The sequence below is a fragment of the Mobula birostris genome, chromosome 26 (genome assembly GCF_030028105.1).
Source record: "Mobula birostris isolate sMobBir1 chromosome 26, sMobBir1.hap1, whole genome shotgun sequence".
NCBI classification, from domain to species: domain Eukaryota; kingdom Metazoa; phylum Chordata; class Chondrichthyes; order Myliobatiformes; family Myliobatidae; genus Mobula; species Mobula birostris.
This window is the reverse complement of record NC_092395.1, coordinates 7905964-8159972: the sequence shown is the minus strand read 5'-3', so window position 1 is coordinate 8159972 and position 254009 is coordinate 7905964. Positions and strand designations below refer to the sequence as shown.

Here is a 254009-nt window from a genome sequence, read left to right as displayed (position 1 = left end):
TGTGCTTCCCGCTCCCTGGATTACAAATATTAAATATTAAAGATATTAAAAATAGTTAAAATCAGTAAATATTAAACATTTAAATTATAAATCATAAATAGAAAATAGAAAAATGGGAAGTAAGGTAGTGCAAAAAAACTGAAATGCAGGTCCGGATATTTGGAGGGTACGGCCCAGATCCGGGTCAGGATCCGTTCAGCAGTCTTATCACAGTTGGAAAGAAGCTGTTCCCAAATCTGGCCGTACAAGTCTTCAAGCTCCTGAGCCTTCTCCCGGAGGGAAGAGGGACGAAAAGTGTGTTGGCTGGGTGGGTCGTGTCCTTGATTATCCTGGCAGCACTGCTCCGCCAGCATGCGGTGTAAAGTGAGTCCACGGACGGAAGATTAGTTTGTGTGATGTGCTGCGCCATGTTCACGATCTTCCCAAAAATCAATCTGACAGATTGGGATCAGCCATGATGGAATGGCGGAGCAGACTCAATGGGCCGAATGGCCTATTTTTCTCCTATCTTATGGTCTCCTATGGAGTACAAGATGGTAAGGGATAGGTGAGACCAGGTAGGGAGGGAGATGGATGGGTGACAGGGTGAAGTAAGAAGCTGGGAGGAGATGGGTGCAAACAGTAAAGGACTGAAGAAGGAGTGTGATAATTTTTTTTAGTTTCTGGTTCCCTTTCCCTGACTTGGCAGTCATCCACAAGATCTACCCATTATGTGTGCATTTTGAACATGTTTTCTGTTGAGGAATAAAAGAAGTGATGTTTTGGTTGTACAGTAGTAGTATTGGCTACATGTTTGGCATGTCTAACAGTTATATTTGTCCTCTGTGTGTTTTGAATCTCATAATGATTGTTTATTCCCGTACTCCTGAATGTCTCTTACTTTGTAAAAAAGACGCAACAATAATTGCTGTCAGTAGAGCCAAGTGATGCATTGCAAAAACGTTAGTGAGCTCTCCACTCACACAGAACATAGAACACTACAGCACAGTACAGGCCCTTCGGCCCACAAAGTTGTGCTGACCCATTTAACCAACTTTATGATCAATCTAACTCTTCCCTCCTACACAACACATAACCCTCCATTTTTCTTTCACCCACGGGTCTCTTAAATGTTCCTAATCCGTCAGCCTCTACTACCAACCCAGCAGTGGATTCCAGGCCCCAGGTTCTGCTCCGGCCATTGTCAGTAAGGAGTTTGTACGTTCTCCCCGTGCTCTAGTTTCCTCCCACAGTCCAAAGACGTACCGGTTGGTAGTTTCATTGGTCATTGTAAATTGTCCCGTGATTAGGCTAGGGTTAGATTGGTAGGTTGCTGAGCGGTGTGTCTCAAAGGGCCGGGAGGACAGATTCTGACCTGTTTCCCAATAAATAAATAGAAGGATAAGATGCATTGATCGGGTGGACAGTCAGAGATTTTCTCCCAGGATGGAAATGGCTAATGCAAGGGAGTATCATTTTAGGTATGGTGGGGAATGTCAGAGATAAGTTCTTTACACAGCGAGTGGTGGGTGCGTGGAATGCCGTGCTAGAGGAAGTTAAGTCTGTGGGACTGGACGGTATCCTAGGGCGAGTACTCAGGATGTGCACAGCACAACTGGCAAGTACATTTACAGACATTTTTAATCTCTCTCTCTCCCTCTCCCAGCGCAGAGTCCCCTCCTGCTTCAAATTATCCACCATTGTCCCTTGGTACCTTGGTACCTAAAAAGACCAGGGTAACATGTCTGAATGACTGGCGTCCTGTCGCACTCACCTCAATAATAAGCAAATGCTTTGAAAGGCCGGTCAAGGACTTCATCTGCAGCTTGCTACACCCAAACTGGACCCCCTACAATTCGCCTACCGACACAACCGATCGACAGGCGATGTAATAGCCACTGCTCTACACTGTCCTTACACATCTGGAGAAGAAAGATACTTTTGTGAGAATGCTATTCTTGGACTACAGTTCAGCATTCAACACTATAGTTCCATCCAGGCTCAACAAGAAGCTTAGAGACCTCAGCCTTGACCCTGCCTTGTGTAGCTGGGTCCTCGACTTTCTGTCAGATCGCCGGCAGGTGGTAAGAGTGGGCTCCCTCACCTCCACCACTCTGACTCTCAATACAGGAGCCCCTCAGGGCTGTGTACTAAGTCCTCTCCTTTACTCCCTGTATACCCATGACTGTGTCGCCACCCACAGCTCCAATCAGCTAATTAAATTTGCCGACGGCACAACATTGATTGGCCTAATCTCAAACAATAATGAGGTGATTTACAGGGAAAAAGCCATCTCTCTGACACAGTGGTGTCAAGAAAACAACCTCTCCCTCAACGCTGCAAAAACAAAGGAGCTGCTTGTGGACTACAGGAGGAATGGGGACAGGCTAACCCCCATTGACATTAATGGATCTGGGGTTGAGAATGTAAACAGCTTTAAGTTCCCTGGCATCCACATCACCGAGGACCTCACATGGTCTGTACACACCAGCTGTGTGATGAAAAGGTACAACAGCGTCTCTTTCACCTCAGGCGGTTGAGGAAGTTTGGTATAGGCCCCCAAATCCTAAGAACTTTCTACAGGGGCACAATTGAAAGCATCCTGACTGGCTGCATCACTGCCTGGTATGGGAACTGTACTTCCCTCAATCGCAGGACTCTGCAGAGAGTGGTGTGGAGAGCCCAGTGTATCTGTAGTTGTGAACTTCGCACTATTCAGGACATTTACAAAGATGGGTGTGTAAGAAGGCCCATAGGATCATTGAGGACCTGAGTCACCCCAACCACAAACTATTCCAGCTACTACCATCGGTGAAATGGTACCGCAACATAAAAGCCAGGACCAACAGGCTCCGGAACAGCTACTTCCACCAGGCCATCCGACTGATGAACTCATGCTGATCTGTGTGTATTTCTGTTACATTAATGTTCTATTTATTATAAATTATTATAAATTTTTATGATTGCACATTGCACATTTAGACGGAGATTTTTATTCCTCATGTATGTGAAGAATGTAAGTAATAAAGTCAATTCAATTCAATTCAAGTTACATTAGCGGGCATTTAAGAGACTCTTAGATAGGCACGTGGATGATCAAGAAAATGGAGGTCTATGTAGGAGATACGAGTTAGATTGATCTTAGAGTAGGTTAAAGAGTTGACACACATCGTAGACCTAAGAATCTCTGTGGTGTTCTATGTTCTACATATGTTTAAGAATACAAACACGAGGAATTCTGCAGACGCTGGAAATTCAAGCAACGCACATCAGGGTTGCTGGTGAACGCAGCAGGCCAGGCAGCATCTCTAGGAAGAGGTACAGTTGACGTTTCGGGCCGAGACCCTTCCTCAGGACTAACTGAAGGAAGAGTGAGTAAGAGATTTGAAAGTGGGGGGGGGGAGGGGGAGATCCAAAATGATAGGAGAAGACAGGAGGGGGAGGGATGGAGTCAAGAGCTGGACAGGTGATTGACAAAGGGAATATGAGAAGATCATGGGACAGGAGGCCCAGGGAGAAGGAAAAGGGGGAGGGGGGAAACCCAGAGGATGGGCAAAGGGTATAGTCAGAGGGACAGAGGGAGAAAAAGGAGAGAGAGAGAAAGAATGTGTGTATATAAATAATTAACGGATGGGGTACGAGGGGGAGGTGGGGCATTAGCGGAAGTTAGAGAAGTCAATGTTCATGCCATCAGGTTGGAGGCTACCCAGACGGAATATAAGGTGTGAAATCAGGTCTGTCAGAAAAATACTAACCACAGTGTGAATCTGTGAAAAGTTTGGGTGGTTATGTTTTTACTAAAAGGCTCTTTTGCATTGCTGGTTGCTTACTGAGGCGCAGGGTAGCATAGTGGTTAGCACAACACTTTACAGCAGCGAAAACCCGGATTTGATTCCCGCCACTGCCTGTAAGTTTATAAGATTCTCCCTGTGACTGCGTAGGTTTCCTCTGAGGTGCTCTGGTTTCCATTCACGGTCAAAAGACGTAGCGGTTGATGGGTTAATTGGGCATTGTAAATTGTCCCGTGATAAGGCTGGGCGGCATGGCTGAAAGGGCTGGAAGGGCCTATTCTATCCCAACAAATAAAAATTAAAAAATCACTTAGTGGAAAGAAAGATATGCTGACAGGGTGAAATGAAGAAAGGAGGGAAAGGGTTTACGAGGAGCCATATTGGCCTTTTATTGTCCAATATATAATTGATAATTGTAAATTTTAAATCGTGTTCATGTTCATTAGTAATCTTAGAGTCCACATCAGGATTACCTGCACACACTTCTACACAGACTGCTTTTTAAAGTGACAAACATAGAAGGAAGAAAATTTGTGGTGTGATACTTGTCTATCTATTGATCGATAACTGGTCATTCAGGTCCTTTGAGCTGCACTGTCCAGCTGCCACCAATTTAACCCTAGCCTAATCACAGGACAATTTACAATATATGTGCTAAAGAGCTTTGCACAGTACAGTATCGATATAAAAAGAGTAATGTAATAAAAGAACAAAAATAGTGAGGTAGTGTTTGTGGGTTCAGAAATCTGACAGCATGGTTGAAGGGAATTACCTATTCTTGAACCTAAATAACTAAAGATGTCAAGTCCCATTCTTTCAGATGGCAATTTGTTGAAGGAGATCTCTCAAATTGAATTAATTTCCTTACTTGCATTTTCTTATTTCTCTCCTAATGCTTTGTTCTATTTCTAAACCTGATTTGAAATAAAGCTCTGTTTCTGAGTTTGTTCATCTGTCCTTGCATCAGATGGATTAACGATGTGGTCCCAGAGATTCATTGAGTTCCCAGGTACCTCTTCATCATCTGTCTACGAGCAGCTTGGTCCTCTAGCAGTGTATGGTTAGAAACATCACAGGGGCGAAGTGTGAGATATCCCTCTCCAGCAAGCTGCTAGCTATGATGTGTTAGGCTGCAGATGTCTCTCTCTGATACAAGGTAGCTCCTGAATATCAGTGAGCGACGATGCATGAAAATTGTCAGTGCATGCAGAACTGTGCAAAGGTCTCAGGCAGATGTAAAAAAATTCTCTAAAGCAAAGACGTTTTCAAAAATAATAAAATGGAATGTATTTAAATATCAAAGCATTTATTCTAAAGAGCAGTAAACAGTAAAAAAAACCCAAAGCAAATCAATATTTGGCGTGAACACGCTTTGCTTTTAAAACCGCATTGGTTCTCTTAGATACACTGTTCTGCAGTTTCATAAGAGATTCAGTAGGTAGGTTGTTCTAAGCATCTTGGAACAAGCTAGCTCCAGTGTTTTTCTTTTGATTAATTTCTGGAGTTACAAAACATTAGAATCAGGTTTATTACCACCAGGATATGTTGTAAAATTTGGTATGTTTGCGGCAGCAGTACATTGCAAAAAAAAACAGTAAGAAGAATATATATTGGAAAAGTAAAATTAAATAAGTAGTGCAAAAAGAGTGAAAAAGTAGTGAGGTAGTGTTCATGGGTTCATTGTCCATTCAGAAGTCTGATGGCAGAGGGGAAGAAGCTGTCCCTGAATCACTGAGTGTGTGTCTTCAGTCTCCTGTACCTCCTGCCTGATGAGAAGAGGGCATGGCCTGGGTGACGGGGAGCCTTGATGATGGATGCGGCCTTTCTGAGGCACTGCTCCTTGAAGATGTCCTGGATGTTGCGGAGGCTGGTGCCCATGATGGAACTGACAGAGTTTACAAGTTTCTGCAGCTTATTTTGATCCTGTCCAGTGACCCCCCCCCGACCCCCGACCCCACCCTACCCCCATACCAGACGGCAATGCGGCCAATTAGAATGCTCCCCGTGGTACACCTGTAGGAATTTGCGAGTGAAACACAGGGATGCATGGACCATTCAGTAATCCGATGTTGGAGGGGAAGAAGCTGTTCCTAAAGCATTGAGTGTGGATCTTCAGGCTCCTGTACCTCCTCCCTGATGGTAGCAATGAGAAGAGGGCATGTCCTGGGTGCTGAGGGTCCTTAATGATGGATGCCGCCTTCCTAAGGCACCTCCTACTGAAGACGTCCCCAGCAATGGGGAGGTTAGTGCCTGTGATGGTGCAATAGTATCATCAGTGATGCCTACCACCCTGACCATTCTCTTAGCTCCTTTTTACCTTCTGGGAGAAGATTCTGGAGCTTGCAATCCTGAATGCCTCGACTTAGCAACTGGTTCACCCCCCCAGATAGCAGATGTCTGAACCAATCACTTCTTTCATTCACCCTTCCCATAAAGCCAGTCAGAATATTTTCAATAGTGCGTTGATAAAAATCGCGGAGTAGACAGGGACATGCCACATTTCTTCAGCCTCCTGAGGAACACAGGTTATCTGCCCTTTTATTACTTCTGCCTTCTTTTCTGTTCTCAACTCCTTCTCAGTTACATCAGTTACGTTCCTGTATGACAAGCTCTTGTAGATGAAAACCGGTGCTGACCACATCGGCGAGGATGCCTGCCACCAGCAGATCCCACCCTGGGTCTCACGGAATGGCAGTGGTCCATGGCATACAAAAAGGTTGGGGGCCCTGATTTTCACCCTGGCCTTTCCCCCTTCCCTCGTCTGCAGATCCACAATCTCTCCAGCCAACAACATTGATAATCCTGATGAAGGATCTCAGCCCGAAACATCAACTATTCATTACCCTCTACAGATGTTGTCTGACCTGCTGAGTTCCTTCAGCATTTTGTGTGCATTGCTCAATATTTCTAGCATCTGCAGAAACTCCTGTGTCTAATATTTATCATCTGTTTACAATGAATACATCACTCACATTGTCTTCTTTCTCTTTCTCCATCAATTTCTAAGTATCTTTTGCTGAATTAAAAAAATTATAAACGGTCTTTAATCGAATACCACATTTCTATGCATGTTTTAATACCAAAGGAATGAGCATTTGTTACAAACTTGAATTATTATTTATATTTAAGTTGTCTTATTGTGTGAATGCATTCTCAGGATAATCATAGGGCTGATTTATAAAAAAAAGACATTTTAGTGATTGTCAGATTTTGGGTTAGACTGCCACCTAGTGAACACACACAGACAATAGGAGCAGAATTAGGCCATTCAGCCCATCGAGTCTGCTCCACCATTCCATCATGGCTGCTTTATTACCCCTTTCAATCCCATTCTCCTGCCTTCTCCCCGTAGCATTTGACCCCCTGACTAATCAGGAACTTAACAACCTCCACTTTAAATATACCTCAAATGTCGGGGCCTCCGCAGCCACCTGTGACTATGGATTCCGCAGATTCTCTACTCTCTGGCTAAACACGAGGAATTCTGCAGATGCTGGAAATTCAAGCAACACACATCAAAGTTGCTGGTGAACGCAGCAGGCCAGGCAGCATCTCTAGGAAGAGGTACAGTCGACGTTTCGGGCCGAGACCCTTCGTCAGGACTAACTGAAGGAAGAGTGAGTAAGGGATTTGAAAGTGGGAGGGGGAGGGGGAGATCCAAAATGATAGGAGAAGACAGGAGGGGGAGGGATGGAGCCAAGAGCTGGACAGGTGATTGGCAAAGGGGATATGAGAGGGTCATGGGACAGGAGGCTCAGGGAGAAAGAAAGGTGGGGGGAGCCCATAGGATGGGCAAGGGGTATAGTGAGAGGGACAGAGGGAGAAAAAGGAGAGAGAGAGAAAGAATGTGTGTATATAAATAAATAACGGATGGGGTGCGACGGGGAGGTGGGGCATTAGCGGAAGTTAGAGAAGTCAATGTTCATGCCATCAGGTTGGAGGCTACCCAGATGGAATATAAGGTGTTGTTCCTCCAACCTCAAACCAACGCAGACTGGGAGATCGTTTCGCTGAACACCTACGCTCTGTCCGCCAGAGAAAGCAGGATCTCCCAGTGGCCACACATTTTAATTCCACATCCCATTCCCATTCTGACATGTCTATCCACGGCCTCCTCTACTGTAAAGATGAAGCCACACTCAGGTTGGAGGGGTTTTTTCCCCCTCTCCCTCCCTTTCTTTCTCCCTGGGCCTCCTGTCCCATGATCCTCTCGTATCCCTTTTGCCAATCAACTGTCCAGCTCTCGGCTCTATCCCTCCCCCTCCTGTCTTCTCCTATCATTCTGGATCTCCCCCTCCCCCTCCCACTTTCAAATCTCTTACTAGCTCTTCCTTCAGTTAGTCCTGACGAAGGGTCTTGGCCCAAAACGTCGACTGTACCTCTTCCTATAGATGCTGTCTGGCCTGCTGCGTTCTCCAGCAACCTTGATGTGTGTTTTTCTCTGGCCAAAGACATGTTTCCTCACCTCTGCCCCAAATGGACGTCCCTCTGTTTTGAGGCTGTGCCCTCTGGTCCTAGACTCCTTTACTTTAGGAAACAGCCTCTCTACAGCCACTCTATCTAGGCCTTTCAATATTCGATTGTTTTCCCTGAGATTCCTCGTCGTTCTTCTAAACTCCAGGCCCAAAGCCATCAAATGCTCTTCATATTTTGACCATCTTGTTCCTGGGATCATTCATTGACTTACAAGGCCTCAGCATTACATCCTTGTTTTATATTCTAGTCCTCTCAAAATGAATGCTAATATTGCATATGCCTTCCTCACAACCGACTCAATTTGCAAGTTAACCTTTAGGGAATCCTTCACATGGACTCCCAAGTCCATTTGCACTTCTGATTTTTAAGTTTTCTCCCCATGTAGAAAATATTCCACATCTTTATTCCTATGACTATGACTATGTACTTTCCTGCACTATATTCCATCTGCCACTTATCTGTCTATGTTCTTCTGCAGACATCTTGCTTCCTCCACACTACTTACCCCTCCACCTATCGATATCTTTGAATTGTCCACATACTTAGCCACAAAGCCATCACTTCCTTCATCAAAATCATTGACATATAATGTGAAAAGAAATGGTTCCAACACAGACTACTAGTCACTGGCAGCCAACCAGAAAGGCTCACTTTATTCCCACTCTATGTGTCCTGCCAATCAGCTAATATTCTTTCAATGCTAGTATCTTTCCTGTGACACCATGGGGTTTTACCTTGTTAAGCAGCCTCATGTGCGGCACCTTTTCAAACGCCTTCCGAAAGTCCAAGTAAATAACATCCACAGACTCTCTGTTGTCAATCCCGCTTATTATTTCCTCAAAGAATTCCAACAGATTTGTCAGGCAAGATTTCTCCGATGGAAACCATGCTGACTTTGGCCTATTTTGTCATGTGCCTCCGAGTAGCCCAAAATCTCATCCTTAATAATAGACTCCAACATCTTCCCAACCTCTGAAGTCAGGCTAACTGGCCTATCATTTCCTTTCTTCTGCCTCCCTTCCTTCTTAAAGAGTGAAGTGATATTTGCAGTTTTCCAGTCCTCTGGATCCATTCCAGAATCTAGTAATTGTTGAAAGATCATTACTAATGCCTCCACAATCTCTTCATCTACCTCTTCAGAATCAGTTTCACAAGCACTTTCTCCTTAGTAATAGTAATGAGACTCACTTCTGCCCCCGACACTCTTTCACTTCGGGCATTCTGCTAGTGTCTGCCACGGTGAAGACAGGCGCAAAATGCATATTAAGTTTGTCCACCATTTTTTTTGTCCCCCATTGCTACCTCTCCAGTGTTATTTTCCAGCAGTCCAATATTCACTCTCGTCTCTCTTTTACTCATTATATTTCTGAAAAAGCTTCTTGTATCCTGTTTTGTATTATTGGCCAGCTTACCTTCACATTTCATCTTTTTTCTTATGGCTTTTTTAGTTGCCTTCTGCTGGTTTTTAAAAGTTTCCCAGTCCTCTACCTTCCTATTAATTTTTGCCATATTATATGCCCACTTTTGTGTTTATGCTGTCTTTGACTTCCCTCAGCAGGCACGGTTGCCTCATCTTCTCTCATCCCTTTAGAAAACTTTTTCTTCTTTGGGATGTTTTTATTCTGTAGCTTCTGAATTGCTCCCAGAAACTCCATTTGTTGCTGTTTGGCCCTCATCACCCTGCTGGTATCACTTTCCAATCAACTTTGGCCAGCTCCTCTCTCAGCCCTCCAAAATTCCTTTTACTCCGCTGCAATACTGATAGAAAGAGGAAATGTAATATTCAAAGGGGAAATGAATAATGAAATCCAAATGTTTGGATGTATAAATTCATCTTCTGTATCCAAGGATTTGGATTGTTTCGGCTTGAATCCCTAATCTGTGTGGAGCAATTTGATATGATTTATGTTACACCTTCTGTCGTAGAAGAGTCATAAAACACTACAGCCCTGAGAGATGAAATGTCTGCCCATGGTTGTAAAATGGGTACACACTCAACGATTCAGGAATAGTTTCTTCTCCTCTGCCCTCAGGTTTCTGAATGGACATTGATATTGAACCCATGAACACTACCTCACTATTTTTTCCTCCTTTTGCACTACTTCTTTAAGTTTAGTTTTGAAAAGTAGTCAGTTACAGTTTTTATTATTAAGTATTGCAATGTAAAGCTGCCACATAAAAATAAATTTCATGACATTTGCCAGTGGTATTAAACCTGATTCTGATTCTGAAGTAGGTAAGTAAGATATGTTCAAGTTTATTGTCATCTGACTGTACATACTGTACATACGACCAAACGAGACAATGTTCCTGCGGACCACGCTTCACCCACTAACATATATCACACACAGCACACGAAACAAAATATTACCATAAATAAATTAATAAACTATAACTCAAAATGCATGTAGTGCACAGCACAGGTACTTTTACTGCTGTACCATTGAGATCATACTTACCAACTGTATCTCAGTGCGGTATAGCAATTGTCCCGTATTGGACCGCAAAGCACTCCAGCGTGTGGTGAAAACTGCCCAGCAGATTATCGGCACCCAATTGCCCACCAATGAGAACATCTACCATAAATGCTGCCTGGGCAGGGCGAAAAGCATTATCAGGGATGCATCTCACCCTAACCATGGACTTTTTATTCTCCTCCCATCCGGTAGGCACTACAGGAGCCTCCGCTCCCGCACCAGCAGGCACAGGAAGAGCTTCTTCCCTGAGGCTGTGACACTGCTGAACCTCACATCACAGCGCTAAGCAGTATTGCACCCATATTGTACTGTCTCAGTACTTTTATATTTGTGTGCTGTAGCACTTAATTTTTATTCGCAGTTTTTTTGTAAATAACACTATTCTTTGCATTTCTGGTTAGATGCTAACTGCATTTCATTGGCTTTGTATCTGTACTCGGCACAATGACAATAAAGTTGAATCTAATCTAATCTAATCTAAACTGTAAACAGTAAACAGCTCAATGTCTTAGTGACGAGACTTTGGAGTGGCAGGGTATTCATTATGCTCACAGCTAGGTGGAAGAAGCTGTTACCCAGTCTGGCTGTCCAGTGGAAGACTGGAGGAACACTCTTCACTCTTCAATAGAGGAATATGTGAATATGAAATTATTTGCTGTTACAATAACTGGATTACCTTTGGGTCTTTAGCGGGTTAATGCCAGTGTTCAAATATTGGACCATTGAGTCACAGAGCACCACAGCACAGAAACAGGCCATTCTTCCCATCTAGTTGATGCTGAGCTATTAATCTGCCTAGTCCCATTGATCTGCACCAGGACCATAGTCCCCTCTCCCATCCATGTATCTACCCAAACTTCTCCTAAATGTTGAAATCGAACCTGCATCGGCCACTTGTGCTGGTGGCCCGGCATTTGTCTTCAAGAACTTGTCCATCCCCACCCCTCTCTAAAACTTTATCCCTTCTCCTATCGACCCAGAGGCAGTAATTCAATATTTCAATCAATCGTTGTTCACCCTTGTGCTAGGAACGGAATATTTCTGGGCTACTTGTCTATGAGATGCTTCATATCACACTACTTCCTCCTTGTTGAACCCAGTGCAATTTACTGCAGGAATCTCTAAAGCTGGATCAGTATTGATCTGATGTGAGGTTCAAAGTAATTTTATTATCAAAGTACGTTTACGTCAGCATGTACTACCCTGAGATTCATTTTCTTGCAGACATTCAGAGTAGAACAAGGAAATACAATAGAATCAACAAAAAACTCCACACAAAGACTGACAATGAGCAAAAGATGATAAACTGTTCAAATACAAACAAAATAATAATAATAATAATAAATAAGCAAATAAATACTGAGAACATGAGTTGTAGAGTCCATGAAAGTGAGTCCAGAGGTTGTGGGATTAGTTTAGTGTTGAGGTGAGTGACGTTATCCACGCTGGTTTATTAGCCTGATGGTTGTAGGGTAATAACTCTTCCTCAACCTGTTGGTGAGGGACTGAAGGCTCCTGAACTTCTGCTCAGTGGCAGCAGCAAGGAGGAGTCATGGCCTGGATGGTGGGTGACCCTGATGATGAATGCCATACTCCAGGTTTGTGTCAGGGATACTGAAAGGAATTTTAGTGAATTGTACGAAATGTCTCTGCCCATTTTACTGATTCCTGTTGTAAAGGGCATGGGTATTGACAAGGAAAATGTGCTGCGATCCAGCACAGAACATAGTCCTACAACAGTGAGATAGAAGCTGTCCTTGAGCAGGGTGGTACGAGCTTTCAGGCTTTTGTATCTTCTGCCCGATGAGAGGGGGAGAAGAGAGTATGTCTGGGATGGGTGGGGTTTTTGAGTCTGTTGGCTGCTTTACCAAGGCAGTGAGAGGTGGAGACACAGTCCATGGAGCGGGAACTGGTTTCCATGATGTGCTGAGCTGTGTCCACAACTCTCTGCAACTTCTTGTGATCGGGGCAGAGCAGTTGCCGTACTGAGATGCGATGTTTTCTACGGAGCATCTGTGATAGTTGCTAAGGGTCCCTGTGGACGTGCCAAATTCCTTTTGCCCCCTGACGAGGTGGAGGCGAATTACAGCCCCGTAACTCTGGCAGGCTTGTGTAACAGATCCAACTGCACGTCTGAAATATGAGAAAATCTGCCCATGGTGGAAGTCCAAAGTGACACATACAAGATGCTGGTGGAGCTCAGCAGACCAGGCAGTGCTTATGGAAAAGAGTAAACAGTCGATGTTTTGGGCTGAGATCCTTCATCAGGACTGGAAAGGAAGGGGAAAAGTCAGAGTAAGATGGTGGGGGGAGGGGAGGAAGAAGTACAAGGTGGCAGGTGATAGGTGAAACCAGGAGAGAAGGAGGGAATGAAGTAAAGAGCTGGGAATTTGACTGGTGAAAAAGATAAGAGGCTGGAGAAGGGGGAATCTGACTGGAGAGGATGGAAAGCCATGGAAGAAAGGAAACAAGGAGAGGGAGGTGATGGGCAGGTAAGGAGATAGGATGAGAGAGGAAACAGGAATAGGGAATGGGGAAGAAGAAGTGGGGGGGGGACAGTTACTGGAATTTTGAGAGATCGATGTTCATGCCATTAGATTGGAGGCTACCCAAACAGAATATAAGGTGTTGCTTCACCAGCCTGAGTGTGGCCTTATCGCGGCAGTGGAGGAGCCTTGGCAGAATGGGAATGGGAAGTAGAATTAAAATGGAGAAATGAAATGACTGAACATCTGTTGTTTTGTCTGAGGAAGTCATTTCAAAGTATGGTACATGAGGCTTTCAGGTAACTGAGCGCTAGCAAGCGATAAGTGTCACATCAAAGATAATCGTATGCCAAGTGGATCACATTCAAAATTCATCAAACAACAATATTAGTTCAGTTTATTTTCTATTAATATCCAGTACTGAAAGCTCAGGCTATCTCCACAGCTGCTGATAACACTATTAAGCTAAAACTCTATGGTTCAAATGTGACTACAGTCCCGGCCAGAACAAAGAGCTGCCATCTCCCAGGTTCAAAGAGCGATGGCGTGCAGTCAGATGAGAACTTTATTTCAGCCGTCAGGAGTCAGAAGCCACTTTGGTTCATAGAACATACAGCACAGTACAGGCCCTTTGGCCGACAATGCTGTGGCGACATTTTAACCTGCTCCAAGATCAATCTAACCCAGGGGATTCCAACCTGGGGTCCACGGACTCCTTGCTTAATGGCATTGGTCCACTGCATAAAAAAGGCTGATCTAACTCTTCCTTCCTGCATAATGCTCTGCTTTTATATCATCCATGTTCCTATCTAGAAGTCTCTTATATGTCTGATGCACCATCAATAACTCCAAAAGACTGGGAGTAGAGTAAATACTGAAAGGCTTTTATTAGCAGTAAAACGTGATCTCCACCATGCTGAGTATCTGCCCCTGGACTGAGGGAGGAGCAGTGACACAATCGCCTTTATTCAGGGGTCTGTGGGAGGAGCCACAGGGGCAGTCAGCAGAGGGGGGTGTCCAGACAGGTAACCCAGTTACAACATATATATATATATATAGTTTACCACAATGTCTCTAATAGATCTGCCTGTACCTCTACCCCGGCACTACGTTCCCTGCAAGCACCACTCTCGGTGTAAATAGCCCACACTACAGTACAAAAGCCTCAGGCACATAGATATAGCCAGGGTGCCTGAGATTTCACACAGTACTCTAGTAATTTTATGTATTGCACTGTACTGCTGACACAACACAACAACTGTTTTGCTGTGGCTGTGGCCGCGACCATCGGCTCCTGGAACTGCTGAACTCGGGGGCGTGCGGCTGTGGACTCACTTTTGAGGGTTCTGTTTAAAGTTCCGTGTGTTATTTGTTCACCTTTTGTTGTTTGTGTGGCTTGTTCTGTTTCTTCACACGTTTGATGGTCTTGTTGTGTGGGGTTTCTCTTTAAATGGGTTGTATGGTATTTCTTTGTCTTGTGCTTCCTGCAAGAAGGTGAATCTCAAGGTTGTATACTGTATACGTATCTTGATAATAAATGAACTTTGAACTAATTTCACTGTATATGTCAGTGATAATAAACCTGATTCTGAAGACAGTGTTCAGCACAGACACTGTGAGCCAAAAGGGACTGTTCCTCCACTGGTTGTTCAATATTCTATGTTTTATCTATAGCTTGCACTGGCACAGTGTTAAATTGGTTTTCCTTGTGTGTGAGAAAGTTGCTTTAGGCTATATCACACAACACTGCTGTCCTACCTTGGAAATTTAACCCGTATTTTAATCCAAAACTTTAACTATCTTCTTGTTTCCCCAGACTTATCCAAGGTTTTTCCAATACAATTGGTTAGACACACTTGGAATATTGTGTTAGTTCTGGTCAGCTTATTATAGGAAGGATGTGGAAGCTATAGAGAGGGTGCAGGGGAGATTTGCCAGGATGCCGTCTGGACTAGAGAGCGTGTCTTATGAAGACAGGTGGAGAGAGCTGGGGCTTTTCTCCTTGGAGCAAAGGGGGATGAGAGGTGACTTGATAGAGGTATACAGAATGATAAGAGGCAGAATAATAATAATGATAATAATAATAACTTATTCATAGAGCATTTTTCATCCATACAATGTGGTTCAAAGTGCTTTACAATGGGATAAAGTGCAAACATGAAAGAAAGAGACAAAAAGATTTTAGTCAAAAACAAGGTTAAATAAATAGGTTATGAGCTGGTGTTTAAAAGTGTCAACGGTGTCTCATCCCTTACATTTTTTGGTATTGAATTCCACAGTTTAGGGGCATAGTTTATTAAAAAGCTGAACTTCCAATTATCTTTTCAGGGAGGTTGCTTAAATTTAAGAGACCGGCAAAAGAAGACGTGAGATCTCGAGCAGGATTATAAAACAAAACTGTGATGTACTCTGGTCCCAAATCATTTTTTAGGCATCTACTAGTCTCATGAGACCATGGATTTGCGCCTTGGAAGGTTTCCAGGGTGCAGGCCCGGGCAAGGTTGTATGGAAGACCAGCAGTTGCCCATGATGCGTCTCCCTTCTCCACGCCAATGATGTTAGGACCCATACAGCTTGGCACCAGTGTCGTCGCAGAGCAATGTGTGGTTAAGTGCCTTGCTCAAGGACACACACGCTGCCTCAGCTGAGGCTCAAACTAGCGACCTTCAGATCACTAGACCAACGCTTTAACCACTTGGCCACGCGCCAACACAATCACTCCCAGATTATTAGGAGCTTTAAAACCAAGTAACATAGTACATAGGTATAGTGGAAATAGCTAATATGTGGGGGGGGGGGGGAAGAATAATTTTAAGGTGATTGGAGGGAAGTATAGGAGGATCTTAGAGAAGTTTTTGGCACAGAAAGTGTTGGTTGCGTGGAACACCCTGCCAGGGGTGGTAGTAGTAGAGGAGATGTTTTTGGGACGTTTAAGAAACTCTTAGATAGACATGTGGATGATAGCAAAATAGAGGGTTCTGTAGTAGAGAAGGGTTAGATTGGTGTTAGAGTAGTCTAAAAAGTCTTTACTGTTCTGGAACGTTCTACACTCGATGCTCTAATTGGGCTAATGGGCTTTGAGGTAAGGTGATGGACCTTCTTAACAACTCAGTGATCTAACACTGAGAAAGAGTCACACGGCATAAATGCCATCAACACACACAGAAAATGCTGGTGAACGCAGCAAGCCAGGCAGCATCTCTAGGAAGAGGTACAGTCGACGTTTCAGGCCGAGACCCTTCGTCAGGACTAACTGAAAGAAGAGCTAGTAAAAGATTTGAAAGTGGGAGGGGGAGGGGGAGATCTGAAATGATAGGAGAAGAGAGGAGGGGGAGGGATGGAGCCAAGAGCTGGAAAGTTGATTGGCAAAAGGGTTACCAGACTGGGGAAGAGAGAGGATCATGGGATGGGAAGTCTGGGGAGAGAGGGAAGCGGGGGGGGGGAGCCCAGAAGGTGGAGAGCAGGCAAGGAGTTATAGTGAGAGGGACAGAGGGAGAAAAAAGAGAGAGAGAAAAAGAGGGGGGGAATAAAAAAATATATTAAATAAATAAATAAGGGATAGCAACACACATAAAAGTTGCTAGTGAATTGCTAGAGATGCTGCCTGGCCTGCTGCGTTCACCAGCAACTTTTATGTGTGTTGCTTGAATTTCCAGCATCTGCAGATTTCCTCGTGTTTGCGTTTTTAAATGAGGGATAGGGTGTGAAGGGGAGGAGGGCCATTAACAGAAGTTAGAGAAGTCAATATTCGTGCCATCAGGTTGGAGGCTACCCAGATGGAATATAAGGTGTTGTTCCTCCAACCTGAGTATGGCTTCATCTTTACAGTAGAGGAGGCCATGGATAGCCACATCAGAATGGGAATGGGATGTGGAATTAAAATGTGTGGCCACTGGGAGATCTTGCTTTCTCAGGTGGACAGAGCGTAGGTGTTCAGCGAAATGGTCTCCCAGCCTGTGTTGGGTCTCGCCAATATATAGAAGGCCGCACTGGGAGCACCGGACGCAATATATCACCCCAGCTAACTCACAGGTGAAGTGTAGCCTCACCTGGAAGGACTGTCTGGGGCCCTGAATGATGGTGGGGGAGGAAGTGTAAGGGCATGTGTAGCACTTGTTCCGCTTATAAGGATAAGTGCCGGGGGAGAGATCGGTGGGAAGGGATGGGGGGTACGAATGGACAAGGGAATCATGTAGGGAGCGATCCCTGCGGAAAGCAGAAAGAGGTAGGGAGGAAAAGATGTGCTTAGTGGTGGGATCCCGTTGGAGATGGTGGAAGTTACGGAGAATTATATGTTGGACACGGAGGCGGGTGGGGTGGTAGGTGAGGACAAAGGGAACTCTATCCCTAGTGAGGTGGCGGGAGGATGGAGTGAGGGCAGATGCGTGTGAAATGGGAGAGATGTGTTTGAGAGCAGAGTTGATGGTGGAAGGGAAGGAAAGCCTCTTTGTTTAAAAAAGGAAGAAATCTCCTTTGTCCTGGAATGAAAAGCCTCATCCTGAGAGCAGATGCGGTGGAGACGGAGGAATTGCGAGAAGGGGATGGCATTTTTGCAAGAGACAGGGTGGGAAGAGGAATAGTCCAGGTAGCTGTGAGAGTCCGTAGGCTTATAGTAGACATCAGTAGATAACCTGTCTCCAGAGATAGAGACAGAAAGATCTAGAAAGGGGAGGGAGGTGTTGGAAATGGACCAGGTGAACTTAAAGGCAGGGTGAAAGTTGGAGGCAAAGTTAATGAAGTCAACGAGCTCAGCATGTGTGCAGGAAGCAGCGCCAATGCAGTCATCGATGTAACAAAGGAAAAGAGGGGGACAGATACCAGTATAGGCTTGGAACATGGATTGTTCCACAAAGCCAATGAAAAGGCAGACATAGCTGGGACCCATACGGGTGCCCATGGCTACACCTTTAGTTTGGCTATCATTTGTTTTTCAAGCTTGGTCCATTATTTCTGACCTCTCTGGATTATGAGTTGTCCTACACCTGTGTAAGATAAAGACCATCAGAAATTCCTTCTCTCAGAAGATTGTGACTCTTTGCAATTCTCTCTCCCAGAGAGTGTGGTACTGGAGTCATTAATTATATTGATAGTGGATTATCGAAAGATACAGTCCTTTGCAAATGTGTTAGGTGTTTGTGTGTGTGTGTATATATATATATATATATATATATATATATATATATATGACTTTTGCATCATAATGTAGTAATTTTATATATTACATTGTACCGCTGCTACAAAAAAGCACACATGACTTTTGCATCATAATGTAGTAATTTTATATATTACATTGTACCGCTGCTACAAAAAAGCACACATGACTTTTGCATCATAACGTAGTAATTTTATGTATTACATTGTACCGCTGCTACAAAAAAGCACACATTTCATGACATGTGTGAGTGATGATAAACCTGATTCTGATATGGGTCTCTGTTGTAGACTGAGAGTGGGAAGGAGCAGGGAGAGGGGAATCATGGTTGGGAAAAGAGGAAGGGAGAGGGGAGGGAGCAGAAGGACCAGAGAGACATTCTGTAATGATTGATAAACCAATTGTTTGGAATCAAGCAACACACATCAAAGTTGCTGGTGAACGCTGCAGGCCAGGCAGCATCTCTAGGAAGAGGTGCAGTCGACGTTTCAGGCCGAGACCCGTCGACTGCACCTCTTCCTAGAGATGCTGCCTGGCCTGCTGCGTTCACCAGCAACTTTGATGTGTGTTGCTTGAATTTCCAGCATCTGCAGAATTCCTGTTGTTTGTGTTTGGAATCAAATGACCTTGCCTGGTGTCTCAGGACTGGGTATGTCTGCACATTCACCACCCCCGTCCCTGGCACTCCTTCTCTGCCACCTGTCCCACACCCCTCCCGCGGTGCTCCACCCTCACCATTCCCAACATCCTTTGCTTCTGCCAGATTTACAAACTTGCTCCCTGCTCCATGTTGTCAAATAAAGCACTTTGCAAAAGTCCAAGGCACCCTAGCTATATCCACGCACCTCAGACTTTAGCACAGTACTGCACTTGAACTACATGGGTGTCATTGGGGTACTGGGAGAGAGCAGGGAAGTGGTGATCAGGACAAGATTGGAGCTACAAGATCTTATTGAATGGTGGTGTAACTTTGACAAGCTCCGTCAATGATCCTTGTTCCTCTTTCTGTTGAAGCAAGATGGTTCCTGAGTGAGTAACTCGTGGCAAGCTGAACAATTCTTCTGTTCTATCACTCTACTCTTTGCACCTGATTGTCTGCCTGCATAGCATGTTTGCTGCAACTCTAGCACTTTCTTTATTTGTTGAGATACAGCATGGAATAGGCCCTTCTGGCCCTTCAAGCCACGCCACCCAACAAGCCACCAATTGAATTCTAGCGTAACCACAGGACAATTTACAATGATCAGATAACCTACCAACCGGTACGTCTTTGGACCGTGGGAAGAAACTGGAGCATCTGGAGGAAGCCCAGAGTGTCATGCGGAGAATGTCCAAACTCCTTGTAGACAGCGGCAGGAATTGCCTGCACTGTAAAACATTGTGCTAACCACTTTAAGTTCCTCGGGGTCAATATCACAAATGACCTGACTTGGTCCAACCAAGCAGAGTTCACTGCCAAGAAGGCCCACCAGCGCCTTTACTTCCTGAGAAAACTAAAGAAATTTGGCCTGCCCCCTAAAACCCTCACTAATTTTTATAGATGCACCGTAGAAAGCATTCTTCTAGGGTGCATCACAACCTGGTATGGAAGTTGTCTTGTCCAAGATCGAAAGAAGCTACAGAAGATCATGAACATGGAGCAGCACATCACACAAACCAATCTTCCGTCCGTGGACTTACTTTACACCGCACGCTGTCGGAGCAGTGCTGCCAGGATAATCAAGGACACGACCCACCCAGCCAACACACTTTTCGTCCCTCTTCCCTCCGGGAGAAGGCTCAGGAGCTTGAAGACTCGTATGGCCAGATTTGGGATCAGCTTCTTTCCAATTGTGATAAGACTGCTGAACGGATCCTGACCCGGATCTGGGCCGTACCCTCCAAATATCCGGACCTGCCTCTCGGCTTTTTTTTGCACTACCTTACTTCCCATTTTTCTATTTTCTATTTATGATTTATAATTTAAATTTTTAATATTTACTATCGATTTGTACTCCAGAGAACGGGAAGCGCAGCATCAAATATCGCTGTGATGATTGTACGTTCTAGTATCAATTGTTTGGCGACAATAAAGTATAAAATATAACCACTGCGCTATCACGCCATCCTTAGGGCAGAGTTCCCAACATTATTTATGCTACGGACCAATACCATACAAGGGGTCCGTGGACGCAGGCTGGGAAGCGCTGCTTTAGAAATTCTCAGATAGAGTTTCCTCTGGAGGCAAATATGATAGAGGCATTCACAAGGCTCTTTGATAGGCATGTGTATATGTATGAAGTGGACGGTGTGTAGGCAGAAGGGATTAGTTCAGTCAGTCATCTAATTTATTTCATTCAGCACAGCTTTGTGGGCTGAAGGGCCTGTTCTTGTGTGGTACTCACAGGGCTTTGGAGGGATATGTTCTGTGTGCAAGTAGATGTAAAAGATCAGGTTGGCATCAATTAGTTGGGCTGAAGGGCCTGTTTCTGTGTTGTAGTATTCGATGTACTGTTCTATGATCTAAGATCTACCTGAAACTCTATCAGATCTGTGAGGAGCCAGGGTAGTGTAGCAGTTATCCTGACCCTGTAACAGCTCGGGCCGTTCCGGAGTTTGGGGTTCAGTTCTGGCGCCAGTCTGAAGGAGTGCTCCCCATGCAACACATGGGCTTTCCCCTGGTTTTCTGGTTTCCTCCTACAGTCCAAAGATGTACTGAGCAGGTTAATTGGTCATTGTAAGTTGTCCTGTGATTAGGTTAGGGTTAACCAGGGTTGTCCGGAGTTACTGGGCCTTGTGGCTCTAAGGGCCAGAAGGGCCTACTCAGTGCTGTGTCACTGAATAAATAAATATCTTTCATAAGCCTACCACACTTGTTATTATTTCACAGGACCGCATGTGGGAGAACTACATCTCCTTCATTAACAAAAGGCCATGGCAGAGGAAGTACTTCTTCCTGCACTTGGTAAAACTCCATCTTCCCCAGAACACACTGCCGCAATTCTACAAGGGCATCACAGAGAGCCTCAGCATTACCGTCTGCTTTGGTGTCTCACAGTAAACGGGAATTACAGCGGACTGTCAGGTCAGCTGAAAAGGGTCATTGGATGCAGTCTACCGTCACTGCAGAACCTGTACGTGTCTGGGACAAAGAAGCGGGCAGGAAAAAACATTGTGGGCACTACCCACCCTGTGAACTCCCTCTTCCAAAAGCTCCCCTTTAAAAAGTTCGATAGGGATATTAAGATGAAAACTTTTCAGCACCTTAAAAGTTTCTTCCCCCGGGCAATTAATCTGATCAATCATTCTATTGAGCCCCCCCCCCCTCCATTACCCCCGTCATGGCGCCGTACTGTAAGTGCTTTAAACCACTCTTTATAAAGCTGTTTACATTGTAAATACATGCTGGGATTTATGTGTTTATGCACCTTTCATTCCATATTTGTACTTTAACATTGAAATTTATTTTTATTTAATTCTTTATAATTGTTGAACATTGCTGTTTTCTGTTATGTGTCGTGTCCTGACCAACACTCCACGGCAAATTCCTAATGCTTGTACCGTCAATGTATAGGGTGAGTAAAGTTGACCCTTGATCCAAACGTAACCCTCGTTTCCTTTTCTAAACAGTAAACTGGAAAGGATACAATCTCCAGCTCCAGTTCAAGATGGCATTGGATAGGGATCTGCTTCAGCTGACAGAGGAATCAGAGATGTGCCTGCTAGTGTTTTATCTTGGCCGAAACCAAGGCTTTCTCTTCGAGAACGAACGAGGCTTCAGATTCAGTGAAATTCATTTGGAGGAATATCAGGTGATGATTTTTTTAAATTAGCTACTCAAAAAATATGTGATAAATTTAAAATACTATAATCTTACAATCAAATTATGATGCTAATTCATTTTATGGTAAAACTCTTAAATGTAATTTGTGTATGTTCATTTTTGATATCAAAATTAGTTTTAATGTACAGAGGTAGAGGAGCCTTAGGTCCCATACCAACAGGTGCAGGAATAGTTGTTGCCCTTCACCCATCAGGCTCTTGAACCAGCGTGGATAACTTTACTCACCTCAACTCTGACTGATTCCACAACCTATGGATTCATTTTCAAGGACTCTACAACTCATGTTCTCAATATTATTTATTACTTTTTTTTGTAATTGCACAATTTGTCTTCTTTTGCACACTTTTTGTTTGTTTTCGTTTGTGTGTAGTTTTTCATTGATTCTATATTATTTCTTTGTGAATGCCCTCAAGGGCAGTAGTATATGGTGACTTACACTCAGTGACCACTTCCTTGTTAATACAATTATCTAATCAGCCAATCAAGTGTCAGCTCAATGCATAAAAGCATGCAGACATGATCAAGAGTTTGTTGTTACTTGGAGTTAAGATTGGTCACCGGGTTTCAGATGGTATTTCTGTCTTTGCAACAGAATTATTAGCAATCCTCTGGACCTGATGGTGGATGGAAGACTCTCGACCACGTAAGGTTATCATCTGTTCAGATTCTGCTGCTGCCTTAGAGTCTATAAAAGGGAGTAAATCAAAAGCTCGTCCTGACATAGTTATTGAGATTCTCTTCGTGTTGTTTAGAGTAGGGAAGATGGTTTGTGCAGTTAGATTTTCATGGATACCTGGGCATGCTGGGGTGGAGGGAAATGAAATTGTGGATGACATTGCAAAGTCTTCCTTACAGAGCAGGCAAGTAGAAACTAGAGTTCCCCTAGGCAGAGCAGAATTGAGAAGTAGGATTAAAAAAGGTATAGAGAAGAAGTGGCAGGAGGATTGGAAAAATGAATTAAGGGGCAGGCATTATTTTTCTAGTCAACCACTAGTTAAAAAGGTCTCAGACTGTTACCTTTTAAGTTGTAGAGATATGGTGAAATTTACAAGACTTAGGTTGAGGCATTGCGGGCTAAACTATTATTTAAAGATAATAGGAAAACATCCTACTGGATTATGTGACTGTGGTAGTCCAGAGACAGTCCAGCATGTTTTGCTGAGCTGTAATCAATACAAGATTGAAAGAAGCATGTTGTTCAAGAGGCTATCTGGCTTAAATTTATTTTGGTTTTCTATTAAATCTTTGGCCATCAAGAGAATCAACATCGGATTGAAGAGTCTATTATTCAGTTTATACGTGATGTTACGTACCTCATAACTGGGTTGCCAAACCAGCAGAAATGGACCACTTAGTTGGAGTCTGGATTACTGGAAGCTAATAAAGTTTTATTAAAGAAATAAGTAACACAGTACTCTAATCGTACGGATATAAATGCAACAGGTTAGCAATGTTAAAACACACATGTACGCAAAACTAGGGTAATAGGAATCAGTCAAGCTCTATCGCAGTCTAGGGGTAAAATGATCAAGTGATGCAGAGTTCAGTTCAGCTTAGTGCAGTTCACAGTAATCGCTGTTGTGCCGTTAGAGAGAGAGAGAGAATGCAAATTTGATTCAGCAGACCTTTGATGTTTACAGGTGGTTTCGGGTGGACCCTTTTATGTCTTCTGTGGTCACCGACTGTGACCCCTCCGTTCCGGATACGACCGTTCTTCCGCGGTGAACCCGGCACCCAGGCAAGGGCGGACACACACAACAGATTCCCACCGTTTGTACCCTTTTCACCCTGTGCGTCTATGGTCGGTTCCTGCGAACCAAACCCCCAACTCTCACCAACTTGTGGGGGCACACCGCTCTTCCAGGGTCTCGTTATCTCGTGATCTCATGGTGTGTGTCGTGCCTTAGCGAACCTGTTCTTTTTATCCCCCTGCTGGGGTATCGCCTGTCCATCAGTTCAGGTTCAAAGCAACTGGTCTGTCAATATTCTGAAGTGTGTTTCTTTCTCGTTAATCTCTCTCTTCTTTCTTATTAGCATTTTGAATGTTTCTCCATTGTCTCTCTTATCTCTCTCATCAGCATCAATCTTCTGATAACTTGGTTTGTCATCACAGTGAGACTAGGTTGTATTCGAGAATTTGAGTTCCTTGAAGTTCTATAATTAATTATACGTCCTGCGGAGGGCTGTAATACTCCTAGATGCGTCTAAACTGCCGGAAATAGAAGAGGAAGAAGAGTTTGTTGTTCAGACCAAACATCAGAATGAGGAAGAAAGGTGATCTAAGTGATTTTTGACTGAGGTTTGATTGTTGGTGTCAAATGGGGTGGTTTGTGCACCTCAGAAGTGGCTGATCTCCTGAGATCTTCCACACACAACAGTCTCTGGAGTTTACTGAGGACGGTGCGAAAAACAAAACCTGATCCGGAGAGAGGCAGTGCTGTGGGCAAAAACGCCTTGTTAATGAGAGAGGTCAGAGGAGAAGGACCAGACTGCTTGAAGTTAACAGGAAGTCAAAAGTAACTCAAATATCACAGTGGTGTGCAGAAAAACACTTCTGAATGCCAAACCTTGAAGTGGATGGGCTACAGCAGCAGACGATCAAGGACATACACTCAGTGCCCACTTTAGTAGGTACAGGACACAGGTACACATACTTGGATGATAAACTTACTTTGAACTTAATGATGTTTATTCTGAGCCTTCCTTAAAGGTAAAGGTGATTACGATTGAACACTTTATTACTGACCTTTACTGGGTTTTTATTTTCTCAGTCTTCTTCTGGGATATGAATTTCTAGTGTCACTGGTATCAGCTCCCCAGACACTGCACCATTTGAGAGCGGCTGCTGTAGATTTATTTTTGGCTCCTATCCAGGCTGTAGGCGGCCTGCGTTTGGAATGTAGTCCATGCTCATGGGTTTATTTTTAAATCTCATTTAGTTCATCTGCACTTGATTCGAATTTGAAGTGGCTTTTGTTGCCGGGCTAATGAAGTCTCAAATCCCATAGGCTTTAATACACTGAACTGGCGAGATGAAGCTTCATGCAGAAATAAACCAGGCATCTCAACTCTCCCTAACTTTCAACGGAGTGAGGGACCCACAGTTTGCATAGCTGTCATCTCATTATCATTACTTTTTATTTTATTTTTCATTATTTGGAGACACAGTGCCTAACAGGCCCTTCTGGCTGAGCGAGCCACACTACCCAGTAACCCACCTACTTAACTCTAGTTAATAACGGGACAATTACAGTGACCGATTAACCCACTAACCAGTATGTCTGGAGTGTGGGAGGAATCCGGAGGAAACTCACTTGCACACAATGAGGAATGTACAAAATCCTTCCACCAGAATTGAACTCCAAACTCCGGTGCCCCGTGCTAGCCCTTAACGCTACTGTGACACCATTTTTGACTTTTTTTTTATTGACCAATAATGTTGAATTTTCTTGTTCAGACGGTTTGCTTCCATGAGGATACAAAGTATGTCACTCTGAGAGTTAGAGGAGGCACTGGAAAATGTGAAGAGGGGCAGGTGTGCATTGACGTATCCCTGAAGATCAGACACCATTCAAATGGTGAGTTATTTCCTACTTATTCAGTAATAATTAATCGTGTCACGATGCTGCCACTCTCAGGAGCAACACCTTATGTTCTGTCTGCGTAGCCTCCCACCTGATGGCATTAATATCAATTTCCCCTTCCGATAAATTTTTTCCCTCCCCCTCCGCCCTTCTTCTATTCCCCACTCTGGCCTCTTATCTCTTCACCTCCCCTGGTGCCCCACCTCCTTCCCTTTCTCCCATGATCACTCTCCTCTCCTATCAGATTCCTTCTCTTCCAGCTCTTTACCTTTCCCGCACACCTGACACCTTCCAGCTACCCTCCTTCCCCCTCCCTACTTTTTTATTCTGGCGTCTTCCCCCTTCCTTTTCAGTCCTAAAGAAGGGTCTCGGCCCAAAACGTTGACTGTTTATTCATTTCCATAGATACTGCCTGACCTGCTGCGTTCCTCCAGCATTTTGGGTGTGTGTTGCTTATTCATTAATATTTTAATGCTCTATTAATTTTACAAAATCAATAAAAAAATAATTCATAGGTAATCTTTCCAATTGTAGAACGATTATCTTTTTTCCTGTGAACATATTTTGTATAATTTACTTTTAATTTATATTTCACCGTGCATAATGTCTATATGATGCCATGTGTCTGCGATGCTGTTGCAAGTTTGTTGCAACTGTGCACACGTGTACTTGAGCAATAAAGCCAACTTTGACCATGAATGTTACATCGGTATTTGTTTTGAGTCTTCGTGGACTTTCTGATTGTGTTTCAACACAAGTACTGCCTGAGCTATCCCTGTAAACTCTGCCCATCTGTTGTTCTAGTTGGATGCCTTTATTGACTGTGGAGTCAATTATATTAATTCCCTTTGTTGACTTCTTATCCTTGACCTCCAGTTCATTCAATAATTCACACACTATCCTGTCCAGATCTAACTTAACCGTTAGCCCTTGTTGAACCAGGGTGGAAATGGATAATAAATAGGGGCATAACTTTAAGGTGATTGGAGGAACATTTGGGGGGGGGATGTCAGAGGTACAGTAAAAGTTTTAGGCACTTGCATAGAGCGAGGATGCCTAACACTAGTGCACAGTACTTAATATGTAAACTTGGAGTGGAGAGTGAGTTTGTGATTATGAGAACAAAGGATGTTGGGAATGGCGAGGGTGGGGTGTGGGACAGGTGGCAGAGAAGGAGTTCTGGGTCAGGGGTGGTGGCGTGGGTGCAGACACACCCGGCCCTGAGACACCAAGTAAGGTCATTTAATCCCAAACAATTGGCTTATTGATCATTACAGAATGTCTCTAAGATGCATCCCGTTCTCTCCCTTCCCCTCTTTCCCAACCATGATTCCTCTCTCCTGGCCCCTTTCCAACTCTCAGTCCACCACAGAGACCCACATCACAAACACATTTATCATCACTCGCATGTTATGAAATCAGACATCCCACCCTGCAAAAACTCATTTCAAGGAGATAGCACCATCAATTTGCGGGAGACTCCCGGAACTTCCGGGAGAGGTGGGATGTCTGCAATAGAGTAGCTCCTTAGCAGCTGGCCAGCTAGTTTAAATAACGTTAGCTATGCTAATGAACAAATGACACCTGTTAAACTCACCTCAACATGTCTTTTACAGTCTTAACCCACCATGGGCAATAGAAAAAGTCACTGTTGCAAACAGTGCAGCGAGCAACACTGTCATTATTTTTGACCCCTATTAGGCAGGGGTTCACTTTAGTGTAGTCTGCGGTGACATACATTTTATATTTTCTTTTTTTGGAACACTCTCCCATGGTGCGCGCTCTCTCTCTCTCTCGGTCGCTTTCGCGCTGTCACTTGCTTTCTCGCTCGCGCATTCTCGCTTGCTTCCTTGCGCTCTCTGTCTCGTGGTCGCTCTCGCTCTTTCTCTTGCTTTCTCTCTCTTGCTCGCTCTCAAAAAATTGATTTCCATGATATTGCATATAATTTGCGGGCATCAGGGAGCCGCTATTAATGTGCAGGAGACTCCCGGAACTTCCGGGAGAGGTGGGATGTCTGTGAAATCTGTTTTGTTTTTGTGGCAGCAGTATAGTGCATTACTACAGTACTGTGCAAAAATCTCAGGCACCTTAGCTATACATATGTGCCTACGACTTTTGCACAGTACTGTAGGATTTTTACACAGAGAGTGAAACTTGCAGGGAATGTGGCGGTAGGAGCAAATATATTAGAGATATTTGAGAGACTTTCAGATAGAAAAACAGAAGGTTATGTGGGAAGGAAGGAAGATCAGGAATTCTCAAGTTTTTAACGCTGTGGGCCAATGCCATTAAGCAAGGGGTCCGTGGAGCTCGGGCTGGAAACCTCTGAGTTAGATTGACCTTGGAGTAGGTTAAAATGCTGGCACAACATTGTGGGCCAAAGGGCCTGTACTGTGCTGTACTGTTGTATGCTCTATGAACCCAAGTGGGTTCTGACTCCTGACAAGTAAAATAAAGTTCTCATCTTACTGTTTAACTTCATTGCATGCCATCTATGTTTGGATCCGGGAGATCCCAGCTCTTTTTTCTGGCCAGGACTGTAGTCACATTTGAACCTTTAAGCTTAATAGTGTTATCAGCAGCTGTGGAGATAGCCCGAATGTTCTGTACTGGCTATTAATAGAAAACAAACTGAACTAATTTTGTAGTTTGATGTACTTTGAATGTGATTCACTTGGCATACGATTATCTTTGATGTGACACTTATCGCTTGCTAGCGCTCAGTTATGTCATGTACCACACTTTGAAATGACTTCCTCAGACAAAACAACAGATGTGCAGTCGGATCTGTTACACGAGCCTGCCAGAGTTACGGGGCTGTAATTCGCCTCCACCTCATCAGGGGGCAAAAGAAATTTGGCACATCCACATGGACCCTTAGCAACTTTCACAGATGCTCCGTAGAAAACATCCCATCTCAGTACGGCAACTGCTCTGCCCCGATCACAAGCAGCTGCAGAGAGTTGTGGACACAGCTCAGCACATCATGGAAACCAGTTCCCGCTCCATGGACTGTGTCTCCACCTCTCACTGCCTTGGTAAAGCAGCCAACAGACTCAAAAACCCCACCCATCCCAGACATACTCTCTTCTCCTCCTCTCATCGGGCAGAAGATACAAAAGCCTGAAAGCTCGTACCACCCTGCTCAAGGACAGCTTCTATCTCACTGTTGTAGGACTATGTTCTGTGCTGGATCGCAGCACATTTTCCTTGTCAATACCCATGCCCTTTACAACAGGAATCAGTAAAATGGGCAGAGACATTTTGTAAACTGTGAGCAGAATCCGCTAAAATTCCTTTCAGTATTCCTGACACAAACCTGGAGTATGGCATTCATCATCAGGGTCACCCACCATCCAGGCCATGACTCCTCCTTGCTGCTGCCACTGAGCAGAAGTTCAGGAGTCTTCAGTCCCTCACCAACAGGTTGAGGAAGAGTTATTACCCTACAACCATCAGGCTAATAAACCAGCGTGGATAATGTCACTCACCTCAACACTAAACTAATCCCACAACCTCTGGACTCACTTTCAAGGACTCTACAACTCATGTTCTTGGTATTTATTTGCTTATTTATTATTATTATTTTTATTTGTATTTGGACAGTTTATCAGCTTTTGCTCATTGTCAGTCTTTGTGTGGAGATTTTCATTGATTCTATTGTATTTCTTTGATCTACTATGAATGTCTGCAAGAAAATGAATCTCAGGGTAGTACATGCTGACATACAAGGAGTGATTGATAAGTTCATGGCCTAAGGTAGAAGGAGATGAGTTATGCAGCTCTCTTTACATACACGTGCAGTTCAACTCTGAGTGAAAATGCAAAAAGTTTGAAGTTAATAACTCACCTCCTTCTACCTTAGGCCATGAACTTATCAATCACCCCTGCTGAGGACCACTTCTGGAGGTCCAAGATGCCAACCTCTACAAAGAAGGGATCCGTATGCTCCACGACCGCTGGACCAAGTGTGTAAATGTAGGAAAAATAAATGTGCTAGGTTTTCTAAAATTGACCCTTTCTACCTCAGGCCACAAACTTATCAATCCCTCTCGTAAACGTACTTTGATAATAAAATTACTTTGAACCTTACATCAGATCAATATTGATCGAGCTTTGGAGATTCCTGCAGTAAATTGTACTGGTCTCGACAAGGAGGAAGTAGTGTGATATGATGCATCTCATAGACAAATAGCCCAAAAATATTCCCTTCCTAGCACAAGGGTGAACAACGATTGATTGAAGTATTGAATTACTATCTCTGGGTCGATAGAAGAGGGGATAAAGATTTGTTTATTTATTTACTGAGCTACAGCGTGGAACAGCTTCTTCTGGCCCTTTGAGCCAACTGCCCAGCATTCCCAATTTAACCCTAGCCTAATCATGGGACAATTTCCAATGACCAATTAACCCTCTAACCAGTATGTCTTTGTGCCATGGGTGAAAACTGGAGCACCCGGAGGGAATCCAGATGATCACAGGGGAGAACGTACAAACTCCTTGCAGTCAGTGGCAGGAGAGGGGACGGAATGGACAAGTTCTTGAAGACAAATGCCGGGCCATCAGCACAAGTGGCGGATGCAGGTTCGATTTCAACATGTAAGAGAAGTTTGGATAGATACATGGATGAGAGAGGGGACTATGGTCCTGGTGCAGATCAATGGGACTAGGCAGATTAATAGTTCAGCATGGACTAGATGGGAAGAATGGCCTGTTTCTGTGCTGTGGTGCTCTATGACTCGATGGTCCAATATTTGAACACTGGCATTAACCCGCTAAAGACCCCAAGGTAATCCAGTTATTGTAACAGCGAATAATTTCATAATCACACATTCCTCCATTAAAGAGTGAAGAGTGTTCCTCCAATCCTCCACTGGACAGCCAGAATGGGTAACAGCTTCTTCCACCTGGCTGTGAGAATAATGAATACCCTGCCCCCAGCGAGGTCTTGAGGACATTTTAGGCCAGTTAGCCTGACTTCAGTAGTTAGCAAGATGTTGTCCATTATTTTGGGGTACTTGGGGATACATGACAAAATAGGCCAAAATCAGAATGGTTTCCTTATGAGGAAAACATGCCCGACAAACTTGTTGGAACTCTTTGAGGAAATAACTGGCAGGATATCCAAAGGGGAGTCAGTGGACGTTGTGTACTTGGATTTTCAGCAGGCCTTTGACAAGGTGTCGCTCAAGAAGATGCTAAACAAGAGCCCATGGTATTACAGGAAAGCTACTAGCATGGACAGGAGATTAGCTGTCCGGCAGGAGGCAAAGAGTGGGAATAAAGGGGTCCTTTTTTGGTTGTCTGCCGGTGTCTAATGGTGCTCCACAGGCTTCAGTGCTGTGACCGATTCTTTTCATGTTATATATCGATGATTTGGATGAACAAATTGATGGCTTTGTGGCCAGGTTTGCAGATTAAATGGAGATAAGTGGAGTGGCAGGTAGTGTTGAGAAAGCAGGGTGTCTGCAGAAGGATTTAGACAGATTGGGAGACTGGGCAAAGAAATGGCAGATGGAATATAGTGTAGGGATGTGCATGGTCATGCAATTTCATAGAAAGAATAAAAGCATAGACTATAAGAGGGGAGAAAATTCAAAAATCAGAGGTGCAAAGGGACTCGGGAGTTCTTGTGCAGGATTCGCTAAAGATTAACATGCAGATTGAGTTGGTGATACAGAAGGCAAATGCAATGTTGGCATTCATTTTGAGAGGAGTAGAATATAAAAGCAAGGATGTAATGCTGAGTCTTTATAAGGCTGAGTGATCCTTGGAATAAAAGGTTTAACATATGAGGAACATTTAATGGCTTTGAGCCTGTACTCACTGGAGTTTAGAAGAATGAAGGGGGATCCCATTGAAACATTGCATCAGAATAGAGGGACATCCATTTACAACAGAGATGAGGAAAATTTCTTTAGCCAGATGGTGGTGAATTTGTGGAATTCATTGCCACAGATGGCTGTGCAGACCAAGTCATTGGGTATATTTAAGATGGAGGCTGATAGGTTCTTGATAAATCAGGGCAAATACAGGTTTTGGGGAGAAGGCAGGAAAATGGGGTTGAGAGGGATAATAAATCAGTCTTGATGAAAGGCAGAGCAGACTCTGGGCTGTATGCCTAAATCTGCTACTATGCCTTATGGTCTTTTGGTCTCATTAAGTATGTATGGAACTGGATGACAGTTTAGCTCAAAATCTGACAAACACTAAAATGTCTTCTTTTTTAAATGACTACTGTAATTGTACTGGGAGTACATTCACACAATAGGATAATTTAAATTTAAATAATAATTCAAGTTTGTAACAAATACCTGTTCCCTTGGTATTAAAACATGCATAGAAATGTGGTATTCAATTAAAGACTGTGTTTATAATTTTCTCAAACATTTGGGATCATTTTAATTCAGCAAAAGATACTTAGAAATTGATGGAGAAAGGGAAGGAAGACAACGTGAGTGTTATAATTATTGTAAACAGATGATAAATATTAGTCACAGGAGTTTCTGCAGATGCTAGAAATATTGAGCAATGCACACAAAATGCTAAAAGAACTCAGCAGGTCAGACAACATCTATAGAGGGTAATAAATATTTGATGTTTCGGGCTGAGATCCTTCATCAGGATCATCAATGTTGTTGGCTGGAGAGATTGTGGATCTGCAGACAGGGGAAAAGGGGAAGGCCTAGGTGGCAATCAGGGGCCCCAACCTTTTTGTATGCCATGGACCACCACCATTAACCGAGGGGTCCGTGAACCCCAGGGTGGGAACCCCTGGTGGCAGGCATCCTTGACGATGTGGTCAGCTTTCCTGAAGTATTGGTTATCTGCTGGCTTGTGGGAAGGGTATATGAAAGAGGTGACCAGTCCAGAGATCTGATAGCTGTGGGGAAGAAGCTGTTCCTAAATTGGGATGTCCAGGCTTGCAAGCTCCTGTATTTTCTCCCAGAAGGTAAAAAAAGAGAGATGCTGTTGCACATTACAGGCACAGGCCTCTCCACCGCTGAGGACGTCTTCAAAAGGTGAGGCCTTAAGAAGGTGGAATTCATCACTAAGGACCAGGACACGCCCTCTTCTCATTGCTACCATCAGGGAGGAGGTACAGGAGCCCAAAGATCCACACTCAATGTCTTAGGAACAGCTTCTTCCCCTCCAACATCGGATTTCTGAACGGTCCATGAATTCCTGTGTTACACTGGCAAATTTCTATAGCTGTGCCATGCAGATCATTCTGACTGGCTGCATCACCATCTGGTATGAGGGCGGGGGCACTGGGCTAGGATCAAAATAAGTTGCAGAAAGTTTTAAACTCAGTCAGCCCCACCGTGGGCACTAGCCTCCTCGGCAAACAGGACACCCTGAAGGAGCGATGCCTGAAAAAGGCAGCATCCATCATTAAGGACCCCCATCACCCTCATCTCATTGCTACCATCAGGGAAGAAGTACAAGAGCATGAAGACACACACTCAATGATTCAGGAACGGATTCTTCCCCTCTGCCATCAGATTTCTGAATGGACATTGAACCCATGATCTGACTTTTTTTCTCTCTTTTTGCAATGCTAATTTAATTTAAAAAATATTTATTTATACTTACTGTAATTTACTACTTGCATATAACCCTGTCTTGGACCTCCAGAAGTGGTCCACAGAAGGGATGATTGATAAGTTCATGGCCTAAGGTGGAAGGAGATGAGTTATTAACTTCAAACGTTTTGCATTTTCACTCAGAGTTGAACTGCACATGCATGTAACGAGAGCTATATAACTCATCTCCTTCTACCTTAGGCCACGAACTTATCCCTGTAGCTTTGTATGTTCCTGCACATTTGATTTACATATCAGCAGATTCAGAAACAGTTATTACCCTTCAACCATCAGGCTCCTGAACTAGCATGGGTACCTTCACTCCCCTCAACACTGAACTGATTCGCAACCTACGGACACAAGTTCTCAATGTTATTTATTTACTATTTATTTTGGGTGGTGGGGTGGAGATATGTCTCTACCAAAGGGGGTGTAAGGCAGTCTTTCCCTCTGCTAGCCAGCAGGTCACCCTTGGGCAAGGTGTAGCACATGCTTAGCCCCCCGAATCAGGGTCACATGAAGCCATGGGAGCTTGTGGTGGATGTAAATAATCAAGAAATGGTTAATCAAACACTATATTGAAAATATTACTCAATTATTACCGAAATATTGAACATTATTTTGCTCTCTTTTTGCACTACCTACTTTTTACGTGTTTTTTACTGTAACAGTGATATTCAATGTATTGACCCATACTGCTGCTGCAAAACAACAAGTTTCACAATATACTTCAGTAATAATATACTTGATTCCAGTTCTGATTCTGAAGCAATGCACTGTGAAGGTGGAGCATACGGAGGGAAGTGGTGAGCCTGTGTGGACTGGGCCGTGGTTACTCATTTCATCACCACTCCTGAATCTTCATCTCTTTCCTGATTCACTCTACCCTGCTTCTATCTGATCTACCATTTCGACCTCTCCCGCCAACCCTTCCCTGCATCTTAAAACCCGTCTTCCTTCATTAACTCTCCTGTCCACACTTGCTGCCCAAACTGCTGGGAGATTTCCAGCAGTTTATTTTCATGTTCAGCAGGATTCTTTCCATCGGCAGGAGCTAACCAGTGGAGGGCAGTAAAAATCCGTTTTTGGCCCTCAGCAAGTTATAATGTCTCAGAGGAGGCAACTAAGGCTACACAGACAAAATGCTGGAGGGACTCAATGTGTCAGACAGCATCTATGGAAGTGAATAAACAATTAACATTTCATGCAAAGAGGCTCTTCTTCAGGACTGGAAAGGAAGGGGGAAGATGCCAGAATAAAAAATTGGGGAGAGGGGAAGGAGGCTAGCTAGAAGGTGCTAGGTGAAGCCAGGTGGGTGGGAAAGGTAAAGGGCTGGAGTGGAAGGAATCTGATAGGAGGGAAGAATGGAACATAAGAGAAAGGGAAGGAGGAGGGGAACCGGGGAAGGTGATAGTCAGGTGAGAAGGTGTAAGAGGCCAGGGTGGGGAATAGAAGAAAGGAGGGGGAGAGAATTCTTTTTTTTTACCAAAAGGAGAAATCGACATTCATGCCATCAGGTTAGAGGCTACCAAGACGGAATATAAGGTATTACTCCTCCACCCCGAGGGTGGCCTCTTTGTGGCACAAGAGGATCCATCGACTGGCATGTCACAACAGTATTAGGAATGGGACTTGAAATGTTTGGCCACCGGGAAGTTCCGTTTTTGGCCTGTGGAGTGGAGGAGCTCAATGAAGTGGTCCCCCAGTTTACGACAGGGAACCAAGGGTCATGTTCCCTTTATTCAGAGTCAAAGTCAAGTTTATTGTTGTGTTCTCAAGTGCATGTAGGCAAAAGTCCAGTGAAAACCTGTGTGCAGCAAAATCTCCAGCACAGCGAATCAGGTATATTGCATTCACAAGAAAAACATACATTAAACATAAATAAAAACTTTAAAAAAACACCCATTTTAGTGCAAAGTGATCAATGTGGTCATACCATTAGAACATAGAAAATCATCATCAGCCACCAGGCTCTTGAATCAGTTGGGATAACTTCACTTGCCCCATCACTGAACTGTTCCCACAAACTATGGACTTTTCATCTCATGTTCTCAATATTTATTGCTTATTTATTTATTATTATTATTATTATTTCTTCTCTTTGTATTTGCTCAGTTTGTTGTCTTCTGCACATTGGTTGGATGCCCTAATTGGGCAGTCTGTCATTGATTCTGTTATGGTTAATATTCTATTTATATTGTATGCCTGCAAGAAAATGAATCACACAGTTGTATATCTGTACTTTGATAATAAGATTTATTTTGAACTTTGAACTTTAAACATAGAACATTCCAGCACAGGGCTAGCCCTTCAGTGCACCAAGCTTTTAACCTACTCCAAGATCAATCTAACTCTTCCCGCCTACATAGCCCTCCATTTTTCTGTCATGCATGTGCCTAAGAGTCCCTTTCACATCCCTAAAGTATCTGCATCTATCACCATCCCCAGCAGTGCATTCCAGAACACTTAATTATTTTGCACATTAGTATTTGTCAGTCCTTGTCTGTTTAGGGACAGTTTTTAAAAAAAATTCCATGGAAATGCCTGCAAGAAAATGAATCTCAAGGTAGTACATGAATACATTTACATACTTTGATACATGAAACTGTTGCCTTCCTGTCAGGTTGTGTAAAAGATCCTACCTCCACACACCTTACAAGGATGTCCTCTCCCATCAGCCATTGCCACCCTGGGAAAAGGGCATTGCTAAACTCCGAAGATTAGGTTCAGAGTTCAAGCTAAATTTTACAACCCTGAGGTTCGTTTTCTTGTGGGCATACTCAACAAATCTACAGAATAGTAACCATATCAGAATCAATGAACAACTGCCCAACTAGTGTGTTCAACCACAGTGCAGAAGACAACAAACTGAGGAAATGCAAAAAAAAGGAAATAATAATAATAATAAATAAATAAGCAGTAAATATCAAGAACATGAGATGAAGAGTCCTTGAAAATGAGCCCATAGGTATGGGAAAATTTTAGTGATGGGGCATGTGACGCTATCCCCTTTGGTTCAAGAGCCTGATAGTTGAGGGGTAGTAACTGTTCCTGAACCTGGTGGTACAAGTCCTGAGGCCTTGCAGCTTCCTCCCTATGGCAGTAGTGAGAAGAGAGCATAGCCTGGGTGGTGGGAGTTCCTAATGATGGATTGGGGTTGTGCTATTTGGTTCAAGAACCATATGGATGAAGGGAAGTTCAGTAGCTGTTCTTGAACCCGGTGCTGTTGGACTTTAGTTTTCTATACCTCCTGCCTGATGGTAGCTGTGAGGCACGGCGTTGCCTGGATGGTGGGGATCTTTGATAATAGATGTTGCTTTCTTGAGGTAGCATCTCACGTAGGTACTACCATTAGTGTGGAGGTGTGCCTGTGAGGTATTTGCCTGAATCCACTACCCCCTGTAGCTTCATATGTTCCTGCACATTTGATTTACATATCAGCAGGTTCAGAAACAATTATTACCCTTCAACCATCAGGCTCCTGAACTAGCATGGGTAACTTCACTCACCTCAACGCTGAACTGATTCGCAACCTATGGACACAAGTTCTCAATATTATTTATTTACTATTTATTTTGGGTGGTGGGGTGGAGATATGTCTCTACCAAAGGAGGTGTAAGGCGGTCTTTCCCTCTGCTAGCCTGCAGGTCACCCTTGGGCAAGGTGTAGCACATGCTTAGCGCCCCGACTCAGGGTCACGTGAAGCCATGTATGAGCAACTGGTGCATATCACAAATCCTGGTTATGTGACCACTGACACCAAGCAGACAATCTCTGGGGTCACCAGTCTTGTAAAGACACCACCCAGAAGACAATGGCAAACCACTTCTGTAGGAAAAAATTGCCAAGAACAATCATAGTCATGGAAAGACTAGGATTGCTCACGTCATACAACATTACAGTTACCAAGTGAACTATTTATTTTTTATTATTATATATTTTTTAATATTTGCTCAGTTGTCTTCTGTTGCACATTGCTTGCTTGTCTTTGTGTGGAGTTTTTCATTGATTCTATTGCATTTCTTTGTTCTACTGTGAATGCCTGCAAGAAAATGAATCTCAGGGTAGTAAATGGTGAGATAATCAGTACATACTTTAATATAAATTTACTTTGAATTTTGAAATCCATTTTGAACTTTGATTTGCTATACCAGACCATGATGTCACTAGTCGGGTTTTAAAGCGTGTAGACTGATTCAATGGCCATGAGACATGGGAGCAGAATTAGGCTGTACAACCCATTGAATCTGCTTCACCATTCCATCATGGCTGCTTTATTATCTCTCTCAACCCCATTCTCCTGCCTTCTCCCCGTAATCTTTGACACCCTTACGAATCAGGAACCCGATAAACTCTGCTTTGAGTATAGGCAAGGACTTGGCCTCCACAGCCATCTCTGGCAATGAATTCCACAGATTCAACACCCTCTGGCTAAAAAAAAACCACCTCATCTCTGTTCTAAAGGGACATCCTTCAATTCTGAGGCTGTATCTTCTGGTCCCAGGCTCCCCAGCTATAGGAAACAACCTCTCCACATCCACTTTGTCTAAGCCTTTCAGTTTTCAAATGGTTACAATAAGATCCCTCCTCACCTGTTTAATCTCTTGCAAGTACAGGCCCAGAACCATCAAACACTCCTCATACGCTAACCCTTTCATTCCCAGACTCATTCTTGTGAACATCCTCTGGACCCTCTCCAATGCCAGCACATCCTTTCATAGATTAGGGGCCCAATACTCCAAGAGTGGTCTGACAATTGCCTTATAAAGCCTTAGCATTACACCCTTGCTTTTATATCCTCCCAAAATGAATGCCAACATTGCATTTGCCTTCCTCACCGCCGACTCAACCTGCAAGTTAATCTTTAGGGTATCGCGTGCTAGGACTTTAAATTCATGTAATCTGGTGTTAAACGTTTCTCCCCTGGGATAAAGGATCTGACTATCTAATTATTATGAGTTCAATGTTGGTTCTTCATGCTGATATTCAAGTGAATTTGCTCTCATTTAATGAGTTGAACAGACGTTCCAGTGGTGAAGGAAGAGTTGCAAGAGTTGCTGTTTGGCTTTGATGAGAAACGATTCACGCGGATGACACCAGCCTTGTTTTTCCTCGTCAGAGAGCTGAGGAACAATCCCATGGAGTCATCCTGCACCTCCTCCCAGGAAACACAGATACTGCCCCCCATCACTGAGTAAGTATGGGTTGAGATCTTGTGTCTCTGTGTTTTTTTTTAAAACTCCTTGGCCATGAGCACTGCAACTGTGGCATCCATCATTATGGGCCCTCATCGCCCTCTTCTCATTACTACTATCGAGGAGGAGGAACAGGAGCCTGAAGATCCACACTCAATGATTCAGGAACAGCTTCTTCCCCTCATTACATTATTTTAGTTTTACCTTAATTTGAGATTCCCTCCACGTATCCGTATGAACAGGTTTGTGAGAGGCTGCTGAGGGCTGTAGACACGGCCAGTTCCATCACAGGCATAAACCTCCCCATTGCCAAGCACGTTGTCAAAAGGGGGAATCTGTTATTAAAGACCCTCACCAGCCGGGACATGCCTTCTTCTCATAACCACCATTGGGAAGGAAGCACAGCAGCTTGAGATCCATATTCAATATTTTATCTTCTACCCCTCCAGATTTCTGAAAGATCCCTGAATCCATGAACTCTACCTTGTTATTCCTTTTTTGCACTACCTATCTATCTATCTATCTATCATATCCATTATCTATCTGCCTGTCTTGTCTATCTATCTATCCATCTAGAGTACTGTGCAAATGTCTTGGGCACACACACACACACACACACACACACACACACACACACACACACACACATATATATATACCCAAGACTTTTTTGCACTACCTAACTATCTATCTATCATATCCATTATCTATCTGCCTGCCTTGTCTGTCTATCTATCTGTCTGTCTGTCTGTCCATCTAGAGTACTGTGCAAAAGTATTGGGCACACATATATACAAGTATATACTGTAGCCAGGGTGCCTAAGACTTTTGCACAGTACTCTTGTAATTTTATGTATTACATGTATTGCTGCCACAAAAAAAAAACACATTTCTTGTCATATGTGAGTGATGATAAACCTGATTCTGAAATGGGTCTCTGTTGTGGACTGAGAGTGGGAAGGGGGCAGGGAGAGGGGAATCATGGTTGGGAAAAGGGGAAGGGAGATGGGAGGGAGTGGGAAGCACCAGAGACATGTTCTGTATGATCAATAAAACAATTGTTTGGAATCAAACAGCCTTATCTGGGTTCTTAGGGTTGGGTGTGTCTGTACCCGCACTACCCCCCACCCCTGGCACTACTTCTCTGCCACCTGTCCCACAGCTTTCCCACAGCACTCCACCCTCGCCATTCCCAACATCCTTTGCTCCTGCCAGGTTTACCGACTCGCCCTCTGCTGCATGTTGACCCTAGTTATATATGCATGCCTAAGGTCTTTGCACAGTACTGTATCTGTCTATCCTGTCTCTGCACACGTAGATTATTATTATTATTATTATTATCAGGTTTATTATCACTGACCTATGTTGTGAAATTTATTGTTTTGCAGCAGCAGATCAGTGCAATACAATGAGAGGTTGGGTAAACTCCAACTTTATTGCTTGGAAACTGGAAGATTGAGGAGTGACCTGATGAGATCATGAGAGGTGTAGATAGGATGAAAGTGCAGAACCTTTTCTCCCCCAGGGAGGGGCTTCTAAAAAACGAGAAGGGATAGGTTTAATCATAGATGACCTGATGAAGGGTCTCGGCCCTAAACGTTAACTGTTTACTCTTTTCCATAGATACTGCCTGGCCTGCTGAGTTCCTCCAGAACTTTATGTGTGTTGCAGGGATAGTTTTAGGATCAGAGGTGAGAGATTTAAAAGGACATCAGGGGCAGCTTCTTCACGGAGAGGGTGGTGCGTATTTGGAGTGAGCTGCCAGAAAGAGTAGCTGAGGTGGGCACATGGAGCAACATTAAAAATTCATCCAGATAATTACATGGAGTGTAGAGGGTTACGGGCCAAAGGAGGGCAGATGGGGCCAGCTCTTTGGGGAACATAGTCAATAGGGAGCAGATGGGCTGAAGTGACTGTTTCAGTGCTCTGTGACTCTATGGAATCAACAGAAAGGGTTGTCATAGTGTATGCTTTGTTCAGTAGGAATGCCAAGGGTTTCAGCAGTTCTTAATGATATTTGTATATATATTTTATTTATTTTTGTATTTGCACAACGGTTGTTGGTCACTGTGTTTGTGTGTGTGTGTTTTTCTTTGTTCTATTATATTTCTTTTTTCTACTGTGAATGCCCCCAAGAAAAAGAATCTCAAGGTGACATATATGTACTTTGTTAATAAATTTACTATGAACTTTGAAGTGGGCTGTGTAGAGATATGTTTTTGAATACATGAAGCCTAATCCAGTCAATTCTATTTTCAGAGAAGCTTCCAGAATGGTTAAGAGAGCAGAGGATGATCATTTGGAAACATTGGACTTACCACTTCACTCGGCATCCTCTAGTCAGGGGTCTCCACGAGAGTTCTTACGACAACTCAATCGGTTTTTGAATATAGTGTTAGATTACTCCACCGACCAGAATTCCAGATCTGTGCTCCACCTTGACAAAGAAACCATTGAAAGCCTTCCCCACCACTCGTTGAATATTTCCAATGCCTATGTCCTGGAGCTGCTTATTCAGTCTGAGGAGCCTTTGGTGTTCTTGTTGCCAGAGAATGCTGAGAACTTCTTGGAGCAAATCATCGAACATGGAAATGTTGGGGAAACTGAGGAAAAGATACAACACCTGTTCCTCACCAAACTGAAGAACACCGTTAACAAAGTCCTGGAAATCCCTGTTTTCCAGAAGGAGAAGGTTCTAAAGAAGCTGATTCACCTACTGAATGAGTGCAACTATCCCTTTCCACTTCCCGAGTTCCCTCAAGTTAATATCTCGCCTCAGGATGGCTCAAAGAAGATAAGTCGAAGGCAAAAGACCTATTATACTTTCTTGTTGCTGAAGACATTGCAGACAGTGAAGACATTCTGGGACAAGAGGCAAAAAATTTTTAGGCAGAACAGGAGTGCCACCAACCGGTCCATCTGCAAACTGGAGGAGCTCAGCATCGACTTTGAGCGTTTGTCCTATGATTGGATTTTGGTACCCAAGTTGTACAATATACACAACTGTGTTGGGTCCTGCAGGATTCCCTTGACTGGGAATGTATCCAATCATGTTGTCTTGCTCATTAAGATGCAGGAGCAAGGGCTTCCGACAAAACGAGAGCCGTGTTGTGTTCCGGTGGAGTACTCTGAACTGCTCCTGGCTGTCATCAATGGCCAAAGCAGCATGATCACCGTGTACAAGAACATGGTGGCAGAGGAATGTAAGTGCAGATGACCCAGGCAATGCGGCTGTCTCATGAGTCGAATATTATCAGAAAAGACCAGTATATATCTATATTAAGAACATTTATGGTGACATTTTACCCAGCCAAGCTGTGTATTATATTACAGTACATCATATATTAGTGTGGCCATATTCTGCAACTGTCGAGTTTTGGTCTGTTTTCAAATAGATCAGAAATGGAAAGTTCAAATATTTCATAAATTCTCAATGAAAATTGTTGACTTGAATTTTGAAGTTAAGATTGCTGCCTCTCATTTAATTTAGTTTTTTTTCCTAAATTTAGATCAAAATTCTCTGTAGAAAGTAGGTTATAATGATTTGTAAAATGCAACAAGCCAGAGGAAGTTGTAAATTTCGGTGAGACCCCAAATCAAACAAGTGAAGATCTAAGTTTCACAGTGGGTCCTCAGACCAATTTGCTTATTCCCATTTGCTGACATGCAGTTGTTAGTCAGATGCAGCCGAAAATCTCAATTCCAAAGGAAGTTTGCTGCAGGTGTGTGTGTGTGTGTATAGTATACCCGAGTGTGCATTGTGTGTAAGTGCGTTCGCATGTCTACATACTATATTTGTGACTGCATGTGTGTGTGTTTATTTGAGTGTGCACGTGAGTGAGTGCATTTGCATGTGTACATATTTGTGTGTGTGTAAATGTGTCTGTTTTCATGCCTGTGTATAGCTGTGTGTGTCTAAATCACATCTTAACAGAATACTTAAAGAATATCATGTTGGAAACACACAGAAGTCTGAGGAAAACATTGCTCAATAGGTATCGTTAGGCTGAGCTCAATCACTTGCTTGGAAAAGAGTTTAATTTGGTGCAGCCCTGTAGGCATCCCATGAAGGAGTAAGTCAACACAATGAACCTAAATATGATGATGCTATAACTGAAAATACAGACTAGAAATCGGCTACGGGCTAACACGCACGCACACATATGCATACAGTTAATGTGCCTGTATATCATGTAACCTTTCCATAATTTAATGGCTTATAAATGAAAGTTCTTGGACAACTTACTCTAAACTGAGTATTCACACCTATTAGTTTTACATTCTCAACTGTTCCCTGTACCTTCCTTTAATGAGTCGTCAATTACGGAATGCTTTTGAATCGGTGATTTGCTATTCTATAGTATCTTTGAAATGGAATTAAGGTGGAAAACTGGAAATCAAGTATGTGATATTGTCCAAACCTCAGCGGGAAGCAGAAAGCACTTAGAGGTCACTGACTGTCAGGAGAAGAGTTACTCTTTGATGCTTCTCAGTAATGGCCTAATGGCCTAATTCTGCTCCCATGCCTGAAGGTATTATGGTTTTATGGTGATCATCTCAGGACCAGTAACTGCAGCAGACCAAGGCACTGCTCCAAAGAGGAACACCATAACAGTTTAAGACAGGGAAACATTCTGTAAACATTCCATGGAAAATAATATTATCTTCTGCCAATGAAACTGGAAAGACTCTTGTTGGCTTTTATTATATGTTTTGTATTTTTCATTATTATACATTAATAATTAATAATAAAACTTTACTTATGTAAATCTCACTGTCTTTTGGAGTCTTTGAAATGTCACAGTGACTCTATCTAGGACCATGAAAGGGATTGGCTTTATTTGTCACATACACATCGAAACATGCAGTGAACTGCATCGTTTGGTCAAATCAAATCAGCGAGGCTCGTGCTGGGCAGCCTGCAAGTGTCGACACACAACATAGCACGCCCACAACTCACTCACCCTCGCTCGTACGTCTTTGGAATTTGGGAGGAAGCCAGAGCACGCGGTCGCAGGGAACATACAAACAGCTTACTGGCAGCAGTGGGAAGTCAACCCCGATCGATATCATTGGTGATGTCAAGCGACGAGCTAACCAATATGCTACCTTGCCACTCCAACTACAATAAATAATCAATATGCTTCATTTAAGGTGACCAAAATTAGCATTAAACAAACAGCAGAAAATGTTTGAAACCTTCAGTGTTAACTTTCTGTGATTTCTCCCCCTTCCCCCTCTCTCTTTTTCCATTCCCCATTCTGGCTCCCCTCCTGCCTCTTCTCATCTCCTCATCTCCTCCCCTTTCTCCCATGGTCAAATCTCCACTCCTATCAGATTCCTTCTTTGGCCTTTTACATTTTCTACCTATTACCTCCCAGCTTCTCACTTCATCTCCCTCCCCCACCCACCTACCTAGTCCCTCACCTGGCTTCACCTATTTGCCTTCTAGCATATCTAGTTCCCTCCCCCACTTTATTATTTTAGCTTCTTTCCCCTTCCTTTCCAGTCCTGATAAAAGGTCTTGGCCCAGAATTTGACTCTTTATTCTCCTCCATATACGCTGCATGATCTGTTGAGTTCCTCCAACATTTTGTGTGCGTTGCCCTGGATTTCCAGCATCTGTTGAATCTCTTGTGTTTATGGAGCATATTCTACCTGGATGTCAAAGACCAATGGTGCTCCACAGGGATCTGCTCTGGGACCCCATCCCTTTGTGATTTCTATAAATTACTTGGATGAGGAAGTGGAAGGGTGGGTTAGTAAGTTTGCAGATGACACGAAGATCGGTGGAGATGTGGACAGTGTGGAAGGTTGTTGTGGGTTGCCACGGGAAGGTTGGTGGAGATGTGGACAGTGTGGAAGGTTGTCCTGGGTTGCCATGGGAAGGTTGGTGGTATTGTGGACAGTGTGGAAGGTTGTCCTGGGTTGCAATGGGAAATTGACAGAGTACAGTGCTAGCCTGAGAAGTGGCAGATGGAGATAAACCCCAAAAAGTGTAGAGGGATTTACTTTAGAAGGTCAAACTTAGATGCAGAATATAGGATTAATGTCAGGATTCCTGGCAGTGTGGAGGAACAGAGGGATTGTGGGGCCACGTCCATAGACCCCTCAAAGTTGCTGTGCAAGTTGATAAGGTGATTAAGGAAGTGAGTGGTGTGATGGCCTTCAGAAGTCGGGAGACCGAGTTGAAGAGCTGTGAGGTAATGCTGAAGCTCTACAAAGCTCTGGTTCGACCGCACTTGGAGTATCGTGTACAGCTCTGGTCGCCTCATTATAGGAAGGATGTTGAAGCTTTAGAGAGGGTGCAGAGGAGACTTGCCGGGATTCTGCCTGGACTAGAGGCTGTGTCTTATATGAAGATAGGTGGAGCGAGCTAGGGCTTTTGTCTTTGGAGTGAAGGAGATGAGTAGTGATTTGAGAGAAGTGTATAAGATGATAGGAGGCATAGAAAGAGTGAACAGACTTTTTTACAGGCCAGAAATGGTTAATACAAGGGAATTTGAAGGAAAGTAAAGGAGCAATGTCCGAGGCAGGCTTTCTATACAGAATGGGTGGTGGGGGGAGTGCATGGAGAGTACTGTCAGGCTGGTGATAGAGGCAGATACATTAGGGAAATTTAAGAGACTGTTAGATAGGCACATGGAGGAGAGGAGTGCTATGCAGGAAGGAAGGATTAGATTGATCGAGGAGTAGGTTAAAAGTTGGTAAAGCATCATTCTATGTTCCACCATGTTCTATATGTTACAGCAGAGTGAATATTTGATGTGAATATGTACAGAAGGAATCTTATGATAAGTCTGAAAAACGCATCACTTCCTTTTCAATTCAGTCACTGACACAACTGTTGAAGTTGTGATTGGTGTTGGATCACTTTGGGATTGATTCAAATGGAAATAGTCCTAATCTGGATAATTTAGCATTCACAGTGCTCAGATTAATTAGATTCATGTGATTATGAGTGAGTACCTCCACAAAGCATATTGATGCATAACTATGTTAGGAAAGACCATGAAACTATTACACCTAGAAGCAGAATTAGGTCATTTGGCCAGTAGAGACTGCTCCACCGTTCCATCATGGCTGATTCATTTTCCTTCTCAACTCCATTCTCCTGCCTTCTCCCAGTAACCTTTGACCCCCTGACTAATCAAGAACCTACTGACCTCCTCTTCAAATATCCCCAATGACTTGGCCTCCACAGCTACGGGTGGCAATAAATTCCATAGATTCACTACTCTCTGAAAGAAATTTCTCCTCATCTCTGTGCTAGAGGGATGTCCTTCTATTCTGAGGCCATACTTCTGCTCCTAGACTCCCCCACTATCAATATTCAGACGGTTTCAATGAAATCTCTCCTCATTCTTCTCAACTCCAGTGAGTACGAGCCACATCTTTCTTAGATAAGGGGCCCAAAACTGCTCACGATACTCCAAATGTGATCTGACCAATGCCTAATAAAGTCTCAGCATTACTTCTTCTTCTTCTTCTTCATCATCATCATCATCATCATCATCATCATCTGCGGTGTCATATGACGTGGGTAATCATGATCTGTGACCATCATTGTTCTTGGCACATTTTTCTACAGAAGTAATTTGCCAATGTTTTCTTCTGGGTAGTGCCTTTACAAATCGGGTGACCTTGACCAGTATCAATACTCATCAAAGATTGTCTGTCTGGCGTCAGTGGTTGCATAGCCAGGACTTGTGATGTGCACCAGCTGCTCACACGACTGTGCACCAGCTGCTCACACGACCGTGCACCAGCTGCTCACACGACCATCCACCACCTGCTCCCATGGCTTCACGTGACCCTGATCGGGGGGCTGAGCAGGTGCTACACCTTCCCCAAGGGTGACCTACAGGCTAGTGAAGGGAAGGAGTGCCTCACACCTCCTTTGGTAGAGACGTATCTCCATCCTGCCACTCTGCATTATATACTTTCTCTTATATTCCAGTTCTTTCAAAATGAATGCTAACATTGTATTTGCCTTTCTTACCTAATAACACAACCCGCAAGTTAATCTTTAGGGGACTCCAAGACCCTTTGCACTATGCCAAAAATTCGGGAGGGTCAGGGTATTGCAAGTTTTGAAAACTTTACTTTCTTTTGTCTTTGAATTTTTGGGTATGTCCTCCCTCTCAAACTGCTCCCTTTCACTCATTGACCAGATAACCTTGTTCGCAGTTTATCCCAGACGGAAGTAATTATGGGAAATTGGAGAAATCAATGTTCATGTCTATTGGGCTATGGTCATCTATACTGTTACAAAGTGACCCAACACAAGCTTGAGGAATGTCACCGCATCTTCCATGAGTAGTGTATTGGCTAGCACAATGCTTTATAGTACCAACTGACAGGAGAAGGGGCAAAGGCGGGTTACTGGCACCTTAAAACCAGTCACTTCGGGCATATGGGACTCATCAGCCATGGTTGGCAACTCACCTAGGAGAAGGAAAACTCCAATCTCAAACTTCCATTGCCTTGTGGCTATACCCACCCATTGGGAAAGCTTCAGGAGCAAATCCCAAGGGAAAAATCTGGAGCTGAAGTCCCTAAGATAGTCCTACATTGAGTTCAATGTTGACTTGGCAACTCCCATGGTGCTTCTGGTGCCAAACTGTATCGGTCTCTGCCGTTCCTTTGGGTTCATTGAGTGGAGAGGAGGAGTCTGCTACACGCGCAACAGCTTGCTCTCCATATTGCACTGCCCTGGCTTGCGTATCTAGACAGCTGGGGTGCAACATCCGTGGTTGACCCCGACAAATGAGGCCTCAGAGATATGATAGAGGCTGGGAAGTTGTTTCCACTGTAACACTCACAAAATGCTGGCGCAACGCAGCAGGTCAGGCAGCATCTATGGAGAGGAATAAGGAGCTGATGGTTTGAGCCGAGACCCTTCATCAGGACTCAAATTGTTTCCACTAGCAGCTGAGACGAGAACTAGAGTACAGAGCCCCAAGATTCAGGCGAATAGTTTTAAGACGGAAAAGAAGAGAAATCCATCTTCTTATTGGTGATGGGTAAATATGGGATGATAGGTTCATGATTAGTCAGGGTGTCAAAGGTTATGGAGAGAAGGCAGGAGGATGGGGTTGAGAAAGAAAATAAATCAACCATGAAGGAATAACAGAGCAAACGCGAGAGGCCGAATGGCCTAATTCTGCTCCCCTGTGTTATGGTCTCACGGTCTGAACTGCTTTTCTCAGAGAACATCAATTTGGTGGATCGGAGAGTGCCCCGAGGAGGTTTGCAAGAATGATCCTGGGAATGAAATGGTTAACATCTGAGGAGTGTTTGATGTCCCTGGGCCTGTGCTTACTGGAGTTCAGAAGAAGGTGGGAGATCTCATTGAAAACTACCAAATATTGAAAGGCTTAGATGGAGTGGACATGGAGAAGATGTTTCAATTAGTGGGAGGGTCAAGTCCAGAGGGCACAGCCTCAGAACAGAATTTAGAACAGAAATGAGGTGGAATTCCTTTTAGCCAGAGAGTGATGAATCCATAGACCCCATTGCCAGAGATGGGCCTGGAGGCCAAGTCATTGGATATACTTAAAATCGAGTTTGATGCGTTCTTGCTTAGTTAGGGCATCAAAGGTTACGGGGAGATGACAGGAGAATGAAGTTGAGAAGGATAATAAATCAGCCATGATGGAATGAAGGAGCAAACTCACTGGCTGAACTCCTGTTTTATGGTCTTTTAATTCTCTTTTAATCTCTTTCACTGCACCTTTACCCAATTTTCCAGTTTGCTTTAGCCATGACTACCTTCATGCTCTTGTGCAGCAATTGTCCTTGTTTAACCTTCTCTCCCCATAATGAGTGTAAAATCCAATCCCATTATAATTGCTGCTGCTAAAGAGAGTCTATGAGGTCATTAATTACAATTCTATTTTTATACCAGGGCTAATATAACCTACCTCTCTGGTTGGCTCCAGATATGATGTCCTTACAAACTATTCTGGGAACCTCCACAGACTCCTCGATTAGAATTCTTTGTCAAAATTATGTTTTTGGTCTATCTGTGGACTAAAAGCCTCATTATTGATGTAACTTTCTGATAAATTCATATTGTTTCTTTCTAGCTCTGGCATGCAGTAGTGGTCACTGTTAGGGCTGCTGTACACAATTGCAAAGAGCCTTTGTTATTCCCCGTCACAAAATCATAGAGAAGATGCAGCTGGCAACAGTTCTTTGACTTATCGAATCAGTGCTGTCCATCAAATTCCCATTTACTTCAATCTGACCCTAACCTATTTTGTTGTCCATGCATTACCCATCAATTCCTCCTAGATTCTACAACATAATGTTCAAAGTTCAAATTAAACTTCTTATCAAGGTTTGTATATGTCACCTACAATCCTGAGATTCATTTTCTTGTGGACATTCACAATAAGTGCAAAGAAATACAACAAAATCAATGAAAAGCTGCGAAGACAGGAAAATGACCAATATGCGAATACAAGGAAACATAAAAAATAATAATAAGACCATAAGACATTGGAGCAGAATTAAGCCAGTCAGTCCATTCCATCACGGCTGATTTAGTATTGCTCTCAATCCCAGTCTCCTGCTTTCTTCCTGTAACCTTTGTTGGCCTGAATAACTAAGAACCTATCAAACTCCGCTTTAAATATACTCAATGACTTGGCTTCCACAGCCATCTGTGGCAATGAATTTCACAGATTCACCAAACTCACGTGAATGAAATTCCTCCTCCTCTCTGTTCTAAATAGACGCCCCTCTATTCTGAGGGTGTGCTCAGATCCCCTCCACATCCACTCTATCTAGGCCTTTCAATATTCGATAGGCTTCAATGAGATCTTCCCTTATTCTTCTAAACTCTTGTGAGTACAAGCACAGAAAATAAATATTGAGAATATGAGATGTAGAGTCCTTGAAAGTGAGTCCGTAGGTTGTGGAATCAGTTCAGCGTTACTGTGAGTGAAGTTATCCTCTCTAGATCAGGAGCTTGATGGCTGAAGAGTAACAATTATTCCTGAACTTGCTGGTGTGGGACCTGAATCTCCTGAACATAGAAACATAGAAAACCTACAGCACAATACACGCCCTTCGGCCCACGAAGTTGTGCCGAACATGTCCCTACCTTAGAAATTACTAGGCTTACCTATAGCCCTCTACTTTCCTAAGCTCCAAGTACCTATCCAAAGTCTCTTAAAAGACCCTATCATATCCACCTCCACCACCATTGCCGGCAGCCCATTCCACACACTCACCACTCTCTGCGTAAAAAAACTTACCCCTGACATCTCCTCTGTACCTACTCCCCAGCACCTTAAACCTGTGTCCTCTTGTGGCAACCATTTCAGCCCTGGGAAAAAGCCTCTGACTATCCACACGATCAATGTCTCTCATCATCTTATACACCTCTATCAGTTCACCTCTCATCCTCCGTCACTCCAAGGAGAAAAGGCCGAGTTCACTCAACCTGTTTTCATAAGGCATGCTCCCCAATCCAGGCAACATCCTTGTAAATCTCCTCTGCACCCTTTCTATGGCTTCCACATCCTTCCTGTAGTGAGGCGACCAGAACTGAGCACAATGGGGTCTGACCAGCATCCTATATAGCTGCAACATTACCTCTCGGCTCCTAAATTCAATTCCACGATTGATGCAGGCCAATACACCGTACACCTTCTTAACCACAGAGTCAACCTGCGCAGCTGCTTTAAGTGTCCTATGGACTCGGACCTCAAGATCCCTCTGATCCTCCACACTGCCAAGAGTCTTACCATTAATACTACATTCTGCCATCATATTGGACCTACCAAAATGAACCACCTCACACTTTTCTGGGTTGAACTCCATCTGCCGCTTCTCAGCCCAGTTTTGCATCCTGTCCTGATGGCAACAGCAGGAAGAGAGCATGGCCTAGAGATGGGGGTCATTAGTGATGGGTGCTGCTTTCATGTGACGACGCTCCTTGTTGATATGCTCAGTGATGGGGAGGACTTTATCTGTGATGGATTGGCTTGCATCCATTATTTTTTGTAGGCTTTTCTTTTCAAGAGCATTGGTGTTTCCAGAGCAGACTGCCAGGCAACCTGTCACTTACCCACACACTTTGGGCAATTCGTATTAGCCAAGTAACGTGCCGGTCACACGTTTTTTGGGATGTAGGAGGAAACTGGAGCATGTGGGGGAAGACCCACACTGTCATAGGGAAAACGTGCAGACTCCACACAAACAGTGGTCAGGATCAGAATCGAACCTGGGTCATTGGAGCAGAGAGACAGTGGCTCTGCTTGCCCTGCCACCTCCCCCACCTCTGCAACTGGTTCCCAAAGCATAGCTCATCGCTCTTCTCCATGGATTCCTCAAGGATGCTGCACGAGTTGATAGGGTGTTTGGTGTGCTGCCCTTCAGTCCTTGCTGGACTTCTCCATGGATTGTCACCTTGTCGCGGTGGAGAAGCTTGCATAGTCCTGTGATCCTGAGAACGATGCCGTCTGGAGCTATGCTCCTGGGAGGGTCACCCATGGCGGTAAGGTCGAGGGTGAGGTCCCTGACAAAGAGCAATCCAACCAAGACCTCAATGGTGGAACAGGTGAACGAAGTTACTTCGAACTCAACGGCTGTGAAGGCGGATGAAGGCTGCAACAAATCCATCGGCTCCAATCGTCGTGATTTCCATGCCATTGGAATCAGTTGGTTGATTTGTGAAGTATCGTGTGCTTCTTGGAGTGCAACATCAAGTACACGTTAAACAAATACATGCATAGGCGTCTTCACTCTGTACGGAACGAAGACCATCATCTTCCACCTCAAGGGATAGCCACGACGACTTGCTGGAATGAGTTCAAGAGTCCTGAGGTAATGTTGCAGCTGTGTAAAACCCCGGTTAGACCACACTTGGACTATTGAGTTCAAATCCGGTCACCTCATTATAGGAAGGGTGTGGAAGCTTTATAGAGGATGCAAAGATTTACCAGAATGCTGCCTAGATTAGAGCACATTTCTTATGAGGATAGGCTGAACGAGCTGGGGCTTTTCTCTTTGAAGCAAAAGAAGATGAGAAGTGACTTGATAGAGGTGTATAAGATAAGACGCATAGATCGAGTGGACAGGCAAAGACTCTTTTCCCAGAGCGGAAATGGCTAATACAAGGGGGCATAATTTGAAGGTGATTAGAAGAAAGTATAGGGGTGAAGTCAGAGGTGGTATTTTTACACATGGAGTGGTAAGTGTATGCAATGTATTGTCAGGGGTGGTTGGCAGAGGTAGATATGTTAGGGACATTTCAGAGACTCTTAGGTATGCACTTGGCCGATAGAAAAATGGGTTACGTGGGAGGAAAGAGTCACATTGATCTTAGAGTAGGTTAAAAGGTCAACACCACATTGTGGGCTGAAAGGCCTGTACTGTGCCTCACTGTTCTATGCTCTATGCTTTATTATGGCAGAGCCTGAACATTCTTCATTCTTCTTCATCTTCAGCTCTGCTCTTGACAGAATTAATTGGGTTTATACTAAGGCTGACATGAGATTAAGGAATCATTAGGTCTAAACCGAGAAACTACTAACTAAAATTAAACAGGTTAACCAGCAGTGCATTAACGATTACTTACAGGTACAGGTACAGGAGCCTCAGGACCCACTCCACCAGGGTCAGGAACGATTATTACCCCTCAACCATCAGTCTGTAAAACCAGAGGGGATAACTTCACTCCTTTCAACGCTGAACTGTCCCCAAAATCTATGGACTCACCTTCAAGGGTTCTTGATATTTATTGCTTATTAATTTATCATTATTGTTCTTTTTTTCTCTCTTTTAGTATTTATACAGCTTATTTTTATTTTTTATTTTAGTGATACAACATGGAGTGGGGCCTCCGGACCCTTCGAACCATACTGCCCCAGAAAACCCCAGCAAACCCGATTTAACCCTCACATAGCCACGGGACAATTTACAATGACCAATTAACCTGCCCGGTACTTCTTTGGACTGTGGGGGGAAACCGGAGCACCCGGGAAAAACTCACACATTCCAAGGGGAGGGCGTACAGAGATTCCTTACAGAATGGCACCGGAATTGAACTCTGAACTCTGGAACGCCCCTAGTGTGATAGCATCGCACTAACCGCTACGCTGCCATGTCTTGTTGTCTCTTGCACATTGGTTGTTTGTCTGTCCAGTTAGGTGCGGTCTTTCATTGATTTTGTTGTGTTTCTTGCATTTACTGTGAATGCCTGCAAGAAAATGAATCTATGAGTATATGGTGACTTATGTACGTTGATAATAACTTTACCTTGAACTTTGAACTTCTATTTTTTACATGGAAGATCATGGCATACTTTTGGAAACTGATAGAGCTCCATCCCTAATGAACATATTGAAACTTCATTCCTGACTTTTCCCTGGAAACACACATTGTTGGCATTTCTGCAGACACTACCATGGTGAAATGGGAGGATCATTTTTGCCTGGGGGTGTTGCAACCACCACCCACTTCCCCACCAATTTCCATAATTACCTCTACAGTCTGTCCCAGAAGCCAGAATAGCAGAAAAACAAAGTTCTTTTCAGTCCACCAACATCTGCAAAGCCATTGTCTATTCTTGGGAAAATTGGATAAAGGTTAGAGAAAATATGTATTTCTACAATCTTGTTTTAAAATACATCATGATCACATCCCTCCCCGCCATCGGTAGTATCCATAGGAGGTCCTTCCTCAAGAAGGCCACATCCATCATCAAAGATCCCCGCTGTCCAGGCTATGCCACCTTCTCATAGCTACTGTCAGGCAGGAGCTGCAGAAGCATGAAGCCCTACACTACCATGTTCAAGATCAACCATTCAGTTCTTGCACCAACCAGCACAGCCCTAATCACTACAATTTAGTAACTCTATGACCCCTTCTACCCTTCCCATCATTGAACACGTCTACAGGGAGCATTGTCGCAGGAAAGTAGCCTCCATCGTCAAAGACCCCTACAACCCGGGGGATCCTCTCTCCTCACTGCTGCCATCAGGAAGAAGGTACAGGAGCCTCAGGACCAGGTTCAGGAGAAGTAATTACCCCTCAACCATCAGACTCCTGAACCAAAGTGGTTACTTCACTTGCCCCATCACTGAAATGTTCCTACAGCCTATGGACTCACTTTCAAGAACTCTTCATTTATTCCTTATTTATTATTATTATTTTCTTTTGTATTTGAATAGTTTGTGGTCTTTTGCACACTGGTTGTTTGTCCTGTCGGGTGCAGTCGTTCATTGATTCTACTGTGGATGCCCACAGGAAAATGATCCCCAGGGTTATATATGGTGACATATGTGTATTTTAATAGTAAATTTACTTTGAACTTTGATAATTTTGCACTAAAATTGACTTCGCTTTTTTTTGTTCTAATTGTGTCCTTTCTTGTAAAAATGTGTATAATTTATATTTGTTTTCTTGCTGCTTTTGACGCTCTGAGCCTGTGATGCTTCTGCAAGTCATTGCACCTGTGTGTACACATACTTGTGCACAAGACAATAAACTCAACTTTTGACTTTTTGACTTTTATTAATCATTCTGTGACTTGTCTCCCACTCACTGATCTATTTCTGAAGCTCCAGCCAATGTCACTGAGACATAAACAACACCCGAATATTATCTTGGCAAGTGAGCTGAATTTTGTGCTCCCAAGTTCCCACCTGTGGAACCCTGGAAATGTTTCAACAAAGAGCGTGCTGATCAGCCCTGTCGTGTTTCCAAAAGCTGAACTCTGCAGGTGTTCGGAGTCAGATATTAAAGAGAAAAAGTTGGCAATAACTGAGGAGGATCTGTGGAAAGAGAAGCATATTTCGTGCTTCGGGCCCATAAGAGATTCTGCAGATTTTGGGAATCTGGAGCAACACACAAAAATACTCAATGGGTCAGGACCATTTATTTATGTATTTATTTATGATTTATTTATTTAGAGGAAGAACACAGAACAGGCCCTTCCAGCCCAATGAACTGTACTGCCCAGCAACCCGCTGATTTAACCCTTGCCCAATCACAGGACAATTTGCAATGACCAATTGACCTACTAACCTGTATTTCTTTGGTCTGTGGGAGGAAACCAGAGTGCCCGGAGAAAACCCACGTGATTCATGGGGAGAACGCACAAACTCCTTACAGCCGGCACTCTAAACTCAGAACTCTAAACTCCAGAACGCCCCGAGTTGTAATGGCGTTGTGCTAACTGCTACACTTCTGTGGTGCCCAAAAGGAGGGAAATGAACAGTTGACAATTTGGTTTGAGACCTCTCATTTGGACCCCAGAGTCCAGATTGCTGATGTCCATTACTGAGTTCTGATGTAGGGAACACTGACCATGCTGCCAGACCTGTTGAGTTCCACCATCTTCTCATGTGTTGCTGTACTGATAGTCTTATTGCCCTCAGTTCCTTAATATCCTGGGTCGATGATCTCAAACTCCACACTGAATTGCAATCTATGTTCTTCTCTTGTATTTCATGAAAGATCTGTTGCTGTTTGGAAAGACTTGGTGTCTTAGGAGAAGAGGTCAGATTGGCCAATGAGACCTCTTATCACATAACCAAATGGTGATTCCAAGGGAAACTGGGACAAAATACCTTGTGGGTCAGGTGCAGCTGAGCGGGCACATGATATACACCAATGATGTTAAGTAAAGTCTTTGTTGGCAAATGTCATGACCCACAAACTTGGTATCTTCTTACTTATTCTCTCTGAAAGGCTTTTAAGATTTTTCGGGAGAGCTAACTCAGCATCATAATTCTCTCTTCTTCCTTGCTCTCGTCACCATTTTATAGGTCTATCTTTTTCCTTTTTTGTTTTGCCTTTTTTAAACATAAAGCATGGCGGGGTGTTCAGTCTCTCCTTTCACAGCTGCTACTCATTCTCTGTGGCACAGTTGTGATCCTTCTCATGTAATGCAACCCATCAGGTGGCAGGGTGGCCAAGAGAGGAGTAAGGTGCTCCTTCCCTCTGCTAGTCTGCAGGGCAAGGGACCTGCTTAGCTCCCCTCCCCGATCAGGGTCATGTGGAGCCATGGGAACAGGTGGTGGATGGTCGTATGAGCGACTAGTGCATATCACAAGTCCTGGTTATGCGACCACTGATGCTGAGCAGACAATCTCTGAAGAATATTGATAATGACTGGGATCACTTCTCTTGTAAAGACACTGGCTAGAAGAAGGCAACGGCAAACCACTTCTGTAGAAAAATTTGCCAAGAACAATCATGGTGAAAGACCATGATCGCCCACGTCATATGACACAGCACATGATGATGATGTTGTTGATAATGAATGATGATGGTGGTGGTGATGATGATGATGATGATGATGATGATGATGTGATGATGATGATGATGTGGTGATGGTGATGATGTGGTGATGGTGATGATGATGATGATGATGATGATGATGATGATGATGATGATGATGATGCTTCCAATAAATATCTTTGTTTTTGAATAAAACTGTAAGACATAGGAGCAGAATTAGGCCATTCAGCCCAGTCATTCCATCATGACTGATTTATTATACCTCTCAACCCCATTCTCGTGCCGTCTCCCTGTTACCTTTAACACCTTGACTAATCAAGAACCTATCAACCTCTGCTTTAGAGGTGTTTCAGGATGTTGTTTTGGAGTGCAGTTTTTCCCAGTCAGTAATTTCTGTCTCATACTGAACCTACAGAAAGCAATGAAAAGAGAAATGACATTATATAATCCTTCAAGAGCACAAAGTGATAACTTTTTTTTATCTGTTTCTGGGATGTGTGGACAACAGTGACATTTCAGCTGCATTTACAATGCTGTGCAGAAGTCTTAGGCACATATATATATATATACTGTAGCTAGGGTGCCTAAGACTTTTGCATAGTACTGTAGAAATTTTATGTGCTGCAAATAAAAAAACAAATTTTGTGACATATGTGAGCGATGATAAATCTGATTCTGATCTGGGTCTCTATTGTGGACTGAGAGTGGGAAGGGGGCAGGGAGAGGGGAATCACGGTTGGGAAAAGGGGAAGGGAGAGGGGAGGGAGTGGGAAGCACCAGAGAGATATTCTGTAATGATCAATAAACCAATTGTTTGGAATCAAATGACCTCGCCTGGTGTCTCGGGGCTGCGTGTATCTGCACCCCGCCACCACCCCACCTTCCACTCCTTCTCTGCCACCTGTCCCTCACCCCTACCGTGGCACTCCACTATCATGATCTCCAACATCCTCTGCTAGTGCCAGATTTACAATCTCGCTCTCCACTCCACATGGACAAATACAGGACTGTGTGCTACACATAATGACGGGGCGGACCCAGTAAGGGTGGGAACTTCCCTTCCCTTCCCTCGGAGAATTTTGCCGAACCATATACATTTTTAAACCAATTCAGCTTGTTCACATTCACGGTCACCATTACCGAAGTGAACGCCTTGATTCCCGTGTACACTCAGTGGCCATTTTATTAGGTACAGCTGTACACCTGATCATTAGTGCAAATATCTAATCAGCCAATCATGTGGCAGCAACTCAATGCATAAAAACGTGCAGACATGGTCACGAAGTTCAGTTGTTGTTCAAACCAAACATCAGAATGGGGAGGAAATGTAATCGAAATGGGTTTGACTGTGGAATGATTGTTGGTGTCAGACGGGGCAGTTTGAATATCTGAGAAACTGCTGATCTCCTGGGACTTTTATTCATAACAGTCTCTAGAGTTTACAGAGAATCGCACGAGAAACAGAAGACATCTACTGAGCATCAGTTCATTGTTCACGACAGAAGTCAGAGGGATATGGCCAGACTGATTCATGCTGACTGTAACTCAAATGCGCCACAACAGCGGTGTGCAGAAGAGCATCTCTAAACACACAGCACATCACACCTTGAACCGAGTTGGCCACAGCAACAGAGGACTGTGAACGTACACTCAGTGGCCACTTATCAGGTGCAGGGAGCACCTGATAAAGATGAAGGAAGGTCAGTGAGTCCCTGGCGGGCAAAGGAAACGCTTCAAAGATACCACCAAAATCAGCCTGAAGAAATTCCATATTACATCTAAAATCCTGGGAAGACATTGCGCTCGATAGATACTAAATCTGGAGGAAATCTATTCAAGAGGGAGCTGCGCTGCTTGAGAGTGACCTCTGCTGTACCGCAGAGAACAAGCAGCAGCTGTGAAAGGAGACACTGGACAAGCAGAAGATTCAACCACTGACCACAGCCACCACTTAGTCTTGTCCACACTGCCCCAGAGTATCTGGATTGCGGATCGGCCTCTACAGGCACCTGAGGAGGCACCAATAGACAACCCTTTTGAAGAACATCATTCTCAGTTCGAGAGGTTGCACTCTTGCTCCTACAGGCCTCCACACTCAGTGCAGCAGTCTCCAATGGAAGTGGACTACTTAGCACGGTAGTGTACTGGTTAGTACAAAACTACTGGAGCTCGGAGTTTGAAGTTCAATTCTGACGCCGTCTGTAAGGAGTTTGTATGTTCCTCCGCTTGAACTGTGTGGGTTTCCTCCCACCTTCTAAACACACACCAGTTAGCAGGACAATAGGTCATTGTAAGTTGTCCTGTAGTTAGGCTAGGGTTAAATAGGTGGGTTGGTGGGCTTGTTGGGCCAGAAGAGCTTATTCCACACTGTATCTCTAAATAAAATCATTCACATATTTATTGCCTGCATCTCTCCTTGAGATGTAAGTGTGCACTTATCAGAACCATGCAGCATCTAGTTATTCTTACCCACTGGCCGTCCAATACTACAATACAATGTTATCCTGTAATCTTATATTCTATGAGAGAAGTGAACTAAAAGGAAGAGAAATGGGGCATTACTCAGAATATATACTTTGTTTAATCCGCTATTAAAATGTGAGAGCACAAAAACACATACCCGTAGTATAATTTATGATACTATAGATGTAGTTTTGCCTACAGAACTTTAAACCGTTTGTTTCCCACCCTTCTTCAGTGCTTGTTCCAAAGTGGAGATTAGTTGCAGTTTCTAATCCCCAAACGGCTCCATTTCGAAATGACTAAAACACCTTTGAGACTGCATTTTATTAAAAACAATTTAACTTCACAATCCAGCGTTATTCTTTACAAGGAGAGTGTTATTTGGTGCAGCAGCAATGTATTTCACTTAAAAATGTTACACTTCACTAATATAACTTAGCATTTCTGCTTAGAATTTTTACTCTATGAAGGGAATATTTCTAGACACAAAATGATTGTATATAGCTTGGCCTTGAACTGAACTATTCATGCTTTCTACTTTATTTTATTTTTACCAAAATGTTTTCCCATGCCACTCTTCTTAAAAAGTTTTTCAATTCCATAATGTTTACCATGCTTGCCAACCCGGTACTTATTATACTCTTTATGAATTCTGTAATCGTGCTTTTTGTTGCCATTCTGCTTGAAGAAGTACCTGTGCTTTTCAAAGTCTACATAATGGCCTTGGTGTTTGCTAGATGTTTTTTGTTTAACATTTTTCTCGTGTCGTCTTGGAAAATGGTGCTGATTAAGCTTACTCCCTTTATCGCATCCCTCTTTGCCCTTGGAAAGCTTCTTGACGTCTCTGTCTTTGAAGTGCTGCTCAAGGTGGGCCTTGTGTTTGTCTTCCTTCTTGAAGTGCTTATCGTCCTTCTTTTCAGCCTCAATCTTATGATCTTTCCTGTCCTTACTGTACCTGGTTTCTGAGTCCTTTTCTCTTGGCTTATAACCGCTTTTAACACTTCTGATCTCTTTAGTGTGTGGAGAGATCTGCTTTTTATTGTCCACCTCAGTTCTGCAGCCTCCCGCCTTTCCCTTCAGGGTGCCGTGTGCCTTTTTCAGCTCAGGCCTGCCGGGGCTCTGAGGAGGCAACTCCCTGAGTTCACTCACAGATTCTTCAGTGTCTGCAGCCAGTCCCTGATCCTTGAGTGCAGTCCTTTCTGCCTAATGAAAATAAAAACATGGTCATAGCTACCTGACATATTTCGCCTTTAACTACCTTAAGCAAGATGCAGAATGTAGAAGGAAAATAATCACCACTATGCAACTGAATTTACAGAATCATCTTATTTGATTTCAGAACCAGAAATTTAACGTGAAGAAAATAAGGCCAAAAGACCATAAGACATAGGAGCAGAATTAGGCCATTCGACCCATCGACTCTGCTCCGTTGTTCTATCGTGGCTGATTTATTATCCCTCTCAACCACATCCTCCTGCCTTCTCTGCACAATGTTTGATGCCCTAACTAATCAAGAACATAACATAAGAAATAGGAGCAGGAGTCGGCCATCTGGCCTGTCGAGCCTGCTCCGCCATTCAATAAGGTCATGGCTGATCTGGCCATGGACTCATCTCCACCTACCTGCCTTTTCTCCATAGCCCTTAATTCCCCTTCTATGCAAAAATCTATCCAACCTTGTCTTAAATATATTTACTGAGGTAGTCTCCTGCTTCATTGGGCAGAGAATTCCACAGATTCACCACTCTCTGGGAAAAGCAGTTCCTCCTCATCTCCATCCTAAATCTACTTCCCCAAATCTTGATGCTATGTCCCTTAGTTCTAGTCTCACCTACCAGTGGAAACAACTTTCCTGCCTCTATCTTATCTATCACTTTCATAATTTTATATGTTTCTATAAGATCTCCTCTCATTCCTCTGAATTCCAGTGAGTACAGTCCCAGATGACTCAATCTCTCCTCATAGTCTAAATCCCTCATCTCTGGAATCAACCTGGTGAACCTCTTCTGCACTGCCTCCAAAGCCAGTATATCCTTCCTCAGGTAAGGAGACAGTACTGCAGGTGCGGCCTCACCTGTACCCTGTACAGTCACAGCATAACCTCCCTGCTCTAAAATTCAATCTCTCTAGCAATGAAGGCCAATATTCCACTTGCCTTCTTGATAGCCTGCTGCACCTACAAACCAGCCTTTTGTGATTCATGCACAAACACTCCCAAGTCCCTCTGCCCAGCAGCAGGCTGCAATTTTTTTACCATTTAAATAATAATCTACAGTTTCATTTTTCCTTCCAAAGTGGAATACATTGCATTTACTAACATTGTATTCCACCTGCTAACCCTTGCCCACTCAGTTAACCTATCTATATCTCTCTGCAGACTCTCCACATTTACTGCACAATTTGCTTTTCCATTCAATTTAGTGTCATCAATAAAGTTAGATACACTACACTCGGTTCCCTCTTCCAGATCATTAATGTATATCAGGAACAGTTGTGGGCCCAGCACTGACCCTATGGCACATCGCTCACCACTGACTGTCAACCAGAGTAACACCCATGTATCCCAAGTCTCTGCTTTCCATTAGTTAACCAATTCTCTGTCCATGCTAATATATTACCCCCAACTCTATGCATCCTTATGCATAGATAAATCTTTTATGTGGCACTTTATCAAACGCCTTCTGGAAATCCAAGTAAATAATGTCCATCTATTCCCCTCTATCCACTGTGATGGTTATATCCTCAAAGAACTCCAGTAAGTTTGTCAAACAGGACCTGCCTTTGTTGAACCCATGCTGCGTCTGCCTGATGGATCCATTTCTTTCCAGTTGCCTCGCTATTTCTTCTTTAATGATACCTTCAAGCATTTTCCCAACTACAGATGTTAAACTAGATGTAGGAGCTATCAAGCTCCATTTTAAATACTGTATACCCAATGACTTGGCCTCCACAGCTTTCTGTGGCAATGAATTCAACAGATTTTCCACCCTCAGTCTAAAGAAATTCATCCTTATCTCTGTTCTAAATGGATGTCCCTCTATTCTGAGGCTGTGCCCTCTGGTCCTAGACTCCTCTCCACATCCAATATTCAATATTCCAATAAGGCCTTTCAATATTCAGTAGATTTCAATGAGATCCTCCCTCATTCTTCTAAAAAATGAACGTTATATGCTAGGTGGAATTGTGTGTTTGTTTTATACATTCGAGGGGTTTCACAGATGAAGCCAGTACTTATTTGCCTTTGAGCAGGTGGAAAGGCGGTTGTGAAATGATTCTTGAACTGTTGCATCTGTTGTGTTCTATTTAAGTGATGTGTTAATGGTTCGATGAAACCATAATCAATGTTCAAAGTTCAATGTAAATTTAGCATCAAAGTATATATATGTCACCATATACAACCCTGAGATTCATTTTCTTATGGGTATACTCAGTAAATCCAATAATCATAATAGAACCAATGAAAGACGCCACCCAACAGGACGAACGATCAATGTGCAAAAGATAACCAACAGTCCAAATATAAAAGAGAAAAAAATAAAAAATAAGCAATAAAAGAAGATGAATCTCAGGGTTGTATAATGTATACATATTTTGATAATAAATATACTTTGAGCTTTGAACTTTGAAATAGCAAGAACATGAGATGAAGAAAGTGAGTCCATAGGTGGTAGGAACAGTTCAATGGTGGGGCAAGTGAAGTTACCTCCTTTGGTTCAACAGCCTGATAGCTGAGGGGTAATAACTGTTCCTGAATCTGGTGGTGTGAGTCCTGAGTCTCCTGTGCCTTACTTAATCAATTAATGAATATTCTGAAGGGTATCAAAAGTGCTGAAATAAAATTCAATTCTAATAAGTAGCCTGATTGCGTGAATTGTTTTTGAGAATCACAGAGCAGTACAGCACTGAAATAGGCTCCTCGGCCCATCCAGACTGTGTCTGTTATAGGTTCAGGGGTACTTACTAAGAATTCAGATTTAAACAAAATTGTTATTTATCACACGTTGAGGATTTTCTGCTAGAAATCAGCTTGCGGAGTATACCAATACATTATGACCTTTTCACTCAGAAGGTGGTGTGTGGGTGGAATGAGCTGGTAGCTGAAGTGGTGGATACAGTTTCGATTACAGTAGTTAAGAGAAATTTGGACAGGCATGTGTATGGCGGGGGTATGGAGGGCTATGATCTGGTGCAGTTCGATGGGACTAAGCAGCATAATATTTCAGCATGAACTAGGTAGGCTGAAAAACCCTTTTCTGTGCTGTAGTGTTCTACGACAATATGACCATAATTAATTAATATCTTACAGTTCATGGCTGATATCTGCAAATGAGCTTTTAAAACTTAAGACATAAACTTTTACTTTCTTAGTAAAATTGTAGAGTTATTCTTACCAATTTTAATTCTTCATCATCAAGGAAGCTGTTGTCAGTGTACACCAATATTGAAGCTTCATCTACATCAAAAATACCTGCAAACAGATCACCTACATTAGGTGAAGCTGATGCCTTTTTGAAAACATGGATATAAATACCTTACATACTTAAGTTATACGTAAAGTAATAGAGGCTTTTCCCCGGGGCTGAAATGGCTAGCATGAGAGGGCACAGTTTTAAGGTGCTTGGAAGTAGGTACAGAGGAGATGTCAAGGTTAAGTTTTTTTACGCAGAGAGTGGTGAGTGTGTGGAATGGGCTGCCGGTGGCAGTGGTGGAGGCGGAAGTGATAGGGTCTTTTAAGAGACCCCTGGATGATTACATGGAGCCTAGAAAAATAGAGGGCTATGGGTAAAGCCTAGCAGTTCTAATGGTAGGGACATGTTCGGCACAGCTTTGTGGGCCGAAGGGCCTGTATTGTGCTGTATGTTTTCTATGTTTCTACATGAGGCAAAAACTGTAGACACCATCTAGTTGTGTCAAGTTCTGTTCACACTTGCGATGTTTATAAATGAATTGGTTGAGGAAGTGGAAGGGTGGGTTAGTAAGTGTGCAGATGACACAAAGGTTGGGGTGGATAATATAGTATATATAGGTTACAATAGGACAGTCATAGTATGCAGAGCTGGGCTGAGAAGTGGCAGATGGAGTTCAACCCAGAAAACTGTGAAGATCGAACTTGAAGACAAAATACAAGGTTAATGTCAGGATTCTTGGCAGTGTGGAGGAACAGAGGGATCTTGGCGTCCACGTCCACTGATCCCTCAAAGTGGCTGTGCAAGTTGATAAGGTGGTTAAGAAGGCGCGTGATGTGTTGGCCTTCATTAGTCAGAGGACTGAGTGTAAGAGCCGTGAAGTAATGTTGCAGCTCCATAAAACCCCGGTTAGACCACACGGAGTACTGTGTTCAGTTCTGGTCACCTCATTATGAGAAGGATGTGGAAGCCTTAGAGAGGGTGTAGAGGAGATTAGCCAAGATGCTGCCTGGATTAGACAGCATGCCTTATAAGGAGAGGCTGAACGAACCAAGGCTTTTTGCTTTGGAGTGAGGGAGGATGAGCAGAGACTTGATAGAGTCACCAAGATGATAAGAATCATAGATCGAGTGGATAGCCAGAAACTTTATCCCAGGGCAGAAATGGCTAATACAAGGGGGCTTAATTTTAAGGTGATTGGAGGAAAGTATAACGGGATGTGAGAGTTAAGTTTTTTTACACAGCGAGTGGTGAGTGCACGGAATGCCATGCCAGAGGCAGATACATTAGGGACGTTTAAGAAACTCTTAATGGATGATAGAGAAATGGAGGACCAGATAGGAGGGAAGGGGTAGATTAATGTGAGGGCAGGCTAAAATGTCGTCACAGCATCATGGCTGAAGGGCCTGTACTGTGCTGTAGTGTTCTACGTTCTGTGGGATAAAAATAAACCAGCTCCAATACCAAATTGAGTTAAATGAAACCGGACTGAAATGTTAGTGTCAGTGATGTATGCGAAGGTCTGGCGTAAAAACCCATCTGGTAATAATCCCCACCATGATCTGGTCTAGATTAAATGTAACTTCAGACATACCAGTGCAACTGATGCAGATCCCAGTGGGCAAAAAACAATTGACAAGTGTCATTCTTTCCAGTGATGTTCTCTTCCTGAGACTACCTAGTCCATTCCAATCGTCGACTACACTTCATCTAACAAAATACTTGGTAACAATGGACATCCATTGTGCAGGAGTTAGTCCCTTTTTCACTGTTCACATAGATTAGAAATGACTGTGAGCATAGAACAGGAACAGGCCCTTGGGCCCACGATGCCTGTACTGAACATGATGCCAAATTTAAATAATTCTCTTCTGGAAGTAACTTGGAAGATGTGTAGCTCGGGTGGTCGGTGGTTGGGTTGAGTTGTTCTCCGATCTTGGCAATTTATTTGTAAACATTTCATCATCATGGGAGAATACATCATCAGAGCACTGTTGATGGTGCTGTGTCCTCTGTATGCTTGGCCATTATATACTTTTCAATCAGCTGATGGATGTCAGTTTGGAAACTCGATTGTGACGTAGGGAGGAAACCTTGTCACCTATTGGCTGTGCGGTGAACTTCATGCATTGATAATTAGGATTTTGGTCTATATGTTTTTTTACAGAATGGTTTATGGAAAAGCATTTATGAGCCAATGTGGGCAAAATTCCAGACCACAACGCAGGACGATTGCCACCCAGCCAATCAGCGATGAGGTTTCCTCCTCCACATCACAACTGAGTTTCTGAAGTGACATCCAATCAGGTGATGGAAAAGTATGTAAAGACCAAGCATTCGGAAGACACACCGCAATCAATAGCACACTGACGATGTCTCCTCTGATGAAATGTTTGCAAATAAATTGCCAGGATTGGAGAACAACTCAACCTAACCACAATTCTCTTCTGCCTGCACATAAACCTCTATTCCTTGCATATTATTTTATTTTTATTTAGAGATACAGTGGGATAACAAGCCTTTCCGGCAAACACCACCCGATTACACCCACGTGACCAATTAACCTACTAACTGCTACATCTTTGGAATGTGGGAGGAAACCAGAGCACCCGGAGGAAACCCACACAGTCATGGGGTGAACGCGCAAACTCCTTGCAGACACGTTTCTGGCACCATAATTGTGTTACACCATAGCGAACTGTTACGCCATCGTGCCACCCCTGCTACACATCGTGCTGTTAGATAGATAGTTATGTGTCTATCCAACTGCCTCTTAAATGACACAGTTGTTTTTGCTTTTATCACTACCCCCCGGCACTCAGCACTGTCTGGGTAAAAAGATCTCTTGTACATCTCCTAGGCACTTTCCCACTCACCTGAATGCATGACCTCTTAGTACTTGACATATTAGATTAGATTCAACTTTATTGTCATTGTGCCGAGTACAGATACAAAGCTAATGAAATGCATTTAGCATCTGACCAGAAATGCAAAGAATAGTGTTATTTACAAAATAACTGGAAAATAAGAAAAGTGCTACAGCACACAAATATAAAAGTACTGAGACAGTACAATATGGATGCAATACTGCTTAGCACTGTGATGAGAGGTTCAGCAGTGTCACAGTCTCAGGGAAGAAGCTCTTCCTGTGCCTGCTGGTGTGGGAGCAGAGGCTACTGTAGCGCCTACCGGATGGGAGGAGAGTAAAAAGTCCATGGTTAGGGTGAGATGCACCCAGTGTAAAAGACTGACAGTCTCCTCTATCCATTGCCTCTCGTAATCTTATAATTTTCTTTCAGATCTCCCCTCAGCCTCCAGAGGAAACAACTCAAGTTTGTCTAACCTCTCCTTATAGCTCACATTCTCTAATCCAGGCAGCATCCTGGTAAACCTCTGCTGCACCCTCTCCAAATACCCCACATCCTCCCTGTAATGGGACGAGCATTATTTCTGATCTCCCCTTCCATCCATTACTTAACACTTTGTTTGAATTCCAAAGGTATCACCCAGTGATTACACTTACCTACAATCATCTGGACGCCCATGCTGATAACCACAATAACGGCAGCAGCAATGATGCACCTATTCAAGGTGATCTGTGACCACGGATCCTCCTCACCAATGTACTTTGCCTGAATTTTTTCAACAGCCACTTTTTTCAATTTCACTGGCAAAGGAAACATGGAAAAATATTTTATTTACTCAATAATGTTTTATTTTTCCACTTTTTTTCTTATTACTTTCTTTCACATGGATGGTCATATAGTCATACACCATGGAGGCAGAACCATTGCCCACTGAATTCGGCCTCATTGTCAAACACTAATTTGGCCTCGGTGGCCACTTTATTACCTTCCTCCTCTGTCGCCTTCCTGTCAGCTTGAACCAGTCTGGCCATTCTCCTCTGACCTCTCTCATTAACAAGGCATTTTCACCCTCAGAACTGCCACTCACTGGATGTTTTTTGCTTTTTTTTTTGACCCATTCCCTGTAAACTCTAGAGACTTTTGTGCATGAAAATCCCAGGAGATCAGCAGTTTCTGAAATACTCAAACCATCTTGTAATCATACCACAGTCAAAGTCACATAGAACACATTTCTTTCCATTTCTGATGTTTGGTCTGAACAACAACTGAACCTCTTGACCAGGTCTGCATGCTTTTATGCATTGAGTTGCTGCCACATGATTGGCTGATTAGATATTTACATTAACAAGCAGGTGTACAGGTGTACCTAATAAAGTGGCCACTGAGTGTAGATTCATTCCATTTTATTCATCCAAAATTCCCATTAACTCACCTTCTCTCACTTTTACAGTGTCCAATAACCCCATTAACCCAAATGCCTTTGTGATGTGGGAAGAAATCAGAGCTCCCAGGGAAAATCCACAAGGAGAATATGCCAACTTCTTACAGATATCACCCAGAGTCAGGATTGAAACTGTGTATCCCAGGACTGGAAAGGAAGAGGGAAGAAGGGAAGGAGAGGGGAAAGATAACAAGCTGGCAGATGATAGGTGAGAGCAGGTGAGGGGGAAGGTGGGTGGATGGGGGAATGGAGGATGAAGTAAGAAGCTGGCAGGTGATAGGTGGAAGAGATTAAGGCTGAAGAAGAAAGAATTTGATAGGAGAGGAGAGTGGACTATGGGATAAAGGGAAGGAGGAGGGGAACCAGAGGGAGGTGATAGGCAGGTGAGGAGAAGAGAAGGGATGAGAGATGAACAAGAATGGGGAATGGAGAAAGTGAAAAAAGGGAGAGGGCTAGAATGGGAACAGAAAAAGAGATGGGGGGGGGGGGAAGAATTACCAGAAGTTGGAGAAATTGATGTTCATGCCATTAGGTTGGAGGCTGCCCAGAGGTGTTAGTCCTCCACTCTGAGAGTGGGCTCATCGATGGGAGGCCATGGATTGAGATATCAGAATGGGAATGGGAATTGCTACTGAGTATTGCAAGGACATTTTTAGCTACTATTGTCAATGAGAGAAACTCAATTAAATCCTTAAATCTCATTCCTTTGCCTCTGGCCAGGCAGTGTTTAGAGGACTGAATATAACTGACTAATTCAAATCATGCTAGAACTGCCAAAAGGGACATTTCAACCATTTATTAATGTCAAGTAAACTCTGTGATGTGATCACCGGTCTGATTGTTTTCTACTTCAGCTCGTAACCGTGGCATGTGAGTGTTCAGTTTGTAATTTTGAACTTGCTTTAGGGGTTGTTAGTGCAGCTCATCAATTATCATTTAGGTCAGAGGCTTTGCTTCTTGAAGGAGATAAAATTCAAACATCAAAAGATGACAGGGAAGTAGTTGTCCACTCATTGACTGCAAAATTTATAACAAGTGCTTAATTGAAATGCTTTTATGTATAATATATTCAGAAAATAGAAAAGGCAACAGAATTGTTGGGCTTGTCAACAAAACTTAAATAATTTGATGATAAAAATGACGGATGGAATTTATTGCAGACAAGTGTGAGGTGTACTTTGGGAGGACTAACTAGGACTTACACAGGGTATGGTAGGGCACTGCTGAGGAGAGCAGTTTAACAGAAGGAATTTGAGAATGCACATCCATAATTCCTTGCAATTGGCACTGCAGGTAGATAGGATTGTAAAGATAGCTTTTGGCACATTGCCCTTCATAAATCAAAGTACTGAATACAGGAGTTGGAATGTAGTGTTGAAATTGTATAAGATACTGGTAAGGCCAACTTTGGAGAATTGTATGCAGCTATGATCAACTACCTGCAGGAAAGATTTCAATAAGATTGAAAGAGTGCAGAGAAAATGAACAAAGATGTTGCCAGGACTTGAGTTGTAGGGAGAGATTGAATAGGTTCAGACTTTATACCCTAGAACGTAGAAGATTGAAGGGAGATTTGATAGAGGTATTCAGAATTATGAGGGGCATAGATAAGGTTAATGCAAGCTGGTCTTACCCCTCAGGTTGGGTGAGACTAGAGCTAGAGGTCATAGTTTAAGGGTGAAAGGTGAAATGTTGAAGGGAACCTGAGGAACTTCTTCACTCAGAGGATGGTGAGAGTGTGATGTGGAACGAAATGACTGTGGAAGGGATGGATGTGGGTTTAATTTCAATGCTTAAGTGAAGTTTACATAGGAACACGGATGGAGAGCTATAGTCTGGGTGCAAGTCGATGGCACTAGGCAGCATAGTAGTTCAGTATGGATTGATGGGCCAAAGGGCCTGTTTCTGTGTTGTGGTGCTCTATGACTCGCTAATTTAAAAAAAATAGCAGGTAATATACAGTAGCTGTACTTTCACACTTAGCTTCAATCAAAGATCATTAATTAAATTACTTAATTTAACAGCAGCATTCTTTCCTGTTGAGCCACGTTATACACGACAGGACTTCACGTGCAGGTAAGTGTACAAAATCAGCAGCAGGAAGCGGCCATTTAGTCTTTTGAGTCGGTTTTATCTGATGTAATGTCCGAATCAGGTTTATTATCACTGACAGACTGTATGTCCTGAAACCTGTTGTTTTCTGGCAGCAGTGTAGTATAAGACAAAAAAACCAAATGTTACAATAATAAATAGATAAATAGTGCAAAGAGGAAAAGTGAGGTGGTGTTCATGGGTTCATTGTCCGTTCAGAAATGTGTCGTCAGAGGGGAAGAAGCTGTTTCTAAAACAATGAGTGGTTCTTCCCTGATGGTAGCAATGAGAAGAGGGCATGTCCTGGACAGTGAGGGTCCTTAATGATGGATGCCACCTTCTTGAACATCGCCTGGTGAAGGTGCCCTTGATGGTGGGGAGGCTCATGCCCATGATGGAGTGGCTGAGTCTCCAACCCCTTGAAGGCTGTGCATTGTTGCCTCTACCTCAGGTGGTGATGAAACCGGTCAGAATTCTCTGCGTTCCTATCTGCCCCAAGAAACAACAATGCTGCTCGTTGTCTTCACCTCTGAAACTAAAGGAAGGAGTTGCACTGTATTGCGACTTGTATGACCTTCCAAAATGTCAAAGTTCAAAGTTCAAAGTAAGTTTATTATCAAGTTATGTGTGTGTCACCATATATACAGCCCTGAGATTCATTTTCATGTGGGTATCCATAGTAAATATAAAGAAACGCCATAGAGTCAACAAAAGGCTGCACACAACAGGGCAGACAAGCCAACGAGAAACTATTGCCGGCTGTTCGATGTTGCACTGCAGGAAGTGTGGTAGGTAATTTACGCACAGCTAAGTTTCTGAGAAAGGTGGGTGTTCTTGTTCTGCTGCTTGAGGGTGAAATACACCAATGCCATCTAGTTCCTGATTCCCCAACTCTGGGGAAAAATAGGCTAAGTGTATTCAACCTGCCTATGCCTCTCATGGCTTTGTGTCCTCTGGGGACAAGCTTACCCGGAGCACTCAGCACCTCTGCTTTCTCAGGAAGCTAAAGAAAAATTTCCCCATGGATCCTCACCAAATTTTATTAAAACATTCTGTCTGGATGCATAATAACCTCTAGATCAGGGGCACCAAACTTTTTTTATGCCATGGACCAAAACCATCAAGCAAGGGGTCCACAGACCCCCAGATTGGGAACCCCTGCTCTAGATGGATGTATAATCACCATTTTCGAGTGACTCTCTGCCTGTGACCTCTAGGAACTTCAAAAAATTTTGGACGCAGCTCAGCACATCACAGAAACGAGCCTCCCCTCCATGGTCTCCGTCCATACTTCTCAATCCCTCAGTAAAGCAGTCGGCATTATCAAAGGTCCCATCCACCCTAGACATTTGCCTTTCTCGCCCCTCCCATTGGGCAGAAGATACAAAAGCTTGAGAGCATGTACCACCAGGCACAAGGACAGCTTCTAGCCTGCTGTTATAGCACTATTGAGTAGTTCCCTAGTAAGATAAGATGGACTCTTGACCTCATAATCTACCTCTTTATGACCTTGCACCTTATCATCTATCTACATGACAATTTCCCTGCAGCTGTTACACTTTATTCTGCACTCTGTCATTGATTTACGTTGTTCTACCTCAGTATTGGGTGGTGGGGTGGAGATACATCTCTACCAAAGGAGGTGTAAGGCACACCTTACCTACATTAGCCTAGGGCAAGGTGTGGCACCTGCTTAACCTCCCTGATCAGAGTCATGTGAAACCTTGGGAGCAGGTGCTGGATGGTCATATGAGCAACCGGTGTATGTCACAGGTTCTCGTGTTCATGCAGACAATCTCTGAAGAGTATTGATAATGGCTGGGGTCACTTATCTGTATAGACACTGCCCAGAAGCCACTTTTGTGGACAAACTTGCCAAGAACAATCAAAGTCATAGATCATAATTATGACCATGACCTCAATGCACTGTGTAATGATTTGATCTGTATGAACAATATGCAAGATTATTTTTTCACTGTACCTTGCTACATGTGACACTAGTAAACCAATTCCAATTCACCTCAGTTCCTTGCCTGCTGAGAGATAACATTTCTTTATTCTTTCTCTATCAAGTCCAGCCTCTCCAACTTTGGAGGAGCACACCCCACTGCCATGTGCATCACAATACCCAAGCACCAGTGAGGAGATTTCCCAGTGAATTCCATTTAAGAAACCAACCACTTTTGTTTTTAAACTATGTTCCTTCCCTCTCATACCTGACATTGTCTTCTTGGCACTTAGAGGATGGAACTGTGTGCTGCCATTCCCATGTGTGAGGATCCTGAAATGGAATTGAGTTGGGGGGGGGGGTTGGGAACTTGGTGACAAGATATGCCAGAGTTGTAATGATACCTGGCAATAATCTGTTTTCTGGGAATCCACTCATTAAACCAGTACACCCCTGCCCATCAATCCCAGCTCACTCAGTTCCGGTTGCATTTGTTTGTGCCATTTGAAAGTTTTGGCACTTGTACTCAGCTGACAAGGATAATTTTTAATATAGTTGTCTAATTGGTGACTAAATCCTAAACTTGGTAACTTGTGACAGATTAGCAGGCCCATGGGTTTAACAATCATATGGATCTACTTTTTAAAAAAAATAAAGATTAGCTTTACTTGTCACATGTACATCAAAAAATACAGTGAACTGCATCATTTTGTGTCAATGACATACACATTCTGAGGATATGTTGGGGACAGCCGGCAAATGTCGCCACGCTTTTGGCGCCAACATAGATTGCCCACATCTCACTAAACTGTATGTAACGTGCTGTAAGGTTTCACTGCTAATGTAATGGTTTCTCTGTAGCAGCAATGTTTGGGTTATGGCTAGAGATAACGGGGCTTAGGAATGTGGGCTATCCAATGAGAGGGATGTTGTTCTTTCTTGTGGGTCTGGGAACAGGGATTTTGCGGTCTTTTGCCAGGGAGAGATGAGGAGAAAAGACGTGAACGGGGAGAGTTGGTAGACTGCTGGATGGAGCGGACTAGGAGTGAAGGTCTGAGGGGTGGCTAAACTCGGAGGAGGTCGACGGGGAACCAGCAGACTGAACCCTGAGCTCCAACGTTGAGCATTAGACTGTTGCATGAGAATGGGCCCTTCTCTTTCTTTTTGTTTCTTTACTAGCCATATAGTCAAATTAAGAACTATGGAGCTCAATCGTTTAATCACGTATTGTGTACTGTTTGTTATTTCAGGGCACTGATTTGTAACAGGGGACAGATCACGCAGCGTCCACCCAAACAAGATTTCTTAAGTTTGGCCGGGCCAAGGGCTGTCCTCCCCTAGACTGAGCCACTAGCCGAACCGAGAGTTACATGTACACCTTGGAATGTGGGAGGAAATCCATATTGTCGTGGGGAAAACATTAAAACTCCTTACAGGCAGCGGCGGGTATTGAATCCCGATTGGTGATTGTTGGCGCAGTAAAGCATGTGCTAACCACTACGACACTGTCCCAGTCTCCGATTGGATCCTCCTCATATTAGTTGTTAAAATTGATATAAATTCAGCACGTTTCAAGCAATTTCAATTTATAATTTACTGTAACATGTAACAATTTTTATTCGACATTTTTTCACTTCTATCTTTAACTGTGAGTCCTTCCTAACATTACCTTCCTCAGTCTTCTTGCTGCTGGGTATTTCCTCCTTTGTTGCTTCAGGACTCGGCTTCTGCCATGTCTTTTGTCTACCCCTCGAGTGTTTAGGTATTTCTGCCTTTATCTCCTCAATTTGTAGTTCATCTTTCTCCTTCTCTGTGTCCTGAAAAAGGCACAAAAGTGAATCACACCACCCCAACTGAACTTCTTATCAAAGGTTTCAAAGGCTCATTTAATATCAGAGAATGTATACAGTATACAACCTGAAATTCGTACTCTTCACAGACACCCACAAAATAAGAAACCCCATAGAATGAATGATAGAAACATCAAAGCCCTGATGCTCCCCCTTCCCTCATACAAGCAGCAGTAAAAGATCGACCCCCTGCCCTCCACCCACGCCTGCAGAAGCTCCAAACCCTCCACCCAACCATGCAAGCAAAGAGTCCTTGATCCAGGGTCCTTCAAAACTGCAGCCCACAAACCAGCTCTTCAGTATCTCGGACAGGCCCCCAGGGAGGGAGCGGAGACCAGCAACTCACTGTTCCGATGGTATGATCTTTCACGTCACTTCTCCAGGCCCCCCATTTCAAAGACCGCCAGGATCTCACTCTCCATCAAAAAAAAGAGAGAGATAGAGAGAGAGAGAGAGGAATCACTCGAGTTGAGGGGCCTTCCACCGGCAGCTGGCAATTAGCAAACACACCACCTGCTGTCTCGGTGTGAACCATAACCATAAGACACAGGAATTACTAAAAGTTATTACAAATAAAAGTAGTGTGTTGCTGTTACACTGGAAAGGATGGTGAGCTGATGAAAGGGAGCAGAAGAGTGATCCCAGAATGCCGGGCTACGGTTATTGATCTTGATTTAAAAAGACAATTTAGAAAGTTTAGAAGGGTTCTGAGGGGGCAAGGTTTTCACACCGCCAGTTGGATATGTGGAGTGACCTACCAGGGGAAGTGGTAGAGCCATGTACAACTACAACACCTAAGAGATCTCTGAAAGCGTGCGTGCAGAGGAAACACGCACGCAATACACTGGAGGAACTCAGGCAGCACCTACGGAGCAAAATAAACAGACAATGTGTTGGGCCGAGACCCTTCATCAGGACATGCACAGGAAATTGTGCTGTGTCCGGTGACAAGGCTAGGGTTAAATCAGTGGGCTGCTGGGAGGCGTGTCTTGAAGGGACAGAAGGGCTTGTTCCGTGCCAAAAATTCAGAAGTCTCAGGACCACTTGAATTAGTTTTCAACTCATCCTTCATAAAGGAGAAGGTTTTAATTTTTTTAAAGAGGCAAAATAAATGTGGGTTAAGAATTCTTACTGTGAGCAATAATTCTATCATTAGTATAATCATTTCATTACATTGTAGAGCCATAGGGCCAGAGAGTGGTTGGTTGTGCAGGCATATTGTCAACGTGGAAAAGCAATCTAGTGAAGTATGCAGAGAGGACCAGTGTCGAGGGCTTTGGGTAAGGCATGGCCATGTGAGACTAGCTAGCATGGAAAAGATGGGCTGAAGGGCCTGTTTCTGTGCTGTTTTGCTTTATGAATCTATGAAATGATAATCCCAAAGATGATTATGTAAATGTTTATTCTTGAATATCAGTATGGTGTTTGACTATCCTCAGTAATTAAAAGGATGCATATATGATATTAGTCTTCTTGTATACTTTAAAACTTTCTTCACTCATGTCATGTATGATATTACATGTAAGTCTAGCTTCATATATTCCTAATACCTTATGAATGTGTGACTTAACCATCATAAGTTGCTATGTGAAGTACTTATGGTACTTTTCTGTTTCTCTCTCAGATTCAGTTGTATACGTAAACACTGTCCGATGAAGCTGCTGGAGCTTGGAGTCTCATGTTCAGCTGAGTGGAGTTTGGCTTAAAACTGAATTGTGTACTTCCTACTTCACACACAGGAGAGCAGAACAACGAGAATGAGAGGTGACTTGATAGAGTCCTATAAAATTATGAGAGACATAGACAGCCAGTGCCTTTTCCCCAGGGTGGCACTGTTTATTAACAGTTTAGTATTAGTGCATGAAACTTTAGGGAAGATGTCAGTGGTAGGTTTTTTTTTTACACAGACAATGGTAAGTGCCTGGAATGCACTGCTGGGGTGGTAGTGGAGGCAGATACATTAGAGACATTTAAAAGGCTCTTAGATTGGCGCACAGATGATGGAGAAATAGAGGGCTATGTGGGAGGAAAGGGTTAGATTAATCGTGAAGTAGGTTAAAAGGTTGGCATATTGTGGAATGAAGGGCCTGTACTGTTTTATATTCTAAAACAGGTGGGCAGGGTTGCCTCTGATGTATTAAATTTGTTATAGAGAAGTGGAACCATATGATCTGGTTTTACATTCTGAATTTATAAGATTGTTTAATGTTATTTCCAGTACACAAGTGTAAAGGAGAACAAAATAATTGTTCAATAAAGCAGCACAAGAAAAAACACAATAAGATGAAGAACACAATAATAAAAGAAACACAATAAATATTAATACATATGATAGCTTATATGTGTAGATTGATTGTATGCCTATAAAGTGATGCTAGGAACAGGAGTGTCTGTACATAAGGTGACTGACAGGAAATGACCCAGCAGTGGTGGTTGGGGTGTGAATGGGTGGGTTAGTGGGTGGAGGTGTTGATCAGCCTCAAAGCATGGTGAAAGCAACTGCTTTTGAGTCTGGTGGACCTGGTGTGGATGCTACGTAGCCTCCTTCCTGATGGGAGTGGGACAAACAGTCCATAAGCAGGGTGGAAAGAATCCTTTATGATGTTACTGGGACTTTTCTGACATCTTTTTCTATATATGTTCCTGATGGCGGGTAAGCTAATCTTCCTGTTTCTACATTTGGGATTGAGAGGGATAATAAATCAGCCTTGATGGAATAGTAGATCAGACTGATGGGCCGAATGGCTTAATTCTGCTCCTACCTATGTTGCTCGATCCATTGTGTTCCTCAAGTGGATTGTTGATTGCTCCAGATTCTGGCATCTGCAATTTTGTGAGTCTCAATGACAATGGACTTGCGAACACACAATATCACAAGGACACGGCAGTTGAATTGCATTGTGCCGGTACTTTCATACATACTTGTGAGTTCAGTTCCAGTTTTGCCCAGGGCAGATTGTACTGAGTGGGATCTCACAAGATGCAAAATTGGACAGGACTCTTCACATGAGCCAGACCTAGGATTTCTCTGGCAACAGGTTTACACCAATTTTGTTGGATATACAGTTTTCTGCCCACATCTGCACAGGTCAGATCCCCAGACTCCACACCATGTCTGTGGTGGTGAAGCCTCTGTAAAGGTAGCAGCATATAGAGCAACACACACAAAGTGCTGGAGGAACTCAGCAGGTCAGGCAGCAACTATGGAGAAGAATACATAATTGACATTTTGGGCTGGGTCTGAAATGCTAACTGCTTATTCATTTCCATAGATGCATTGACACTGGGACACCAAGAGGTGTTAGGTCTGTTCTTGATAAAGGCAAACAGTGTAAATAAAAACGAGAACACATATTTATTTACAGGACACTCTAGCAATGGCTCTAGCTCCACACGATCTCGTGTGACTTGCTCACGGCTTCAGCTCGACCTGAGCATGTGCGTCCAGCTCACCAACGTCACTTCTGGTTCCGGGGTGAACTGCCTGCATTGCCCATTGGGAACTGCAGTTCTTTATCACGTACACACATAATAACACAAGGGGCACCTTCACAACTGGCTTCAGGCAACTCAAAGTCCACAGCATGTGAGTCGCCGACCGGGGATGTTTTTTCCAGTGTGTTCTGTGTTGTTGCTGAGATTGGTGTTGGGGGCAGGGGTTGAGAGGAGGTTCTATATATTTTGTTTAGAGACACAGCATGGAACAAGCCCTTCCGGTCCAACGAGCCCAGAAACCCACCTATTTAGTCTTAGCCTAATCATAGGACAATTTACAATCACTAAATAACCTTCCAAATGGTACGTCTTTGGTCTGTGGGAGGAAACTGGAGCACCTGGAGGAAACTGAGCCGGTCACAGAAAGAATGTACAAACCTTCTTATAGAGGACGCCGGAATTGAACTCCGAGCTTCAATGCCCCAAGTTATAATAGTATCGCACTAACCGCAACGTGACCGTGGGTTGTGCAGATTGGTGTTAGGGCCAGGAGTGAATAGAGAGGGTCAGTGATAGAGGATCGGCAGAGGCTTTGGAAAGTTAGGGAAGGGCACTGAGAGAGACCAAGGAAATATTTCGTAATAGGGGTATGGGTGAATCATAGAGGTGATTTCCGCTTATCATTACGTACATCAGAATCAAAGTCAGAATCGGGTTTAAATATATATAATAAATAAAGGCATCCATTAGTCTTGCGAGACCATGGACCTGCGCCTGGGAAGTCTTCACTCTCCAGGGTGCAGGCCTGGGCAAGGTTTTATGGAAGACCAGCAGTTGCTCATGCTGCAAGTCTCCCCTCTCCAGGACACCAATGTTGTCCAAGGGAAGGGCATTAGGACCCATACAGCTTGGCACCAGTGTCATCGCAGAGCAATGTGTGGTTAAGTGCCTTGCTCAAGGACACAACACGTTACCTTGGCTGGGGCTCGAACTCACGACCTTCAGATCACTAGTCGAATACCTTAGCCACTTGGCCAATTAACTAATTAATTTATATAAGTGGTGCAAAAAGAGAGCAAGAAAATCTGATGGTGGGGGGAAAGAATCTGTTCTTAAAACATTACGTGTGTGCCTTCAGGCTCCTGTACCTCCTCCTTGATGGTAGCAATGAGAAGAGGGCATGTTCTGGCTGTTGGGGGGTCCTTAATGATGGATGCCACTTTTTGGAAGCATCACCCTTTGTAGATGACCTCGAAGTTGGGGAGGCTTGTGCCCATGATGGCGTTCCCTATAACCATTACACCCAAATGCCTACCGGTGTTATTTCAGTGCACCAAGCAACATTCTAAGATCCATGAAAGGTCACTTACATCTAATTTTTCACTGATCTTTTTACTTGTCTTCAAACTAGTATCATCTGTAATGAAAGAATGAGCTGTTAAGTCCCTCAGGAAATTCTGTACTGAGACCTTCCTACGTGAAACTACACTTCATTCGAATCACTTCACTCGTCAGAATCAGAATTAGTATCATTGGCACCCAGTATATTATGAAATATGTTGTTCAGTGGCAATGATAGATTGCAATACGTAATTGAAATCTATAAGTTACAATAAGAAGTACATATAAATTAATTAAGTCATTCAAAAAGAAAGCAAAAAAACAGAAAACAACTTGAGGTAGTGTACATGTGTTCATTGTCCGTTCAGAAATCTAATGATGCAGGGGAAGAAGCTGCCCCTGAAACCTTGAGTGTGTCATTAGACTTCCATACCTCCTCATTGATGTAACAATGAGAAGAGGGCACGTCCTGGGTAATGGGCATCCTAGTAATCGATAGTACCTTTTTGATGCATGGCATATTGAAGATGTACTTGTTGCTTGGGAGGCTGGTGTCCATGATGGCGCTGGCTGAGCTTCTATCTTTCTGCAGCTTTCTGCGCGTGTTGGCTTTGTACAATGATAACAATGGGTCTGGGTGTGGAAAAGGGAGATGGGGCGGACACTAATGTGAGAAGAAGATAGTGAAATGCTAACTGGCAGGTATATTAGCAATGCTTAAGAGGCATTTAGATATGCACATGAGCAGGCAGAGAATGGAGGGATAGAGGTCATGGGGTTAGTTTAACTGTCATAATAGTTAGTACTAACATTGTGGACTGAAGGGCCTGTCCTGTGCTCTACTCTTTTATGTTCTAACATTGTGGAAAAAAGGAAAGAAGAGATAATTCAATGGGCAGAATCTGAAAAAAGATCTACTGTGTATCAAAGTTCTTCCATCTACAAACCCTCTATAACCCTCAAGCTTTTACCACCAGGATCAAGGACAGTTTCTATCCCACGGTTATCAGACTCGTGAATGGACCTCTTGTTCAATAAGATGAATTCTTAGCCTCACAATCTACCTCGTTGTGATCTTGGACTTTATTGCTTATCTGCTCTGCACTTTCTTTTGGTAGCTGTTACACTTTAATCTGCATTGTTATTGTTTTACCTTGTTCTACCCCAGTGCACTGTGTAATGATCTGATCTGTATGACAAGCTTTTCACTGCTCAGTACACGTGACAGTAATTTATTTATTGAGATACAGCGGGGAATAGGCTCTCTGGCCCTTCAAGCCACGCCAACAATTGCTTGATTTAACCCTGGCCTAATCAAGGGACATTTTACAGTGATCAACCGGCAAGAATTTGGACTGTGGGAGGAAACTGGAGCGCCCGGAGGAAACCTACGTGGTCACCGGGAGAACGTACAAACTCCTTACAGACAGCAGTGGGAATTGAACTCTGGTCACTGGTACTGTGAAGTGTTGTGCTAACCACTATGTTATTGTGCTGTCCTACCATGACCAATCCCAATCCCAATTAATAACAAAATCAATACTTCCCGTTGTCATGGTGTTGTCATATTTCTCAATACCAATTATTAGACTAGAAAACGCATAGATAAACTTTAACCAAAGTGCATTAAGAGGATGCTAGGTGGGCAGATGAAAAGGCAGGGGACGGAGAGTATGGACCATGTGCAGGCAGAAGCGATTAGTTTAATTAGGCATCATTAGTTTAGCACAACATTGTGGGCTGAATGGCCTGTTCCATGTTCATTGTTAATTACACTATGTATCACTACTATTGGGAGGCAGGGTGGAGATACGTCTCTACCAAAGGAGGTGTAAGATGCTCCTTCCCTGTGCTAGCCTGCAGGTTACCCTTGGGCAAGGTGTAGCACCTGCTTAGCAACCCCCCCCCCCACTCCCACCCCCGATCATTGAAGCCTGCTGAATATTGAAAGGCCTGAGTAGAGTGGATGTGGAGAAGGTGGTTCCTATTGAGGGGGAAGTCTCAGACTGGAGGGCACCGACTCGGTACAGAAAGCTGTCCATTTAAAACAGAGATGAGGAGGAATTTCTTTAGCCAGAGGGTGGTGAATCTGTGGAATGCATTGCCACTGTGGAGGCCAGGTCATTGGGTACCTTTAAAGAAGAGGTTGATAGGTTCTTGCTTCGTCTGTGTGTCAAAGGTTAACAGGAAGGAGACAGGAGGATGACATTGCGAGGGAAAATCATTCAGCCATGACAAATGATGGAGCAGACTCGATGGTTGAGTGGCCTAAATTCGCTCTTATGTCTTGTGGTCTATAGTCTAAATAGGCGGCATAGTAACATAGTGGTAGTGCAGTGGTTAGCACAATAATTTGCAGTACAGGTGATCCAGGTTCAGTTCCCACTGCTGCCTTAAGGAGTTTATATATTCTCCCCATGACTGCATGGGTTTCCTCCGGTTGCTCCCATTACCTCCTATGGTCCGAAGATGTACTGGTCGGTAGGTTAATTGGTCAATGTAAATTGTCCGGTGATTAGGCTCAGATTAAATCAGGGATTGCTGTGTGGCAAGGCTCGAAAGGCTGGAAGGGTCTGTTCTGTGCTGTATCTCAGTGCTCTGAGATTGAATATAGTGCTACCATCAGCTAAAGCTAGGTCAGTACATTCTCTTCCCGTCAATGCTACAAACAAACATTTAACATTCCTAAAATACTTCTGGGTCAGAAAAACAGGCTGTAACATGTGCCTGTATAGTGTTTTGACTTTAGTACACCTGAATTTAGCAGCGCTTCTTCTTGTGACGTTATTTCTTGTATGGCTTCTGCAAGATCTTCCTCAACTGACTTAGAGATGTCTTGTTCCATGTCAGATCTTCAAAAGAAAAGACAAGAGATTTCTTAGTTTCCTTCCTAACTTAAATTCGTAAATCAGCGAGTTGTTTCTTATGTCTCCCTTCTCACTGTGAAACAGAGACACCTCTTTTTCCCTTAATAGGGCGAGAGAGAGCCTGTGGTATGTCGAATTACCGGGTGAATGAGTAGTCTTTGGGGTACTGCAAGTCTGTCTTTATTGATGTTTACTGCATGCTTGAGTGCTTGATGGGGGTGCTGATGTTTTTTTTTGCTGATGGGGGAAGGGGGGGTCATTGCTTGCTGCTGCTTACACACGGGAGGGGTGAGCTGGTGAGGGGCTTTGGGGTTCTAACATTTAACTGTTGTTCATTCTTTGGGACACTCCTCTGTTTTCGTGGATGGTTGTGAAGAAAAAGAATTTCAGGATGTATATTGTATATATTTCTCTGACAATAAATGTACCTTTGAAATCTTGAATCCTTTGAACAGCCAGATCACGTGGTGCTTCACATTTAACATGGTTTGAAGTGGTGAGGATTATTTTCTGGAGTTTTATAACAAAATGCAAATCGAGAAGGAGTGCGAATGACAGAGGAAGTGTCATAAGGGGGCGTTCAACAGGAGCGGACCCAAATACAAGACACAGACACTGAAGTACTAGGAACAGGACTCAGTGTGTCAAGAAAGCAAGGGAAGTGGGGAAGAAAGGATGCTGGACATTGACACAGGCTCTGGACGAGGCTAGGATGCAGGGCCTGGGCTAGGACATGGACAAGAAACATGGAGCCCAGACAAGGAAGTGGGAACAAAGAGCCTGAATTAGGGAAACAGGACTCCGGAATTAGAGCCTGGACAAGGACCCGGAACCTGGGTCTTGGTTGGGACTCGGAACCAGAATCTGGGTTTAGGCCAGCACAAGACTTGGCTACAGGACAGGACGAGAGAACTCCAGCACAGGGCTGGGTGAGGCACATGGACAGGACAAGAACATGAAGCCTTGACTTGGACTTGGGAGACGGGAAACACGGAGGCTTGGAAGACGGGAAACATGGAACACAGAGCCGGGACCTCTCCTTGGGAGCAAGACCAAGGGCCGGGGCTCTTTCTATACACAGTACACTGAACACGAAGAGACAGTTCTCCACTCAGGGTAGCGGCAAACGGCCGGACCTACCCAGCAGAGGCGAAGACACAGTTCCCAACAATGACAGACTGTTCCTTATCTTGACACAACGAGGCCCCGGTCTTGCTCTGGCAGTTGAACCTGACAGCATTTCAGGCAAGGCTTCAGAAGGAAAGGGAGGGGAGGGGAACAGTCCAGCAAATGAAGCTGAACCCAGGAGCTATTTATGTAGCCAGCCCAAAATGAGAACCAGGTGCCTCAATTGAGGCACCCCAACAGAACAAGGGAAAACCGGAAAACCTGGAATAAGGATCGATGGACTGGACCATGACAGGAACATTCTGTTTGTTTTCAACAGAATCATTTAACGTTCAGAATAGTGGCAACAGATGTGTGTGCACACACCTTAGGAGGAACATAGCTGTCATAAAGAGACATACTCTGCACAGCCTGGTCTTCCAACAAACTGTAGTGTTCAGTAATTATTAGTAATTATCTTTGGCCTAAGTGCACTTTTTTCCAGACATTTTTTTTTCAACAGAACTAACTATAATATTTTACCATTGATTGAAGTTCAAGTTTATCATCATGTATATACAACCAAACAAAACAAAGTTCCTCCAGATCACAGTGCACCCACAAAGCATATACCATACACAGCACATAAACCAATATCTCACTGTAAATAAGTTAATAAAATATAATTCAAAGTGGACAGCACAGGTAAACAGTAAGCAGCTCGCTGTCCTAGTGACGAGACCTCAGTAGTGGCAGGGTATTAATTAGTCTCACAGCTTGAGGGGAAGAAGCTGTTACCTAGTCTGCCAGTCCCAGTCTTGATGCTCCTGTACCTCCTTTCTGATGGTAGTGGGTCATTTAGATTACATTTTGCCCCATTCTGATGTTTGGTCTGAACAGCAACAGAACCTCTTGATCATGTCTGCATGGTTTCATGCATTGAGTTGCATGACTGACTGATTCGATATTTGCATTAATTAGCAGGTGTGCGGCTGTACCTAATAAAGTGGTCACTGAGTGTATGTCAAGAAAATATATTCACTATATGGCACCTTACGTAGTGAAATCCAGATATTGGTGAGGGTCAGAGTCTCTGTCGGTGTTGGTCAGAGTTGACCATAGATATGGTGTCCTAGCTGTCTAGATGTATAAGCCAGGGCAGTACAATATGGAGAGCAAGCTGTTGCCCATGTAGCAAGATCCCCTCTCCACGCATGTGATGAACCAAAAGGAACGGCAGAGGCCAATACGTTTCGGTACCAGCAGAGTCGCAGGAGTCTTCATCAGCATTAAACTCAATGGAGGACTGTCTTAGAGACTCCAGTTCTAGATTTTTCCCTTGGGATTTATTCTTGAAGCTTTCCCCATGAATGTGTGTAAATATAAGGCACTGAGGGTTTGAGATCAGAGTTTTCCTTCTCCCAGATGAGCTGCCAACCACGGCTGAAGAGCCCCATTTGCCCAGAGTGACTGGTGTTAAGGCGCCAGTAACCTTTGCCTCTTCTTCTAGTAGTAGAAATGGTTCTGCCGGGCTTAGTAGCTAAGCCACACGTGAAGTCCAGAAGCTGGACTTGGTTGTCATATAATTGAGACACACACCATTCGGAGGATTTAATAGGTAGTGGGAACTTGTCCACATTACCACCCCCTGGCTGTGACAACCATCCAGATATTACATACTTAATATGGCAGGAGGTTATATATCGAAATGATAAATGCGATCACCATACTAATGCTAAATGTAGCTTTTAAATGAAATCTCTTTAATTCCCAATATCCCAAAGCATGTATGTCCTAAATTTCAAATAATGGGTTCTCTTCCATGGGAATCGTTGAGAATTTGGGATAAAGCCACAGAGGAAGAGTCCTACATCAGATCTGCCAAGGTGACTCAGTAAGCTAAATTATTATTATTACAATTCATCTAACTTCTAGGTACAGGGATAAAGATGCAGCTCCTGATATCTAACTAAGTTTATTTTAACCTAAGGAAGTTTTGCAAAAAAGTGAGGACTGCTTACCTTTTATGGCTTGAAATTCTATTTTGCAGGTTGCACGGTGTGGTGGGACGACTGCACAGATCAGAAAGGTGCGGGCTGGGCCAGCTCATCATGGGCTGGCACGAGCCTCCCCAGCATCGAGCATATCCTCAAAAGGTGATGCCTCAGAAAGGTGGCATCTGTCATAAAGAGTCCTCATCGCCCAGAACATGCCCCTTTCCCATTGCTACCATCCAGGAGCCTGAAGACACACACTCAATGATCCAGGAACAGCTTCCACCCCTCCGCCATCAGATTTCTGAATGGACACTGAACCTATTTTTGCACTGAACCTCACTATTTTTTCCCCACTCTTTTTGTACTATTAATTTAAATAATTTTTAAAATATATATACTTCTTATTTGTAATTTATAGATTATTTTATTTTATGAATTGCAATATACTGCTGCTACAAAACGACAAATTTAATGATGTACAGTATACCAGTGACAATAAACCTGATTCTGATTCTGAAGTGATTGGTAACCGATTTATTATTGTCACATCAAAGATGAAGGATCAGCTTAATTCACCCTGTACATTTACATGTATTAGGAATCTGCTGTGGTGTGTTGGCACGACATGCAACAAAAAAATAACATAAACAATTTCAGACAGCAGAGAATTAAACTTAGAGGTTAAAGTTTAGATATGGAATAAAATGTGGATAAATACATAATTAGCAGTATGTAGTTACAAAGTAAACTGCATTATAAACAGCGGTTTAAAGTGTTTACAGTGCAGTGTGGTGACAAGGGCAATGGATAGAGGGGGCAGTCTTGGTTAGCTAGAATGGTTGATCAGATTAATTGGCTGGGGTAAGAAACTTTAAAGATGGCTTGTAGTTTTGTTTTAATAACTCTATAGAGCTTTTCAGAAGGGAGCTTTTGGAAATGACAGTTTGCAGATCGGGTAGTGTCCACAGTGACTTTTACTGCCTGTTTCTTTGTCCTGGACAATATAAGCCCTGTAGCAATGCTAGACTGCGGTCTATGACCTTTCCTGATGTCCTCATTGTTTGCTGTCACTCTTTTGTACATTGTGAGAGGACGCTGTACCAAACCAGACAGTAATGGCTGATGTTCGCATGTATTGAGATACGGTAAAAAATTTTGTTTCATATGCCATTCCTGTAGATTATTCAAAAAATAAGTACTTCGAGGTAGCACAAAGTGAAGAGCATTATCAGAATATAGAATATCCTGACTGGCTGCATCACAAGACCATAAGACCATAAGATACAGGAGCAGAACTGGTTCATGTGCTCCGCCATTTCATCATGGCTGATCCATTTTCCCTCTCAGCCCCAATCTCCTGCCTTCCCCCATATACCTTCATGCTCTGACCATTCAAAAATCTATCAATCTTTGCCTTAATTATACGTGAAGACTTGGCTTCCACAGCCGCCTGTGGCAATGAATTCCACCAATTCACTACTCTCTGCTGAAGAAATTCCTCCTCATCGCTGTTTTAAAAGGATGCTTTTTACTCTGAGACTGTGCCTTCTGGTCTTAGGCTGCCCCACCATAGAGAACATCCGCTCCACATCGACTCTGTCGAAACCTTTCTAGATCCAATAGGTTTCAATGAGATCTCCCTTATTCTTCTGAATTCCAGTGAATACTCATAGTCACAGTCATACTTTATTGATCCCTCCCGGGGGAAATTGGTTAAGGAATACAGGTCCAGAGCCATCGAACACTCAAGCCGTTCAATCCTGGAATTATTTTTGTGAACCTCCTTTGAACCCTCTCCAGTGTTAGCACATCCCTTCTAAGATAAGGGGCCCAGAACTGCTCATAATACCATCATGGTCTGGTACTGCAAATCAAGTGCACAGGAGAGTAATAAACTGCAGTGAGTTGTGGACTCTCATCTCCCCCAATCATCGACAGTATCCACATTTCTCAAGAAGACAACATCTGTCATTAAAGACACTCTCCAACCAGGCCATGCCATCTTTTCTCAGCTTTAAATCCCTGAAGTCCCACACAAGCAGGTTCAAGAGCTGCTATATCCCTTTAACCATTCAGATCTTGAAGCAGCCAGCACAACCCTAATCACTACAGTTTTGCAACACTAGGACCACTTGGTCACTTTGCACTAAATGGACCAGATTTTTGTTCTAATTGTGATCTTTCTTGGAAAAATTATGTATAATTTATAAACACAAGAGATTTGGCAGATGCTGGAAATCCAGAGAAACACACACAAAACACTGGAGGAACTCTGCAGGTCAGGCAACATCCATGGGGAGGAATAAACAGTCGACATTCCGGGATGAGACACTCCATCAAGACTGGAAAGGAAGGCAGAAGACACTGGGATATAAAGGTGACGGGAGGGGAAGGAGGATAGCTAGAACGGTGGCATGGTGGTGTAGTGGTTAACACAATGCTTTACTGTACAGGTGACCAGGGTTCAGTTCCTGCCACTGCCTGTAAGGGGTTTGTACGTGGCCAAGTGGTTCAGGCATTGGACTAGCGATCTGAAGGTTGTGAGTTTGAGCCCCAGCCGAAGGAACGTGTTGTGTCCTTGAGCAAGCACTTAATCACGCATTGCTCTGCGACGACACTGGTGCCAAGCTGTATGGGTCCTAATGCCCTTCCCTTGGACAACATTGATGTGGTGGAGAGGGGAGACTTGCAGCATGGGCAACTGCTGGTCTTCCATACAACCTTGCCCAGGCCTGCACCCTGGAGAGTGAAGACTTTCCAGGCGCAGATCCATGGTCTCGCAAGACTAACGGATACCCTTATTTATTTATGTTCTCACTATCACTGCATGGGTTTCCTCCGGGTGCTCCGGTTTCCTCCCACATTCCAAAGATGTGCCATTTGGTAGGTTGATTGATTATTGTAAACTGTCCCATGATTAGGCTAGGATTAAATCAGGGGGTTGCTGGGCGGCGTGGCTCGAAGGGCTGGAAAGGTTTATTCCATGCTGTGTCTCAATCAATCAATGAAGGCAAAGTCAGGTGGGTGGGAAAGATGAAGGGCTGGAGAGGAAGGAATCTGATGGGAGAGGAGAGTGGACCAGTGGAGAAAGGGAAGAAGCAGGGGGATTACAGGGAACAGATATGCAGCTGAGGAGAAGAGGTAAAAACCCAGAGCGGTTAATAGAAGAAGAGGGAATGGGGAGGGAAAGAAGTTACCAGAAGGAGAAATCAATGTTTATTCCATCAAGTTTTTCTTACACTTATGCACACGTGTACTTGTGTAAGTGACAATAAACTCAAAAATAAACGTGACTTTGAATGAATGGAATTGACTTTATTTCTTAAGCCTTCATATACGTGAGGAGTAAAAACATTTATGTTACGTCTCCGTTCGAATGTGCAATGTGCAATTTATGGCAATTTATAATAAATAGTATGTACAACAGGACAGTCAATGTAACATAGAAATACAATTGTATCAGCATGAATTAATCAGTCTGATGGCCTGGTGGAAGAAGCTGTCCCGGAGCCTGTTGGTCCTGGTTTTTATGCTGCGGTACCGTTTCCCGGATGGTAGCAGCTGGAACAGTTTGTGGTTGGGGTGACTCAGGTCCCCAATGATCCTTTGGGCCCTTTTTACACACCTGTCTTTGTAAATATCCTGAATCATGGGAAGTTCACATCCACAGATGCGCTGGGCTGTCTGCACCACTCTCAGCAGTGCCCTGTGATTAAGGGAAGTACAGTTCCCATACCCGGCAGTGATGCAGCCAGTCAGGATGCTCTCAATAGTGCCCCTGTAGAAAGTTCTCAGGATTTGGGGGCCCATACCAAACTTCTTCAACCGCCCGAGGTGAAAGAGACGCTGTTGTGCCTTTTTCACCACACAGCTGGTGTGTACGGACCACGAGAGGTTCTCGGTAATGTGGATGCCGAGGAACTTAAAGCTGTTCACCCTCTCAACCCCAGATCCATTGATGTTAATAGGGAGTTAGCCTGTTCAGAATGAAGGGACTAATGATGACGGGGAGCATAAAGTAAATACCATCATTAAAGGGGAATTACTGACAAACAGGGGGACTAAAATTAGACAATTTAAAAATTTATTTTATTTGGAGATACAGCAAGGTAACAGGTCCTTCCGGCCCAACAAGCCCAAACCCCTCCAGTTACACTCTTGTAACCAATTAACCTACAAATCTATGGACTGTAGGAGACACTAGAGCACCTGGAGGAGACCCACACATTCATGGAGAGAATGTACAGGCTCCTTATGGGCAGCGGTGGGAATAGAACCTGGGTCGCTGGCGCTGTAATAGTGTTACACTAACCGCGACGCCGCTGTGCTGCCTAATCTAACAGTTTGCAACGCATGGTTTTAAAAGGTGCGGCCGCAGAGATAACGGCTTCTTTGGTGAGCTCCCAGAATCTAGTCTCAGCTGATTAAAAATGGCAATTTCCCAACTGTCCACGGGTCCAAGAAGACTACCTCACTATTCCCCTTTTGCTCAATTTTGTTTATTTATTTGCTGTAATTTCCAGCGGTTTTTAGGTTGTGCACTGTACTGCTGCCAGAAAACTTTACGACACAAGAGAGTCTGCAGATGCTGGGAACCCAATGCGACACACACAAAATGCTGGAGGAACGCAGCTGCTCAGGCAGCCTCTGTGGGAATGAATAAACAGTTGATGTTTCAGATGGGGGACGATTTGGCAGGTGATGGGTGGGGGAGGGGGATGAAGTAAGAAGCTGGGAGATGATAGGTTGAGAGAGAGCTAGAGATTAGATTAGATTATTAGATTATGAAGACACACAGTCCTCTTTTATTGTCATTTAGTAATGCATGCATTAAGAAATGATACAATTTGCTCCTCCAGAATGCTATCACAGAAACACAAGACAAACCAAGACTAAAAAAAACTGACAAAAACCACATAATTATAACATATGGTTACAACAGTGCGAGCAATACCGTAATTTGATAGAAGAGCAGACCATGGGCATGGTAAAAAGTCTCAAAGTCTCTTGAAAGTCCCATCATCTCACGCAGACAGTAGAAGGGAGAAACTCCCTGTCATGAGCTTCCAGCACCGCAAACTTGTCGATGCAGCATCCTGGAAGCACCCGACCACAGTCCAACTCCGAGTCCGTCCAAAAACTTCGAGCCTCCAACACTGAGCACCGAGCACCATCTCTGCCGAGCGCTTCGACCCCGGCCCTGGCATCAGGCAATAGGCAAAGCTGAGGATTTAGGGTCTTCCCCTCCGGAGATTCTCGATCGCACAGTAGCAGCGGCAGCGAAACAGGCATTTCAGAAGTTTCTCCAGATGTTCCTCCGTGCTTCTTATGGCTGTCTCCATCAAATCAGGATTATGCACAGCATCCTAGTTCACAGATACAATATCATTCGGAGCGGCCGCGCGCGCTGCATCGCGCCGCCGTCTTTTCCTCCCCCAGGAAGGAATCTGAGAGTGGACCGTGGAAGAAAGGGTAAGAGAGGCACCAGGGAAGGAGAAGAGAAGAGGCCAGAGTGAGGAATTGAAGAGGCGGGAAGGGGCAGGTGTATATATTAACAGAAGTTAGAAAAATTGATGTTCATGCCATTCATTTGGAGGCTACCTAAATGGAATATGAATGGTTGTTCCTCCAACCTGAGAGTGGCTTCATCGTGGCAGTAGAGGAGGCTATGGCCCAACAGGTCAGAATGGAAATGTGGATTTGACTTCAAATGGTTGGTCACTGGGAAATCCTGTTTTTTTTTTGCAGATGGAGTGAAGGAGTTCAACCAAGTGGTCCCCAATCTTCCCCATGGCAATGATAATAAACCTGATTCTGAACTATGAGGCTGCTGGATAAGAAAAAAGTGAGTGACTAGTGGCCTTTATTGTCGTATTTTCCAGTACATTGTTGGAATCCATCATTAAGGGCACGAATTATACTTTAATGTGTTTGGCTAATTTCAATGTGGTTTTATGAAGGAAAATGGACTTTAACAAATGTGATGCAACACTCAATCAGCTGGAGGAACTCAGTAAGTCGGGTGGCATCTGGGAATGCAAAGGAACTGTCAGTTTTTGGGTCGAAATGTTGCCTCGATATCACATTTACAAATGTGGTGCTGTTTTTGGGAATATCATAGGCAGAGTAGATAAGGGGGTCTCAGTGGATCGTTACATGATTTAAGATTAGTTTTATTTGTCGCATGCACATCAAACCATACAGTGGATCAAGTCAGTAAGGACTGTGCTGGGGGTGCAGCCCGCAAATATCGTCAAGCTTCTGGCGCCAACATAGCATGCCCAACATAGCACACCAACAGGCTCTTCGGCCCATTTAGTTCATGCCGAGCTATATTTCTGCCTGGTCCCATCAACTTACGTAGGCCTCCATACCCCTCCCACCCAAACTTCTTAAAAGTTGAACTTGAACCCACATCCAGCACGTCTGCTGATCTCGTTCCACACTCTCACCACCCTCTGAGTGCAGAAGCTCCCTTCAGTTTCCCCTTAAATATTTCACCTTTCACCTTTAACCTATAATCAATCAAGCTCTCCCTCTCTTTCTCTCTCTCTCTCTCTCAGAGTGGCCTCATTATTGGATACACCTGCACACCTGCTCATTAATGCAAATATCTAATCAGCCAATCATGTGGCAGCAATTCAATGTATAAAAGCATGCAGACATTGTCAAGAGGTTCATTTGTTGTTCAGACCAAACATCAGAATGGGGAAGAAAGAGAGAGGCAGTTCTGTGGGTGAATGTGCCTTGTTAATGAGAGAGTTTCTAGGAGAATGGCCAAACTAACTCAAGATGATAGGGAAGATGACAGTAACTCAAATAACCATATGTTACAACAGTGGCATGCAGAAGAACATCTCTAAATGCACAACATGTTGAAACTTGAAGTAGATGGGCTACAGCAGCAGAAAACCTTGAACGTACACTCAGTGTCCATTTTATTAGATACAGGAAGTACTGTTTTTCACTGTAACTCGATGTGACAGTAATAAACCAATTTACCAATTGACTAAATCTATATGCTTTGGATAATATTCATCACAATACTGAGGTGTTTTTGTTCCCATATTGATTGATATTTTTTTCTCTCTCTCACTATTGGATAAAATCGACAGAGATGTTTGTAACCTAGAACTCACTCTTCACCCGAGGTGGCCTGTATCAGAGGTTCCCAGCCCCTTTCATGCCATGAAGCCTTGCCATTAACCAAGGGGTCTGTAGGCCCCAGGATGGGAATTCCTGACCTACGCAGAGAAGTGTGAGTTGGAGAGATGTGAAGACATAGCAATGACATAGAAACAGGTGAGGTGAGTATGAACATGTAATGGAAACCGATCAAGCTTAAATTGTGAGAAGCTATTGAATGCTGGTTACTGATATTCTGAGGGATCTTGTCAAACAAGTTATGAAGTAAGTAAATATGCAAATACAGTAAGTAATTTGGAAAGCAATGACTTGTCCACATTGCACAGGGCGTGGATTGGAAAAAGAAAGGAAAGTCTTGCTATAATTACACAAAGGTGGGTTAGAGCCTCATTAGACATCCTCTGTAGTTTTGGTCAACCTGTTTGAAGAAGAACGTGCAGTGTGAGCCCTGGAGTAAGTGCCGTCAAGGTTTAGTGGTACAGGTCCTCTGGCCCACAATGTTGAGCTAACGTTTTAACCTACTCCAAGATCAATCTAACCATTCCTTCCCACATAACCCTTCATTTTTCTATCATCCATGTGCCTATCTAAGAGTCTCTTAAATGTCCGCCACCAGCCCTGGCAGCCACCGCTATTAAAAGTATTTTCCAACAGTGAATGCTTTTCAGTAGATGTTGAGTGCTAGGTAATCAGTGCAGGAATCAGATGTGTGTCTGAAAGGGAAGCATCAGCAGTTTCTAGTGATAATCAGCAGCAAGTTTCCTGATGTGATATGTGAGATTCATTTTTACACCAAGTAATTGTCAATAAGAGAGTGGTGTGGTCGTGAAGCGGTTAGCGTAACACTTTACAGTGCCAGCGACTGGGGTTCAATTCCCGTTGCCATTTGTAAGGAGCTTGAACGTTCTCGCTGTGACCGTGTGGGTTTCCCCTGTGTGCTCTGGTTTCCTCCCACATTCCAAAGGCGTACGGATAGTACGTTGTGGGCATGCTATGTTGGCGTAGGAAGCGAGACTGCAACAGCACATCCACGGACTGTGTTGGTCATTAACGCAAATGACACATCTCGCTCTATGTTTAGATGTTCACATGGCTAATAAAGCGAATGACGCTTATCTCTTTAATTTCCAAGAATAAATAGAAGGTAAAATCTGAGGGAGAACATGCTGGATAACTCGATTGATCGTATTGGTAGCTCTGAAAGGGTTTACTGGAAATGATCCATTGTTTTAATGCATTTGAGAAGTGAAGAGGTTGGGGCTATTTTAATCTTATTTCATTTTGCAGATACATCAGAGTAACAGGCTCCTCTCGCCCAATGAGCCCACGCCTGCCAATTACACCCATGTGTTCTTTCACTGGTTGCTGACTTTAGCAAAGGAACCAAAAATCTGCAGCAGCAGATTCAGTTCACACACTTGTCACCTTTCCAACCCACTGCACTCCCACAAAGTTTTCAAAGTTCAAAGCTTAAAGTAAATTATTATTGAAGTATATATACATCTTACAACCTTGACGTTTGTTTCCTTACAGACAGCCGCAAAACAAGAAATCCAAAAGAACCCATATAGACTGACAAACACCTGAAGTGCAGAGAGAGAGAAACAAACCAAATTGTCCAAAATAAAAGTAAGTAGAAGGCATTGCAGTGACTTTCTGACAGCTTGAAAGGATAACAATGAGAGATCAATTGCATCATCAGAGATCAAATTGCAGTTGCAGTAAAAGATGTAGCAAGCTGGAGCATTGCGTTCAGCTCCAATCACCCTATTACAGTCAGGATGTGAATCAAGGTTTTGGAAATCCATCTGATCCTTTCCTCCTTCAGAATCAGAATCAGGTTTATTATCACCGGCATGTATCGTGAAATTTGTTAACAGCAGCAGTTCAATGCAATACAAAATATAGAAGGAAAATAAATAAATAAATCAATTACAGTGTATGTATACTGAATAGATTAAAAATCTTGCAAAAAACAAATAATATATATTAAAAAAGTGAGGTGGTGTTCAAGGGTTCAATATCCATTTAGGAATCGGATGGCAGAGGGGAAGAAGCTGTTCCTGAATTGCTGAGTGTGTGCCTTCAGGCTTCTGTACCTCCTACCTGATGGTAACAGTGAGAAAAGGGCATGCCCTGGGTGCTGGAGGTCCTTAATAATGGACACTGCCTTTCTGAGACACTGTTCCCTGAAGATGTCTTGAGTACTTTGTTGACTAGTACCCAAGATGGAGCTGACTGGATTTACAACCTTCTGCAGCTTCTTTTGGTCCTGTGCAGTAGCCCCTCCATACCAGACAGTGATGCAGCCTGTCAGAATGCTCTCCACAGTACATCTAAAGAAGTTTTTGAGTGTATTTGTTGACATGCCAAATCTCTTCAAACTCCTAATAAAGTATAGCCACTGTCTTGCCTTCTTTATAGCTGCATTGATGTGTTGGGACCAGGTTAGATCCTCAGAGATCTTGACACCGAGGAACTTGAAGCTGCTCACTCTCTCCACTTCTGATCCCTCTATGAGGATTGGTATGTGTTCCTTCGTCTTACCCTTCCTGAAGTCCACAATCAGCTCTTTTGTCTCACTGACGTTGCGTGCCTGGTGACGTGGCAACCCTACTTCGCTATACACAGCCTATAGCCCACCATTTTTCTTTCATCCATGTGCCTATCTCAGAGTATCTTAAATATCCTTATTGTATCAACCTCTACAAGCAACCCTGTCAGTGTGCTCCAGGCACTTACTTGTGGAAAAAAACCTACCTCTGACATCTCCCCTAAACTATCCCCCGCTCACTTTAAAATGATGACATTTGGTATTAGCGATTAACTCTATCTTTGCCTCTTTATCTGATACACCTCTATCAAGTCGCCTTTCATCCTTCTTCGTGAATGAAAGAGGGGCAGAACATTGTGGTCAGCACAACACTTTACAGTCCCAGCGACTCGGGTTCAATCTCTGTCACTGGCTGTAAGGAGTTTGTACGTTCTGCCTGTGATCGCGTGGGTTTCCTCCAGTTGTGCCGGTTTCCTCCCACAGTCCAAAGATGTGTGTAAGATGATGAGAGGCATTGATCGTGTGGATAGTCAGAGGCTTTTCCCCAGGGCTGAAATGGCTAACACAAGAGGGCACAGTTTTAAGGTGCTTGGAAGTAGGTTCAGAGGAGATGTCAGGGGTATGTTGTTCACACAGAGGGTGGTGAGTGCATGGAACAGGCTGCTGGCGATGGTGGTGGAGGCAGATACGATAAGGTCTTTTAAGAGACACCTGGATAGGTATGTGGAGCTTAGAAAAATAGAGGGCTATGGGTAACCCTAGGTAATTTCTAAAGTAAGTACATGTTTGGCACAGCATTGTGGGCCAAAGGGCCTGTATTGTGCTGTAGATAATCTATATTTCTATATACTGGTTGGTAGGTTAATTGGTCATTGTAAATTGCCCTGTAATTAGGCTAGGGTTAAATCTGGGATTGCTGGGCAGTGTGGATCGAAGGGACAGAAGGGCCTATTCCACACAGTATCTTGATTAAAAAAAGAGAAAAGCTCGAGCTCACCCAACCGAGTGGATTTCTCACTTTAGAACTTCTCAAGAGTTTACAAGTGCAATTCATGTTGACTGACCTGACAGTGATTTCTGAAGATTATAGGGATACAACACTATGAGGGGTATAGATTGAGTAAATGCAAGCAGGCATTTTCCACTGACATGGGTGAGACTAGACCCACAGGTCATAGGTTAAGGGTGAAAGGTGAACAGTTTAAAGGGAACCTGAGGGGGAACTTCTTCACTCAGAGGGTGGTGAGAGTGTGGAACGAGCTGCCAGTGGAAGTGGCGGATGTGGGTTTGATTTCAATATTTAAGAGAAGTTTGGCTAAGTACATGGATGGGACGGGGATGGAGGGCTACAGATTGTGGTGTGGAAGTGATGGATATGGGTTCGATTTCAACGCTTAGGTGAAATTTGAATAGGTACAAGAATGGAGGGCTATGGTCCGAATGCAGGTCGATGGCACTAGGCAGCATAATAGTTTGGTATGGACTAGACAGGCCAAAGGGCCTGCCATGACAGACTATTATGAAGAACACTAATTCATGAGGATAACACTCAGTGGCCACTTTATTAGGTACACCTGTACACCTGCTCATTAATGCAAATATCTAATCAGCCAATCATGTGGCAACAACTCAATGAATAAAAACATGTTTTACATGGTCAAGAAGTTCAGTTGTCGTTCGGACCAAACATTAGAATGGGGAAGAAATGTGATCTAAGTGACTTTGATCATAGAATGATTGTTGGTGCCAGATGGAATGGTATCTCAGAAACTGCTGAGTTCCTGGAACTTTCATGCACAACAGTCTCTAGAATTTACAGATAATAGTGCAAAAAGAGAAAAAAAACATCCAGTGCTTGGCAGTGAGTATATATTCTGGTTTCAAATACTTTGAGAATGCAAATATTTGCGATGGCAGATAAGCAAAGCCAAACTTAGAAGGAGCGTAGTTAGACTGTAAATCAGAGAGTTGTGTATGTTTAATTACTAATATAATATCACATAATAATTGATATTCCCTTATTCCTGATATGATGTGGGATTTTGTTGTTTTTTTTACATAAACTGTATAAATTCATGCAACACACACAAAATGCTGGAGGAACTCAGCAGGTCAGGCAGCATCTATGCAAAAGAGTACAGTTGACGTTTCAGGCTGAGACCCTTCATCAGGACTGGAGAAAAAAGGTGGGAGGTCAGAGTTGGAAGGTGGGGGGTGAGGAAGAAGAAACACGTGGTGATAGGTGAAACTGGAAGGTGGGGGAAGGGGTGAAGTAAAGAGCTGGGAAGTCGATTGGTGAAAGAGATACAGGGCTGGAGATGGGGTATCTACTACAAGAAAGAAAAAGGCGAGAGCAGCAGAGGGAGGTGATGGGCAGGTACGGAGGTCAAGTGAGAGAGGGAAAAGGGAAAGGGGAGTGTGAGAGGGGGACATTACCAGAAGTTTGAGAAGTCAATGTTCATGCCATCACGTTGGAGGCTACCCAGACAGAATATGAGGTGTTGCTCTTCCAACCTGAGTGTGGAGGCCATGGACTGACATGTCAGAATAGGAGTGGGAAGTAGAATTAAAATGGGTAGCCACTGAGGGATCCCACTTTTTCTGGCAGATGGATCCGAGGTTCTCGGTGAAGTGGTCCCCCAATCTACGTTAGTTCTCACCAATGTACAGGAGGCCACACCAAGACCACTGGATACAGTAGGTGACCCAAACAGACTCACAGGTGAAGTGTCACCTCACCTGTTTGGGGCCCCGAATGGGTAGCAAGGGAGGAGGTGTAGGGGCAGGTGTAGCACTTGTTCCGCTTTCAAGGATAAGTGTCAGGAGGGAGCTCAGTGGAGAGGGACGAATGGACAAGGGAGTCACGTAGAGAGCGATCCCTGTGGAAAGCAGAAACTGGGAGTGGGGGGGAATGGAGGGAAAGATGTGCTCGGTGATGGGATCCCATTGTAGATGGCGAAAGATCTGGAGATTTATCTGCTGGACGTGGAGGCTGGTGTGGTGGAAGGTGAGGACAAAAAGAACCCTATCCCTGATAGGGTGGTGGCAGGATTCGGTGAGGGCAGACATGTGCAAAATGGAAGAGATATGGTTAAGAGCAGCGTTGATGGTGGGGGAAGGGAAGCACCTTTCTTCGAAAAAGGAGGACATCTCTTTCATTCTGGAATTAAAAGTCTCATCCTGAAAGCAGATGCTGTAGAGACGAAGGAATTGAGAGAAGGGGTTGGCATTTTTACAAGTAACAGGGTGGGAAGAGGTATAGTCCAGGTAGCTGTGAGAATCAGTGGGTTCTCCCGAGACAGAGAGATCGAGAAAGGGGAGGGAGGTGTCGGAAACGGACCAGGAAAATATGAGGGCAGGGTGAAAGTTGAAGGCAAAGTTGATGAAGTCGACGAGCTCTGCATGGGTGCAGGAAGCAGGACCAATACAGTTGTCGATGTAGCGTAGGAAAAGTGGGGGAGTGATTCCAGTGTAGGCTTGGAACATGGACTGTTCCACATAGCCGACAAAAAGGCAGGCATAGCTGGGACCCATGCAAGTGCCCTTGGCTACACCTTTTGTTTGAAGCAAGAAGAAGGAGCCAAAGGAGAAATTACTGAGAGTGAGGACGGGTTCTGCCAGACAGAAGAGAGGGTTGGTGGTGGGCGACTGGCTGGATCTGGTGTTCACAAGGATGATTCCAGGATTGAAAGGGTTACCAAACGTGGAACATTTTTGTAGCTCTGGGTCTGTACCTGCTGGAATTTAGAAGGATGAGGGGGGATCTCATGGAACTCTTTCAAATGTTGAAAGGCCTAGACAAAGTAGATGTGGAAAGGATGTTTCCCATGGTGGGGGAGTCTTAGGTCAAGAGGACACAGCCTCAGGTTAGAGGCGTGTCAATTTAAGTTAGAGATGCAGAGTTGTCAAATGATGGTGAGTTTGTGGAATTTAGACCACAGGCAGCTGTGGAGGCCAGGTTGTTGGGTGTATTTGAGGCAGAGCTTGATAGGTTCTTGATTGGACACAGCATCGAAGGTTATGGTGAGAAGGCTGGGGAGTGGGGTTGAGGAAGGGAAAATAGGATCAGCCATGATTAAGTGGCAGAACAGACTTGATGGGCCAAATGGCCTAAATCTGCTCCGAGGTCTTATGGTCTTATGATGTTCAGAAAGAAATGGAAAGCTTTAAGGCCTTCCTAGTTGGATGATGGAGGTGCATATGTACTAGACATCCATGGTGAAAATAAGATGCTTGGGGCAAAGGAACTTGAAATCTTTGGAAAAGAGCAAGAGCATGTGAGGTGTCACGGATGTAGGTAGGAAGGGACTGAACCGGGGGGGGGGGAGGGGGGAGGGAAATAAAACTGAGTTGAGGTAAGCAGTTATGAGTTCAGTGGAGCAGGAACAAGCAGAAACAATGGTTCTACCTGGACAGGCAGGTTTGTGGATTTTGGGTAGGAGGTAGAAATGGGAGGTGCTTGGTGAGGTTGGCGGCAGTGGATGGGAGATCCCCAGAGTTAATAAGTTGTGGGAGACAATGGCCTGGTGCTCCTTAGTGGGATACTGTTCGAGGGGTAGGTAAGAGGAGGTGTCTGCCAGTTGTCCCTTGGCCTCAGCAAGGCAAAGGTCAGTCTGCTAGACTATTAAAGCACCCCCCTTATCTGTGAGTTTGATGGCAAGGTTAGGATTGGTGCGGAGGGAGTGGAGAGTACAAGTTCTGTTTCGGCTAAATATCTAGAGGCGTGTTGTTGCTTCAGGAGAGGAAATATAAGTAGGTTGACAAACCTGTTCATCAGCATAGATCCTGTTTATTTTTCTGGTTTCCTGGCTTTTTTTTTTACCCCACTTTATTTTCCTGGGTGTTTCTATCTCAGAGGACCTGTCCTGGACCCAGCACGGAAGTGCAATTGCGAAGAGAGCACAGTAGTGTCTCTGCTTTCCGAGGAGTCTGCAGAAATTGGGCATGACATCTAAGACTCTGACAAATTCTATATACGTGCAGTGGAGAATATATTGACTGGCTGAATCACAGCCTGGTTTGGAAACACCAACACCCTTGAATGGAAAATCCTACAAAAGGTAGTGGATTCAGCCCAATACATCATGGGTCAAGCCCTCCCAACCAATGTGAGCACATCTGCATGAAACACTGTCATAGGAAAGCAGCATCCATCATCAGAGATTCCCACCATCCAGGTCATCTCCCTGCTGTACCCGGGTAGAAGGTAATAGAGCCTCAGGATTTGTACCACGAGGCTCAAGAACAGTTACTACACCTCAACCATCAGGTTCTTGAATGAAAGGGGAAAACTGCACTCAGTTACCCCATCGTTGAAATGTCTCCACACCAATGATCTCTCCCTTAAGAGTTCTTTATCTCATTATTTCATATTCTCGTTATTTATTGCTATTTATTTATATTTGTATTTGCATAAGTTTGTTGTCTTCTGCAGTCTAGTTGATCTTTCATTGATCCTGTTATAGTTACCATTCTATAGATTTGCTGAGTATGCCCGCAGGAAAATGAACCTCAGGGTTGTATATGCTGACATATACAGTATGAACTTTGATAATAAGATTTACTTTGAACTTTGACCTATAACTGTGTTAGCTCACCATTTATGCAGTAAAATGTTGCTCCGTGACGTCGGGGAAAGCAAGTCATGCCAGTTGGAAGACACACAAGTTACTGGAGGACCTCAGCAGGTCAGAAAGCATCTATGGAAAGGAATAAACAGTCGATGTCTCGGGGCAAGGGGTTCTCAGCCTAAAATATCGACTCTTTATTCCCTTCCATGGATGCTGCCTGACCTGCTGAGTTCCTCCAGCACTTTTTGCGTGTGGCTCTGGATTTCCAGCAACTGCAGAATCTCGTGTATTTATGATCATGCCAGTTAAGTTACCTTGTAAAGAAAGTAACTTTGTTTTACGTAGTCTATGATCTCACTTCTGGGAAATGGTTCAAAGCATGACTCGCAAGATTACATGGCTGAAATACAACCCACTGTTTTTATGGGGGAGGGTAATCCAGGCTCGTTTACATAGCAGGGATATAAATGACATGATATTTTATTTGAAAGCTAAAAGGCTCAGTGGATAACATCATTTTAAAAAATGTTGTATCTTAATATCTAACTAAATAGATATGATTTAAAATCTCATCCATTTAACCACAAATCTGCAGATCCACAATACTGTATCAAGATTCAAGATTATTTATTGTCTTTCTTTGTACACAAGAGTAAAGGAGAAAAAAATGACTGTTATTCCAGATCTGATACACATAAAAAAACACAATAAGCATAAAGAACACAAGAAAAAAAACAAAATAATTATGAATACATAAGATTAGCTTATATACGCACTCTGATTGTACGTCCATAAAGTGACTCTAAGTACAGGAGTGTCTACAGAAGGTGATTCTGACAGGAAATGATAAAGTAGTAGCGGTTGGGGGTGTGGAGGGGTGGGTCAGTGGGTGGAGGTGTTGATCAGCCTTACTGCTTGGGGAGAGTAACTGTTTTTGAGTCTGGTGGTCCTGGCGTGGATGTTACGACGCCTCTTCCCTTATGGGAGGGGAACAAACAGTCCGTGAACAGGGTGGGAGGAACCCTTCACGAAGTTACTAGCAATTCTCCGGTACCTTTCTGTATATGTGTCCTTGATGGTGGCTAGGCTAGTGTCAGTGATGGGTTGGGCAAGCTTTAACCAGCCCCAGTAAATTATACTTTCAAATCCTGGAGAATTATAACTGAGAATCTTGAAACATAATCTTCCTCATTTTGCACACAACTGCCCTGTGACTCCTGCCAATATTCCCCGTGCCTTATATTTATTGAGGAATTATTTAGGGACTAAAACTAATTTTCTTGCTTTTATTGCAGCTAATTGTTCAGGAGCTTTAAAAAGCAACGTTGAAATAATGTGTCACCAGTTATTATTATCTCCTGAAGCATAATTTGAATATTACATCTATTCAAATGTGAATTTAAGGAACACTTAAAGTAAAATTCAGTTATTCATCTAAAGGAAATGCAAATTTTATTTTACAACTTGTACTGCACGGCAAATTATTAAATCTCAAGTTCAAGTCTATTGTAATTTCAATTGTACATGCAGTATTTGTATTTATTTATTTAAAGATATAGTGCAGAATAGGCCATTCTAGCCCTTCGAGGCACACTGCTCAGCAATGGGGAATGGGGAGTGGGGAAGAAATGTGATCTAAATGACTTTGACCCTGGAATGATTGTTGGTGCCAGATGAGGTGGTTCGAGCATCTCAAAAACTGCTGACCTTCTGGGATTTTCACATGCAACGGTCTCTAGTTTACAGAGAGTGGTTCGATTTTAAAAAAAACAAACCATCCATTGAGCGGCAGTTCTGTCAGCAAAAACGCCTTGTTAATGAGAGAGGTCGGAAGAGTGTGGGCAGATTGGGTCAGTAACTCAAATAATCACACATTACAGTAGCGGTGTGCAGAAGAGCATCTCTGAATGCACAATGAGTTCAACTTGAAGTGGGTGGGTAACAGCAGCAAAAGACCGTGAGCATACTCTCATCGGCTGCTTTATAAGGTACACACGGTAGAGTGCCCACTGAATGTATGTGTTTGAAATTTGAAGTAAAAACACAAAATACTGGAAATAATTATCAGGTTGGGAAGTGTTTTTGATGTAGACTACATGGCTTTTAGCACCCAGGGAAGGGAAACAAATATAACATTTCAGGTCAATGGCCTTTCATCAGAATTGAGCTTGGCTTATGCTTTTTAACAAAATGGAATTTTGTTACTTTACAACTTAAAGATAAAGCTTGAAGTTTAGCTATATTGTCACACGTACATTGAAACGTACTTTGAAAAGCACTATTTGCATCAAATCAAATTAGCGAGGTCTGTGCTGGGCAGCCCACAAATGTTGCCACAGTTCTTGTCTCAACATAGCATGCCCACAGCTGACTAACCATACACCTTTGGAACGTGGTAGGAAACTGGAGCACCTGGAGGAAAGCGGAGAACGTACAAACTCCTTAAAGACAACGTTGGGAAATGTACCCAGATCGGTGACTGGTGACGCTATGAAGTGATGTGTTAACATTAGACTACCATGCCATCCTGAATTCTGTTCTCTGAGTAACTTCTGCTCTTTGGATTTTGTTGATTTTCCTAATAAAAAGCAATATCTCACATTGAATGGTGTGAGTTCAGATGTTGTATAGATCTATTTCCTCAACCCTGTTAATGTTTTCTTGCGTCTTATCTGCCCTTCCGCCAACAACTTTGGAATTGCCACAGAATCTTCAATCATAAAGCTGGCACAGGTCCTCAGTGTTTACCACCAAAATGCTGGGAAACCTCAGGGAAACTGCTGAAGGATCCGGATGTTGTCCTATTTCCAAGTCTACGTTGCTGATACAAGTTCAAGTTCAAGAATATTCTCATCTTATTGTATATACATACAACCAAACAAAACAATGCTCATCCAGACCATGGTGTACTCACAAAACATACATCACACACAGCACAGAAAACCAAACAGTACCACAAATAAATTAATACAATATAATTCAAAGTGCATGTGAAGTGCGCAGCACAGGCAAACAGTAAACAACTCGCTGTCCTCAGTGGTGGCCGGGTATTCATTAGACTCACAGCCTGAGGGAAGAAGCTGTTACCCAGTCTGGCAATCCTGTTCCTGATGCTCTTGTACCTCCTTCCTGATGGTAGTAGTCAAAGACATCGTGGGGTGAGTGCTAGAGATCCTCAACAGTGCTTAGGGCCCTTCGTATACAATGCTCCTGGTAAGTGTCACAAATAGGAGAAGGAAGACTCTGGTGATCCTCCCAGTGTTTTTTACTGTCCTCTGTAGGTCTTGCAGTCTGATGCCTTGCAGCTTCCGCACTACATAATCCTACAGCCAGACTAGACACTCTCAACGTTATTCCTGTTAAAGTGTGAACGATGGTGGTTCCATTATTCCTCTATGTAGAAACCTACTTTTTGCTACATTTAAGTTCCAGTTCTTCAGCACTAGTGCCAACTTTCTCTCTAAAAACTAACTAGTTAGCTATTCTACTGGATCCTTCTTCTTTTTGCAACCACTTGAGTTGAGTATGATGTTCTGCAAAGGGCTTGAGGGAGAAAGGAGAATGCTTGTGTGTAACTTTATTTAACATGGGGAAGCTGATGCACGGGCAGTCACCACATGGTCTTTGACGGATCGGGGTCAGGGTCCAGAGGCCTGGAATGCACGACGACTTGGGACCCTTCAATGCTGCAGCCTTCCTCCGCAGTCTCTGCCAGTCTGATGTTGCCATCATCTTCTGAGGTCTAGGTTGGATCGCTCTTTTTCTGGAACCTCTCCCTTCGACCTTAATGCCATGGGTGGCCCTACCAGAAGCTACAGGCGGCAGTGCTCTTGGGATCTCAGGAACTCACAAGCCTCTCCATCAAGACAAGGTGGTAATCCTTGTATGGGTCCACATTCATTAATCATATTTACTAGTCTGCAAGGTGATGCCCTATCAAAGGCCTTTTGAAAATCTAGATAAATTACATCAACTATATTACCTGTATTAACTGTCTCTATTTCCTCTTCAAAGATAGAGATGGAAGATGTCAAGCCACTTAAAGAATAGTCTCAACTGAAGGTGAGATTTGGTCATTAGCTCACACCACCATCACATTGTTGGTGGGAGAAGATAACAGCTGAGGAGAATTCTGCAAGGTCTTTGTTACTCATAATCAGAATCAGAATCATGTTGAATATCATTGACATACACTCAGTGGCCACAATTAACTACCTCATGTACCTAATAAGTGGCCATTGAGTGTATGTTCATGGTCTTCTGCTGCTGTAGCCCATCCACTTCAAGGTTCAATGTGTTGTACATTCAGAGATGCTCTTCTGCACGCCGCTTTTATTTGAGTTACTGTTGTCTTCCTGTCAGCTTGAACCAGTCTGTCCATTCTCCTCTGACCTCTTGTTAACAAGACATTTTTGCCCACAGGATTGTCACTCACTGGATGTTTTTTGTTTCTCACACCATTCTCAGTAAACTCTGGAGATCGTTGTGCGTGAGAATTCCAGGAGTTCAGCAGTTTCTGAAATGCTCAAACCACCCCATCTGGCACCAACAATCATTCCACAATTCCAACAAGTTTTATAGATTAATTAACTAAGTGCTGCAAAAACAGACCAAAAATGTGAGATAGTGATCATGGGATCATGGGTTGGTTTATTGCCTGTTCAGAAGTCTGATGGTGGAGAGCTAGAAGCTGTTCCTAAAACAACTACTTTTGAATAAGTTTAATTGTCATTCAACCATACACATGTACACAGCTAAATGAAAGAGCCTTCCATAAGAGGGTATCTTACGTAGAAGGAGCAAAGATTCATTGGGCGGCAGACTCAATGGTAGATGGGATGTATGGGGCAGAAGCAAGATTAATAAGATCAGCCACTGAAAGGCGGACTTTCAGTAGAAAATTTGGGATGGGAAGTTTGCTTAAAGAGGAGGTTCTGCTGAGTACTTTGGAGGCCTTCAGAGAAACGCTGCGAGAGGTGTTGATGAACGTGTGTGAAGCCTGAAGCACCAACAGGCTATAGAAAGGTTGGGGGATCGTAGAAGTGTAGAGTAGGTATAGATTTAGGCTTGAGCAAGTACCCACGTGCAGACACAGTCAAAGGGGACAAGAACAGACATCTGGAAAGATAGGAAGAAGGGCTGCAGAGCCTGGGAGAAAGAAAGAAATGAGATCAAAGGGAAAGAGAAGTAATAGGCTCAATTCCGACCAGCAGTAAAAATGTTTGCCTCAATGGGAAAATGCAGGGGTCTTTTGGTTACCTTGGCATTGCAATGATACACTCTGGAAGTAAACAGGAAAGATCCCACAAAAATTACTGTAATACAATCAGTTAGGTTTGAAAGGGCATTTGGCGGACTGTGGCTGACATTGACCTATATAATCTATACATCTCTATATTGAGACCAACTCATTTACACTTATAATGACCTGAGGCTTTGAGCTAAGTGATTTAGATTTCACTCACAAACCTGACTGGCTGTCTGCTTTATTATACATTCAAGTAAGGTAACGTTCAAGTATTGAGGAAAGAAACATATTTAGAGCCAATGTCACTGGGTTATAGAGAAACAGTCACAATTTAAATTTAGTAAGATAATCATACTGCTCTTGCCAAAGAATAAGGTTATGTTACCTACGGTTCTCAATTTCTCCACACACTCAAATACCAAAACCCACCTAGACACGAGAATTTATTCATTTTCTTTACTTTACTTGCTTTGACAGTATTGTTTTAAAGTCAGCAATAATTTGCTGGATCTGCAGGCTTCAGTTCCTTATCACAATTCTTCCAGAAATAGTAATGGACTCCAGGGGCAGTAAAATTTAATGAGTAATAAGCCTATTAATTGTTAAATGAATACAGCAAAACCAGATAAATACGTTACCGAAGGAGACTCACATTCTGTCTGGAGAAGGAAAGTCCTGACTTTAAGCCGTGCTGAGCTCTTAGGCTGCCCCTCGCGTCTTCTCTGCCTCAGTCTAGGCTTGATGGGAGCCAACAGGTGTCAGCTCCAGTGGAATCAAAATATCGACCAATCGTGTGTGATAATGATGAAGAGCTCAGACACCAATGAAAGCAACACTACGATTGAGCAGAGGGATTGAACTAGCCTGGAACCGAAGTGCGTATTATTGGCAGCAAGACCTCTAATTCCATCATCTCTTGAAGCCATTCACAATAAAGACGACTAAATGCTCATGTACTATAAATAGATATTACTCATTATAGGTCCAAGTTTTTTTCCCCCCCTTCTTCTGGGCCTAATGTGATAAACGTATCCCTAGGCCGAAGCAAAGTATTATAAAATTCTTTAAGGAAATTCATATCAAAACTGTTGTGATTCCTGGTTTTGTTACATGGGAGAAATCCTGAGAGGAGGTTGTACTTGAAGACGGTTATATCATAAAATGTTACAATTTCTATGTGTGATTTGAAATGAAAATCTGACAGCTAATGTCTTTGATATGTTTTAAGCAGCAAATTTGTTTCTATACAGTGTTACAGATTTTCATTAAAATTAAAATGTCTTTTTTTTACAATGGTTCAATTGCGTTTATTGTTCTATGCAGAAGTACAAGTATAAATGTAAGTTCAGTGAAAAACTTATTGCAGCGGCCTCACAGGCACAGAGCAGCATACAAGCAGCAATATTGAAACACACAGAGTAAGCATAAATAAGAAAAAATTGAGAAAGGATCTAGTGCTTTCCCGGTGTATATGATGAATAAACTTCCCTGATGAAGATGGCAGAGTTTGTTACCGAAACATCGGTTAAAATTGATACCTGTACCCGGCTCGAAGTCCGAGAAGAGTTTATTTGTAAAAACACAATTCTTAGAAGAAAGTACACAATTAGAACAAGAAGTGCATTTTATAGCAAAGTGATCAAAATGGTCATGGTGTTGCTAAACTGTAGTAATTAGGGGTGTATGGGGTCTCCATGGAGGGGTAGCACTTCTGGTGAGGGGGCTTTTTGTACCTAGCTTTGGACCCCACCAGACACTCAGCTCTGAGACCTGCGGCTCCAAGTAGCTGTTTGCATGCGGCAGGGGCCACACCCCAGTACACTGCTTCGGCCCACAGGCTAAACCAAGTGACGGTAGCTGGAGGGCTGCATACCTTGGAGAGGTAGAGACATGCCGGTCCTAGAATGTAAATCCAGTTCTGGTGAACCGGGAGAATGAGACCTACAGTGAGATGCACAGCCGGAAGGGCGGTTCTGCAATGCCCTGTGGAGAGCAAAAGGCATGACAAGGCATAGAAGAAGTTATGGTCAACCACTACAACTAAGGAAGACCCCAGTTCTGACAACTACTTGTGCCATTGGTCCCTGACTTCCAAGATTGAGAGAGTGAAACTGCTTCGGTACAATAGCTTTTCCAACTTTAAAAACTCTCCTACACAGGTTTCCTGTCATCATCAGACACAATGGAAAACCACCAATAACTAGTGTTTTTTTTTCTAGTTTATTCAAGAACCAAATGGTTGAAGGAAATTAGCTGTTCTTGAACGTAGTGGTATGCAACTTCTCTACCTCTTGCCAAATGGTAGCAGTGAAAAGATGGCTGGTGAGGATCTTTGACGATGCATGTTACCCCCTTGAGGCAGACCCTCCTGTAGGTACCAGTGAGTCTCAAATTACTCAAATTTTCTGTTCTTAAATTCAAATTACATCAAGTATTTATCCCTTCGTGGATTTTATCTCTTATTAGAGGAGGTCGGGTTTGAGGACGTGATTGTTTAACTTGTTCAAGTCTACTATTTACCTAGTTAGCCCATTGCTTTGCTTTGTAGGTTAGTTGCATGGTAGGTTTTTGTTTCTTGGAGTTTTTTTCCTCGTTCTATTGGTATATATGGAAAAATTAGTACACAATTATATTACCTTGTTATTCTATAATTAATTTATGTTCTTTGCATTTTTTTGTATTAATATTACTTGTATATTTATATCCTAACAATGTATTGGTTGCTATATGTTTTACTCTTTGTGTACTAATTCAATAAAAAGATTTAAAAAGAAAGTATTTATACTCTTAGGAACAAAGGTGATTCAATATAAGTTCAATAGCTACAAAGAGCAACACGTAAAAATGCTGGAGGAACTCTGCATATGGGGCAATTGCTTATTGCAATTGTCTGACAAATGGTGCCATTGAATTACATATTTATGATCGGAGCACACTATAATTGACAGGACACTTCTGAATATGCAAATATCTTTGCTAGGGCATGGATGGTCTAAAGGCTTCTGAGGACAGAGAATTCAGACAGCCAAGATCAGTGTTGTGAGGGCTGACTCTCTGAGTCCACAAACATCCCAGCTGTTGATAGATGGAGCATACATGCCCCTGACTGTATTAAATGTAGTAACTTCCTTGGCCTGTATCACAATGATGCAAAATAAACTTAGTTTAAACTGTTGACATTTGGTTTGATATAGGACAGATAACATAACCCCATTGTTTAACTTTGATGCATATAATGCATTTGAGGACTCCGTGGTAGACTAGCGATTAGTGTGAAACTATTACAGCTCAGGGCATCAGAGTTTGGATTTCAATTTTGATGCTATCTGTGAGGGGTTTGTACATCCTTCCCGTGAAGCACATGGTTCCCTCTGGGTGCTGTGGTTTCCTTCCACAGTCCAGAGATGTTCCGGTTAGTAGGCCAAATGGTCATTGTAAGTTGTCTTGTGATCAGGCCAGGGTTAAATAGGCGGGTTGTTAGACAGTGCCGCTCATTGGGCTGGAAGGGCCTGTTCCACGCTGTGTCTCTAAAAATAAAAATAAAATAAATAAAATAAAAAGTCTCACAGTTATGACACTTTGCAAACAGTACCACTGAGCACCGGATCCCTGCGGCAGACCAATAGCCTGTGCTCATATACAGCACTGTAAGCTGCCCTTTTGATTTCAAACTGATTATTGCTTGTTATTGACTATTGCTGACTGACTATTGTTTCAAACTGATTATTGGGTGGTGCAGTAGTGTAACAGTTGGCTCACTGCTTTGCAGTGTCAGTAATTATGGTTCTTTCTATATGTACAGAGTTTGTACAGTCTCCCCGTGACTGTGTGGGTTTTCTCCAGGTCCCACATTCTAAGGACATACAGGTTAATGTTAGTAAGTCATAATGATAGAATGGTGTGGGAAGCATTGTGACACTTGCGGGCAGCCTCCAGGACCTCCTTCAACTGTGTTAGTTTTTGACACAAAACCACACATTTCACTGTATGTTTTGATGTTCCATCTAAAAATTGAACAGTTATTTGATACTGTGTCCCAAAAAGGACAACGTGGATTTTCCCAAACTGGAAACTGTGGCTGAACCGGGAGATCTACTCCTTACTGCAGTCTAGGATTGCAGTGTTCAAATCAGGTGACCTTCAACTTTTGCAAGAAATCAAGATACAACCTCTGTAAAGCTGTCAGGGATGCCTAGAGACAGTACCAGTCCAAAATTGAGTCCCAGACCAAACATTGGTTGTGGCAGGGCTTACATGCTCTAATGGGCTACAAGGCAAAGTCAGGCAGCATTGGTGGCAACAGCACATCCCTCCTGATGAGCTTAATACATTCTATGCACGTTTTAAACATAGGGGGATTGGAATGTCATCTCCCACCCAACAGCCTCCAATGCATCTGAACCATAGTCGATGCAAGATCAGTCTTCCTGGGAGTGAACCCACAGAAAACATCTGGCCTGGAAAGTTCCCTGGCCATCCACACAGATCAGCTGATGGGAGTTTTTGCAGATATTTTTAACCCATTCTCTGCTTTAATCTGAGGTTTCCCACCTTCTTCAAGAAGACCACTTTATCCTAATACTAAAGAAAAATTGGGTTACAGGAGCATCAAGACTCACACCACCAGGTTCAGGAACATTTATTACCCCTCAACCATCAGGCTCTTGAACCAGAGGGTATAACTTCGCTCACCCTCACGCTGAACTGTTCCCACAACCTATGGACTCCTCATACCATATTCTCAATATTTATTCAAGCAACACACATCAAAGTTGCTGGTGAATGCAGCAGGCCAGGCAGCATCTCTAGGAAGAGGTACAGTCGACGTTTCAGGCTGAGACCCTTCGTCAGGACTAACTGAAAGAAGGAACTCTTCCTAGAGATGCTGCCTGGCCTGCTGCGTTCACCAGCAACTTTGATGTGTGTTGCTTGAATTTCCAGCATCTGCAGAATTCCTGTTGTTTGCGTCTCAATATTTATTGCTTTATTTCTTTTATTCTTTGTGTCTACCGTGAATACCCACAAGAAAATGAATCTCAGCATTGTATATGGTAACATATACAAGACCATGAAACGTCTTCTTCCCCAAGGCTGTTGTGCAGCTGAATAATGCTACACCCCGGCTGGCCAATGGCGTTTGAGTGTTATGGATGATCAAAGTCACATGTTGCATATAAATATGGGATTCTTTAAAAATTAAGCTGTACCGATGCATTGTAAGTATCTCCTTTGCACAGACTGGAGTAGCACCGTAATCCTTGTCTTGAGCAATGACGATAAAGTTCTATTCGATTCTAGATATACTTTGATAGTAAATTTACTTTGAACTTTTCACCTTCTTGTCTACCTACTCTGCACTTTCTCTGTAACTGTAACACTTAATTCTGGATTCTGCTATTATTTTACTTGCACTCCCTCAATGCAATATCTTTAAGAATGAAGTACACGACAATTTGTTGACATATGGCAGTACACGTGATAATAATAAACTAATTTATCACTCTATACCGTGTGGATTTTAGTCCCACTCATCTCTTCTCTGCCCTGGGGAATAGATCCTTATTTATTCTACTTTGGTTCTACATAATTTTGTTTCATTTTAATAAAGTCTCCTCTGTTCCAAACTTTAAAAAAAAATTAGCTTAACTGGTCTTTTCTCACAAAATTTCCAGTCAGAAATCTCCTCTGTTGCCGCCCCATTATAAAAGTTTCATTCCAGTTGAAGCATAAGAGACTGCAGAACCAGAATTCAAAAATAACGTTCAAACTTTAAAGTAAATTTATTATCAAAGTATGTCTATCTCACTTTGAGAGTCTTGTAGGCATTCTTAGAAAGAAATACAATAGAATCAGTGGAAAACTACACACAAAGACTGACAAGCAACCGATGTGCAAAGGAAGGTAAATTGTGCAAACAGAAAAGAGTAAATAGTAATAATAAATAAATAATATTGAGAATATGAGCTGTAGAGTCCTTGAAAGTGAGTCCACAGGTTATGTTCAGTGACCAATTCAACATCGAGATGAGGGAAGTGATCCTCGCTGATTTAGCAGCCTGATGGTTACGGGGCAATAACTGTTCCTGAACCTGGTTCATCCTCCAAGAGGACAACAGCAATCTTGTCGTAGGGTTTGGAGGCCTGCATGCCTCAGTGACCTGGAGAGCTATGTTGGCTGGGGTCAGAGTCTTGTGCTTTGACTCTTGGTAGGGTCACCCATGTCAAACAGGTCAAAGGGTAGAGGCCAGACTAGGAGTGGTCCACCTGTCCTCCAGGTTTGGAGGTTCAGTTCAGGGCTAACAACCATGACAGATAAAAAAAAAAACTGTTATGGAGACAGCAATGAAGAATCCTCTATCTGTGTGCAACAGTATTCCTGAGTCTCCACCCGGGATTTTCATTACTGACAGTAGTGAAAACTGAAAGGACGCTACTGGTATGATGGAAGAAGCTCTGAACACCAGCAAGGTCAAGACCAAAATTGGTTTTTGGAATGTACAAACCATGTATAACAATGGTAAGCTAGCACAAATAACTGCAGAAATGTGTTGTTACAACCTTCATGTACTGGGCGTCAGTGAAAGCAGATGGACTGGGTCTGGCAAACTAAAGGCAGCAACTGGTGAGACAGTTTTATACTCAGGATGGGAAGAGGGTCAGCACCATGATGGTGTAGCTGTTATTTTGAAGAAAAGCAGTGAGAAGTGCTTGCTGGAATGGAAACCAGTCAACAGCAGGCTGATGAGAACCAGACTGAAAGGGAAGCAAGTGAACATGACTGTCATCCAATGCTATGTTCCAACTAATGACAGTGTGAACACTAAGGTGAAGCTGTACCAGAGCTGGATTCTGTCCACATTCTTGTATGGGTCAGAATGCTGGCACATGACAGAGAACCATCTTGCCAAGCTGCCGTCAATCTGTACCATGAGCCTTCGGAAGATCCTCCATATTTCCTGACCAAGAAAGATCTCCAAACATGCCCTACCCCTTCAGTGTCACCAAGAGGACATGGCCACAATCATCATGAGGAGATGTTGGAGATGGACAGGGCACATGATAAGAGAGGCCAACCACCATCAAGGCAGCACTTCATTGGACCTCTGAAAGGTGGAGGAAATGCAGGAGACCGAAGACAAATTGGCGCCATGCTATAGAGGCAGATTTGAGGACCCTGAACCACACCTGGGGCACAGTAGAGAAGATGGCCAAGGACGGACAGAGATGGAGGACCTTCATTGCTGCCCTAAGCACCACTGGCATAACAGGCAGTAAATAATTAACTAACCTGGTTCATACCATGAACATGAGTTCTAGAGTAAATAAGAAACAGAAAAAGCTGGAATTCTTAAGTAAGAAACAGTAAAAGCTGAATTAACTTGGCATATCAGGCCATGAATGACTCCGTTGCTTCTCTCCGAATGAGGTGCTGAGCAAGGTTGAAGTTGACGAGGATGAAAGCGGAGGATGGGTGGGTATTTGTTGCCATCTGCCTGTGTTTGACCGGTCTTCTTCTCCCTCTGACTAGCTGCTGTTGGAGGAAAGTACAGAAGTATTGGGATCCATGTTGTCAGGATTGATCAGTGAGGCTTTGGACTCGTTTTGGGGGACTTCGTGGCTCATGTTGCATGTGTTCCTGGATTCTGGTTACTTTTTTTTTGCAGTTTTTGAGCAGTTTGATTGGGACGATCAATGCTGATTGGGCCGCTTCCACAAAGAAAAGCCCTGTGGCCTGCATTGGCCAGCAGCGTGGCGTTGAACTGATCTAAGCTAAATACTACTGTTTTGACGTTTGATATTCTATGTGTTGTTCATTCGCTTTTTGCTGTTTGCTCAATTTGTTTGTTTTTTTTCATGTGTTTGGTGTTTGTTGTTTTTTTGAATGGGTTCCATGGCGTTTCTTCGTTTCGTGGCTGAGTTGTATTTTGTACACAAACTTTGTTAATAAATGTACTTTGAATCTTTAAATACCTGAGGAGTGAGATACAGAGTTAAGTCTCAAGTTAGTTACAACATCATCAGAACTAGAAAAATGAGAAAACAAATGCATTTAAGTTTGGAGAAAAGGGGAAATGGTGGAGAGAAGAAAGGCAGTTCTGTGTTAGGGCAGAGACAAAGTTTGCTCTGTCACTTCTGCTTTGCTTTTGATGGTGCCTAGCTTATCATAGCTAAACTGCCTGGAGTGGCAGGGAGATAAAAGCACTCAGTTTAAAAAAAACTATGTTGGTGGAAGTGTGCAAAGTCCAAGGTACAAAGTACAAAGTAAATTTCATTATCACCAAGTACTACCCTGAGATTCATTTTTTGCAGACATACGCAGTAGAACGATGAAGAGTAGAATCATTGAAAAACTACTCACAAAGACTGATGAATTGTGCACACGTAAAAAGAAACAAGTGTTAATAATAATAAATAATAAGTAAGCAAATGAAACTGAGAATATGAACTGTAGAGACCTTGAAAGTGAGTCTGTTGGTTGTGTCAATGACCACTTCAGAGTTCTGGTGAGTGAAGTTTTCCACACTGTTCCAGGAGTATGATGGTTGTAGGGCAATAATCTTTTTTTTAGATTACGAGAACACTCTGTCCTCAATTATTGTCATTTAGAAATGCATGCATGCATTAAGAAATGATACAATGGTCCTCCAGAGTGATATCACAGAAAAACAGGACAAACCAAAGGCTAACACTGACAGAACCACATAATTATAACATATAGTTACAGCAGTGCAAAACAATACCATAATTTGATAAAGAACAGACCATGGGCACGGTAAAAAAAGTCTCAAAGTCCCGAGTCGATCGACTCCCGAGTCCTCAATAGCAGGCGACAAAGGGAGAAACTCCCTGCCATAAACCTCCAGGCACCGACAACTGCCGATGCATTGGAAACAACCGACCACAACCGACACTGAGTCCATCCGCCCAAAAACTTCGATCCCCCGACCAGCCCCTCCGATACAGCCTCCCGAGCGCCATCCTCTGCCAAGCACCTTCGGCCTCACCTGGCTGCTGAAACAAGCAAAACCGAGGATTCGGGGCCTTCTTCTCCGGAGACTCCGGACCACACAGTAACAGTGGCAGCAAAGTGGGCATTTCAGAAGTTACTCCAGATGTTCCTCTGTACTCTCATGTTTGTCTCCATCAAATCAGAATTGTGCACGGTCCCCTACTTGACAAATAACAGACATCACCACCGAAGTGGCTGCGCGCGCTGCATCGCGCCACCATCTTCTCCTCCTCGTCCAATAACTGTTCCTGAACCTGGTGGTGTGTGTCCTGAGGCTCCTGTACCTCCTTCCCGATGGTAGTAGTGAGAAGAGAGCATGGCCTTGATGTTGGGGGTCTTTGATGATGGACGCTGGTTTCTAGTGGTAGTGTTCTTTATAGATGTGCTCAATGGTAGGGAAGGCTTTTCCTGTGATGGACTGGGCTACATGCACCTCTTTTTATACGTTTTTCTGTTCTTGGGCACTGGTGTTTCCATACTAGACTGTGATGTCCATACTAGACAGGATATTCTCCACTGTGCATCTATAGAGGTTTAGCAGAGTTTTAGATGACATGCCAAATCTGTGAAAATGTCTAAGGGAGATGCTGCCGTGCTTTCTTTGAAATGGCATTTACAGGCTGGTCCCAGGACAGATCCTCTGATATGACAATGCCCAGGAACTTAAAGTTACTGACCCTCTCCACCTCTGATTCCATAATGAGCACTGGCTTATGGACTCCAGATTTCTTCCTCCCATCATCAATAATCAGCTTTTTTGTTTTGCTGATGTCGAGCGAGAGGTTGTTGTGTCACCACTCAATCAGATTTTCATTTTCCCTTCTACATGCCGATTCGCCAACGACCTTGGTGTCATCAGCAAACTTGAATATGGTATTGGAGCTGTTCTTAGCCTCAAAGTCGTAGGTATAAATCCTGCAGAGCAGAGGGGACTAAGCACACAGCTTTGTGGGGCATCTGCGCTGATGTGATTGCGGAGGAGACGTTGCCAATCCATACTGACTGCAGAACATGACATTTGCTGGAAATCTGAAATCAGAGATAACACTAAAGCACCTGTGGAGAGTTAATGGCGCACTTAGATGAGATTACGTCAAACCGGCCAGTTCTGGCACAAACAGGAAATGCTGGTTATCTGAAATTTGTTGAATTCAGTACTGAACTCCTACACTGCGTGTAGCTGAAATGTGAAAGGTGAATTGCTGTTCTTCAAACATACATTGGGTTACATTGGAGCAGGTCAAAAAGAGGGGTCAAATAGAGATTTAAAGTGATGGGCGACTGAAATTGAGGGCCACTCCTGCAGATTGATTATGGGTATTATTTGGCAAAGTAATTCACCAAGCTGTTTCTCCAGTGTAAAACAGAATGCAAAGCATGAACACCTTTTTCATACTGTGACCACAGCTACATGCAGTGCTTGATAAACACACTTGAATCTTGCATCCTGCTTATTATGTACTCCCCTGCCCTGTTGCATCTCTCCAGATGATTACATCATTCTTGTCTGAATTAAGTTGCGTTTGTACTTTTGCAATCAGACCCAGACAATTTATAGTCCTGCGGCCAAAAGTGTTACACCTCACTGTTAACCACAAAGACAGTTTTTGTATTGTGAGGGGCACAGACAGCATAGATGAGTCTAGAATCTAAATGATAAATATTTGCTGTATAAAGCAAGAACTGGGTCCTGCGAACCGAGGAATAGCTGGTTCTCAAAAAATGCCCATCCTCCAACTGTATCAATTTTGTATCCAATCTGCTACTCTCCCAGATGCCACAAACATTAGAGACTTTTGTTAAAATCTACGTGGATTAGATTAAATATACAGCCGTCATCAAGTTTCCTCCTTCCAAAAATTCAACCATTATTCAGACATGTCATTCCCTTAACAAATCCATGCTAACTCTCCTTAATTTAACCATGACTTTCTAAATGAAGATTTACAGTATCATTTATGGTGGACTATAGCAATATACACACCAAAGTTAAGTTAACTGGTCTGCAGTTACTTGAATTCATTCCATCCTTTCAAACAATCCTCCCAGAGGATTACAACCTTATTATTGGGTTTGGGGGCTTGCGTGCCTCAGTAACTAGGAGAGTGATGTTGGCTGGAGTCTGGGCTTTATGCTTTGGCTCCTCGCTGGGTCACCCTTGCCAAACAGATCAGAAGGTAGAGGGCAGACTAAGAGTGGTCCATTGGCCCTTTAGGTTCAGGGGTTCAGCTCAGGGCTAAAATTCCTGACTGGTAAAATCAAACTGTTATAGAACATAGAATAGTACAGCACAGTACAGGCCCTTCAGCCCACAATGTTGTGCCAACCCTCAAACCCTGCCTCCCATATAAGCCCCCACCTTAAATTCCTCCACATACCTGTCTTATGGAAACAGCAATTCTACATCTGAATGGCCAAAGACAGACAGAGATGAAGGACCTTCATTGGTGCCCTAAATGCCAGTGGTGTAAAGGGTAGGAACTATTATTATTTCTAACAATGATAAAATGCCAGTCACCTTCCAATCCTCTTGCACACCTCCTATTGATAGAGAGAATTGGAAAATGACCACTTGGAGTTACTTCTTTTAACAGATAAACATATTTTATCTAGTTCAGGTGATCGATCTATGCGCTGGGCCAAATTGGAAAGGTCAGGTACAGGCTGAATCAACGCAGCAGGGACCAGGCTCTGGAGCGTATCGAAGCAACAGAACCCGCTGAGCTAAGGATCCGGGGATAAGTCCTCTTTGCGGACTTCAGTTCAGAACGCTATTTGATTACTTTTATTGTTGGCATGATTTGTTTTTTTTCTCTGCACATTCCTGATGAAGGGTCTCAGCTTGTAATGTCCATAAGACCATAAGACAAAGGAGCAGAAGTTGGCCATTCGGCCCATCGAGTCTGCTCCGCCATTTTATCATGAGCTGATCCATTCTCCCATTTAGACCCACTCCCCCGCCTTCTCACCATAACCTTTGATGCCCTGGCTACTCAGATACCTATCAATCTCTGCCTTAAATACACCCAATGACTTGGCCTCCACTGCTGCCCGTGGCAACAAATTCCATAGATTCACCACCCTCTGACTAAAAAAATTTCTTCGCATTTCTGTTCTGAATGGGCGCCCTTCAATCCTTAAATCATGCCCTCTCATACTAGACTCCCCCATCATGGGAAACAACTTTGCCACATCCACTCTGTCCATGCCTTTCAACATTCGAAATGTTTCTATGAGGTCTCCCCTCATTCTTCTAAACTCTAAGGAATACAGTCCAAGAGTGGACAAACGTTCCTCATATTTTAACCCTCTCATTCCCGGAATCATTCTAGTGAATCTTCTCTGTACCCTCTCCAACGTCAGCACATCCTTTCTTAAATGAGACCAAAATGTCATCTGTTTACTCTTTTCCATAGATGCTGCCTGGCCTGCTGAGTTCCTCCAGCATTTTGGGTGTGTTCCCTTTGAATCTTTCTTGGATGCCCTCCTCTGCTTTAAGATTGATTTGGCTTCAGGGAACTATTTCCAACCCACTTTTGCTATGCCACGCCTGAGTCTAATATAGTTTACCTCACCTCACTTTGAAGCCTATATTATCTTTAACCTTAAACCAATGCTAAAGGAACTGAATGACAATCACTTTGACAAAAATGCTTCCTCACTAATACTCCTTTCACTGACCAGTTTAACTATCTAAAAAAAATCTAGAATCACCAACCTTCTTGGCAGATTAAGTGGTATGTTATACTTTCAATAACTGTTTCCCTTTTAATATTTGAGCAACTGAGAACATCTTCAAGAAGCAGTACATTAAGAAAGCACCATAACCCTACCCTTTCTACTTTTTCACCACTTCCACCTGAAGGTCTCTCTGCACATCTTTTGAACTTACATCCTTGCCATTTTCTTTAAATGTCCCATGAGAATTTAACCTCCCAGAATGCACATGCCTGGATTAAATTCCCGTTTCCATTGCTCCGCTGAACTTTTCAGCTGATTTCCTTAATTGTACCTCTCCGCACTTTATATCTGTGTGGCAATCACCCAGCTCCTCTCAGTCAGCCCGCTGAGAAGGGCTAACCCTGAAGCAGCAGGCTCATGGACTGATCAGAGTGACCATAAGACTTAGGAGGTTAATTAGGCCATTTAGTCCATTGAGTCCACTCTGCTATTCTATCATGGCTGATTTATTATCCCTTTCAACCCTATTCTGCTGACTTCTTCCCATAACTTTTGACATCCTCACTAATCAAGAATCTATCGTTCTGTTTTAACTATACCCAATGAGTATATTTCCATAGACATCTGTGGCAATAAATTCCACTGATTCACCACCCTCTGACTAAAGAAATTCCTTCTCATCTCTGTTCTCAAGGGACGCCCTTGTATTCTGAAACTGTGCGCTCTGATCCAAGACTCTTCTACTACTGTAAACATCCTCTCCACATCCGAGCTATCTGGACTTAATGTGATGCCCCTCATTCTTCTAAACTCCAGTGAGTACAGGCCCAAAACCATCAAATGCTTTTCATACATTAACAATTTCATTCCCATGAATGTCCTCTGGATCCTCTCCAATATCAGCACATCCTTTTTCAGATATGGGGCCCAAAACTGCTCTCAGTAATCCAAGTGATTTCAACTGAGGCTCGAACATCTAAAGTCGGAGAACCATTTCCTGCAGGTGACAACACTTGTGGCTGTCTAGGTCACAGGAAACACATTCCACATATCTAGCATCCCATGCCACATTACAGTTTATTAGATTAACTCATTTAGCAGAAATTAATTGAATTTAAAAATAAAAGTACTCACTGGCAACTAATTAACCAGCTCCTTTCCTGGTGTTGAACTCAACCAGTCAATCACTTCCTTGTCATCCTATGATGATTTTTAAACTCCATTTGTTTTTTTTTTCATATCCCTTTCTTCACTCTGTGCTTCTGTGGCCTCTGCTTTCTCTCAGACCAATTCTTGTTTCAAGCAGCCAATGTCCTGAAGAAGACAAACTGAGTAGGTGAAAAGAGTAAATAAGCAGCTAAATAATATTGGTAACACGAAGCATAGGGTCCTTGAAAGTGAGCCTCTAGGTTGTGGAATCAGTTCAGTGTTGTGGTGAGAGAAGTTCTTTATGCCTATTCAAGGCCTGATAGTAATTTTTCCTGAACCTGGTGGTGTGGGACCTAAGGCTTCTGTATCTCCTGCTGATTGTAATAGCAAGGAGAGGGTTTGGCCTGGATGGTAGTGTTCCATCATGATGGATGCTGCTTTCTAATGGCAGTGCTCCCTGTAAATGTGCCCAATGGTGAGGAGGATTTTGCCTGTGATGGATTGGGCTGTATCCTGGTAACTGTAGACCTGTGAACCCTAATGGTAATGGCAGGTTAAATGCTGAGGGACAGGAATAACCTACACTTGGAAGTACAATGCTTAATCAAGGATCATCAGCATGGTCTTATTAGGAGATCCTACCTTACCAATGATTCAAGTTGTGATGAAATAACAAAATGAGGGGAGAGCAGTTCATGTAGCCTCAGTGGACTTCAGTTGGACTTTTGACAAGGTCACACATTAGATTAGATCAGGTTAACTTTATTTGTCACATGTACTGTATATTATCCCCCAACCAGTGGAGATAATTCATTGAATTTCACTTGCCCCATCACTGAACTGTTCCCATTATCTATGGACTCACTTTCAAGAATTTTCTGTTTCTAACCCTTCATCTCATGTTCTTGATATTTAGTAATATTTATTTACTATTATTATTATTATTATTTTGTTTTGTATTTGCACGTCATCTTTTGCACACTGATGGCTTGACTACTCTTGGGTGCAGTCGTTCATTGATTCTCTAATGATTCTTGGACTTACTGAGTATAACTGTTAGAAAATGATTCTCTGGGTTGTATATGGTGACATATCTGTATATGGACTTTGATAACAAATTTACTTTGAACTTTTAAACCCATGCAGTCACAGGGAGAATGTACAAATTCTTTATAGACAGCAGTGAGAATTGATTTTACTAAAGTACCAAACTCATGCTTTTCTCCTCTCCTCTAAATTTCCACACTCACCAAGATCCGGCATTTTGTACTCTGGTAGGAGTATTCCATCAAACTAGCTCATTGCAGCTTTTACAGAAGTGACAAATGACTAATACTTATTGTGTAACACAAATGAAGAATTATTGGCACAGCTAGAAGTGCAGCTGTGTCACAACTCCAGTGACCTGGCTACAGTCCTGACCCCTGACGTTAACATAGAACATAGAACGTTACAGCACAGTACAGGCCCTTTAGCCCACAATGTTGTGCAAACCTTTAAACTACTCTAAGATCAATCTAACCCTTCCCTCTTCCATAGCCCTCTATTTTCTATCATCCATGTTTCTATCAATTTCTCATATGTTCCTAATGTATCTGCTTCTACCAGCACCTCTGGCAAGGTGTTTCATGCACTCACCACTCTCTGTGTAAAAAACCTACCTCTGACATCCTTCCTATACTTTCCTCCAATCACTTTAAAATTATGCCCCCTTGTCTTAGACATTTCCACCCTGGGAAAAAGTCTCCAGCGATCCACTCGGTCTATACCTCTTATACGATACTACATTGATTGGCCTAATCTCAAACGATAACGAGGCAGCCTACAGAGAAGAAGTCATCACCCTAAAACAGTGGTGCTAAAACAACCTCTCCCTCAATGTGGCAAAAACAAAGGAGTTGGTTGTGGACTACAGGAGGAATGGAGACAGGCTAACCCATCAATGGATTTGGAGTTGAGAGGGTGAACAGCTTTAAACTCTTCAGCATACACATCACCGAGGATCTCATGTGGTCTGTACATACCGGCTGTGTGGTGAAAAAAGCACAACAGCACCTCTTTCACCTCAGATGGTTGAAGAAGTCTGGCATGAGTCCCCAGATCCTAAGGACTGTCTACAGGGGCACAACTGAGAGCATCCTGACTGGCTGCATCACTGCCTGGTCTGGGAACTGTACTTCCCTCAATCGCAGGTCTCTGCAGAGAGTGGTGTGGACAGCCCAGCACATCTGTAGATGTGAACTTCCCAATATTCAAGACATTTACAAAGACAGGTGTGTAAAAAGGGCCCGAAGGATCATTGGGGACCCGAGTCACCCCAACCACAAACTGTTCCAGCTGCTACCATCCGGGAAACGGTACTGCAGCATAAAAGCCAGGACCAACAGGCTCCGGGACAGCTTCTTCCACCAGGCCATCAGAATGATTAATTCAGACTGATACAATTGTATTTCTATGTTATATTGACTGTCCTGTTGTACATACTATTTATTATAAATTGCACATTGCACATTTAGACGGAGACGTAATGTAAAGATTTTTACTCCTCATGTATATGAAGGATATAAATAATAAAGTCAATTCAATTCAATTCAATTCACCTCGTACACCTCTATCAAGTCACCTCTCATCTGCCTTCTCTCCAAAGAGGAAAGCCCTGGTTCGCTCAACCTATGCTCAGAAGACATGATCTCTAGCCCAGGCAGTAAACTGGTAAATCACTTCTGTACATGCTCTAAAGCTTTTACATCCTATAATGAGGTGATCAAAACTGAATACAATGCCCCAAGTGTGGTCTAACTAGATTTTATAGAACTGCAACATGACTGTTTGGGTCCTCCCACAGCCCAAAGGTGTGTAGATTCCGAGGTTGTTGATCCTCAGTGATGTTTGTGCCGAGGAATTTAAAACTGTTCACCCTCTCAGCCCCAGATCCATTGATGGGATAGCCTGTCTCCATTCTTCCTGTAGTCCACAACCAGCTCCTTTGTTTTTGTGACATTGCGGGAGAGGTTTTTTTGACACCACTGTTTCAGGGTGATGACTTCTTCTCTGTAGGCTGCCTCATAATTTGAGATTAAGCCAATCAATGTAGTATTGTCTAAGATGTATAGATCCAGTGGATAGCTGGAGACTTTTTCCCAGGGCGGAAATGTCTAAGACAAGGGGGCAAAATAACAAGGTGACTTTAACTTCCCTAATATTGATTGGCACCTGATTAGTTCCAAGGGTTTGGATGGGGCAGAGATTGTTAAGTGTGTCCAGGACAGATTCCTGTCACAGTATGTTGACAGGCCAACAAGGGGGAATGCCATACTAGATCTAGTATTAGGTAACGAACCGGGTCAGGTCACAGATCTCTCAGTGGGTGAGCATCTGGGGGACAGTGACCACTGCTCCCTGGCCTTTAACATTACCACAGAAAAAGATAGAATCAGAGAGGACAGGGATATTTTTAATTGGGGAAAGGCAAATTATGAGGCTATAAGGCTAGAACTTGCGGGTGTGAATGGGGATGATGTTTTTGCAGGGAAATGTACTATGGACATGTGGTCGATGTTTAGGGATCTCTTGTAGTCCGTTAGGGATAAATTTGTCCTGGTGAGGAAGATAAAGAATGGTAGGGTGAAGGAACCATGGGTGACAAGTGAGGTGGAAAATCTAGTCAAGTGGAAGAAGGCAGCATACATGAGGTTTAGGAAGCAAGGATCAGATGGGTCAATTGAGGAATACTATAGGGTAGCAAGAAAGGAGCTTAAGAAGGGGCTGAGAAGAACAAGAAGGGGGCATGAGAAGACCTTGGCAAGTAAGGTAAAGAAAAACCCCAAGGCATTCTTCAATTATATGAAGAAAAAAAGGATGACAGGAGTGAAGGTAGGATCGATTAGAGATAAAGGTGGGAAGAATGGCCTGGAGACTGTGGAAGTGAGTGAGGTCCTTAATGAATACTTCTCTTCGGTATTCACAATAAGAGGGAACTTGATGACGGTGAGGACAATATGAGTGAGGCTGATGTTCTGGAGCATGTTGATATTAAGGGAGAGGAGGTGTTGGAGTTGTTAAAATACATTAGGATGGATAAGTCCCCGGGGCCTGACGGACTATTTCCCCAGGCTGCTCCACGAGGCGAGGGAAGAGACTGCTGAGCCTCTGGCTAGGATCTTTATGTCCTCATTGTCTACGGGAATGGTACCGGAGGATTGGAGGGAGGCGAATGTTGTCTCCTTGTTCAAAAAAGGTAGTAGGGATAGTCTGGGTAATTATAGACCAGTGAGCCTTATGTGTGTGGTGGGAAAGCTGTTGGAAAAGATTCTTAGAGATAGGATCTCTGGGCATTTAGAGAATCATGGTCTGATCAGGGACAATCAGCATGGCTTTGTGAAAGGCAGATCGTGTCTAACAAGCCTGATAGAGTTCTTTGAGGAGGTGACCAGGCATATAGATGAGGGTAGTGCAGTGGATGTGATCTATATGGATTTTAGTAAGGCATTTGACAAGGTTCCACATGGTAGGCTTATTCAGAAAGTCAGAAGGCATGGGATCCAGGGAAGTTTGGCCAGGTGGATTCAGAATTGGCTTGCCTGCAGAAGGCAGAGGGTTGTGGTGGAAGGAGTACATTTGGATTGGAGGGTTGTGACTAGTGGTGTCCCACAAGGATCAGTTCTGGGACCTCTACTTTTCATGATTTTTATTAACGACCTGGATGTGGGGGTAGAAGGATGGGTTGGCAAGTTTTCACACGACACAAAGGTTGGTGGTGTTGTAGGTAGTGCAGAGGATTGTCGAAGATTACAGAGAGACATTGATAGGATGCAGAAGTGGGCTGAGAAGTGGCAGATGGAGTTCAACCTGTGGAAGTGTGAGGTGGTACACTTCGGAAGGATAAACTCCAAGGCAGAGTACAAAGTAAATGGCAGGGTACTTGGTAGTGTGGAGGAGCAGAGGGATCAGGGGGTACATGTCTACAGATCCCTGAAAGTTGCCTCACAGGTAGATAGGGTAGTTAAGAAAGCTTATGGGGTGTTAGCTTTCATAAGTTGAGGGATAGAGTTTAAGAGTCACGATGTAATGATGCAGCTCTATAAAACTCTGGTTAGGCCGCACTTGGAGTACTGTGTCCACTTCTGGTCGCCTCACTACAGGAAGAATGTGGACACATTGGAAAGGGTACAGAGGAGATTTATCAGGATGCTGCCTGGTTTAGAAAGTATGCAGTATGATCAAAGATTAAGGGAGCTAGGGCTTTACTCTTTGGAGAGAAGGAGGATGAGAGGAGACATGATAGAGTTGTACAAGATAATAAGAGGAATAGATAGAGTGGATAGCCAGCGGCTCTTCCCCAGGGCACCACTGCTCAATACAAGAGGACATGGCTTTAAGGTAAGGGGTGGGAAGTTCAAGGGGGATATTAGAGGAAGGTTTTTTACTCAGAGAGTGGTTGGTGCGTGGAATGCACTGCCTGAATCAGTGGTGGAGGCAGATACACTCGTGAAATTTAAGAGACTACTAGACAGGTATACGGAGGAATTTAAGGTGAGGGTTTATATGGGAGGCAGGGTTTGAGGGTCGGCACAGCATTGTGGGCCAAAGGGCCTGTACTGTCCTGTACTAATCTATGTTCTATGTAATTTTGCCACTGCAAATTGCTCCTGTTATGTATGTGAGCCATAGTCTGGGGTGGGGAAATAGGTAATATGAGGAAAATCAAGGGGGATTAGTATAGGGTTAGTACAAGTGAGTGCTTCCATCATGATCTGGTAAGGGAACTCCAATGAACAGGAATTCAAGAGGTGACAGACAGTGGTGGACTCAAACCCTTCCATCACTGTTTCAGCTTCCGTCACCACCAAGGACATCTACAAGAAGAAATGTGTCAGGAAGGGAACGTCCATCGTTACGGACTCCCACAATCCAGGCCACGCCCTTTTCTTGATGCTGCCATTAGGCAGGACGCACAGGAGATTGAGAACATACACTTTAAATTTCAACAACAGCTTCTTCTCCACTTCTATCCGGTTCTAGAACCAATCTTCACAACCCTAATTCTACCTTGATTGAAATTTCCCTCAACTTGCACTAATGTCAATATATACTGTATATTGACTTATGTTCTCAGGGAAGCTGTGTATAATTTATGTTAATTTAAGTTTAGAGTCACAGAGCACTACAGCACAGAGAAAGGCCCTTCAGACTGTCTCGACTGTGCTGAACTATGTAACTTATGTTTACCATGTTTGTAATGTATTGTGCTGCTTTCATGGTGTTTATACCCTGGGTGTGTCCATGCTGGTAATATTACTGCATCCTTGGAACCTTCCATGTTTTTAGTTTGCATTTAAAACTTGACACAGCTTGTTGAACTGCCAGAACCAACAAACAAATTAGCACAGGAATTTGCTGGGATAGGTTTGGTCAGGTCCATAGTTATGGAATCCATATCTAAATGGGACAACCCTGTTTAGCTTATTTTTTTTAGCTTTTATGTTCAATTGTAGTAGTAGAACATTTTCTTACATTGCTAATTGGCTCATGAAGTAAAGATAGTCATTGCATTATGCTGCTTTCCCAACATGAACGTAGTGTAATATGAGCAGTGGGATGCGACAGATTTATTGAAAAATACTTTATTTTATCAGCTTGACATAGAAAAAAAGGAAAAAGAAGGGTATCAATGTTTGAAGTTTCTTCTAATATTAAGACACATTTAATAGACAACAGACAATAGGTGCAGGAGTAGGCCATTCAGACCTTTGAGCCAGCATCACCATTCACTGTGATCATGGCTGATCATCCACAATCAGTACCCTTTTCCTGCCTTCTCCCCATATCCCTTCACTTCGCTATCTTTAAGAGCTCTATCTAAGTCTTTCTTGAAAGAATCCAGAGAATTGGCCTCCACTGCCTTCTGAGGCAGAGCATTCCACTGAACCACAACCCTCTGTGTGAAAAAGTTTTTCCTCAACTCCGTTCTAAATTGCCTACATCTTATTCTTAAACTGAGGCCTCTGGTTCTGGACTCCCCCAACATCGGGAACATGTTTCCTGCCTCTAGCGTGTCCAATCCCTTAATAATCTTATATGTTTCAATCAGATCCCCTCTCATCCTTCTAAATTCCAGTGTATACAACCCCAGTCACTCCAATCTTTCAACATATGACAGTCCCGCCATCCTGGGAATTAACCTTGTGAACCTACACTGCACTCCCTCAATAGCTAGAATGTCCTTCCTCAAATTTAGAGACCAAAACTCTACACAATACTCCAGGTGTGGTCTCACCAGGGCTCTGCACAACTGCAGAAGGACCCTCTTTGCTCCTATACTCAACTCCCCTTGTTGTGAAGGCCAACATGCCATTAGCTTTCTTCACTGCCTGCTGTACCTGCATGTTTACTTTCAGTGACTGATGAACAAGGACACCTAGATCTCGTTGTACTTCTCCTTTTCCTAACTTGACATCATTCAGATAGTAATCTGCCTTCCTGTTCTTGCCACCAAAGTGGATAACCTCACATTTATCCACATTAAACTGCATCTGCCATGCATCTGATTGAAACATATAAGATTATTAAGGGATTGGACACACTAGAGGCAGGAAACATGTTCTCGACGTTGGGGGAGTCCAGAACCAGAAAGGATTTAGAAGGAGTGGATTGGGACAATTTGTTTTATGGGAAGGATGTAACAGAGATATGGAGGTCATTTAAAGGTGAAATTTTGTGGGTTCAGAATCTTTATGTTCCTGTTAGGTTGAAAGGAAAGGTTAAAAGTTTGAGAGAGCCATGGTTTTCAAGAGATACTAGAAACTTGGTTCGAAAGAGAGGGATCTTCAATAAATATAGGCAGCTTGGAGTTAATGAGGTACTCGAGGAATATAAAGAATGTAAAAAGAATCTTAAGAAAGAAATTAGAAAAGCTAAAAGAAGATACGAGGCTGCTTTGGCAAGTAAGGTGAAAATAAATCCAAAGGGTTTCTACAGTTATGTTAGTGGCAAAAGGATAGTGAAGGATTAAATTGGTCCCTTGGAGAATCAGAGTGGATGGCTATGTGCGGAGCTAAAAGAGATGTGGGGGGGGCGGATTTTGAACAATTTCTTTCTTCGGTATTCACTGAGGAGAAGGATATTGAATTGTGTAAGGTAAAGGAAACAAGAAGGGTAGTTATGGAAAGTATTACAATTAGAGAAGAGGAAGTACTGGCACTTTTAAGGAATATAAAAGTGGATAAGTCTCTGGGTCCGGACAAGATATTCCCCAGGACCTTGAGGGAAGTTAGTGTGGAAATAGCAGGGGCTCTGACAGAAATATTTCAAATGTCATTAGAAACGGGGATGGTGCTGGAGGATTGGTGTATTGCTCATGTGGTTCCATTGTTTAAAAAGGGTTCTAAGAGTAAACCTGGCAATTATCGGCCTGTGAGTTTGACGTCAGTGGTGGGTAAATTGATGGAAAGTATTCTTAGAGATGGTATATATAATTATCTGGATAGACAGGGTCTGATTAGGAACAGTCAACATGGATTTGTGCATGGAAGGTCATGTTTGACAAATCTTATTGAATTTTTTGATGAGGTTACGAAGAAAGTTGACGAGGGTAAAGCAGTGGATGTTGTCTATATGGACTTCAGTAAGGCCTTTGACAAGGTTCCACACAGAAGGTTTAATCATTAGGCATTAATATGGAAGTAGTAAAATGGATTCAGCAGTGGCTAGATGGGAGACGCCAGAGAATAGTGGTGGATAACTGTGTGTCAGATTGGAGGACGGTGTGTAGCAGTGTGCCTCAGGGATCTGTACTGGGTCCAGTGTTGTTTGTCATATATATTAATGATTATTTGTGTAAATTGGGTGGTAAATTGGATTAGTAAGTATGCAGTTGATACTAAGATAGGTGGTGTTGTGTTTGATGAGGTAGGTTTTCAAAGCTTGCAGAGAGATTTAGAACAGTTAGAAGAGTGGGCTGAAAGATGGCAGATGGAGTTTAATGCTGAAAAATGTGAGCTGCCTCATTTTGGTAGGACTAATCAAAATAGGACATAAATGGTAGGGCATTAAAGAATACTGTAGAACAGAGGGATCTAGGAATAATGATGCATAGTTCCCCGAAGGTGGGTCCTCATGTGGATAGGGTGGTGAAGAAAGCTTTTGGTTTGCTGGCCTTTATAAATCAGAGCATTGAGTATAGGAGTTGGGATGTAATGTTGAAATTGTATAAGGCATTGGTGAGGCCAAATTTGGAGTATTGTGTACAGTACTGGTCACTGAATTATAGGAAAGATGTCAACAGAATTGAGAGAGTACAGAGGAGGTTTACTAAAATGTTGCCTGGGTTTCATCTCCTAAGTTGCAGAGAAAGGTTGAACAAGTTAGGTCTTTATTCTTTGGAGCATAGGAGGTTGAGGAGGGACTTGATAGAGGTGTTTAAAATTATGAGGGGGATTGATAGAGTTGACGTTGTTAGGCTTTTTCCATTGAGAGTGGGGACGATTCAAACAAGAGGACATGAGTTGGGAGTTAGAGGACAAAAGTTTAGGGGTAACATGAGGGGGAACTTCTTTACCCAGAGAGTGGTAGCTGTGTGGAATGAGCTTCCAGCAGAAGTGGTTGAGGCAGATTCGATGTTGTCGTTTAAAGTTAAATTGGATAGATATATGAACAGGAAAGGAATGGAGGGTTATGGGCTGAGTGCAGGTCGGTGACTAGGATAGGGTAAGAGTTCGGCACGGACTAGAAGGGCCAAGATGGCCTGTTTCCATGCTGTAATTGTTATATGGTTATATGGTTATATCTTCCCACTCACCCAACCTGTCCAAGTCACCCTGCATTCTCATAACATCCTTCTCACATTTCACACCCAGTTTTGTGTCATCTGCAAATTTGCTAATGTTACTTTTAATCCCTTCATCTAAATTATTATAATGTTAAAATATTATACGCACTGGATTAATACAATTTAAAGCAACACCCTAGAGATACTGGAGGAACTCAGCAGTGCAAGCGGCATCTACGGAGGGAAATGGAGAGTCGATGTTTTGAGTTGAGACCCTTCATCTGAGCTAAGCCTGTTGAGCGAATGCTTAAACAGTCATGTCTGAAAAGATACTCCATTGCAAGTGTTGGGTGAAAACAAAATACAGGCTGTCCCTGGATTATGAATTCCTGACATATGGATACCAGACAGATAAATAGGTGCATTCCTACAAATGGCAGAATTAGATTTCTCTCTCTCTCCACTCTTAGCTATTGTTTTCTTACCCATTTCATGTGTTTTGATGCCATTTATTATTATACTGTGGAGGCATGATTACCATTTTGATGGATTTTTCAGTATTTCCTGAGTTCTGGACAAATTTAACGATATCTGTGAAAATGGATGGCCTGTGCACATAAAACATTTCAGTGCAAGCTACAGTATTGTGCAAAAGTCTTAGGTACCCTAGGTAAATATATATGCCTAAGGCTTTTGCACAGTACTGTACACACAATTTACTCTGACTTTGCCATTGGCAAGATACAGTAAAAATTCTTTGAATTACTATTAGCACACTTAAACTGCATGGAGCAAGCGGTAACTAATGTAAACAGTTAAGTGCTGAAGGCAAAGAAAAAGGATGCCTATTTATTTTCTAAATCCCTCTTTACATGTGAAAATTAAAATTATAAGCCTTGACACTTGCAGATTAGGCACAGTTGGTTAAGAAAATGCAACCGCCGAAGATTTTAATTTTTAATGCAAAGGATCCTAATGTCAGACAGATTTATCCACTGTTTCAGAGGTTTCAAGAGGAAATTGATATAAACATCATTGAGAAAATAGTCTGAATTAAAATAGAAAAAAGAATTGGATCCAACTGCACACAGATTTTAAGGGCATGCTTCAGATGAATGGTGTGGGCAGGAAATTTACTTGAGCTGTGCTTTTGAATGTCCTCTTCTTGATGTTGCCGTCAGGGAGGAGGTATAGGAGCCTGAAGACCTACACCTTAAGGTTCAGAACAGCTTTCTGCCCACTGCCACCAGTTTCTTGAACCAACTTTGAAAACTTTAATGCTGCCTCAGAGTATTTTCTTTTTTCCCTATCTCCTTGCCATTATGTTTATTTTGTTGTACAACTTACATTTAATTTATGCTAATTTAAGCTTATTTTATTTTTATTTGGAGAAATGGTATGGAACAGTCCCTTCCAGCCCAATGAGCCACAGTGTCCAGTAATCCATCTACTTTACTCTAACCTAATCACCGGAAAATTTACCATGACTAATTAATCTACGAACCAGTACCTCCATGAACTGTAGGTGGAAGCCCAAGCACCTGGAGAAAACCCATGTGGTCACGAGGAGAATGTACAAACTCCCTAAAGACGGTGCCAGAATTGAACTCTGAATTCCAATGTTCCGATCTGTAATAGTGTCATGCTACCATGCCTTATAACAACTATTGTTTGTAATGTATATTCCTGCTGTAAATAACACATTTTCATGTCATATACAGTACTGTGCAAAGGTTTCACGCACATACATATAGCTAGAATGCCTAAGATCTTTGCTCAATACTGTATTGTCAACGTGGAATGGAGAGCAAGTTTGTAAATCTAGTGGGATCAAAAGGTATTGGGACTGGTAAGGGTGGTGCGCCGTGGGTGGCAGAGAAAGAGTACCAGGGGCCGGGAGTGGCGAGGGTGCAGACACATCCAGCCCTAGTACACTAGGTAAGGTCATTTGATTCCAAATAATTGGTTTATTGATCATTACAGAATATCTCTCTGCTGTTTCCTGCTCCTTTCCTTCTCACTCCTGCTTTTCCCAACCATGATTCCCTTCTCCCCACCCCCTTCCCACTCTTAGTCCACAATAGAGACCCATATCAGAATCACATTTATCATCACTCACATGTTATGAAACTCTTTTTTTTGTGGCAGTAGTACAGTGCAATACATAAAAAGACTACAGCACTATGCAAAGGTCTTAGGCACCCTAACTACATATTAGTGCCAAAGACTTGCACAGTACTGTATATACATTACAATGGTAGTGATATCTGACCAGACTATCCATGTTAAAGATAGGATCTATCTTCAAACAATATATGCTGCACCATTTCTTGACAAGTGCACTCCCTACAAATGCTGTATCATGCATATTAATCCTGAACAAGGAATTATTCAACCTAGTATGTCCAATACATAAACACGAGGAAATCTGCAGATGCTGGAAATTCAAGCAACACACATAAAAGTTGCTGGAGAACGCAGCAGGCCAGGCAGCATCTCTAGGAAGAGGTACAGTCGACGTTTCAGGCCGAGACCCTTCGTCAGGACTAACTGAAGGAAGAGTGAGTAAGGGATTTGAAAGTTGGAGGGGGAGGGGGAGGGGGAGATCCAAACTGATAAGAGAAGATAGGAGGGGGAGGGATGGAGCCAAGAGCTGGACAGGTGATAGGCAAAAGGGGATATGAGAGGATCATGGGACAGGAGGTCTGGGAAGAAAGACTGGGGGGGGGACCCAGAGGATGGGCAAGGGGTATATTCAGAGGGACAGAGGGAGAAAAAGGAGAGTGAGAGGAAGAATGTGTGTATAAAAATAAGTAACAGATGGGGTACGAGGGGGAGGTGGGGCATTAGCGGAAGTTAGAGAAGTTGATGTTCATGCCATCAGGTTGGAGGCTACCCAGACGGAATATAAGGTGTTGTTCCTCCAACCTGAGTGTGGCTTCATCTTTACAGTAGAGGAGGCCGTGGATAGACATGTCAGAATGGGAATGGGATGTGGAATTAAAATGTGTGGCCACTGGGAGATCCTGCTTTCTCTGGCGGACAGAGCGTAGATGTTCAGCAAAGCGGTCTCCCAGTCCAATACATAAATGTCAAAGTATAACGCCTTCCCTCCTTTTATGCACATCTCCCAGCTGAGTTCCCACCATCCTCTGAATTTTATATAAATGCTATACCTTCTTTTCCTTATCCCAACTTTGTTGCCACAATGATTGAAGAGATCTTTTAATTATGGCTTTCACTTCCCAATTATGGGAAGGCACCACTACATTTACATCCTTAATTCTTAGTGATTGCTTGGCTAAAAGGTCTGTCACCTCATTTTCTTCAACCCCAACATGGACAGGAACACACAAAAAATGGACACATAAGCCTAAATTCTGCAGCCTCAACATATGTTGTCCAATAGAAGAATTGTCTGGCCTACAATTTGAAGTCTTCATCATGTGCCGTGTTGTTTGACATGGGTGATCATGGTCTTTGACCATGATTGCTCAAAGACCATGATTGCTCTTGGCAAATTTTTCTACAGGAGTGGTTTGCCATTGCCTTCTTCCGGGCAGTGTCTTTACATGATGGGTGACCTCAACCAATACCAATACACTTCAGAGATTATCTGCCTGGCATCAGTGGTCATATAACCAGGACTTGTGATGTGCACCAGCTGCTCATACGACCATCCATCACCTGCTCCCATATCTTCACGTGACCCTGATCTGGGCGGGGGTGGTCTAAGCAGGTGCTATACCTTGCCTCAGTCAGTTCCATCATGGGCACCAGCCTCCATAGTATCCAGGACAACTTCATGGAGTAATGCCTCAAAAAGGTGGCTTCCACCATTAAAGACCCCCATTACCCAGGATGTGTCCTCTTCTCATTGCTACCATCATGAAGGAGATACAGAAGCTTGAAGGCACACACTCATGAACAACTACTTCCCCTCTGTCTTCAGATTGAACCCATGAACGTTACCTCACTACTTTTTATTTCTGTTTTTACACTACTTATTTAACTATTAATTTTTTTTCTATTATGTACTGCATTGTGCTGCTGCCATAAAGACACCAAATTTCATAACATATGCAGGGATATTAAACCTGATTTTTACTGTGACCTGCAAGCTAATGGAGGGAAAGAGAGTCAAAGTTCAAAGTAAATTAATTATCAAATTACATATATCTCACCATATCCAACCCATTGTCTTGTGGGCATTCTCAATAAATTGATAATAGAAAAAACACCTCCAGTTTAAATTCCATGTGGAATATTTTGGAGGATCAAGAACCAAGGCTAAAATAATAGCAACCATCTCAGATGTGCATACTGATTCGTTGGCTGATAATCTTTCCTCAATAGTCAGTCTGTCTGTATCTTGTTTTACGGCGGTTGGCATCCAGCTCAATGGTGCATTACCGCCAATTCCTTAATAGTCATCTGAAAGTTTGGAACTTAAACAGAAACACCTGTCATTGGATCTTTTGAACCATCCGTGTATGAAACCAGGCCGGGCCAGTGATAATAAACATATTTTCTGATATAAACGTTGCTTGTAATTGAGTAACCCGCTCCCATCGGCCCGAAGGCACCCTGTGCCGCCATGGGAAGAGTCGGGCGCTATGCCAATGCGGGTCCCTTGAAGGGTGGCGAGACAACCGTCCCTCTCACCCCGAGCCTTGGCGGCCGATCGGCCCTTCTCGCCAATTCTCTCCCGCCTCCCATTAAACACCCCATGGAAACGCGTGTCCCCCTCTTCCGCGAACGGAGGCAGCCCCACACCCGCTCAAATATTCCCCAATCCCCCTGAAACCGCCTGCCCGTCCGAAAACACTGTTTAGGGGTCTCTTTTAGAATATATATTTTTAAAAAATAAGACCCTTTAAACGGCACTTCCCACAATGCTCCGCGAGCCGGCCATTGCCTCCTGCATTGAATTCTCGGTTGTTTATCATATTTTAAAAAACTTTTTAAAAAATCGGCTTCTCTGAGAATGTTAGCGGGCGGCGGTTGTGATTTTGACGGAAAACGTTCGCTCGGTGGTGTGGGGGGGGACATAAAGAGCGGGAGGGGCGCGCGAGGCCAACCTCCCAGGAGGCGGCGCGGGAGCCGCCTATAAATAGGCCGCCCGGCGGGTGGCTGCGTCACAGAGAGGCCGCTGCCGACCAGCGTTGCGTGTGTGAGGTGCCCGGCCCGCTCCGCTTTCCGAGCAGCGTCGCCGACACCCGCACCCGCCTTTCAGCTGGTGTCCCGTGGAGGAACCTAAGGCCGGATGGTCAAGATCTCCCTCCAGCGCATTTTGAATAGTCACTGTTTTGCTAGAGAAAAAGAAGGAAACAAAATGCCCTCCGTGACGTGTAGTAGTAATACTTTTACCGAAAGGTAGGCGTTCGGGTTCACGCTGTCTTGAAAGACCTAAATGTTTGTCTTTGGTCGGTTTAAAAGTCTTTCTGCGCGTTAATTCCCCGTGTTGATTAAATACTGTGTTAAAAGGATAAAATCGATTGTCACTAATTATAATTGAAACCTCCCGAGTCTGGGAGGCTGTCATAAAATGGCGACTGCTCTTGAGTTGCATAGCTGGGGTAGGGGGAGTATTATTCCTCCATTCTTCCTTTGTCTTCTTCCAGCATTACATTTGCACCTTTCTCGCCTCGTCCTCCTGCCTCCACCCTCCAATTCCACGAAGAGATTCATAGAGGGGGTGAGCTTTAGAAAGCCCCTTGAGGCTGCATCTGCTGATGTGACGTGGTGTGTGGGTGTGCTAGACTGGGAATACAGTAGGAAATAGCAGCCAGCCTGCCTGCCCACTCACTGCTAGAGGGTGGGTGGGAATGCCAAATAGGCCTTTCTGCCTGCACCATTCTCCCAGTCCTGTTCCAAAATGCACATTGCTCTCTACACAATCCTGGATGAGGTCACTTCCCAAATGTAGCATTTAAATGCTTAACGAAGGACCTGAACTGTTGGATTAATATCTTAATTGCATTTTGGAGAGCACACTGTTGTGATTGAAGAGGTGGAGGGATTTAAATTTTCAATAAGTATGTAATGAAGTGACTTTGGTTGATTTATTCCCTGTGTTTGGCATAAATTCAGCTAAGTACTTAAACTTATTAAGTGTCACACCAATGCCAGATGTTAAAGTTGGTCTGTTTTAACTGGCCCATGATTAAACTAGTCTTGGGGTATCAAGGAAGTGAAAGGGGAAGTGGCAAAATCCTTGGATTGGTTTCAGTTTGAATTTGAATTGGTATGGGATGTTGTCATCTTGGAATTTAGATGACTTAATTTGTGTCCATTTGATGTCAGGTATTAAGTAATTGTTACCTTTCCAGTTCCAGGCTGTCCTCCACTTCTTGTCGTAACCCTGGTCCGGGGCCTCTGTGGTGTTCCTGATGTCCCTCACCCACCCTTGAAGATCCCAGGTGGGCGAGGGAATGCTCAGAGGGATCACAATCTTGCAGCTAATGTATTGTATTCAGTAAGTATTGAACTTTGAGGCAACTTGCTAAATTTGGAAGGGAGCTGGTGCACTTTGTAAAATGATGGAAATCCTGTGGAGTATTCATTATTTTTAGTAATGATTGACCTTAATTTGACTTTTTGTAGCTAAGCAATGGGTAGAATGTTGACAAATACAGTTCAGTGCAGAAGAGAGTAAAAGTATGCAATTCTTGAAAAATGAGTTTTATTTAAAGATAATGTAGAGCAGGCCCTAGAGACCCAATGAGTCCCATTGCCCAGTGACCCACCAATTCAACTGTAGCCTAATCACAGGACAATTTACAATGACCAGTTAACCAACTGGTAGGTCTTGGAGTGTGGGAGGAACCTGGAGTACCTGGCAGAAATCTATGGGTTTACGGGGAGGATATACAAATTCCTTGGAGGACGTTGGAATTGAGCTCTGAACAGGCACAAAGCTGTAATAGCATTGTGCTTGCATATCAATCGTCGTTCCTTTGGGCAGCACTTTGCTGTTTAGCATTTTTTCTGTTTTTACGAAGCTGAGTTGCTAGCTGAATGCTCAACTTGGCATGCATGGATGGAAAGTGTGCAAGAAGCCAACCGGATTCAGAACTGCAACCTCAGAAGTCCAGTGCAGACACTACAGACAGGCTTTTGTGTATCAATAGGTTAAGGTCTTCGGGGGAAATAAAATACAATTGAAATTTTATCACTAATTTGGTGTCTGAGTGTACAGTAACATTCTCACTTGGCATTTAGCATGGTATTCAATGAAATGTGTGCCTGGAAATTGCATTATGAATACTTTGTGCTTCTCTAATTTCAGGACAACCGGCTGAGTGTAACAGAAGATTTGAGTGCAAGCAGCAGGACGAAAATTCTCCATTTCCAGTCCAAGCTTACTGATACAAGAGTTGTTCACTGGAGAGCAATACTGAACAACAACAATCTGTACATTGAGCTCCCAGGTGGGGCATTGCCTGAAGGGAGCAAAGAAAGGTATGTTTTGGAACACATTTCATGAATTTGTTCATAAGGTACACGATGCTCAATGTTTTTGTAGTACAGTGGGTAGCAGCACAGCTAATGGAACTTTCTTTCTATAGTCTAACAGGGTTATTGTGATAGTTTATGTTGAATTTGTCAATTATTGCTGTGACTTGGCATGGCCTGAGCAGCTGATAAACAAGTGTTCACTGTTTACTCTTTCCATAGATGCTGCATGACCAGAGTTCCTTTAGCATTTTGTATGTGTTGCTTTGGATTTTCAGCATCTGCAGATATTCTTGTTTGCAATGCTTTTGCAAGGTCTTTTTGTACAAGAAATCTAGCAATGTCTCCTAACTGTTTTATCTATTATACTTTCAGCTTTACCATCCTGCTTGAATTTGCAGAGGAACATCTTCATGTTGAACATGTCTTCATTTGCTTCAACAAGAACAGGGATGATCGAGGTAAAATTACAGTATATTCAGTGTAGTGTTGGTACTGCCCTATTGATTATGACCCTTTAAGAGATGGATTATTCTGATTTTGTGATAGGGGTGTTTATTTCAGTTTAAAGAGAACAGCAGTCAGATTGAATTCCTGATTAGTGAATATCAAAGCACTACAGTCCATGGGATTGTGAAGTAAAAATAATACAAGTATTCAGCTGATGCAGCCACTTGTGGAGAGAGGTTTTTAGGTTGTCGGTTTGCACAAAAGAATCTTAAGACAATTTGTTCTACCCAAATATTTTGATGCAGCATTAGATTTAATGAGAGACTTGTTAAATATCTTAGTATCTTAGTACACATATCAATTACCAGTTTGGGAGTTTACAGTGCATAAAGTATTGAAGTGTGCTGTAACTTCCAAAAGTTTAGTTGATCTTTGGGGGGGGGGGGGTGTACATGTACAGGGCTTGTTTTAGTGGGAGAAACCACAGTGGCGATGAGGAAGTGCTCTTTAGTCTTTTGGAGTAAATTGGTGCATTAAACACTTCAGTGTGTAAAATGCATCTTTTTGTGATGGAACTTGCAGTTGGCTATTGCTGGCTTTTCAACAATGAAGGCCTATCATATGATAAAATCTGCCTGATTGAACTTAAGGAGCTGAAGTTGACATCTAAGCTTCAGAATTTGAAATTCTATCTTAGAATTCAATACAATAGGTAGATAGTCTGCCCCACTTACCAGTATCTTGAAGTGATAATTGAATTGAGGGTAGATGCCTTTAATTTTGGTGGATAAGATAAGCATTTGAGGTAGTTGGAGGGGGGAGAGAAGGGGGAGATTACAAAGATGAAGAAAAATGCATTTAACATGAGTGTTTATGGCTCTAAAGTGTACAAACTTAAAACACTTTGCAGATTTTAACTGAAGGTTCTAAACGAAAATGGGAATTTTCACTTGTTGATAGTGGTCCCACACTCTGATTCTTCAGTGCTAGTGTTCATATTTCAGTTCTGTTTCCATCAGGCTCTGGGGAATTTTTGTAAACTCAAAATAAGTTCTACACAACTGTCTTTACTGTGGAGCTACATAAACTTTCCTGACTCTTAAAATTGGTAAAGTATATAACTGAAGAGGCAAGCTTTCATTAGATATAGTAGTAATTTGTTCTAAAACTTAGTATTACAGGTATTTAACACCATGAGGCATGGGTACAGAATTGGGTGTTAAGCTATAATTCAGACTACAGGTTTTGACCCAGTTAATTTGAAGATCCACTGGTAAGAGTCTGGAAATCTGAACAAAATGCTGAATCTGTCAGATGGCATCTGTAGAGAAAAGCAATTAATATATTTGTCTAAGACCCTTTATCAAAACAGGGAAAAAGAACAAAGTATCTGGTTGTTTTTCCCCAGTTCTGAGGGGGTCTTTAATGAGAAACAGATACTACCTGATCTGAGAGCAACATTTTGTTTTGTTGCCAAACTTTTATCTTGCTTTTAGTCTAGCATACCAGAGCACAGATCAAAGCTTAATAATTGATGCATTGAGAAAACAAACCTAACGAGTATGCTGTTTAAAGTTGTTTTTTAAAATAATAAATAAATAGGCCAGCTCCATCCCCAGCATTGAGGACACCTTCAAAAGATGCTGCATCATCCAGCATTAAAGACCCTCATCACATTGCATGCCCTCTACTCCTTGTTTCCATCAAGGTTGTGCTGGAGCCTGAGGACATGCAGTCAGTGATTCCCCTTGTCATCAGATTTCTGAATAGACAATCAACCCATGAACATTTTTGTATATACACTTGTAATTTGTAGTTGTATATTATGCTGTACTGCTGCCACAAAACATTTTGCATGTTAGTGATAACAAACCTGATTCTGAATATTTTGAGTAGTTGATGCTTCAGTCTCCAGGCAGGCCTATGGCATTTGCTGTTGCAGAGCTACTATGACCAAGGAATTTTACTTTCATGAATTTGGTGCACACAAATTCTAGATGTTTAACTATTAAGCTATTGAATGAAGCATTGTTTAATTTAGGCAATTAGAATTCATGTTTTGTCTTAATGTGTTGTAACAAATCCACTTGAGCGTTCTTCTCATTGACAGATGTTTTCTTAAATTTCAGCTCCACTACTTCGCACATTTAGCTTTCTTGGCTTTGAGATTGTGAGGCCTGGGCATCCCCTTGTCCCAAAAAGACCAGATGCTTTCTTCATGATGTATACATTTGAAAGAGACTCATCTGATGAAGAATAAATGTGTGCTTTTTATCTTGGCGCTTTGATGTTCTGGGGTTTTATTTTCTTTCATCTGTGAAGGTGTGTTGGTGAAAGTCTGTCCCATCTGGCATTACAGCCTTGGGAGAATCTTAAGGTTCAGTGGTTGGTTAGATAATTTCACTGTACTGTATCTTTATTTGCATGTTATGATTATAGCAAATAAATTGCTTGCCATGAATTTAACTGCATACTTTCTTAGTTTTGAAGCTAATGTTGCAATAATAAAATTTATTTTACTGTTGAGTTGTTTATCTTGGACTGAATACAAATTCACTCATCTGTATTTGCCTTGGGTTCTTGAAGTAAATCACAAATAAGTTGGCATCCTTGGGTGCAATTGTCCATGACGCTCTACAGCTGCACTTGACCTACTTCTATTCATGAGCCTGTTCCTTTGATATTTCAGTGGGGTTCCTCCAATTTAAGGTTGTTTTACTTTCTAAGCAAACTGTCTTTAAACTAGACTGGTTTGAAAGCATAACATGGAAGTTAAAATTGATTGTATTGAGTTTAACATCCTAACCATACCAGATTTTTAAGTATAAATGTTAGCTTTAAGGTGTGTAGTTTGTGGGATTTTCAGTAACTGGAAAGGATCCCTCAATTTCTGGCCATAATTCAATTTATACTGTGCCTCAATATTTTAAAATTGTAACAGTAGGAATTTAATCTGTTTCACTTGTGTTAAAGAATTATTTAGAAGGGTGTGTGCAGCAATGTACGTACAATTAACATACCAGTGGCATTTGTTGTCCCCAGAAAATGAATTTGAATATACAAGTTGAAAATTCAATTTCCCCCATTCTGGTCTGACTAAAAAATACTACTCCAATGCTATGTTTCAATTTAAATGAGTTTCTGCATTGGTCATGCACTGAAACGGTTTGACAGATATCCATGATAGCAGAGCAATTAGAATGTCAATCCTGATGTCTTCTAATGAGTTTGTACATTCTTTCTCTGACCATGTGCATTTCCTCAAGCCTTGCTGATTAGTGGATTAATCAGTCACTGTAAATTGTCCTGTGAATAGGCTAGGGTTATATAAGTGGGTTGCTCAGCAGTGTGGCTGAAGTCTGGAAAATCTGTTCTGCATTGTAAATATCACCCTGTTCCTGGCAACTTTCATTCCTAATATGAATGTTGCTTGTTTTCACTGGATTAAAATCCTGAATTGCTGCCAGTGACATTCATGGAAAATGGTGTGACTAAATGTCTGAAAAAATGGCTAATACACATGGTTGCTAACATTCAGCTGTTATATACACAGGCATGCAATTAACAAGGAAAACACATTTTACAAGAAAACAAGATTCTATTGCATAAATGTACTTTGTGCTGCTTGCTTCAATGGTTGAAGGGAAGTAGCTGTCTTAATCTGGCAATGTGGGATGTGTGGCTTTAGGCACTTCTGCCTGTTATCTGTGAGAAGGTGGCATGTCTGATAGGGAAGATCTTAAGATGTTGCCTGTTAATGCTATCAATGTATTCTTCAAAAAGAAACAATAGTTAATTGCTTATGTCAAAACAGCCCTTGTAACAAATTTGATGGCATTTCATTATGAAATGCCAAAAAATAAGCACAGGTAGGTTGGAGTACCTTGCTGCATAGGATCTGAATCTGGTTTATTATCACTCAAAATGAAATTTCTTGTGACAGCAGTGCAAGACTAAAAAGTTCTGTTACAAAACAAATAGTGCAGAAGAGTAGTGATGCTGGGTTCATGGGCTGTTCAGAAATCTGATGGTAGAGGGGAAGAAGTTGTTCCTAAAGCATTGACTATGGGGCTTCAGGTTCCTAATGTTAATATTAAGGGGGCATGTCCTGGAAAGTGAGGATTCTTAATGATGGATACTATCATGAGAGATCCATCATGGTGATTCTTGACTGAAATTCCTGCAGTGCATTGACCCTGAATCTTAAATTCCATTGCATCTTTAAAACTTATCTCCCTTGAATGGATTGCTAGCTCAGTCTCTGCTGTCTCATCTACTTCCAAAGATTTATCTGATGGGAGGCATTTTAAAAGTTCTAGTTAATTTCAGTTTGCTTTTCAACTGCACATGTGTATACCACTAAACAATAGTGTTCCTCTGGACCAAATGCACAATAGTAACACAAAGTAATAGCACAAATTAAAGTAACAAATAATCTGGTGTATTTACAATAAGTGTAGAAAGTAAACAGTATAATGCTGCTGGTGGGTCATAGTATAAGACCTGGGTGGTGGCAGGGATTTCAGTCTTATGGCCTGAGGAGAAAAAGCTGTTTCCCATCCTAGCAAATCTTGTTCTACCTTCTGCCTGAGGGTGGCTAAGGGGTTAAACAGGTGGGGTTTGGGGGAGATGATTTTTGTGGCCGGTAAGGGACCTGTGCTGATAAATCTCTCTAATGGAAAAGAAACCATGATGATCTTCAAAGCAGTCCTGGCAATTGTAGGAATTTAGTCTTGGAATGATGGCCCCTTGTTTTAAGAGAGAATTATGATTCTAAACACAGCTACTAGGGGAAGCACTAACTCTGCAACTGCCCTGTAAGAATTATGTACATTTCAATATGATTGCTCTTAATTCTTCAGTGGAAACTTAGTTTGCTTGGTATTTGTGCAACAACCTGCTGACCCAAGAATTAATCTGCTAAACCTTTGCATTCATTTCATTGCAAAAGTTTTTTAAGCTTTACCAAGCTTGGCTGTTGATACCTATTTCAAATTATAGATTCTGAATGTCCCTATAACTAAATATTTAGTTTTCTTCCAAATCTGGCTATCCTCTAGTTTTTGGACATAGTATTTAACTTCTGATCTCTGGCTGAAGTTATTGAGGTAGAAGCTTTTCATGAAACATTGAGTATGTACCTTCAGGCTCCTGTATCACCTTCTTAATGTTAGCAATGAGAAGAGAGTATGTCCTGGTGATGGGGATCCTTAATTATGGATGCTGCCTTTTTGAGGCATCACATTTTGAAGGTGTCCTAGATGCTGGGGAGGCTATTACCCATGATAGAACTGGCTGAGTTTACATCGTTCTTCAGCTTTTTCCCATCCTGTGCAGTGGCTCCTCCATACAAGACCAGCTAGAATGTTCTCTCCGGTACATGTGTAAACATTTGCATGTGTTTTTGGTGACACACCAAGTCTTCTCAAACACCTAATGAAATGTACCTACTGGCAAGCCTTCTTTGTAATTGCATCAACATGTTGGGGCCTGGACAGATCATCAGAGATCTGCTTGACACTCAGGAACTTGAAAGTGCTCACCCTTTCCACTGCTGATCCTTCAGTGAAGTTTCCTGATGTCCACAATCAATTCTTTGGTCTTACTGACGTTGAGCGCAAGTTTGTTGTTGTGGCATCACTTGACCAGTTGATATATCTCGCTTCTGTACGCCTCTTCATCACCATCTGAAATTCTGCCAACAATAGATGTGACATTGTCATATTTATAGATGGCATTTGAGCTGTGCCTGGCCACACAAATGTGGATGTAGATAGTAGAACAGTGGGCTAAGTACACACCCTTGAGGTGTGCCGGCGTTGATTATCCACAAAGAGTAGATGTTAATTCTGATCTGGTGAGGAAGTCAAGGATCCAATTGCAGAGCAAGGTACAGAGGCCCAGGTTTTGGAACTAGTTGATTAGAACTGAATGTATGATTGTGTTGAACGCAACCAACAAATAGCAGCCTGACATAGGCATTACTATTGTTAGGTGATCCAAGGCTGATGGGGAGCCAGTGAGATTGTATCTACTGTAGACCTATTGTGGTGATAGAACTGCAATAGGTCTATGTCCTTGCTTAGGCAGTTGTTGATCCTAGCCATGACCAACTCTCAAAACACTTCATCACAGTAGATGTGAGTACCACTGGGTGATAGTTGTTGAGACAGTTCACCCTGCTCTTCTTGAGCATTATCACCCTTTTGAAACAGGTAGGAACCTCTGACTGCAGCAGTGAGAGATTGAAGGTGTCCTCAAACGGCCCTGCCAGATGGTTGGCACAGATTTACAGAGCCCACCAGGTGCACAGTCAGGAGTTGACACCTTCCGAGTGTGCATCCTCTTGAAAGTTGTTCTGATGTTGGCCTCTGAGACAGAGATCTCGAGGTCACCAAATGTTACAGGGATTCAGACAGGTGTGGTTTTATTCTCCTTTTCAAAGCCTGCATAGAAAGCTTTGAGCTGATCTGGGAGGGAAGCATCACAGCCATTCATGATGTTGGGTTTCACTTTGTAGGAAGTAATGGCCTGCAAATCCTGCCAGAGGTCCACTCTAACTGCAATAGGAATTGTTCTTTCACTTTTAAAAAGCCTTCCTTAGGTTATCCCTGGACTTCGTGTATAGTTCTAGATCACTAGTCATGAATACCATTGATACAGTCCTCAGCAGACTATGAATCTCTTGGTTCATCCATGGCTTTTGGTTTGGGTATGTCCAGTATGTTTTTGAAGCACACATTCATCCACACGTCTTGATGAAGTCAGTGACAACTGTAACCCATTCATTCAGATTCAGGGATGAATCCCTGAAAATTGTCCAGACCACTGACTCAAAGCAGTGTTATAAGCACTTCTCCTCCTCCCTTGATCATAGCTTCTTGGTCCTCACCATGGTGCTGCAGTCTTTCGTCTCTGCCTATACGCTGGGAGTAGAAGTACAGCCAGGTGATCAGACTATCCAAAATGCAAGCATGGGATGGCACAGTAATCGTTCTTGATGGTGATGTAACAGTGCTCAAGTGTAGTTGTTCAGAGACTTCTTCAAGCTGGCCTGGTTGAAATCCCCCACAACGAAAGGGAAGGCATTAGGGTTTTGTGCCTGCTGATTATGGAGCTTAAATCCTCCATTGCCTTCCTGATATTGGCCCTGAGTTGGAATGTGCCCTGCTACCTCTCTCAAGGTGGTGTCTGAAAAGAGGATGCTGTCCAAGTTGCATGCCATCTTGGTCAATGTCTCCCATCCACTACATAATGTACTGGGTGGGCACAGGAGTACATTCAGCCAGAGACTCATTCCACCGAGATGCAGCACAGAGCGTCATAGGAAGTCATTCCTGCCTGTGGCCATCAAACTTTACAACTCCTCCCTTGGAGGGTCAGACACCCTCAGCCAATAGGCTGGTCCTGGATTTATTTCATAATTTACTGGCATAATTTACATATTACTATTTAACTATTTATAGTTCTATTACTATTTATTATTTATGGAGCAACTGTAATGAAAACCAATTTCCCCTGGGATTAATAAAGTATGACTACTACTACTATGAGGTGATGGTGGAGAACTCCCTCAGCAGATAAAACAGACGCCACTTGACTGCTAGATGTTCCAGATTGGGTGAGCTTGACTGAGACAGAACTGTCACGTATGTGCACCATGAAGAGTCAGTCATAAAGCATACTCAACCTCCTCTACCTTACTTAATATATAACAGTTAACATATGGATAATCATAAAAGACATACCATAAGGCACAGGAGCAGAATTAGGCCATTCAGCCCATCGAGTCAACTCTGCTAACAACCTCCACTTTGAATATACCCAGTGACTTGGCTGTCTGTGGCAATGAATTTTACAGATTCACTACCCTCTGGCTAAAGAAATTCCTCCTCATCTCTGTTCTAAATGGACATTTCTCTTTGCTGAAGCTGTGTGCCATCTGGTCCTAGTCTCCCCGACTAAAGGGAACATCCTCTGCATGAAAACTCCATTGATTCTATGTAAGAATTTAATTTGTTGAAAGGGTTTTGAGATTTTATACCAATAACTCTTCTTCCCAATAGTGGAATTAGCTTTCTGCACATCGGAATGTAAACATACTGAGTGAAAGCTTTCCTTATTTTCTGGGCTGTCTACATCTGGGAAAATTTCCAGTGAAGTACCAGGATCTAGAAATACAGAATCATGGCTCATGTTTATTATGAGCGTGATTGGAGTGAGGTAGAAAATCCAGTGGAAAAGCATGATTGGTACTTCCTCGCAAACATAACTCAGCTTTGAGTTGTGTAGTTCCACATTCATTATTGATAATACCACATTTACACTCAGTGGCCACTTTATTAGGTGTTTCATGTACACAATAAAGTGGCCACTGTGTGTATGTTTGTGGTCTGCGATGTGCTGAACTGTGTGCACAACTCTCTGCAGTTTCTTGCAGTCATGAGCAGAGCAGTTGCCGGACGAAGCCGTTATGCATCCAGACCAGATGCTGTCGATGGTGTATTGATCAAATTGGTAAGAATCAAGCGGGACATGTCGAAATTCTATAGCCCTCTGATGAGGTAGAGCATTGGTGAACTCTCTAGACCCTACCTGCTGTGTATTTACTATTTCAGTAATGTTTGAGTAATCTTGTACATTTATTGTTTTATTAAGCATTCCTGTTTCTTTAAATAATTCATTGTTTGTATAAATACACGAAATGCACGCTACCATGTGATACATGCACATCTCGCTTAAAGAAAACTCAAAGTTAGACTCACATCTTGGACTCCCGTGACTTCCACTGAATTATTTTAATGTTTTGAAGTTACAAAATGTAACACTGGCATCTACGCATTCGGACCAGGACATCACCCCTAGGAACTTGGACCTCCAACCCCCTCGACCTCAGCACCGTCGATGTAGACAGGAGCAAGTGCACCACCACCTCTCCCCCTGTCAAAGTCAACGACTTGCTCTTGTTTTGCTGACACTGGGAAAAAGATTATTGTTAGGACATCATGTCACTAACTTCTCTGTCTCCTTCCTCCACTACAAATCTTCAAGTTTGCTGACATCTGTGAATAACTAATTCCTGTGAATAACTGTTAACCAATTTCCCCCGGGATCAATAAAGTATGACTATGACTATGACTATAACTAACTATTGACTAAGGAATGTACGGTATGTTTTCAGGAGCACTTCTCAGAGGTACAGAGGCATAGAAAAATACAACTGAGAAACAGGCCCTTTGCCCCATCTAGTCCATTTAAGCTGCCTACTCCCATCAACCTGCACCGGGACCATAGCCTTCCATACCCCTACCATCCATATCCAAACTTCTCTTAAACGTTGAAATCAAGCTCACATACACCACTTGCTCTGACAGCTTGTTCCTCACTCTCACAAACCTCTGAGTGAAGAAGTTTCCCTCATGTTCCCCTTAACTTTTCACCTTTCACCCTTAACCCATGGCTTCTAATTATAGTCCCACCAAACGTCAGTGGAAAAAGCTGGCTTGCATTTACCCTACCTATACCAGACATCTCACTTCTCCCGGAAATTCCGGGAGTCTCCCACATATTGATAGTGGCCCCCTGATGCCCGGAAATTATATACAATATCCCAGAAATCGATTTTTTTGAGAGGGAGAGCGAGAGCGAGAGCAATCACCCTGATTGGTCTCTCTTTGTGCTAAGTAGACCTTTCAGTTTTCTCTGTAGCCGGCTTTACAGTCGACCTCAAAAATAATGACAGTGTTGCTCGCTGCACTGTCTGTAACAGTGACTTTTCTATTGCCCATAGTGGGTTAAAATGTAAAAGACATGTTGAGGTGAGTTTAACAGGTGTCATTCGTTCCTTAGCATAGCTAACGTTATTTAAACTAGCTGGCTAACTGCTAAGGAGCTACTCTATTGATGTCCTACGTGATGAGGCCAAGCTCCCTGTAGACTTGCTTAAAGTTGTAATAGAATAAACATGATATAATATAACTACATATTTTAATGTCACATTTTCTGCATATACCCAACTTGGTTTACAGATTAGACAAAATCACTAAACAAAGTATTACATACACCCTTGGGGGATATGGGGTGGCGGGAGACGGGGGTGCTACCTTCCTGAAATGAGTTTTTGCATGGTGGGATGCCTGCTATACCTCTCATCATTTTGTATATCCCTAGCAAACCTCCCCTCATGTTAATACAGTATGCCCGTTGAACTTCAAGTCCTAGAATAGAACAGTGTTTTAAACATGATACAGCCACAAGGTCAAAGACCCCACAATCGGTGCACAAGGGCAGTGTTTTTCACCAGCATTAGAGATTCTGTAGATGCTGGAATTCCAGGTCATCACAGGGAAGAACTGGAGGAACTCAGAGTTGTTCACAATGAGGAGGGTCACAATCTGAAGCATGAGGAGTGGTGGGGAAATCCAGTGAAGTTCTCTTATTGTTTATGGCTGAGAAGCAGTTTCTTTATAAGTAGCTAAACTTCAGAACATGTAGGCCACCACTGATACCTGGAATCCTTGTCATGTATCTTTGCTCCAGCTATGTCATCATCATTATGTGCTGTGTTGTATAACGTGGGTGGTCACGGGCTTGCAATTTTTGTCATTTTCTTCTGGGCAGTGCCTTTACAAGACGGGCGAGGCCAGCCATTATCAATATTCTTCAGAGATTGTCTGCCTGGTGTCAGTGGTTGCATAACCAGGGCTTCTGATGCCATCCATCACCTGCTCCCATGGCTTCACATGATCCCAGTCGGGGGAAGTGGGGAGCCTAAGCAGGTGCTACACCTTGCCCAAGGGTGATTTGCAGGCTGGCAGAGGGAAGGAGGGCCTTACACCTCCTTGTTGTTGAGTGTCGTCGACTTATAGCAATCCTGTGGATGGGGTAGGATAGTAGATTGCCAGGCCTTTCTTCCCTGCAGATACTGCTGCTGCCCAGGTTGGGACCCGGCCGGATTCGAACTCGGGACCATCCGCCTTGAAGCCCAGTGCTGATGCCACTACACCAATGGCCGACCCTATGCCCCCTCTGGTAGAGACATATCTCCACCCTGCCACCTGGCCCACCTATGTAGCTTCTTAAAATCATGTTGACTTGATTGTTCAGTTGCTTGTAAACTGAGCCAATAAAGCCACTTGTCTAATAAGTACAGATTTCCCTGTGGAGAGGGATATTATTTATTTCAGCATTGTGTTTCGCACAGACAGCGTGAGCCAAAGGGTCTGTTTTGTGCTGTATGTTCTATTTCTAACCCGGATCTGGGCCGTACCCTCCAGATATTCAGACCTTTCTCTCGGTTTTTTTGTACCACCTTACTTTCCCTTTTCTAATTTCTATTTATGATTTATAATTTAAACTCTTAACATTTACTATTGATTTGTAATCCAGGGAGCGCGAAGCGCAGAATCAAATATCGCTGTGATGATTGTATGCTCTAGTATCAACTGTTTGGCGACAATAAAGTAAAGTGATTAACTCTGCTGCTGCAAAACAACCGATCTCATGACTATTGTCAGGGATGGTAGACCTGATTTTGATTCTGAGTCTGAACAGCGGAGAAAGTGTGAAAGCATACGATAGGTTACAGATCTGCACTTCCTCTGTGGCCTTTACGCTTTATTTGGCAATTCTGTTATTGTTTTACCTTGTTCTGCCTCAACGCACCGTGTAATGATTTGATCTGAGAACAGACAAGCTTTTCGCTTTACCTCGGTACATTTGTCAATTATAAACCAACTGCAATTCCATCGACAGTTGTGGGTGGAGACACAGCAGATAGAATCTAATCCGGGCAGTGTGAGGGACTGCACTTTGGGAGGTCAAATGCAAGGGTATACAGTAACGGTAGGACTCCTAACAGCATTAATGTTCAGAGGGATCTTGGGTTTAAGTCCATACCTTGCTGAAAGCTCCATAAAGAAGGTACATGGCCTGCTTGCCTCCGCTGCTAAGTTCATAGAATATAGAACATACTAGAATGTAGAACATTACAGCACAGTACAGTACAGGATCAGCTGGCTGGTGGCGTAGTGGCATCAGCACCAGAGTTTGGAGTGAAGGCTCCCGAGTTCGAATCCAGCCGGCTCCCCTCCCTTGCACGCTTCCGCTTCCGTCTCCACCACCGTCACCGGCAGCCCATTCCACACACTCACCACTCTCTGCGTAAAAAACTTACCCCTGACATCTCCTCTGTACCTACTTTCAAGCACCTTAAAACTATGCCGTCTCGTGCTAGCCATTTCAGCCCTGGGGAAAAGCCTCTGACTATCCACACGATTGATGCCCCTTATTATCTTGTGCACCTCTATCAGGTCACCTCTCATCCTTCGTCACTCCAAGAAGAAAAGGCCAAGGTCACTCAACCTATTCTCATAAGGCATGCTCCCCAATTCAGGCAACATCCTTGTAAATCTCCTCTGCACCCTTTCTATGGTTTTCACGTCCTTCCTGTAGTGAGGTGACCAGAACTAAGCACAGTACTCCAAGCGGAGTCTGACCAGGATCCTATATAGCTGCAACATTACCTCTCAGCTCCTAAACTCAATCCCATGATTGATGAAGGCTAATGCACCGTATGCCTTCTTAACCACAGAGTCAACCTGCGCAGCAGCTTTGAGGGTCCTGTGGACTTGGACCCCAAGATCCCTCTGAACCTCCACACTACCAAGAGTCTTGCCATTAATGCTATATTCTGCCATCATATTTGACCTACGGACGGAAGATTGGTTTGTGTGATGTGCTGTGCCGTGTTCACGATCTTCTGCAGCTTCTATCGGTCTTGAACACTTCCACTTTCCCAGATTGAGCTCCATCTGGCACTTCTCAGCCCATCTCAGCATCCCGTCTGGTCCCGTTGTAACAATCTACACTATCCACAGCACCACCATTTGTTGTGTCATCTGCAACCTTACTAACACACCCTTCCACTTCCTCACCTAATTCACTTGTAAAAATTGCAAAGAACATGGGTTTGAGAACAAATCCTGCAGAACGCCTCTGGTTATGCCCCTCCAGGCAGAACTTGCTCTATCTGCTGCCACCCTCTGCCCTCTGTGTACAAGGCAATCCTGAACCCACACAACCGAGTTTCCCTGGGCTCCCTGCCTCCAGACTTTCTGAGTGAGCCTATCAGGGGGAACCTTGTCAAACACCTTCCTGAAATCATATTCATTACGTCCACCACTAACTCCAAAATATAAAACTAAATAAAGCATGGAGCCGGGAATATGTGTCTTAGTTTCATTTTTACTTTAAGCAAGGTGCATGCATGTATTACGCGGTGGTGTAATGACATACGACATTCACGTACTTTACATAAAACCCGTAATGAAATATCTAAACAAGAAGGAATGCTTAACCAAACAATATGTTTATAATGTTACCCAAGTATCACTGAAATATTAAGTCCACAACACTGCCTTCATCAGTTTGTTTTGTCACATTCTTGAAGGGCATTTTGAATGGCTGTGTCACCATCTGGCATGTGGTGGGGGCAGAGGGTGGGTCTACTGAACAAGATCAAAATAAGCTGCAGAGAGTACAAATAGCAATGTACTATTTCCGCATAACGACATATTTCACGATATTTTCCGGCGATATTAAATCTGATTCTGATTCCCCAAGTGTCAGAAAAGGCCTTCCTTTTGAGCACCACAATTATTCCCAGACTGAGCTGTGTAGGAAATTAACAGTGTTTACCAGACCGCAATGCTGTTCATACTGCTTTGTTAGCTTGCGTGTTCCCCTGATGCTTGCAACAGAACGATACAGTAAAATCCACTGATGAGATGTGGATGTCACCAACACTGTAACCACATGGGTTTTCCCTGGGTCCTCCCACATCCTAAAGACATCCAGCAGCTTTGTAGGTTAGATGCACACTGGAAATTGTGCCGAGTGTGTAGGTGAGTGTACAACGTCCTCATGCATTCTACTTAGCCTGCATCTGGACTATTGCAGTTTTGGTCACCCTGCTATAGGAAGGACGTCGAGGCATTGGAGAGGCTGCAGAATAATTTCACCAGGATGCTGCCTGGATTAGAGGGCATGTGCTATAAGGAGAGATTGGACAAATTTGGATTGTTTTCTCTGGAGTGGCAAAGGCTGAGGAGGGATCTGATAGAGGTTTATAAGATAATAAGAGACATAGACAGAGTGCACAGACAATAACTTTTTGCCAGGGTTGGAATGTCTAACACCGGAAGATAAGCATTTAAGGCGAAAGGGGGTGATTTCAAAGGAGAGATATGAGCCTCTGATCCCAGCTTTAATCTCTGCCGTGTCTTCATTATTCTCTCTGGCCTTCCCCTCTTGGAGGTGGAACATTCAATCTTCAGCAAGGGACTTACCTCTGTTCCCTTCACCCGCAATTCAGTGAGTTCCATGATCTGCCACAACCCGAGCTCTTCTTCCCTCACCTCCGTCTGTAAGCCTACTTCTTTGGCAAGCATTTCCCATCCCGCACTGATGACCTCTTCTCCCGTCTCCAACCTTCTCTTCTTGCACAGCCACTCTGAATCTTTGCCTGCTCTGGATCTTTTCATTGTTTATTTCGATGAGACATCAACCAGCTCAACTTCAGCACTCTTCTCTCCTCCTTAAATCTTACTGCTCTGAACACACTGTTCTCCGCTCTCTCCACACAAATCCCAACCTTACCATGAAACCTGCAGACAAAGGGGGTGCTGTTATAGTGTGACAGACTGATCTCTATCTTGCTGAACTCTCAGACACCTCCTCTTAACCCTTTGAAAAGGACCCCACTCAAGGCCTTCAGAAAACTGTCTCTGACACCATCATTAACCTGCAACGCTGGAGACCTATCATCCACTGTCACCAAACTCAAAGTTCCCTTACTCCGCACAGCTCGCTTCTACCTCCTACTCAAGATTTACAAATCTGACTGACTGGGTAGGTCCATTGTCTCTGCCTGCTTCTGCCCCACTAAATTCATGTGTGTATTTCTCAACTCCACTCTATCCCTTCCAAGATCCTTGGTTCATCTGCAACATTTCACGTGCTCTCAATTTCCTCAACAACTTTCAATTCCCTCGGCCTGAGCACCTCATTTTCACCATGGATGTCCAGTTCCTATACACTTCTATCCACTATGAAGAAGGCCTCAAAGCTCCTTGTATCTTTCTCAATAAAAGACCCAACCAGTTCCCCTCCACCACCCTCCTCTTCTGTCTGGCAGACCTGGCCCTTGCCCTCAACAATTTCTCCTTCAGCTCCTCACACATTCTCCAGACTCGCGGGGCAGCCATGGGCATCCACATGGGCCCCAGTTAAAACTGCCTTTTTGTTGGCTCCATAGAACAGTCCATGTTCCAAGCCTTCCCTGGTTATGCTCCCAACTTTACTGGCATTACACTGACGACAGCATTGGTGCTGCTTCATGTTCCCATGCTGAACTTGTCAATTTCATCAACTTTGCCTCCAGTTTCTACCCTGCCCTTAAATTTATTTGGTCAGTTTCTAACACCTCTCTACCTTTTCTTGATCTCCCTGTCTCCATCTCAGGAGACAAGCTGTCGACTGACATCTTTTATAAACTTACAAACTTATATAGCTATCTTGACGATGCCTCTTCCCACCATGTCTCCTGTAAAAATGCTATTCCCTTTTCTTAATTCCTTCATTTCCACTGCATCTGTACCCAAGATGAGGCTTTTCTTTTCAGGACATCAGAGGTGTCCTCCTTCTTCAAAGAAAGGGATTTCCCTCTCTCTACCATTGGTGTTGTCCTCACCCGCATCTCTTTCTTTCCTTGGACATCATTCCATCTTCCCTCCTTAGCAGGTATGGAGTTCCTCTTATCCTCACCTATCACCCGTGAGCCTTCCCGTCCAACACATTATTCTGAGCACGACACTACTACAACTTGACGAGTTGGAGTTCGGAGTTCAATTCTGATGTCAACGGTAAGGAGTCTGTATGCCTCTCCGTGGAACATGTTGGTTTCCTCTGGGGCCTTTGGTTTCCTCCCACAGTCCCAAGACTTACCAAGTAGGTTAATTGGCCTTTGTAAATTGTCTTGTGATCCCATGATTAGATTAGGGGTAAATGGGGGTTGCAGGTTGGTGCAGTTTGAAGGGCCAGAAGGGCCTATACTGCACTGTTTCTCTAAATAAATAAATACATTCTCTGTAAGTTCTGCCACCTTCAAAGGGATCCTACACAGCTTTTCATCCTCCACCACACTTCACTTTCCACAAGAATCATTCCTTCTGTGAATCCCTTCTTCATTTGTTCCTCCCCACTAATCTCCCTCCTGACACTTATCCCTGCAAGCAACCAAAATGCTATGCCTGCCCATCCACAACGTTCTCTCTAATTATTTTTACAACAGTACGGACCCGCCATTGCTCTGAGCAGGAAATGGCCTGCTTGATCCTTTAATAAAACATCATTTGAAAGAAAATCCCAGCTGCGCGGCAACAAAGGTTATGTGTGTGGGAGCATTTCAGTTGCTGTGCGGCTGCACACCCTAGAGGGAACAATGCCCATTCACCTCCTCCCTTACCTTCATTCAGGACCCCAAATAGTCCTTCCAGGTGAAGCAACACTTCACCTGAGAATCTGTTGGGGTCGTCTGCAGAATCCGGCGCTCCCGGTGCAGCCTCCTCTACAGTGGTGAAACCCAACATAAACTTGGGGACTGCTTTGTCGATCACCTCTGCTCCATTCGCCAAAGTGGAATTTCCGTGTGGCTAACCATTTTGATTCTGATTTCCCTTCCTATGCCAACATGTTGGCCTATGGTTTCCTCTTGTGCCAAGATGAGGCCACTCTCTGGTTGCTGGAACAACATCTTATTTTCTGCCTAGGTAGCCTTCAACCTGATGGCATGAACATTGATTTCTCCAAATTCCAGTAATATTCCCTCCTCTCCCTTCCCTCTTCTTCTATTCCCCACTCTAGTATCTTACCTCTTCTCCCCACCTGCCTATCATCTCTCCCTGGTGCTCCTCCTTCTTCCCTTTCTCCTACGGTCCACTCTCCTCCCCTATCAGATTCCTTCCTCTCCAGCCCTTGACCTTTCCCAACCACCTGGCTTCACCTGTTATCTTTTAGCTATCCCTCTTCCCCTCCTCTCACCTTCTTATCCTGGTGTCTTTCCCTTTTCTTTCCAGGACTGAAGAATGGACTTGGCCTGAAATATTGACTGTTTATTCATTTCCATAGATGCTGCCTGACCTGCTGTGTTCCTTCAACATCTTGTGTGTGTGTTGCTCTGGATTTCCAGTATCTCCAGAATCTCTTTGTGTGTTAAGGATGTGAGGGGCATAGAGTGGGGGATGGTGGAGGTAGGTATATTAGGAATTTTTAAGAGATGTTTAGAGAGGAAAGTGCAGGAATATGGCATTGTGTAGGCATTAGGATTTAGTTTAGTTGGTCACTTGACTACAAATTTATTTGGTTTGGCACAGCATTGAGAGATGAAGGGCCTTTTACTGTGCTGTACAGTTTAATGTTCTACAATGGAGGATCAGACGAAATAGACAGTTGATGTTTGGCACAGACTTGATGGGCTGAATGGCCTGTTTCTGTGATGTAGCTCTCTATGACTCTGTTAGTTCTCCATTTCTATTTCCCCCAGAATTAAGTAGTGGAACTGAATTGAAGGGAAGGAGCTGTTCAGAAAACGTTGAGTGCGTGTGTTTTTAGGCTCCTATACCTCCTTGATGGTCTTTAATGATGGATGCTGCCTTTTGAGGATGTGTTCGATGCTGTGGAGGCTGGTGCCCATGATGGAGCTGGCTGAGCTTACAATCCATAGCAGCTTTTTCCGATCCCGTGCCTCGGTGCCTCCACATCAGTGATGCAACCAGAGTTCTCTCCACGTTACATCCGTAGAAATTTGCCAGTCTTTGTTGACATGCCAAACCTCCTCAAACTGCTAATGAAATACAGTCACTGGCATACCTTCTTCGTAATTGCATCAGTAGGTTGGGCCCAAGATAGATCATTAATTATTTGATGATCTTTTTGCAATGCCTACCTTCTGCAAGTGGAAATTATTCCCCAATCAAAGCAGATCTGACTCCCTCCCACTGAGGTTACCAATAAAGCATAATGGCTGGAAGATGTGCAGGGATATTTTGAAATCATAAGCACAGTGTATAATAGGCTAGTCTGTGGAAGCTGTGGCAAGGCAAGTGTTAACATAATGTTCAGGCAAGGAAGGCGTAGCTTCTCTTTGCACAGCAGATTCCTGGATCCCTTTCAGCTTACTGGACACATGATAAGTATCCAACGGAAGGGTGCAATGCACAGACCAGCTAAAGGACAATTCAAAATATCATCAGCTGTCAGCTTGTAGTTTACATTGACTTTTAACCCCGGTAACGTGAATGATAATTGATCTTGTAAGTAAGGAATTCAAACACACACAGTTTACCAAGTGGTCAATATCCGTAACTGTGAGCGGATTCTGCATAAAAACGGCATTTCTCCATTCAGACCAGAACAGTGTAGTGACAGGGCTGGGCTGTTCTCCCTGTGCACAAGTAGATAAAGTGTGATCAAGGAATGAGGGTCAGTTTTGAGAGACCAGTTAATCGGCGATGATAAATCATTCCTTCTTTCCCCTCCCATGGGGATAATACTTAATGAAATAAAGCTCAGCTCAGACGCGAAGTGAATAGGAACCTCCTGCCTAGAATTTCAGAAACCCTCTAAGCAGGAACAGCTCAAGTAAATCTGGTGGGATTAATTGAAATCTGTTGTTGGAGATTGTGAATTGGCGAACACAACATCAGTAATCGGGAATCACAGGGCACCTTGAAAACCACACAAGGCACTTCAGAGAGGTGGCGCTGGGCCAAAGAAGCAGTTACCATGGCAACTGATCAAATGTAGTCAAGCTGTGGCTTTATAAGGCACTGGTCAGACTGCACTCAGAGTATTGTGAGCTGTTTTGGGTTCCTTATCTAAGAAAAGATGTGCTGGCATTGGAGAGGGTCCAGGGGAGATTCGTGAGGATGATCCTCGGAATGAAAAGGTTAATGTACGAGGAGTATTTGATGGCTCTTGGCCATTGTAAATTGTCCTGCGATTAGGGTAGGGTTAAATCAGGGGATTACTGGGTGGTGCTGCTCAAAGAGCTGATAGGGCCTACTCTGTGCTGTATCTCAATAAACAAATAAAGAGTTTGACACAATATTGTGTGCCGAAGGGCCTGGTCCTGTGCTGTATGGTACAGTCCTACATTCTGTGTCCTACTGCTGATAGAATTATTTAAATATGTGGCCATGGTTATTATCCAGATTGGCACGTGACAATTAAAATTACAGAGTCTGATTTGATTTGATTGGGTTATTAAACTCTGTCAGTTTGCGATATCAGTAAGAAACGGTAGGAAGCGATAGAAGAGATTCTGCAGATGTTGGAAATCTAGAACAAGACACACAATGCTGGAGGAACGCAGCAGGTCAGGCAGCACCGGCGGAGAGGAATAAAGGAGGAATAAACAGTTGACGTTTCAGGATGAGATTCTTCGTCAGGAATCAAAAGGAAGGGCTAAGATGCTAGCATAAGGTGTGGGGAGGGGAGGGAGGACAAGCTGGAAGGTGATAGGTGAAGCCCGCTGCATGGGGGGGGGAGAAGGGATAAAGTAAGAAGCTGGGAGGTGATAGGTGGAAAAGGTAAAGAGCTGAAGAAGAAGGAATCTGATAGGAGAGGACCTTAGGAGAAAGGGAAGGAGGAGAGACACCAGGGTGAAGGTGAGGAGAAGAGAAAGTAGGAAGAAACAGTGGTGATTGTAAACCCCACTTAATACAAGGGATGGGGAGTCGGACCCATTAGCCCCTGGTAAAGGCCTGAACAGTTTTTGGAGCTTCTAGAAAAATTGAATTTAATTTTAGGATTTAAAGCAACAACATCCACTGGAATGCGATGCACTCTCCTGCTTAACCAGTTTTTCCACCCCACGTACATTTATTTATTTATTGTTACAGCACGACCAGGCTCTTCCGGCCCTTCAAGCCACGTCTCCCCGACAACCCCACAACCCCGATTAACCCTAACCTGATCATGGACAATTTACAATGATCAGTTAACTTACTTGGTACATCTCTGGAATGCGGGAGGAAACCGGAGCACTGGGAAAAACCCACGCATTCCGCACAGAGGATGTACCGAGATTACACACAGAACCGTGCTGGATTTGAACTCTGAACTTTGGATTGCCCTGGGATGTAATAACATCATTCTAATGGCTACCACTGCAGAATACGCTTTTGTTCTGGGATTTGGTAATGTAACGCAGCACATCACACAAACCAATCTTCCGTCCGTGGACTCACTTTACACCGCACGCTGTCGGAGCAGTACTGCCAGGATAATCAAGGACACGACCCACCCAGCCAACACACTTTTCGTCCCTCTTCCCTCCGGGAGAAGGCTCAGGAGCTTGAAGACTCGTACGGCCAGATTTGGGAACAGCTTCTTTCCAACTGTGGTAAGACTGCTGAACGGATCCTGACCCGGATCTGGGCCGTACCCTCCAAATAACCGGACCTGCCTCTTGGTTTTTTTGCACTACCTTACTTCCCATTTTTCTATTTTCTATTTATGATTTATAATTTAAATTTTTAATATTTACTAATTTTAACAATTTTTAATATTTAATATTTATAATCCAGGGAGTGTGAAGCGCAGAATTGAATATCGCTGTGATGATTGTATGTTCTAGTATCAATTGCTTGGCAACAATAAAGTATAAAGTATGAAGTGTAAGTGTTGTAATTCTCTCATTCCTCACCTAAACCATTATTATTCACGTGGCCTCTTAGGCTGAGAGTTACCAGGGTAACGGGCTGCACAAGGCAAGACAGCAGAGTTTGATCTTAAACACAAGAGATTCTGCAGACGCTGGAAATCAGAGTGACACACATAAAATGCTGGAGGAACTCAGCAGATCAGGCCGCATCTATGGACATGAATAAACAGTTGACGTTTCGGGCTGAGACCCTTCTTCAGGACTGGAAAAGAAGGGGGAAGATGCCAGAATAAAAAGGTGGGGGTTGGGGAAGGAGGACTAGCTAGAAGGTGATAGGTGAAGCCAGGTGGTTGGGGAAGGTCGAGGGCTGGAGAAGAAGGAAGCTGACAGAAGAGGAGAGTAGACCATGGGAGAAATGGAAGGAGGAGGGGCACCAGAGGGAGATGTGGAGAAGAGAAGAGGTAAGAGGGGAACCAGAATGGGGATTAGAAGAAGAGAGAAGGGCAAGGGTATTGATTTATTATTGTCACACGTAGCAAGATGTAGTAAAAAGCTTTTGTTTGCATTTCATTAAGGCACATCATTCCGCACATTGAGTTAACAAAAAGAAAAGCGGAGTGAAGAAACACAAATTGCTGGAGGAACTCAGCAGGATTATGGAAGGGAATAATGAGTCATTGTTTTAGGCCGAAACCCTTCATAAGGCTTCGCAGAACTTTCATAGATCAACTTCATAGAGTTTGAGCTATTCTTTTGCCGATTTAAGTACACACGGCTGATAGTGATCACTTTCTGAGACATATTTTCCCCCTAGAGGGCTCTGAACTTAGCACGTGCTAGTGCAGCTTGCTTGTTTGTTGACATGATGGTTCAGGGTCACACAAGATGGTCAGATTAATTCACTAAACCGCGGACTCCCAACCTTTTTTATGCAATGGACCTCTACTATTAACCCAGGGGACTGTGGACCTCAGGTTGGGAACCCCCGACCTACGCCCACAGCGCTCGACTTCAAACCACTACTGAATAGATTAAAGTACTTCACTCAGATTTATCGCTTTTAATCAGACAATGGCGAGTAAAGGTTCCTTAAGGTTTTTTAGCCGGGGGAGGCAGCAGGGACAAGCTCCCACTACCTATTAAATACTCCCAATGGCGTGTGTCTCAAATAGCCTCTGACAACCAGCCCAGCTCCTGGCTGTCGTGTGGGCTTAGTTACCTAGCCCGCCGGGGTTTTTACTGACAGGAGAAGGGGCAAAGGTGGGTTACAGGCAGGTGGGCTTGACAGCCGTGGTTGGCAGCTCATGTAGAAGGAAAACTCTGATCTCAAACTTCCACTGTCTTGCGGCTGTACCCACTCACGGGGAAGTCTTCGGGAGTAAACCCTGAGGAAAAATCCAGAGCTGGAATGCCTAAGACAGTCCTACGTTGAGTTCAGTCCTGAGTGGCAATCCCGCGACGCCAGTGGTGCCAAACTGTTTTGGCTCTGCCGTTTCTTTGGGTTCACCAGCTGAGTGGAGTTGGGGGGAGTCTGCTACACGGGCAACAGCTTGCTCTCCATATCGTACTGTCCTGGCTTGTGTATCACGCAGACAGCTGGGACGCAGCATCCACGGTCGACCCTGACCAATGCAGGGCCTCAAGGGACTCCTAGCTCAACCCGACTTAGTGAATTTTGCTTTGTTGTTGATCTGATAGTTCAGAGTCACACAAGGTGGTCACTAAATCCTCAGGCCTACCACTACTACTGAATCGATTAAAGCACATCACTCAGATTTATCATTTTTATCAATGATGAGCAAACAAAGCTTAATCTAAATCCTTTATCCATAACAGTGTAATCTGAAACCATTCAATGTAAGACTGAAAGGCAGTCTAGTGTATGGGGTTAAAACTGTGTCAGTCAGGAAGGGTTAATTTCCTTATTCAGCATGCCTCTTCCAATAGAATCTGAAGTTCTTCTACTGCCTGATACACTGATTCGGGGGTAGTAAAGGCAAAGTACTGACAGCAAAGCCAATCTTCCAACGTGACCCGGTTCTGCTCTTCGCAAAAGCCCTCGCTGAACTTCAATGCCAGCAAGATGCGTTTCACGTCCAGCCAGTTCTTCAGCACATTTGGTGGGTCTTTGAGGCCAGTGTGCACGCTGAACACTTTGCTGCACGGACCCCACAGCAAGACTTGCAAGATGCCTTTGGCCTGACGGATGTGTATCCTCTTGTTGGGGTCGGCACGCAAGAGCAGGTGGGCAAGGTGCTGGAGCCCCTCGGAGTAGGTGGACAGCGGGCGGATTTGAGGCAGGTCACTTGTACTGTACTCATGGTCTTCTTGCTGCCTTAACATGTTCTCAAAGGGATTTGACATGTGAAGGACCTCATAGATGAGGATGCCCAGTTGGAATTCGTCCACCATTTTGTACTGCGAGGAGGACATCTCGGGAGCCAAACGGGCGTGGTCAGGGTGGAGCCTTTGGTCAGCGGCAGCGCTCTTCTGTTTTGCTTTGGAAAAATTGCTGATAATAAGCCGCGGTAGGTGGGGACTGCCGCTCTGCGCTTGGCTTCCTGGATCAGATGTCTGCCCTGCCGCCTCAACCAGGAGCAGGTTTTCCAGGCGGAGATCACAATGTGTAACGCCGTGGTTTTTCAGGTGCTCCAGCCCGAGGCACAGCTGCAGAAGGAGGAGGCATACCTGGCGTTCGTAGACGTCCGCCTGGGACTCATGAACGGACTTCGACTCATTCACAAAGTCGGCCATGGTTTGGTGGGGAGTCTCCTGCGCGATGATCACGTGCTGGCGCCTGCTGTTCACGTCGCTCTCAGGAGTAGCCTCTGTGCTTTCGGTCGAAGCGCTGGGCTCATCGTTAGCCACTTCTGTCTCTGAAGCATTGCTTTCTTTGGCTGCATCTTCTGCGGGTGAGAGGTTTGCTGGAACAGCGGCCACAAAGTGACCTCGCACCTGTTGCACATTGAAATGGACAGAGAGGCTTTTCTGCACTGAGAGACCACTTGGTTCCATCTCTGGAGATTCTTGGTTTAGAGTTTTGGAGAGCTGTAATTGATAAAAATAAGAAACAGTGTAATCAGCCTATGAAAAACATACATCTACATTCAGTGGCCACTTTATTAGGTCCACCAATACACATGCCCTTTAATGCAAATCTCTAATCAGCCAATCATGTGGCAGCAACTCAATGCAAAAAAGCATGCAGACATGGTCAAGAGGTTCAGTCATTGTTCAGACCAAACAACAGGATGGGAAAGAAATGTGATCTAAGTAACTTTGCCTGTGGAATGATTGCCGGTGCCAGATGGGGTGGCTTGAGTATCTAAGATGCTGCTGATCTCTAAGGATTTTCATGCGCAATAGTCCCTAGAGTTTACAGAGAACTGTGCAAAAACAACAAAAAACATCCAATGAGCAGCAGCTCTGTGGGTGAAGACGTCTTCTTAATGAGAGAGGTCAGAGGAGAATGGCCAGACTGGTTCAAGCTGACTGGAAGGCGACAGTAACTCAAATAACCACATGTTACAACAGTGGGGTGCAGAAGAGCATCTCCGAACGCACAACACGACGAACCTTGAAGAGGATGGGCTACAGCAGCAGAAGACCACAAGCAGACACAAAGTGCTCACTTTATTTGGCTACAGGAGGCACCTAATAAAATGACCACTGAGTGTATAAAAGCAGGCAGTGTATTTTGAAATTGGGTTTAATTTCAGAGTAACAAGAAGGTGAAAATGTCTTGGAAGAAGTCAGGTATCGTGTTCCGAATTGAATGAAATGCATTTGTGGTACATGTACAGGACGGTGCAAAACTCTTAGGCACACAGGCATATATATAGCTAGGGTGCGTAAGACCTGCACAGTCTTGTAGTAATTTTATGTATTACACTGTACTGCTGCTGCAAAAAAATCATGGCATATGAGAGTGATGATAAACCTGATTCTGATATGAGTCTCTATTGTGGACTGAGAGTGGGAAGGGGGCAGGGAGAGGGCAATCATCTTGGGAAAAGGGGACAGGGAGAGGGGAATCACGGTTGGGAGAAGGGGAAGGGAGAAAGGAGGAAATGGGAAGCACCAGAGGGACATTCTCCTAATGATCAATAAACCAATAGTTTGGAATTAAATGATCTTTCCCTGGAGTCACAGGTGCCTGCACCCGTGCCACACCACTCCCCACCCCTGGCACTCCTTCTCTGCCGCCAGTCCCACTCCCCTCCCACGGCGCTCCTCCCTCGCTATTCCCAACATCCTTTGCTCCCGCCAGATTTACAGACTCGCTCTCCACTCCATGTTGACAAATTCAGTACTGCGCAAAAGTCTTAGGCACCCTTGTTATGTATATGTGCCTAAGACTGTTGCACAGTGCTCTGTAGAAACAAAACAATATATTTATTGTCTCTTTGAAATTTAATTGTATTAGTAAAGATTTACTACATATAAATCTGAAGATTCAAAACCAGAGTCAGAATCAGGTCTAATATCACCAGCATATGTTGTGAAACTTGTTAACTTCGTGGCAGCAGTACAATGCAACACAGGTACCTTGAAAAATGTAGAAAAAAGTAAATTAATTACAGTAAGTATATATATGTCTTTTAAATAGTTAATTTAAAAATAGTGCAAAAACAGAAAGTGAGAGTGTTCATGGATTCATTGTCCATTTAGAAGTCGGATGGCGGAGGGGAAGAAGCTGTTCCTGAATCATTGAGTGTGTGCCTTCAGGCTTCTGTACCTCCTTCCTGATGTTATCAATGAGAAGAGGGCATGTCCTGGGTGATGGGGGTCCTTATAATGGACGCTACCTTTCTGAGGCACCGCTCCTTGAAGATATCTTGGAGACTATGGAGGCTAGAGTTTACAACTTTCTGTAGCTTTCAGAATGATAAGACCATTCAACTTTTAATTTTTTTGTGTTGCCTGTTGTCTACATACTAAAGCCAAAAGATCCGGATGAGAAGTCCCGAGGAAGGGTCTTACTGAAACGTCGATTCTTTACTCTTTTCCATAGATACATCCTGACCTGCTGGGTTCCTCCAGCACTTTGTGTGTGTTACTTTGAATTTCCTGCATCTGCAGAATCTCTTGCATTGGAATAAATGTTTGCTAATTTCCTAATGCCAATTGCAAAATGATGGTCTTACTGTTGGGAGGAGACTTCGCAATTCAAAATAGGGTGCCTATACGGTAACTGTGAGAATCAGATAATTCGCCCATTTTCCCATAGCAGAGTAGTATACCTTCTACCAAGGATCTACGGACACAAAATCATAAATACAGAATTTTCTGCAGATGCCAGAAATTCAAGTGACACACACAAAATGCTAGAGGAACTCAGCAGGTCAAGCAGCATCTGTATTTACAGGAGTACTGTGCTCAGTTCTGGTCGCCTCACTACAGGAAGGATGTGGAAACTATAGAAAAGGTGCAGAGGAGATTTACAAGGATGTTGCCTGGATTGGGGAGCATACCTTATGAGAATAGGTTGAGTGAACTCAGCCTTGTCTCCTTGGAGCGACGGAGGATGAGCAGTGACCTGATAGAGGTTTATAAGATGATGAGAGGCATTGATCGTGTGGATAGTCAGAGGCTTTTTCTCAGGGCTGAAATGGTTGCCACAAGAGGACACAGGTTTAAGGTGCTGGAGAGTAGGTACAGAGGAGATGTCAGGGGTAGGTTTTTTACTCAGAGAGTGGTGAGTGTGTGGAATGGGCTGCTGGCAACGCTGGTGGAGGCGGATACGATAGGGTCTTTTAAGAGACTTTTGGATAGGTACATGGAGCTTAGTAAAATAGAGGGCTATGTGTAAGCCTAGTAATTTCTAAGATAGGGACATGTTTGACACAACTTTGTGGGCCAAAGGGCCTGTATTGTGCTGTAGGTTTTCTATGTTGTTCTATGTTTTCTATCTATGGAGAGGAATAAAGAGCTGAGACAATCTATGAGTAATTTATTAACGGTCTTGGTTAATAATACTTACTAACTGCTGCTAAAACACTAGTTAGGAATCTAACCCCTAGCTTGTACTGCCTTATGTTACATAAAGGATGTATTTAATGATTAAGACCACAAAAATGAGTTTGAACCAAGGGGAATAAACAGAATAGATTCTGCAAATGCTGGAATAAACAGTCCCGGTGAAGGGTCTTGGCCCAAAACGTCAACTATTTATTCCCCTCCATAGATTCCACCTGAATTTGCTGAGTTCCTCCAGCATTTTGTGTGTGTTGCAACAGAATATCTTTTTATTGAATACAGTCACTCCCACAAAATAGCTTTGGTTGGTACAACAATAGAACACACCACATGATGCAGACCATTGTCCAAGACAACGGGTACACAATGTAATTTGCATGGGAAGAGATCAAAGATATGTTTATCGAGGTAGCTTTGAGAACATGAGAGCGAGAGAATGTGTAATCAGAACAGGTCAAATTCCCCCTTGAATATAAACACAAGGAATCCTGCAGAGGCTGGAAACCCAGAGCGACACACACAAAACACTGGTGGAACTTGGCAGGTCAGGCAGCATCTATGGAAATGAATAAACAGTCGACATTTCGGGCCGAGACCCTTCATCAGGACCGAAAAGGAAAAGAGAGGTTACCATAATAATTAGGTGGGGAGCGGGGAAGAGGGTAGAAGGTGATAGATGAGGCCAGGTGGGTGAGATATATGAAAATGTTTGGTTTTTGAATGAAAGAGATCACACTGTGAGCACTGACTACAGTACACTGAACATAGAACACAGAAAAACTACAGCACAGCACAGGCCCTTCACCCACGGTGTTTTAACCTACTCTATGATCAATCTAACCACTCCCTCCTACACAGCTCACCATTTCCCCAGTATCCATGTGCCTATCTCAGAGCTTCTTATATATCCCTGCTGTATCTGCCTCTTCTGTTAGGGCATTCCTTGCACTCACCACTCTCTGTGTAAAAAGTTTGGCTCTGACATCCCCCTATACTTTCCTCTAATCACCTTAAAATTATGCTTCCTTGTATTAGTCATTTCCGCCCTGGGAAAAAAAGTCTCTGGCTATCTACTTAATCTATGCCTTTTAGTCATCTTCTACACCTCTATTAAGTCAGCTCTCATCCTTTTTGGCTCCAAAGGGAAAAGTTTTAGCTCGCTCAACTTATCCTCATAAAACATGCTCTCTAGTCCGGGCAACATCTTGATAAATCTCCTCTGCACCCTCTCTAAAGCTTCCACATCCTTCTTAAAATGAGGCAGCCAGAAGGAGTATTTGGATCCCTGGATGGTGGAGAGAAGAGCTGAAAGAGCAGGTGTAATTTTGACGGAACAGTTTACTAGTTTCGAAAGCTAGTTGACTGATGATTTAGACCAAAGTTAAACATTTAGAGCCGTACTTCTGCCTTTGATAGGACCAGATATTTTCGCGACAAGATCAGCAGATATAAGGAAAATAGAAAAAAGACAGCGGCAAGCAATTATACAATAATTTATGAAGAAAAATGCCCCATTGTTCTTCACAGGAACATTATCAGGCAAAATATGACACTGAGCCAGGTAAAGGGAAGTGACAGGTAGCCAAATGCCTGGTTAAAGATTTAGCTTTAAGAGCATAAGACATTGGAGCTGGAAAAGATGTACTGACCCCTTGAGTCAGTACCATCACTTTAAGTCTTGCCTGAGCCTCAAAGCAAATTTATTATCAAAGTACATGCTACCCTGAGATTCATTTTCCTGAGGGCATTCACAGCAGAACAAATAAATATAATAGCCCTTCGTACCACTCTCATTCATCTATGCTCTAATGAATAAAGTGCTAACCTATTCAACCTTTGCCTATAACTCAGGTCCTCAAGTCCTGGCAATATCCTTGGAAATTTTCCCTGAACCCTTTCAATCTTATTTTGTCTAACACTTTATAATGTTTCAGGGGTGACTCCATGTAGAAGCTGTCCAATATTCAAAGTTCAAAGCAAACTTATTATCAAGGTACAGATATGTCATCGCTGTGTACATACATCTACTGATGCTTCTGGACACATCTTCAGTGATGTTCCTGGAATCATCGGGTGTTTCGGGTCTTTCAACATCATACAACCTCCTCCAGGTGACCCAGCCGGGGCTGATCAGACCCTAGCTTGTGTCCAGATGGCTAGCTACATATGACTCCATGGCTCCCCTCTTTTGAGCCACAGCCATCTTGAGGCCCTCTCTGCCGCATCGGTGGTACTGCGGATGGCTCTCCTCTTCCCCTCTCCCTCGATGCCCAAAATGCTGAAGGCTTTAACTAAAGAACGGGCTATGAATCCCCTACAACCAACCTCCAGTGGGAGACACCTCGCTCTCCATCCAGCCTGCTGACAGTTGCTGACCAGCCCTGCGTATACAACCCAGAGATTTATTTTCTTGCGGGAATCCTCAGTAAATCCAAGAAACATAAAAGAATCAATGAAAGATCGTACCCAACAGAGCGGACAAACAACCAGAGTGCAAAAGGCAACAAACTGCAAATACAAAAGAGAAAAAGAAAAAGTAATAACGAATGAATAAGCAATAAGTATCGAGAACATGAGATGAAGAGTCCTTGAAAGTGAGTCCATAGGTTGTGGGAACAATTCAACGGTGGAGCAAGTGAAGTTGGGTGAAGTCATCCCCTTTGGTTCAAAGGTCTGATGGTTGAGGGGCAATAACTGTTTCTGAAGCTGGTGGTGTGAGTCCTGAGGCTCCTATACTTCCTTCCTGATGGTGGCAGCGAGAAGAGAGTATGGCCTGGATGGCGAGGGCCATAGAGACTCTGCTACCAATGAGCTCCTTCCCAGTTTTTAGCCAGTTGCCTTTGTCGTTCATTTATTGCTGTGACAAATACATTGTTCCAAATTTCCCCAAAAAGCAGCTGTCTTTGACAGTAGTTATGCTGGCCATGTATTGATCCCTGAACAGGGCCCAGTGAGCAACAGCAGAGCCATCTGTTGGACCCTTCCATGCAGAAATAAATTGATCCACATTATAAAAATACTGTACACACACCATCTACAGCAAATTGTTCTTGATGAGGATCCAAACTGTAAAATCATCAGTACAGTAACACCGAATCTCTATAAGAAACTGTTAGAAAGGAGCATGGATGATAGGAAAGTGGGGCTGTGTGGGAGGAAAGGGTTAGATTGATTGTGGGGTAGGGTAAATGGTCAGCATAACATCAATGGCCGAAGGGCCTGTTCTCTGCTGATTATGTTCTATGTTCTATGATAGGCGACTAAGGCCTGTACTGAGTTAAAGGTAGCAGACATTTAAATATCTCAAAATGGCACATGGATGAAAGAAAAATGGAGGACTGTGTGGGAGGGAAAGGTTAGATTGATCTTGGAGTAGGTTAAAAGGTCGGCACTACATCATGGGCCGAAAGGCCTATACTGTGTCCCCTCCACCATTTGATTTCTGAATGGATAATGAACCCATCAACACTACCTCACTATTTTCACTTCCTCTTTGCACTACTTCTTCAAAAAGCGATGCCTCAAAAAGTTGTATTGCATCATTAAGGACCCTCGCTACCCAGGGCATGCCCTCTCCTCATTACTACAGGTGCACATTCCTTTATCCGAAATTCTGAAATCCAAAAAGCTCCGAAAACCGAAGCTTTTTCGCCAACAGCTGATGTCACTCAGGTGTGACGTGGCAGCACTAGCAGAGGCCGCCAGACGTCAGTTGTGGCTCAGGGCTCGTACTGGTTACACGTGCAGTTGCTGTTCGCTGATATTTTGTGTTCACTGTTGACTGTGTGTTTAATTTCACTGTGAAAATGGCAAAAAGAGCTGCAGATACCCCTATGGGTAACAATGAGAAAAAGAGAAGGAAGCATCTGTTTCATTATCAATAACACAGAGTTATTGCAGAAGCTTGATTATGGTGTGTCTGTGTGGCGTCTTACTGAAGAAAATAGTGTCAGAACTACCACTGTATATGATTTAAATAAACAAAGACAAGTTACTTAAGTTTTATAGTGACAGTGATAGTGACGTCCTACATTTATTCCAATAAGTCATTTACCATGTGTCTGCAAACAACAGGAATTCTGCAGATGCTGGAAATGTTAGCAACACACATAAAAGTTACTGGTGAACGCAGCAGGCCAGGCAGCACCTCTTCCTAGAGATGCTGCCTGGCCTGCTGCGTTCACCAGCAACTTTTATGTGTGTTGCTACCATGTGTCTGATTCAGTTCATTTGAAGCTGTATATTTTTATGTTTTTTTGAATGTTTTTGTTGGAAATAATTTTTTCTTGTCATTATTCCCTGAACAATACAGTATAACAACTATTTACATAGCATTTACATTGTATTAGGTATTATAAGTAATCTAGAGATGATTTAAAGTATTTGGGAGGATGTGCATAGGTTTGGTGCGCCGCCGGGTCCTAAAGTCCACCGTACTAAGGCAGGTTAAATAAGGGACTCGAGCATACGTACTTTTTGGTATCGGGTGGGGGGGGGGTCTGAAATCCAAAAAATTCTGAATTCCGAAATGCAACTGGCCCCAAGGATTTCGGATAAGGGATTGTGGACCTGTACCATCAAGGAGGAGGTTCAGGAGCCTGAAGACACGGTTGATGTTTTAGTTCCTCCCCTCCACCATCAGATTCCTGAACTGTCAATTAACCCAGCAACATTACCTCACTATTTTTGCACTACTTATTTAATTTATATGTATTTCATATTGTAATTTAAGTATTGCACTGTACTGCTGCTGCAAAGTAACAACATTCATGACATACGACTGATAACAAATCTGATTCTGATTCTGATATGTGGATCTGTAACACAATGGACAAGTGATGAAACAGTACAGGAGAAATGATCCTTTGTTTCACATCTGTTCAAGACTACATAAGTACTTGGACAGATTATCCAGGTCTTTATTTGCATAGCCTTTTGTCTATGTAAACTCTAGTCATCAACTGTCTGTTGTTGCTTAGCAATTTGCAAATCATACAAATCATGGCCTTGCAGCCTTTGTGGATCTCAGCACGACTCTTTTCTGCCCACTTCCGCATCCCCAGTTCCCATCATGCTTTAGAATTTCCTCTGGAAATTTTCTCAGCCCCTCCTTTACGACAAAACCTAATGAGGAGTTTGTACGGTCCCCCCGTGAACTGCGTGGGTTTCCTCCGGGTGCCCTGGTTTCCTCCCACAGTCCAAAGTCATACTGGTTGGTAGTTTAATTGGTCACTGTAAATTGCCCCGTGATTAGGCTGGGGTTAAATAGGCAGGTTGCTGGGCAGTGCGGCTTGTTGGACTGGAAGGGCCTGTTCTGCGCTGTATCTCTAAATAAAATAAAATTAAAAATACAATAAACATTAGATTCAGATTCACTTATTTGTCGCATGTACTTCGAAACGTTCAGTGAAGTGTGTCATTTGCATTAACAGCCGACACAAGCTAAGAAAGGCAGCTCGTGCGTGTCATCACACATTCTGACACCGTTACCTCATGGCCCACAATACTCGGCAGAACAACACCAATAACTTCCAGTAAGATGGCGGTGTGTTTGGATACGGTGGCCTCTCAGGGGCCAACCAAAGGTTTTTTTTGTTTCTTTTCAAACATCGTTTTTATGATTGCAGGACATTAAGAACTTCACGTACTGCAGGTCTACCCTATCAACGAGCTACTAGTTGGTGGGAGGAGCTGGAGTTGGTGCAGACCACGTTACTGCCAGCTACAGGAAGGCATCGGAGTCAGTGTGCAAAGACGGTGCGCAATCTATCACCCAGTGACTGTCTTGGATATTTCTCTTGTGTTGGATATTGATAATGTGAAACGCTGCAGATCCGTTTCCTTCTTTACTGGTGAGACAGGTGGCGGGGGAGGTGTGCGGCTTCAGTTGTAGTGAGGATTAGGCCTCAAGTCTTGGGCTTGCCTGTTGCAGCAGTCTGGAGAAGACAGACTGGAGGCGGTGTAGCGTGGCGCCCATGCTAGGTTGTAGGCTGGCCCCTTCTATTGGTGTTGCCCTATGGTGGTCGATCAGTGAAACGACAAGCTGGATTGCATGCATGCATGCATTCTTCTGTGGACTGCTGTGCACTGCTTGTTCTTGCCAAATGTGCGATATGTGCCTTGTGCTGTGTATGATTGTTGGTACTGTGACCTTGGCACTGGAGTAAGGCTGTTTCGTTTGGCTGTATTCATGGGTATTAGAACATAGAAATTTACAGCACATTACAGGCCCTTCGGCCCACAATGTTGTGCCGCCCATGTAACCTACTCTAGAAACTGTCTAGAATTTCCCTAGCGCGTAGTATTCATGTATGGTTGAATGATAATTAAACTTGAACTTGATCTTGAACAAGGCAACAGCAACAAAGCAGCAACAGCTAACAAGCCTTGGTGGAAAATGGACACATAGAACAAGGCAGGCATAGACAGCCCTTCCATAGAGTACAGAGAAAATTTACAGGATTGTTTCTGGGACTTGAAGACGTGAGTATTAGTGAATGACTGAAAAGGTTAGGATTATTCGTTGGAGCGTAGGAGAATGAGGGGAGATTTGATAGAGGTATACAAAATTATGAGGGATATAGATAGGGAAATACAAGGAGGCTTTTCCCACTGACGTTGGGTGAGATGACAACCAGAGGTCATGGGTTAATGGTGAAAGGTGAAATGTTTAAGGGCAATATGAGGGGGAACTTCTTCCCTCAGAGGGTGGCGAGAGTGTGGAATGAGCTGCCAGAGCAAGTGGTGGATATGGGTTTGATTTCAACATTTAAGAGAGGTTTGGACAGGTACGTGGATGGGAGAGGTATGGAGGCCTATTGTCTGGGTACGGGTCAATAAGCCTAGGCAGATTAATGGTTTGGCATGGACTAGTTGGGCTGAAGGCCTGTTTCTGTGCTGTAGGGTCCCGTGTCTCTATATGGTATGTGTTATTGGCTTAATAGTTTTGATCAGTGACCTTTTAAATTCATGAACTGAAACATTCTTTGTTTCGCTTTGCTGTCTTGAAGGCATGTTTGTGAGTTTAACTTGTGGTCACCTTTTTTTTTGCCGATGTCACGAGAGTCGGTGACCTCCCCACCCCAAGGCCAACGGGATCATATTAAACATTGTGGGCATGCTATGTTGGCAGAGGGTGGAATGTATAGCAACACTTGCGGGCTGCCCCCAGCGCATCATTAGCATTTCACAGTATGTTTTGATGTACGTGTGACAAAAAGTCTGAATTTGATTCTGGATCTGAACCTTATTCTGCATTCGGTGTTTGGCCCCTACTTTGGAGGGAGTGGGGAAGTGGAAGGGAAACCTACTGGCTACTAAAACGCCAGGAGTGGTGTGGACGTGGCGAGGATGTTTCCTTTAATAGGAGAACGCGGGATCCGAGGGCACAGTCTCAGAATAAATGGATGTCCCTTTAAAACTGAGTTGAGAAGGAATCTCACCAGAGGGTGGAATTCATTGCCACAAATGCCCATTGTGGCCAAGTCACTGGGTATATTTAAGGCAGAGATTGGTAGGTTCTTGCTTGGTAATAGGGTTAAGGGTTAAGGGGAAAAGGCTTGAAGATAGAGCTGCAAACGATTCAAACAAACATCATTGATTGGCAGAGCAGACTCAATGGGTTGAATGCCTAATTCTGCTTCTATGTCTGACAAAGCGTCTAGGCCTCCCATTCCCCACTACTTTTCCATGTAACCCATACTCACCAATTGCCCCATCAATCTGGCACCGACCTCCCCTCCAGATTCTCCCACTCAGCTAAGCAATTTACAATGGCCAGTTAACCTCTCCACCCACAGGTCTTTGGGACATGGGAGGAAACCAGAGTATCTGAAGGAAACCAGGATGTTAGGGAAATCGATGTTCGAGTACTGGTGATATGGCAATATAAAGTCTTATGTCAGTGTAAAATTTAATGGCAAAACTTGTAAAGTGAATCAAAATCAGGTTTATTATCACTGATATGAGTCATGAAATGTGTTGTTTTATGACAGCAAGTACAGTGCAAAACATAAACATTACTATAAGTTACAAAAATACCATAAGACATAGGTGCAGAATTAGGCCATTCGGCCCGTCGAGTCTGCTCTACCATTTCGTCATGGCTGATCCATTTCCCTTTCAACTCCATTCTCCTGCTTTCTCCCCATAACCTTTCAGGCCTGACTAATCAAGAACCCATCAGCCTCTGCCTTAAGTACACCCAACGATCTGGTCTCCATGCTGACCTTGGCCTATTTTACCGTGTGCCTCCAAATACCCCGAAACCACATCATTAACAATGAATAACAGCACCAAAAGAGAAAATGTTCAGAAATCTGATGGCGGAGGGGAAGAAGTGTTGGATGAGGGCTTTCAGGGTTCTTCCTGATGGTAGGGATGTAGGCATGTTCTGGATAGTAAGGGTCATAAATGGTGGAATTCGCCTTCTTGAGGCAAATGTAATTGCTCACGAATAATTAAAAGTATTAAAATCACACTTATCTTCTCTGACCATTTCTCACAGGATTGGTGACTTCCACTTTTGACCGTGGAGTGTGGGTTGAGATTTGTGAGGTGGCAGCTTTGGAGGAACCAAGGTCTGAGCCACAGAAAATGGGCTTTTTCAGCACCTTGCAGCCAGTTTAACTTATAAAGGGAGAACAAGTCTCTGCACCAAACTTTGCTCTAATCAGTTTTACCATCCCTCACCAATAACTAACTACCTATACCATAACAATGTCCATTCCGCATTTCTTTATGACATAGTAGAGGCCATTTGGCACACCAAGGCTATGGTAGAATATAGAACATAAGAAAAAAAGAAACAGGAGCAGGAGTATTGCATCTGGCCCGCTGAGCCTGCTCTGCCACTTAAACTTACCTCTTACAAATCCCCTGTGCTTTCCTCCGATCCCGGTACTTGTCCTTGCAGGTACTACACCTGCCCCATTCACCCGTATCCTCATCTCCATTCAGGACCCCAAAACAGACCATCCAGGTGAGGCAACATCTCACCCGTGAATCTGCTGGGATCGTCTATTGTGTCCCGTACTCCCAAAGTGGTCTCCTCTACATTGGTGAGACCCTTCATAAACTGGTCAGTTTCGTCACGCACCTCCACTCCATCTATCAAAAGCAGAAATTCCTGACGGCCAGACATTTTAATTCTGATTCCCATTCCTATTCTGACATGTTGGTTCACGGCCTTTTCTTTTGCCATGATGAGGCCACCCTCAGGGTGGAGGAACAATTCCTTATATTCCATCTGGGTAGCCTCCAACCTGATGGCATAGATAGTGATTTCTCCTTGTGGTTAAAAAAAAAGTTTTCCCTCCCCTTCTCCTCATCTCTTATTCACCATTATGGCCTCTTACCTCTTTTCACCTGCCTATCACCTCCACCTTGGGCGTCTCCTCCTTCCCTTTCTCCATTGGTCCACTCTCCTTTCCTATCAGATTCCTTCCTCTCCAGCCCTTTATCTTTCCCATCCACCTGGCTTCACCTATCACATTCCAGCTAGTCTCCTTCCCCTCCCTCCACCTTTTTATTCTGGCATCTTCCCCCTCCTTTCCAGTCCTGATGAAGGGTCATGGCCTGAAATGTTAACTGATTGCTCATTTCCATAAGACCGTAAGATACTGGAGAGGAATTAGGCCATTTGGCCCATAAGTCTGCTCTGCCATTTCATCACAGCTGATCCAATTTTCCTCTCAGTCTCAATTTTCTGTCTTCTCCCTGTATCCCTCAATGCCCTGACCAATCAAGAATCTATCAACTTCTGCCTTAAATATACATAAAACTTTGCCTCTGCAGCTGCCTGTGGCAAAGAATTCCACAGGTTCACCACTATTTGGTTAAAGAAGCTTGTCTTCATCTCTGATCTAAAAGGACATCCCCCTATTCTGAGGCTGTATCCTCTGAGCTTAGACTCTCCCACCATAGCCAACGTCCTCTCCACATTCACCATTCAATAGGTTTCAATGAGGTCACCCCTCATCCTCCTGAACCTCAATTTTGTGAACCTTCTTTGAACCCTCTCCAGTTTCAGCACACCCTTTCTAAGATGAGGGGCCCAAACCTGCTCACAATACTCCAAATGAGGCCTCACCAGTGCTTTATAAAGTCTCAACATTACATCCTCGCTTTTAGATTCTACTTCTTTTGAAAGGAATGCTAACATTGCGTTTGCCTCCCTCGCCACAGACTCAATCTGCAAATTAACCATTAGGGAATCCTGCACAAGGACTCCCAAGACCCTTTGCACCTCAGTTTTTTTGTATTTTCTCTCCATTTGAAAAATAGTCAACCCTTTCATTTCTTCTGCCGAAGTGCATGACCATACACTTCCGAACATTGTATTCCACCTGCCATTTCTTTGCCCATTCTCCTAATCTGTCTAAGTCCTTCTGTAGCCTCTGTACTTCCTCTAAGCTACCTGCCCCTTTACCCATCTTCGTATTGTCTCCAAATTTTGCAATAAAGCCATCAATTCCATCATCCAAATCATTAACATATAACATGAAAAGTGTCGGTCCCAACACAGACTCTTGTGGAACACCACTAGTCACTGGCAGCCAACCAGAAAAGACTCTCTTTATTCTCACTCTTTGTCTCCTGCCAATCAGCCACTGCTTTATCCATGCTAGAATCTTTTCTGTAATGCCATGGGCTCATAGCTTGTAAAGCAGCCTTATATATGGCACCTTGTCAAAGGCCTTCTGAAAATCCAAATACACAACATCAGCCAATTCTCCTTTGTCTATCCTGCTTGCTATTTCTTCAAAGTTTTTCCAACAGGATGTTTCATTGAGCACATCCACTCTATCCGCCAAAAGTTGAATTTCCCAGTGGCCAAACATTTTAATTCCCATTCCCATTCCCGTTCTGACATGTCAGTCTGTGGTCTCCTCTTGTGCCACAATGAGGCCATACTCAGGGTGGAGGAGCAGCACTTAATATTCTGTCTGGGTAGCCTCCAACCTGTTGACATGAATAACGATTTTTCTTCTGGTGAAAAAACATTTTCCCTCCCCTCCCCTCCCCTCCCTTCCCTTCATCTATTCCCCACTCTGGCCACCTCGCTCTTCTCACCTGCCAATCACCTCCACCTGGGTCCCGTCTTCCTTCCCTTTCTCCTATTGGCCCACTTTCGTCTGCTATCAGATTCCTTCCTCTCCAGCCCTTTACCTTTCCTACCCATCTGGCTTCACCTGTCACCTCCTAGCCATCCCTCTTCCACCACCTTTTTATTCTGGTGTCTTCCCCCTTCCCCCTTCCTTTCCAGTCCTGGAGAAGGGTTACGGCCCAAAACCTGGACTATTTGCTCATTTAGATGCTGCCTGACCTTCTGAATTCCTCCAGCATTTTGTGTGTGTCACCTTAAAATGATGCCCCGTCATATTAGCTTGCTCTCAGACCAATCCCATTCTACCACTAATTTTAATTTAACCTACTCTCCATATATCCTATCAACTGTCCTCAGTGCCCCCCCCCCACTACCTTATCTCTTCAGATTCTGCCTACACTGAGCAACATTTGCGGTGATCAATTAATCTCGCACACACCTCTGGGATGTGGAAGGAAACGGGAGCAATTAACCTTTTCAGTCTCAGAGGGAGCGTGCAAACTCCATATAGTCATCACAGCTAATTCTGTGGTTGGGATGTTCCGAGTAAATAGTGGTGTTTAAATCTGGGGTTTAAATGTGCACAAAGAAATGGCTTTTACCTTTAACGTGAGCTCTTCTTGTGGGTCCTGAGTGTACTGGGCTGTGTAGTAAACAGCATCTCTAGAGTAACAGCAAGGCTTGTCGAACGACAGCTTGAAATCGGGCCAGTTGCTTTCACTGAACGTTAGCACGGACTTATCCCCTTTCACAAAAAAACTGGCGTACTTGGCGGAAATGCCTTTCAGGGACATCATGCACCGGTAGGCGAGTTTCCTGAAAATGTCCTCCTGATTTTCAAAGTTAATCCAGTGCCATAGTTCCAGATCTGACATTTGGAACGTCAATTTCTCCATATCCACCTGAGGAACGTGACTGGGGACCCCATCAAGACTCCGAGCTTTCACCATTCCTGCTCTTCTGTTGAATGCACTGAATTTTTCTTCCGTGCCCAGTGGACTACTCGGGGTACTGAAGCTCGTTTTATTCTGAAATATCATCTTCCCTTCATAGATGCCATAGAGTGGGTTGGATATCTGAAATCCAGGTGAACAAGGCAGACTCTTCGACATTGAGGAACCCGCCAGAACCCTTCCTGGAGCTGAGTTTGTCCTGTTGAGTGTCTTTTTCGGGAGTGGGGGTGGCTGTGAGTCGTCGGGGAACTTCTTTTCCGGCGCCTTCCCTTGAGCTGCCATCAGTGCCTCGCTCACACTCTGCGGGGTCTTCGTAGGGGTCAAACTGGAGCGGACGTCAGCTGAAGGCCGTAAAGAAAACACTTGTTATTTTGCAAGAACAGATCTCCTGCAGATAAACTAAATATTTCAACATGGCACATGGGTGATAGAAACATGGAGGGCTACGTAGGAGGGAAGGGTTAGATTGATCTTAGGGTCGGTTAAAAGGTCGGCAAAACATTGTAAGCCAAAGTGTCTGCACTGTTGAGTACTGTTCTATGTTCTATAAATCTGACTACTTTGGTGCTGTCTGTCTAAATATCGGTATATTGTAATGAAGTTAGGTTTTTTACACACAGAGTGGTGGGCACATGGAACTTGCTGCCAGGGCTGGTTGTCGAGGCAGATAGATCCAGGGAGATTTAAGAGACTCTTAGAGAGGCACATGGATGAACAAAAGATGGAGGTCTATGTAAGAAGGAAAGGTTAGGTTGACCTTAAAGTATGTTAAAGTCTGGCATAAAACACCATGGACAAGGGGTCGGTATTGCACTGTATTTTTCTATGTTCCATGTTCTAGAAATACATATCCTTGGATTTAACTATTACATGGTATAAGCAATAGAGCTCACCTTACATTTTAGGAAGATCATTGGTATGGGAGATTGATCAAGGATCCATCATTAGATAAACTGAAGTTAATTTTAGACACCTAATAAATTCTATTTCTTGGATGATGTGAACTTTCTGCCAGGTTGATAAAGACATGAAGCAAGACATTGTTCACTCTCTCCATTTTTGGGTCTGGTTGATAGCAGCCATCGCTATTTAGGATAGAACATAGAACATAGTACAGTTGTGACGAAATTGAATCTATGCCAAAATCAATGTAATCCTTCCCGTCCACAAAGCCTTCCATTTTTCTTTCATTCATGTACCTAACTAAGACTTTCTTAAATCTCCCTGATGTATCTGCCTCTATGACCACCCCCCGGAGGGCGTTCCAGGCTCCCGCCATTCTCTGCATAAAAAAAAAAGCCACATAGCCAAGTAAAACCAGATTGGACAGTCATTGAACTTATATATTATGGTACAAGTATTGGCTAGAAATCTTTTTCAGAGTGTTATGCAACAAAAGTTGTTTTATTTACACAGAGCACAAATCACTGGTGACACCACACTTGGAGTACTGGCCTCTGATCTCTTCTCCTCACCTGCCTATCATGACCCTGGTGCCCCTTTTCCTTCCCTTTCTCCTATAGTCCACCTTCTTCTCCAATCAGACTCCTCTTTTTCCAGCCTTTTACCTTTTCCACCTATTACCTCCCAGCCTCTTACTTCACCCATTTCCCCACCCGGTTAGCTTCTCCTATCACCTTCTAGCATGTCATCCTTCCCCTCCCCCCACCTTCTTATTCTGGCTTCTTCCCCCTTCCTTTCCAGTCCTGATGAAGGGTCCTGGCCCAAAACGTTGACTGTTTATTCATTTCCATAGACACACACACAAAATTATGGAGGAATTCAACAGACCAGGCAGCGTCTATGGAAAAGAGTAAACAGTTGAGGTTTTGGGCTGAGACCCTTCATCAGGACAAATGAAGGATCTTGGCTGGAAGCATCGACTATTTACTTTTTTCCATAGATACTGCCTGGTCTGTTGAGTTCCTCCAGCATTTTGTGCATATTACTTTGATTTCCAGCATCTGCATATTTTCTCTTGTTTGCATTTCCATAGATGCTGTTTAACCTGCTGAGTTTCTCCAGCATTTTGTGTGTGTTGCTGGAGTACCGTGTGCAGTTTGGGTCACCCAGCTATAGGAGAGACACAGGACTGTGCAAAAGTCTCAGGCACATATATAACTAGAGTGCCTAAGATTTTTGCACAGTATTGTAGCAATTTTATGTATTGCACTGCACTGTACAGCTACCATACACACACAAAAAAACAAATTTCATGACATATGTGAGTGATGATAAACCTGATTCTGATATGAGTCTCTATTGTGGACTGAGAGTGGGAAGGAGGCAGGGAGAGGGGAATCATGGTTGCAAAAAGGGGAAGAGAGAGGGAAGAACCAGAGAGACATTCTGTAATGATCAATAAACCAATTGTTTGGAATCAAATGACCCTGCCTTGTGTCTCAGGGCTGAGTGTGTCTGCTCCCATACCAACCCCTGCCCTGGCACTCTTTCTCTGCCACCCGTTCCTCACCCCTGCTGCGATGATCAACCCTCTTCATTCTCAACATTCTTTGCTCCTGTCAGATTTGCAAACTTGCTCTCCACTCCGCATTGACAAACAGTCATAAGAAAATCTACAGCTGCTTGAAATCCAAGTAACGCACACAAAATGCTGGAGGAACTTGGCAGGTCAGGCAGCATCTATGGAGGGGTTCATAGATGTTCTGGCTGAAATCCTGCATCAGGATTGGTCAGTATAACCAGTATGCAAGACAATCTTTTCACTGTATCTCAGTGCATGTGACAACAATAAACCAATTCTAATTCCATTCCCAATTCCATTTCCAACTCCCACCCTATGTTCAGTTCCCAATTCCACTTCCAATTCCAGTTCCAATTCCACTTCAAATTCCAATTCCATTTCCAATTCCAATTCCAATTCCAGTTCCAATTCCAAATCCAGTTCCAATTCCAATTCCACTTCAAATTACAATTCCATTTCCAATTCCAATTCCAGTTCCAGTTCCAGTTCCAGCTCCGATTCCAATTCCAATTCCAGTTCCAGTTCCAGTTCCAAATCCAATTTTGCTTTTCTGAATTTCCTCATTCCCTATTATCATGACACTTGATAGCTATTCTATAACTCCATCCTGCAGCAACATCCTAAACCTCCTGCCCTACCTAGTGTCCATCAGACCTTTTGTGTTGTTGTTTACTAGGATGGGAAACAGGGCTACAGTTACCACTAACACGTCCCTTAAAGAGATCAGCTGACACTCACCTACCAGCAGCATCTGATATAGCAATGTGTCAAAAGTCACACCACATAGTGCACTCAACCATCGAGTGATGGAGCAGACTCGATGGGCCAAATGGCCTAATTCTGCTCTTATGTTGTGGAGTGCTCAGTTATACAGGTGAGTGTGCAACAGATGTTCCTCTTATGGAAATTTGCCCTTACAGAATTTATAAACCATTACCCAAAGTTTTGAGATAAAGAATAAAATTCTCTCTTATGAAAGTTATGCAGATATACTAAATAAATTAACACATTTTGTTTCAGCTCGTGTTTCTTGAAGCATGCACAGGCGACATGAGTTCATGTTGCAGATAATCTTAGTACGCATCATTGTTTATTTATTGAGATACAGTGTGGAATAGGCCCTTCTGATCCTTCGAGTTACGCTGCCCAGCAACCCCTGAGTTACCCCTAATCATGGGACAATTTGCAATAACCAATTAAAATTACTAATCGCTACGTCTTTGGACTGTGGGAGGAAACTGGAGCACTCAGAGGAAACCCACTATGTCACAGGGTGAAGATACAATGTACAAGCTCCTTACAGACAGTGGCAGGAATTGAACCTGGGTTACTGGTGCTGTACAGCATCGTGCTAAGTGCTACAAAACCGTGTCACACTAGGTACGCTCCCTCTCCATAACAGGGGGTCGTGTGTACTACAAGGAGCAAATGAAGAATGCGACAAGAAGGCAGTGAGTGGTGTTTCAGTTGTTGCCATACTCCTGGTAACAGGTAACCTTTCTAGACAGCATGGGTCATTTCACACAGCAATTATTGATGTGAATTTAAATGTCACTGGATGTTGCAGTAGGAGGCAGGGTGCTTAAGACCTTTGCACAGTACTGTATTTGCCAACGTGGAGCGGAAAATTAGTTCTTAAATTTGGTGGGAGCAAAGGATGTTGGGAATGGCAATTATATTGCGCCAAGGGAGGGGTGTGGGACAGGTGGCAGAGAAGGAGTGCCAGGGTTGTGAGGTGGTGTGGGTGTAGACACACCCAGCCCTGAGATAACAGGCAAGGTCATTTTATTCTAAACAATTGGTTTATTGATTATTACAGAATGTCTCTCTGGAGCTTCCCACTCCCCTCTCCCTGCCCCCTTCCCACTCTCAGTCTACAAAAGACACCCATATCAGAATCAGGTTTATCGTCACTCACATGTCATGAAATTTATTTTTTTTTGCAGCAGTACAGTGCAATACATAAAATTACTACATTATTGTGCAAATATCGTAGGCATCCAAGCTCTCTCTCTCTAGAGAGAAAGAGACTTTGCAAAATTTAGAATGGTGGTGAATATTGGTAGTTCGGGTTGAGGCAAGTGAGCAGGGGCCGATAATATTATGAGCTCTCCCAGAGAGCAACAGCATAACTTCACACTGAGAGTCTTACCTCAGCTGGTGAGGAAACATCTGCAAGCTAATTGCCTAGCTCAGTGAACACCACAATTTTTACACGGTATTGTATATCAAACTTTTGTTATTCAAACTCTGCTCTAAATATGCCATTAACTATGTTTCCCAGTGATAATGGTATAATATAATTGTTTCCATTTTTCAATATGCTACCATTTAAATCAGCAGAGAGAGTGTGATTTAGACATTCACAGTAAAAGTAACCAGTGGAAACTCTTGCTGAGTTAATGAGAAAGGTTTGGGATTTAGAAATTAGTTATATTGATCCAATATTTTAGCTCCTCTTTCTTGCTCATTCCTTTAGCTAGCCCCTCACCCAGTCTGTCTGTCTATTTGTCTCTTTCTTTTTCTCTCTTTCTCTCTGTTTCTTTCTTTTTCTGTCTCCCTCATTCTGTCCATCTGTCTTTATCTCTCTTTCTGTCTCCCCCCTCTCTCTCTCCCTTTCTCTCTGTCCTCTTTCTACCTCGCTGTTCCATTTAACATCAATAAGGTTGTGCATTGACTTCATGATCATTAAAGTAAGTTGCTGTTTTTAAGGCTAATCAGGGTGACATCATGTTTAATTTAATCTTGCAACTAAAACCCGTGAAGTGAGATTATTTCTTTTTGCTGTTTGTTAGTCTACATTTCCTTAAAAGCTAACCTTTTGAAAATATACATAAGTTTTCAGTTCCACAAACCAGAGGTAGGTTGTGGTTTGCTCTGGGAGTTAATTCCTGAGAAAGAAATTAGGTTTTTTTTTAACCATTACTACAAAACACCCTCAGAAAATGAGAAGGTGAAATTCAGACGCCAGGCACTTATTCTCAAGAGAAACTTGGTGATGAATCAACATATAGGAGGGAGATTGAAAATCTGGCTGAGTGGAGCCACAACAACGACCTCTCACTCAATGTCAGCAAGAACAAGGAGCTGATTATTGACTGCAGGAGGAGGAAATCAGAGGTCCATGAGCCAGTCCTCACTGGAGATTCAGAGGAGGAGAGGGTCAGCAACTTTAAAATCCATGATGTTATCATTTCAGAGGAACCGTAAGTGCAATTACGAAGAAAGCCCATCAGCGCCTCTACTTCCTTAGGAGTTTGCGAAGATTCAGCATGACATCTAAAACTTTGACAACCTTCTATAGATGTGCAGTGGAGAGTATATTGACTGGATACATCACAGCCTGGTGTGGAAACACCAATGCCCATGAATGGAAAATCCTACAAAAGCTGGTGGATACGGCCCAATCCATCGGGGGAAACCCCTCCCCACCATCGAACACATCTACATGAAATGTTGATCCCCCACCACGCAGGACATGCTCTCTTCCCACTGCTGCAGTCAGGAAGGAGATATAGGAGTTTCAGAACTCACACCACCAGGTTCTGGAACAGTTATTAACCGTCAACCATCAGGCTCTTGATCCAAAGGGGATAACTTCACGCAACTTCACTTGCCCCAGCGATGAAATGTTCCCAAAACCTACGGACTCACTTTCAAGGAATCTTCATCTCATGTTCTCAATATTTATTGCTTATTTATTCCTTTGTGTTATTATTTCTTTCTTTTTGTATTTGCACAAGTTTGTTGTCTTTTGCACACTAATTGAATGCCCAAGTTGGTGAAATCTTTCATTGATTCTATTATGGATCTACTGAGTATGCCCACAAGAAAATGACTCTCAGGGTTATATATGGTGACATATATATACTTTGATAATAAATTGACTTGATCTTTGAAACAGGTAGGCAGTTATTTAAAAGTGGTGTTGGGAAAGGGATGTTCATTACTGCATTAATCCTTAGCGCTCAGTTGGGGCATTTTATGATAGAGTTGGTGGCGGAAGTCAGCGCTTTTAGAAATGGATGTGAAGCGGCTTAAGGCTTTCAATGTAGTGGAGAACCCTGACTGCGTTTTCATGTACCGTAACTCCATTAGACATTGGAGCGGAATTAGGATGTCCGGCGCATCGAATCTGCTCCGCCATTCAATCATGGCTAATTTATTATCTCTCTCAACCCCACTCTATTGCCTTCACCCCATAACCTTTGACGTCTTTACTAATCAAGAATCTATCAATCTCTGCTCTAAATATATCCAATGATTTGGCCCCCATAGGTCATGGGAACATAAGAAATAGGAGCAGGAGCAGGCCATCTGGCCCATCGAGCCTGCTCTGTCATTCAATAAGATCATGGCTGATTTGGCCGTGGACTCATCTCCACCTCCCTGCCTTTTCCCCATAACCCTTAATTCCCCTACGATACAAAAATCTATCCATCCTTGTCTTAAATATATCTAGTGAGGTAGCCCCTCCACTGCTTCACTGGGCAGAGAATTTCACAGATCCACCATTCTCTGGGAAAAGCAGTCCCACATCATCTTCATCCTAAATCTACTCTCCTGAATCTTGAGGCTATGTCCCCTAGTTCTAGTCTCACCTATCAGTGGAAACAACTTTCCTACCTCTGATTTATCTATCCCTTTCATAATTTTATATGTTTCTATAAGATCTCCTCTCATTCTTCTGAATTCCAGCGAGTACAGTCTCAGACGACTCAGTCTCTCCTCATAGTCTAACCCCTCATCTCTGGAATCAACCTGGTGAACCTCCTCTGCACCGCCTCCAAAACCAGTATATCCTTCTTCAAGTAAGGAGACCAGAACTGCATGCAGTACTCCAGGTATGTCCTCACCAGTACCCTGTATAGTTGCAGCATAACCTCCCTGCTTTTAAATTCAATCCCTCTTGCAATGAAGCCAACATTCCATTTGCCTTCTTGATAGCCTGTTGCACCTGCGTACCAACCTTTTGTGATTCATGCACAAGCACTCCCAAAGTCCCTCTGCACAGCTCATATAATTTTCAAATCTATGTTGACATAGTTATGAAATAGCCTGCAATTCATTATGTATTAATGAATGAATTACATAAAGTTTCTAAATAATAAATGTACCGCAAACTTTATTTGAAACATTTTGGAGGTTCAACATATTTACATTGTCAGTGTATCAAGTTACAACACTGTTGCAAATTGTAATAATAAATGCAGAATGGAAGTTGGTAGTTCACTGTAAATAAACCACCAGCCTGCTGAATGCCAACGCCACCTGGTCAAAACATTTTACTTCTGCCATTGTGCCTGTCAGTTGTTTTGACTGCTGGACATCATTTACTTGTGTTGTGAGTTGAGGTTTGTGTTTGTTTGATGAGCATATTACAAAAAGAACATTGAAAATGTAAAGCTGCTTTCAGACCATGTAAGTATTTCCCGCTCAGAACAACGGTTAGTCCGCGCGTCTGTAAAAAATTTAGGTGGAGCATTGAAGTGTACATAACATGACAAGAGCTACAACAGATGAACTGTATGGAGCTCTGTCATTAGGAAATCACTTGTAAAACAACCCATCAATCAAATGTATCTTCTCCAGTACAGAGCTTTTCCTTCTAGTAAGATGGCACACTCAGATGAGGCGGCCTCTCTGGGTCCAGTCAGAGGTGTGATTGTCATCCATTACGTCTTTTTCATGATTGCAAGACACTGCTGGTTATCAACAACATCGAGTACTGCAGGTTTACCCCAGTAGCGAGTTGCTGGATAGCAGTGGAGCATTGTCCTGTACTATGTTTCAGCCACCTCGTGAAGAAGGAGTCAAAGGTGCTGTGTGGAGCGTGATTCACTGGGCGTTTTTGTTATGACCACAAGACCCTGCTGGTCATTGGTAATGTAGATACAGCGAGTCGATTCACCAGTTCGTTGGCTAGAAACTGACAGTATGAGAGTTGAGGCATAGACCAGTCTCCCATTCATGCCCCGGCCTTGCCTGTTGTGGCCACCTAGGAATGAGATGCTAGAATGGTCTGTGTGCCACTGGATTCTGTGCTGGGTTGGGGTCTGCCCTACAGTGTTCGCTCAGAGGGAGAGAAGTTGGATTGCATTCATCTGTGGCTGCACTTGTGTGATATGAGGAACTGCTGCGGGCTTCTTCTTGCAGAAACATGGCTCTAGGATACCATCATTACACCAGCAAACTACAGGCCATGTCACTCAACGACTTCGGCTATATTATTATTTTTGTGAGTGTATTTTTTTCAGTTACCATAATTATATGAGCTATTTGTGCTGTGTGCTATCTGACTATTGGTATTGTGTTTTGCACCTTGGCCTGGAGGAACTCTGTTTTGTTTGGCTGTATTTATATGTATGGTTGAATGACTATTAAACTCGAACACTTTTATAAAGGCATAGAGTAGGATAAAGGGCCAGCACAACTTTGTGGGCCAAAAGGCCTGTACTGTTTTAGGCCCTATATTCAAAATTATTTATTTTCTTTCTGGGAGTTTTCTACATTGAATTTCCACATTATTAACTGGATTCTCTTGGTAGCATAGTTTACATTTTCAAGCCTTATGTTTTTCAATCTCCTTGGATGGGCGGAGCTTAGGAGAATGATGGCCACTCCTTTGCCTGTATCTTTGAAAACAGCTCTATTTCTGTCACTGATATCTCTTTTTTTCCTTTTCAAGGTTCTTTTGAAGACCCTGGCCTAGAATTAAATGCTGACTTTGGTTCTTTGTGGAAATGGAAATCGCTCTCGGGGCCTCACGACTAGTCGCTTTTCGATATGCCAAGGACGCGGCCTGGAAGACAGGGTGCCGGATTTTCATGGCTCTGGAGGTGGGTGGATTCAAGGCCAGTACCACCGTCGTCTGATGCGTCGTGGGAGATGGAAGATCGTAAGCAGCGAGTTGGCTGCTGGCTGTGTGCCCAGTGACCCAAATTCTTTGGGCACAGACCATGGAAGAAGTGACGCAACAGACTCTTAAAGCCATAAATCAGTGAGTTGCTTTGTTATGCCTCCCCTCTCGCTGTGAAATGGGGACACCTCCTTTTCCCTTATTAAGGAGAGAGAGAAAGCCTGTGGTATGTTGAATACTGGGCGAATGAGTAGTCTTTGGGCTACTGCAAATCTGTGTCTTTATTGATGCTTTGCTGCACGCTTGAGTGCTCAGAGGGGGGTGCCGATGCTTTTTTGCTAGTGGGGGAGAGGGTTGTCGCTTTGCTGCTGCTTATGCGTGGGAAGGGGGTGCTGAGGGGGCTTTGGGGTTCTAACATTTAACTGTCATTTATTCTTTGGGATACTCCTCTGTTTTCGTGGCTGTTTGCGAAGAAGAAGAATTTCAGGATGTATATTGTATGTATTTCTCTGACATTAAATTGTAACTACCTATTGAGTCTTTCATTCAGTATCCATTACCTCTTGCTTTATTTCCACTTCTGAATTGAACTGCTGGCTAGATTAGATTTAGCCTTGTAACTATAACATTGGCAATAAGGAAATGCCACCATGAATGCAGGCAAATATGTGATGGGGGGCACCTGTGGCTTAAACATCTCAATGCGCCATGGATCTACACTGTCTGCTTACTCAGAAGCTGAGAGGAAGAACAACCTATATTTTTTAACAAGTCAACAATGTGGAACTCGGGTTAAGGAAGTGACACAGGGAGCTATGGTCCACAGTGGCCAATACTGAAAGCAGAAGCTACAACAACGAAGCTGTTGGAGACAATTCCAAAAAATCACCTGCCAGCTTGTTTTTCTCCCCCTCCACTCAGGTTCTGGTACAGCTATTACCCCTCCTCCATCAGGCTCTTGAACCAGGGAGGATAACTTCATTCAACTTCACTCGCCCTATTGCTGAAGGGTTTCCCCAACCCATCGATTCACTTTCAAGGACTCTTCATCTCATGTTCTACTGATACGTTAATTAGCTGCCGTAAATTTATTGCTTATTTCTTTATTATTATTATTTTCTTCTGTATTTTCATAATTAGTTGTCCTTTGCACATTCATTTTTTGACCATTTTGTTGGGTCTGGTCTTTCATTGATCCTATTGTGTTTCTTGGATTTACCATGTACGTCTGAAATAAAATGAATTTCAGAATTGTATATACTGATATATATCTACCATACTTTGTTAATAAATTTACTTTGAGCTTTGTACCTTCTTATTCTGGCTGTCCCCTTCCTTTTCAGTCCTGATGTAGGGTCTCAGCCTGAAATGTCGACTCTTCATTTCCCCCATAGCTGCTGCCTGATCTGTTGCGTTCCTCCAGGATTTTGAATGTGTTGCTCTGGATTTCCAGCATCTGCAGAATCTCTTGTGTTTCTGAATCTATTGGATTGTTCTTGGAGTTCCATCATTGTGCTATTTTGGCACCAGTGACCCAGGTTCAATTCCCATTACTGCCTGTAAGGAGTTTGTACATTTTCCCTGCAACCACATCGGTTTCCTCTGGGTGCTCTGGTTTCCTCCCACATTCTAAAGACGTATAAGTTATGAATAAACTCTTCTCAGGCTTCCAGCCAGGTACAAGTATCAATTTTAATTGATGTTTCGATGGCAAACTCTGCCATCTTTATCAGGGATGATGCCTGGGCATGTCTAGTCTGGTGGTATTTATACCTCCATAGTCTGTCCCTCCTGATTGGTTAGTCAATTGGAAGCCATTGAAGTAAAACTAGAGGAAAAGAATTTTAACAAAGATGAAGTTCTCGCTCCAAGTAAGAACCGGAATTTCATTGTAAGCAAGGTGGGACAGCGGAAAGGATGAGGACTAATCAATCAGGAGGAATGGATGATGGGGTATAAATACCACCGATCTAGACTTGCTCAGGCATCTTCCCTGATGAAGACGGCAGAGTTTGTCATCGAAATGTTGGTTAAAATCGATACGTATATCTGACTGGAAGTCCGAGAAGCGTTTATTCATCGTATATGCTGGGAAAGCAGTAGATCCTTTTTCACGTATAAGTTAATTGGTCAGATGGGTATAATCGTGTGTCGTGGGCTCATTGCGCCAGAAGGCCCTGTTACCGTGCTGTATCCCCAACAAGTTAAACAAAATTAAATAAAATCAAAGAAATCATTTCTAAATTTACAGAAAATACTAAAATAGGAAGGGATTACATGGAACAGTAAAGCTGCAGTCTAAGCGAGTTTGCTTATTTAAGTAACATGGGTAGCAAGAGTAATTCAATATGGGTGATGGTAATTTGCATGGGCAAATGTTCAGGCTGATGGGAGGGACACACCATGAGTACACTCATTGGTCACTTTTTTTACAAAGCTCTTGTACCTAATAAATTGGCCACTGAGTGTATGTTCATGATCTTCTGCTGCTGTAGCCCATCCACTTCAAGGTTCAATGTGTTGTGAATTCAGAGACGCTCTTCTGCACACCTCTATTGTAACACATGGTTATTTCCTGTCAGCTTGAACCAGTCTGGCTATTCTCCTCTGACCTCTCTCATTAACAAGGCATTTTCACCCTCAGAACTGCCACTTGCTGGTGGTTTTCGCTTTTCATATTATTCTCTGTAAACTCTGGAGACTGTTGTGCATGAAAATCCCAGGAGATCAGCAGTTTCTGAGATACTCAGATCTCAGTTTCTGAGATTGTCTGGCACTAACAATCCTTCTGTGGTCAAAGCCACTTAGATCACAGTTCTTCCCCATTCTGATGTTTGGTCTGAACAACTGAATCTCTTGACCATGTCTGCATGCTTTTATGGATTGAGTTGCTGCCATATGATTGGCTGATTAGATATTTGCAATCAGGAGCAGGAGCACTGGTGTACCTAACAAAGTGGCCACTGAGTGGATATGTTACCATATACTATTGTGAGATTAATTTTCAAAGTGCAGTAATAATTCATAATGACCAAGTGAATCCATAAAGACAAACTAGGACAACTCCAGCTCCTTCAGTTTCTCCGCCAAGGAGCAACTCACTGATGGGGTAGACATGCAGTACTATAAGTTCTTAGTGCTGGCTAAGGTAGCGTGCAGTCAGACTGTCAGAAGGGCAAGCAGATGATAGGACATAATTGCAGCCAGCAGGGTGAGTATCAGTGTATTAAGGATGCAGAATCAAAAAGGGTAGCAAATACAGTACTGTAAATGTTATATCTCAATTCACAGAGTATAAGAAACAAGGTGGATGATCTTGTTTCACTTTTACAAATTGTTGGGTATGATGTCGTGGCCATCACTGAATCGCAACTGAAGTCATAGTCATAGTCATACTTTATTGATCCCGGGGGAAATTGGTTTTCATTACAGTTGCACCATAAATAATTAAGTAGTAATAAAACCATAAATAGTTAAATAGTAATATGTAAATTATGCCAGGAAATAAGTCCAGGACCAGCCTATTGGCTCAGGGTGTCTCACCCTCCAAGGGAGGAGTTATAAAGTTTGTTGGCCACAGGCAGGAATGACTTCCTATGACGCTCTGTGTTGCATCTCAGTGGAATGAGTCTCTGGCTGAATGTACTCCTGTGCCCAACCAGTACATTATGTAGTGGATGGGAGACATTGTCCAAGATGGCATGCAACTGGGACAGCATCCTCTTTTCAGGCACCACCGTCAGAGAGTCCAGTTCCATCCCTACAACATCACTGACCTTACGAATGGTTGTAGTTGGGAGCTGAATGTTCAAGGTTACACGTTGTATCGGAGGGAAAGGCAGGTAGGCAGAGGGGGTGGCGTGGCTCTGCTGGTAAAGAATACCATCAAATCAGTAGAAAGATGTGACATAGGATCGGAAGGTTTTGAATGCTCGTGGTTTGAGTTAAGAAACCGCAAGGGTAAAAGGACATTGCTTGACGAACCTGTTGGAATTCTTTGAGGAGATTACATGTAGGATAGATAAAGGGGATGCAGTGGATGTTGTTTATTTGGACTTTCATAGGCCTTTGACAAGGTGACACACATGAGGTTGCTTACCAAGTTAAGAGCCCATGGTAATACAGAAAATTTACTGGCATGGTTAGAGCATTGGCTGATTGGTAGGATGCAGCAAGTGGGAATAAAAGGATCCTTTTCTGGTTGGCTGCTAGTGTTGTTCCACAGGGGTTGGTGTGCTGTATATCAATAATTTAGATGATGGAATAGATGACTTTGTTGCCAAGTTTGCAGTTGATACAAAGATTGGTAGAGGAGCAGGTAGTGTTGAGGAAACAGGCAGGCTGCAGAAGGACTTAGACAGATCAGGAGAATGGACAAGAGAGTGGCAAATGAAACACAATGTTGGAAAATGCATGGTCATGCACTGGGTAGCAGAAATAAATGTGCAGACTATTTTCTAAATGGAGAGAAAATCTAAAAATCTGAGATGCAAAGGGACTTGGGAGCCCTTATGCAGAACACCCTAGTTTAATTTGCAGGTAGAGTCGGTGGTGAGGAAGGCAAATGCAATGTGAGCATTCATTTCAAGAGGTCCAGAATACAAGAGCAGATATGTGATGGTGAGGCTTTATAAGGTGCTGGTGAGGCCTCACTTTGAGTATTGTGAACATTTTTGGGCCCCTCGTCTTAGAAACGATGTGCTGGCTTTGGAGAGGGTCACTGGAGGTTCACAAGGATGATTCCAAGAATGAAAGGGTTATCATACGAGGAACGTTTGATAGCTCTGGATCTATACCCGCAACAATTTAAAAGGATGAGGGGAGATCTCATTGAAACCTTTCAAATGTTGAGAGGCCTAGACAGAGTAGATGTGGAAGGATGTTTCCCATGGTGGGGAAGTCTAGGACAAGAGGGCACAGCCTCAGGACAGAGGGGCGTCCATTTAACACAGGGATGGGGGGAAATTTCTTTAGCTAGAGGGTGGTGAATTTGTGGAATTTGTTACCACAGGCAGCTGTGGAGGCCAGGTAGTTGGGTGCATTTAGGGTAGAGATTGATAGGTTCTTGACTGGACATGGCATCAAAGGTTACAGGGAGAAAGCTGGGGAGTGGGGCTGAGGAGGAGGAAAAAAGGATAAGCCATGATTGAATGGCAGAGCAGACTCGATGGGCCAACTGGCCAAATTCTGCTGCTATGTCTTATAGTCTTATGGTCTCCGGTCTTAATGAGCAGGTGTACAAGTGTACCTAATAAAGTGGCCATTGAGTGTATGTCTGGTCAAGAATTTTTCGCAGTCATTGCAGCTATATGTGCGACCTTGGTCATGTTTCTGGTGAGCAAGTCGCAGACCAATATGATGAGAAGACAGGAAGTTGGGGTTAAGATTGATTAAATACAGTAGGTTTTTGGCCTATTTCTCTTCCTTAAAAAGTGTTCTGTTTTTATGTAAAATATGCATGTATCGTTAACCATAAAGGTCAAGCTGCAGTCTGGCAGATGTCTGTAGATGTTGTTTATTTTTGCCCTGTAGAAGTTCATGGAATGAAATTCCACTGTGTTGATGACTGGCAGTTCCAAATTATTTATTTATTTATTTAGTGGAGTGGCCCTTCTGGCCCTTTGAGCCGTGCTGCCCCATAACCCTGATTAACCCTAACCTAGTCACGGAAAATTTACAATGATCAATTAACCTACCTAGTACATCTTTGGACTGTGAGAGGAAGTTGGAGCACCCGGAGAAAACCCATGGATTGCACTGGGAGGATGGGAAGAGGAGAGTTAATCTTCACCCTGTTTCCTCATGTCAATCAGCCTACTTTTGTCTCCGTGGTGTGGACGACCAGGTGAAGATTCCAGTCGGTGGGAATATTGGACCGCGGTATCATCCCAACAAAAGGCAAATCAGAATTAACGATGAGGGGCCTCAACTTCCTGGGTGTCAACAGTCCTGAGCCCAACACACTGATGCAATCATGAAGATGGCTCTACTTCATTAGGAGTTTGAGGAGATTCAATATGTCATCAAAGCTTCTTGCAAATTTCTATAGCTATAGGGTGAAGGCACACACTGAACAATTCAGGACAGCTTCTTCCCTTCTGCCATCAGACATCTGAATGAACATTGAACTCTTTATACACCACCTCCCTATTTGTTTTGCTCACTTTTTGAACTACTTATTTAGTTTTTTAAAATATTTATTTCCTATTGTAATTTATAGATCTTATTGTTATTTATTGCATTGAACTGCTGCTGCAAAACAACAGATTTTACGCCAATGATATTAAGCCTGATTCTGATTCTGATCTGGATTTAGCTCAAGGACATACCTTAATCAGACTCTTGAATGGGCTTCTTGTCATGACATTTTGTGATTTATTTGCCTGCCTGAGCTTCATCTGTGACTGCAACGCTATGCACTTTATTAGGACCTCCTGTACCTGATCAAGTGACCACTGAGTGTATGTTCAGAATCTCCTGCCGTTGTAGCCCAACTATTGCAAGGTTCGACGTGTTGTGCACTCAGAGATCATCTTCTGCACACCACTGTTGTAACGTGTGGTTATTTGAGTTACTGTCGCCTTCCTGTTTGCTTGAACCAGTCTGGCCATTCTCCTCCGACCTCTCTCATTAACAAGGCATTTTCACCCCCAGAACTCCCCCTCACTAGGTGTTTTTTCCTGTTTTTTGGAACGTTCTCTGTAAACACTAGAGACAGTTGTTTGTGAAAATCCCAGGAGATCAGCAGTCTCTGAGACACTCAAACCACACCATCTGGCACCAACAATCATCCCACGGTTAAAGTCACTTAAATCAAATTTCTTCCTCATTCTGATGTTTGGTCTGAACAACAACTGAACCTCTTGACCATAGAAACATAGAAAACCTACAGCACAATACAGGCCCTTCGGCCCACAAAGCTGTGCCAAACATGTTCTTACCTTAGAAATTACCTAGGGTTACCCATAGCCCTCTATTTTTCTGAGCTCCATATACCTGTCCAGGAGTGTCTTAAAGACCATATCGTATCTGCCTGCACCACCTTCGCTGGCAGCCCATTCCACACACTCAGTACTCTCTGCGTAAAAAAACTTACCCCTGACATCTCCATGTCTGCATGCATTGAGTTACTGCACATGATTGGCTGATTAGATACTTGTATTAATGAGAAGATGATATAGGTAGGAAAAGGGAAAAGGTCCTGAAAAAAGACTACAGGGAGTTAGAAAGGAAGTTGAGAAGCAGGACCACAAAGGTAGTAATCTCGGGATTACTGCCTGTGCCATGCCACAGTGAGTATAGGAATAGAATGAGGTGGAGGATAAATGCGTGGCTGAGGGTTTGCAGCAGGGAGCAGGGAGCAGGGATCCAGATTTCTGGATCATTGGGACCTCTTTTGGGGCAGGTGTGACCTGTACAAAAAGGACAGGTTGTACTTGAATCCCAGGGGGACCAATATCCTAGCAGGGAGGTTTGCTAAGGTTACTGGGGAGAGTTTAAACTAGAATTGTTGGCGGGGGGGGGGGTTGGGAACCGAACTGAAGAGACCGGGGAAGAGGAGGTTGGCTCACAAATAGAGAAAGCTTGTAGACATCGCGAGAGGGAGGATAGGCAGGTGATAGAGAAGGGACGCGCTCAGACCGAAGGTTTGAGATGCGTCTATTTTAATGTAAGGAGTATTGTGAACAAAGCGGATGAGCTTAGAGCGTGGATCAGTACTTGGAGCTATGATGTGGTGGCCATTACAGAGACTTGGATGGCTCAGGGACAAGAATGGTTACTTCAAATGCTGGGTTTTAGATGTTTCAGAAAGAACAGGGAGGGAGGCAAAAGAGGTGGGGGCGTGGGACTGTTGATCAGGGATAGTGTCACGGCTGCAGAAAAGGTGGACGCCAAGAAGGGATAGTCTAGGGAGTCTCTGTGGGTGGCGGTTAGGAACAGGAAGAGGTCAATAACTTTACTGGGTGTTTTTTATAGGCTGCCCAATAGTAACAGGGATATTGAGGAGCAGATAGGGAAACAGATCCTGGAAAGGTGTAATAATAACAGAGTTGTTGTGATGGGAGATTTTAATTTCCTAAATATCGATTGGTATCTCCCTAGAGCAAGGGGTTTAGATGGGGTGGAGTTTGTTAGGTGTGTTCAGGAAGGTTTCTTGACACAATATGTAGATAAGCCTACAAGAGGAGAGGCTGTACTTGATTTGGCATTGGGAAATGAACCTGGTCAGGTGCCAGATCTCTCAGTAGGAGAGCATTTTGGAGACAGTGATCATAATTCTATCTCCTTTACAATAGCATTGGAGAGAGATAGGAACAGACAGGGTAGAAAAGTGTTTAATTGAAGTAAGGGAAATTATGAGGCTATCAGGCAGGAAATTGGAAGCTTAAATTGGAATCAGATGTTTTTAGGGAAAGTACGGAAGAAATGTGGCAAATGTTCAGGCGATGTTTGTGTGGAGTTCTGCATAGGTACATTCCAATGAGACAGGGAAGTTATGGTAGGGTACAGGAACCGTGGTGTACAAAGGCTGTAATAAATCTAGTCAAGAAGAAAAGAAAAGCTTACAAAAGGTTCAGAGAGCTAGGTAATGTTAGAGATCGAGAAGATTATAAGGCTAATAGGAAGGAGCTTAAGAAGGAAATTAGGAGAGCCAGAAGGGGCCATGAGAAGGTCTTGGCGGGCAGGATGAAGGAAAACCCCAAGGCATTCTACAAGTACGTGAAGAGCAAGAGGATGAGACGTGAAAGAATAAAATCTATCAAGTGTGACAGTGGGAAAGAATGTATGGAACTGAAGGAAATAGCAGAGGTAATGACTACTTCAGTATTCACTATGGAAAAGGATCTTGGCGATTGTAGGGATGACTTACAGTGGACTGAAAAGCTTGAGCATGTCGATATTAAGAAAGAGGATGTGCTGGAGCTTTTGGAAAGCATCAAGTTGGATAAGTCGCCGGGACCGGATGAGATGTACCCCAGGCTACTGTGGGAGGCGAGGGAGGAGATTGCTGAGCCTCTGGCGATATCTTTGCATCATCAATGGGGACGGGAGAGGTCCCCGAGGATTGGAGGGTTGTGGATATTCTTCCTTTATTCAAGAAAGGGATTAGAGATAGGCCAGGAAATTATAGACCAGTGAGTCTTACCTCAGTGGTTGGTAAATTGATGGAGAAGATCCTGAAAGGCAGGATTTATGAACATTTGGAGATGTATAATATGATTAGGAATAGTCAGCATGGCTTTGTAAAGGGCAGGTCGTGCCTTGCGAGTCTGATTGAATTTTTTGAGGATGTGACTAAACACAATGATGAAGGAAGAGCAGTAGATGTAGTGTATATGGATTTCAGCAAGGCATTTGATAAGGTACCCCATGCAAGGCTTATTGAGAAAGTAAGGAGGCATGGGATCCAACGGGACATTGCTTTGTGGATCCAGAACTGGCTTGCCCACAGAAGGCAAAGAGTGGTTGTAGATGGGTCATATTCTGCATGGAGGTCGGTCACCAGTGGTGTGCCTCAGGGATCTGTTCTGGGACCCTTACTCTTCGTGATTTTTATAAATGACCTGGATGAGGAAGTGGAGAGATGGGTTAATAAGTTTGCTGATGACACAAAGGTTGGAGGTATTGTGGATAGTGTGGAGGGCTGTCAGAGGTTACAGCGGGACATTGATAGGATGCAAAACTGGGCTGGGAAGTGGCTGATGGAGTTCAACCCAGATAAGTGTGAGGTGGTTCATTTTGGTAGGTCAAATATGACGGCAGAATATAGTATTAATGGTAAGACTCTTGGCAGTGTGGAGGATCAGAGGGATCTTGGGGTCCGAGTCCATAGGACGCTCAAAGCAGCTGCGCGGATTGACTCTGTGGTTAAGAAGGTGTACGGTGTATTGGCCTTCATCAATCGTGGGATTGAATTTAGGAGCTGAGAGGTAATGTTGCAGCTATATAGGACGCTGGTCAAACCCCACTTGCAGTACTGTGCTCAATTCTGGTCGCCTCACTACAGGAAGGATGTGGAAGCCATAGAAAGGGTACAGAGGAGATTTACAAGGATGTTGCCTGGATTGGGGAGCATGCCTTATGAAAACAGATTAAGTGAACTCAGCTTTTTCTCCTTGGAGCAACAGAGGATGAGAGCTGACCTGATAGAGGTGTATAAGTTGACGAGAGGCATTGATCGTGTGGATAGTCAGAGGCTTTTTCCCAGGGCTGAAATGGTTGCCACAAGAGGACACACGTTTAAGGTGCTGGGGAGTAGGTACAGAAGAGATGTCAGGGGTAAGTTTTTAACTCAGAGAGTGGTGAGTGTGTGGAATGGGCTGCTGGCAACAGTGGCGGAGGCGGATACGATAGGGTCTTTTAAGAGACTTTTGGATAGGCACATGGAACTTAGAAAAATGGAGGGCTATAGGTAAGCCTAGTAATTTCTAAGGTAGGGACATGTTCGGCACAACTTTGTGGGCCAAAGGGCCTGTATTGTGCTGTAGGTTTTCTATGTTTCTATGTATGTATGCTAATTCTGCATTTATTGCGCTTTACATTTATCGTGCTTCAACGTACTGAAGTATGTCATTATCTACCCCAGGATGGCATGCAAACAAAAGTGTTTCGCTGTATCTTGTTATATGGGTTCATTGTATTCTATTTTGGTCATCCTGATATAAGAAAAATACCATTAAACAAGAGATGATTTATGGGGATGCTGCCAGGACTTGAGGGGCTGAGTTGCGGAGACAGATTAAGCAGGTTGGGACTTTAATCACTGGAGCACAGGAGAGTTGGGTGGTGGGGTGGACTTAAGCCTCTACCATTGGAGGTGTAAGGTGCTCCTTCCCTCCGCAGGTGGGCAAGGTGTAGCACCTGCTTAGGACCCCCTCCCCTTCTCCCTCATTGGGAGCAGGTGGTGGATGGTCGTATGAGCAGCTGGTGCATATCACAAGTCCTGGTTATGTGACCACTGACACCAGGCAGACAATCTCTGAAGAGAATTGATAATGGCTGGGGTCACCCGTCCTGTAACGACGCTGCCCAGAAAAAGGCAATGGCAAACCAGTTCTGTAGAAGAACTTGCCAAGACCAATCATGGTCATGGGAAGACCATAATCGCTGACATCATACACGATACGTACAGAATGAGCCTAGGATACAGAATTATGAGGGGTATAGTTAGGGTAAATGCAAGCAGACTTCTTCCACTGAGGTTGGGTGAGACTACAACTAGAGTTCATGGGATTAGGGTAAAAAGATGAAATACTTCAGGGCAACATCTTCACCAAGAGGGTGATGAGAAAGTGGAACGAGCAGCTAGCAGAAGTGGTGGCTATGTGTTCTATTTCAATATTTAAGAGAAATTTGGATAGGTACATGGATGGGAGAGATATGGAAGCTATGGTCTGGGTGCAGGTCAATGGGACTAGGCAGATTAATAGTCTGGATGGGCCGAATGGCTTAATTCTATGCTGTAGTGCTCTCCTGCTCTATGACTATCATTGAAAACACATCTGAAACTGACAGTAATGTAAACGGACCATTCCTCTGTAAGCTGCTTATGCAATACAACATTATCTGATCAAAGCAAACAGTTTGGTTTTGACTTAAAAACAGAAAGAATTAAAAACATCTGTACAAAATACAGCGGGTGTCAAGATAGAACGTCATTGATCAGGTTTATCATAAACATCTTACTATGTGATGATATCAGAGTTTGTGAGGGGTGAAGTGAATATTGTAAATGTAAAAGTAAACTGGTTTTCTAATATCACATGTACCGAGGTAGTTATGAAACTTCGCAGGTAGTAACGTGCAAGTCATTGGATGAACACAAATGATTTTGCAGATGCTGGAAATCCAGAGCAACACACACAAAATGCTGGAGGAACTCAGCAGCTCAGGCAGAATCTATGGACATGAATAAGTAGTCGACGTTTCAGGCTGAGACTCCTCTTCATTTCATCACATCAGTGCTTTGAGGTAGTACAAAGGAAAACATGAACAGAATGCAGAACAGAGTGCTAGAGTCACAGTGCAGGCAGACAGTGAGGTGTAAGACCATGATGAGGTAGATAGTGAGAGCTGTAGTCCGTCTAGAGCAGGGGCTCCCAACCTGGGGTCCACAGATTCCTCAGTTAATGGTAAGGCTCCGTGGCATAAGAAAGGTTGGGAACCCCTGGTCTAGAGTCAGTGCTGAGGGGACTGCAACAAATTTAAAGAGAAAGTTTATAAGCTTGCAAACTGGGCAAAACAACTGCCAATAAACACAAGAGATTCTGCAGATGCTGGACATCTAGAGTAACACACACAAAATGCTGGAGGAACTCAGCAGGTCAGGAAGCGTCTATAGAAATGAATAGACGCTTTGGGCCGACACCCTTCTTCAGGACTGGAAGGGAAGGAGTTAGAAGCCAATATTACTGACAATAATGGCTAGCAAAGTCAAATACAAGATTATTTGTGGAAGGTTTGAAGTCATTTATTAACTAAAGTATGCAAGTTTTGGTGAATCTTAGAAACATAGCACAGAATCAAGCTCTTCTGGACATCAAGCACCCACAAATGCTAATCCATGTCATATTTCCATCAACAACCCTTACCTTTTCCTCAAATTTTACAGTCACTTATGCACTAGGGGAACTCACAGCAGTGAATTGACCTACTAACCTGCACAAGTAATCAGGAAAGTACCTGGAGCGAAGGAGAACGAGAGGCGACTTGATAAGGTGTAAACACAAGAGATTCTGGTGAGGCTGGAAATCTAGAGCAACACACACACAAAATGCTGGAGGAACTCAGCAGGTCAGGAATACTGCTGAAAGGTCTCGGCCTGAAACATCGACTGTTTATTCCCCTTTATAGATGCTGCCTGTCCTGCAGAGCTCCCCCAGCATTTTGATAGAGGTGTACAAAACGATGCGAGGCACAGGTCAAGTGAAAAGCCAGAGGCTTTATCGCAGGGCAGAAATGGCTAATACCAGGATGCTTAATTTTAAGGTGATTGGAGGAAAGTATAGGAGAGATGTCAGATATAAGTTTTTTACACAGAGAGTGGTGAGTGTAGAGAGGGCTGGTGATATAGGCAGGTATATTAAAGACATTTAAGAGACTTTTAAATAGAATGATAGAAAAATGGAGGGCTATTTTTTATTTAGAGATACAATACAAAACAGACCCTTCTGGTCCTTTGAGCCTTGCCACCCAGCAGCCCACCGATTTAACCCTTGCCTGATCATGAGACAATTTAAAGAGACAGTTTAACCTACGAACCGGTATGTCTTTGGACTGTGGGAGGAAACCTGAGCAACCGGAGGAAAGCTGAGCAGACATGGGAAGGAACGTACGAACTCCTTACAGAGGACGCCAGACTGGAACTCTGAACCCTGATGCCCTGAGCTGTAACATCATTGTGCCAACTGCTACGCCACCGTGGCATTGTGGAGGGCAGATTGATCTTAGAGTAGGTTAAGAAGTCTGCTCAACGTCATGGGCCGAAGGGTCTGTAATATATTGTAGTGTTCTTTGTTCCATGTACTCACACAATGACAGGGGGAATGAACAAACTCCTCAGAGATAACACCACAGGTCGTGATTGAAGATGAGTAACTGGAGAGGTATAGAGAGAGTAGACAGGGAGTATCTTTGTCCCAGGGTAGAAATGTCTAATACCAGAGACCATGCATTGAAGGTGACAGAGGGCAGCTTCAAAGGAGTTGTGAGGGGTAAAAGAGCGGTGGGTGGAATGTGCTGCCTGGTATGGTGGTAGAGGCAAATACATTAGAGGCTTTTAAGGGATGCTTAGATAGGCATATGGATGTAAGGAAGATGGAGGAGTATGGACATTGGAGGGATTAGTTTTTGAGTGTTTTTTTGATTTACTTTTTTGCCTGTTCAGCCCAACATCGTGCGTTGAAGGGCCTGTTTGGTTCTGTACTGTTCTATGTTCTATGAGGGAGAATTCTGTCAGTGTCATTCCTGTAGGGTTACGGTAACTAATGGCGTTTGGATTACAAATACAGTAACCTCTCAAAATTGTGCCTTTGTACATTTTAATTCTACCCTTCCAGAAATAAAACCTAATATTTCATATAAACGCAACCCCTAAGCACTAAGATGGATAGAATTACACAAAACAAGCCAAGCTATGTAAATGTCTACCTAACCAGCAGTTCAACCTGAAATGTTCATTCTGTTTCTATCTTCACAGAGGCTTTCTGACCTGCTGAGTGTTTCCAGCATTTTCTGCTTCGATTTCATATTTCCACCATCAGCAGTTTCTTTTAGATTTTCGTTTTGACCACACAGTGCTCAGACCTGCTCACAGGGATTGGTCAAAACCATTTGGAGGCAATAGTGTACTGAAGATTTCTGAATGATTGAACAATTTTCTAAAAATAGCAAAATGTCACTTACCTGAAACACTAACTCTTTTTCTTTCTCTACAGGAGCCGCTGGACCTGCTGAGTTATTCTAGCTTTTGGTGTTTCCCGAAGTTTCTCTACGTTCTTGTCCGTATTTTGTCAACCATTTTAGCACTAGTTGCGTCTGCTGCTATTGCTCTTAAGATTCCTCTCTGAATGCTTATTGGGGTGTTACACTTTCCATGGTATTACTCAAAGAGGAAACATGAAGAAACCGCCAATGATTTGAGCAATAGATTCCTGCACATGTTGCCATTTGATACATGGTGTAACTACATTTTTAACGTGCGTGGCAGATCGCTTTCCCCACTCTCTCACACATTGATGGTGCTTTCAATGGTCACTTGCAACCCTTTTACACAATGGATATCATTGCCTTGATCTTATGCCAGAAGCTTATACTGCACCCTCTCTCTGACAGTAAAGTAGTCAAACTCAAAGTCAAAGCAAATTTATTAACAAACTACACTCAGTAGCCACTTTATTAGGTAACTACTGTGACATAATAAAGTGGCCATTGAGTGTATGTTCATGGTTTTCTGCTGTTGTAGCCCATCCTCTTCAAGATTCGATGTGTCGTGCATTCAGAGATGCTTTTCTACACACCACTGTTGTATCTCATGGTTACTTGAGTTACTGTCGCCCTCCTGTCACCTTGAACCAGTGCGACCATTCTCCTTTCATCTCTCTCACTAACGAGGCATCTTCACCCACAGAACTGCAGCTCTCTGGATGTTTTTTTTTGCACCATTCTCTGTAAACTCTAGAAACTGCTATGTGTGAAAGTCCCCGGAGATAGCAGTTTCTCAAACCAACCAGTCTGACACCAACACTCACTCCATGGTCAAAGTCACTTAGATCACATTTCCCCCCCCCCCCCATTCTGATGTTTGGGCTGAGCAACAACTGAGCCTCTTGACCATGTCTGCATGCTTTTATGCATTCAGTTGCTGCCACATGATTGGCTGATTAGATTTGCATTAACGAGATGTGCAGGTGTACAGTTATATCTAATAAAGAGGCCACTGTGTATGCATTTACAGGAAAATAAAGAAATACAGTAGTATTTATGAAAACTCTACATAAATAAAGTGAAAACAACCAATATGCAAAAGAATTCAGACTGCATAAATTAAAAAAATTGAATAACAATACTGAGGACATGAGACCATAAGAGATAGGAGCAGGGTTAGACCATTTGGCCCATCTAGTTTGTTTTGCCATTCCTTCATGGCGGATTTATTGTCCCTCTCAACCTCAATCTCCTTCCTTCTCCCAGTAACCTTTGATGTCCTTAGTCATCAAGAACTTTTCTACCTCTGTTTTAAATATTGGCCTTCACAGCCGTTTGTGGCAAGGATTTCCACCGATTCACCCCCCCCCCCCCCGGATGAAAAAATTTCTTCTCAACTTGGTTCTAAAGTGAGGTCCTTCTATTCTGAGGCTGTGCCCTCTGGTCCAAGACTTCCACTGCTATAGGAAACATCCCCTTCATATCCACTAGGCCTTTCAATGTCCAATAGGTTAAAATGAGATCCACCCCCTCCCCACCATTCTTCTAAACTCCGTTGAGTACAGGCCCAGAGCCATCAAACACTCCTCACATGTTAACCCATTCATTTCCAGGATTATTCTCGTGAACCTCCTCGAGGCCCTGTCCAATGCCAGCACACCCTTTCTTAGATAAGGGCCCAAAAGTGAGGTCTGACCAATGCCTTATGAAGCCTCAGTATTGTTCTGGTGGGTCTTGTTAGGTTTCTGGTTAACAGTGATCTACTGTGTAAGAGTGATAGTGACAGAATTGAAAGTCAAGAGAAAATGCCTTGATATCCTGTTGTTGGAAATCATAATTGTCTGGCAACTTGTTGAAGTGGATGTTGTTAGTCATCCATTTCATCGGCCTAAATGGGAGTGCTGGCAAGACACGCTGCATGCTGACACGAGCTGATTCCTTCACTGATGATTTCCAAATGATACTGAATTTATACAGTCATATACAGTACTGAACAAATGTCTTAGACACACATGTATAGCTAGGAGATGAGTTATTAACTTCAAACTTTCTGCATAAACACTCAAAGAGTTGAACTGCATGTGCATGTAACACGAGCTGTATAACTCACCTCCTTCTACCTTAGGCCACAAACTTATCAATCAATCATCTGTGGACACTTTCTGGAGGTCCAAGATCTGTATGCTCCATGACCGCTGGACTAAGTGTGTAAATGTAGGAGGGGACTACGTTGAAAAATAAATGTGCTAGGTTTTCTAAAATTGAATCCTTCTACCTTAGGCCACGAACTTATCAGTCACCTCTCGTATGTGAGCGATGATAAACCTGATTCGGTTACGGGTCTCTATTGTAGACTGAGAGTGGGAAGGGGGCAGGGAGAGGGGAATCATGGTTGGGGAAAGGGGAAGGGAGAGGGGAGGGAGTGGGAAGCACCAGAGAGACATTCTGTAATGATCAATAAAACAATTGTTTGGAATCAAATGACCTTGCCTGGTGTCTCAGGGCTGGGTGTGTCTGCACCTGTGCCACGCCACGCCCCATCCCTGTCCCTCACCCCTCCCACGACACTCCATTCTCGCCATTCCCAAAATCTCTGCTTCCCGCCAGATTTGCTTTTCGCTCCATATTGCAGTACTGTGCAAAAGTCTTGGGAACCCTCACCAATAATACGTGACTAAGACTTTTGCACAGTACGGTAGCACAGAATTGTACCCTTCAGCTCAACGAGTCTGCAACAGCCAGAAAACTCTCATTTACACACACCTTAAGTGAAACCTCTTCTCCTCCCCACACTGGGCTGAATGATCTGTCCCCTTCCTGCATGACTCTGTGACTCTGACAGTAACTAATCTAAAAGCCATTCATTTTGGAGGCCCGAAGACAACGGAAATGATTTCTCACCCAGAACTGCATAGAACTATGGGCTTAGCAGTACAGGGTGCACGTAGTACTGTACTGAAAGATAAGGAAATATTTACCCATTCTTTGTCAAACTACACGGACATTATAAATTAGTCATTTTTAGAGCATTAATTTAACATTACTTTGCAATTCAGTTAAATTCAACTAATTTGGAATTCATTAAATTTAATTTGGAATTCGATAAAATTCCTCCTAATAATTATTTCTGATCTTTTGCCTTCTGCCTGGAACTGAAGAATTTATAGTGAATTTTATTTTATTTTCAACCGTTAAATATGATAGACCATAAAACCGTAAGTCACAGGAGCAGAATTAGGCCATTCAGCCCATCAAGTCTAATCTACCCTTCCATCATGGCTGATTTATTATCCTTCTCGACCTCATTCTCCTGTTTTCTCTCCGTACCCTTTGATGCCCTGACTGATCAAGAGCCTGTCAATCTTTGCTTTAAATATACCCAAAGACTCGGCCTCCACAGCCATCGCGGCAACGAATTCCACAGATTCACTACCCTCTGGCAAAAGAAATTGCTCCTCGTCTCTGTCCTAAATGGACATCCTCTACTCTGAGGCTCCTGGTCCTATAGCTAAAGCAGATAGAAATTAGAAACTCTAATTTTATCACTCTGTATATTTTGTGAGAGCTTTTAAATTTCTGGCTTTCTTTTATTATTAATACCTTTTTATACAAGCACTGTATTGTCGCTAAAAATACATCTATTGCACTATATAAGATGCTTGTCTCTGAAACTGACTTACCAAGATTAACATAGATCTTACTGTCTGAGTCCACACTGCTGGTGGAGCCTTCGCTGCTGAACACGTCCGAGTCATTTGAAATCGAAGTTTGCTCTTGTGAGCAAGTGCTGCTTGAGTTTACCTCAGAGATGCCTCCACTCATTCTGATTGCAAACCTTTCCCTGTGTGATTTAAAAAAAAAATCAGTAGTTTAAGCTGACCAGATGTTCCTTCTCGATTCAGGAAGTTCCTAAGCAAGCTGCCTGTGCGATGTAACAAACCTGTAACAATGTGAGGTCGTGTCCACAGTAATTCCCACAAAAAGCAGAATAAGGAATTGAGGTAACTGTCCTTGGAATTGCCTCTGGCCATTGGTATCTCAACATGTAGATGAGTAGATGTGTGTGTGCAATGCAGCTAAATCGTCATGCCAAGCGGATATGCGATTTTTTCTGTTAAACCACCACACCACGAAAGTAAATGAGTTCTTAGTTTCAACCGAATGGCAGGAGGCTTGATGTGCAAAAGGGTTTTTAATTTGCAAATTTCATTACTGTACACTTTGCGACTGGTATTCTGTTTGTTCTTTTTACAAATGTTCACAGTCTTATTTGGATCTTTACAAAGCTATATCAGCAGGCCCGTAAAATAGCTGCAAGCACAAATGTCAAAGGATATTTAATTGCAAACCCAAGAGATTCTGGAAATCCAGAGTAACGCACACACACACAAAATGCTGCAGGAACTTAGCAGTCAGGCAGCATCTATGGAGAGGATTTGACGTTTGGGCTGAGACTCTTCATCAGGACTGGAAAGGAAGGGGTAAGAAGCCAGAATAAGAAGGTGGGGGGTGGGGGTGGGTGGGAATTAGTGCAAGTAGGCTGGTGACAGGTGAGCATAAGAGATTCTGCAGATGCTGGACGTCCAGAGCTTCACACATAAATGCTGGAGGAACTCAGCAGATCAGACGGCATCGATGGAATAAACAGTCGACGTTTTAGGCCAAGACCCTTCATCAGGTGATAGATGAGACAAGGGGAGGGGAAAGGTGAGTGGGTGGGGGAGGGGGAATGAAGTGAAAATCTCGTATTTAATTGTATTCTTATGCAATAACCAAGGTGGAGCATTCCTGTAGGAGTTTGTACGCTCTCCCTGTGGCCACAGGGGTTTCCCCAGGGTACAGTACTCCGCTTTTCCTCCAGGGTCCAAGGATGTACCAGTCGGTAGGTTAATAGGTCAATGTAAATTGTCCCATGATTAGGCTAGGACCAAGTTGGGGGGTTGCTGGGTGGTGTGGTTCAAAGGACCAGAAGGGCCTATTCCAAGCTGTATCTCAATAAATAATTAAATAAATTACTTCCAATCCAAAACCTTAACCTTGGACTCCCCAGAATGCATTTGCACATTACCATCGGTGACAGGGTGAATTGTTTCTCTCAGAAATTCTTACTCAATAGAGGCTGGGGTATTTTAGGTACTTAATTTGAAGGTAAATAGATTTTTGGAAGATTGGATTGAGAGTTTTGAGGATATGGGAGATTAGGAATTTCTTTAGCCAGAGGGAGGTAAATCGGTGGAATTCATTGCTACAGACACCGGTGGAGCCTGTAGTCACTGGAGTTTAGAGGAATGCAGGGGGATCTCTTTGAAGCCTATCAAATATTGCAAGACCGATTCAGAGTGGATGTGGAGAGGATGCTTCCTATAATGAGGGAGTCTAGGACCAAAAGGCACAGCTTCAGAATAGAGGGATGTCTATTTAGCACAGAGATGAGGAGAAATCTCTTTATCCAGAGGATAGTGAATCTGTGGAATTCATTGCCACAGATGGCACAGATGGCTGCGGAGACCAAGAGTTTGATAGGTTCTTGATTAATAAAGGCGTCAAAGGTTACTGGGAGAAGGCAGAAGAATGGGGTTGAGAGGGATAATAAATCAGCCGTGGTCAAATGGCGGAGTTGGTTCGATGGTCGGAGTGGCCTAACTCTGCTTCTTTGTCTTATGGTCTAAGGATCAACTGGAGGTCACAGTTAACAGCCAGCTTTTGAGATGGGGAAGAGGGTGGTAACTTTCTGTTTAAGGGTCAAGAGTCTTTGGAATTCTCTGTCAAAAGATGGAGGAAGGAACGTCTTTGAATATTTTGAAGAGAGTGTTAGGTAGAGACCTGATGAGAAAAGGGATGGAAAGTTCCCGTGGATCTAGGAGAACTTTGAATTGGGGTGCAGTCAGATTGGCTGCGACCCAGTGAGCCCAGCTGCCTGCTCTTGCCCCTAATTTGTGTGGTACAGCTATGACCTGGGTTGGTTGGCAGCTTTTATACAATTATAGAACACTACAGAACAGAGAAGGCCCTTCAGCCCATCTAGTTCCAGCCAAGCTATTATTTTACCTAGAACCATCAATCTGCACCTACACCAGAGGTCTCCATATCCCTGCCATCCACGTTTGTCCGCTCTGCGTTGTGTCGTATGACTTGAGCAATCATGATCTTTCTATGACCATGACTGTTTATAGTAAACTTTCTGCAGAAGTGGTTTGCCATTGCCTTCTTCTGGGCAGAACCTTTATAAGACAGTTAACCCCAGTCATTATCAGTACCCTTCAGAGATTGTCTGCCTGCTGTCAATGGTCACACAACCAGGACTTGTGATCTGTACTGACTGCTCATACAACCATCCACCACCTGCTCCCATGGCTTCATGTGACCCTGATCGGGGGCTAGGTAGGTGCTACAGCTTGCCCAAGGGTGACCTGCAGGCTAGCGGAGGGAAGGAGCGCCCTAAACCTCCTTTGATAGAGACGTATCTCCACCCCACCACCCATCTACGTACGTACCCAAATTCCTCTTAGATTTTGAAATCAATCCCAAATCCACCACTTCCACTGTCTGCTCGTTCCGCACTCTCACCTCCCTCTGAGTAAGGAAGTTCCACCTCACGTTCCCCTTAAACTGTTCAACTTTCACCCTTAACCCATAACCTTTAGTTTCACCCAGCTACAGCAGAGAAAACCTGCTTACATTTACCCTATCTATACCCAGCTTTCCCGCAAGTTGTTCTTGTTTAACACAAGCCATTACAGATCATGTACAGCGTTGCAAGAATGGCTGCGATAACCATCAAACAAGGAAGTTATGGTAAGCATACCAGATAGATTTGTAGAGCAATGAAGTCACAGAAAACAGAAATAAGCCCTTTGGCGCAACTTGTTCCTGCTTGTCCCATTCGCCTATGCTCGGCCAATTTGTTCAGATTCAGATTCAGATTAATTTATTTTTCACATATACATCGAAACTTGCAGAACAATGCAAATCACAAACACAAGGGATTCTGCAGATGCAGGAAATCCAGAGCAACACACACAAAATGCTGGAGGGACTCGGCAGGTCAGGCAGCATCTAGTGAAATGAATAAACAGTCAACGTTTTGGGCTGAGAACCTTATTCAGGACTGAAAAGGAAGGGGGAAGATGCCAGAATAAAAGTGTGGGGTGGAGGGGAAGGTGATAGGTGTGTGGGAAAGGTAAAAAGCTAGAGAAGAAGGAATCTGATAGGAGAGGAGAGTGGACCACGGGAGAAAAGGAAGGAGGAGGGGCACCAGGGCGAGGTAATGGGCAAGTGATGAGAAGAGTTAAGAGGTGAAAGGTGAGACCAGGTGAGGGGGAAGGTGGGTGAGGGAGAGGGGATGAAGTAAGCAGCTGGGAGATGATAGGTGGAAGAGCTATGGAGTGAAGAAGAAGGAATCTGATAGGATAGGAGAGGAGAGTGGATCATGGGAGGAAAGGAAGGTGGAGGAGCACTGGAGGGATTTGATGGGTAGGTGTGGAGAAGAGAAGGGTCAGAGGGAATTTTTATTCATATAATTTCTTTTTCACATACCCATACCTTCTGCATCTCCACATAAACGTAACTTGATTTCTCGCTCCTCTCTTTTACCTTGAAGGTCATTGATCTGACTGGTGGTTGAAGGCCCACAGAAGGCCTGTCGTGTGTGTGTGTGTGCGAGAGAGAGAGAGTGTTGGGGTTGGGTGGGAGGTGGGAAAGGGGACTTGTTTTGCTGATGTTGTTTTGTTATATTGTTGTTGCAGTTGTTGCTTGTGTTGTCCTACTGAACACTGCGGCCACGCTGTATTAGTGCTGGAAGCTGTGGCTGGCTCCCAGCACATCCTTGGGTTGTGTGTGTTGTCAATGCAGATAGTCCATTTCACTGCGTGCTTCAATGTACGTGTGATAAATAAATGGATCTGATTCGGAACTCCTGTCTGTTTCTGTCTCTCTAGATGCTGCTGGACCTGTTGAGCGTTTCCTGTGTCCACCCTATTGCAATCATGTAAGAAAATACAGAGAGCTGTTGTCTCAGACCAGCACATCATGGAACCAGCCTTCCCTCCATCGACTCTGTGCTTCTCATTGCCTTGATAAAGCAGCCAACGTTATCGGAGACCCCACCCACTTGGGCATTCTCAAAGTTCAAAGTCGTTTTATTATCAGAGTGCATATATGTCACCATATACAAACATGAAATTGGTTGTCTTGCAGGCGTACTCAGTAAGTCCAAGAATCATAACAGAATCAATGAAAGACCACACCAGCAGGACAAACAACCAACGTGCAAAAGACAAGAAACTGTGAAAATACAACAGAAAAAGAAGAAACAATAAGAATAAATAAATAGGCAATAAATATTGAAAACATGAGATGAAACGCTCTTAAAGTGAGTCCATAGGTTGTGGGAACAGTTCAGTGATGGGGTGAGAGATGTTCTCCCCTCTGGTTCAAGAGCCTAATAGTTGAGAGGTAATAGCTGTTCCTGAATCTGGTGGTGCGAGTCCTGAGGCTCCTGTATCTTCATCCTGATGGCAGCAGTGAGAAAAGAGCATGTCCTGAACGGTAGGGGTCCCTGATGATGTTTCAATATATATATCAAATAAAGCTAATCATTTTAATAAAAGCTAAAAAAAAGTACTTATCACCAGGTTCAAGGATAACTTCTACCCCCCTGTTGTAAGAGTATTCAATGGACCACTTCTACAAAAGATGGACTCTTGACCCAACAATCTCCCCTGTAAGTGGCCCTTTCACCTGATTGTCTAGCTACAAAGCATCTTCTCTATAACTGTAACACGATATTCTGTTACTGCTTTTCTCTTTGTCCTGCCTTTACATACAGATATTGAGTGGATGTCATTGCCAAATGGAACATGCAACAATAATGAACCAATTCGCAACAACCCCCATGTTCTCCCTACCTCTCTCAATTATGTTTTCTTAATTATGTTTCCTAATTATGTTTGATTTCTAACTCTTCCTTATTATGATAAAGAAGCAACACACAAAACGCTGGAGGGACTCAATAGGTCAGGCAGCATCTATGGAAGAAGATGGATTCAGCCCAATCCACCACAGACAAAATCCTTCCCACCCCCTGCAGGGAGCACTGCCACAGGGACGCAGCATCTATCGCCAAAGACCCCTACCATCCAGGCCATGGTCTCTTCTCGCTGCTGCCGTCAAGAAGGAAATACGAGAGCATGAGGTCCCACCTGAGTAGGAACAGATATAACCCTACAGATATCAGCCCTAACTCGCTCACAGTAGCTTCATAAGACATACTCTCTAATCCAGACAGCATCTTGGTAAATCTTCTCTGCACCCTCTCTAAAGCTTCCACGTCTAATAATGAGATGACCAGAACTAAACACTATATTGCAAGTGTGGTCCAACCAGGGTCTTAGAGAGCTGCAACATTACCTCACGGCTCTTGAACTCAATTTCCAAATTAATGAAGGCCAACATACTATATGCTTCTTAAACACCCTATCAAGTGCAGCAGAACATGACTTCTCCCTTTTAACCATTGGAGAAGTGTTCTATTTTTGTGAGGTTTGTAAAACATTTATCTGATCAACAAAATGGTAGGTGGTGGAAAAGAAACATAAGCCAGTGATAACTGAAGTTTCCTGTATTAGGTTTGAACGTTGTTATCTGAAAATGCCAGGTGGCTTCCTATTTTGCAAGAGAGAAGAGTGCTGAGCTGTGCACAGGGCATGGTTACCCTGCCACACAAGCTCTAGACTGTGTAGCCTCAGGTAAAGGCTACAAAGGTTAGTTAGAGAGCAATATCTGCTTTGTGATTGGATCTATGGCAATGCTCTGCAACAAAGCTGGTGATTGGCTACAGTAAAGAATGATAGAATCGTGCAATAGGTCAGTCTTGGAAATTGGTCTTTCTACCTTATTGACTTCTTGCACCGCATTTTCTCTATAACTGCCCCAATGAAGGGTCTCAGCCTGAAACGCCAACTATTTATTCCACTCCATAGATGCTGCCCGACCTGCTGAGTTCCTCCAGCATCTTGTGCGTGTCATAGAGCCGTAGAGCACTACAGCACAGAAACAGGCCCTCCAGCCCATCTAGACCATGCTGAGCTATTATTCTGCCTAGTCTCATTAATCTGCACCTGGACCACAACCCACAGAGTCACAGAGTATTATAGTACAGAAACAGGCCAAAAGCGTCGATCAAGATTTCTAGCATCTGTTAAATTTCTTGTGTTTATGATTTTGTGCTTTTCCCTTTGTACTGTCTCAAGGTATCCATCTATGGAATGATCGGTCTGGTAAACTGGTTTGTTATTGTCACATGTACCGAGGTACAGTGAAAAACTTTGTTTTGCATGCCATCTGTACAGATTATTTCATCAGCCAGCACATTGAGGAAGTACAAGGGGAAGCAACAGCGGAGACAGAAGAGATTGTGCAGTTACTGGAAATCCAGAGCAACACACACAAAGTGCTGGAGGAACTCAGCAGGTCAGGCAGCATCCATGGAGAAGAATAAAGAGCTGACATTTTGGGCTGAGACCCTTCATCAGGACTGGAAAGTAAGAGGGAAGAAGCCAGAATAAGAAATTGCAGGGGGAGGGGAAGGGATACAAGCCACCATACCACACCTCTGAAATACCATCCGTACAGGTAAATCCACTGCAACAGTGCACTGAGGTGGTACAAGGGAAAGCGATAACAGAACGTAGAATAAAGTATTACAGTTACAGAAAGAGTGCAGTGCAGGTAGACAATAAGGTGCAAGATCATGAGGATGAAGATTGCAAAGTCAAGGTTCTTTCTTATTGTACAAAGGGACCATTCAGTAATCTTATAACAGTGGGTTAGAGAAGCTCTTCTTGAGTCTGCTGGAATGTGCTTTCAGGCTTTTGTATCTTCGGCCTGATAGGGAGAGGAAGAAGAGAGACTGTCTGGAATAATTAAATTACACATTTAGTTCATCACCATCATCATCATGGACCCTATTGTGTGACGTAGGCCCTCGCAGTCTTATGACCACGATTGCTCTTGCCAATTCTTTTCTACAGCAGTGGTTTGCCATTGCCTTCTTCTGGGCAGTGTCTTTACAAGACGGGTGACCCCAGCCAATATCAATACTCTTCAGAGATTGTCTGCCTGGTTATGTATCCAGGACTTGTGATATGCACCAGTTGCTCATACGACCAATAACCACCTGCTCTCATGGCTTCACGTGACCCTGATCGGGGGGCTAAGTAGGTGCTGCACCTTGCCCAAGGGTGACCTGCAGGCTGGCAGAGGGAAGGAGCACCATACACTCCCTTTGGTAGGGACATATCTCCACCCTGCCACCCAACACATTTAGATACCTCTTTAAAAGATTCAATCAGGCAGGATCTTCTCTGAACCATCCTCCATTAATGCTGTTCCTCAGAATCTTTTCTGAACACTGAGGTTACATTCAGCGCCCTTCATGAGTTGTAAACACAAAATAATCTGCAGATGCTGGGTTCAAAGCAACACTCACAACACGCTGGAGGAACTCAGCAGGTCGGGCAGCATCCGTGGAAAAGATCGGTCGACGTTTCGGGCCGGAACCTGACCTGAGTCCTGACGAAGGGTTCCGGCCCGAAACGTCGACCGATCTTTTCCACGGATGCTGCCCGACCTGCTGAGTTCCTCCAGTGTGTTGTGAGTGTTGCCCCTCATGAGTTGTCTTCTGGTATCCGATACCTTTGAGTTTTTTTTTGTGGCCAGAGAAGATGTGGAAATTTATATCATGGCCAAGTATTCTCCTCACTTGTCTCCCACAGCAGCCTGGGTTGGATGTGGATCTTTGGGCCCTGGGGATTTAGCCATCTTTAAGCCCACTATGGCATCTCCTCAAAAATAAGCCGATTTCCAAAAGGTCATTCAGCAGATTAAGGTTACTGATGGGGATTAAAGAACTAGATACTTAAAGTGAGAGGGGGAATTTCAAAGGAGATGCGAGGGGTAAGTTTTTTTACATAGTGATGGGTCCTTGGAATGCACTACCCGAGGTGCATTTAATATTTCAGTATTATTTGAGTAATCTTGTAAAGTATATTGTTTGATTAAGCATTCATTGTTGTTTAAATAATTCCTTAAAGTTTATATACATAAATATGTGAACTGCATATGTTATCACGCTACCACGTGATATGTGCATGCCTCGCTTAAAGTAAACACGAAGTTAGACACGTTTTGGACTCCCGTGTCCTCCTTTACACTAGTTTATTGTTTTGAAGTTGCATATCATAACAAAAAACATCAGGGACTTTTAAGAGACGGTTAGATAAGCACATGAATGTGAAGAAAATGGAGGATATGGCATTGTGTAAGCAGAAGAGACTAATTCAGTTGGACAGTTGATTACTAATTTAATTGGCTCAGCACAACATTGTGGGCCATACCGTTCTATGGTCTCTAAATTCAATGTTAGCTTTATCCTAACTGTCCTAGCTTTGAATCAAAACAAATTTTATCCCAAATGAAGTTAAGATAAAGTTAACTTTGAATTTCTAGTTCTTTAATTCTTCTTCGGTTTTATTCTGCCGGAATGCATCTTACTTCCCCAATGTATGATTTCTACTTCTGAGGAACTGGCTGATCTACATCTGCTTCTGCTTCTCAAGCTTCTTCTTACTTTTTGTTCTTAAAAAACTCAGATGTGTCTGAAAAAAAAGGAAATAAATGGGTCACAGGGAGAAAAGACTGCAGCAAATGTAAAAGAGGATCCTAGATTATTTTTGCAGGGACTTAAACCATAAGTGGCTGGTCTCTGATAGGCAAGTCCAGGAGAGGGGGGAGTTGGGTGGAGGGGGGAGAAGGGCGAGGTGACGTGAGAAGCTGGGAGGTGATTGGTGGAAGAGGTACGGGGCTGAGGAGGAAGGAATCAGATAAATGAGGAGAGTGGGCGATGGTAGAGGGGTAAAGGGGGTAGGGGTGTGGTGGGCAGGTGAGAAGAAGAAAAGGGCTACCAGGGGCATCAGAATGGGAAATGGAGAAAGAGAGAAGGGATGATAAATTATACCTCTCACCTTCCACCTTCTCACTTTTCCTTCCCCCATCTTTTTAATCTGGCTTCTTCCCCGTTCCTTTCCAGTCCTAATGAAGAGTCTCAGCCTGAAAGGTTGACTGTTTACTCATTTCCATTGGTGCTGCCTGACCTGCTGAGTTCCTCCAGAATTTTGTGTGTGTTGCTCTGGATTTCCAGCATCTGCAGAATCTCTTGTGTTTACAATGAACTGTAAAATGGCAGTATGAGGAGATGGAGCTGGAAGGAAGACTTCCTGGTGGAATCAGAGCCGCAGCTGAGGTACCTAATGAATGCTTTACAAAGAAGAAGGCAGTCCTGAGTCTTGGCAGAGGATGAAACACACTCAGTGGCCACTTTATTAGGTACATTTGTACACCTGCTTGTTAATGCAAATCCCTAATCAGCCAATCATGTGGCAGCAACTCAATGCATAAAAGCATGCCGACATGGTCAAGAGGTTCAGCTATTGTCAGACCAACATCAGGATGGGTAAGAAATGTGATCTAAGTGACTTTGACTGTGGAATGACTGCTGGTGCCAGGCAGGGTGGTTTGAGTACCTCAGAAACTGCTGATCTCCTGGGATTTTCATGCACAGTGGATTCCAGAGTTTACAGAGAATGGTGCAAAACACAAAAAACATCCAGTGAGCAGCAGTCCTGTGGGCAAAAATAGTTGTTAATGAGGGAGGTCAGAGGAGAATGGCCAGACTGGTTCAAGCTGACAGGAAGGCGACAGTAACTCAAACAACCTCACGTTACAACAGTGGTGTGCAGAAGAGAATCTCTGAACACACAACACGTTGAACCTTGAAGTGGATGGGCTACAGCAGCAGAAGACTATGAACATACACTCAGTGGCCACTTTATCAGGTATCTCCTGTACCTAATAAAGTAGTCATGGAGTGCACTCAAGATGTTTCATCATCGGAAGGTTAGAGCATTGAAAGGAGTAATTTGGCCCATCTAATTGGTGATGGCTCAATACAAAAGCAATGCAGCAAATTGTACCCTTTTAGGGACATAAAAATATCAAGACACTGGAATCTAGAACAACAGACAATCTATTGGAGAAACTTAGTGAGATGCTGTTGTCCAACCCAAAATGCCAGTATAGGTTCAATGGGTTGAAAGTCCCCCTTTTATATCATAAAGAAATATCAAATATCAAAAATATATAAATAAAATATGTTTCTTTGCAACACACACAAAATGCTGGAGGAATTCAGCAGGTCAGGCAGCATCTATGGAAACGAGTAAACAGTCAATATTTTGGGCCGAGACACTTCTTCATGCCTGGAGAGGAAGGGGGAAGATGCCAGAATAAAACGGTAGGGGAAGGGGAAGGAGGATAACTGAAAGGTGATAGGTGAAGCCAGGTCAGTGGGGAAGGTTAAAGGCTGGAGAAGAAGGAATCTGATAGGAGAGGAGAGTGGACCACAGAGGAAAGGGAAGGGGGAGGGGACCCAGAGAGAAGTGATAGGCAGGTGAGAAGAGGTAAAAGAGTGGGGAATAGGGAATGAATTTCTTTGCCTGAAACGTCAACTGCTCATTCTCCTCCATAGATGCTGTCTGACCTGCTAAGTTCCCCTAGCATTTTGTACGTGTTATTTTGGATTTCCAGCATTGCTGAATCTGTTGTGTTTATAAGTTTCTCCTGAAGCTTGGAGTCGTGGCGTGTAACAGTGTGAAAACGCGTCCTTCAGCCCATCAAGTCTGTGCTAGCTCTCAATCACCCATTAGCATCGATTCTGCACTTATCCCATTAATTTTGCACTCCCCACGTTCTAACCACCACAAAATCCCCTCAGATTCTACCCATACCTACATAACAGGGAAAGTTATCATGGGCAATTAACCCAGCACCACACATGCCTTTGGGATGCAGGGGAAAACCAAAGTTTTTGGGAAAATCCATGTGGTCATAAGAACATGTAAACTCCAAACAGACAGTAACCCGGGGTCAGGACTGGGTTGGTGTACATGTGGCAGGTGAAACTCAATGTACGCGTCACACTTTGATAAGAAGAATGAGGAGAGGTGACTGAAACCACAGGCACACAATTTAACTGAGTGCAGGGATTGAGCGTTCTGGGGATTATGTGAGAGACGAGGGTGAATCACAGAAAATGGAAGGCAGATTGGGGAAGTGACTGGAGATGTGAAACAGCAGCTGCTCCTGTCTCCGAAACATAAGAACCTGGCAAACTCTGGGTGTGGCTGAACCAATGGTGCGTAAAGGTTCAAAGTTCAAAGTTCAAAGCTCAGGTATTATTCAAATACGGACGTTTTAGTTGTTAGCACTGTTACGTACCCCGTAACTGGGTTGCCAAACCAGCAGAAATGGATCACTCAGTTGGAGTCTGGATTACTAGAACTAAGAAAGTTTTATTAAAGAAACAAGCAACACAGTACTCTAATCAAAAGGATAATAAATGCAACAGTTCAGCAATGATAAACATACATGATACAGAATTAAGATAACAGGATCAATCAAGCTCTATCGTTGTCTAGGGGTAAATGACCAGTTTCAAAATGACGCAAAGTTCAGTTCAATTTAGTTCAGTTCAGTTCGCAGTAATCGCTGCCGTGGGAGATGGACAGTGTGGGGGAAGGAGAGAGAGAGAGCAAAAACGAATGAATATTCAAGGCTTCCACACAGACCTTCGCAGTCAGCTTTCGGGCGAGTCCTTTGTGATGTCATCTGAGGTCACCGACCGTGACCTCTCCGTTTCCAGATACGATCGTTTCTCTGCGGTGAACCTGGCACCCAGGCAAGGGTGGACACACACCAGGTTCCCGCCGATCGTGCCTTTCCACCCTGTGCGTCTATGGCCCGGTACTTCCCACCGACTTGTGAGAGATGCACCCTTCCAGGGTCTTGTTACCTCGGGTGTCATGTGTGTGTCCTGCCTTAGCGAACCTGTCCCTTTTTATCCCCCTGCTGGGGTATCGCCTGTCCATCACTTCAAACAGTTCAGGGTTCAAAGGGGGAGCCGATCTTGACAGCTCTCCTTCCCCTTCATTACACATCTCCAAATGCTGCTCCATTGTTTTCCTTATCTCTCTCTCTCCTGAAGACAGGTGGCAGACCAACTGCTGATCCCACCGGTGCCAGCACAGGACAGCTACATCTTAATCTATGTGTATTCTTGTCACAGTAGCAATAAAAATGTGTGAATTTTAGATATAAACTTTATCGTCTGACCTTAAAAATAAAGTCAGAAGTACAGAATTTAGGCATTATTATTGACTCTGAGCTAAATTTCAGATCGCATATTAACCATAATATTAAGATAGTGCTTCTTTCGTTTAAAGAACATTGCAAGAATTTGATTTCTACAAAGTTAAGACTATAAGACCGTAAGATTTTGGAGCAGGATTAGGCCATTTGGCCCATTGAGTCTGCTCTGCCATTCAATCATGGCTGATTCATTCCCCTCCCAGACCCAGTCTCCCGCCTTCTCTTAAACCCCTTCATGCCTTCATCTCCAGACGCATAAATGTTGATACACGCTTCTGTTTTTAGCTGATTAGATTACGTTGCCTGGAAGAAGGCAATGGCAAACCACTTCTGCAGAAAAACTTGCCAGAAACAACCATGGTCATGGAAAGACCACGATCACCGATGCCATGCAACAGGGTACATAAGGAATGAATGAACAAATGAACGAGGCTGCTGTAATACATTCTTCTCAGGACTGCCTAAAAAAGATATAAATCAGCTTCAGCTTGTTCAACATGCAGCAGCAAGAACCTTAACCAAAACAGGAAAATCTGAGCGCATTTCACCAGTTTTGGCTGCCCATGTCCTCTAGGGTCAATTTTAAAGTACTCTACATTCTGGATAATCTAGTTCCTCCATATAGTTCCGAGTGTCTATCCCCTTACATCCCTAATCATAATGTTAGATGTATGACGACAGATTAGCTGGGTGTTCCGAGAGCCAAGCCTGTAAGAGCTGGTGATGCTGCCTTCAGCCCCCGTCGTATCCTGAAACCTTTGATTGACTTAACCTCCTTCGCTACCATGCCGCCCCAGAGGATGGGGATCAAAAGTCGAGGGCAAAGGATGAATGTGAGAGGGGAAGAGATTTAAAATGCCCCGAGAGGCATCTTCTTCAAGCAGAGAGGGGACACGTATGGGTGTAGTGGTGAGTGGAACGTTACAACAGCACCAGCAACCCAGGTTCAATTCCAGCTACTGCCTGAAAGGAGTTTGCACGTTTTCCCTGTGTCTGCATGGGCTTCCCCCCAGGTGCTCTGGTTTCCTCCCACGTTCCAAAGACTGTGGTTCCATATGGGTATAATTAGATGGTACGAGCTCGTTAGGCTGTATCTCTAAATAAATAAGACCATAATATGTAGGAACAGAATTAGGTCTTTTGGCCCATCGAGTCTGCTCTGCCATTTCATCACGGCTGATACATTTTCTGTCTTAGCTCCAATCTCCCGTCTTCTCCCTGTATCCCGTCATGCCCTGACTAATCAAGAATCTATCGGCCTCTGCCTCATATATACCCGAACACTTGGCCTCCACAGCTGTCTGTGGTAACAAGTTTCACAGATGCATTGCTCTCTTCATCTTCGTTCTAAAAGGCTGTGTCCTCTGGTCCTAGAACTGCCCACCATAGGAAACATCGTCTCCTCATCCACTCTATCAAGGTCTTTTCCTATTCGATAGGGTTCAATGAGGTCACCCCTCATTCTTCTGAATTCCAGTGAATACAGGTTCTGAGCCATCAAACGCCCGTCATATGACAAGCCATTCAATCCTGGAACACACATCAAAGTTGCTGGTGAACGCAGCAGGCCAGGCAGCATCTCTAGGAAGAGGTACAGTCAACGTTTCGGGCCGAGACCCTTCGTCAGGACTAACTGAAGGAAGAGTTAGTAAGAGATTTGAAAGTGGGAGGGGGAGGGGGAGATCCAAAATGATAGGAGAAGACAGGAGGGGGAGGGATGGAGCCAAGAGCTGGACAGGTGATTGGCAAAAGGGATATGAGAGGATCATGGGAAATTCTAGAAGCATTTTTGTGAGCCTTTTAACCCTGCCCAATGTCAGAACATCCTTTCTTAGATAAGGCGCCCAAAACTGCTCTCAGTATTCAGAAAGAGCTGTCAGAGGAAGTGGTTGAGGTTGGTACACGAACAACATTTGAAGTACATTTGGATAGGTACTTGGATAGTGACAGAAAGGGCACAGCAACGTCTACACTTTCTGAGGAGGTTGAGACGTGCAGGGCTCCCGGCGCCCATTCTAATAACTGTCGGCAGGAGCGCCAGTGCGAGTGCCCTGTTTGGCTGCATCATTGTGTGGGATGGAAACTGCAAGGCATCAGCTCGTTAGACCCTACAGAGGACAGTAAAAACTGCCGCGAGGATCACCGGGGTCTCCCTCCCCCATGACAAAGGGTCTGAAGCATTGTTGAGCATCTCCACTAGCCGTCCCACAATCTCTGGGTCAGCACAGTAGCGTATAAAGCTGAGTCAGGAGGGAGGTACAAGAGCATCAGGACTAGGACTGCCAGACTGGGTCACAGCTTCTTCCCTCAGGCTGTGAGAATAACGATCTCGTCACGAGGACAGCGAGTTGTTTACTGTTTACTTGTGCTGCACACTTCACATGCATTTTGAATTATATTTTATTAACGTACTTATGACAATATTTTGGTTTATGTGTGGTGTGTGATATGTCTTGTGGGTGCACCGTGGTCCAGAGGAATGTATATATGTACAGTCAGATGACAATAAAGTTGAACTTGAACTTCAGGGGCTGAATGCAAGCGAACAGGACTTAGGTGGCCTGGACTAGATGGGCCAAAGGGCCTGCAGGATTACATGACTCTAAGGAGAAATGGACAGGAAACCCAGACCTCGTCAGCCATACCCACATCCCAAAAAAAATGTAAATGAATAAAAACCAAGCTGCATCCCCCCACCCCATATGATCAGTGCAGCTGTTTTTGATGGTGTTAGCTGCAGAAAGCAGAGAGAATTTGCTAATCTGGAATGTGTTCTCACGTGCTTGACAGGAGATGGCTCAGGCCTAAAATTAACATGCGTTCAGCACTGCAGCACCATCAGATCTTCACACTGATATGACAGGCTTATCAGCTGGAAGTGGTTGGGTAACTGAGCTGTTCACAGCCAGTGGGCATGAGCAGCTCCACACACAATACCGCACTCTCACAGATCCAGCAGCCTGGGTCGAGTCCTGATCTCAGGTACAGTCTGTGTGGAGTTTGCACGGTCTTCTTGTGACTGCACGGACTCTACGTATTTAAGCTATTTTACGTCTTAAATTTATTGTGTTTTTTTGATTATTCCACCATGGCTTTATCATTTCTTGTCAGTCACCTGTGCCTAGTGCCCTATGGGCATGTAATCAATCTATGTATATAAGCTACCTTATGTATTTATATTTATTGTGTTTTTTAAATTATTGTTGTGATCTTTAACTTATTGTGATTTTTTTGTGCTGCATCGAATTCAGAATAACAATTATTTCTTTCTCCTTTATACCTGTGTACTGGAAGTGACATTAAACAATCTAGAATCTTGAATCTTTTGTCTGAGTGATGAGGTTTCCCAAAGGCGTGCGTGTTTGCTAATTGGCTCTTGGTGTAGGTGGCCCTGGGGAAGACGGGTGGAGCCTCTGGGCATGTGAGAGAGAATTGGTTGCGTGGAACAAAGGAGAGGGATGTGTTTGATAGGACAGACTGAGTGGGGAAAACAACTGTAGCATCTGCCGACTCCTTTTGTCATTTAATCCTTAACATCCCAGCATTTTTCTGCTAACTCAATATGGCATACTCTACAAGGCCAAAATGTCCTTTCTAACATGTGCTGTCCAGAAATGCTCTCCGTATTTCCCTTAGGAAGGATATTTTGGCCTTGTAAAGTATGCCGCGTTGAGTTAGCAGAAAACCCAGGGATTACCTTAACCCCACCAAGCCCTGCTGCAAAAGGAGGACGGTGGTCACGGGGCCAGAAACCCCATCCCGATCCCATAAAAACCCAGAGCTACAGGAATGGCAGCTGAAGATCCAAAGACCTCATTCCTGGGAGAGGAAGAATCTTTGCCGAAAGGACGTATGAAGACGTGCGGAGAATGTGGAAGCCACAGGGCAGATCTACCTTTGGATCCGGACAGAGGACTTGCTGAGCTGTTGCCAGTGGCCTATACCCCAGTAGGGATGATAAGCTTAAGAAGAAGAAGAACAGATGAGCTTCTATTCCTTGTAAAATAATAACGATGCTGCATAAATACTGTTTCTGATCTCACAATGTACCTTGACATGACCTTGCACCTTATTGTCGATCTGCACTGCACTTTCTCTGCAGTTGTTACACTTTACTCTGCATTCTGTTCACATTTTACCCAACTATCGAGAACGTCTTCAAAAGGTGATGACTCAAAAAGGTGTCACCTATCATTGAGAACTCCCATCACCTAGGGCATTCCCTCTTCCCATTACTACCATCAGGAAGGAGGTACAGGAGCCTGAAGACACATTCAACATTTCAGGAATAGCTTCTTTCCCTCTGTCATCAAAGATCTGAATGGATATTGAACCCATGAGCACGACCTCACTATTTTTGCTCTTTTTTTGTACTAATTTAATTTGTTTTCATATTTCTTACTGTAATATTGTGTATTACAATATTACAAGTATTAAGTAAGGTTCTGGTCACCGAATTATAGGAAAGATGTCAATAAAATTGAGAGAGTACAGAGGAGGTTTACTAAAATGTTGTCTGGGTTTCATCTCCTAAGTTATAGAGAAAGGTTGAACAAGTTAGGTCTTTATTCTTTGGAGCGTAGAAGGTTGAGGGGGAACTTGATAGAGGTGTTTAAAATTATGAGGGGGATAGTTAGAGTTGATGTGGATAGGCTTTTTCCATTGAGAGTAGGGGAGATTCAAACAAGAGGACATGAGTTGAGAGTTAAAGGGCAAAAGTTTAGGGGTAACATGAGGGGGAACTTCTTTACTCAGAGAGTGGTGGCTGTGTGGAACGAGCTTCCAGCAGAAGTGGTTGAGGCAGGTTCGATGTTGTCATTTAAAGTTAAATTTGATAGATATATGGACAGGAAAGGAATGGAGGGTTATGGGCTGAGTGTAGGTCAGTGGGAATAGGTGAGAGTAAGAGTTTGGCACGGACTAGAAGGGCCGAGATGGCCTGTTTCCGTGCTGTAATTGTTATATGATTATATGGTTTTATATATATGATATATTTTATGTATTGCACTGTACTGCTACCACAAAACAACATACGTCAGTCATAATAATCCTGTTTCTGATTCTGATGGTACCTTTATGAATTGATCTGTTTGACCAGCATGCAAGACAAGCTTCTCGTTGTGTCTCAGTGGATGTGACGATCAGAAATGAATTCCACTTCCAGTTCCAATGTGAACATGGAACAGTACAGACCCTTTGGCCCATGATGTCGAGCTGATCTTTTAACTTACTCCAAAATCAACCTAACTCTTCGTTCCCACATAACCTTCCATTTTTCTTTCATCCACGTGCCTACCCAAGGGTCTTTAAATGTCCCTAATGTATCTGCCTCTACCACCACTCCCGGAAGCACATTCCACACACCCACCTCTCTCTTTAAAAACCTACCCTTACCATCCCCTCTATACTTTCCTCCAATTCAGGTGATTGATGAAGCTCACTGATGAAGGTCTCAGCCAAAACGTCGGCTGTTTATTCCCCTTCGTAGGCACTGCGTGGCCTGCCGAGCTCCTCCAGCATTCTGTGTCATTACCTTAAAGATAGGCACACTCGTATTATCCAGTAGGCCTCCTGTGTTTGCTCTCCCCTTCAATAAATGCATGGCTGATCTTCTACCTTGTGGGTCCAGACAAGGTTCACGGGGATGATCCCAGGAATGAAAGGGTTAACATATGAGGAGCATTTGATGGTTCTCGGCCTATACTCTCTGGAGTTTAGAAGAATGAGGGGGGGATCCTCATTCGAATATTGAAAGACCAAGACAAAGTGGATATGGAGAAGGTGTTTACAATAATGAGAGTATCTAGGACCAGGGGGCACTGCCTCAGAACAGAAGGACATCCCTTTAGACCAGAGCTGATGAGGAATTTCTTTAGCCAGAAGATGGTGAATCTGTGGAATTCATTGCCACAGACAGCTGTGGAGGCCAGGTCATTGGGTGTATTTAAAGCGGGTATACTTACATTTAAATCTCTCACTGCTTCCCCTTCCTCAATCTCTCTCTGATCAATCCCTTGGTCTTACTAACATTGAGGGCAAGGTTGTTGTTGCAAAATCACTCAACCAGCTGATCTATTTCTCCTCATCGCCATCTGAAATTTTGCCAATGATAGCTGTGCTGTCAGCAATTTTCTAGACATAGAGAGAGTGGAGCAATGGGTTAAGCATCTACTTGAGGAACATCATGGTTAATTGTCAACGAAGAGGAGATGTCACTTTCAATCTGTACTGACTGTGGTTTTTCGATGAGAAAGTGAAGTGGAGGGAGATACAGAGGCCTGGGTTTTGGAGCTTGTTGGTTAATACTGAGGGTATGATGGGGTTGAACGCTGAGCTATAATCAATAAACAGCAGCCTGATTTAGATACTGCTATTGTCCAGGTGATGCAAGGCCAAGTACAGAGCCGGTGAGACGCATCCACTGTGGACCTATGTGGAGATAGGCAAACTGCAGTGGGTCCAGGTCCTTGCTTAGGCAGGAGTCAATTTTAGCCATGACCAGCCTCTCAAAGCGTTGCGTCACAGTAGATATGAGTGCCACTGGGCGATAGTTGTTGATGCATCTCATCCTGCTCTTCCCGGGCTCTGGTATGATTTGAAGCAGGTGGGTACCTCTGACAGCAATAGTGAGAGATTGAAGATGTCCTTGAACACACCCGCCAGTTGGTTGGCACAGGTTTTCAGAGCCCTTCAGGGTACACCGTTGGGGCCTGACACGTTGTGAAAGTTCACCCTCGTGAAAGATGTTCTGATGTTGGCTTCAGAGACCGAGATCACAGGGTCACTAGACGCTGCAGGAATTTGCATTATTTATTTATTTCTATAACTTATGGTTTGCATTGGAATGTTGCCTAAAAACAACAAATATTATGTATTCAAGACACTGATCATAAATTTGACTCTGGTTAATGGTCAACGCCAATGGATCTCTGAATCTCTTTGGTCTACCTCTGCTCCTTGTTTTTCTTCTGGTATTCCTCTGGTGAGGGCATCAGGGAGGAGGGGGGCTTTATTGTGTCTCCCGATGTGTGGTGACGTCTTTGTTGAAGGAGATCAAGGGCTGCAGCCCTGATCATTCGGAAGGGTAAGCCTGCCCTCTAGTGGTGAGTCTGCATGCTGTCCCGTGGAGCTCATGACGAAAGGCACATCAGAATTAAAGTCACTGACGTTTAATCGTACAATTTGTTGTTATTCATTTATTTATTGATTTATTGACTTACAGCGCGGAACAGAACTTTCAGGCCCTTCAAGCCGTGCTGCCCAGCAATCCCCTGATATTAATCCCAGCCCAATCTTGGGACAATTTACAATGCCCAATTAAGGTAGCAACCGGTACGTCTTTGGACTGTGCGAGGAAACTGGAGCACCCGGAGGAAACCCATGCAGTCACGGGGAGAACGTACAAACTCCTTACAGAGCCAGGAACTGAAACTGGGTCGCTGGTACTGTAAAGTGCTGTGCTAACCACGATGCTCTTGTACTGCCACAATCAGCCGCACAATGCAAGACATAAAAAAGTTTCCATGAGCTCTAATAAAAGATAAATAGATCAGTAGTGCAAAAGAGAAATAGCAAGTTAGTGCACATGGATTCATTGTCCATTCAGAAATCTGATGGTGGAGGGGAAGAAGCTGTTCCTAAAATATTAAATGAGGATCTTCAGGCTCCTCTACCTCCTCCTTGTAGGCTTGTTCTGGCTGGTAAGAGTTCTCAATAATGGATGCTGCTTTCTTGAGGGACTGCCTTTCGAATTTGTCCTCAATGACAGGGAAGATTGAGCCCGTGATGGAGCTGGCTAACACTACAACCCTCTAAGCAGGAGTTCCCAACCTTTTTTTCATGCCATGAACCGCTACCATTAAGCCTCAGGTTAAGAATCCCTTCTCTTAAGCATTTTTACGATCTTCCTCATTGGGGCCTTCATACCAGAGGGTCATGCGACCAGTTAGAATGCTCTCTACAGTCAATCTGTAGAAGTTTGCAAGAGTCTTTGCTGACATTCTAAATCTCCTCAGTCTCATAATAAAATATAGGTACTGACATGCCTTCTATATAATTGCATTAATATGGTGGGCCCATACAGAGAATGACATTGCTGTAGGAACGCTGTGCTGCACTAGTTAAGTGGTGACAGTGGGGCAAACAGCAGAAAGGTTACTAATATTCTGTGTTAATAAGAAGGTTCACAGGCCTCTTCTCATTCAAGCACTGACTGTACAAGCTTCTGCACATGATATAGGCAGTCCCCAGATTATGAACGGGTTCTTCAAAAGGTGATATCTCAGAAAGGAGGCGTCCATTAATAAGGACCCCCCATCACCCAGGACAGGCCCTCTTCTCACTGCTACCATTAAGGAGGAGGTACAGGAGCCTGAAGGAACACACGCAATGTTTCAGTAACAGCTTTTCCACACCACTATCAGATTTTGGAACAGTCCATGAATCCACGAACACGATCTCACTATTTGCATTTTGCACTGTTTAATTCCATTAGTAACCTGAGTAATTTTAAGTTTTGCGCTGTACCGCGGCCACCAAACAACAGATTTGACGACTCACAACACGCTGGAGGAAGTCAGCAGGTCGGGCAGCATCCGTGGAAACAATCAGTCAATGTTTCGGGCCGGAACCACTTGTGTAATCTTTGTGCATCAATGATGTGACCACAGCAAGTGATGTTTGTTTTAAAGAATTCATACTTGTTGCATCATGCTCTGAGCCCGTATTCTTCCCATCTTTTTAACACTGTCTTGAGATTTTGGTGATGCTCTTTGTCGTCTTTCTCAGTAACAATAATGTCACTGAGTGCCTGGACAGCCCTGAGAAACCTGGTCCATGGCTTCCTACCAGAGTGCTGGTGAAGATGCTACTCCAAATAAGCTAATTGTAGCGATCAAGCCCTTTGTGAGTGTTGATGGTGAGAAACACTTTGGACTCTTCTTCCATCTCATGTGTAGGTAGGCCTCAGCTAAGTCCACTTTCCTGAAGTGTTTTCTTCCAGAAAGGTATGTAAAGATATTCTCTGTCCTGGGCAGATTATTGATCTACTCTCAGTATTGGATTGATGGGGACATTAAAATCACCACAGATCCTGACTGACTCATTCTCCTTGGCTACCGGATCTATTGGCATTGCCCATGGACTCCGCTCAATCTTGGAAAGAATTCCTTCAGCCTCCACGTGATCTAGCTCACTGGCTACTTTATCACAGATGGTATAAGGAACCAGGCAAGCTTTGCAAAACTTGATTGTGGCATTTTCATTTAACACTATTTTAACCTTGATATGTTTGATTTTTTCAAATCCACCCTGGGGCACTGCTGTGGCATCATTCAGTACCTTTCTTAATTCATTTTCAGATGGTTTCATTGAAGGGAATGTGACGTGCATATTGTGGGTGGATCTCCAAACAAGTTGTCTCAGCCACTCACAACTCCACAAGGCTGGTCCTCCTGTTTTTACCAGGTGCAAGCCCAATGTGACTTGTTGGTTGTTATATTTTACTGTTACAAATGTTATTCCCACAGGAGTATAATTTCTAAGTTGGATACCTGAAGGCTTCAGTTTTAGTATCTTTGAAATGCCATTGAAAACTGAAACAGTTTGAACTAGTTTCCAATTCGATTGTAATTAATATGCCATTCATATTGTTTGTCTACTGTTAGTTTTCATATTATAAATCTCAAGGCTGCTCAGTCCTGTGTCACTCTCATTGTTATTCGATTTTTCATCAGCAGCATGTCGATTAGTGCTCTTTTTTGGAACTCCAACCTGACTTTTTAGCTTTTTCTCTTCCCTATGCAGTCTATTTATTTTTGTCTGCCTAACGTGCTCTCTGTGTGTGTCCTGCTTTGTTGCATTTTCTACGAGTTTTGCCTTTAAATCTGTATTGGTGTGGTGTATGTGAACCCCTGCCACAATGGTAACACAATTTGTACAGCCAGGCTGTTTCCTGTTTAGATGTTGGAATTTTGTTCATGCTCACTCGACACTAGACACTAGACACTAGGATACTACAGCACAGTACAGGCCCTTCGGCCCTCGGTGTTGTGCCAACCCATATATTCCTTAAAAGGTACTAAACCCACATTATCCTGTAACCCTTTATTTTTCTTCCATCCATGTGCCTGTCCAAGAGGCTCTTAAATACCCCTAATGTTTTAGCCTCCACCACCATCCCTGGCAAGTCATGCCAGGCACCCACAACCCTCTGTGTAAAAAACTTACCCCTGATGTCTCCCCTGAACTTCCCTCCCTTAACTTTGTACATATGCCCTCTGGTGTTTGCTATTCGTGCGCTGGGAAACAGGTACTGGCTATCCACCCTATCTATGCCTCTCGTAATCTTGTAGACCTCTATTAAGTTCCCTTTCATCCTTCTACGCTCCAAAGAGAAAAGTCCCAGCTCTGCTAACCTTGCCTCATAAGACTTGTTTTCCAATCCAGGCAGCATCCTGGTAAATCTCCTCTGCAGCCTCTCCATAGCTTCCACATCCTTCCTATAATGAGGTGACCAGAACTGAACACAATACTCTAAGTGTGGTCTCACCAGAGATTTGTAGAGTTGCAACATGACCTGTCTACTCTTGAACTCAATCCCCTTATTAATGAAGCCTAACATCCCATAGGCCTTCTTAACTATCCTATCAACCTGTGCAGCGACCTTGAGGGATGTATGGATTTGAACCCCAAGGTCCCTCTGTTCATCCACACTCTTAAGTAACCGACCATTAACCCTGTACTCAGCCTTCTGGTTTGTCCTTCCAAAATGCATCACCTCACACTTACCCAGACTGAACTCCATTTGCCACTTTTCTGCCCAACTCTGCATCCTGTCTACATCCTCTTGTAACCTTCGACAGCCTACAGCTCCATCCACAACTCCTCCAATCTTCGTGTCATCTGTAAACTTACTCACCCATCCTTCTGCCTCTTCATCCAGGTCATTTATAAGAATCACAAAGAGCAGGGGTCCCAGGACAGATCCTTGCGGCACTCCACTGGTCACCAACCTCCAGGCAGAATACTTTCCTTCTACTCCTACCCTCTGCTTTCTTGCTGTAAGCCAATTTTGTGTCCAAACAGCCAAGGTTCCACTGATCCCATGCCTCATGACTTTCTGGATGAGTCACTGTGGGGGACCTTGTCAAATGCTTTGCTAAAATCCATGTAGTAAAATCTCACTTTCATTCCTGACTGCAACTCAGTTGTGCCTGTTTCTGCTGTTTCCATTGATACAATAATTCCAACTGTTCTTTTAAATGTAAGTTGTACTTCAGTTAAGAATCATTTTTGAATGTTTTCTTTTAAGAATCCACTAACTAAACAATCTCTCAGTGTATCATTAAGCCCATTACTGAACTGGCAATGTTCAGGCCATCTCTTTAATTCAGCTATGTACGCTGAAATGGACTCTCCTTCCTTTTGATTCCACTTATGAAACCTAAAGTGTTCTGTATTCAATAATGGTTTTGGCTCTAAATCTTCCTGCATTACTTTCACAGTATCAGCAAAGCTCATTTTGGCTGGCTTGGTTGGAACTGTTAAACTTCGAAGCAAACTGTAAACCCAACACACTCAGCAAAACTGATATTTGTTTCTCATTGGCTACTTCATTTGATTTAAAATACGGCCTAATATCCAATTATCTGTTGTGTAATCAAACTCATCAATCTTTCCATTGTAGCTAGCCATTTCTGCTCTTTCTTCTTTATAAGACCATAAGACATAGGAGCAGAATTAGGCTAATTGGCCCATCAAGTCTGCTCCACCATTCAATCATCGCTGATCCTTTATTTTTCCTCCTCCTCAACCCCATTTCCTGGCCATCTCCCTGTAAGTTTGATGCCACGTCCAATCAAGATCCTATCAATCTCTGGCTTAAATACACCCAACGACCTGGCCTCCACAGCTGCATGTGGCAACAAATTCCACAAATTCACCACCCTCTGGCCTAAGAAATTTCTCTGCATCCCTGTTTTGAAAAGGTGCCCCCCTATCCTGAGGCTATGCCCTCTTGTCCAAGACTCACCCACCACGGGAAACATCCTTTCCACATCTACTCTGTCTAGGCCTTTCAACATTTGAAAGGTTTCAATGAGATCCCTCCTCATCCTTCTGAATTCCAACGAGTACAGATCCAGAGCCATCAAACATTCCTCGTATGATAACCCTTTCATTCCTGGAACCATCCTTGTGAACCTCCTCTGGACCCTTTCCAAGGCCAGCACATTTTTTCTAAGATGAGGAGCCCAAAACTGTTCACAATAGTCAAGGTGAGGCCTCACCAGTACCTTTTGAAGCCTTAGTAAGACATCCCTGCTCTTGTATTCTAGAGCTCTTTTGATTTTGCATCTTTAATGTATTGATACTCACCTGTTGGCTGTGACTACGTCCCATCATCTGCCTGCTCTTCCTAACAGTCTGACTGTGCGCTATCTTTACTTTTTTACCATCGGTCCTCTCCTGAATCCCATCACTCCGGTTCCCACTACCCCACCAGCATAGATTAAATCCTCCCCAACAGCTCTAACAAACCTGCCCGCGAGAATATTGGTCCCCCTCGGGTTCAAGTACAACCCATCACTTTTGAACAGGTCATACCTCCCCAGAAGAGATCCCAATGATCCAAGAACCTGAAACCCTGCCCCCTGCACCGGCTTCTCAGCCACACATTTATCTGCCTAATCAGCCTGTTTCTACCCTCACTGGCACATGGCACAGGAAACAATCCAGAAATTACTACCCTGGAAGTCCTGCTACTCAGCTTTCTACCAAGCTCTCTAAAATCTCTTTTCAGGACCGCTTTGCTTTTCCTTCCTATGTCATCGGTACCAATATGTACCAAGACATCTGGCTGCTCTCCATCCCCCTCCAAAATGTTGTGGACATGATCTGAGACATCCCTGACCCTGGCACCTGGGAGGCAACATACCATCTGGGTGTCCCGTTCACGTCCACAGAATCACCTGTCTGTTCCCCTCACTATCGACTCCCCTCCCTTCTTCCCTCTCTTTCACTCCTGCACCATGGACCCATGCTCAGTGCTGAAGAGAAGGAGAATCTGTGAGGTTTATGAAACCGTGAGCTCTTCTGTTTTCTGCCTTTATTTTAAAACTTGATCATCTTTCCTTTTGCAAAGAAAACAGGCTGCTCTAAACTAAATAACATGTGCTTTTTTTAACTTGAACGCCTGGCTGTGTTTCAATGACTGGGTAGTTGCCACGAATTCGTGTAAATATTCCTCATACCACTATTGTTTTGTAACTCCAAAACATAAAATCTAATTTTAAGGAAAAGACGTAGAGTCCAAAATGCAAGTCTAACTTAGTTTTGACTTTAAGATGGTGGTGTGATGCTGTTTTCCATTTACATACTTTTGCATTATGTAAACAACAAAGAATGCTTGATCACGCAATGTACAGTATTTACAATATTACTCAAATATTGCTGAAATATTAAATAGACAACACTGCGAACTGTTTGTAACTCCATCTGCTTCTGAGACAGAAATGTACAGAGGAAAGCACAGAAACAGTGGTCAAAGTAAATTTATTATCAAAGTACGGTACTGTGCTAAGGTCTTAGGCACATGCATATAGGAGGAGGAGAAGATGGCGGCATGACGCAGCGCGCCCGGCCACTCTGGTGAATGATATCTGTTATCGGTCAAGTAGGGTGCCGTGCACAATCCTGATTTGATGGAGACAGACTTGAGAGAACGGAGGAACATCTGGAGAAACTTCTGAAATGCCTTTTTCGCTGCCGCTGTTACTGTGTGATCCAGAATCTCCGGAGGGGAAGGCCCCGAGTCCTCGGCTTTGCTTGTTGCTCGGCAGCTGGGGTTAGGTCAAAGCGCTCGGCAGAGATGGTGCTCGGAGAGGCTGTATGGGAGGGGCTGGTCGGAGGCTCGAAGTTTTCGGACGGCTCAGAGTCGGCAGTGGTCGGGTGCTTCCAATGCATCGGCAGTTGTCGGCGCCTGGAGGTTTATGGCAGGGAGAGTTTCTCCCTTCTGCTGCCTGCTATCAGGGACTATTGGGAGTCGATCAGAACTTTGAGACTTCTTTTTTAACCGTTCCCATGGTCTGCTCTTTTGTTAAATTATGGTATTGCTTTGCACTGCTGTAACTATATGTCATAATCACTCTGGAGGAACATTGTATCATTTCTTAATGATTGCATGCATTTCTAAATGACAATAAACGAGGATTGAGTGTCCTCATAATCTAATCTAATTTAATCTAATAAAATGCCCACAGCCCCTCAGCAACCAGTAAGTCCATCCTCCCTTCTAACTAACATTCAGTCACACACACTGGATGCTCATAAGCTCAGTGTTACCTGGCTTAGTGGATCTACAATGTACCCAACAGGGACATTTTTGGCACTGCATAGACATGAAGCCTGTGGACTGAGAATTAATAAGAAAGCTTTAAGCTAATTATGATAATTAGATTGCAAAAAGGTTTAAAAGCCATCTACCTAAATACATAGATAGGAGAAGCATAGACCAAACATGGGCAGGCATTAGCTGCATGTATTCGGAAATGGCCTGCCCACATTCGGCAAGGTGGGTAGATGAAGTGTATTCTACTTGGAGGTCGGTGACCAGTGGTGTTCCACAGGGATCTGTTCCAGGAGGCCTGCACTTCGTGTGATTTTTATAAATGACTTACATGAGGAAATACAAGGGTGGGTTAGTAAATCTGCGGATGACACAAAGGTTGGTTGTGTTGTGGATAGTGTAGAAGGCTGTCGTAGGTTACAATGGGACATTGACAGGCGGCAGAGCTGTGCTGAGAAGTGGCAGATGGTGCTCAATCTAAAGAAGTGTGAAGTGAGCTATTTTGGAAGGTTAACTGAAGACAGAGTACAAGGTTAATGGTAGGATTCTTAGCAGTGTAGAGGAACAGAGAGATCTTGGAATCCATGTCCGTAGATCCCGCAAAGTTGCTGTGCAGGGTGATAGGGCGGTTAAGATGGCGGATGGAGTTTTAGCCTTTAATTGTCAAAGGATTGAGTTCAAGAGCTGTGAGGTAATGTCTTTAAAATCCTGTTTAGACCACACTTGGAATATTGTGTTCAGTTCTGGTTACCTCATCATAAGGAGGATGTGGAAACTTTAGAGAGGGTGCAGAGGAAATTTACCAGGAAGCTGCCTGGATTGGAGATCATGATTACTGAGGAAAGGTTGAGTGAGCTGGGGCTTTTCCCTTTGGAGTGAAAGAGGATGAGTCGCAACATGGTAGAGGTGGACAAAATGATAAGAGGCATAGAAGCAATGGGTAGCCAGTGCTTTTTTTCCTGGGGCAGTAGTGGCCAAAGTGCATGGAACACCCTGCCAAGGGTGGTGATAGAGGCAGATACATTAGGGACATTTAGGAAACTCTTAGAAAGGCACATAGACGAAAGAAAAATGGAGCGCTATGTGTGAGGGAAGGGTTAGATTTGAAATAATTTGAAAAATGTTTTGCTCGGGTTGTTGATGGTTGGGTTGAGTTGTTCTCTGCTCTTGGCAATTTACTTGCAAACATTTTGTCCCCATGCAATGAGCCATCATCAGCACACTGACATATCTCCTCGCATGGCGACGAACCATTTGCAAGTAAATTGCCAAGATCGGAGCACAACTCAACCCACCCAAGGGTTAGATTGATCTTGCAATATGTGAACGGGTTAGCACAACATTGTGGGCTGAAGGGTCTGTATTGTGCTGTAAAGTTCCATGTTCTATTGGATTAGCTCACTGGGCAACACACTTGGGCCAAAGGGGCAGTTTCTATTCTGTAAGAATCTATAACAAAAAGAAAAAAATACAGGCAAAAAGGCTTGTCTGAAAGGTAACAAGATAATTCAGGCAATTTTACTCACCATTTCCATAGTACAAACCAAATTGGCAAAGGTAGTGTTGAGTATCTGGAGTGTAATTGAGAAGGTTTGTCAGGAGAGTAGGCAAAAGAACCAGTCAGTGAGCAGGATACTTCAGGTTTAGTACAAATTAAGTGCCCCTTATCCAAAAATCCAATATCCAAAAACCTCCAAAATCTGATCCAAAAACCTCCAAATACCACAAGGCACCAGGAAGGTTCCCAGGCGATGCGTAGGTCTCTGCACACCACAGACAGTACTGAGAAGTGACCTCACATCTGTAATGAACAGAAGTTAATGAAAAATAGAAAAACACTGCAGAAAGTGGAAAGATGAAGAACTCGATCGTGTATTGAAAGAGTGGATCTGTCAGCGTCGGAGTGAACATGTGCCCCTGAACGGCAAGCTGGCATGCTGATCATGAAAGAAGCAAAGATCTATCATGGCAGACTGAAAATCTAGAGTAATTGTGAATACTCAGCAGGCTGGTTGCAGAAACTTAAGAAATGGCATGGCATTAAATTTTTAAAGGTTTGTGGTGATTAAGTGTCAGCTGATCATGAAGCAGCAGAGAAATTCACTGATAAGATTGCCAAGATTGTCGCTGATGAGAACCTAACATGCTGAATAGACGAATCAGTACACACGTGTGATGAACAAGTATAAGACAAAGACTGCTTACTGGTAGCACATAAATTCTGAGTCCGAAATGATGATGATTCCAAGGTTCCTTATTTTATATTTCAAACCTGAAATCCAAAACACTTCCAGCACTAAGCATTTTAGATAAGAGTTGCTCAACTGGTATTGTGTAATGAGTCAGGATTAATTAATGCCTGGTGAATGAAAGACCTCTTAGGAAAAAGCAATCATAGAATTTCAAAATCTGTCTGAAATGAGGAACATGTGTTTTAAACTTAAATAAAGTCAATTTAAGGGAACGAGAGACATTGCTGGCTATAGTACTGGAAAAACAAATTAAAGAACATGACACACAAAATGCTGGAGGAAATCTGCAGGTTGGCCAGCACCGAAGGAGGGAAATAAATAGTTGGCGTTCCGGGCTGAGATCCTTCATCAGGACTGGAGAGGAAGGCAGGAAGGCCAGAATAAGAAGGTAAGGGGAGGGGAAAGAGTTCGACCTAGAAGGTGACAAGAGAGACCAGGTGAGCGGGGAAATGGGTGGTAGGGGAGGGGGTGGATGAAATGAGAAGCTGTGATGTGATAGGTGGAAAAGGTAAAGGGCTGAAGAAGAAGTATTCTGATAGGAGAGGAGAGTGGACTAAGGAAGAAAAGGAGGGAGGAAGGGTATCAGAGGATAAGATGGGAGCCTGAATAAGGAAATGAAAAAAAAGAGTAGGGGAGGGAGAATGTAATTATGAGAGGCATTGTTAGGGTAGACATTCAGTCTTTAAATCCAGAGTAGAAATGTCAAATACTAGGTGACATGCCGTTAAGGTGAGAAGGGGAAGGTTTGATGTCAAGTATTAGATAGATAGATAGATAGATCCCAAAGGAAATTGCAGTGTCACAGCAGCATTACAAGCGCACATATATAAATATTAGAAGAGAAGTAGAAGGAATAAAAATAAGTTATCACAAACAGTCTAACAGGAGGGGGCATCACGTCCCCGGCTGTAGGTTGACTCATTATAGAGCCTAATGGCCAAGGGTAAGTATGACCTCATATAGCGCTCTTTGCAGCAGTATAATTGTTTTAGTCCATTACTAAAAGTGCTCTTCTGGTCAGCCAAGGTGCCATGCAGGAGAGTGAGGAACATTGTCCAGAATTGCCAGGGTTTTCTGTGGGGTCCTTTGTTCTACCACAGCCCCCAGTGTGTCCAGTTTGACTCCTATAATAGAGCCAGCCTTTCTAAACAGTTTACTGAGCCTGTTGGCATCGCCTGTGTTGTTGCCATTGTCCCAGCACACCGCTGCATAGAAGATTGTACTGGTGACTCCAGACTGGTAGAACATGTGAAGAAGAGGGCTGCAAACTCCAAAGGACCTTATTCCCCTCAGGAAGTAGAGGTGACTCTGCCCCTCTTGTACACAGCCATCGTGCTGGTGCTCCACTCAAGTCTGTCATCCAGGTGCACCCCCAGGTACTTGTAGGTCCTCACCACATCTACGTCCTCATCAGCAATATAACAGGGAGCAATGCAGGCTTAGTCTTCCTAAAGTCCATCACCATCTCATTTGTCTTACTAATATTGAGCTGCAGATGATTCAGCTTGCACAATTTGACAAAGCTCTCCATCAGGGTCCTGTATACATCCTCCCATATTCTCCTTATACAACCAACAATTGCTGAGTCATCAGAGAATTTCTGCGGATGACATTTCTGGAACAATTCTGGAACTGTGCAATAGTAACAGGGTTGTTGTGAAGGGAGATTTTGATTTCCCCAATATTGATTGGCATCTCCCTAGAGCAAGGGGTTTAGATGGGGTGGAGTCTGTTAGGTGTATTCAGGAAGGTTTTCTGACACAATATGTAGATAAGCCTACAAGAGAGGAGGCTGTACTTGATCTGGCATTGGGAAATGGACCTGGTGAGGTGGCAGATCTCTCAGTGGGAGAGCATTTTGGAGATAGTGATCACAATTCTATCTCCTTCACCATAGCATTGGAGAGGGATAGGAGCAGGCAAGTTAGGAAAATGTTTAATTGGAGTAAGGGGAAATATGAAGCTATCAGGCAGGAACTTGGAAGCATAAATTGGGAACAGATGTTCTCAGGGAAATGTATGGCAGAAATGTGGCAAATGTTCAGGAGATATTTGCAAGGAGTTCTGCATAGGTACGTTCAAGACAGGAAAAGGATGGTAGGGTACAGGAACCATGGTGTACAAAGGCTGTAGAAAATCTAGTCAAGAAGAAAAGCTTACGAAAGGTTCATAGAAACGAGGTAATGAACTAGAAAATTATTAGCAGGAAGGAGCTTAAGAATGAAATTAGGAGAGCCAGAAGGGACCATGAGAAGGCCTTGGCGAGCAGGATTAGGGAAAACCCCAAGGCATTCTACAAACAAGTGAAGAGCAAGAGGATTGATGTGAGAGAATAGGACTAATCAAGTGTGACAATGGAAAAGTGTGTATGGAACCGGAGAAGGTCATGGAGGTACTTAATGAATACTTTGCTTCAGTATTCACTATGGAAAAGGACCTTGGCAATTGTAGGGATGACTTATAGTGAAGGAAAAACTCCTTTATTCCTCCAAAGAAAAAAAGTAGGATCACTAAATGAAGGTTTAAATAAATAGTTTCGATAAATTGAACTAAAAGGGTTAAATGTTTTAAGATTAAAAAAATTACGAAACTGGTACCAAATTCGTAATAACAGCTTAATCATAGGATATAAGTTTATTCCTTCATGGATCTGTTTCAAGAAGGTCGATTGATGTCTTTTGAGAAATTAGTAACTAAATATTCTCTCTCGCACTCACATTTCTTGCAATAACTTCAGGTCAGACATTTCTTACAAGAATATTTAAGTAATTTTCCATATATACAAGATCCTGACATTATTTTAAAAATGAATCCTTTAGTGAAAGGTTTTATTGGGAAAATTTATAATTTATTATTACAATAGTATAATTATCCTTTACTCAAGATTCAGCAAGATTGGGAAAGAGAGCTTAACATGACCTTGATAACAGAGGATTGGTTGCGAATTTTGAAGTTAGTTAACTCTTCTTCGATTTGTGCCAGTGACTGTCTAATTTGGTTTAAAATTGTACATCGTTACTATTTGACAAAGGACAGACTGTCTAAAATATTTCCTAATGTTGATAGTCAGTCTGATAGATGTAAAACTGAGATAGCTACACTAACACATATGTTTTGGTCGTGTTCTGTATTGAAACAGTTTTGGAAATCTATTTTCTCTATAACTTCTAAAGCTTTAAAAATTAATTTACAACCTAATAAATTGACAGTTTTGTTCAGTATAATTCCTCAATGTATTCATGGTATTTCTATATCAGACCAACATTTGTCATATTATTGGCCAGAAGGGCTATTTTATTGAAATGGAAAGATGCCTCTGCTCCCACTTTGATACAATGGTTCTCTCAGGTGATGTTATGCCTCAGTTTGGAGAAAATTAGAAGTCAAACTTTTGATCCTTGATTTGACTTTGAGAAAAGGTGGGGTTCTTCTGCCCACTGCTACCATTTGATCTGAGTTAATTAAGGTGGTCCCCTTCTGATTCTTGTGTAATTGGTTTTGGTTGGTGGATTGATATTTATTGTTTATGGAAGCTTGTATGGCGTATAGCTCCGGGCTTGTGCTCCCAATGGTTTTTTTTTCTCGCTTTTTTTTTGGTTAGTAGATTTTTTTTGTTTTAGTTAGTAGGGGTTCTTTTTTCCTTCTTTCTTTTTTCCAGAAAAATATTAGTTTTAACATTTTGTCTTTTCTTATTATTATTAGTACACTGTTTAGCTTGGTTAATCAGTTATGTGATAGTTCAATTCTTACTGCATATATTGATATGTTGATTTGATTACTTTAATGTATTTTTTGTAGATTTTCAATAATAATTAATAAAAAGATTTAAAAAGAAAGACTTATAGTGGACTGAAAAGCTTGAGTATATAGACATTAAGAAAGTGGATGTGCTGGAGATTTGGAAAGCATCAAGTTGGATCAGTCACCAGGACCGGACGAAATGTACCCCAGGCTACTGTGGGAGGCGAGGGAGGAGATTGCTGAGCCTCTGGTGATGATCTTTGCATCATCAATGGGGATGGGAGAGATTCCGGAGGATTGGAAGGCTGCAGATGTTGTTCCCTTATTCAAGAAAGGGAGTAGAGATAGCCCAGGAAATTATAAAACAGTGAGTCTTACTTCAGTGGTTGGTAAGTTGATGGAGAAGATTCTGAGAGGCAGGATTTATGAACATTTGGAGAGGATTAATAAGATTAGGAATAGTCAGCATGGCTTTGTCAAAGGCAGGTCATGCCTTACGAGCCAGATTGAGTTTTTTGAGGATGTGACTAAACATATTGAAGAAGGTAAAGCAGTAGATGTAGTGTATATGGATTTTAGCAAGGCATTTGATAAGGTACCTCTGCAAAGCTTATTGAGAAAATAAGTAGTCATGGGATCCAGAATTCGATTGCGCACAGAAGACAAAGTGTGGTTGTAGACGGGTCATATTCTACATGGAGGTTGGTGATCATTGGTGTGCCTCAGGGATCTGCTCTGGAACCCCTTCTGTTCGTGATTTTTATAAATGACCTGGATGAGGAAGTGGAGGGATGGGTTAGTAAATTTGCTGATGACCCAAAGGTTGGGGATGTTGTGGATATTGTGGAGGGCTGTCAGCAAGACATCGATAGGATGCAAAGCTGGGTTGTGAAGTGGCAGATGGAGTTCAAGCCAGATATGTGTGAGGTGGTTCATTTTGCTGGGTCAAATATGATGGCAGGATATAGTATGAATGGTAAGTGTGGAGGATCAGAGGGATCTTGGGGTCTGAGTCCATAGGAAACTCAAAGCTGCTACGCAGGTTGATTCTGTGGTTAAGAAGGCATACGGTGCATTGGCCTTCATCAGTCGTGGGATTGAGTTCAAGAGCCGAGAAGTAATGTTACAGCTATATAGGACCCTGGTCAGACCCCACTTGGAGTACTGTGCTTAATCCTGATTTCCTCACTACAGGAAGGACGTGGAAAACATAGAAAGGGTGCAGAGGAGATTTACAAGGATGTTGCCTGGATTGGGGAGCATGCCTTATGAGAATAGGTTGAGTGATCTTGGCTCTTTCTTCTGTGAGCAATGGAGGTTGAGAGGTGACCTGATAGAGGTGTATAAGGTGTGGATAGTGAGAAGCTTTTTCCCAGGGCTGAAATGGCTACCACGAGAGGGCACAGTTTTAAGGTGCTTGGAAATAGGTACAGAGGAGATGTCGTTAATTAAGCTTTTTACACAGAGAGTGGTGAGTTCATGGAATGGGCTGCCGGCGATTGTGGTGGAGGTAAATACAATAGGGTCTTTTAAGAGACTTCTGGATAGGTACATGGAGCTTAGGAAAATAGAGGGCTATGGGTAACCCTAGATAAATTCTAAAGTAAGGACATGTTCGGCACAGTGTTGCTGTCCGAAGGGCCTGTATTGTGACGTAGGTTTTCTATGTTCTATGTTTCTATGACATGACTCAGTGTTGTATCTAAAGTCAGGGGTGTACAGGGTAAACAGGAAGTGAGCCAATACAGTCCCCTGTGGAGCCCAGTGCTGCGTATAGCCATGTCTGACACACAGCTCTGAAGCCGCACATATTGTGGTCTGCCAGTTATACCTTTAGATGACATACCTTTAAAGTGAGAGGGGGTAGATTTAAAGGAGATGTGTCGGATAAGGTTGTTTTTACACAGGGAGTGGTTCATGCCAGGGCTATGGTAGGAGCTGGTAGGATTTGGACAACCATCAAAAGAGCCGGGACATAACCTAGGCTGAGAGCTAACCCATCCAGCCCAGCGGAACCACCATTTTTCCTTGCCAACGACCACTTGTTAGAAAATAAAATGGACTCGCTGAGACTGAGAACGAATGCACAGAAAATCTTAAAAGAGAATGTCTTGATGTCCATGCCAACAAGCCTTGGGCCTGATTGATCCATGCCAACAGGCCTTGGGACTGATTGGTCTATGTCAACAGGCCTCAGGCCTGATTGATCCATGCCAACAGGCCTTGGGACTGATTGGTCTATGTTAACAGGCCTTGGGTCTGATTGGTCCATACCAACCAAGATGTCCTTCCATACTGGTCCCATTTGCCAGGGTTCGGCCCATAATCTATTAAACCTCACCTACCCATGTTCTATGAATGTCCATGAACAAGTTAACCCATGCATGGGCTACAAATGGAATCATAAAGGTAAAACTTCCTGATTTTCCTCTGCAGTTTTCCCAAAACCCAAATTCCTATCCCATGGACATCAGGACATTCTTTTTTAAGGTTTTCTGTGCATTCGTTCTCAGTCTCAGCAAGTGCATTTTATTTTCTAGCGAGTGGTCGTTGGCAAGGAAAAGTGGTGGTACCGCTGGGCTGGGTGGGTTTGCTCTGAGCTTAGGCCGTGTCCTGACTCTTTTGCTGCATTTCCGTTCCCTCTCACACTGCCTGCATCTGCTGCTCCCTTGACTGAGCCGCCAAGGCCAGGACGCTGTTGCCGGGTCTGACGTTTGTACAAACCCTAGTCCGTTGAGCACCGCTATTAACTCAGTTGTCAGCAGGTTAAAGGTAATTTTGTCTAAGAGTTCAGTGGCACTGTAGTTGTGGAGTGGACTGAAATCTCTGGCTAGAAACTTTGAAACACTATCTAAGGATTTAAAACTGGCTCCATTTTTGGAAGCTGGAGAAGCCGCCATGTCTCTGCGCTCCCATTTAAAAAATAATTTTTAAGGTAATTTGCACAAGTAACGGACAATCTTTGATGTCGAATGTGGTCATGGACATCAAATGTGTGGAGTTTGAATTTCAGGATGTGGTTAACATGATTTCTCTTTGATCTGCCTGATTGTGCAGTTGTCTGATGACCACAACCAGCAGCTTGTCGAGTGGTCACTGCCTGGTAAAGAACTTAAATCATTTCTTCATTAAAAAAGGGTTCAGTTGAAGAAATGTTATCAAATTCTAATCAGCACCATGTGCAGCATCTAACAGTTGCACTACCAACTCACCAGGCCACAGATTTAACAGATTGGTTACAGATCTTATATAACTTACCTTGTACAAAGCCATGCTGACTATCCTTAATCAGTCCCTGTCTACCCAAATGTTTATATATCCAGTCCCTTAGAATACCTTCCAGTAACTTTCCCACTGCTGGTTTATTCTTAATGCCTTTCTTAAACAACAGAACTACATTGGCTAGTCTTCAATCCTTCGGCACCTCATCCGTGGCTAAGGATGTGTTAAATATCTCTGTTAGGGCCCCTGGAATTTCTGCACCAGACTCCCACGTAGTCTGAGAGAACGCTTTCTCAGGCCCTGGTGATTTATCCGCCGTAAGCTGCCTCAAGGCAGCAAACACCTGCTCCCCTGTCATCTGTACAGGGTCCATGATCTTGCAGCTGCTTTGTGTCTCCTCTGCACACTCTGTGTCTGTCTTCCAAGTAAATACAGACGCAAGAATTGACTTAAGAGCTACCCCATCTCTTTCAGCTCCGTGCAAAGATTACCACCTTATCTTCCAGAGGACGATTTGACAAACTCCCATTCCGCCCTCTTACAGTATGGGAGTCCAAGTCAATATGTGTAAAGATAAAATCACCTACTATCACAACTTTATATTTCTTGCAACAGTCTACAGGCTCTCTACAAATTCGCTGCTCTAAATCTTACGGACTGTTGGGTAGTCTATAATATAATCCCATTAATATGGTCATATATTTCTTACCTTTCTTATTCCTCAGTTATTGACATGTCCATACGTTCCTTATTCCTCTCTTAACCCGCTGTAAGTTCAATCTAACCTTTCCCTCTTACAGAGCTCTTTATTTTCTTTCTTGCATTTAAGAGTGTCTTGAATGTCCCTGATGTACCTGTCTCTATCACCACCCATGCACCCGCCACAATCTGTGTAAAAAATCCTCCCTCTAACTTCTAAACTTCCCTCCAATCCCCTTAACGTTCTGCCTCCTCTTAGTAATCATTGCTGCTCTGGGGACAAGTCAGGTTGTCCATTCGATCTGTGCCTCTTATCATCTTGTACACCTCAATCAAGTCACCTCTCATCCTCCTGTTGTGTTAGGAAGTGTTAGAATAGGGTTTAAATAGTTATCTTTTTCTTGTCTCTTTATGCTTGCTTATGTCAAAGTTCAAAGTAAATTTATTATCAAAATACATATACGTCACCATATACTACCCTGAGATTCATTTTCTTGCAGGCCTTTACAGTAGTACCGAGAAATACAATAGAATCAGTGAAAGACTACACACAAAGATTGACAGGCGGCTAATGTCCATAAGAAGACAGGCTATGCAAATGCAGATAAAAATAATAACATTAATAAATAAATAATACTGAGAGCATGAGCTGCAGAATTCTTGAAAGTGAGTCTGCAGGTTGTGGAATCAGCTCAGAGTTAAGGAGATCCACACTGGTTCAGGAGCCTGATGGTTGACGGTGCTAATTGTGATGAAAGACATGGGAGCAGAATTCGGCCATTCCGTCCCTCATTCTATCATAGCTGATTTACCGTCCCTCTTAACCACATTCTCCTTGTAACCTTTGACGTCCTTACTAATCAACTCCCATTTCACAGACCTCGACACCACGCTTCTAGCATCAACATTGTATGTCCACAACCTATTAAGCCTTTGGAATGTGGGAGGTGGCTCTGTGTCTTAACTAAAGGTAAGATGATGCCGTCAAGCAGCGACAATATTTTGTGTGCAGTTCTAAAGGGAATGATCAGATATTTCCATTTAGCACCACTGTTTCTGAAATCCACAGTCACAGCCATGGGTAGAATTAGAAGTGGTTGAGGCAGGTTCGATGTTGTCATTTAAAGTTAAATAGGATAGGTATATGGACAGGAAAGGAATGGAAGGTTATGGGCTGAGTGCAGGTAGACGGGACTAGGTGAGAGTGAGCGTTTGGCACGGACTAGAAGGGCCGTGATGGCCTGTTTCCGTGCTGTAATGGTTATATGGCTATATATGAAACTAGAGCAATGCCACACACAGTCATGGGGAGAACATATAACCTCCACGCAGACAGCGGTGGGACAGGCGGACGTGTTAGCAACATTTAAATGCCACCCAGATGGATAGAAAAGGTGTAGTAGGCTATGGAGCAAACAGGGGGCTTATGGGATTAGCTCACAGTCAGGATGGACCAGTTAGCACAAAGGGCCTGTATCCCTGCTTAGGACACTACGTCTCCAATAGGTAGGGTAGCATAGAGGTTAGTGCCACGTTTTTCAGTGCTAGCCACCCAGGTTCCATATCCATTGCTGTTTGTAGAAGCTCATGAAATTATGGATGACATGAAGATTTGGGGCATAGTGGACAGTGAGGAGGATTTCTAAAGCTTGAAGCTGGATCTGGACCAGTTGTAGGGAAAATCTGAATAGGTTAGGACTTTAGAGCTTTAGAGCTGGAATGTTATGATGAGGTTGTATAAGGCATTGGTGAGGCCGACTCTGCAGTATTGTGTTCAGTTTTGGTCACCAAATTACAGGAAGGATATTAATAAGGTTGAAAGAGTGCAGAGAAGGTTTACAAGGATGTTGCCGGGACTTGAGAAACTCACTTACAGGGAAAGGTTGAATAGATTAGGACTTTATTCCCTGGAGCGTAGAAGAATGAGGGGAGACTTGATAGAGGTATATAAAATTATGATGGGTATAGATAGAGTGAATGCAAGCAGGCTTTTTCCACTGGGGCAAGGGGAGAAAAAAACCAGAGGACATGGGTTAAGGGTGAAGGGGGAAAAGTTTAAAGGGAACATTAGGGGGGGCTTCTTCACACAGAGAGTGGTGAGAGTGTGGAATGAGCTGCCAGATGAAGTGGTAAATGCGGGTTCTTTTTTAACATTTATGAATAAATTGGACAGATACATGGATGGGAGGTGCATGGAGGGATGTGGTCCATGTTCAGGTCAGTGGGACTAGGCAGAAAATGGTTCGGCACAGCCAAGAAGGGCCAAAAGGCCTGTTTCTGTGCTGTAGTTTTTCTATAGCTTCTATTCTTGTTTCTTTATTCTCTGGACCATGGGAAAATGAGCAGAGATTTGATAGAGGCGTACGACATTATGAGGGGTATAGATAGGGTGGCGGGGTGGAGATACGTCTCTACCAAAGGAGGTGTAAAGTGCTCTTTCCCTTCACTAGCCTGCAGCCCACTCCTGGGCGAGGTGAGGCACCTGCTTAGCCCTCGATCACAGTCACATGAAGGCATGGGAGCAGGTGGTGGATGGCTGTACGAGCAGCTGGTGCACATCACAAGCCCTGCAGGACCTTTTCCACTCAGAGGGTGGGGTCAGTGTGGAAGTGGTGGATGCAGGCTAAATTGCAACATTTAAGAGAAATTCGGATAGGTACATGGATGGGAAGCATATAGGGGCTACGGCCCAGGTGCTGGTCAATGGGACTAGGCAGACATGAACTAGATGGGCTGAAGGGCCTTGTTTTTTGCTCTACTGCTCTATGTCTCTAATCATTTGACCTTTGTCATTAACCTTTTTGTTAATGTTCTCAACACCCTCTGCATGTTCTCAACTCATTCTGAGTTTTCACTTTGTGGATGTTTTCTCTCTGAGTGCTTTCGTTTGCTTTGAAGTGTAACCCCATTTCTAGATAGCTTGCTTTCTCGACGCAGACCTCAGATGCTTTACTAACTGACACTTAAGTACTTGGCGTTATACGTTGAGCCCAATGCAGCACTGGCACCCGCCTACCGCCATCAAGGATATACATACAGAAAGGTGCCATAAAGGGGCCAGTAACATCATGAAGGATCCCACCCACCCTGCTCGTGGACTGTTGATCCCACTCCCATCAGGGAGGAGGCCACGTAGCATCCACATCAAGACCACCAGAGTCAAAACTAGTTACTTTCTCCAAGCAGTGATGCTGATCAAGACTTCCATCCACTGACTCACCCTCCGCACCCCTCAACCATTTCCTGTCAGTCACCTTGTGTACAGATGCTTCTGTGCTGAGTGTCACGTTATGAACATACACTCAAGCTTTGTATATAAGCCACCTTATGTATTTACAATTACTGTGTTTTTATCTTATTGTGTTTTTTATGCTGCTTTGGATGTGGAGTAACAGTCATTTTGTTCTCTTTTACACTTGTGACAAAAAAACTGTCTTGGATCTGGAATCTTAAATAACCCAGCTTCGCATGAGTGGAACGTCCAAGAGGTTCAATGAAAAGAAGACACAAAACCAGCTTTTGTTGACAGAAGGAGTGATGAGCACATGTTCAGAATCAAACTTAGATGTCAACCATCCTTTCAAAACCCCCCAAGTTACTATTCTAACCGAAGGGGATAACTTCACTCACCTCAACTCTAAACGGATTCCACCACCTACAGAACAAGAGAAAATCTGCAGATGCTGGAAATCCGAGCAACGCACACAAAATGCTGGAGGAACTCAGCAGGCCAGGCAGCGTCTATGGAAAAGAGTACAGTCGACGTTTCTGGCCGAAACCCTTCGGCAGGACTGGACTCACTTTCAAGGACTCTATAACTCATGTTCTCAGTATTATTTATTTACTTCTTTATTTGTTATTGGCACATTTTGTCAAATATTCGATGTTTGTCAGTCTTTGTTTATGTCCATATTTTTATAAATTCTATTGTATTTATTTATTTTCCTGTAAATGGCTGCAAGAGAATTAATCTTAAGGCAGTATATGGTGACATATATGTACTTTGCTAATAAATTTACCTTGAACGTTGAAGAACGATGCAGTCTCAAAGAGATGAGGAGGAATTCCTTCAGCTCGAAGTTGGCAGATCTGTGCAATTCATTGCCACAGATGGCTGTGGAGGCCAGGTCAATAGGTATATTTGAGGCAGGGATTGGTAGGGGACAAGGCAGGAACCAGGTATTGATAGTAGATGATCAGCCATGATCTCAGAATGGCGGTGCAGGCTCGAAGGGCCGAATGGGCTACTTCTGCACCTATTGTCTATTGATTAGTCAGACCATCAAAGGTTATAGGGAGAAGGTAGGAGAATGGGATCGAGAGGGATAATAAATCAGCGATGATGGAATGGCAGAGTAGACTCAATGATCTGGATGTCATAATTCTACACCTAAGTCTTATGATCGTATAACAACAGGGGTGCCACAGTAGTGTAGCAGTTAGCACAACTCTGTTACGGCCAGGAGCGTGGGAGTTTAGAGTTAATTTCTGCTGACGTCTGTAAGTAAGTTTGTACGTTTCTTCCCATGTGTATGGGTTTCCTCCAGGTGCTCCGGTTTCCTCTCACAGTCCAAAAACTTAGTAGGTTAATTAGTCATTGTGAATTGTCTCGTGATTCGGCTAGGATTAAGTTGATGGGTTGCTAGGTGGCAAGGCTTGAAGGGTCCAGAAGGGCCTGCTCCCCCTGTGTCTCTAAATAAAACAAACAGTAGCTTACTCGGAATAATGCTGCAGGCTTCCTTAAAGGACATATTTTGGTTATCAGGAAAATCTGACCCCATCTAGTTATGTTTGTTGTATGTTGATGTAGTAGTCAGACAGGGTGCTGGTGGCAGCAACAGAAAAGCACTGAAGCACGGCTGTTTTTATGGATGGTTCTCCAGCTGACTGACAGATAGGAGTGCCGATATAATTATCCACGCGCTTCCCTGCCAAGAGGCTCTTAATAAGTTATGCGACAGAAATTGAAGAAGCCGCAGTGACTAGCTGGCACAGATGGCAGCATTGCGAGTAATATGCGCTCTGACGTTATAACCTTGTAGATGAGGGGTATGTTACTTTTCAGTAAAACTGCCATTTCCTGCTCTGCAAGAAGGCAAATGTTTAATTTTCCATTCATAACCCACTAACTGCTGCTCGCAACAGTTAAAACGACTTCCTGCCGCACTACATTGCAGTACATAACTCTTGTAGCCTAAATGGTACGATAAGGCAAGCTCTTCAAAGGTAAAATGAAAATACAAATTCCAAATATGCACTCAATGGCCAGTTTATTAGGTACATCTATACACATGTATGTTAATAGAAACCATAGAAAAACTACAGCACAGAAACAGGCCTTTTGGCCCTTCTTGGCTGTGCCAAACCATTTTCTGCCTAGTCCCACTGACCTGCTCATGGACCATATCCCTCCATACACCTCCCATCCATGTATCTGTCCAATTCATTCTTAAATGTTAAAAAAGAACCCACATTTACCACCTCGTGTGGCAGCTCATTCCATACTCCCACCACTCTCTGTGTGAAGAAGCGCCCCCCCCCATTCCCCCATGTTCCCTTTAAACTTTTCCCCCTTCACCCTTAACCCATGTCCTCTGGTTTTTTTCTCCCCTTGCCTCAGCGGAAAATGCCTGCTTGCATTCACTCTATCTATACCCATCATAATTTTATATACCTCTATCAAATCTCCCCTCATTCTTCTACGCTCCAGGGAATAAAGTCCTAACCTATTCAACCTTTCTCTGTAACTGAGTTTCTCAAGTCCCAGCAACATCCTTGTAAACCTTCTCTGCACTCTTTCAACCTTATTAATATCCTTCCTGTAATTTGGTGACCAAAACTGAACACAATAATTCAGATTCGGCCTCACCAATGCCTTATACAACCTCATCATAACATTCCAGTTCTTACACTCAATACTTTGATTAATAAAGGCCAATGTACCAAAAGCTCTCTTTACGACCTTATCTACCTGTGACGCCACTTTTAGGGAATTTTGTATCTGTACTCCCAGATCCCTCTGTTCCACTGCACTCCTCAGTGCCTTACCATTAACCCTGTATGCTCTACCTTGGTTTGTCCTTCCAAAGTGCAATACCTCACACTTGTCTGTATTAAACTCCATCTGCCATTTTTTAGCCCATTTTTCCAGCTGGTCCGAATCCCTCTGCAATCTTTGAAAACCTTCCTCACTGTCCACTACACCTCCAATCTTTGAACCATCAGCAAATTTGTTGATCCAATTTACCACATTATCATCCAGATCATTGATATAGATGACAAATAACAATGGACCCAGCACTGATCCCAGTGACACACCACTAGTCACAGGCCTCCACTCTGAGAAGCAATCCTCTACTACCACTCTTTGGCTTCTTCCATTGAGCCAATGTCTAATCCAATTTACCACCTCTCCATGTATAGCTAGCGACTGAATTTTCCTAACTAACCTCCCATGCGGGACCTTGTCAAAGGCCTTACTGAAGTCCACGTAGACAACATCCACTGCCTTCCCTTCATCCACTCTCCTTGAAAAACTCCAGTAGATTGGTCAAACATGACCTACCATGTACAAAGCCATGTTGACTCTCCCTAGTAAGTCCCTGTCTATCCAAACGCTTGTAGATTCTGTCTCTTAGTACTCCCTCCAATAACTTACCCACTACCGACGTCAAATTTACCGGCCTATAATTTCCCAGATTACTTTTTGATCCTTTTTTAAACAACGGAAGAATATGAGCCATTCTCCAATCCTCCGGCACCTCACCCGTAGACACCGACATCTTAAATATATCTGCCAGGGCCCCCACAATTTCAACACTTATCTCCTTCAACGTCCGAGGGGATACCCTGTCAGGTCCTGGGGATTTATCCACTTTAATTTGCCTCAAGATAGGAAGCACCTCCTCCTTTTCAATCTGTGCAGTTTCTATGATCTCACTACTTGTTTCCCTTAATTCCATAGACCTCATGCCAGTTTCCTTAGTAAACACAGATGCAAAAAACCCATTTAAGATCTCCCTCATTTCTTTTGGTTCCGTACATAGCCGACCACTCTGATCTTCAAGAGGACCAATTTTATCCCTTACAATCCTTTTACTCTTCATATACCTGTAAAAGCTCTTTGGATTATCCTTCACTTTGACTGCCAAGGCAACCTCATGTCTTCTTTTAGCCCTCCTGATTTCCTTCTTAAGTATTTTCTTGCACTTTTTATACTCCTCAAGCACCTTATTTACTCCCTGTTTCTTATACATGTCATACAACTCTCTCTTCTTCTTTATCAGAGTTTCAATATCCCTTGAGAACCAAGGTTCCTTATTCCTACTCATTTTGCCTTTAATCCTGACAGCAACATACAAGCTCTGCACTCTCAAAATTTCTCCTTTGAAGGCCTCCCACTTACCAATCACATCCTTGCCAGAGAACAACCTGTCCCAATCCACGCTTTTTAGATCCTTTCTCACTTCTTCAGATTTGGCCTTCTTCCAGTTTAGAACCTCAACCCTAGGACCAGATCTATCTTTATCCATGATCAAGTTGAAACTAATGGTGTTATGATCACTGGAACCAAAGTGCTCCCCTACACAGACTTCCGTCACTTGTCCTGACTTGTTTCCTCATAGGCGATCTAATATTGCATCCCCTCTAGTTGGCACCTCTATATATTGATTTAGAAAACTTTCCTGAACAGATTTTACAAACTCTAACCCATCTAGACCCCTAACAGTATGGAGTCCCAATCAATATGTGGAAAATTAAAATCCCCTACTATCACAACTTTATGTTTCCTGCAGTTGCCTGCTATCTCTCTGCAGATTTGCTCCTCCAATTCTCTTTGACTATTGGGTGGTCTATAATACAACCCCATTAATGTGGTCATACCTTTCCTGTTTCTCAGCTCCACCCATAAGGACTCAGTAGACAAGCCCTCTAATCTGTCCTGCCTGAGCACTGCTGTAACATTTTCCCTGACAAGCAATGCGACCCCCCCAAATGCAGATTTCTAATCAGCCAGTCATGTGGCAGCAACAATGCATTAAAGCATGCAGACATGGTCATTATTAGACACTCCTGTATCTAATAAGGTGACCTCTCAGTGTTTGTTCGTGGTCTTCTGTTGCTGTAGTCCATCCATTTCATGGTTCGACATGTCGTGCGTTCAGAGATACTCTTCTGCACACCACTGTGGTAACGTGTGGTTATTTGAGTTACTGTCACCTTCCAGTCAGCTTGAACCAGTCTGGCCATTCTCCCCTGACCTCTCTCATTAACAAGGCATTTTCACCCACAGGATTGCCACTCACTGGATGCCTCTTGTTTTCTGTAAACTCTTGTGTGTGAAAATCCCAGGAGACCATCAGTTTCTGAGATATTCAAACCACCCCGACTGGCACCAGCAATCATTCCACGGTCAAAGTCACCTAAATCACATTTCTTCCCCATTCAGATATTTATTCTGACAACAACTGAACCTCTTGACCATGTCTGCAAGCTTTAATGCATTGAGTTGCTGCCACATGACTGGCTGGTTAGAAATCTGCATTAACATACAGGTGTACAGATGTACCTAATAAAGTGGCCACTGAGTGTACAGATTGCTTATAGTAACTTATAAGATATTTTAGGTATTGCACTGTATTGCTGCTGCAAAATAACAAATTTACAACATGTCAGCGGTAATAATCCTGATCCTGATTCTGAACATCATAGCAGTTCTACACCACAAATTGTCCTTTCAAAGTTCATCCTCAATGAATTCAACCTGACCATATTATACAGCCTCTAAAAGATCTTGCATTGTACAATATCAGATGCAGGACAAGATACTACCAATCCTATCCTTTACTTGGATAATATCAAAAAACAGAGCTCCTTTTGATTGACAGTGACCATAAAGTCTTGTAACGCTCCATTTCACACTTTAGACTAACTTATATCGCTCAGGCAATAAGCAATGCACATGGTGTATAATGAAAACTGGAAAGAACATTTATTGTTAAAGAAAAGTGAAAAGCACTATTCATTTAAATCAGGGGTTCCCAGCCTTTTTAATGCCGTGGACACCTACCATTAGCGGAGGGGTCTATGGTTACATTGGGAAACCCTGGTTTAAGAGATGAAGGCATGTTTTACAGAGGGATATTATCAGTTTAGTATGGAACAAATTTTGATTTCAGCTGAGCACAATACCTTTTAAACTTTGCAGGGAGTGGTGGAGGCCGGGGCCTTGATGAATCGGACATTTTTGTTGTGTCCTTACTCAGTGTCTTTCTCCTGTCTTCACTTACAAAGAGCTCAGATGGAGTTGTGTAGGTGATCGTATTTTGGGCATGTGCGTGAAAGTACGGCTGTTTCCAGTAAAAATCCAAATTCTCATATATACAATTTTCATCTGAAATTGGCTCAAACATATTGATGTTGTTATCGAAGGTTCCCGATCTGTATCTTTGATTGGTATTTAACAGGGGATGATGAATGTTCTCATTAAGCTTACTTGGAAATTCAGTCCAGTCCATTTTTCTCTCTGAAGGATGAGGACCGCAAAAGAATGGCTGCCTTCTTGTCACTGTAAAATCCTTTTTTGCAGGTCTGTCTGCCTGTGACTTCCCTTTGCGAGACACCACGGAGTAAGATGGAGAGGAATTGTTGTGGAACCTCCTGTTCTGTGGATCTGTTTTCTTTGCCGTCCTCTTATAATTCTGCGAAGGGAAGGTGTTGGAATTACTGTCCATTCTGGAATTTCCTCAGGAGATTTCCATTGCTACCTCAGCATGTCATGGTACCAGCGACGGTACACTTTATTTGAAAGAGTCCTCAACTGGAAGGCAATTTGGCTCCGAATAGATCTAGTCAACGTCAGCAGGTTAACATGAAAGGCTGGTGGCCATCTTCAAATAAGTCCTTGAGAATGGACATTCCTTCAGTGCAAACGGATCATTTTTATACACAGTCATCAACAAGGGGGAGAGAAGATGTACCAGCTGAGGTTGTGTTTCTGAAATCTTTGTGTTTCCCGTCCATAACTCTGCCTTTATGCTTCACACTGCAAATACGCTTAACGCCAATGCTTTTCTGGTAGAGTTATGGGTGATTCTTCAACGACAACCCTTCATGACCTGCACCTCTCCAGCAGTACCTCGGCAGTTTGTTTCGATCTTCCTTCCCCACTTTAACTGTTTTACTTTCACATAACGTAACACGGGCCTACTTGTAACGGGCTGGAGCGAGGCTTCTGATAGTGCTAGGGCTTCCTGCACTCTGGTTAAAGTGGTTCTCTACGGCATCCAATGAATATACTTACTGAAACTCTGAGAGCTTTCCTCTGGCGTCATTGCTGAAATATTGATTATCATTTGCAAAATCAAATGTGCTCTTTTCCGGTACATCTTACGTTTCGCATTCATAAAACGCATCTCCTCAGAGCTGCGCAGACGTTCAAAAGTTCTGCAATAGTGCAAAGCCTCAGTAACAGCTTAAATTTGAAATTTTCAGTTTTTCTTTACTTTCACCCATAGAGAGTGAAATAAACACTTTGCTACTTCCTTCGATATGTTCTTAAACCACAAAACTGAATTTTTTACAAAGCAGGTGTTATATTTTTTTTTAAATACTCAGGACATCTTCAAGAAGCGGTGTCTCAGAAAGGCAGCATCCAATATTAAGGACCCCCAGCACCCAGGGCAAGCCCTTTTCTTACCATCAGGCAGGAGGTACAGAAACCTGAAGGCACACACTCAGCGATTCAGGAACAGCTTCTTCCCCACTGCCATCGATTCCTAAATGGACATTGAACCCTTGGACACTACCTCACTTTTTTTTAATATACAGTATTTCTGTTTTTGCACGTTTTTAAAAATCTATTCAAAATACATATACTGTAATTGATTTTCTTACTTATTATTATTATTTTTTTTTCTCTGCTAGATTATGTGTTGCATTGAACTGCTGCTGCTAAGTTAACAAATTTCACATCACATGCCAGTGATAATAAATCTGATTCTGATTCTAAATTCTTTTCGAGGATATACAACACAATGTTGTCTCAGTGGCCAATTTATTAGATAGACCCGAACACCTGCTCGTTAATGCAAATATCTAATCTGCCAATCGTGTGGCAGTAACTCAGTGCACAAAAGCATGCAGACAGGGTCAAGAGGTTCAGTGGTTCTTGAGATTAAACATCAGAAAGGGGAAGAAATGTGATCTAAGTGACTTTGACTGTGGAATGATTGTTGGTGCCAGATGAAGTGGTTTGAGAATCTCAGAAACTGCTGATCTCCTGGGATTTTCAGGCACAACAGTCTCTAGAGTTTACAGAGAATGGTTCAAGAAACAAAAACATCCAGTAAACAGCAGTTTTGTGGGTGAAAATACCTTGATAATGAGAGAGGTCAGAGGAGAATGGCTAGACTGGTTCAAGCTGACAGTACTGTAGCAATTTTATGTATTGCACTGTACTGCGGCCTCAAAAAAATACAAATTTCATGACATATGTGAGTGATGATAAACCTGATTCTGATCTGGGTCTCTATTGTGGACTGAGAGTGGGAAGGGAGCAGGGTGAGGGGAATCATGACTGGGAAAAGGGGAAGGGAGAGGGGAGGGAGCGGGAACGCCGGAGAGACATTTGTAGTTGTCATTAAGCCAATTGTTTGGAATCAGGTGACCTTTCCTGGTGGGGTGTGTCTGCACCCATGCCATTCCACTCTCTACCCTGGCATACCTTCTCTGCCACCTGTCGCACACTCCTCCCACAGCGCTCCACCTTCAGCATTCCCAATATCCTTTGCTCCCACCATTCTCTGCTCCACATTGACAAATGCAGTACTGTGCAAAAGTCTTAGACATCCTAGTTATACATATATATGTGCCTATGACTCTGGCACAGTACAGTACATTAACAGCACAGGAACAGCCTGATTTAAGAACACGTTTACTCTATATTACCCGATACAATGATTATGGAGTTGTCAAATGAATCACAGCAGTCAATCTTGATAATTCAGCCAAAAATTTGAAGAATTAATATGTTTAGATGCTGTAGGAATCATGGAGCCAAAGCCATTTGTATTCTCCAAGACCCAGTGTACCACAATGTCTCTTATTATTGGCATACCTGCTGTTAAACGGGTGAATATGGGAGCTGTGAGAAGGAAATCATTTTCCTCCCAGACACAAACAACACTAATATTAAAGATAAATGTACTTGCATGACGTGTGTGTGTGTGTGTGTGTGTGTGTGTGTGTGTGTATGTGTATGAGAGAGAGACAGAGATTAGGCTGGATGGCTATTACAAGGGGGCATAATTTAAAGGTGATTGGAGGAAAGTATAAGGGGGATGTCAGAAGTGATGTTTTTACACAGAGAGTGGTGGGTGTGTGAAACCATGGTGGTGGTAGAAGCAGATTCTGTACATTAAGGGCATTTAAGAAACTCTGAGACACCCAGTAGGAGGGACATGGCCAAAGTGGTTAAGGCATTCCACTAGCGATCTGAAGGTCGTGAGTTCGAGCCCCAGCCAAGGCAGCGTGTTGTGTCCTTGAGCAAGGCACTTAATCACACAGTGTTCTGGACGACACTGGTGCCAAGCTGTATCGACCCTTGCCCTTCCCTTGGACAACATCGGTGTCATGGAGAGGGGAGACTTGCAGCATGGGCAACTGCCGGTCTTCCATACAACCAAGTGAAGACTTTCCAGGCGCAGATCCATGGTCTCGCAAGACTAACGGATGCCTTTAGATGTAGGAGGGAGGGATTAGATTGATGGAACCAATTGCTGTGATGAATAGAACTGTCCCAGTCCTAAAGTTCCTCTTGTGTGGAGAGAATTCAACCTGATGAAGGATTCAACATTCTTTCATCTAAAATTCCTCAACCTGCATCTTTCCCACCAAGGCAGCCAGGCCTGTAGAGTGTTTTTCAGCACTTTATTCATGTTGACGAAGATGCACTTTGCATTTGTCATTAGAGTTATTAATTCAAGAGCGACATCATCCCCTGATCTACAGATTAATGCAAATGAGGACCTAATAAAATTATTTATTGAGCGTAAATGCCACGGGACTTTGTAACATTACCAGATCTTATTACAGTAAAATTATACCCACAAGCTTCCAGCCGTATAATGTTAAAATAAGCTTGTATTATATTACTAAGCTGCCATTTTACCTTTAGCTTTGAAAGAAAACCTCAAACGCATTCACAGTAACGATAGTGTAGTGGTTAGTGTGATGCTGTTACAGCTTGGGGTGTCAAAGTTCAAAGTAAATTTTATTATCAAAGTACACACTCTGTATGTCACCATATACAACCCTGAGATTAATTTTCCTGCGAGCATACCCAGCAAATCTATTGAATAGTAATGAATGCAGGATCAATGAAAGGCAGAGTTCAGAGTTCAATTCAATGTCACCTGTAAGGTGTTTTCTACGCTTGCCCCTTGAATCATACTGGATTCCCCCGGGTGCTTTGGTTTCCTCCCACATTCTAAAGGTGTACCGGTTAGGAGGTTAATTGGTCATTGTAGCTTGTCCTGTGATTAGGGTAGGGTTAGATAGGTGAGTGTTTGGGCGGAGTGGCTTGTTGGGCTGTATCTATAATAATATATAAATATAATTCAACTTAATTACACCATCTAATACATTTGTATTGAAATTGCTTTTAGTAAAATAGCAAATGGATTGGGATGTAATTCCAAAATGATAATAAAATTGTCAGATTATTCCACAGTTCAGTAGATGGGTCATCAATTATAAATCAGCAACTTTGCTTTGCTATAAATAAATAATTAACAAATGAGTTGTAAGCTTCAATTTGCTAATCTTTCCTACGTGACTTTCTTGTCATTTATATTGTTTGTGGTACGGGGGGGGGCGGGTGCAGAGTGCATCTCTGTCTGGTACGGTGGGGGTGCAGAGTGCATCTCTGTCTGGTATTGGGGGGTGCAGAGTGCATCTCCGTCTGGTATGGGGGGGTGCAGAGTGCATCTCCGTCTGGTATGGGGGGGGTGCAGAGTGCATCTCTGTCTGGTATGGGGGGGGGGTGCAGAGTGCATCTCCATCTGGTACGGGGGGTGTGCAGAGTGCATCTCTGTCTGGTACCGGGGGGGTGCAGAGTGCATCTCTGTCTGGTATGGGGGGGGGGTGCAGAGTGCATCTCTATCTAGTACGGGGGGGGGTGCAGAGTGCATCTCCGTCTGGTACGGGGGGGGGGTGCAGAGTGCATCTCCGTCTGGTACGGGGGGGGGTGGTGCAGAGTGCATCTCCGTCTGGTACGGGGGGGGGTGGGTGCAGAGTGCATCTCTGTCTGGTACAGGGGTGCAGAGTGCATCTCTGTCTGGTACGGGGGGTGTGCAGAGTGCATCTCCGTCTAGTACGGGGGGGTGGTGGTGCAGAGTGCATCTCTGTCTGGTACGGGGGGGGGTGCAGAGTGCATCTCTGTCTGGTACGGGGGGGGGGTGGTGCAGAGTGCATCTCTGTCTGGTATTGGGGGGTGCAGAGTGCATCTCCGTCTGGTACGGGGGGGGGGTGTGCAGAGTGCATCTCTGTCTGGTACGGGGGGGGGTGCAGAGTGCATCTCTGTCTGGTACGGGGGGGGTGCAGAGTGCATCTCCGTCTGGTACGGGGGGGGGGGTGCAGAGTGCATCTCTGTCTGGTACGGGGGGTGTGCAGAGTGCATCTCTGTCTGGTACGGGGGGTGTGCAGAGTGCATCTCCGTCTGGTACGGGGGGGTGTGGTGCAGAGTGCATCTCTGTCTGGTATTGGGGGGTGCAGAGTGCATCTCCGTCTGGTACGGGGGGGGGTGTGCAGAGTGCATCTCTGTCTGGTACGGGGTGGGGTGCAGAGTGTATCTCTGTCTGGTACGGGGGGGGGTGCAGAGTGCATCTCCGTCTGGTACGGGGGGGGTGCAGAGTGCATCTCTGTCTGGTACGGGGGGTGTGCAGAGTGCATCTCTGTCTGGTACGGGGGGTGTGCAGAGTGCATCTCCGTCTGGTACGGGGGGGGGGTGTGCAGAGTGCATCTCTGTCTGGTACGGGGGGGGTGCAGAGTGCATCTCCGTCTGGTACGGTGGGGGGGTGGGTGCAGAGTGCATCTCCGTCTGGTACGGGGGTGTGGGGAGGCCACTGCGCAGGATTGAATTAACCTGCAGAACATTGTAAACTCACTTAATGATTCAGGAAAAGCTTCTTCCCCTCTGCCATTAGATTTCTGACTGGACGCTGAACCCATGAGCATCACGTCAGAACTTCTTTTTCTATTTTTGCACTACTTATTTAATTTAATTTAAAATATATAT

The 254009-nt window shown here is 43.5% G+C and overlaps 4 protein-coding genes across 5 annotated transcripts; 2 read left to right on the top strand and 2 right to left on the bottom strand.

Annotated features, from left to right (window-relative positions):
• The first annotated feature begins 40821 nt into the window (after positions 1-40821).
• On the top strand, positions 40822-41828 carry amh (anti-Mullerian hormone). Its single transcript, XM_072243850.1, has one exon. The coding sequence runs from the start codon at positions 40822-40824 to the stop codon at positions 41764-41766; it is 945 nt and encodes a 314-aa protein (XP_072099951.1). The 3' UTR covers positions 41767-41828.
• A 16563-nt stretch (positions 41829-58391) lies between these two features.
• Positions 58392-104989, bottom strand: LOC140188033 (uncharacterized). Of its 2 annotated transcripts, none has more exons than XM_072243934.1 (7): positions 104781-104989; positions 80408-80505; positions 77683-77729; positions 72697-72844; positions 66204-66347; positions 62666-62742; positions 58392-59477 (listed from the first exon to the last, which is right to left on the bottom strand). In XM_072243934.1, the coding sequence occupies exons 2-7, from the start codon at positions 80496-80498 to the stop codon at positions 58809-58811; spliced, it is 1176 nt and encodes a 391-aa protein (XP_072100035.1). In that variant the 5' UTR covers positions 80499-80505; positions 104781-104989; the 3' UTR covers positions 58392-58808. The 2 variants fall into 2 exon arrangements, with proteins under 2 accessions (XP_072100035.1, XP_072100034.1); XM_072243933.1 differs by having other exon boundaries at positions 104795-104989.
• A 27884-nt stretch (positions 104990-132873) lies between these two features.
• Positions 132874-138179, top strand: oaz1a (ornithine decarboxylase antizyme 1a). The gene is given in 6 exon segments (XM_072244126.1): positions 132874-133123; positions 134080-134137; positions 134139-134225; positions 135039-135211; positions 135581-135666; positions 137785-138179. Coding segments are annotated over 6 exon segments (645 nt in total). The 5' UTR covers positions 132874-133013; the 3' UTR covers positions 137916-138179.
• A 20010-nt stretch (positions 138180-158189) lies between these two features.
• LOC140188129 (inactive tyrosine-protein kinase PEAK1-like) lies at positions 158190-248982 on the bottom strand. The gene is made up of 4 exons (XM_072244105.1): positions 247904-248982; positions 201871-202031; positions 174069-174760; positions 158190-159428 (listed from the first exon to the last, which is right to left on the bottom strand). The coding sequence occupies exons 1-4, from the start codon at positions 248443-248445 to the stop codon at positions 158307-158309; spliced, it is 2517 nt and encodes an 838-aa protein (XP_072100206.1). The 5' UTR covers positions 248446-248982; the 3' UTR covers positions 158190-158306.
• Between the last annotated feature and the right edge of the window lie 5027 nt (positions 248983-254009).

Excerpts from the sequence above, each read along its gene's own strand:
- LOC140188033 (XM_072243934.1), bottom strand. The coding sequence starts at position 80,498 with ATGGAACAAGACATCTCTAAGTCAGTTGAGGAAGATCTTGCAGAAGCC. Across the intron at positions 62,743-66,203 it reads GGGCGTCCAGATGATTGTAG|GTATTTTTGATGTAGATGAA; the intron begins GTAAGTGTAATC and ends ATCTGTTTGCAG. Across the intron at positions 59,478-62,665 it reads ATGATGAAGAATTAAAATTG|GCAGAAAGGACTGCACTCAA; the intron begins GTAAGAATAACT and ends TATTTTCATTAG.
- LOC140188129 (XM_072244105.1), bottom strand. The coding sequence starts at position 248,445 with ATGGACAGTAATTCCAACACCTTCCCTTCGCAGAATTATAAGAGGACG. Across the intron at positions 202,032-247,903 it reads CTCCCTGCAAAGTTTAAAAG|GGAAAGGTTTGCAATCAGAA; the intron begins GTATTGTGCTCA and ends TAAATCACACAG. Across the intron at positions 159,429-174,068 it reads AAGAAGAGCTCACGTTAAAG|CTCTCCAAAACTCTAAACCA; the intron begins GTAAAAGCCATT and ends TATCAATTACAG.
- amh (XM_072243850.1), top strand. The coding sequence starts at position 40,822 with ATGGTTAAGAGAGCAGAGGATGATCATTTGGAAACATTGGACTTACCA.